The 252383-nt window shown below is 42.5% G+C and overlaps 2 protein-coding genes across 3 annotated transcripts; one reads left to right on the forward strand and one right to left on the reverse strand.

Annotated features, from left to right (window-relative positions):
• Window positions 1-1234: 1234 nt before the first annotated feature.
• On the reverse strand, window positions 1235-133566 carry tln2b (talin 2b). Of its 2 annotated transcripts, XM_083763645.1 has the most exons (57): window positions 133475-133566; window positions 89283-89461; window positions 88233-88330; window positions 87698-87827; window positions 86871-87023; window positions 83474-83616; window positions 74117-74244; window positions 73729-73792; window positions 73243-73347; window positions 70973-71128; window positions 70142-70243; window positions 69873-69949; window positions 67389-67572; window positions 66949-67062; window positions 64889-64997; window positions 63060-63268; window positions 61957-62055; window positions 60589-60756; window positions 59193-59487; window positions 55189-55355; window positions 52792-52920; window positions 49973-50086; window positions 47936-48049; window positions 46967-47101; window positions 46655-46783; window positions 46438-46540; window positions 45059-45267; window positions 44439-44558; window positions 40640-40837; window positions 36608-36747; window positions 35891-35984; window positions 35112-35201; window positions 34883-35005; window positions 32013-32156; window positions 31516-31677; window positions 31092-31232; window positions 29509-29690; window positions 28884-29016; window positions 28683-28784; window positions 28396-28566; window positions 27997-28143; window positions 26335-26436; window positions 26102-26221; window positions 25247-25393; window positions 21822-21988; window positions 20883-21066; window positions 19040-19165; window positions 17558-17674; window positions 14378-14563; window positions 13441-13548; window positions 12870-12975; window positions 11465-11589; window positions 9137-9262; window positions 8985-9047; window positions 8708-8890; window positions 8330-8455; window positions 1235-3979 (listed from the first exon to the last, which is right to left on the reverse strand). In XM_083763645.1, exons 2-57 carry the CDS (start codon window positions 89416-89418, stop codon window positions 3851-3853), a joined length of 7632 nt encoding a protein of 2543 aa, XP_083619771.1. In that variant the 5' UTR covers window positions 89419-89461; window positions 133475-133566; the 3' UTR covers window positions 1235-3850. The 2 variants fall into 2 exon arrangements, with proteins under 2 accessions (XP_083619771.1, XP_083619772.1); XM_083763646.1 differs by lacking the exons at window positions 1235-3979; window positions 8330-8455; window positions 8708-8890; window positions 8985-9047; window positions 9137-9262 and adding an exon at window positions 10121-10139.
• A 5834-nt stretch (window positions 133567-139400) lies between these two features.
• c2cd4a (C2 calcium dependent domain containing 4A) lies at window positions 139401-141044 on the forward strand (the record flags this gene model as incomplete). The annotated part of the gene is made up of 2 exons (XM_083762719.1): window positions 139401-139534; window positions 139686-141044. The coding sequence occupies exon 2, from the start codon at window positions 139713-139715 to the stop codon at window positions 141042-141044; it is 1332 nt and encodes a 443-aa protein (XP_083618845.1). The 5' UTR covers window positions 139401-139534; window positions 139686-139712.
• Between the last annotated feature and the right edge of the window lie 111339 nt (window positions 141045-252383).

The raw sequence follows: 252383 nt of genomic DNA on the forward strand, positions 1-252383 counted from the left end.
CACGCACGCACGCACGCGCACGCACGCACGCACGCACGCACACACACACACACACACACACACACACACACACACACACACACACACACACACACACACACACACACACACACACACACACAATATGTATATGTGTGTGTATATATATATTGTATATAAAAGATAAGTTAGAGGACGTGAAAATCAGAAAACCAAGTGCTATTAGAACAATCATAGTGTGGCCATTGGGGTATTCACGTTTCTGTGCCAAGTGCACATTTTGCTGGGCAGGACTATAAAAGTGTGGCCTATGTTGAAACTTGATTGCAATACAGTGGTTTGCAAATCAGTCTGCAATCATGGAATTCATGGCAATAAGTGGACAGTCTGGGCTACATCGTGGCCTCCGTTAAACATTACTCATATAGGGAGGCTGTTGAAAGCTCATAGCGAGAGCTTGAGTTAACCAGACAAACACCCTCCTGTTCATCATCCTATGAAATGGTATGCGTGGAGCAGAGACAGAAAGAGAGGGCAAGAAAGGAAAAAAGATAGATGCAGAACAGAAATACACAGAGAGAGAGAGACAGGGAGAGATGTGGTGGCCGAGCGGCACTCCACTCCCTCCCTGTTACACACATGGCTTGAGTTTCCCCTCTCCACTGTGTGGCCGGGCCTTGCATGAGACCCACACAGTGTAACAACCAAATATGGTCTTCATTAGTAAGGTTCTGTGTATTGTGCAAGGCACCTCCATCCAACCATATGCTCCGTCGTATGGCTGTCACGCACAGACAGTAACATATCTACAAGGTCACGAGGACGAACTACAAATCAGGCTATAGCTACACTTTATACGCTCTAGACACTGATAAGAGACAGAGAGGGACAGGTACAGAATGGAATAGCTGTCACCTCAGGAGAACAGGGTAAATACAAGTCCAATTTCTATACTTAAAAGCCTCTGTGCACAACAGAGCCTTTATTTCTCACCTTCCTCTATCCAGATATGTACTGTAATATGCAGCTGAAATCACAATTTCTACCAATGAGAATCAGTGCAAAGTCAGAGAAGCCCGTTCTATGGATGGTAAAAAGGGGAAAAAGTTATGCTATGACCATTATTGGCCTTACCCCATCACTCTCACCTATGCAGGAGAATACTGTCATCTACTGGAAAGAATTTGCAATGACAGATTAACAAGTGATGTGAGATAATAGACCACAAGAAGCACAAAACAATCATAACTCAACATGGTTGTTTCAAGTTTTTTTTCCTTTTCTTTTTTTGGTGGATACAAAAACAAAAATACTTTTATGACCAGATAAATATTATACATACAGCATGAAGTCATAAAAACAAATGCAGTCTGTTAAAGAAAGCACAACACTTACTCATAACATAGATAGTAACTTTTCCTATTCCAGTTAATACTTAAGACCAATTGCTTAGAGTAGACAATATACCTCAGGATAACATTTATTGATAAAAAGAAAAAAAAAACATAGTGGTTAAACAATGAAGCAAGGAACTTATTTAATCAAACATTTACTGTGAGGGACTTGGTACTGTAATGAATGTCAAGGCAGAGCCATATCTGATGTTTATATTTTAATCACATCTTGCCACATGCTCATGGAATGCAGTGTAGTGTTAGTCCCCTCCAAAATTGTCGACAAGTCCTAAGGTATCTGGGTATGCCCTTATTTGCCCCTATAAGTACTGTAGGTAACATGGGGTGGGGTGGGGTGGGGTGGGGGGATGGGGGGGGGCAGATGGCATAGGACTACAGTAGGTGACCAATTAATAGCCAAAGACTGTAAAATCCTGAGTGTTCATTTAACTCTAGGAGTGTAGAGAAAAAGGAAAAAACTCCTGGACACTGTCTTCAAATGCAGTTGAAAGGTTTATTAGAGAGATAGCATGGTGAAAGTTGAATACACCGAAACTTTGCTGTTCCCTTAATAAACCTTTCAACTGCATTTGAAGACACTGTGTGAGTTTTTTCCTTTTTCATTACGTCGGGCACCTGAGTGTCCTTCTCCTACACACCTGTAGGTGTGCAAAAACCTTGCTTTTTATTAACTCTAGGAGTGTAGAAATGTAACATTGTGTTGTTGCATTTGTACACTCCCAAATTTATATAAACATTGAGGATTTCACTGTGGTCAGGCATAACGTTCTGATTCAGGAAGGACAAAGGCTCGTCCAGTCCACCGCTCACATAGCAGACTCACAGTAAGGCACTAGTACACAATGCAGACCAGACACTGACAAGAAAAGGACAGAAGAGACCTACAACACGGTAAAAACACGGCATGTTCATTTAAACCTGGGATTTAAATGAACAACTACCCATATGGGTCCCGTGTGCACACTGCCTTACCACCAGATAAAAAAATAACGTACTGCACAAACAGAATAACCATTGAATAATTGTTTTCTTAAATAGATTCTCAACCAAAAAAAATCTCTGTCATGAGAGTGTCCTACATTGCCGTTATGGGAAGCCATTCATTGCGTTCCTCAGTGCATAAAGGGGGGGGGGGGTCTCAGTGCATTCCACAGTGCATACTGCAGCCTTCCTCTCGTTTATTAGCCCAGAGCTAAACATGACAGCAGCGGCAGCACACAATCTTTCACTAAAATACGGCACAGACTCTCATCGATTGCCTTACGAGTATTTAGCGTTGACATATTGCTATAGATAGGTGTCTCAAGTGAAAATGTACCACGATGAGCCAACAGCGACCGGTGGTGGTGAGTAATGAAATAGTGGGGGGCTCCTTAACAAATCCTGGCTACCGTCAGCAGGACAGGAATTAAAACACCACAGACAAGAAAGAACAAACATAACAAACAATGTAAACACAGGTTTCCCCACGCAGCTTGGAGTGTGCATGAAAGGAGGAGGAGGGGTGGTGGTGGCAGGAGGAGAGGTTAACAAGGCAGTGTTCTCGAGGAGAAGAAAGATTTAAAGATATACCTTAGTTCATAGAACAATCCACGTTTCACCTTTCTTGGGTTCAAAGCAGACAGTTTCTTTAGACATCAGACTGTTATCACTGTATTCACATAATGGGGTATTACATCATGGATTATTGACTACTACAGCTTCATCATCGGCTTCCGTAAGATTTGGTCTTAAGCTGAAGTCTCCGCCTCCCAATAATATATTTCCATCAAATCACACACTAAAAAGTTTGCCAGTTCAACAGCAGACCCCCGAGTTCATGTTCACATTAGTAAAATGCAATAGCTATTGGTTAGTAGCTTCATTGATATGTATTTAAACGGTAGCCATTATGGTGCATGCAAGACGGTCCTGCAGAGAGGTCCTGCCATTTTGCCATTTGATTGGCTACGATGGGTGGGTGTTGGATGTGGAACAGACCTTGGGGGTCAGTTCTTTCTCATCTCATTTCTATTTGCTCGACACCCGTCACATTCAACAAGTATTTGGAACACTTTCGATCCATGATTGTTATGTAGAGTAACACTCACAAAGCCTAATATCATATATATAACCTATCACGATCATTAAGATATAGTCCTTACCTCTGCTTATAGACAGCTATACCCTCTCCTTATCACACGGCACACAGTGCACATGCAAACTCGCACGCACACGCGCACGCACACACACACGCACACGCACACGCACACGCACACGCACACACACACACACAGGAGAGCACAGGCACGTGTTCCTCTTGCTGAACAGACCTGTATCAAGTGGCGAGTATAGTCATCATAGTCATACACGAGGGGGAACAAACAAAAAAAAGCAGCCAATTGTGCATTGGCCGTGTCGCTCTCCGTAACAAGAAGCGGTCCAATCAGTGTGTCGCCGGCTGGCTCAGCCAATCATCAGCCCTGGTCTTCCCTCAGCTCGGTGGGCAGGAACTTGTACTGCTGCTGTCTGATCTGAGCCAGCTTCTTCCTGGCCTCGTCTAGCTCTCTCTCCTTCCTCAGCATCTCCTCCTGGGCAGCGATGATCTGCAGGAGGAGGAAGAGAGGAAGAGGGATACTTTGTCAAAGAACCTCCTGCAACCTCCTGCATAAAGTGAGTGCCAGTCGAATCGGCCGGCAAAGTGAGTTTAACGTCACTCAATGCGATCAGATAGGACTAACACTAATAGAATTAATTAATTCAAAGAAATAAAATATATTTTTTAATTAAATAAATAGAGAGAGAAACATTAGAGAGGTAAAGTGGATAGCCCTGTTGGGTCTTGGGCTATACACTGAAGAGAGAGAGAGAGAGAGCATACTGTATGTATACTGTAGTGCAGGGGAATTCAACTAGATTAGGCCGGGGGCCACAACTGTAGAATGATATATGATATGATATAGTACTTTATTGTCAGTTCACACTGAAATTTGTCTTGCGACACAGCAGCCAAGTATGCAGAAACACATAACAAAACACAAATAACAAGACAATTTACATACATAAAGACATGAGCAATATCCACCGCTTAGATTATCCTGTGGCTACTACATCTCCTGATTAAGCCTCAAGGTCGATTGGTAGACAAAGGACCTCTTTAGTCTGACCTTATTGTATGCTGGTACACCATATCTCCTTCCTGAAGGTAGCAACCTATATTCTCCATACAACACATGCTTAGTATTAGAGGTGATATTCCTTGCTAACCTTAGGATGCTGTTATCATATGTGGATGTATAGAGTTTCTGAAGTTGTTGTCCAACAATCTTTGAACAAATGTTCAGTTGTTGCAGCAGTTGTGACTTTAGGGCTGCAGACAAACATCCATACCAGGTGGTACTACAGTACTGAAGAACACTCATAATAACAGAAGTGAAAAACAAAAGAAGAATCCGTCTACTAGCACCGAAGGATCTTAGACGGCGAAGGAAGTAGATTCTTTGCTTTGTTTTCTTACACACTGAATCAATCTGATCTTTCCATGACAAAAGATGGTCTATTACTACTCCTAGGTATTTGTACGAACATACCTGGTTGATCGGTTCACCATGAATAGTAATGGGGGATCTGTGTATCTCTGGTGGTGTACCAAAAACAATCTCTTCTGTCTTTTTTGTGTTAATGATGAGAGCGTTGTTATCACTCCATTCAACCACCTTATTTACTCTGTGTTGGTGCAGTCCAGGATCACTGGAATTATCTAGGAGAGAAATCAAAACTGTATCATCTGAGTATTTTAGAATGTATTGGTCTGGTGTGTCAGTGCGACATTCAGACAGGCATTCCTCAATACGACAGCTGTCAGTATAAAGGGTGAAGAGTACAGCTGAGCTCACACAACCCTGGGGAGCACCAACATTAGTAGTTAATGCTGATGAGAGGGCTGTGTTCACTTTCACCCTCTGTACTCTGTTAGTAAGAAAAGAAGCATACCAGTGAATTAAGTATGGATTCAGTTCCAACTGTACCATTTTTGACACTAGTATATCAGACTGTATTGTGTTGAAAGCTGAAGAAAAGTCTAAGAATAGCACTCTCGCATGATTCTTATTTGACTTATCTAGATGTTTTGTAATTAAGTGGACCAGTGTGACAACCGCATCCTCTGTACCGCAACCCTTTTTGTAGGCAAACTGACTGGGGTCGAATTTGTCTTTGGTTATACTGACAAGATGTTGTAACAGTATTCTTTCAAGTGATTTCATAATCACTGAAGTGAGAGCTATGGGTCTGTAATCCTTATGTTCTTTTGGACATTGGATTTTGGGTAGTGGTTTTATGTGTGAGGTTTTCCAAGACAGGGGAATTGTGTGTGTGTCTACAGAGGTTTGGAATATTGGTTGCCACACTGGAGCCAGCTCAGATGCAAAGTGTTTGAGGAGAAAAGCACTGCATTCATCTGGCCCATTAGCTTTCCTTGTGTTAGTACACTGAAACACTTTCCTTACATCCTCTTCAGAGATGGTAATTCTGTCTGAGGGGGCAGGTGTTACAGCCTTCAGTATTTCAGTGCACTTTGAGGAATTGTCCAATGATTCAAATCTGGCGAAAAAGGTGTTTAGGTCATTGGAAAAGACAATGAAAAGAGAATGATTGTGTGTGGGGGGCCGCACAAATTTGTGCACAGTATGAGCACAGGGTGATATACCTGTATGTCTATACAAGTATATGCTACCTTTAAATAGATGTAGAGTAGACCTATTTGACAGTGCATAAACATAATTGCTTTGACATTAACTGACGAGCGTCAATGAACACCAGCTGAAAACACACACACGCACGCACACACGCACACACACACACACACACACACACACACACACACACACACACACACACACACACACACACACACACACACACACACACACACACACACACACACACACACACACACACACACACACACACACACACACACACACCCTTGAATATGATAGAATATGATTAAGGATTACTGATAATCTCACACTTCATATCACACACACCATACCTGTAACTTTTATTAGCTCTCTCTAAAAAAACGAATTAACCCCCCCCCCCCCCTTTTTTTTGTTGAATAGCCCTGCTGTAGTGTAATGAAATCTTGTTAACACAAAAATGCTCATAAGGACTGATTTCCCCATAGCTTGGCAACATCTGGATACAAAATGTAAACAATCACTTTTCATCAGAACACTGCATGGGGATTTGGCTTGTTCCTTCTATTCTCACAGCCTGTCCAAGTCATGGGTTCCTTTAAAGCGGGTTATTGAAAACCTATAATCAGCACAGTTTGTCTGTGGCAACAAATGGAATTTCAGTAATGTAAGTATGGAGTGAGTATGTATTTATTTTTTCTTGATTTGGGAGGGTGGGCTATATGAGTGCCTTAGGAAAACTAGCTTTGCGACAGATGTCCCTGGAGGGGTGCGAATAAAATCTGTGTGTGTGTGTGTGTGTGTGTGTGTGTGCGCGCACACACACACACACACACACACACACACACACACACACACACACACACACACACACACACACACACACACACACACACACACACACACACACACACACACACACACACACACACACACACACACACACACACACACACACACACACACACACACACACACACACACACAGGTTCAACCACTCCAGATGAAAACTAAAGCTTGGTGCGGAGGGGGCCCCAGGCTTCCTGAATGAGTAGCCATCAACTCTTCAATTACATTCCGTTTGGCCACGGATGAAAAGGAAGTGGATAAGTCGTTTGGTCTAAAGGAGGAATGTGAAAACCCTTCAAGAGAGTGGATGTGTGCATGCAGCTGTGTGGATGCCTGGTAAACCACAGCCCAGAAATACAGCTGATGGGCTGTTTGTCCACAGCGGCTCACCGCCGTTTCACAATCAGTTTCAGTACAGATGCAATGACCAAGACTTTAATCTAGCAGTAATGTCAAGACTCAAGAGTTGAACATAAGAGTTAGAGGCACCCTGGGAGTGAGAACAAAAAAAAGGCCAAAACGCAAAGATTTATTTTCTTTTTTCCGTAACAACTTCTTTCTTCCAATTTCGCCTCTATGTCATTTAAATCCCCGCTGCACATGTTTGCGTTACCGCTGCATTGTACACAACTGGCTCAGTTGAAGCCCCCACCGTCCTACTCCTTCTGTTAAAGATGGAGTGCCGTGATTTTTGTACTTTTTCTGTTTGTCTATGGAGTTAACATTACTCTCTCTCTACGTCGTCCTCAGACGAGCCCTCCATCGTCGTCTCCAGTCATCTCGGTTCTCCATGCATCTGGCCAGCTCCTTTGTGCTTTCCGCACCAGTATCTTTCTTTAGTATGTCCACGTAGGTAGGTGTGAGACGTCCTCTCAATCGATGCCCGTGTGTTGGTTCCCACAGTACAAGCTTTTTGGCCGGGAGTTCTTGGTGTCGGTGGCAGTGGCCAGCTAGTCTCATCCTCCTTACTGCTATCTTCTCTGTTACACTTGGTAATGCCCCGTACAGACGCTTGTTGGTGATGTGCTCGTCCCTGTTGGTGTGAAGTACCACACGTAACATTCTGGTGTAGCACCCGTCCAGGGATTTCTGTAGGGCTTGTGTAAGTGTCCAGCATAGAGGAGGACGGACTCCACGGTAGCAGAGAAGACTAGTCTAGTCTAATAGACCCCCAGGTGTGGTTATAATATTCCCTGTGTATTTTTGGTTTCTTCCTGAAAGCTGAAAACCGTTGGAGTCAAAAGGCCCAATCGAAATACACCACTTTAGTGATATCATAAAATCATCCCTCCCCTAAACCCTTCCCCATTATCATACAACAACAGCTGTGTTCCAGTGGGAACTTAACACTATACCCCTCCGACATGCTCGAGTTGCAAGATTTCTGATTTGACGCCATTGCCTTACCTGAGCTATGCCACCAACAAATTTGGTCTTGACCACCACACTGTCATCATCTGCCTTGTCAAATGCTGCTTTCTGCGCTGCCTTCACCAGGTTGTCTGACGCCCGCTTCACTGCGTTGCCAGCTGCCTGTAGGAGGAAGAGGAGAGTCAAAGTTAGCTCTGTTTTGCATTTGTATACAGTTAACAATATGAATACTAGCATCCCTATTCTGTGGGTGAACATTTCGCGAAAGTAATCAATCTGTAAGGTCACAACGCATCGCTTTGCAAGCTTGCAGATCGGCTAACGGGAGCCTGGGGGAAAAATAAAGTTTACAGTAAGTAAGTCAGTAAGTGATTAAATCAATGAAACAGCAGTGCCATGATGCGATGTGGTTACCTGCAGCCTCCGCATAGCCTCAGAATCCTGGTCAGCCTTCACCTTACAGGCCACAAGGAGCTGAGCTGTGGATGCTGCTACCTGCTTAGCCGAGGAGATTAGCTTCTCCTCGCTAGCATGGCCTTGAACCGATGCGTTGGCTGCCTCGCACAAGTTACTGGTGGCTGCTGCAACCATACGCGCCTGAAGGGAAGAGTCGGGTAAAAGAAAACTTGAGTACAGGCTCAACTCAACATATACTTTAGACCTACAGTATCTGTTACTCAGAATAACTCACAGCTGATATGAGGCCATGCGACCACTGGCCGTCATCCACTGCATTAGCGAGGTTGGCTCCAACCTGGAGGGCAGAGGTTGAGAAAACATGGTTTCTTAGCTCGCTACTCTCATGTTTGTGGGATGCGTGCATCTGAGTGGGTGTTCACTGACCTTGCCTTGTGCCACCAGCTCTCTCTGAGCGGCTGATGCAGACTTCACCAAAGCACTGGTCGCAGCAGCAATGGACTTGGCTGCTTCTAGGATCTGCTCCTCGAAATCCAGTGTCTCGTCTGCCTGCTGAAAGCACAACCACGCATCAGTTTAGGTTTCTGGCTAAATGCACAAAACAATGCGAATGTATAACTGACTAGAGCATCGCCACACTGTCATACAGAAGCCCTATGAAGATCAACAACAACAACAGCAACAACAACATCAGCTCAAGGGATATTTTATAAAATGGCCATCTCTGCCTCAGTCAACGACAGATCATTGACCACCGATCTCCATTAACATTTAAGGCACACACGTGGCTGGAGACAGGGCGGGACACTGTAGGAATATGTTTGATATATAGTTGGACTGAATAACAACCTAATATATCAAACATATCAGACAGAGCCCTGCAGAGACGGCTTCCAGGGCTACAACGGTCAGAGAATTGAGCAGGGGCGGGGGGAGGGGGGGTACAACATGCTGGGGCTGCAGAACAGGTGAGAGAGAGAGACACTCTCTCTATGTTGAGGACAGACAGCAAGGAGAGGACGACGCATGGAGAAGGAGTTATGGAGGAATTATAAGGAGGAAGAAGGGAAACAAAAAGGAGTTTTAGTTAGATATGTGTGCTGAACCCCTGCTGTGCCGTTTTTTTGTTCAGACAAATGTTGCGACTCTGAGGCAAAACAAAACAACAACTAAATGTAATCAGGACTTTGCTGTAATGGCCACCAGAATTACATTTTTAAAACCTTTCCATCTTTACGTTATGTGTGCATTGTGCATTAACCTTTATGTTTACCTTACGTTTATTTATTTGTTTATTTCTAATTATTAATTTATTTCTTAAAGCACTGGTAACTTAATGTTCAGAATGTGCTATATGAATAAACTTATTGCCATTATTTACTTACTAATTGCCTTGTAGTAGAACTGGAAGCAATATTCAGACATAGCACTAGAGGGAGACACAGACATCCAGAAAGTCTTTAGCCGGCCTTAGTAAGCCTCCCTGATATAATAATAATAATAATAATAATAATAATAATAATAATAATAATAATAATAATAATAATAATAATTATTATTATAATAATAATAATAATAGTCATAGTAATAGTAATAATAAGCACCTCATAAGTGCAGTATATAAATATGGAATTATGGCATGACTTTGACACCGTTCCTACAAAGTAATTGGAGGCTCCTGGATACTGCTGTTTTTCAGACAGACAGACAGACAGACAGACAGACAGACAGACAGACAGACAGACAGACAGACAGACAGACAGACAGACAGACAGACAGACAGACAGAGAGAGACAGACAGAGACAGAGACAGAGACAGAGACAGAGACAGAGACAGAGACAGAGACAGAGACAGAGACAGAGACAGAGACAGAGACAGAGACAGAGACAGAGACAGAGACAGAGACAGAGACAGAGACAGAGACAGAGACAGAGACAGAGAGAGGAGTGTAAGTGAACTCACATGTAGTATGTACAGTACACTAGGAGGTATAGACAAGGGGTTAAAGCACTCCAGGCACAGGGAAAGACATTGGGAGTTAGCTATCCAGTCAGAAAGGTAAAACAAACAAGACAATCGTCTACACACCAGTAACTTCACCACATATTATACAGAGCCTTTTCACAAAGCTAGGCAACTTCTGTCTCATCGAGTCACGGCAACTATCATGAATGATGTTTTGTTTGAATCTTCTCTGCCAATTCTTTATTTTTATTTTTTGCGCAACGGAACCTTATGGGATTGTGGAATAACAGGCTATCTTGGTTCAGCTTAGAAAAGAGGAATGCTGCAAAAAAACAAAGGAAATAGGTTCAATAAGACAGATGACCTCTCCTTCAATAAGGGCCACGGAGAGTTCATCATACATTTGAACCTGATCCAACACAAGCTTTAGGACCAGGCGATGTAATTGTGTCTCCTGGCAACATAACTCAAAATACTCTCCCAAAGAGCACTACTGTAGATTACGCCCTATATGAATGTTCAGAGAGCTTTGTTGAACTAACTCCTGACGCAGACGTCAGGAGTTACACAAAGCTCTCGGACTGATTCAAAATAACAAAACCCCTTTTTGTTTTAATTTGAAAGACATCAAGATATCTGCTGGGTCGATGGAAAAAGATGACTTCACTTCAAAGTCACAGTCACCTCTTCCTTCCTCTGGTCAATGTTGCCCTTCCTGCTGATTAATTTGGACCAAATGGGAAAAGCAGCAGCAGGGCATGGCGAGTACAGAGAGGGGGCACTAATACCTTTGGTTTGGCCCTGGGTTTCAGCTGCTCCAGTTTCTTGGCTGCAGCTTCGATGGAGGCTGCGGCCCCCAGGAGTTCAGTCTCTGCGATGACCGTGGGGTCCTCAGGGTCCACCCATTCTGAACCTGAAAAAACAAAACCAAAAAGAACAGATCATCACACACTTTATACGAGCGCACCACAATGGGTCACTAAATCTAACCCACGTCTAAAGTCTTTTCATCATTACGAAACACACAGATTGGCGGCTATAAAACAATGTCACAAAACATGTCAAAACATATACGACAGTCTGACGTTTTTGTTTGCTATTCAATAATGAAATCCAGACATGCATAATGATGGTGCAACTCGAGCTCTCTGAACTGCAACAGAGTTCACCAGCTTGATGTATTCCAAAGTTGCAATCGGGCTACATGAATGCCTCTTAAAGATAAATAAGATGGGCTAAGAGAACAAATGCACGTTTGATGGATCATTGTCTTTTTATAGGTCTTAAAGTGGCCATAACATGGAGTTGTTTGGGAACAGCTTGGGGAAGCAGATGGAATGATGTTTTGGTAGATTATCTTCAACCCTGGGGAAATCTGCTCTACTACACCCCTCCACCTCCCTCTAGTGCTCGTTCCCCCCTCGGAGTGCATGAAAGGTGATCTGCGGGAACAAAACACACTATATTCCACTTACCTCCATCTGAGGCATGGAAAAACAAGGAAAGGAGAGAGAGAGAGAGAGAGAGAGAGAGAGAGTGAGAGAGAGAGCAAAGGAAACATTAGAGAGGTGAAGTGGATAGCCCCGTTGGGTCTTGGGCTATACGCTGAAATCTAATTCTCACCCAAACACAATCTATTACTCCTGTCAGAGATATGGCATCTGGTGGCAACACTCCAGTAACTTTGTGTCATAACCACTCTGCAGAGCTCAATTCTCTCTGCAATTACTCTCCTGTGCGATTTCAGCATTCCAAAGCAATTTTCACAATTTATATACAGTATTACGGAGAGGTGCAGACAGGTTAGGTGGCTGATGGTAATATTATTAATATTAATATGTTCCCACCACAAGAGGACTAGGGCATCTAGACATAATCTCTAACATCTCTATAATTCATGTCATCTGTTTTTTTTTTTTTTTTTTTACTGAGCTGATTTTCAAGGGAATGCCTAAAATCCGAACGCAGCATACGCATTCCTCTACCCTTGTTTTCCCAGTTTTGAAATGGGTGGCCAAGTGTGTATGAGGTGTCACTGTCAGAGGGCTGCAGGATTGTGTGTGTGTGTGTGTGTGTGTGTGTGCGCGTGCGTGTGTGTGTGTGTGTGTGTGTGTGTGTGTGTGTGTGTGCGCGTGCGTGTGTGCGTGCATGCGTGCTTGTATGGGGTGTCACTGGCAGTGTGTGTGGCCTCACCCTTCATGGCCTCGGCTGTCTGGATGAGTTCTGTCACACACGCGGCTACATGCTTTGAGTGGCCAGTCAGATGCTGCTTCTGCTCTGCGGTGGGCTTTTGGAGCACCTGAAAACACAAGAGCCAAAGTCACACACATGCATGCATTTATGCATACATGCGCCGTGCGCATCCATACTGTACTGTGTGTGCTATGAAGGGAATTTTCAGAAACGTGCATGAGATAGGTAATCTACTAATCTCACATAACGAAAGTTATTTTGTTATTATTTTTTGTCAAATCTTTGCATTTTTATGTGTTTGAAAGCATGGATTGATTAGTCTAGTTAAATATCCATTATGCCGACAGAATTATCAGATATAGACGCAGATAATCTTTATCGTCTGATTTGGAAAAATAGCTTAATCTGATGAGATCGGGGAAAAGAAATCCTTACAATCTGGAAAATGGTCAGCAGAGCAGTATTGTCAAGTATATGTATGGTCAGAGTTGTATAAGAGACATAAACACACACACACACACACACACACACACACACACACACACACACAGAACAAGCTTTTCCTTCTGACCTCCAGTACTTGCTCCAGCAGGTCGATGTATCCTTGGGTGCACTCACAGCCATATTGGAGGGCCTTGCTCCTCACCTCCTCACTCACCTCTGGGTGGCATGCTGCTTGCTGGGAGAGAAACAACAACCATTCAGGTACAGTACGCTACATTCGGAGAGGAGAAGACTACAACACAGGCATGTCAATAATCAAGAATCACATTTTTATAGTGCAGTGACCAACATGCTTCTCACTCTCAATAGTGACGGCCTGGGACACTATCTGACTATGCTGCAACACTTTGAGGTCACATCACACCATTTTACAACTTTCCGATAATCCCGCCTACAAAGTACAAACTGGAATGTGGAAGTGCCGTTCTCAAACCCGACTCGAAGAGAGGGTGACGTTCATGGCAATGACTCTGCTAAAAGCCAGTTAAAGCCAGTATACAAAGCAAGTATACAAATGGACAGATAGAGTTAAGGTGAGACATTGAGATTGAAAGGAAACACTGCGATAGATTGATCTCAATAAGTTCCTTGAAACTCCTCTTTCACTTTGCCTTGCAGGGAGTGTGCCAAGAGGTGAAGTACACCCTGACTTTGAGAAGTTTTTTGATAGTACAGTACCAGCGGGAGTGGGCCAAGTAAGCAATACCCTGCTGCCCTATCTCCGCCCAGGCAGGCTGGGCTCACATGTTTCCTGGCAAGCTGGAGTTTTCTGGTGCAAAACCGTGTGTGTGTGTGTGTGTGTGTGTGTGTGTGTGTGTGTGTGTGTGTCTGTCTGTGTGTGTACGTGTGCGCGCTCGCACGTGTGTGTATGTCACGTGAGTGTGTGCCTCTCGCTAGGCCGTGGGCAGCTGTAGCTTAGCACCTTACATTTGTGTTTGTAGCTTAGCACCTTGCAGGTGTGTGTGTGTGTGTGTGTGTGTGTGTGTGTGTGTGTAGCTTAGCACCTTGCAGGTGGTCAGCATATCCGTGATGGCTTTGCGGCTCAGGTTGGCCGTGACAATCACGTCCTCCTGCTGGGCCGAGTTGCCCGCCGCCACCGCCTTGGCCGTCGCCGTGGTGATGCCCTTTGTCATGCGGATGAACTCCTCTGGCGTGGTGGACTTCTCTGGGATGTCCTTGGACCGGAACACCTGGCGACGGGAGGAGGCATTCACACTGCTGCTGCTGCTGGTACTTTGGTACACACCGAGTGGACGCAGTACCTTAACCCATTTTGGCCTGACCTCGAAATTTAAAAAATTTCTTCTAAATCCAATTTTCTGAAATAAATATTTTCACGATTTTTCATAAATAGCAGACCTACAAGCTACTTACTACGAAAATAGGCGGTCAACTAGCCTTGGTATCCAGGCTTTTATTTTCGTTCGCATTTGGCTCAAAAATGAAAGCCTGGGGAAACCATAGAGTATTAAAAGGATAGAGACCAAATTTTGGTGGTCCAATGCGGAAGTGCAACCGAGCGCTCAATGTTACAGCCCAGCTGCACAGGGTTTCCTCGTCATGAATCCACGGGTCCGCCTGCAGTCCTTCCTCTTACCACTAGGGCCCAGCGCTTCAATGTTGGAGTGCCTCACTGGCTCCATGGGGGAAACCCATTGGAAGATCTGGCCCACTTCCTAGTATTTCACTAACCAAATTTGCTGACGTCAGTGTTCTCCGCTGTTTTCTACCGTGGGGGGATGGGGGGTCGGGGGGGGTCAGGTGCTCAGATCAGTGAACCGATAGGTTAATACAGGGGCCTGCAACCCAAGATGTTGAAAGAGCCATTTTCGACCAAAAATAAATTCAAAATCTATCTGGAGCCGCAAAGAAAATTACGCATTATAATGCAGCTTGCCAAGCTTTATTATCTCCCGGGTTGCAACGAAACTAGCAGAATTTAGCATGCTTTCCCTGGAAATGTCTTTCAACGTTACTTTATTTGTTGTTTGATAGCTTCTCACTGCACAGATTAAACATACAGGCAGTCAATCTGCATTGGCTGTGAAGGCAAAAGCCTCTGTCCACGAACTGTTAAATCCTCTGTTTTTCGTCGGCTATCTTTATTTCTCTCCCTGTAGAAGCCATAGCGTAGCAGGCAGCAGCCTCACACACCCACCGGTTTGTTTATAATAGACACCTGGCTGGCACGGCACTGAGTGTGTCGCATGCTATGACGCAAATTTTAGTTTAGTTAAGTTTTCCAATTTTGTAAAAATGTGTAGAATAAATATTAAGAATGCTTGTCACGTTTGGCCTCCTACAGAAACCATAAATGAAAAATAATTTATTGCTACTTTTAATGCTACAGGGAGCCACTAGGGGTGTGCTCTAGAGCCGCATGCGGCTCTAGAGCCGCCTGTTGCAGACCCCTGGGTTAATAAGACCATTAAGGATTTTGACCGACACCCGCCCCTCTAGACCAGAATTCAAACAGACTGGGCCAGGTTAGCGATCTACAGGCTCAGATTTGCAATTTTTGCTATTTATTATTATTATGTTTTTTCTTTATTTCTTTTTCTGTCTGTCTGCAGGTTTTATAAGTATTGAACCAATAAAAAGTATCAGCCAGAGCCAATGTGAATAACAGTAGCGTCGCTCAAAATCCAGAGGCCTCCTGGTTCGACTCCTGATCCCGACAGCCTTTACTGCGTGTCATCCCCCCATCTCTCTTCCCATTTCCTGTATACCTATCACTCTAAAACAGGGCTTTTCAACTGATTATGAACCAGGGACCACCACCCTGACTGAGAATCTACCTGGGGACCACTTTGTGTTGGGAGGGGGGATATGGGTGTGGTTGTCGGGGGGAAATTAACCTTCCATATTAAACTCATGTTGCTGTTCATTGTAACTTACTGTATGTATGAGCGAGCAGACACATGCGATTAATTATGGGCACATTTCCTTATAATGGTGACTCAACCAGGCAAACCGGTGCAGTTTCCCTTGAGATTCTAACTCCCTTTTTATGTTCAAGTTCTTCACGTCCGACCCAGTAACTGACAACATCGACACGTCATTTACTGCATTGTTTCTCAACTTGTGGTCAATACAATACATTAAAATACAAATCTTCACTTTCCTACATTACTAAATGCATGGTCAGGGACCACATGCAACACCTTAACGGACCACCAGTGGTCCACGGACCACCTGTTGAAAACCCATGCTCTAAAAAGCCATACTGTAAATATATATATATATATATATATATATATATATATATATATATATATACATACAGTATACAGTATATATATATATATAAATAAATATATATAAAATATATATTTATATATATATAAAGAAAAAGCTACTTCACTCCAGACACAGGTGCTTTGTATAGGCTGGACTGATACACTGCTATAGATTATAGCTCTCTCAGTGCAGAACTGAGGTGACCCACATGGACTGAAACACTGCTATAGATTATAGCTCTCTCAGTGAAGAACTGAGGTGATCCACATGGACTATGTTTCTGCAATAGCAGAAATAAGGGTAAACAAGCAAGGAGGACAGACCCCTCCGATATTGATGGCAGTGTAATTGCGAGTTAAGTGGGCTGTGTTTTATTTGGCTTTGGCTGTAGCCCTTGGGATTAAGCCTGATGTGGTGCTGGGGGGGGAGAATCCGCTGATAAGGAATAGCATTAAATCACAAAGAAAATGGTCTCCTTTCCCCAATCCCTGATAAGAGCAGCAGGATAACAGTATAGAAAAGGACCATCTCTAGCACTGTTTAGCATTGACGGCGCCAGTTTGACCTCCTTCCCGGACACCCAGGGAGCTCTATGGACACACGCCATTTTGGAAAGAACTTGGGCCCCTGCCCTATTTCCTTCACAGGTGTTACCGCTGATACTAATGTTGGCTCTGTTCCATTCTGGTCAAACTAACAGCAGGGCTCAAAGTGTCCTTGAGTGAGTTCCAAATGGCCCCGTACGGATGTGTAACTCTGAGAGTGTACAAGTCCTTGAATTTAAATTGTTTGACAACCACTGCACAACTAAATGGAACAGAGCCTTAATTGGTATCATCGGTAACACCTGCGAAGGAAGTAGGGAAGCAACCCGGAAGTGTAGGTCAGAGTTATTCTGTGTGTATAGAGCCCAGAGGATGAGTGATGATGTCGGCCACACTTACCGTCAGCTCCTGTTTGATGCACTCGATGGTGGCCTCCAGCGCCCTCGTCCCGCGAGTGGCTTCGTCCTCCACCGCCTTCACCGTCTTCAGCAGAGACGTCACATTGGTGACCATGACCTGTCAGACACAGAGGGAGGGGAACAACACCAATGACACTCACCATCGTACCAGAAGGTGGAGCTCTTTCGCCTCAGACAGTTAATGGCAATCTTGTTTCCCTCCCTCCAAACAACGGCGTCCAGATTCCATTACAATGAATAATGACTACGTTGGCAGAAGTTATTTAATGCGTCGCTGTGTTCAATCAAATTAACCAGATCAGCGAGCGCTCCGGGGCGAACAGAGGGATGAAGGATGTGTTTCGACGTTACCACCAGAGGCTGGCGTTGAATCGCTACTAATATAGAAGAAGCGGTACACTGGAGAGAGAACTGTCTCCACTGTGACAATCACGATATCACAATCAGATGTGCTGTGCTGCATTTTGTAAAGGCTACATTGTGTCAAAGGGGCGGAGGGATGAGAATTTGAGCACCCGGTGTTTGAGAGAGGGGGTCCCACTCGGAGGTCACCATATGTTGGAGGAAAAGCAACAATCTGTCAACATGAGCCAGGCTCATGGGTGGGCCTAATTCCATTTATATGAGACACCGTCAGAAGCCCTGTGGTATACAGTTAGACGTACAAGAAAGACAGCTGGGGGCAAATGAAAATTGTCAGAGGGGGTGCGAGAAGGGTAACGGAGAGACAAAGATCTGGTAAGAAGTTGTTGATGTGAGCTATACTGTACATCTGATGCAGACAGATTAACGGCCTTGATCAAGACCAGTAAAGATCAAAACATAAAAAGTCTGGCTTCTGGCTGTGTCTGTTTTTAGCGCTAAGCAGCTGTTTCATGTGACAATTCGTCCATGCATGGAGGGGGTTGTCATGACCACGGACAAGGACAGAGAGGGAATGTTTGGCTGAGCTTTAGTTAAAAGTGTCAGCTCAAATCCAAAGATTCAAAGCAGAGTCAAATCACTACGTGCTCACTGCAGGTACATTGGTACAATACTGCATGCATGTCTTACGTGTATGCACAACACAGTATATGAAAGGTGTGCGCGCGCGCACACGCACACACACACACACACACACACGCGCGCGCAGTCGCGCACACACTCATCCTTCTTAGACACTAGTGCAGCTCCTGTGCAGAGCTGACAGAATGAGAGAACGCTAAAACCACCCAGATAAGGACTGTCACTGTCACATCGTTGTGTTCGACAATGTCACGCTTTGTGCTTTGTGCGACATTGCATGAACGATGCCATGCTAAACATGTAGCTGTCACACAAAGAGAGAAGTACCAAGGCACACATCCACACATACCCCCATATACTGTACCTCAATGAGAAAATAAACCCCCAACAATACACATACAGTATCTAAACCTGCATGTTACAATCCTTTCAATTTGAGACTTGTCTCGTTCCTTACCTTGGCAGCGCTCTTCAGCTGGTACATGGACGGATCGTCGGGCGGCTTGCCCGCCGCGCACTTGGTGGCGCCGATGAGCTCGGCCAGAGCCTTGGCCACGTCCCGCACCGCGTTTATCAGGACCACCTGGGGGATATATAGAGCTGGAATCAATACGGCCACAATAGCCAGAGTATAGGTTTATCAGCAGCACCCCGGGGACAGGATTTAACAGTGTGGAGCTTATCACTTCCACCTAGAGCCATGATACTTGTGTCTGAGAGGAGGGCAGAGATAGAGGCTTACACACAGGGGAGAGAGAGGAAGCAGACTGCAATTACAAAGAGAATCTAACCCCCGGTGTCTGTGGAATGATAGAGGACACCCATTGTAGAGGGCTAATTCCAGATGATAATAATTTATATGGGTAACAAAGGGATAAAAAGCTTCATCTGTGCACACAGGTGCAGGGTTGAATGACGAAGAAATCTAAATGATGGACATTAGACAGACATATGATATTGAAAACAAGCAGTACAGTACTGCACTAATATACCGTACATGTGGTCAAAACCCGTATTTAGCGGCCGAGGTTTGAATGCGTTGTTATTACCATTCAACTGGGTGAACCTAGAAAGATCTGACTCTTCCTCATGCAGAAACGTTTACATTTGTGAAAAGAAAAATACACGCCTAAATAACTGCATAAAGCTGAACATGTTGAAGTTTGAACCAGATTTCTAGCACAAAGTAAGTAGTTAGATGTAAAAAAAAAAATCACACCCGTGTGAACTGAGTGGTGCAACTCCCCCCCCCCCCCCCCTCCTCCTCTCTCTCTCTCTCTCTCTCATTAGCAGGCAACAGTGCAGCACTATCTCTCTCTCTCCGTTTATGGCACAACAGCGCCCCTACTGGTACTCATAATCATACTGGTGCTCATAGTCACATAGGTTAACTAACACGGACATTGCTGTTCCTTGGAGTGGTTGCACCACTGTGGCTGTAGAGAACTAGTGTGTGCTCACCAGAGCGAGCCCACAATAATGCTGGTCAATTTATTTCTCACAAATCGATAGCCTTTTTTGATCCTAATGATAAGAGCAACTGCAGCAGCTATGTCTGACACATTGCCGACACAGGGCTGTATTTTGCGTGTCTTAAGTACCAGGTCTTATTCCCTAACTTGAGTAAACTAAAGACCTGGAGGCGTGATCAATGCTCTTTGGCCACTCAGAATAGCCAAATGGCATTGATCACACCTCCAGGTCTTTAGTTTACTCAAGTTAGGGAATAAGACCTGGTACTTAAGACACGTAAAATACAGCCCACAGTATTGTCGTATCAGCCCATGGGCTGAAAATTGTTATCAACCGGAATTATCACCAATATATGGTCACTTGGTCGGACCATCAACGCTCAATGATGCAGCAAGAGAGCATGTTAGGGATATGGGTCTGCTATGTGTCTGTATTTGTTTGTGCGTGCTCCTGTTTGTCTACTCGTCCCTGCAGATCCGTCAGCCCAGTGGCTTATCTACAATAAGGCGAGGACAGGCGGACTGTCCAAATCAATTTTCTGCCTGGCCAAAATCCAGACCTGAGAACACACACACACACACACACACACACACACACACACACACACACACACACACACACACACACACACACACACACACACACACACACACACACACACACACACACACACACACACACACACACACACACACACACACACACACACACACACACACACACACACACACACACACACACACACACACACACACACACACACACACACACACACACACACACACACACACACACACACACACACAGATATTCCATCGCGTGTTCACCTGTGTCTCGGGGTCCTCTGAGCCCATGCTTGTCGCTCCCAGCTTGACCACCTCAGTGAGCTGGGTGATGGTCTTGGCTGAAGACTGGGCGGCCTGGGCCAGCCTGTCCTGGCTGGATGCGGCTCCAGCCACCAGCAGCTTGGTATCTTCTACCAGCGCCTTGGCTGTCTTCAAGATGCTCTCCCTGAGGGATTGGGGAAGTTGTTCAGTCACAGTCTGCTCCAAAGTCACACTCCACACACTGCCAGCATTGCTTTGCTAAGCAGAAGGTAGGGTATTTAACGGTTTCAACGCCATGCAGAGAGGACGAGATTTTGATTAATTAATAATAAAAAATATATAGCTTTTTTTTTTGCTTTGTTGCTAGGCACCACTAGCATCCACGTAAAAAAGCCCAAATCCCTGCCTGCACACGCATGCATGCATGCACTTTATTGACATTATGGATCAAGATGACACACACTCAACACACACACTTTGCTATCATTACCGGAAGCGCACACTGTTCGTCGTCAAAAACGTTTACATGTCACAAATGACATCCGAACTTTGGATGGCAGAAGATACACCCAGGACAGCTCTCCAAAATTCCGACCTATGGAGGTTTGAAAATCCTGCTTTGAATTGAGGTAAACTGAGAAAAGTTTTAACGTCCCATAGCTGGTGGTGACCATTGCCATAGCAACCGAACAAATGTTAAAAGCTGCCGTGGGGCTCAATCATTATATACACAGAGTATACGTTGGGGTCCGTAGCAAACAACGTCCCCTAGCGGCGGGGTCCGTATATATATGGACCTGGCGCAAAAAAATGCGGTACCGATGTGCCTTATTTGGTATATTGTTATTTGGTTCCTATAGGAGCTGGGGACTCCTTGGAGCCACTATAGGGACCCCATGTTGAGAAACATGTTCGTCGTTGTGGCAAGGTTCATTGCACCTGTGATCGGCAAAGGACTCCTCATTCTCTGCGTTGAGTGTTCCGGCAGAGGCAAACATGATGGTGGTGTCCAGGTCAGCGATGATGCCAGAGACAGCGCTGGCAGCCGTGATGCAGGCCTGGGTGCCTTTGTTCCCTGCCTGAAGTGCTGACAGCACCAAGGACACCTGGAAGAAGAGTAGAGCACAGTGCCACATCACTGGTGGAATGTCACTGTACGTAAATCACTCCCAATCTTCCGCTGTAGATAGATAGATAGATACTTTATTTGTCCTTTCGGAAATTTGTTTTGTGCACAGCAGTCATCAGGATATACATAAAACATATGGAAACAAACAGATCACACAGTACATAGACAATAAAGAAACAATGCCAACAGAAGGCCACCAGTCATAGTTCCAAGAGGCATCACATCACACTTTATGCACAGAACTGAGATGGGGCCTGCTTGTTCATAAGTCCTATACTTAATACATATGGGAACAAACGATCTTGAGGCCCTAGCCTGCAGGGAAGGTACCGTCGCCCTGATGGTAAAAGATGGTATTGGCTGTGTAACGGGTGTGTATTGTCCCTAGTAATAGCTTTCCCCTTCCTGAGTACCCGGGTCTCATACATTGAGGACATATTCTCAAATCGTACCCCAGCTATTTTGCTGGACACGTTGATGATTTTATGGAGTTTGTTCTTATTAACCAGTGATAATGAGCCATACCATGAAACAAAACAAAATGTCAATGCACTCTCCACAAAGGATTGATGAAAAAGTGCCATAACACTTTTTTCCACGTTATACTGTCTCAGTCTGCGCATAAAATAGTCTGAAAACCCACCTCTTCAGACTCCATCATAGCCCGTAGCACTTGCAGTTATCACTTGCACTAGCCTCGACGACCTTACAGGTGTATGCACAGGCTAAACGTATGTAATTTATATAGTATTTTATGTAGACATAGCACTCTATAGTGAATTACTCATAGCTTCACTGTATAGATATATTTTACTGTTAGACAGATGCTAGGTTCTTAGCTTGCTTATGCTTCTTGATGACTATTTCTGATGTATGTATGTATTTGATGTATTACCATGTGTTGTTCTTGCTTACTGTAAATCGCTCGCTAAATGCCTAAATTGTAAATTATAACTAAAGAGGTTCCTGTACATTATTTGTAGTTTTTTTTACATTTATTTTACAGATTTAGTTACTAGCTACATTGCAGATTTAGATTTTTTTGTTCAAATTATGAATCACCTAATACATTATCATATATTTTGGTAGGTTAAACTACCCAGCAACAAAATCATTACAATGAGCTGCACCAGCTTCAATAAAGTGTTGAACACATTATATTTCTGAAAAGGAAAAGTAATTTATTTTGCCCTAAAATTAGGGCTGTACTATCAAACTAAAATTGCATGAAATCTCTGTCTTTGTGTCAGTCAAAAAAAGAAAAGAGAAAGAAAAGAAAAGAAATGAAAGAAAAAAATATTTGATTTTGATGGCATAATAGCATAACAGCTAGATAAGTTCATACAATTACATCAGGAAAAGACACAATATCATAATTATGATATGTAAAAAGTTAAAACCTAGTCTCATGATCCATATCTACGATATTGATATAAAATTAATCAATAAGGGCATAAAGAATCTGGTGATAAGCAGAATAAAGGCATTGGTATGAATGCAATATCAAATCAATTCCCATCCCCATTCCCTACTTAACAAAGTATAAGTAAGTCAAATATCTTCCACTACTGTTCCACATGCAGACATGTAGCTGGGGCCTATACTGACTGTACAAACTCACACACTACTGTTCCACATGCAGACATGTAGCTGGGACCTACTGACTGTACAAACTCACACACTACTGTTCCACATGCAGACATGTAGCTGGCGCCTACTGACTGTACAGACATGTAGCTGGGGCCTACTGACTGTACAGACATGTAGCTGGGGCCTACTGACTGTACAGACATGTAGCTGGGGCCTACTGACTGTACAGACATGTAGCTGGGACCTACTGACTCACACAAAAGCTGCAAGATGGTGTGAGGAAAACATGTCACGAACAGTATAGACACTGAGCCGTACATGTTTCATGATGCTGATGACTGCTTATTTTTATAATCCTAATGGTCACACTGAGAAATTATTTAACCACTTTTAATTATTTAACCACTTAGTTGTGAGTTGTGAGCTTGTAGATCTGCTATTTTCACTAGTTTGGAATATTTTCGACAACATTTCACCTATATTGACATGCCCAAAATAGAGACACCGACCAATGAAAGTATTAGAGCATGTGTCCAAATATTATAAATCCAGTAGATCGACTGGAGCAGATTTTCATTTTTTAATTTCTTGACAACAGTCTTGGACACACAGCAGGTTTCCACCTGACAACGACGATTTTCACATCATAGTCGCTGGTGTGCGATCTGAACAAGCTCGGCAGTGGCGGAAGAGGGAGGGGCAATCCAGGCATTAGGCCCAGACTCTGTCGCACAAACAATCACATTAGGCCAATGAGTATGACTCTGCAAATCACACCCCCGTCTGCCCCCATCCCGCCACACAAACAAACAGAAAGCCCTGGAGAGGTGCATTCCAGTGAGGCGCAAGGTTCAGAAATCCATACGCATGAGGCCACAAATTATTCAAGTCTGATATGAGCCATGAATCCAATCATGCGCCAGCCAAGCATGAGTGAGCGGTGGCAGCAGTGATTACCAGGGTCACAGCAGGGACATCAGGTCTAAATCCACTGCCCTAATGTCATCAGGAAAATGTGCTCTTGAAGCATAAGCTAAAAAAAGTTGGGGAAAAACAACAATAAAACGCTGAACACAAAATTAGCAAACATGTTATGGAGTGGATTTACTTGCTATACCAGGATCTGCGTAGGCTACATAAACCGGGATGCCAGTAAAAAGGACAAGTAAAAGAGGAAGCTGGCAAGGGCTTTGGACCCAAATAAAAAGGTACAAAGCAACCTTTAAAAAAAGAAAAGCAGAGCTTGTAGATTGGCTATTTTTGAAAAGAAAATATAAATTGTGTTGTGGTTACGGCTAATTGGGATTTGATGGCACAGACGTGGTTCTGGAAAGAATGGGGATGCAGTTTCCCTGTCACCTGCACAACTTTAAACACATTTTCCACAACACAAAGATACATAATATTGACATAATATCACTTCATTTGAAACACAGTGCAAAGCACAAAATACCTCTGAATGCTGACTTGATGCTGTGCTTTCACTTTGCCTCAAAAAACACTGGAGAAGACAAGTTTGATGCTGAATGCTTAATATGACAGCCAGGTGCAGTTGTGATAATATAAAAAAAACATGAAAGGGCTTTTGTGTGTGTGCAAGCTTTTGAGAAATCTCGGGCACTTTCTTCTGCTACGAGCAGCTTACCTTCTCTGTGACGGCGCGGGCACACTCAATGAGCTCCCTCTTGGAGAAGCTGTCGGTAGGGCTCATCTGCAGCGCTCCAGCCTTCTGGACCAGGTAGATGCAGCCGTGGCCCAGCTCCTGCACCCGCAACTTTATCTGGAACGCCACCTGTACGACACACAACCAGCCGGTCACCAGTTAACTGCCAGTGCACACAATTGTCCCATCTCCGCGCCCCATGCACCAGACAACGGCAATCATGTCCTGAGCTGACGAGCCTCTTATTAATATCAGCCCCGGGGTGGATGGAAAACTGATTTCCAGCACCAGCAATGGTGTCACTACACCTTTAATTTCCTGCCTGAGATTCACGGGTGGGTGGCACTTCATTATACGCATTTTAGCCTTGTAGAGGTACAATGTCGCTATGGTAACCAGCTGAGCTTCCAGCAGTGTGTTATGTACAAGATATTGATAAGAGCTGTGTCTGCTTATTATGGCTTTGTTTTTACACATGCTGGCACCGTCCTCTGCAACTCGCAGACAAGCCTTTAAGCGCAGACTATGTGGGTGCTGAGTGCGATGGATGTGGAGGCGGTGAGGATGCTATATCCCTTTTTTATCTCGAGCTGTCGAAAAAGCAGCCTTGAGGAAGGTGCGTTCTATCAAAGACTGGCACATATCTGATGCCTGTGTGAAAACATCAGAGTACTCTTTTGGAAAAAATAAGAGATAAAAAAGGATTAGCTGATGTGTGAATTTCAGAGACACTGCACTAGCAGTGAAAGTAAACTACGACATAATCACACTGATTCTGTTTTAGTTCACTTTCACTGGTTTTCACCCGTAAGCCATGATGAGAGCATGCGTTCTCACCTCCTCTGGTTCTGCGGTGGCAGCTGCCAGACGTCCCTGGTGAGCCAGCTGTCCATAGTCCACTGTCACCTGCGAGGCAAGGCCACCCAGTTCCTCCGGGCAGGTCACCGACTTTGTCATCTGGTGTGACACAGAGCGTACAAGATCAGCACAGGGCCCATTAAGCATGTTGACAAAATGTGACGACAACCACATCAAGGCGTGTATAGCGTAGCCGACCGTTCAGTGCTCACCATCTCTTGTGCGGTGATGGCGATGGCCTTGGAGAACTTCACCATGGTGGTTTGGTAGTCCACGAATGAGCCCGCTGGCTCGGGAGGAGTTCCCTCATCCAACTGTGGAGGTAAAACAAAACCCTGGCGTCAGTCTTCAAGCCAGGCTTTAATAACTCCAGTGTATGTCGTTTATGGGAAGCAGTTGGCCACCATTTTGATTTGCTTCGCTATTAATAGCATTCTCAGGTAAGTTGACAAGCTATCCTTAGCATCAACATGAACAAAGATGTATGGAAAGAGGGGAGAATGAAACTGAGATTTATATCTGATCTCAGCATAAGTATCTGACGATGTGCACGTCACCTTCAATTATCTGCAGGACCATCAGCACATCGCCACATCACCCAGTAGGCTGAATGACAGCTGACATCAGCAGTGGGCTGAGGACTTAACACTTGTCATCTATTTGACTAATGAATGTCATTTAGGACGTGCTCTTCAGCACAATCCCCCTGGCATCAATCTTAAAGGGACAGCATGCTTTGTCTTACAACTGACAAGATAAGGATAATAAGTGTTCCGAACTGAAAATTAGTCAAAACCATCAGGATTGTGTTATCTGCACACTAGCGCTGCACAAGTTTCCTCCACAAGAATTGAGATCACGATTAAATTTCTTGAATTGGACAGCCAACTAGTGCTGCACGATTCTTGCTCATATTTAGAAATGAGGTGTCTGAATCTAGATCTACAGCTGACCTTATCGTACAGGCAGGAACTGATTCGGAGCATGTCGCTAAAATATAAGCTGTATATGTTTGTTTAAAGAAGCCCTAGCTATCTCCAATATGATTCACCATGGTTTATTTTGTTTTTCTTTGTATCGATTCAGAAATAATGTACTGGTGTGTTTAAAAATATAAACAAGTTGTCATACAAGATGACAGATGGGTACCCGACAGGAGCTGAAGGTAATATTAATGTTTCATACCAGCATGGACAACTCCTGTACAGTTAACTTAATGCTGGCACACAGAAACACCATGACACATAACTAAGTTATTACGTTCAGCTGTCATTCTCCATGATACGCTTTGTCCCCTTTCTGTCAAACTCAAGTAGTATCATGTGTTGCTCACAACATAGTTAGAAAGGAACTTGTTGGAATAACGTGTTCCTTCCACAGGCCAATGGAAAATGGTGCAATTTTTTCCTACGCCTTTGACGGCAACTGAACCTTCAAGATCATGATTTGAGGCATTTTGTTCCAAAAATGTGTTTAGCAATAATCCGTCTGCTGGTGGAGCTACAGTATAACAATGTGAAAAGGGTGGGATTTATTCCTCTGCCTAGTAGGAATGTACAAATTTCAGATCCGTGTTGATCACATGACTATAGAGATTGTGTGTACCGATTTACGTGATAATCTCTGTAGGTCCAGGAGCAATAAAAAAAAAACGTTTCGTAGCGAAAGATTATCTGGTAACAGACAGAAGGACGGACGTACAGGGGCGACCCCACAAATCCTTGCGCAGGATTCTATAGAAAATGAACGTGAAGCGCTTAAACATTTCCTCTGTCTCAGCTCTTCGCCTGTTTTTACTCGAGTCCCCAGCTCTGACACACGGATACATGCAAATATGCACACACACACACGCACGCACGCACACCCTAACTCACCCTGCCTAAGGACTCAGCAATGGACTCCACCATTCCTCCAACCATGCCCCCCTCGCTAGCTGCTTCATTCAAAGTCACCATGATGTCATCAACAGCCTCCTTCATCAGCTGGGCAGCCTCAGAGATGGCGTCGTGGGTGTGGCAAGCCTGAGAATTCAGCATATCTCCAAATGTAATAAATGCACGACGCACACAGCTGGTATAAGAACCACAGTACATGCACTTCCACACACGCGGAGAGTGACAGTGAGATCACTGAGTTGAGGCAAAGTGGTGCAATCAAGTGACAGACGCTAGGCACAAAACAATACTCAATGACAGTGTGAGACAGCTGTAAGCTCATGCTACAGTAGGCATTGTTCTGGAATTCAAATAGCATAACTGCTCAATTCTGTCTACCTTTGGGTTTCCACCTCCCTCCTTAGCAGCATAAAGCATCTGCAGGGCGGACTCAGACAGGGTCTTTGTCTGGTCCAGTATGGTCATCTGTTGCTGGTGGTCATGGAGCTTAGAGGCCAGGCCCACAGACGCCACAATGAGTGGCTCAAAGTAACTGGCTAGTTGGGTTACCTGGGGGTAAGAAATGTTTTATTTACCAGAACGGACTGAGAGACAAAGGCAGAACTCGCTCATCGGCTATCATAAACAGGGGCTCTCTAAAGAATGGAATTTAAGCGGACTGGTACCTTGTGGCCGAGCTGGGCGGCTTCACCTCGCGCTGCCGTGGAGATGGGATCAATCAGGTGACCAATCTCCTGCACCGAGGATGTCAGCTGGTCTTGGAGAGCCTGGTGGGATATGTCAGCAGAGAATTATAGTAGAAACCGGAACATTTAAAGAAAAAGCAGCTGAGATGTAGTAGAAGCAGGCGGCTTCTCTGAACTCACTTCCATCGAGATGTCGTCTCTGCAGGGCAAGGTCTGGCCCACAGCGCATAGCGAGGCATGCTCAATGTCCCGGATACATTTATTGATGTTGTCGATGGAGTAGTCGCATTCTCTCTGCCCTGGTGCCTTGTCCCTGTCAACAAGGCAAAGAAGAATGACGTCTATGAGTGCTAAGACGAGGGAATATAATAGTCCATGTGACATTTGGAGGCAGCTGTTCATTAGAGGGAGAATGAACGCAGGGTTACAGCAGGACTTAGCTGCCGTGTGAATGCACGTACAATAATTGGAGGGTGATAATGAACAGAGAAGATACTTGTGTTATGCACAGCAGGAGGGACGATACCTCGGTAAAAGAAAACAATATATATATTTAAGCAGCAGCGTAGTTGCTTTTCCATGGCAGAATATGCACTCCTCTCTTTATCTCTGCTCTACAGTCAGTGTTCATTGGCTTTTTATTACAATTCTCAGCAACCATAAATTACCATGGCAATTTATCGCTTAAGTCGGAGCAGCTTGGCACAGAACGAAACCCCACATGCTCAAGAAACCAAGCTGTATCGACTTCACCATGAACTTCTTCTGGGAAATTCTACAAGTGGCCAAGTTTAGAGCGGATTACCTAATGGACGTGATGAGACTCTTGATGGAGTCAGACACCGTCCGTGAATGTCCAGCCAGTATTGACCAGGTGGGCGGGTCTTTAGGGTTGAGTACCAGTGAGCGCGCCGTTTCCAGGAGGAGGGACGAGCTGTCCAGCATGGAGCAGGCCGAACGCACGATGGGCTCTTGAGCCGCTGAGCCCTGTTTGGGGCAGAACAAGTACAGATCAATGAGCAGCTCAGCTCAGAGCACCTCTTCAGACTCCATCTTGGCCCGTAGCACTTGCCATAGCACTTACACTAGCCTCGAGGCTAAACTTATGTAATTTAGATTTATGATTTAGCATTATTTTTATTAGATTCAATAAGTTAGCATTTTATGTAGACGTAGCACATAGCACTCTATAATGTATACTCATAGCTTCACTGTACAGATTTCTTATGATTCTTGATGACTATCAATGCACGGATGCACGGATCTGTGCATCACTCTTATCCCTCAACGTGTTGTCAGCTTGTAGATCAGCACATTTTGCTCATAACGACATAGAGACAGAAAGTGGTTAAAATATTTTTTAGGGAATAGAATCTTTCTCTGTTTTTGGAAGTGACTACACACAAAGCATTGATATAGCTGATTATGTATCATAATGTGTGGTTGTTGTCACACTACCATACCATTTGGGAAGTACTGATCAAAACTTTCGATATGTCTTTGATACTCCACCAACACATGGACCTCATTTCACACACACTTTTACACTCAAGAGCAGCTCTCAAGCTTTTTAGTGTTTTATACTTTTGACAGATATGTACAAATATGCAATGTAATTATGCATTTCTGTATAACGACATGAATCAGTCAGTCAATCAATCAATCAATCAATCAATAGAGAGATGCTATAACCATGCAGGTGTAACAGTGTTGTTATTGGGAGATATCAAAGGTGCAATTAAAGGAAAGGGTTATGGTTAGAAAGGCTGGGAGAAACACCTTCAGTCTTTATGATCCGAGCCAAAGCCTTCCCTGACAATTAGATTAACAAGCTGAAGATTAGAGCAGCTGTTCTGAGAGAGAGAGTGTCGTTAAACACTGCCCCCCAATAGATTATAGCCATGAAGCTTTTGGAAGTACATGAGGACTGTTCCGCTCAGATTGTAAAAACAAAAAATCCATCCGGTTTCTCCATGAGCCTTTCTTGACTTTAGAAGAAAAAGAGTATAACATTGCACATCAATCCAATCCCCCCCAGCTTCCGTAAATCTACTGCTGGTGTTGGCACGGTATCTGGACCACTGTTTCAAGGAGACTGACTGCAGCATTCCCAAATATATTCATGAAATCTCTTTGAGAAGTATAGCTTTGAGATGTTTCATGAAGAAAATAATGAACCAAGCAAATATTTAATACACCATGCTTTCAATAAAAGATTCATTGTATCCATCAATTATACTGTATACTACATGCTCAATATAGTTAGGTTTATGGGTCAAGTTTAATGCTCTCTGAGTTAAATTAACACTAAGTATGTGACAGTGTATACAAAAAGTAGGACATTTGAAACATAACCCCAGCACATGCTCACATACTGTACGTACGTACCTCATTGCTTATCTGTGCAGGGATGCTAGCAAACTCAGGGTTGTTGGCAAACGTGGACAGGTTCTCCACCGCTTGAAGGAGGGGGGTTGTCGCTACACGGCACCTGCTTCTGTTCTCCTCTGAAAAATCCCCATCTAAGGCCTGAAAGCAGTTTTAAGTCATCAACACAGAATATTGTATTACAATGTACTTTAACCACACATTATAAAGCAAAAATAGGTGAAGAATTTGGTGAAATTAGCAGATCTACAGGGCGTTGCAATGTAATGCATTGTGAGCTTGGAGATTGGTTATTTTCAGCAAAGAGATTTGGCGTAGACTAAAGAAGGAGTGGACCAAGTATATCCCTGGGGGACCCTATAGTGAAGGAAGTAAATGGGTCAAACATGGATGTATATTCATTATTCATTTGTGGTTTACTTACCTTGATGGTTTTGACAAGGTTGGCTGTGGTGTTGGCCACCTCTTTGGCTGACTGGACAAACTGTCTCCTAGCTACAGGGTTAGAGGTTTTGGAGGAGGCTAGGCGGCAGGCGTTACAGAGGGCTGAGGTATGCTTGGCTACAATCGTTGCTGAAGACAGGACCTAACAAATGCACACAGACAAAAGAGTTAAACAAACTACTACAACCTAATATACTACACAAGAGATCATGCTTGGTGAGCCAATACGGTTATCGAAATCATTTTATGGTAACCGGTGTGTCCCTTACAAAACAAGATCACGTGAAAATAAGACATGAACAACAGCTGGGAAAGGTAATAATATTTCTCTTGATGCCTTAGGCTGACATTAATGGTATTCAAACTTAACAAGCCATTTGATAGAAGTCACAGAACACTAGACATTATATAGTCCCTATAGCCGTCTGCTGTTAAATTTCCATGTAATGTTCAAACATCACAGATGAGCTTTCTCACCTGTGACGGGCTGCTGGCCGGGTCCACTAGGTTCTGACAAGCCATCTGTATAGCCTGGTTGGCCCGTGCAAACTGAATGGGGTCAACCAGCCCTTCTTGACCCGACTGGCTATTTGGATCAGAAACACCGACCAGATACGAGGCCTGCAAGACAAGAGGAAGGGTGCAGGTTACTCTAGTTTTACTTTACTTTATTTGTTTATTTAGACGGGACATTACATAAATGTCATTACATAAATGCAATTACACCGGATTTAGCCATTTTCATCCGCAGTCCCCACATTAAAACATCAAACAAAACAAGCAAACAGTAGCTTACATTAGGAAACAAAGCATTTAAAAACATACATACACAAGGAAAGTACAAAGGTGTAAAGTGCATCTATATTATAATTTAGCAGTGTTTTTTTAAGGGCGATACGGATTTGTAACTAAAGTAACTTTTGCTTAGTTACTCCCTGCCTCAAGAGAAGCTGGAGAACAGAGGTATGTTATGCATCTAGTCTTGAGACCAGTGGTGGAAAAAGTACTCAATTGTTTTACTTAAAGATGGAGTGCCGTGATTTTTTTCCACACTTAAACATGATCATCAGGTGTATTTAGGTGTATATGTTATGAGGTATAATTTTTTCAAAAAAGTGTACAGTATTTGTTAAAATTATAGTTTTATGTGGACACACCCACCAGTTCATTAGGTATGCGTGAGTTTAACCGTAGCACCACCCACCTAATCCAGTCCCTCCGCCTCCTCCTTTAAGACCACCCACTTGTCCTAGTCCCTCCCCCTCCTTATAAAAAGACAGCCCATGGCTCTGCCCTTTTGTTTACAAAATGACAAATTGGTGTCTGTAATGTAACAAGAACTCATGTTTTTGTGAATGTTAGAAGTGAACACTTCCCATATTTCTGAGATATCGTATAAGCACCATTATGCACTTATACTGCCACCATCCATGTATAGGCATATAATCCACGCATCCATACCATATCAGATCTGTTTTTTCAGATTTTTTATAATTATTTCTTTATTTCCTCCAATTATATTGACCCTATTGTCACAATCAGCTCAGCTCATCATCCAATTAAATCATAGTTTAACAGCAGAAACAATTAGTTTGATAGATCATTTAGCATGAATAATTTTATTAATTTGCCAATATATTGTAGGCTATTGATTTCCTCCAGCTAAGCACCCTGGCATTAAAACTGTCCTTTATTGACACAAAACACTTGCACTGCCCTAGGCACATGATGCTCTGGACAGAAGACTCTCCAATCTTGCTCTGATCAAACTCAATTTACAACATGAATGTTCCTTCTGACTGCATTGAGTTTCAGCAAAAGTCGCCAGATTTAAAGAAACAAGCGGCCAAGTCCACAAAAATAAGTCACAGAAATTGCCTTGAATATTTATGAAAACGTTTCAACAACACCAATCCTTTTAACAACATATTAATCTGAGGGTCCTTCACATGAACCATTGGTCAAGTTAACCACATCTCCCCTGAAAGTTACTTATATGAAAACAAGCCCATGTCGCTTGTAATAGCCAGACATGGCAACATGACTTCCAGCGTGACACAACAACAGATTCTAATTCTTGACTTTACAGCCTCGTATACGTATTAGGACCTACATACAACAGCCAACAAGAATGCACTGTGACACTACACTCTGTATCAAAGCCCGACCACTGTGATTATAAAAGAAACAACCTACTCCTTGAGAACAACAAGAGCAACAACTACAGCAGAGCAGGTAGACTATAAGGCTGGTTTGTTGTGGTTTCCTTGATTATCCTGAGGACCCGACGTGAACATTTACTTGCTTCCAATCTAACGAAAAACAGTCTGCTCTGCTGTGAACTGGTAATGTGTGAAATGACTGTTTGAAAATCTGCCACACAGTTAGGCACAGAGCAACAAACTGGCTGGCTGCGCCGTTCAGTTCACACGTGTGTATGTGGCAGGCAGCTCCGCCCACAGAGGTTGTCATATTTAAAAATTATATATAGAGGGGGAGGTGCGTGTGTGCGTGCAACTTTTTTACGTCACACTATCCGTGTTTACTTCATTGGCCCGTTTGACCGTCAAGTGTTCAGCCTCCAGGAAGAAACCCTAAATACAAAGTTATTGCACCATTGCACATAAAAACGACTCCAGGGTGTCTAATGAAGTACTGTCACCCCATAGACACATGAAAAGCTGGAAAAATACAAAAATTGTGGCACTCCATCTTTAAGTAAAAGTATCAATGCTGCAATGTAGAATTACTCCGTTGCAAGTAAAAGTCTGGAATTCGAAATGTAGTTGAGTAAAAGTACAAAAGTCAGTAGAAGAAAGTACTCCTTTCTTTTACAAGTAAATAGCAACTAAAGTTTTCAAATAATTGCAGTGGAGTAAAAGTACAATATTTGCCTCTAAGATGTAGTGCAGTAGAAGTAAAAGTATTAGAAATTGGAAATACTCCAGTCAAATCAATATACCTCAAAATTGTACTTAAGTACAGTACTTGAGTAAAAGTACTTAGTTACACCACTGGGGATAAATCAATATGGGAGTAGCCTCGGTACCCAAGCTTTTATTTTCGTGATGAAATCCTAGCCTAGCTAAACGAGACACATTTCCTGGTCTAGGAATGGGAATGAACTACAGTGCAGAGGGGCGTCGCTCCAAATATGTTTTCTACCAGTGAGGGGAGGGGTGGAGGGGGGCAGGGGCCTGCGCTCAAGCACGACCCGCCCCTCTAGACCAGAAAGCACACTGGCTGCAGGGCCAGGCTAATATGGGAGAATAGCAGAGGTACTGTATTGCAATGAGGCTGATAAGGAGAGGAGAGCAGTAGAGAGAGAGGAGGTCATAGTGACTCACCTGTCCTGCAGCCTCCGTCAGCCCACACAGGGCTTTGGAGGCCACGGCAACACTGTCGCCGAATGACGGCACATCGCCTGTCCTGCAGTGCTGAGAAATGCCTGCCATTGACTCTCCTAGGACCTGAGGACACGTGGAAAACACGAGGAAACGGGAAAGAAGTCAAACTTCAACCGGTATATGAACTATTTCTCTGACAGTGACAACACATGGCCAAAGCTCGCTGTACCTTTGAGTTCTCCATGACGCTCTCAATGCAGTCGAAGTAGGACAGCTCGCTGACAGGCTCGTTGGGGTTGTCTAGGAGTTGTCTGACAGCCTTGGTGTAGTGGGAGAAGGTAGAAACGTAAAACCCCCATGCACACACCACAGTGGATTCTTCATTTCACATTTACAATGGTAAAATGCTTCTCATTTATGAACCAAACTGATTTGATCATATTTTTATGTTGTGAGTCATGGTATTCTTCAGATTCTTTTTATTTCTTCAGTTTCAGTTATTTTGGAACAGCCCGGATGCATGAGAGAGAAGGGCTAGTGCATGTCAAAATGCTCTCTGCAACAACATAAGTGTCATTAGGGCAGCGTTAGTGATGGCCATTAAAAAGTCTTCTCTCTGCTGATGGTGAGATAGAACAGAGAGAGCCGGTGATAAATGTCAGTCCGTGGGTAGAAGATGGGGGCGTGAGCTGAAGGGCCTTGGGCCTCGGCGGAAGTAAATGACTGGCTAATTATTTCCCATGGAGACAGAGTACCACAGTGTGAGCAAAAACATTGTCGATACGAAACCCCAATGGCAAAGCAGGACAAATGAATGGGCATGTCTTTTTGAATGCCACGGCAACATCAATCAGAGAAGGAATGGCAACAGTGAGTACATCAATTCAGGGAGGAGAACATCCAATGTCGTGCTTGTAAAGACTACAGAAAACACGGATGTGTGTGTGTGTGTGCGTGTGTGTGTGTGTGTGTGTGTGTGGCCGCGTGGGTGTGTGTGGGGACGGCTACCTCTAGCTCCCTCAAGGCGTTGTCACACTCCTTCTGCCCCGCTGCTTGCTGGGTACACAGTGTGATCAACTGGTTAATGCTCTCTGTCACCGCTCTGAAACACATGGGGCAATCACATTACTATTTCTCTCACGTCTCTCTGCATGCAAACACAACCTGCCTTTTCTTATACACATGCCTATCAAACACACTCGCACGCATCTGCACACACATGCACGTGCACCGCACACACACATGCACACAGTTATGCAGATATCAGCTACACAAAACTATGGCTATTGCTGTCCTCTCTCCCCGTCTCTCTCTGTGACAGTCTTAACAGTGCAGAGGAAGTGTCGGAGCTGCATTGAGTTTATGTTCAGCCTTGCTGAGCACTGGCAGGCTGCAGCCAAGGCTTCCATCTTCCTAATTAGACAGAGAGAATTCAGTCAGGCCCAAAGCCCTGCGGGACTAGGTCTGCCTGGCTTTCCTTCACCAGGGGATGAGTGGAGGTGGGGATTCTCCCTTCAGCATCCAAGTGGCAGCAGAGAGAGCTTTTATGACATTTAAGTATTACATGGGAATATTTAATGACTCTCAAGAGACTCAAAACTGAATGAAAAAAGAAAAAAGGGTTCCGTTTATTAGCACATACTGAAGGACATGCTCGACACAAATGGCTTTTCGGTTTGTCGAAGAGGCTTAAGTGACTGGTTTCTATCTGCAACGTTGTCTCACCTTGCAGCCACAGCTAGCAGATTCTTGGCATTGGCTGCACCAGGATCCACAGACAGAGACTTGGCAGCCAGCAACAGCTTACTGGATGCCATAGAGATGTTCTTCAGATTACCAATGACTTGGATTTGGTCGTCCTGGCTCTGCACATGCCAACAGGGGACAGAGATAATGCAGCTGTCTTCGATACGCTGGATAATTAGCAGTATGGTAAAACATGGTCAAATTGTCTGGAGATGTACGTAATATGTATCGGAAATATGTTTAGGAACGATGTCGGGGGTATTGTGGGGGAGTGTGCACTTTTTATGTGTGTCCCACAGTGGTGTAAAGTAACCAAGTACATTTACTTAAGTACTGTACTTGAGTACCATTTTCAGGTATTTGTTGTACTTTACTTGAGTATTTCCAATTTCCAATAGTTTTACTTCTACTCCACTACATTTCAGAGGCAAATATTGTACTTTTACTGCACTACAATTATTTGACAACTTTAGTTACTAGATATTTTGTAGATTTTGATTAATATTACAAAACGACTTCAGCCCTATTGGAAATACTGAAGTAAAGTATAAAATACACCTAAATTTAAAAAGTACTTGGTTACTTTCCACCACTGGTCTCAACAGCACAGTGCACCTACCCCCAACAGCACAGCGCACCTACCCCAACAGCACAGTGCACCTACCCCCAACATCACAGTGCACCTACCCCCAACAGCACAGCGCACCTACCCCAACAGCACAGCGCACCTACCCCCAACAGCACAGCGCACCTACCCCCAACATCACAGTGCACCTACCCCAACAGCACAGTGCACCTACCCCCAACAGCACAGCGCACCTACCCCAACAGCACAGTGCACCTACCCCCAACATCACAGTGCACCTACCCCCAACAGCACAGCGCACCTACCCCCAACAGCACAGCGCACCTACCCCCAACAGCACAGCGCACCTACCCCCAACAGCACAGCGCACCTACCCCCAACAGCACAGTGCACCTACCCCCAACAGCACAGCGCACCTACCCCCAACAGCACAGTTCACCTACCCCCAACAGCACAGTGCACCTACCCCCAACAGCACAGCTCACCTACCCCCAACAGCACAGCGCACCTACCCCCAACAGCACAGCTCACCTACCCCCAACAGCACAGCTCACCTACCCCCAACAGCACAGCTCACCTACCCCCAACAGCACAGCTCACCTACCCCCAACAGCACAGCGCACCTACCCCCAACAGCACAGCGCACCTACCCCCAACAGCACAGTGCACCTACCCCCAACAGCACAGTGCACCTACCCCCAACAGCACAGCGCACCTACCCCCAACAGCACAGTGCACCTACCCCCAACAGCACAGTTCACCTACCCCCAACAGCACAGCGCACCTACCCCCAACAGCACAGTTCACCTACCCCCAACAGCACAGTGCACCTACCCCCAACAGCACAGTTCACCTACCCCCAACAGCACAGCGCATCTACCCCCAACAGCACAGTTCACCTACCCCCAACAGCACAGTTCACCTACCCCCAACAGCACAGTGCACCTACCCCCAACAGCACAGTGCACCTACCCCCAACAGCACAGTGCACCTACCCCCAACAGCACAGCGCACCTACCCCAACAGCACAGCGCACCTACCCCCAACAGCACAGCGCACCTACCCCCAACAGCACAGTTCACCTACCCCCAACAGCACAGTTCACCTACCCCCAACAGCACAGTTCACCTACCCCCAACAGCACAGCGCACCTACCCCCAACAGCACAGTTCACCTACCCCCAACAGCACAGCGCACCTACCCCCAACAGCACAGTTCACCTACCCCCAACAGCACAGTTCACCTACCCCCAACAGCACAGTGCACCTACCCCCAACAGCACAGCACACCTACCCCCAACAGCACAGTGCACCTACCCCCAACAGCACAGCACACCTACCCCCAACAGCACAGCGCACCTACCCCCAACAGCACAGTGCACCTACCCCAACAGCACAGTGCACCTACCCCCAACAGCACAGCGCACCTACCCCCAACAGCACAGCGCACCTACCCCCAACAGCACAGTTCACCTACCCCCAACAGCACAGCGCACCTACCCCCAACAGCACAGTGCACCTACCCCCAACAGCACAGTTCACCTACCCCCAACAGCACAGCGCACCTACCCCCAACAGCACAGTGCACCTACCCCCAACATCACAGCGCACCTACCCCAACAGCACAGCGCACCTACCCCCAACAGCACAGCGCACCTACCCCCAACAGCACAGCGCACCTACCCCCAACAGCACAGCGCACCTACCCCCAACAGCACAGTTCACCTACCCCCAACAGCACAGCGCACCTACCCCCAACAGCACAGTGCACCTACCCCCAACAGCACAGCGCACCTACCCCCAACAGCACAGCGCACCTACCCCAACAGCACAGTGCACCTACCCCCAACAGCACAGCGCACCTACCCCCAACAGCACAGTGCACCTACCCCCAACAGCACAGCGCACCTACCCCCAACAGCACAGTTCACCTACCCCCAACAGCACAGCGCACCTACCCCCAACAGCACAGTTCACCTACCCCCAACAGCACAGTTCACCTACCCCCAACATCACAGCACACCTACCCCCAACATCACAGCACACCTACCCCCAACATCACAGCACACCTACCCCCAACAGCACAGCACACCTACCCCCAACAGCACAGTGCACCTACCCCCAACAGCACAGTGCACCTACCCCCAACAGCACAGCGCACCTACCCCAACAGCACAGTGCACCTACCCCAACAGCACAGCGCACCTACCCCAACAGCACAGCGCACCTACCCCCAACAGCACAGCGCACCTACCCCCAACAGCACAGCGCACCTACCCCCAACAGCACAGTTCACCTACCCCCAACAGCACAGTTCACCTACCCCCAACAGCACAGCTCACCTACCCCCAACAGCACAGTGCACCTACCCCCAACAGCACAGCTCACCTACCCCCAACAGCACAGCGCACCTACCCCCAACAGCACAGTTCACCTACCCCCAACAGCACAGCTCACCTACCCCCAACAGCACAGTGCACCTACCCCCAACAGCACAGCTCACCTACCCCCAACAGCACAGCGCACCTACCCCCAACAGCACAGTTCACCTACCCCCAACAGCACAGCACACCTACCCCCAACAGCACAGCTCACCTACCCCCAACAGAACAGCGCACCTACCCCCAACAGCACAGCGCACCTACCCCCAACAGCACAGCGCACCTACCCCCAACAGCACAGCTCACCTACCCCCAACAGCACAGCGCACCTACCCCCAACAGCACAGCGCACCTACCCCCAACAGCACAGCTCACCTACCCCCAACAGCACAGTGCACCTACCCCCAACAGCACAGCGGACCTACCCCCAACAGCACAGCACACCTACCCCCAACAGCACAGCGCACCTACCCCCAACAGCACAGCGCACCTACCCTCCCCCCTTCCTCCCACAGCAGGCCTCTATAAACCTGATTAACCTGATTCCGTGTGTCATGCTAGATCAACTCCACTCCCAGACGATCTCTCCAAATTAATGAGCCAAATAAACGGAACAAGAACATCATCAACGATCTCATTACAGTACATGTGAATGCACAAGTGCTCTTGAGGACAATCACGTGCCTAAATGAATTACATAAAATGACTCTAATTAGCAAATTATTCAAAGCAGCACAGGTGCCAAAGTGACAAAATTGCAGGAAACCAACCACCCGGGTCAACCCTATGTTTAAAAAGCTATCATTTTGTCAATCATATGTTTTAGATTTCACCCCTGTCTTTGTAGAGATTAATCGGGCACTATAAATTAAAAGGGAATGAAGAAATAGCCAGCACACAAGAAATTTCCTTTTCACATTATTTACCTGTGACAGACAACGGGCGCGTTTCGGCCTGATGTGCCTTCCTCATTGAAACTATAAATTAAATGAACATGCCTGGCAATGGATAAAAAAAGAATTTGGCGAATGTGATGAAAACGTACTTGAGTGTGGCCCGCCATCTCGATGCCGGCATCCAGGAACTCATCAAAGTCCTGGCTGAACTTCCCAGAGGCGACGGCCAGCTGGCCGCTGGTGCCACGCGAGGAGTGGACCACCTCTCCTGCGGAGTGATTGAGCTCAGCGGCGGACTGGTTCAGATCTGTCTGGGCCTCCTGGTAAGACTTACTGCAGGGGGGAAGCTTCAAAGACAGGGACACAGACACACTGGATAAACAGCTAGACCGATACTGTACTGCAATGCTTAGACTAGAGCATCACACAGACACATGTTTTGACCATACTGTAGGTTAATCCAGTGTGCGTTGCCCTTGATATTGGACTGGCAGTGACTTTAATGTGAAATACATTTTGGTGTAATTCACCGGGGGACATATAGGACCTAGGATTGGGCCAACAACGGATCTAATGATTGTATTTCTTTCCCATTATAGATAATATTGTACTTTATCTGGATAATAACTATAGGCCAGGTTGACTTTCTCTTCAATGCAGATGTGAAGGGCTTTCTTCATGCTGTAACAGTTACCTACTGTATGTACATAGAAGGGAAGCATAATACCACGATGACTTTCAAACATATTTCGTAGTAAGAAGAAATGTTTATATTCTTTGTAAATGAAAATGACAAAACAATTATTCAAATTATATTATTCTTAATGTCATGTTAAATCAAAGTATTATTATATTAACATTATATAATGGAAATTCCATTATTGGCACAACCCTATCAGCGACATGACCTTTTTTTCTCTTTCTGGCTCAGATTATGAAAAACTAAATATGTTACCATATTACACATTCCCAGTTCACTGGACTATAGTCCAAAACAAGCAGTGAGTAAGTGCATTGAACAAAGCAATGACTGGATGTGCCAAAATGTCCTTCAGTTAAACAAAGTAAACACTGAAGTCATTATTTTTATAGCAAAGGCAGAACGATTAAAAGTATGTGCTCAATCTCACACCAAGCCAAAAATGTTGGTGTAATCAGACCTGAATTTCGACAGCCTCATTAAGAGGACTAAAAAGGGGCATATCTCTACCAGGTTGAGTGGCCTTACTCAGGGTTGTGTAAGTTGTAGGTTAAAATAAATAATTGTCTCCACCAGGCCGAAGGCATGGGGAGAGATTATGTTTTTCACTCCGTCCGTGTGCGTCCGTGTGTGTGTGTGTGTGTGTGTGTGTGTGTGTGTCCGTGTGTCCGTCTACTATCAACTTAAGAATATCAAGAATTAAAGGACTTATGACTCAGCAGCATTTGGGAAAAAAGGTAACATGCATTTATTTTCAGTGCTCTTACAGTACGTTTTAACAGCGGGCGACAGGCTGACGTATTTGCCGGAAGTGTGTTATTTGTCTATTCTATGGGACTCGGCAACTAATGGCGATAGTAGGCGAAGAGGCGAACGTTTAAAAACACGAAGATATTTTATCTTTGGACGACATCATCCGACAATCAAATTCATGTGTTGCTTTGTTTACCCTCCACACGGAACCATACCACTTATAGGACAGCAGGAATGCCCACTAGAAGATTTTTATCGCCCAGAGTTGCCATTGTTCGCCCGCTATTAAAACCTACTGTTAGTCTTGACTGTTGACTGTTGTTGTGTAATGGTATCTTTTACAGGGCTCCCTAAAACATCCATCAGATAGCTGCAGCTGATTCATAATGGTGGTGTTCAAGTCCTCACTAAGACCAATAAAGTAGATCGTATCACTACACTTCGCAAATCTTTGCACTGGCTTCCTGTCAGCCAAATAATATATTTCTAGTACTACTGTTGGTTTATATAGCACTGAAATCCATGTTTGATACTTTTGCTATGTTAGGAACCATCCACAGGTCTGCTTTCTGTCCTAAGAGTCAAAACCAAATGTGGAAAAGCAGCATTCAGTTTTGTATGTACCACAAATCTGGAACAACCTCCCAGAAAACTATAGGTCTGCACCTCTGTCCTTTTAAATCAAAGCAATGAATACTTTTCTGTATGCCACAATACTATTATGTATCAATACTATTAAAGCAGTAATAATATGTAATAATTACAGAATTTCAATTGCAAAATTAGGTTTCATAAATAGTGAAAGTACATGCAGTATTCCATCTGCCTTGGATGCTGGGGGCGTGTCCATGAAGGCATGCTATATTTGCATATTTTCGAGGATGCCGTTCTGTTTACCTATTTATTTGAATGTTGGAATGCGCTAGCAGATTATCTTATGGGTCTTTATGTGTTGTGTCATCATAGTGTTTATTTGGTGTTTTTATTATTTTTATTCTTTATTTACCCAGGGTAGACAGACAGACAGACAGACAGACTGACTGACTGACTGACTGACAGACTAAACCTGGGAGCTGACCAGTACAACCACACAGTCTTAAACTGTTGGTTCCTGAGCAGCTCCACTGGAGCAGGAGGGGGTTCAGTGCCTTGCTGAAGGCCAGTGCTGCCCCATTTATGCTGATATATGTGTTTGTAACGCCTTGTCTGTAATGGCTGTTTGTTTTCACTACCCACGGCCCTCTGCCTTATTCCCTCTATGTTGACATGCTTAGTGTGGCTGTGTTTTGTGTTACAGTATGCTTTGTCATATCATACGATGGTGTCCTCCGATGGTGTCACACAGCAAAAGTAGCTTGAAGAGTTTTGTGAGCTTGTACATTGGCTTATATTGACCTGGCTGCGACACAGTACTATAATGGAGTAGCTCAAGGGCCAGTTGTTGCGATGCTGTATAAACTGTGCTGTGTTTAGATCAGCCTTTAAACCTTAATGAGGAATTTAAACATTAAGGGCGTTTTCTTTTCTTCCTTAAGCAACTTGCGGTGGGCGAGGTCAGAGCAACTCCCTCTGGTGCAGTACCTACACTATGAGCATCGGCAAGTCTGGAGAAGTAGTTCGAGAAGAACTTGGGAACTGTTCATTTGAGTAACTTGAAAGCCAGAGCCACTGAGAGCTGGGAAATTATTTCTTACACCTAGCCTAATGAAGTGGTCTGGGGCCAGGTGAGACCTGAGGTGCAAGTTGAGAAGCAATCTCACAAGCTTATTTTGGAAAGTGTAGAGTTTTGCCTTCAGTGGGTGGCTTAATTGGCGATGCTAGTGTATCATGAGGTGTCAAAATGACACTGGATGAAGGCTCGGGCTAGAAATCTTGTTCTTTTATTGACTTTCATGATCACTTTTGATGCCATTTTCCACCAGAAAATGTCTTACATAATACAAGTACTGTAGCTAACCTCATCTTTGCTTGTGACTACTACACTGTCACCGACTCCTAGCCTGGGGACACATGTATAATGTGATTACTGATTAGAAACACAATATTAAATTAAATTTACAGGGATTTTAATGTTTTGTGTAAAGGACTGAATTGTCCTGTTGTTGAAATGTGTATGTGTATCTTATCTTTTTAGTGCTTAGTGCTGACTTGTTCTCAAGTTGAAACTATTTGAACTTTGTCAATTAACCACAGCGCTCATTGAAGCTTCGGCAACCAATAGGAGTGAAGCAGAGGCAGGAACGGAGTCGTGTCAAGAGACTATTCATCTAGAAAGTATATGGAGCAATGTAATGCTTGATGCTAAGCCTAACGTTTCCACTTGACAACAGGATGGAGCTTGGTGCTAAAAAGAGCTCTGTTATTTTTACAGGTCTCCGGTGGACACATGGCCTAATTCTGTGTTACGAACAATAAAGGATCCTCCTGTAACACTCCATAATGGAAGATGTAAAGGGACTCCCACCCACCCAGTATAAAGCAACAGTAAATCTCACCGTGTCAACCAGCAGCTTCTTACTAGCCTCTCCAATACTCCTGAGGGCCATGTCCACATCCTTCTGGCCAGGCAAGCAGTTCACACAATTATTCAGGGAGTGGGACACCGCTTTGGCCACCTGAAAACACAGCACAATGCTCCTTCAATGTGCTACCATAAGTCATTCTGACAATGCACGACAGACAGTCCCACAACACAACAGCAAGTGAGTGAAAACAGTGCAAATGTAAATTTTGCACAGTGGCACACAACAATCCGGGTTACAAATGTATGCTGCTGTCACAGACACATGCCAAGTAATATGTTCATCTCCAAGATGGCTGCCAGAAAATGAGCAGTTTTACTGTTATACTTGAGACAAGACTGCAAGGCAAGAGAGACGGAAAGAAAATTGCACTGCTAAGAGGGGATAATTGTTATGGAGAGTAGAGATGCTTACACATCAGTAGAGGAGAGAGAGGGGCCAGACTGATGCTTACACATCAGGAGAGGAGAGAGAGGGGCCAGACTGATGCTTACACATCAGGAGAGAGAGAGAGGCCAGACAGGATCATTTATTGTTAACACGAAGCACCCACTGTTTTTTAGTTGTCCAAATTTACCAGTCACCAGGCTTACCTGTGCCAGTCTCTGCTGACTCTCGGCATCCCCTGGGTGAACCAGAGCCTGGTTAGCTTCATGGATGAGCATGGCAGAGCCGTCCATGACGCACTGGGCTGAGTCCAGCATTGCAGCTGCAGCCTGGGGTTCTTTGGTGCTGGCTGCCACACCCCTGGCTGCCTGGGCCAACGTCCTCAATGCCTGAGCCGTTTCTCTTGCAGCGACACCTAACATACACAATACGCAGGCATGTACAGAACGGGCACAAGTGATTATTTTTTACAATGCAGGATGGTTGACAAACATTCAGGGTGGCTGATGTTGACTGGTGTTTTACATTGTGGAACAATATCTCTGTTGGCTCTATTCTAACCAACATTGTATTATTTTTTATCCCACAATGTTTGTAACCCATTTTTTCCTGGGCGCTATACATTCCCTCTGCCAACCTGGAAGACCTGACCAGACTGACCTCATGCCTTCTTCAATGCACGAGGAGTCCAAGCCACTTCTTTTCATGTGACAGGGGGGAGTTTCCCCGGTTGGACGTAGCGCATAGCACGTGGAGGTACCCTAGTACAATGATGTAGGCCTACTAACTGAATAAACTATTTTCTATTTAAAGAACTGCTCTTACCAGCAGTCATGTGATTAACTAATATAAACATTATGGTATGCATGATTACAGTCTTGACTACAATACTGTTGGTAATGTGCAAATCAGCAGGACACTAGCGAACCGTGCCATAATGAAGGCAATCTGTAACACTTCCATTGTTAAAGCAAATGCACTAATATAGTCTATGTGTTCCCATGTGGGTGCTGGCTTTCACTTATTAGCTGCCTACCGTATATATGAAGCTAAGAGGGAAAGCAGCAAATTGCATAAAATTGCATTATCCAGATGAGTGGACCCAGTTGCTGATGGAAAGTTAAATCTAGTGAAAATAAGATTAATGAGTAGTCAAGCACTGCCTGGGCGGCCTCATTGTTAGAACCCTCTATTCAAATCTGTCTTAATCTCTCTCCCCCGGAGAGCATCAATTGAGCTGGAATTGAGGGCGGTAAAAACAGTCAGGCCGGTCTCAGGGCTCTGAGTTTGGCTGTAACAATAACACGACCGCTAAATCAGGTTGTCAGGATTTCCTCTGACTGCCATCTCCACTTCCAACTTAACGCAGTGACATGTTAACGTGACCAGATTTTTCTACCTAAAAAAGGACCTGCAAACATTCAAGTACACAGAAAAACTCTTACGTGTTATTTGTATATACACATGTAACCAAAACCATTTATACACTCTGAGTTGTACACTCTCAGAGTATACAAATGGATATATTAAATTATTGGATCCTGTTAGTGGAAACCGATCTTTGAGTACACTACAGTTTTCGTACCTGTATAGTGCTCATTGCCTTGTGCAGCACAGGTCAGTAGTTGGGCCATAGAGGAGCCCACAGCCTTAGAAGTACTGCCCAGGTCCTGGGCACATTTCTCCAGCTATATGGACAAGGACATCATCTATCATTTCAACATACTGAGGTCTGTAATCTTTCAAAATAATAAAATAAATAAAATAAAAAAGAACAATACTGTAATTAATATTGTACTGACTGATTCCCCAGGAAGAGGCTTGAGTTGGCCATCGATGACAGACATCTTGGCATCCTGAAGCTCACATCTGAGAGTCTGGACTGTTTTGAGGGCTGAGTCGATCTCCAGAGGACCACAGGCGTCGTGGGCCTACATTATGTTTCACGCCAAACACATTACTCACGAGGAACCCCTTTACTAAGCAGAATAAAACAATGCACAATGTTTTGCCCTTTGGTCTCTATCGTTCTCAGTGTGATCAGCGATCATGAGGTGGTCTCTAAGTTCACCCAGGAAATAAAAACAGCTTACGCCAATAAATTATAAGTTTACCTTCTGGGTGGCAGTCCTGAGTTCTGCCAGGCAGGTAGCCAGGTTCTTGGCACACTGGCCCAGTTGCATAGCAGCAGCCTGGTCAGTCACTGTAGGAACCGCTGATTTAGCAGATGTGACCATCTTACTGCCAGGCTGGGTGACAGAAACAGGAATATTACAGCAGCACATTAATAACCATCGGGGCCCATGACGTAAATCACCGTCAAGTTCAAGTGCACGGTCATGTGCCCGAGACGGAGATTGATAATCTCCGTCAAATTAGTGCTATGAAAACTGATCGCATCGCTCTACAGCCTAGAGGCACTTGCTGACGATGGGCACATTAATGGATTAAATAGGCCCGGGCCCTCAAGGTGTTAAAGACGCATACCGGTAGCAAAGCATACACTTGCTGGCATGGAATGGGCTATATGCATACACAGTATGCATATACACACAGTGCATACACAGTATACACAGTGGCTATCTGCCACTGCCAAAGAACTTGGGCCCCTTCCCTACTTCCTTCACAGATGTTACCGATGATACTAATGAAGGCTGTGTTCCATTCTGGTCAAACAAAGTCAGGGTGCTGCTATTGTGCATGTTGGCTCATGGAAACACTCTGCTGCACCAGTGGGTCTCAAAGTGTCTTTGAGTGGGTACCAAATGGCCACGTACAGGTCTGTAACTCTGAGAGTGTAAAATGGAACCACATGGACCAGTAACTCAGAGTTATGGGGGTCCTTGAAATGAAAAGGTTTGAGAACCACCGTACACTAAATGGAACAGAGCCTTAATTACTAGTATCATACACCAATGAAGGAAGTAGGGAAGGGGCCCGGAAGTAGGAAGAGTTATTCTGTGTGCATAGAGCCCATTCAAAGGTTTGTTAACATTCTGCAATTGTACAAGCACATCTTCTTTTGGCCATGTGACAGAAATGGGGTTAGGTGGATGTTGTAATCCAGTGAGTGTGACAACCACCTGTAGGAAGCTCTGGCTGGCCATGATGAGGGCAAGCTGGGCACCCAGCTCCTCGGGTTGAGCCTGGCTGCTCCTCATGCCCTGGACGAGGTAGGGAATGTTATCTGCCACTGCCTGCACGCACGCATGCGCACACGCACACACACACACACACACACACACACACACACACACACACACACACACACACACACACACACACACACACACACACACACACACACACACACACACAGTTACATGCCTGGTGGTGCAAACCCTAAACGCACCAACATTATTCTACGTCTCAGAGTTCCTGAGATATGACCGATTTAAAAAAAAAAAAATCTGAGTGGCTAATAATAATAATAATAGTTTATTTTTTATATATTGATCAGTGCGAAAACATTGTCATATCTTTTTTATAATTGACTAAAATCAATTACCATGGTAGTCTGATAAACCATTTAAGCCCTACACAGTATTTAATAGTTGATGCGTTGTGAGCTTGTAGATCTGCTATTTTCACTATAACAATAATAATTTATTTTACGTTCTTAAGTTATTTTATTCACAAAAAGTCTAGAAAAGTGCTTGAAACTCAACTATGGAGTTTAGAACAACACAACACACTGCAGCCCAGCAAACCCAGCAGGCTCAGAAAGATGGACTAGCGTATAGCGGCAAGGCTTAGTTGAAGTGAGACAGCACAAGTGAAGCCAGCTGAGCCGACTGAATGTAATGCTTGTGCCCCCTGGCAGGTAACAACCAGAGATATCTGCCCACTCAACACCAGTTAATAGTCAGAGACCACAGTCATCACCGACGCTACGACTGCAGACCAGTTTTGAGACGTTAATGAATATGTGTGTGCGCGAAATGGAGACCACCACAAACGATTGGCACAGGAACAAACAAATGTAGAATATGGTGAGCAGTACAAGGTTGGCAAACAACAATCATATTTTCCTGGCCCAAAACTCAACAGGATTATTTGCAGGATGTGTTTCTTTATTTTTGGTTGGAAGGGACAAATACTGGTACCCACAAACACCCCCCATCCATAGAACATTGGATGGATAGTGAAGTGAAATTTACATCATGGAAGAGCTTACTTTCATTCTCAGACTATACATCCTGGGAAAAGTGGGATATTTTATTCTTACAGAATTCTCCAGCCTGACTGCTTATTATCATTATCACCAAATATGACTTTGAATGATTTAACATTTGCATTAACAACAATGCAGACTCTAAGACTATGGAATTCATGAATGTAGTCTACTTGAAGAGCTAGAATTATATTCAACATATAACTGAAGCCACCCTCCAGCAGCCAGGTTCTTCATTTAAGTGAAGCATTCAATACAATATTGTCCATGAAATACTCACAAATTACCTCAAGAGCTGGGTTGGTCAGACGTACTAACAGTCCGACTTGCAACAGTGCGACAACATGTGTGGCCGGTTAAGAATCACCCGTGGCTCCCGACATGCGTGGCCGGTTAAGAATCACCCGTGGCTCCCGACATGCGTGGCCGGTTAAGACACATGCGTGGCCGTTTAAGAATCACTCGTGGCTACCGACATGTGTGGCCGGTTAAGACACATGTGTGGCCGGTTAAAACTCACCCATGGCTTCTGCGTGCGGTTAGGGTTAGGGGTAGGGTGTCGGACTAATGCGTGTCGGACTGTTACGTACATCAGACCAAAGTTCACCAAACACATGCACCCAGGTTGGCCTGCATGTATTCTAACCTGGTTACGAACATACATTACCTGAAGAAATAAGACATAACCTTCGGTGCAGCACAAGAGCCTTTCTGTAGCACTATTTCTCACCATTTCAAGGCATATTGTTTTCCATTTACCTGTCTTATTGATTTATTATGTGCTTTACTTAGGAATATTAGCCGTTTTCTTTTTTAATGCAAAACACAGATGCTATAGATCAAGTTTATCAGTATCATTATTTGTATTATTATGTTGATAGGCACACAGATACACAGACAAAAACAAGCAATTACAATACACTGGCACACAATTCTGATGTCGTACCTTGCAGCTGTGCACTAGCTGTTGGTGGGATGGAGTGTTTTTGTTGGAGGCAGCAGCGTTCTGAGCAGCTGCGATTGTCTGAGTTGCAGCAGCGGCTGCCTGCTTAGCAGCGATCTGTTGAGAAGAGTTCCATAGAAATCATTAGGTATAAATTAGGACAGGGAGTGATAGCAGAGACCAGGCTCTTGTTCTACTTGTACTAAATGCTGTGTTCTGCACTCAGTCAGAGCTCTTCTAATCAAGCTAAGTCAGGCAGTTGTTTGTTAAAGCTACAAACAGTCACTTTTATGTCCTACCCGGGATTTGAACCAGAATCTACTGCTCTGAGGCAATCCCGCTTGTCCGGGGGAGACATTTATTGTGTGTATGAGCTTCAGGCAGTATTAGATATCAATAAAAAGAAAGTCTCTTGCACACCTACAAAGGCAATAGGTGCATGGGGGAAGACCAAACGAGGGTACAACACACTGAAAAAGAAAAAACTCCTGCATACTGTCTTCAGATGCAATTCAAGACTTTAATGGGAAATCTCAACGTTTCAGTCTATTAATAGACCCAGTCCCAGTCCCATAACAGTCCCATTAAAGCCTTGAATTGCAATAGAAGAGATTTTTTCTTTTTCAGTATTACATATCAATCAGTACAGTATGTGATTTGTATATACCCGACACCAGCGTCTAAATTTAGCAATGAAAGATTGTTTGATAGAAAGACCAGACAATAAAATCCTTCCTTCTAAAGTCCTTCTGTTATGGCACAAGTATGAACCGAGCAAATCTGCACCATTAAAGTAGTGTAATAGCATGGAAAAGTCACGGTTTACAAGCATGTGATGTCACTCTAGCAGAGTGATTGATCTATGTCTCTCCTAGGGTCCTACTGACCTACTTTCCCCACAACAAGGATGCGGGCCCTATAGCAAAAATGGCGTTTTTAAGTAGTACAACCACTTCATTAAGTAGCTTTGTGTGTGCCTGGTTGCCTGGCTGGCTGTGTCTGAGCACGAAAATAGCATTTGGTTGTCACTGTTGTGCAGCCTAACACACACACACACACACACACACACACACACACACACACACACACACACACACACACACACACACACAGTATATATGATGGTTTCAGGTGTATCAGTACAGTACAGTACAGTACAGTACAGTACAGTACAGTACAGTACAGTACAGTACAGTACAGTACAGTACAGTACAGTACAGTACAGTACAGTACAGTACAGTACAGTACAGTACAGTACAGTGACCCCCTGGGGACCCCCACACGGTAACTTTGTCATTTCTGAACAATTTGTTGTTTCGGAACGGGCCTGGCCCCCTGGGCGCGTTCCTGGGGGTCTGGATGTTCCGGGGACCCCCATACGGTAACTCTGTCATTTCTCGACCGTTTCAGACACAGGGCGGCTCGCCAGAACCGAGCCGGCACCCTGGGCGCGTTCCTGTGGGTCTGGAATATGTGGGTCTTACAATGATAATAACATACCCAAAATAGGGATGCAAGGGTTTAAAGAAGAAGAAAATACGAAAAAAAACCTCCTCATTTGATATCAATTCAAGAGAGCTTTGAAGTGTCTGGCAAGATGGAAAATAGTAGGAGATGACATTCCTTGTTTGGTGTGTAGAGAAATCATCAATGGGTGGGGGAGTCTGAACAACAATGATATCTTTGTCCTGAGGAAAATAAAAAAGATTGCAGAGCGCACTTGGAAGTTAGATGAGTGACGGAGAGGGCATTCCTATCTCTTGCGGAACTACACACAGAGTACATATTCTGTGTATTCCAAAACAAAAGAGCGCTGTCTAGACCCACATAAGGCCTGACAGGAAAGGAAACCTCTGTACTACAAGAAGAGATTCATGGGTTCTTAGAGGACATGCGTTTGTCTGCAATAAATGTCATCATCACGGTGTGCAATTCACTATTCCACTTCCACCCTGGTATCTCCTGTGTCTCCTCAATGGGTGCAATCCAATAGCACCTTGGCTATAACCATTAGGCTTAACAGAGCAGATGGAGATGAACGTCTACTCTGCACATATGTCTGATAGCGAGCCAGGTCTTGGCTTTGGGTTATGTGCAGTCTACGTGCTTAGCAGATTGAATACGAGGAGTTGTGGAGCAGAGCTGTGGGGGGCTAAATCATGAGGGTCAGAATGATACCAGGGGCTAATGCAGACCTTTTACACTTAAATTAACTCATTCACTAATGGGTTCCGTAGCCTACTGCTACAGCAAAGACAAATTGCTAACGAATATGCTAACGATGGCTAATTCTTACAAATGAAAGCTGTATTATATTTCACCGAAGTGTCTGCAGTCTGGACTGATGAGCACCAGCAATATGTTTGTGCTCACTGTAAGTATGCAGTCTTAGTACCTCCATGCTTATGTAAGTATATGCCTCCGGTAGGAGGATTAAACATTGTTTTGATTAATAACAAATTAGATACAGTATAAAAGCAGAGGTCATCTTCAACGAATATGTCAAAAATGTATTTTCTGAACAAAGTGGCAAATGAATAATGCTTTTTTTTACATGGTACATTGAAAGTTTGTATTGTGATGGACAAATATTTGCTCCAACTATAATTAACAAAAAGTTGTACCAGTATTACCGGACATTACTCAATATGTTTTCTGTCTGAAATAATCACATTTGGACACAAGGGAGAGGCAGAAGGTTTTCTAGCACTCTGTGAGCTATTTTTGGAACATTTTGGAGATAAAAAAGTTTGAGAACAACCGATTTAGAAGGCATTTGTAGAACAGGCGGTCAACTGTTGCACCCCCAATTTGCAGCCCACCTCCAGCCTGTTGACCAGTTTCTTCTTGATGGCGTTCTGGGCTGCAGCGTTGGTAGCCACACGCAGACCCTCCGCTGCCTCCCTCAGCCTCTGCTGCTGGTCCTCGTTCTCTGGGTAGGCTGCTGCTCCCTGAGGACACGCACCGAGACCAAGTCATCATGACATCACCACAAACAAAGTATTACCGGGTATATCATTCCACTTAGATAATGCCGGCAGCGTCGCATTAGAACAGTATCGTTAACAAATATCTGGAAGAACAGGACACATGCAATTATTATTATTATTACATATAATAATATTAATAATATTATTATTACCCTTATTATTATTATGTACTAGACAGCTAATGTTCTGGATATTGTGTAGATATCCATTCTATCCGGATATATTGCTCTAAATGTTATTTACTTGATTGCACAGATATAGAAAATAGCCAATCTACAAGCTCACAGCTCATCAAACTGGGAAGAATTGCGAGCTTGAAGATCGGCTATTTTCACAGCGTGAGACACCGGCGTTTATGTTTATTTATTTGATATGGACATAACAATTACATTGCTCATTGCACAGTTGTACAAATTGTATATGTATTGTTTATAGTGTGTCAGCACATGTGCTAATTTTCACCACTTTTCAAAAAAAATAATACAGTGACACTATAGTTTAAAAAACACCCAATCAAATACAAAAAAATTATGCATTCTAATAATATTTACAGCTAAATTACAATACCCATTACATAATCTCCAATACAAAAAACATAATCCCGGGCGGCTGGTGTAGCCGTCTGGGCACCTTGGCTGGTAACCCAGTCTGGCAGTGTGCTGCGGGTTCGACTCCCAATCCCGACGGCCTTTACTGCGTGTCACCCCCATCTCTCTCTCCCCATTTCCTGTCAGCCTACTGTATACCTATCCCTCTATAAAAAAGAAAATAAAGGCGAAAGCCACAAAAAAATCACTCTGGTAACCAGTCAGAAGCTATACATGTGAACACAGTTGATTTGATTTCAACGAAAGTTTGAGTCCTCTGTAGAACACGTTACCATCCGTAAAGTGCAACTAATTATAATCCAGGCATACACACACACACACACACACACACACACACACACACACACACACACACACACACACACACACACACACACACACACACACACACACACACACACACACACACACACACACACACACACACACACACACACACACAGTGCCATATCAGAGGTGGAAGGAAACCTCAGTTTGAACAGTGTTGATTATTCAAATGCAAAGATGCATTTAGATGTGTCTGCCCTATGATAGTTGCCAAGGAAACCGTCAACCGAAATGTGCTGATTAAATGTGTCGCAGATCAAAGGCATCTAACAAGCCATAAGCAGCGTTTCACTTGCCTGATATTTCACATTTATCATATCCCAGTCAATTATACTTGTCGGCAGTGCCAGAGGCTTATTAAACTGTGCCACGTTATCGCGAATATGGAACACCCCCATTGACTACTGTATACATTAATGCCCGAAATCGGGTTTCCATCAGTTGGGGTTAATTTCAGCACTCCAAAAATGTTCTTGTGGCATGGATCAATGGAAAGACAAATTGGGAAATGTTTCTTCGGGCCATGATGCGAATAGAACAAATTGTGCAATTCCGTCTGAAGTGAATTGAGGACCAGACAATGCGGTTCACACAGGACCCATCATTCAATACCCAACCGGCCTCTGAGGGACAAGCTGTCGTTCCAAATTGGTGAAGAATCTTGTTGTTGCAGTGTGCATATCCCAATCTATATGACTCATGGCCTGTCTCTGATAAGCTTCATACATTGATTGTTGGTAGCTTTGTAATTAAAAGTAGGAGTGTCGGCCCGGGCCAGCCTAGCGGTCCAGGCACTCTAGGCTGCTAATCCTATTCGACTCCCGATCCCGATGATCTTTGCTGTGTGTCACTCTCCATCTCTCTCCTCCCATTTCCTGTCACCTTACTGTAAACTTACTGTAAACTATCAAACCAGTTAGACCAGTTAGAGGGGTCAGAAGCGACGGGCGAGGTCGCGTGCACTGGCCATATATGGAGCGTATCTTGAGTGTACAGGGTGTGATGAGGTCAGATCAAGATATGGAATGTCATACTGTATGTGTATGACTGTGTCCTTTGTTCCACAACGTGTCTGAGCTGAGCTGTCTGTTTTTGTTTGTTTTTTCCTGTCTTGTCTTTGTCATTGTCATAAAATGTAAAAATCAATACAAATATTATTGAAAAAGAAAAAAGATATGGAATGTCAGAATAGGTCAGCTCCATGAAAATCACCACAAAAACTGGATGTGGGTTTTTAACAGACAGGACACATGGAGGACTGATTTCATAATTTGCAAACATATCATAAATGTACCTTAGCAGCCTCCACCATCCTGGCTGTTGCATCGGCCAGCAGTTTGGCAGCGGCCAACAGCTTCTTAGAGCCGTCAACATCCACCTCAGCCTCGGCATCTGATCTCATAGCGTTCACCAAGTCAGAGGTGGCCTGGGCCAGTACCCGTGCCTGACGCACCATCTCCCCTGTTCACGCACGCACGCACGCACACACACACACACACACACACACACACACACACACACACACACACACACACACACACACACACACACACACACACACACACACACACACACACACACACACACACACACACACACACACACACACACACACACACACACACACACACACACACACACACACACACACACACACACCAGCAGAGTTTAGACTTAAGCCCATTTATACCTCCTACTGGGCAAACAGCAGCAAGACAGGACACTGATATATACAGGTATATCTAGAGGGCAGAGTCGGCAGACAGCCCCGCCCCCACCTATTAATTTCAATGAAAGTTGCTCACTAGCGCATAAAGCACCCGGAAAACACTCTACTTCCGCATTTTCCTTCCTTGCTCAAAATGTGGAAGACGTGAGCACCGAGCAGGCACACTAGGGTTTCAAGCGGTAGAAGCAGATTTGTCCAGCAGGCAACGGCAGCTTCAGTGTTCTACTGCGGTTGGCCATTTTCATCTTATGTCATACTCAGGAGGGTGGAGTCTCCCACCGCTTGAGTATGACATAAGAGCAGTTCTCTCTCTTATCTGAGGTGTATTTTCATGTCAAGAACCCCCAAATGAATTCACCACTAACCCTATCTGAAAACCATAACCTATGCATCACTGGGATATTTCTTTGCTACTGTAGTGCTGCTAGACTAGAGTCTAGACAGATACCTCAGCCATCTCCAAGTGCCCTTACTTATGGCTGTACTCATCTCCAAGTGCCCTTACTTACGCCTGTACTCATCATCTTCCCCATACACACCCAAATCAAGTAAATTTAATCAGTAAGACCTGAGACTGATTCTACTAAATGCCTTTAAAACAACATTTTCACATTCAGGATTAAAAAATAATAATGTTCAAAAAATTACAAAACATTTACAAGCTCGCAGCACAGCACGAAGTGAGCTTGTATATCTATTATTTTTTAATAGCCAATGCTATGTGTTAACTGCAGGTCCATTAGTTTACAAATGGATGAGTTACAAATGAATGAGTTACAAATGGATGAATTAACACTGAGGATGTTTTCCTTTGTAAATTAAGATTTCAGAAATACATGGTACATGTGGCAGGTAATGTGCCTTCCCACAGTTGGCCAATAAAAATATGTATTTCAACAAACAACACCTACAAAACCTGAGCCACAACAATTTATGAAAGAAATCTCATCTTTCTTCACAGTCCCCTATCCCACTGCCCTGGGTGGAATATACTGTAATACTCAATATCCTTGGAATGGACTGTGAATGGACTTCATTCTGGTGTTTGTTCTTTGATGGTTTACGTAAGAAATTTATCTTGGCCTCCCCCAAAAAATGCCTAGGTCATGTGTTTCCTTTTAAGTTTCAAAGCCTCCGTGAGGCTGATTGAGACCAGACTAGGAGCTCTCTAGTGGTTTAGGATGACATGTTTTCTACAAGCCCTTGAGGACTGTCTGGCTCTTGGGAAATTCTTTAGCCTCATGTCCCGAACCATAACAAATACCCCAAGCTTTGAAAATCTTCCCAAAAGGGAAACCACTCTCGAGTCCCTCTCAGTCAAAATACATCAGGAGTCCATCGAAAGCCTGGAGGGGGGAGAGGGGTGAGGGGGGGATTCAGTATGGTGAAACAGAGGCTGGAAACCCCCAAAAGACTTGAGCTATTACTCCTTTTGACTCTGCAGTCCTCAGATAATAGCGACTTTAAGCAACGACGGCTACGGCAGTCGGCTCCGGCAACCGGAAATGGATCAGTGCTTGATACATAAACCTGCTCTCCGTCGCAGCCCTTTCTACTACGGCAGAACCTACACTTACACGTAGTGTCTACTACGCCATGTCATAACCATGTTTATTGAAATTATAGCTATCATACAGTACATTTACACAGATTGATAATGTGTTGGCATGCTCTTAATGAAAAGATAACACTAATACCATATGTCATAGATATTAACCATGTTTATTAAAACAGTTTTAGAATATCACATATTGCTCCAGCACCTTCATCTTTCCACTGCTGATCATGTCCAGCGCATGTAAGAATTAAGCAATATCGGCAAGTTAGCTGACGCGTGACGGGGTGTTAACCAATGTCGCCGTCGCCGACAGCTGTTTGCTTAACGATTTTGACAGCTACGGCGATTGCGTCACAGCTGCCGTACTTCCGCCTAGCGGAGCCGTCCTGAAAACAGTCGTTGCTTAAAGTCCCTAATAGCGAGCGACCAGGGCTGTAACTCACATTGATGGAACACCAAAGCAAAACCGCAATCACAAGGCTTTAATCGAAAGTGCTCGCAGTGTCAATCAACGCAACGCAACCTATATAGCCACAGATGTGTTCATTAGTTACACAAATGCTGAGCGACGTTTAAAAAAAATCACACTCGTGTGAAGTGAGGGGCGCTCTTATCATCATACATCATCACACATCATCACATTGCGGCCAATCACAATTGCCGTTCTCACTTTTCTGTCCTCACTTTTTATTCTCAATTCCGTGGTACAAATAGACACAGAAAGCTGGCTATCGCTTTGGGGTACACATATAGCTCAACCAATCAAATCATCCCTATGGAGTACACACATTGCTCAGCCAATCAAATCATCGCTATGGGGTACACACAAAGCTGGGTATAGGAGGGGGCCCTCAAAAAATATAACCTGACGCTGCCAGATCCAAGAAGCTTGCTACACAAATTTGTTTCACAGCTTATTGGGATCTGGGATCTCGGAAGCAAATTCGATGACGGGGCTGTTCCTTTTTTTCAAGATACTTGGTAGATGATTGGATGGGACCGTCTGTCTATCACCGTGTGGGCGTGCAAACACAACCAATCATATTGACGTGTCTATATAGCTTCACATCCGGTTTCGCACATATCCCGCCTTTAGCTCACACTGATTGGTTAGACCACGGAGAGCAGGAGAACTCCCTGAGAGGTCCCAGATGGTTGCTGTGTTGGGGAACATGGTTACCCAATACCGCCCCCATCTGGCAAAGTCCGGTTACAAAAAATAACCCCCACCACAAAGAAATCACACCCGTGTGAAGTGAGGGGTGCTTTTAACATCATATATCATCATACATCATCTCATTCCGGCCAATCACAATTTGCGTCCTCACTTTTGTCATTAATGTTTGTGTTTACACAAACACTCAAAACTGGCCATTCATTGTCAATGGCCCGGTTTCCCAAAGGACACATGGTGTAAGAGGTATGGTGTAGCGCTCAGATGCCCTCTAGGCCGCACACAGAAGCCTGTGAACATAGACATTCCGTGCATAGATTAGATGTGCCACGCAATGGTAGGCCTCAGGCCTCAGGTCTACCATTCTGAAAATGTATTTAATAATATTTGGACTGCTGGACAGCAAACAGTAGGCTCTCTTTACTCTTAAAAAAAATATATATATATATATACACATGAATATAATATATATATTATATTTAAATATAAATATAATATATATATTATATTATATATATATATATATATATATATATATATATATTATTTTTATTATTTTTAAGAGTAAAGACAGCTTACTGTCAGCTGTCCAGCAGTCCAAATATTATTAAATTAAATTTCAGAATGGTAGACCTGAGGCCTGAGGCCTACCATTGCGTGGCACATCTATGCACGGAATGTCTATGTTCACAGGCTTCTGTGTGCGGCCTAGAGGGCATCTGAGCATGTGCTACAGCATACCTCTTACACCATGTGTCCTTTGGGAAACCGGGCCATTGGCATTCAATGTTTGTGTTTACACAAACTCTCAAAGCTGGACATAGGCAACGAACTCACCAGCATCCCCCATGGAGGTGAAGATGTTCTCGGTGACGTTCATGATGGTGTCGGTGGCCTGGTCGTAGCGTCCGATGGGCTCCCCGCAGCTGGCGTAGTGGCGGACGTGCTGCAGCAGGTCGCTGAGAGCCTGGCTCACCACACCGGCCGCCGTGCCCACCTGCTTCAGCAGGTCAGTGTCGTCGGTGGCCAGGCGGCACGCCTTGACGCACGTCTCCACCGAGCGGTCCACCAGCTTCCCCGCCTCTACCAGCTGCTCCTGGCACACCGGGGAGCTGATGGTGGGGCTCACCACCTAGCAGTGGTGGTGGTGGAAAAAGTACTCACATTTCTTACTTAAAGGTATATTCAGTGATTTCACTTAATTCAAATATCACTTATTTTTTTGTTTTGTTGTGATAATCCTCCCTACTATAGAGTGTGCTGGCCATATAAGGAGTTCCTCCCTGTCCCCAGTTAACCCTGGGGGTCAAAAAACCTTAGGTTTCGTTTTTGACTCTATCCTGATTGGACGAAATCAGTCCCACAGCCAAAAACGAAACCTAAGGTTTTTTGAGTGAAATCACTGAATATACCTTTAACAAGTAAAAGTATCAATACTGCGATGTAGACAATACTCTGTTACAAGTAAACTTCTGGACTCTGGAGTTAAAAAAGTACTTAAAGTACCAAAAGTAAAAGTACTCATTATGCAGAATGTCGCATATCACAAGTTTTCAAATGGCTGAAACAAAATACCGTCTACCTGGAGAAAGTATGACAAATGACAAAATCTGCAGCTGCTCCTGTATACCAGTAGAATCCTAGTCATCAGGCACGGCACTGGGGGGAGTCGTCCCAGAGCCCCTAAGGCCCCCCTCCCAACAAACTTCTATGTAAACCAAAATTCATTAGCCCCCCCCCCCCCCCCCCTGAATAGCCAGTCCCCCATATTCCCACCAGTCACAATTTTCTGGAGCCGTCGCTGCTGGTGATCTAGCTATGTCATTCAGAGCCCCAGGCTAGAACAGGGTTTCACAACCAGTGGTCCGGGACCACTGGTAGTCTTTGAGGGGGTTCAAGGTGGTCCCCAGGTAAATGATGGAGAGTTGGTAACCTAATGGACGCTTATCTTTAACTCTACACAAGTCTACACAATTAGAGAATGTAGAAGAATTGTTATTTGGATCAAGGTTGGCCTGTTATCTCTCCTAATGGTACCAACATCAATACAGCATGGAATTGTGGACAAAATCTTATCCAACGATAACAAAATATTCTTTTGAGGCTAAATGTCATCAAATGGTGGCCTGTGGCTCAAAGGCTGAATAAATCATGGACCTTGATACGAAAAAGGTTATAAACCACTGATGTAGAACATGGCTGCCGAGTGGAACAAGGTTAGGAGGATGTGTACCTTGGTGCAGGCCACCAGCTGTGAGGTGGACAGGGCACACTGAGTGGCAGCTGCAATCACGCGGTTCTGAAGCACCGTGTCCTCGGCCACCTGGGCCACGTTCTTGGCCTTCAGGACTAGCATGGCAGCTGCGTTGGCCACCGCTTTGGCCAGATTCATTAGGATGTCCTGAAACACATTCATTGAGATGCCTTCATTGAAACACCATGAACAGCTGTGCACTGATGTGCCTGACAACAAAGAATGGCCTGTAAAAAGTCTGTGCTTTCAAAATGATAGCTCAGCTTGCAGATCGTCTATTTTCGCTACTTTAAGCATAACACTCTTGTCGAACAAAGTAGGACATTCATTTGCCAAAGAAAGTAATAATACAAAAACACACCATTGAAATATGGATTTGCAAAACCAACTATGCAAGCAAGGTGTAGATTTACATGAACAATACATGAAGAGGAGTGTGAGATACTGTAGATAACAATAGATGGTGGGGGTATGTACTGTATGTGCTCACACTAGCTTTACATGCCATATTGATTTGTCTGCGGCAGAGTGTTGGCATCTCAAGGTCACACATACTGTAGGACAAGGATCTACTGTATCACATACATTGCCTTTTAGAAAGCAAATCAAATGAACCCATTTAGGCCTGACGTCGAAATAAAATAAAATAAATCTGAAAAACCTTATGTTTCTGTATCGGTGGTGCTCAATATTTCATGTCAAGGACCCCGTAAATTATATGTAATATGCCTCTGACCCCCCATCTGAAAATATGTTGTTCCAGGGACCTCCCCAGAAGCAAAGTTTTGAGCTAAAATGTTCACTCTGTAATAATATATATTCAAAGATTTGAGGCACATTTTCACGATTTAAAAAAAATAGCAGACCTACACCACTTTGGTGGCACGCTATGAGCTTGTAGATCTGCTATTTTTCAAAAGCTAAAGTATAACATAATGCTTTAAAACACCAAAAGGGGTTCCCGCCCAAAATGGGTTAAGAGCTACAGTATATTATGACGACTGTTGAATTAATTAATTACTATGCTGTATGTTAGATTTTATTTAAAAAAAGTGTCAAGTGTCATTCTGTATAGGGTGAGAGACATTGTTGCTAGCTGGCCAATTCAATTGTTTGAGGTTTTTCTCCCTGACAAAGCATTATGGACTTCACACATATTGTTTTGATAATAAAGCCTGCCCTGGTTACACAAGTGTGTGTGTGCGTGTGCGTGCGCGCGCGCGCGTGCGTGCGTGCGTGCGTGCGTGTGCGTGTGTGTGTGTATGCACGCGTGCATAGTGATTGTATGTATGTATCTTCCTGTTTGGAGGTGGATGTCATAGGAACCGTGTGTGGGTGGTGTCCAACCTGGAACCTCTCGTCAGTCTCGCCTTCCCCCATGTGACGGAGCAGCTCCCCGCTGGCCTGGCCGATGCTTCCTGCCGCCGTCAGCACCGTCTGCCTGGGCTGGAGGGATGACATCACCACAGTCTCATTCAACAACATGCGGTGGACCGACGGGCTTGCTCTTTCACACACAGCCTGCTGAAGAGATTGTAGGGAAGCCCCTACAATCTCTCCAACAGACTAGGATGATTACTGTGCAGTAGACTGCACACTATCAAGAGTGGCTGTTCTTCATCTGTCTTTAGAATAATCAATTCCAGCTATTGTATATTATCCCAGGCTTGTTCAGCCCCTCAGCTGTCTGAAACAAGTTGCATTTGCTCCTGACCCCTGCCTAAAAACCATAAGACCATGAGTTAACAAAGCTTGTTTTGAAGTTAACCCTTTGTTGGTAACCTAGAATTCAGTGCAGACTACCATTCATGTATAATTTTACAAGGACATCAGACATTGTAAACATAGACAGAAAATAAGTCAAAGCATAATAGGTGACTCAGGGGCCGTTGTTCAAAAAAATCATCATAGCAGTAACTGCTACTGCGATGCATATTCATTAGGGCATTCCAAAAATCATTGTCGGGAGGAAACCACCTAACTCCATTTTTGAGGTTTTCGATGTTTTTGCATAGCCTAAATCAGTGCTATTGAACACCCTTTACGTCTGTGTGTTGGTTAAAAACCATTTAACCAATGAAAAGTAGTAAAAAAACCGTTTCAATTAAATATATTGTTAAATATAAAAACAAATTTAAATTCACTTCATTGGACCCTCAAACTGTCTGCTATAGGAACTAACTCCACCACCTCTTCCCCTCTCATGGAAGTAGTTGACAATATATAAAGTCACAACACCAGCTTTGTTTTCAAAATATAATATTTCCTGAAAATGTATATTTTTCATTTGAAAAATTAACATTTTGGAGTTGGTGGTTTCTTCCCGACAGCAGAGATAATGCAAGTCTTGCCTTACCTTGCAAGGTAGATATCTGCATTGCAAGGTTATGCAGGAATTTGTGACTATCGGGATGGAAATGAGAATGGAAACCATGACTGTGTCAGCTCACCTCCGCAGCTGCAGGCTCCACCGATCGGAGCAGTTCTGACACGGCCCCCGCCAGCGTTCTGGCAGCGCCCATCAGCTTGTGCCCGCTGCCCACCTCGTCGTCCATGAGTGCTGCCAGCAGCTTCACGCCCTTGGACATCTCTGTGAGGTTCGATGAGATGGTTGTGATGGCACAGCCCACTGCTGTGTAGTCCGTTTCTGTGGGCTCACCTGTGGGACAACAGATTGTTATCAAATACTGCAGTGGTTCCCAAACTTGTTCATGTCAAGGACCCCCAAATTGACACTAATTAGCCTGCGGACGACCATTTGAAGAGATGTGCCAGGGACCCCCAAAAGAGAAGATGTTTACGGCTCTAGCAGTGATTCTCAACCCGTTTAATGTCAAGGACCCCTAGTTTTACATGAATTAGGCAACGGACCCCCATTTAATGGTCTTTCTATCTCTGAGACCCCAATTTATATTGTAAAATCAATGTTAATTTAACTCTGACAGGTGTACACTCAGAGTTACAGACCCATAAGGGTCCATTTGGTTACAAACTATCGCTGGGGACCCCCTGGAACTCCCTCAAGGACCCCTGGGGGTCCCCGGACCCCACTTTGAGAACTACACTCCGCTGCGCATCTCAATTAGCTTCTACCAGTGCAGCAGCGATTTAGGCTAATCCACAGGGCAGCCTGCGTGTGATATAATAACACACAAATCAGCGTCGGTGTCATAATTAGAGGCGCATTTGACATGGTTCTGCACAGATAAGCACGTAGAAGGAAGCAAGTGAGCGTGGAGATGGAAAAGTTTTCTATTGGATGGTTTCGGGGAGTTCTTCTAAGTGCCATCCAACAGATGGCTGGGTAATAGAACACTGGCAGGAACTGGGCTGTCACAGTGCCATGTGCAGCAAGGGGAGCAGGGGGTTGATGCTGCCAGGCAAGTTGAGCTTCGGGACAACGTGTTAGGGACTTATTCATCAACGGAAATATTCATCAGAGTGAATGGGGAAATGCTCCATTATTAAAGGGGAACTCAGGGGCTGCTCCTAAGTGGGGGATTGACATCATCTTGGAAAATGTGTTCATTTATTTCAACCCTGGAGCTGCTCGTAATTTAGGATGAGCAACATGTCTTGTTCAAAATAAAAACGGCTCGAGTCCATTAGGGGTGTAACGATACATTTTTACAGCGAAACGATACGTATCACAATACATGGTTGACGATACATACGATACATGGACGATATTGGTTCATTATGGCGATACAGTAGGATACGATTCAATGATTTAAAATCTATACAGTAACTATTTAGCAAAGAAATGTAATCTGTGTGAAAAGTGTGGATAGTGCAGTTTTTTAAGGGAAAGTTTATAAATATGGATAAGTAAACACAGTGATTCTCTGGCAAATACATAGACATTGTATTCGAACACATAATGGACAAACCCATACCTTGACATGAACACAGAGAATACACACATTTATCGATAGACCAAGTGTAGTAATTAACCCCCTCTTTTTTTTGTTCTGAAAATTGCTAAATACAACGTACAACTATTTAGTATTGATACAATCCATTATTTGCATTGCAAAACGATTTGATACCGATTATTTGCATTGACAAACGATGCGATACGATACAAAGTCAATGTTGCTGTTTACATTTCGATACTTGAAAATAAAATTGATTGTTCGATACAGTTACTATATCGTTACTCCCCTAAAGTCCATTCAAGCTTCGTCCAGCAAAGGCTTTACAAATAATAATTCTGGTGCTGGGATGGAAATGGAAATTAGAAAATGATAGCATGGTATTCTACGGACTGGACACATACCTGCAGTGAGATTGACTACAGATGCCGTGCCAGCGGTGATGGCATCGACTTGCGAGTGGATTTCATGTTTGGATTCATCCACTTTGTTCTGAACCCAAACCCTGGATGCCTTTAGGTGTGGGAGTAAAAAAGCAAAGCTATTTTGACTTTCATCACAGTGGAAGATTTTCTTTTTTTGTCAAATATGTTTTTATTGAACAGATTATAAATTATTACAAACATTATGATATGAAATACTTTTTTTATGAAACAAAATGAAAGAAAAAATAAACCAGACAAAAAAGAGAAAGAAATCCCTTAACCCTCCCACCCATACTGCTCAGTGACACTGCATACTAAAATAAGATGATAGAAAGCTCATGGAAAACATCTAAAAAGAAAATGGCGTACAGTCAACCATATCAATGGTATCCTGTCTATTAATTGTTTCTACTCAGGTAATGGACAAGGGGCAGCCAAACCTTATCAAACTGTCTCTCCCTGTTTCTCAGGAAATACCTTATTATCTCAAGATGAAGTGTACTAGTCATTTCATTTAACCAGTGCTTAAATGCAGGAGCCTCCTCCTTCTTCCAGTGTGTCAGAATTAGTTTTTTCGCTGTAATCAGACCATATGAGAAGAGTTGTTTCTGCGCTCTCGTCAACATAGGCATGGAGTCTGACAAACCCAGAATTATTAGTACAGGATCGGGGTCAATATGAATATTCAAAATATCAGAGAGCGTCTCAAATATCTTAATCCAATATCTTTGTATCCGAGGGCAAAGGGCGAAGCTATGAAGAAGATTTGCATCTATTGTATTACATTTGTCACAATGCGAAGAAATATCTGGGTATATGTTATGTAATTTTAATTTGGAATAATGGAGTCTATGTATGATTCGAAACTGGATAAGGCAATGTCTGGAATTGATAGAGCACGCATTAATTTCTTCAAGGCTGTCTTCCCAGAGCTCGTCTGAAATTGAAGTCCCCAGCTCATTTTCCCATGCCAGCTTAATAGCTGATGTAGTAACAGTGGAAGATTTTCAACTCATATAAACTTTCGTAGAGGTTTAAAGGACTTGGACTACGCAACTCCCACTACCTTGTAAGTGCAGTGGCATATTTATACAGTTAATTATATGAAGATTACAACATAGACTTTAGTAGAGTATAAATGCTTTATGATTTGCATGGTCTCTGCTTAGCTAAACACATCGCCTCACTGAGAGAGGAAGCGTGAGGGAGAGAGATAACGAGATAGAGAAACAGAGGGAAAGCTAAGCTTCTTTTGGATCCTGACTTTAAACATACCAAAAAGCTTAACGTTTAGCTTGAGCAAACAAGCTAAGAAATTCATACTGTATGGAAGGCTAGAAAGTGAAAATCACATCTGTGTGAAGTGAAGGAAGATCTTATCATCGTACATCATCATACATCATCACATTCTGGCCAATCAGAACTTGCGTCCTTCGTCTTCAATGTTTGCGTTACGCAATGTTTGTGTTAACACGAACACTCAAAATTGTCCATTCATTATCAATGTATGTGTAGGACAAAGTGTGTGTTAGCACATACAGTCATACACCAAAAGCTGGACATAGGAGGCATCGTCAAAAATGTAGTAGAACGACAGTGTTGTATCATGGTGCATTGCATGAAATCATGTGCCAATTAACCATTTGTAATTCAGAGAGTGTAAAATGTAACTAAATGGACCTGTATTCTTTTCTAAACACTCACGGTTAGATTGACAGTGTACGGTAGCATAAAGGGATTGTGACATGAAACAAAATGTTTTTGTAATTGTTCAAATTTTTGGTGGGTGGGCTTTCTGAGCTCAATTGCACCCAAGCAACCTGAACTTTCAACATTCAGTAGACTTTCTGTGGTCTGGGGTTTTCTGGCTCAAACAAGTGCTCTGATTTGCTTGTGGACTGTGAGGTAAGAGACCACAAATACCATATATGACAGGAATTTGCTAGCAGATGTCACTGTTGAGGCCTGCTTGCCTGTTTTCATTGCAGCTGAATATAATGTCATGAAACCTTTAAAGGAGACCTATTGGGTGAACTCACCAAGTCGTGGCCCAGTGGTGGCAGGTTATCCACATGTCCCAAGTCAGTCTGGGCCTGCTGCACAGCCTGCATGCTACTGTTGATGGTTCCCATCAGGACCTGCTGGGCCAAGCTCTGAGAAATACAACCCATATTATGTGTATACTCTGTATTCATACAGCATACTACACACCTCACCACAATATCTTGCCCACAAATGCAAACTACTGTACAGAGACATACAGTACAGTTCATGCGAACTGCAAAATGCAATCATGTGATCAAAATGCTTTGCATACTTCCACGATGATTTCCATTTGTCTATGATGCCGTGCACGTGTTTGACTAAGACAATTCAAGTGATGCCCTTAAACGGCAGTATGCAGACTTTTAGTGCTGGCCTCCAGAACTCTTTCTAGCTCTCACAACGTGGCCCTATTCATATTGCTTGCCATCCTCACCAGGGGAGGCATGTGTCCTCTGTGCATCTGCCCCATTGTGATCTGCTGCTGGGCAGAGGGCATGGTGCCCATGTTGAAGGAGTCGGGTCCACCGATGGACCCAGAGCGGATGATGCCGGGCAGTGCCACCGAGCCGTGCTCCACGCGGCCCACCCGGTTGAACTGCTGCTGCAGGATTGTGGATCTAAAGCATGGACAGAGTGGAAAAGAGTGCGACAGAAACAGGAATCAGTGCATGCAAGAGTGTATTGAGCTTTCTTTCCCTTTTCTGTAATTTTAAAGCAGCTCAGCTTCAGAACAGTACAGCAGGAATGTATTTTTCCACAGTCGTCTAAGCCAGGCACATATACAATACATCAGAGCAAATGGCCAGCCTGCAGCACACCCTTGTAACAGGTCTCCGAGGATGAAATTGTTTTATACTTGGTATACTCCGCTTTGAGTACCGAACCCCTCACCGTATAAAGTGATGGAAAGGTGATTTGGATACCCGTATCTACACTGTTTACATCACTCTCTGACACACTTTGTCTTGAGAATTACGCCATTTCTTGGCAACAGACACAGTGGACAAAGTGTGTGCCACTGCCATCATTAATGAATTGCCATCTGGTTGGTTGTTGTTTGTATTCCATCAGATAGGGATAATAGAGGTTTGTATCTCATAACCTCCTCAATCATCTGTCCATGGTACATTCATTGCCTTATAAATCACAGGCACGTTGACTTTCTGACCAATCATACACAATGTTCACATGGGTGTCTCTGTGGTGATGTTTGGCTAGATAGAATATCTCGTAGAGCAAGTGTGTGTGTGTGTGTGTGTGTGTGTGCAGCCAGCAGCATCATGGGAAAATGTTTTTAAATAATTGTGGTAGTATGTTCTGTTTTTGAGGGGCGCTAGACCCTCCAATGCATGGCTTTCTGAAATTACGTCATAGGCCAGCCAAGTCTATGGACTTTTAATGTTTGTTTAGAGCCACATTTTAATAACCAGTCGCCAGCCAAGGCTATGGACTTTAATGATTATTTAGGGTAGTTATGATCAATGTTGGGTAATGTTACTTTCTAAAGTAACTTCGTTAGGTTACTGGATTACTGCCATTAAAAATAATCCTGTTACGTTACAAGATTACCTTCTGAGAAAAGTAACTTGTTAGATTAATTTTGCGTTATTTTGCGTTACCTACAATTAAAACCCAGGAAGAAATAAGCAGCCTACCAGTGTTGTGAAGATGCTGCATTAACGTTGATCTCCTCCACAATAAATCTAAAAATAGTGTGAATACATCCACAGCCTTACTAAAGGATAAACTATCCGTCTTCTCTCAATCTTTGTCGTTGTCAGCACACATGTTGACAACGGAATGTAAACAAGAGCCGTGTGTGTCACACCAAAAGTGCAGGTGACCTATTGAATCCGGTACATTATAATCATTACGCAATCACCACAGACTGCAAAGCATGATGGGTAATTGATTCTCGCGTAACACCATGACACGACGGCATTGCTTGCAGCCATTCACTTCTCCGTTGACAGAGAGAGAGAAAGGAGAGCTCATTCATTCAACACTGGTTATGATGTTATTTTTTGCCAGCTGGCCATATTTATTTTTGTATAATTAGCAAATCCGGGGATTAGTTGAGAAATGAGAAATGAATGCATTCGTCAGTATGGATTATAGGTGATGGAAATAATGATCATCATAATTATTATTTTCTCTGCATGGTCAAATAGAATATCACACAGAAAAACATGTTGCTTTTCCCCTGCTCGACAGATGCCAGAGACTCTACACTATTGGTTAATTATGGCTTGTTTAGAGAGACAGCACGTCGGCAATTATGTTTTTTGTGCTGAGAACCACAACATTGACTCAATTGGCCCATCAGCGGCCCGGGATATGATGCCCAGTCTGTGCCTTGGAGACTTCCAGTGACAACAATACTCTCCGAGCTCCATGTGACAGAATAACACAGCTCCATCTGTAGTGTTGAGCCTTGAGAAGCTAAGCTAGTACAACGCACAATATTGGGAGAGACAGCAGCCAGCTGAGGGATGAAAAATGATGACAGAACATGGAAGCAATCATGCCTTCCTTATTTGTGAAACAAGATGATAGCGTTGTTGCGTTACCAGTGCCAGTATGGGGATTAGGAACCAAACGTGCATTAGAGAAAGCAATGGTCCACAGTCTCTACTGGAATACAGCTTTCAGAGAAAACATGTTGCATGGTTTTCTAATTCGAAAAACTGTTTGTGTGTTTAGCTACAGCACTACTCCTCCTCTGGGGGTAGGGGGGTTGACAGTGTGCTAGGCATGCAGAAATGTAATTATACAGTATATACACAATTAAACACTGCAGGTTTAAATTCACATGAGGAATAAGTAGGCTGTGCTGGATGAATGTGGCTGGTCAGCATACTACCATGCTTTAGCAGTGCAAAGACCCTGTAGTAGTTAGTATAAGAACCCTGCTCACTTCTTAGGGGAGACCGATTCCTCCAGCATGGTGGACTCCTCATCTCCCTCCAGACCAAAACGGTCCTTACTCTGCTTCTGCAGCCAAAAGAAGAGGAACACAAAACAATTTAGTGTGTGTGACACACACACACACACACACACACACACACACACACACACACACACACACACACACACACACACACACACACACACACACACACACACACACACACACACACACACACACACACAAATTATAAGCTATTTTATTTGCAACAAATGTACCTTTTTTAGAATGATGTCGATGTAGCCAGCGATGAGCTGAGAGATCTGTTCTCCCTCTGTGGTCTGAACGGAGTAGTAGCTCTCCTGGTACTCACCAAAGTCCTGTTCATAATGATGAAGACACAAGGAGGGGTTACAGTCTAGCCTGGTGTCCTCAATGGCTCGCTGTTTTACAGTAGCTTTTTGAGGTCCATCACTTTTAACATTCTCAGCCACTACTGTACCAGGACAGACAGAAACATGACTTACTGAAGGCGAAACTTTGAATAAACTGTCCTGGCGTACAACTAATGAATAGAGGGGAACTGAATGGCTCCCGCTGTAGATCCAACTTCTTCAAAGAACTGATTAAAAAAATAAGATGTACTGTACTCAATCTCAGAATCACTTTAAAGCAATCTACTGAGGCAAGGTTGTAATAATTCATCCAAATTAAAGTTGTCAGATGTACCTTTGAGCATTCATCGGATTTAAAAAGCGTTGTGTATATAAGACAATGCATGAAGTGACAGAGAGGGGCTGTTGACAACAGCGGAAATACAAAACAGAAGATTTCTCAGTTGAATAAAACATACATTCTTCCCATGGTATCTAGTTTAAAAATCTGATGAAATATTAATAGCAGACTGGCAGGACTGGTAGACTGAGGTGAAATAAGGCCGCAACAGTTTCTAGAATGTTGTTTATATTGGAAAATGTAATTTTGGGTGAGATGAGATGTTTATATGTGGAGCTGTATCGAAGTGTACGTGGTAAATACAAATGAAGGGGAGGCCGTGCGTGTATAAAGTCTTGATTCTGTACGTGTTGAAGAGAGTAAATCAGTAGTACCAGGGTGAAGCTCTTGGGGGAGGCCGCCCATCTTTTGACCGTGGTCAGCAGCCACTCCTGTACCACGTCCTTCGTCTTCTCATCCACACGCATCACCGACTCTTTGGTTATCCCCAGCAGCCGCACGACCAGCTTATTCTTGCTCTTCATCTTTTCCTGTGCAGAGAGAATACATCAGACAGTATATATAAGTACACCTACACGGATGATTCACTGAAGGCACTGAACAAAAGACAGTATCTATCTATGACTGTGCTGCTGCTGGCAGAATGCATGCTCTATCTGTGGTTTTGAAGCCCAACCGTAAGAGAAGGAAGAGAGGGGTGGATGGGAAGCGACCCTGTAGTGTTCAGCTTTGTTTAACTGCTGATCTAGTGAGCGGGGTCTCTCCCCCAGGCTTTAGTCACTGTCGGCAGACGCAGCGTGGCGGTGATGCTTCCTACCAGCTCGCTCTGCCTGCCTGACTCCGATGCCCTCCAATCGGCCCACTGAAAAATCCATTACAGCTTATTTCAATGGTTGAGCCCACACTTGGCCTTCCTACAGTTGCGCGATATGCCATGTAAATGAATGGTTAAGGGGAGGCGGGGGAGGCGAACATGCCTTTTCCACGTCTTCGGGTTATTGTTGTCAGCTCAGGGTCAAAGCACTGTGCTTTATAAGGGGAACAAAGGCCATTAAGTATTGCAGTTTGACTGTGATACCTTTTTAAAACAAGGACAGATAACATTGTCCCTCGAATTGTAGTAGCTATGTATAGAGGTTTATTCACATCTTCCATTGTCTCTGGTTACCGTACATTGCTCGAGCACCATTGCCATGCAAATTGTATTCACGGTAGGAAGAAAGAGTCTAAATGTAGGTGGCTAGTAAGATCATATCTTATACACTTGCTTAAGGTTTGTGAACATCTGTTGGTAGAGGAATTTACAACAGATAGTTGAATCAATGTCAGAAGCCTTTTACTGGCCTGAAACAAGCATCTCTCTCTTGCACTCTCCCTCTTACACTCACATGCATGCATGCACACAGGATTATTTACTTTCATATGGATGAAGTTTACAGCAGGAGATGGCTTGTTCTAGGAACCTGCTGTGGTTGATGAGTGACAGACACAAATGGAGAGCTCTGTTCTTTTGCCAGACAGACATACAAACATACAGACAGAAGACAGCGAGAGAGAGTGCTGGAGTGAATTATTAAACACCGTCCTAAGGTTCCCATCACTACCTTTCTTCATCAAACACGGACAAACTCTCACACATATAGACATACAGGGATATGCAGTCATGCACATGCCACACTTTAACTATGGCACTTTCCATTTATAGCCCATTAAGAGTGAGATAAGACAACGCCAGCATCAAACTGCCATTACCACCCGTTTCAAAGCCATGCGCACCCTGCTACATGGCAAAACCAGGGTTTTGCAATAGTTGAGCAATAGCTCATTTGTTATTAGAAAGCGTGTATAACATCTTTTGATGGACATTTACCATAGTACACAGTTTGTTAGATATAACAAGTAGGTGTGCATATGATATAATAATTTAGAACATTCAAGTCTAGATTCTCATTTACAAGTAAATATAATTATTTGCAGATATTTGTGGGACATATGTTATTTTTGACGCAACAGTGTCAATAAAGGCGACAGAATAAAGGTGTCACAGAGGAAATGGAGAGCGAGAGTAAGCAAAGGTGAAAATTATTGAACCAGGGACCAGTAATCATTCAGCATGGTTCATCATCCTAAACCTGCTAACACTGCATTTATTGTGAATGTGTTAAAATGAACACGTAATATATTATTGTTTGGGTTGTAGGTCCTAAAATGGTACCAGTAAACAATTTCTACAAGTTGCAAGGTCATGGAAACACAGTTGCTAACCACCCTTTCAGACCCTTACCCTGACTTTAATCACATCAAACCGATGCCAAATGTAACCATCTCTGTGGCAGTGCACAGCCCATACTGTATGCTTCCTGGGATCGCAGTCGACCATCGCATGTCTCTAGTCTCTCTCTTTGTCCCTTGGTTTACCGTCTCTCTACATTGATTGACTGATACTTTGTTTATAAAATAAACAAAGTATATTCAGCCCAAAGAAAATAGAAAAACTAAAACAAAACCACCTCTAATCAAAATGCTGAAATACACATTACATCTAATTGTTACATCGACCTTGACTGTGACCTTCTCCTTTGACTTTGTTGACCCCTGCGATTTTGTAATAACTGTGACAGGCCTACTTGGTGTTGTGCCTTACCTTCACCAGAAAGAAGGACACTCCATAGGTCTGCAGGGATCTGGCAAGTTTCACATACTTCACTTTGGCCTCAATCTCCGTCATCTCTCCACAGGTCTTATGATCCTGGACAGAACGCAAAGTTTACAACAATTTATTAATATGTGTTATATATGCATTATGCCAGTGGTTCTCAAATTAGTTCTGAAAACGTTTTTAAATAAAGCATCAAAATCAGTTTAACCACTTTAACCCTATATACAGTACATGAGCTATTTTCTAAACAATCTTGGACAAAATGTAAAACATTTTGAATATTTTTGAAACATTTTAAGAACACAAATCTTGCATGAGGATCCGTGGCACAAAACATTTTCAGAGGTGGGTCCGCAGCCAAATCCTTTTGTGTTTGAGAATCATTGCATTACGCATTATATACATTTCCCACATATAGTGCAACAATTTTAAAGTGCTACATTACACCAAGCAGGACTGCAATGTACATACTTGGAATATTTTCTTCTCTGACCCTCTCTGCTTGATGTACTCTTTGGGCAGGAACTCCTTCAGGCTACACAGAGATAAATCACATTTTTTTACAAGGTTACACTTATGCATTTCCTTAACATATTTCCACATATGAGGTCATTCTTGCCCCGGTGCCTACAGACCGTTTCAGACGGCACAGCACTAACAGCTGACATCACCCTTGAACACTCCGCTTGAGGAAATCCCACAAGGAATGGGCCCCAAAACAAACTACAAGCTAGATAATGACGGTATGTGGATGGCTGTGCACTGAACGTGTGAAAGTACAATACATTGCGCAGTGTATTTGAGGAATGGGGGGCCTACGCTAGTGTTAATGCATCTCCTCTGATACGGGGGAGCTTACTCCAGGAATCCAGGCTTGTGTTTGTGTTCCACATGGGGTCCGAACTGGATCTGAGCCTGGATGCCGGCGAACTCGCAGGCTTTATCAAAGGAGACCGGGTGGGAGCCATTCAGTATGTCGTCCCTCGCCTAAAAAGAGAGAGAGGGAGAGAGAGGAATGAGAATTACTCTGGATTCACAGGTACAGAGCTCTATAATGAGCACTTCATTTCATGCTTTGAATGTCACTTCAGAGAGTGTGCCTGCTAAGTGAATAAATGTTATTTGTACTAGAGGGACAAGCACGGGGCAAACAGAAAACTTTAGATTAATTCACTCACAGTGAGAGAATCAAATGAGGTTTGTATGCAGCAATGAAAGCAATTTCTAACCTTTTAAATGTAACCGCCTCAGTGGTTTGTCATCACAACACATGCATAGATTTTAAACCCTGAATGATTTTCAATAAAGTCTATTTAAAAAGCAAAGGATGGCAACGAAACATTACCAGCTTCACATATCTGGTCCTGAGTTTGTAATCCATAACTCTAATGACAGACTGCTTTTCTATGAACTATGACATGGGACTGCATCGTGATACAGAGAGATCCATTTAATGTCAGTGCATTTATACACTATATTAATTTATATTTATACACACACAGCACTGGCCTCTCTTTCTCTCTCTTTATATCTCTTGCACACACGCACGCACGCACGCACACACACACACACACACACAATCTTGCAGTCGTGCTGCAAGATTAATGGCTACCTTTGCTGAGAATCTAGCTGACAGTGAGAAAGCCTCCATGAGAGCTTTTAGTGTTTCTATGGCCCAGCTCAGCTCATTCTGATGTCATAATACTTAAGCAGGGCTTTCTCATATTGATCAGTGAAACGATCTCCAACTAGAATACAGCATACCGGAAATACTGTTATTGACGGCAACAATTCACAGAGAAGATTGGGTGCACATCTCTTGCCTGTATTTAGGCCAGGTGCTGAATGTCAAGGCATCAAGGCAAACATCATGTTTTGCTTTTTGCTTTAATAAATAAACTCTTGTGGAGCTCTATAAACTAGTGTACGGATGTTTCTTACTTATTGAAGGGAAATTAATTCAACACTGATCATTTCAAATAAATCTGCTGAGCCTATGGCATACAGGAGGACAATATTTATGGACATAAAGGAACCTGAACAGTCCATCACAGAGTTAGAGTACATCCTTCCTGATTGGCCCCACTCCACACAGGGATCATCAGAGATGTTCGCCGTCGTGGGCAAAGCTACTGTAGTGGCACAAGATCTGTAACAGGCTGTAACACCTGCCCCCTCAGACAGAATTACCATCTCTGAAGAGGATGTAAGGAAAGTGTTTCAGTGTACTAACACAAGGAAAGCTAATGGGCCAGATGAATGCAGTGCTTTTCTCCTCAAACACTTTGCATCTGAGCTGGCTCCAGTGTGGCAACCAATATTCCAAACCTCTGTAGACACACACACAATTCCCCTGTCTTGGAAAACCTCACACATAAAACCACTACCCAAAATCCAATGTCCAAAAGAACATAAGGATTACAGACCCATAGCTCTCACTTCAGTCATTATGAAATCACTTGATTTCACTTGTCAGTATAACCAAAGACAAATTCGACCCCAGTCAGTTTGCCTACAAAAAGGGTTGCGGTACAGAGGATGCGGTTGTCACACTGGTCCACTTAATTACAAAACACCTAGATAAGTCAAATAAGAATCATGCGAGAGTGCTATTCTTAGACTTTTCTTCAGCTTTCAACACAATACAGTCTGATATACTAGTGTCAAAAATGGTACAGTTGGAACTGAATCCATACCTAATTCACTGGTATGCTTCTTTTCTTACTAACAGAGTACAGAGGGTGAAGGTGAACACAACCCTCTCATCAGCATTAACTACTAATGTTGGTGCTCCCCAGGGTTGTGTGAGCTCAGCTGTACTTTTCACCCTCTATACTGAAAGCTGTCGTATTGAGGAATGCCTGTCTGAATGTCGCACTGACACACCAGACCAATACATTCTAAAATACTCAGATGATACAGTTTCGATTTCTCTCCTAGATAGTTCCAGTGATCCTGGACTGCACCAACACAGAGTAAATAAGGTGGTTGAATGGAGTGATAACAATGCTCTCATCATTAACACAAAAAAGACAGAAGAGATTGTTTTTGGTACACCACCAGAGATACACAGATCCCCCATTACTAGTCATGGTGAACCGATCAACCAGGTATGTTCGTACAAATACCTAGGAGTAGTAATAGACCATCTTTTGTCATGGAAAGATCAGATTGATTCAGTGTGTAAGAAAACAAAGCAAAGAATCTACTTCCTTCGCCGTCTAAGATCCTTCGGTGCTAGTAGACGGATTCTTCGTTTGTTTTTCACTTCTGTTATTATGAGTGTTCTTCAGTACTGTAGTACCACCTGGTATGGAAGTTTGTCTGCAGCCCTAAAGTCACAACTGCTGCAACAAAAACTGAACAATTGTTCAAAGATTGTTGGACAACAACTTCAGAAACTTTATACATCCACATATGATAACAGCATCCTAAGGTTAGCAAGGAATATCACCTCTAATACTAAGCATGTGTTGTATGGAGAATATAGGTTGCTACCTTCAGGAAGGAGATATGGTGTACCAGCATACAATAAGGTCAGACTAAAGAGGTCCTTTGTCTACCAGTCGACCTTGAGGCTTAATCAGGAGATGTAGTAGCCACAGGATAATCTAAGAGGTGGATATTGCTCATGTCTTTATGTATGTAAATTGTCTTGTTATTTGTGTTTTGTATATGTGTTTCTGCATACTTGGCTGCTGTGTCGCAAGACAAATTTCAGTGTGAACTGACAATAAAGTACTATATCATATCATATCATATCATCTGATTGCAGGCCATTCACATGGGTCTGTGCACATGAACCTGAGCCACAGGACATCAGAGGCTGTGACACGTACGGCCTAGGCCCTAGGGGCTAAGACACGCTTAGGTCAACTAGTCCACCATGCCCATCAAAAATAAATGCTGACAGAGTGACACAGCTGAGAAACGAGCTGAGTGACACAGCTGAGTGACACAGCTGAGAAGCTGTCTTCTATCAACATAACACGCTCACTAATAAATCAATGTTAATTGTTAAGAAATACCTGCAAATGGTCTGTACAATGTACATGGCCATTCTTAACACAATGCTTGATGGCTGCTTATAAAATGTGACACCTCCTCTACAATGTCCTATTTCAAAAAAATAAAAGCAATTTGAAAGAATAGTAGGTTATTTATTATTTAGGTTATTTATTATTTCTAACAATTAGTCTCCACCAGGCCAAAGGTGTGGCCAAGACTATGTTTTCAACCCTGTCCGAGTGTCCGTCTAATCTCCTGCACCTTTGGACCACTCGGCGTGAAACTGTACGCACACTCCCTATCCCCCAAAAAACTCATTTTTTACATCTGTTTTTTTGTAAACATTATTTACAGCCTGTTATAGCGCTACCAGGAAGCAGATTTTTGCAAAACACACCCTAAGCTGCAATGCTAGCCTGACATCGTGTTGCAGGCATAGACTGTAAAAAATATGGACAAAGCGTTCCCCGGGTCTAACATGGACGTAAAATGAAGCCTGTAATTCCTTGCATTGTAAATCGCCATCTTTCCAGATCCGTTTTGGCCCAGCTGGCCATTGGCTGGCCCAGACAACGAGGCGGGACTTCCCCCCTTACTCTTCGTTGGTTTTTATTTTGACTGAACGGGGGGTGGCTCCCGTTCATAGACTGTAACGGTAGCCACGCCCATCAGGACATACGCGACTTTATGGTCATTTGTTTTATAAATGGGACCCTAATTTTCCAAAAAGAATATTATGACATGATAAATTAGACTTTAAACTAGTGACTGGAAGCAGAAAGTATTCATGTCCATGTTTATTAAGGTAATACAGTCTAGGTGAAGTTGGGCCCAAATACATGGGCCTCTATGGTTTTTTTGGGCCCAATGACAGCGCCACAACATGCCATTATATGAACTTTCAGGAAGTCCCAATTTCCTTAGTGGCTTCACGAAATATCTGTCTGACTGCCCCCCTGGTTGCGGGTCCGAATCCCGATCCTGAAGACCTTTGCTGCATGTCACTCTCCATCTCTCACCCTGTTTCCTGTCAGTCTACTCTCCTATCAATGAAGGCATAATAGACCAAAAATAAATCTTCCTAAAAAATAGTCCTACAGATTTTGTCGAAACAAATCTCTATAGTCATGTGACCAAGACGGATCTGTCCGATTTTTTATATTCCTTCATGATTGGCTAAGATTGACTTCCAAAGAGTGGCCCGTTTTGAACAAAATGCCTCAAACCATGAACGCAGCGTCCAATTGCTGTGAAACTTTGCACGCATTCCCAGAATTTTCCACTATGCCAAGGAAATGCCACCCTAATTTTTTCAAGTAGATTCACGTTTTGGCCTACAACTGTTGAACTGTAGGTCATACAATGAAAATATGTACCCTGTACCCTGTGTGATCTAGCTGTCACATTTCTTGTATAACATTCCCTTTGGCTAGGATTCGATAGATTGCCTTCCAAAGTTTGTGGGGGTGGTCGTTTTGCATCATGAATGCAGCGCCTGAATGCTGGGAAACTACGCCAAGGAAGAACCTCCATCCCAAATGTTTCAAATCTCCTCATGGTGGCGCTAGACCAGCGTTTTGGCGAATAACTTGAACAGTAGGCCATACAATACATCTATTTTCCATGGATTCCTTGGATCATGATACAACTTACAGTACTTACATACAGTAGGCCCTGCTGTGCATACATATAGTATAGTATATAGTGTGTTTTCTTCAAAATACACTTTTTACTACTACTCTGTACTACTAAATTGCACTCAGAATTTTACAGTGTAACACATTGGGTTTACTGTAAACTGCAGGAAATATGATTGAAGCAATGAACCCCCACCCAGTAATGCTGTTACTATGGAGGATTATCCTGTCCTTCCGTTCTAGATACAGTACAGTATATGACACAAGGGGAATGTGAAATAGAAGCGCGTAGGCAGTGTGTGTGGACACTCACAGTATACTGTACGTGTATTGTACGGTATGTGAATGTGTATGTGCGCGCGTGTGTGTGTGTGTGTGTGGGGGAGGTCATGGTTGAGATCACGGGAGCTTCACATCATTAATAAACATTTGAGCTCAAACGCACCCAAAAGAATGACGACAACCATATTATAATCTACTACTAACTGAGTTGCTGACGGTCACGGGTGAATAGAGGTGAAGGATGTTTAAGACGAGAATGAGGCCATTGAAATACTGTGTGTTTGTGTGTGTGTGTGTGTGTGTGTGTGTGTGTGTGTGTGAGATAGAAAGCTACAGTGAGAGACTCAGAGAGAGAGAGAGAGAGAGAGAGAGAGAGAGAGAACTGAAATTAGAAAATATAATATAATAGAAGGTGCGTGACATCATCATCATACCCGGAAGATGTGGGAACGCCTACTGACTGGCAAAAAGCTACTTTCTGGCTGTGACAGCCCATACATCCAAACAGATAACTCATAACTTTATGCAGGCCCATGCTGCATATCTATAGAAAGGAAAGGAAAGGAAAGGAAAGGAAAGGAAAGGAAAGGAAAGGAAAGGAAAGGAAAGGAAAGGAAAGGAAAGGAAAGGAAAGGAAAGGAAAGGAAAGGAACAAAGAAATAGTGTGTTCATGTCCTGGAGATGATGCGTGCAGAAGTCAGGGGGTGAATGTATGTTCCATGGAGGCCAACAGTAAGAAAGGCCTCTCTCTTCTTGCTCTGCCTGACCCCCCTTTTCTACCACAGTGACAAATTGCAGTCGCAGCCTTGTGAGGACGCTATGTGATCTGCCTGTGCGACGCTTGGGCGGAGGCGGGAGGGAGGGCAATAGATGGATAGTGAAGGGCAAAGGGAGAGACAAGGGGTGGCCGCATTATTGTGAAAGGAAATATGAGGCCGTGTTCATTCCATGAGGAGGTCACGATGTATGCGACACACTGCCAGTGTAAGAGGGCGGGGACTTGTGCGATTGTGTCACAGAATTGTGTGTGGGAAGGGAGGGGCGTAGAGATAGGGCGAGCTGTAAGAGAGGAAAAATGAGGGCAACAGAGAAAGAGAGAGATTAAAACAGGAACAGACAGAGGGAGGAGGAGGAGGAGGGGGGCAAGTACCAGTGGGAGGCTCTGGATGTCTGGTTATAGATATACAGTCAGCAACTCCCAAGGCAGCTGAGCTTAGAAAGATGAAGGTAGTCAAAATGCGAATGACGGTGCGTGTTTGAGACATGGTGGGTGTCTCTCTGACTGAGTGTGTGTGTGTGTGTGTGTGTGTGTGTGTGTGTGTGTGTGTGTGAGTGCGCGCGTGCGCGTGCGTGTGTGTTTCTCTATCTCACAGTTATTCCTGCTTTGCAACATGGGTTGAGGATTTGCTTTGAAGAAATTTGCATAATATGTGTATGCATTGCATTCACACCATGAATTATGTGTGCTTGTGTGTGCACTTTTGAAAGCGTTCTGCTCTCTCTCTCTCTCTCTCTCTGACAGGGTTTATGCATATGACTACGATTGTGTGTGTGCATCTGTTGACGGGTACGCATATATTCTTACACGTTGTTCTGTTAGCATCGGTGTCATTCGGAAGCTCTCCTCTCCACCTCGCGGCTGGAGGAACTAATTTGTAGGCAGTGAGGCGTGTGGTGAGCAGAGACTGACTGGTGGAGCGCGGGGCTCAGCTACCCCTCACTACCCCCACGGAGCCGCCAGCTCCTCGTGGGTTTACAGCTCTGGTAGAACCAGAACAGGCAATAAAACCCAACCACACACACACAAACACACACACACAAACACGGACTGGGAATGCCCACCCACAGATTGTCCTGCTGAAGTACAGTACTAATTTGTGAACAGTTGTTAACTTGTGGTAGATCTGTCACACAGACTGGATCAGCTGAACCTCAGATCCTGTAACCCGGAGGTGCGGTCGCATCCTAAGTAGCCACAAGTACAGTTCCCAACCTGTGGGAAACGGATAAATCCTACAGTTTATGCTTTAATGTTATGCTCTTCGGTGTCAAGTAGAACTTTCATTAAGATTAACCCCTTTATTGCAATGATAGTGCATTGTATTTGTTCAGCTGGTGTGGCTCTGCTTCCATGATGTTAAAGAACAATCGGTCTAAACATGACATAGACTCTGAGATCAAAAATGCTACTACGGGATCGAGGCTTGGGAGGAGGAGGAGGTAGTTTCAATCCAATACAATCCAATCCACTTCATTTATATAGCACATTTTACAATGCAAGTGCTGCACAGAAAATCTAAAAGCTAAATACACTACTGTACCGTATATAGCTAAAACACAGAAAAACAACAAAAAACTGTAAAATAAGGAGAAACATCACTAAAGAATACAAGTCGCAGCAGCGTCAGCAGACAGTGAAACAAAGCATAGACCACATCTTAAACGGGATCAAAAGCCAATGGTAGAGAGGGGGCCAGTTTGATATGGGAGGGGAGCTCATTCCATAATGTGGAGGCTACTACTGAAAAGCCTCGGTCAGCTCTGGTCTTTAAACATGTCTTTGGGACCTCAAGTTTCAACTGGCCCGCAGACCGCAATGAATGACCTTGAGGGAGTGTAGACTTCTAGAAGTTCGTTGAGATACTGAGGTGCCAAACCATTCAGTGATTTAAAAACAAATGATAAAATCTTCAAATAAATTCTGAAGCGAACGGGGAGCCAGTGAAGTGAAGCCAGAATCGTGTGTTATACGGTCACGCCTGATCACTGACAAGCTGCAGTATAGTGCTACCGGCTATGCTGAGTGTGCAGCATGAAAGAGTGTCTTGCTTGATGGAACCATTAGGATTGTGAGCCAATGTGATAGGATGGTGAATGAGTGTTGACCGGTCTGGCTTGTTCCTGCATGCCTGAACTACGAACTAAGCAATACTTTATTGGTTAAGGGCTACAAGACTGACCTGGCCTGAACCAGCCATATTTAACAATTTGGCCAAGAGTGCCTTCATTCTACTACGTCTACACTACAACGTGGTAGAATAAAGGTTATACTGACTTTTGAGTGAGAGATCTATCTAACTGTTACCGTTATGGTAGAGAAGTGGAGGTGGCTCATGGAAGTAAACAAGCTTCCGCATGCGTAACATAAGTCCCGGAAAAGATGCGCTGTGATTGGCCAGTAGTCACTTGAGTGACAGCGAGAGACATGGAGGAGTCGCTTCCGCTTGACTTCCTGCCTTCATTTGAGACACACAATTGTGACAGCTAGACACACCACACAACGCGACAACTACAGAGGCATCAGCTTCAGCTCAATTCCTGCCAAAATAAACCCATTCTGAAAAATGTCAAATATTTATATAGCAGCATCAAATATCTTTAATTTTTGAATACTGTACATACTGTACAGAACCCCAAGAGGGGTTCCCGTCCAGAAGGGTTATAACACCAAAAGGGGTTAACAGGATTATTCAACACCCTATTCGGCCTGTGCTAGACCCCCTGCTAAATCAAAAGGGGTTAACAGGATTATTCAACACCCTATTCGGCCTGTGCTAGACCCCCTGCTAAGTAAAAAAGGCAAACTTATCTGCATTCTGAGGGCATACGGCATTCCTCAGAAGCTACTGCAAGGATATCAGCAGGTCCTATATTCGAGCCAAGGTCAACTCACCTGACGGTGAGTTCAAAATCCTTGCCAAACTACTGCATTGTTCCCCAACTCTTAATTATTCTACTCGACCAAGCATTGAAGAAGGTAATCTTTGGACGTGAAGAAGAGCTCGGGTTCAACCTAACACCCAGGAGGACTTGTCGTGTACCAGTTGTCATACTTATTTACCTTGACTAGGCCAGCGACATCACGCTCACTTCAAAACACTGCTGAGCAAACCTGTGCGCTCATGTTGGCAGTCAAAACAGAATGCCTAGGAGTGGGACTTCAGCTGAACATAAAGAAAACTAAGGTCTTGGCCTTCAACACAGATGACAAGACAGTCGTGTGCAACAGAAGTGCCCCTCAAAGTGGAGGAAGATAGCATTGTATGTGTGTGTGTGTGTGTGTGTGTGTGTGTGTGTGTGTGTGCACGTGTGCGTATACAGTACGTATGTGTATGTATTTAAACTAGAATCTCACGTAAACGGCGCTTCTGCATGCTCCGCATACCTGTACGTCATGGTATATGACTTGGCGATCAGAATTGCACACAAAGCTACGTTACCATTTGCAATTGTGTTTATTTGCATTGTGGGCGTGGAATTCTCTCAAATGTAATAAGAGATAAGTTTACCTGAACATAGAGTAGGTTTAGTTGGACAGGGTCCCGCGAATCAACGTTCTGGTCCGAGTAGAAGAACTTGCGCCTGAGCAGCAGGGTCTCACTCTCCTCTACGCCTTGCTCCCTGAACGTCCTGCTGTGGTCCAGCCAGTTCACTGTCAGAACAACATATATACACGTTACCCCACACATACACAGTTCACTGTCAAAACAACATATATACACGTTACCCCACACATACACACTTCACTGTCAAAACAACATATATACACGTTACCCCACACATACACACTTCACTGTCAAAACAACATATATACACGTTACCCCACACATACACACTTCACTGTCAAAACAACATATATACACGTTACCCCACACATACACAGTTCACTGTCAAAACAACATATATACATGTTACCCCACACATACACACTTCACTGTCAAAACAACATATATACACGTTACCCCACACATACACACTTCACTGTCAAAACAACATATATACACGTTACCCCACACATACACACTTCACTGTCAAAACAACATATATACATGTTACCCCACACATACACACTTCACTGTCAAAACAACATATATACACGTTACCCCACACATACACACTTCACTGTCAAAACAACATATATACACGTTACCCCACACATACACACTTCACTGTCAAAACAACATATATACACGTTACCCCACACATACACACTTCACTGTCAAAACAACATATATACACGTTACCCCACACATACACACTTCACTGTCAAAACAACATATATACATGTTACCCCACACATACACACTTCACTGTCAAAACAACATATATACACGTTACCCCACACATACACACTTCACTGTCAAAACAACATATATACACGTTACCCCACACATACACACTTCACTGTCAAAACAACATATATACACGTTACCCCACACATACACGTTACCCCACACATACACAACAACATATATACACGTTACCCCACACATACACAACAACATATATACACGTTACCCCACACATACACAACAACATATATACATGTTACCCCACACATACACAACAACATATATACATGTTACCCCACACATACACAACAACATATATACATGTTACCCCACACATACACAACAACATATATACACGTTACCCCACACATACACAACAACATATATACATGTTACCCCACACATACACAACAACATATATACACGTTACCCCACACATACACAGTTCACTGTCAAAACAACATATATACACGTTACCCCACACATACACAGTTCACTGTCAAAACAACATATATACATGTTACCCCACACATACACAACAACATATATACATGTTACCCCACACATACACAACAACATATATACATGTTACCCCACACATACACAACAACATATATACATGTTACCCCACACATACACAACAACATATATACATGTTACCCCACACATACACAACAACATATATACACGTTACCTCACACATACACAACAACATATATACATGTTACCCCACACATACACAACAACATATATACATGTTACCTCACACATACACAACAACATATATACATGTTACCCCACACATACACAACATCATATATACATGTTACCTCACACATACACAACAACATATATACATGTTACCCCACACATACACAACAACATATATACATGTTACCCCACACATACACAACAACATATATACACGTTACCTCACACATACACAACAACATATATACATGTTACCCCACACATACACAACATATATACATGTTACCCCACACATACACAACAACATATATACATGTTACCTCACACATACACAACAACATATATACACGTTACCTCACACATACACAACAACATATATACATGTTACCCCACACATACACAACAACATATATACATGTTACCCCACACATACACAACAACATATATACACGTTACCTCACACATACACAACAACATATATACATGTTACCCCACACATACACAACAACATATATACACGTTACCTCACACATACACAACAACATATATACACGTTACCTCACACATACACAGTTCACTGTCAAAACAACATATATACATGTTACCCCACACATACACAACAACATATATACATGTTACCTCACACATACACAACAACATATATACACGTTACCTCACACATACACAACAACATATATACATGTTACCCCACACATACACAACAACATATATACACGTTACCTCACACATACACAACAACATATATACACGTTACCTCACACATACACAGTTCACTGTCAAAACAACATATATACATGTTACCCCACACATACACAACAACATATATACATGTTACCCCACACATACACAACAACATATATACATGTTACCTCACACATACACAACAACATATATACACGTTACCCCACACATACACAACAACATATATACACGTTACCTCACACATACACAACAACATATATACATGTTACCCCACACATACACAGTTCACTGTCAAAACAACATATACTGTATACACGTTACCCCACACATACACAACAACATATATACACGTTATCCCACACACACACACACAGTTTCTCAAAACAACATATATACGTTACCCCACACACACACACACACACACACACACACACACACACACACACACACACACACACACACACACACACCCACACACACACAAACACACACACACACACACACACACACACACACACACACACAGCAAAGACTTCAAATTATTAATGGCCAATATGACCTAAAAAGAAATGGACCATGAGGATTTTGCTGACTCCTTTTGTCTGATGTTGTTGAAAGATACATGAAAAATAAGAACTGCGATGCCTCAAAAGTGACTTTCCTTTTCCACTTCATTCATTAAAGTACTACATTATATCTATCACAGAAGTGGATATGTTGTCAAATACGCCTTTATCAGAGGAAGAATGAATGAATCAATGGCAAAATGAATGATGATGACAGATAGACACAGACATACTGTCTGATGGATATACTTAGACAATCTGCCAGATTAATCACAGCCATGTGAACTTCTTGACGGTACACACAGGGGCCCGTCGTTTGCACTGCTTTTTGCTGAGAAGAGAGATACCATCTCTATATACAGTTGAGAGGGTGATTTATATATTCACACATTTCAAAAATGTAATTGATGTCCCCTGGGGAAAAGATAACGGTATTAATTTAATTAAACTTTGATATGCCGAGCTATAAATTTGACTTAAGTGATTAAGCCCACGTTCAGATGATGCTGTTGGGTCGATTAATTAATAATTATTAATAATAAGAAAAAAACACATCAAGGGCAGTGATCTCTAGATATGGTCCACACTGTGGGGCGTCTTTAGGAAGCACTTACAGTCATCGTCTGTGTGGAGTTTGGCTTTGAGCTTTTCCATCTTCCTCTCGTCACGCAGCAGAGTCCTGTCCTTCTTTAGCGTTCCCATTCCATCCTCCTTCTTGTCGTCTGTCGTCTCCTGGATGACGGAGTACTCCTCGTAGTTGGTGATACCTGAAAGAGTAAATGAAGGAGAGCTCTCAGGAGAAGGTGCCGACCAGACCCGACATGCAAGAGAAAATCAATTCTCTCCCCTTTACTCCTTCTCCTGTTCTTTATCTCCTTGGTCTCCACCTGCCCTTGGTACTAACAGGGGCAATGCTGTTATCCAGCAATGCATACTAAAATTGGAGCTCTGAGAAGGGGAAGAAACCAAGCAGAAAGGCTTCTATACAAACACCGGCCAACAAAGAGATCTGTCAGACACGCGTCCCTCTTCTCCACACCCAATTGAACTTGGTCGCGGCCTAGAGTAATTTAAATGTACAGTACCGTTCAAGGAATACCTTATTGTACAGTGTAGGCCTTCACTACAACAACACTCCATCATTTAGGAGGAGCAAGCTGCATATATCTTGATAAATCACACCACCAACAAAAAAGACAAACTGCAACTTTATGACGCGTGCAGCAAATGTTCTTGAATACCAATACTTAATAAAAATGCTTTCTTGAGCTGAGCCTATGGAATAAATGCAGAGACATGGGGGAGACTTTTCCCCCTCATGTGTGGTTTATGGTGCATATATGCCTTGGACTAAAAATAAGACGGGAGGATGAATAATTCAAGCCAGGCCGATGGGATGACAAGATTGGAGTGTGCTGTATCGGGGGAAAGTGTCACTAACCTATTCTGCTGCATATAGTTACAAGCAGCTCTCCGACCGTTTTGGAGTCGTCCACCATAATGGTTTTAACCGCACCGTCCAGCATTTTGATCTTCTGCGGCCTCTGCTTCTTCTTGTACTCCAAGATGTCCTGAGAACCACGGCAAGGAAAACATATACACGTATATCCCTTTAATATAAAAACAAATAAAATAAAGGGCCTTTATTTGATTTAGCCACATGAAACCTAGCCTCCCTAAATCCTAATATGGGCATGTCATAATAGGCGAACATTCGGTGAGGTGAATGTTCAGCAAAAATAGCAGATCTACAAGCTCACAATGTGCCGTGTTGTGAGCTCTACACCAAAGAGATTTGTCACACACACACACAAAAAGGAGGGGGGCCCCGGGGGGACACCGGTCAATGAAATATATAGGGTTTAGTTAACCAGGCAGTCATCTTTGATCGTCCTTGACATGCAGGGAGGCAGAATAATCCCGGAATCTGGGATGAATATTTCCAGATCCCCTTGTCAGAAATAACTCAAACGTACCCCATTTCTCAGCATATAGTAATCCAACGTTCTTCCAGACTCCAGCCAGATTCCTTTTCTAGGATCTTCGTCGGACAGGAAGAGGCCATAATCGGAGGCTAAACACAAAGGGACAGAGAGGGAGAGCATGTAAGATGATGCAACAATAGAGCTGCAACGATATTTTCTAAGCAATTATTGAATTGGAATTAAATAGAATCAATTTTATTGATTCCATTTCAATGCATCTAATAATCAAAAGTGCTTTTTTTATACAATACCCGTACATATATGCGCAACCGCAGTTTGGGTGGATTTGGGTCAATTATAATTATTAATTATCACTGGATAAATCGTGGGTGAAATAATGCAGGAAATAGATTAATAACATCTATCTATAGGCCTATGATGTAGCTGTAGTGAGAGAGAAATTTAAAAAAGAAAAGAAAAAAAAAAAAAAGGGAGGAATAAAGGTTTTTGGGAGTGATTTAGTTCGAGACCCTGCCGACGCGATGTGAGAAAGTGAATGAAGACTGAGCTTCATTTACCTTGCTGTTAACGGCTTAGAGTATATATGAATAGAGACGGCACCCAAGTTCTCCTCCCATCCACTTGCATTAAGTTGCTCTAAAGCGCATGAGGCGATTTCACTCCTCCTTCCGAGTAGGAACAGAGTGCATTCTGGGATGGATTGGGCCCAAACACATGAACGTGCTGCCGTTGACTATCATTGCACGTGTTCACTTGTGTTCACGTATGAAACAGCGTTCACGTGTCATCATGAACGTGCACAATGATAGTCAACGGACCAGCGCGTTCATGTGTTTGGGCCCACACTGCAATACCAAATTCGGCCACTATGTCCATTTCGCCTCAGGGTCTCAAAAGTATTTTTTTGGGTGAACAATACAACTTTAAGCTGCATTTCATACTGCAAAAATAGACGATCAGCTCGTTGCGAGCTTGCAGGATCGGCCATATCATCCATTTGTTCGATAAACCGTTGCACCCCTAAAGCCCACCCACTTTGATCATGTTATGAAACTTGAAGGTGCTGGAGCCATCTGCTACCTTGTCCTGTCTGGGCCTCTGGAACCCTCTCTCTGATGATCCTACAGGCGTCGTACACAGGTGTGGATGGTTCAAACTGCATGGTCTTCACCACGTTGCACTGGCGGACGCAGATCTTGAGCGACAAGGCCACCATCTTGGCGGGTGGTATACTGACCTCACCAACCTACAGCACACACCTGTGATAAACACAATGGAAAAGTAATGGATTGAGCATTACGTTCCCAACAAAATCCTAATAGTATTAAGTGTGTGTACAGATGTGGTGGAAAAAGTACTTTTTACTTAAGTAAAAGTAGCAATACTACAATATAAACTGTGTTCAAAATATGACTTGAGAAAAAGTACAAAAGTAATTTGCATCAGAATAAGTACAGTACTTGAGTAAATGTAATTAGTTTCTTTATAGTATAAGATTACTATACAGGACCTAATTATCTAATTCACGCCAGCATTTTTTCCAGTCGAGCTCTTATTTTGAAAAGCCACAGTTCCAGTCTACCGGAAGTAGATTATCCTAGGACGCTCAACGGAGCCGAGACAGGCCTTGTTTACAATGTGAATCCAAATCGGGGCTCTGGAGAGCTCCACATCGCCGGCTCAGTGCCGTCAAAAAAACGCTGTTTTGACCAAAATGCCATCTGGGACAAGGAATAGGAATGGCGGTATAACTGTTCTTCTTTAAACTTGACATTAATTTGTCGCACGCGTGCTGTGTGCAGAGTAAGGCCGACCGTGGAAGTGGTGAAGCCCAGCTGAGCACACAGCTCCACAACAGTCCAATAGGCTGCAGTGTGCACTCTTGAATTGTTTACCACACTTCCTCGCAGGACAAGTGAAATTCTATTATACATTATTTATCCCGCCCCAACCCACCTCGTCAATAGTTAAATGTCTTACTCTTGACTTGGCTCAGCCCGACCCGTTGGCCCGTGCAAAACTAGTGAATAGTGATAATGAAGATAGGTTGAAAATGGGTTAAGTTGTCCTTGTAGAAGACAAGGACAGGACATCAGTTGGTGAGAGTGTATTCGGATATCATAAACCTAGCTCTCTCTCCCAGGTTGTGGTCCCCACAGGCCTCAAAATGTCCCCAAGGACTCCAAGAAGCATGTCTGAAGTTGTCAGTAAATACTTTGACAGATTGGTGAGGGACTACATTTGTTCCATGCTGCCTGCCACGGCGTACGTGCCACTCTGAACCCATGGCATTTTGCATATTTTCAAAACAGATCCACTGAACATGCACACCGGCCTCCCCTCCCTCACCTGGATGAGGGCAACAGATACAACAGAAGCTTGTGGACTACAGTTCAGCATTCAACTCTAGACTTCTACCGTATACTCGACACAAAGCTCTAGGCCTACTCATGACCATGTGCAGCTGGATTCTGTAATCTTTCTTTGTTCTTTTGTTCTCTATTCACAAACAAAAAAAGATTTCACCCACTCTTTTACACCTGTAATAGTGTGATGTGACAATTAAATTGATTGTTATACTGAATTCACAGCCTGAACATATAGACATTAGACAATAGCTTCCCTTTCGTGCGGATTCCAAACCCCACATAGCGGAGAACGTCGAGAGTTGGGAGGAGTGAAGTTTATAAGAAGGAGTTGTGAATGAACTCCCCACTGGCTGAGGCTCTTTCACGGCCATGGCCACCATCCTCCTCCCATGTGGCCCCCCACCAAGTGCCTGCTTGCCTGGGTTTCTCTCCACACAAAGTGGCAGAGACAGGCACAAAGACGCAGGGCGCTGCGTGGGCCCTCCTCCATACAGGCTGGCGGAGGAGCCCCACTGATCCTTTGTCACCCAGCTGAGTCACAGACACTCGTAGTTGATCAGCTTGAGACTATGCAAGCTGACAGCAAGGCAGACCACACGCACGTACACACCAGCAAGCACGTACGTACGTACGTACGCGCACGCACACGCGCGCGCGCACACGCACACACACACACACACACACACACACACACACACACACACACACACACACACACACACACACACACACACAACTCCTGATTAATTATAACAACCTATAACAAACCCAAAAAAATCACTTTAGTGTCTTTTGTGAGCCCAGCACAGCATCAGTCACTCCACAAAGTAAGTACTGAAGAAGCCACACGAAGAAGCCCCAGAGTATAATCATAATCCCTGAGCTTACAGCAGTGTGAGAGGCCATTTTTCACTGGGCTCCATTGGCAAACACTCCTGTGAACGCCAGTTCCTCATTAGCTCAGCGTTCAAGCACAGACAGATCCATCTCTGAGACTGGGGAGATGAACTGTGGCTAACAACAACAAGAACAACAACAGCTCACTTGGTCACATTCAATTCCACAGAGACGTTTCTATCATGTGCAGTACCCTTTCTACCCCCACAGCGGACCATACAGTTAACAAGTGCTCCTTTTAACCACCATCCTGGTCCATACAGAAAGGCTGGCCTGTATTGAATTAGGTTTTGTTTACTACAGTAAAAAAACATTAAGATGTGAAAATGGAATAAGAGCAGCTCAGAGGACAGTCTAAACACAGGACAATTCAATTGAGAACAGAAGAGGCAGGAGCCATCTGGAGGGGATGTGGCTCTAATGATGGGTTCTAATACCAGTGGCAGGCAACATAGAGAGCCGGAGAGCAGCAGCAACCACTGTGATTACTGGACCAGTTTGTCACACCGCAGCTAGGGGGGTGACAGCCGCACTGTAAAACCCAGAGTGTTCATTTCACTCTGAGAGCGTACGAATGTAATCCAATGGACTCTTGTGGGTCGCTTGTGGTTTACAGGACCCTCGTGGGTCCATTTGTACACTCTGTGAATTACAAATGGTTAAATTAACACTGATGCTTTTTTGTGCAGGCTGACCATACAAGCTGCAATGCATCAATCTAATGAGGGTCGATCAGTTTGACTGGCAGAATCACCTGACTGCTTCCAGCATAACGATGCATTCTTGACTTGCAGCAATGAACAGGTTTAGTTGATTCGCTTTAGTGTTTTTTAGAATGGCATCCGAGAAACCACTTGTGTGCTGTGGCTGCCTACAGTGATTTGTCCCGCCGCATGGACACGGAGAGGCTGAACACGTAGTGCAGACTGCAGAGCACTGACTGTCCTCGTCAAGCAGGGATTTCAAGGGGTCTATCGTCTATGCAAAGTGAGCTGAGATCACAGTTTCCAGCTGGGAGGGGTAAACAAGCCCTTACAGCTGTTTCAAAAGGCTGTCAGTACAGCTTTAGAAACCATGACAAGTTTACAACATTGCACAATACTGTCACTTGTGGTTTACAGGATACAAGTCCGTATACAATACTGCAGCATATCACATCGTTTCAACTTACTTGTTTGCTACAAGGTCTACAAGAACATGGTGAACTAACACAGATGATATTTCAATTCACCAGTGAAATAATTATCACTTAGAATGTACTGCCAAGTGCCAAGTTCTGCCAACATCTTTCTTAGCTGTATAGGGCAATATCCCAATTCCCACATGTAAGGTTTGGATGGAAATGAGATAACGCTGTGATGATAATATAATTATATGATTACAACCCCTGCAGTCTCACCACGACACAAATCATAGAGATGAATCTCAAGGTCAAGGCATTTAACTGAAACCATGAGGGAACAGGAATAAGATTAGGAAATAACAGCATTTCATACTGTTATCTGCTCCCCAGCAGCATTTGTGCATAGGAGAGCAGACTTAAGCACACATGCACACGACCACAAAGCTCATATCAGAAACTCACACAGGCTTATCCTCCTAAGACAAGTGCAACTTGAATGCTCATTTGCTCATAGGATTCCTGGTCTTGCAAGCTATTACGTTGTTATTTAACTAAGCATGTGGCATGTCAATGGTATCGAGTGGAGGTTGTGAAAATAGTTCCATCATCAGCAGTTCTCGAGATGGCTCAGAACGGCAGGATGAAAGAGGTGGTGTGTCGGGGATATGCTAATGAGCTCTGTCTCTCGACTCACCTCCTTTGCTCTGCACTGACATGCTCAACACAACGTTAGCCTTTATCCCTGATCTGATTGAAGCAGGGTCAGCTAAATTTAAGTCCAGAGCATGTCTCTGGATGGAAGCGCAGAGGAACATGCATAGCGTTTTATAACACGTTTTTCCAATAGGAATCCGGAATGGAAGCCGTGCATGTGCCGCATTCTATACAAGCGTATTAGACACAAGCGGATCTGGACAAATTACGCATCTGGTCTATGTCGGGTCCACTTGCGTCTACTGCTCTTATATGGGATGTGGCTTGTGTAGTGGAGATGTTCCGCATCATATGCATCTTGTGTAAATCCTCCTTAAACTATGATTTATACTTACAAGTGATATGAGTTTCCAAGCTTAATTGTCTTTTTCCTGTTCGTTCATGAGCCTTGTTTGGGGTTAGAAGTTATCAATCTGTCTTCGTCCCTTAGCTTGTAAATTTTGCCAACATAATGTGTGTTGTATATCGTCTCTGTCAGGGTGGAAACCCTTTGCACTTTTCAGGATTCAAATTAAAAACCAACGAAAGTAGAAAAAGTAGCAGCGTTTCGAGCTTGCAGATCTACTACTTTTGATGCTTTCGAGTTCATCCATACTCTCCTCTCTACCCTCCCCGTATTCCTTCCCCTCTCTCTCACATGACACTGCAAACCCAACCTTTCTCTCCACTATCTCATCTGCTTTTTTTCATTTTTATATATTTAATTTTTATTTAAAACAATTCACAAAATACACATACCACCCGTCCACAACCCTCCCCCATCCCCACATACAAACCCACATACATAGAAGACAGCACCGTTAAAGCATAATAACAATAATAAAAATGAAATTAAAATACAAAAAACATGGAAAAAACGAAACAAGAAAGAAAACAAAACAAGGGACAAATCTACTATACAGAAATTAAGTTGTTTCTAAAAGCAATAGACTAGACTGAGATACAGTAGCTGAAAATAACTAACCTATAACATTTCTGATTTCTTTCTCCTCCATCCTTAATCCCCCCCACCCCACCTTCATCTCTCTCAGCTGACGCTTTTGACACATACTTTTAGAAGGTTGATGACATCAGCAGCTCCTTTTCCCATCTTCCCCATAAAGAAGTGTCTGACTCAGACTCACCCAATGCAGACGAGGTCCCAAAGCAGACAAGGTCCTAAAACTAGTGACCTCCACCACCTGTCCTCTTGACCCCCATCCCCTCCCCAATCTTCCAGACCATTGCACCCGATCTTCTCCACTTCATTACCTCCATTATCAACACATCTGTAACTTCAGCCGGTGTCCCATCTGCCTTCAAGTCTAAGGTGGAGTCTAAAGAGGTGAGTCTTCAGACTACGATTGGTTGAAGACTAAGCGTGCTGCGGCATTCTGGATAATTTGGAGAGGCCTCATTGTGCAGTGATGTAAATTGGTTTTCAATGTAAGAATGGGGGGGGGGGGTCTTTTAGATGGGTCCCAGGGAAACTTTATGAGTCCCACTTCAATGACGTTAGGAGTAATTTCTTTTTTTACAAATTGCAGTATTTAACTCCCATTTCGTTTTATATGGTTATAATATGGTTATATTCATGTCGAAAATGTATCTGAAAGAAATAAATATAATTCCAAATCTGACAACTTTAATACTTGCAAAGATTTATGCAAACAGTGCAAACTATATCAAGTATATGTATATAAAGTAAATTAAATAGCACCAAAATAAATAAAGTAAAAATACTATAAGTAAATGTAATACTTTGTGGTGCACTCAGTGAGCTAAATAAAGTATGGTGCATTTTATGCACAGCTCAATTATAGTCTCTCATTCTCATTACTAACAAAAGTAAGCGTTTCTAGTGCATTTGGGACTTGGATGTGTGTTTGCTTGTTATGCTCAAAGAAGTTAACCTGACTCCGCCAGATAGGGCAGCAGAGAGTGCACTGGGTTCCCGCTGATTGGCCAGGCCGTTTGGTGGGCCGCTGATTGGCCAGGCCGTTTGGTGGCCGGAGCATCTAGTCTGCCTGAGAGTTCCCAGATGGGAGCAGGAGGGGGGGAACCCAGTGCACTCTCTGCTGCCCTATCTGGCGGAGTCAGGTTACAAAGAAGTGGCCCTAAAGAATTTTGCTCAAGGGACATTAATGTATTCGAGGGGTTAATATGCTGCATTTCTATGTGGGTGTATACAGTGTTTGCAAGACCCACACGTCATACACTGATGTGGCAGTCAGCTGACCAATTGGGTGGGGTATTTAAGCTCACCTAGACTGCAGGCATTCTTCCTGCCTTCCTCTGCATATGGTTCCTGGTTGTTGTTTGCTCCCACCGGTGGCACCACCGGTGGGCTCTGTTATTTCTGTTCCCCGCGGGGGATTGTTATTGTATATCCATCTCCCTGCTCTTTATGTTTAATGATGGTGTTTAATTGTGCCGAGCAGGGAGAAAATTGCAGCAGAGCCGAACGCCAAGATAATATAATATATGCACACTTGTATTCTGATTCTATAATAAATATTGGTTACATCTATTCGTGAGTTATCTGACTGAACTCCTTTCACTTCATGGGGCCACTGACTCCAGCTTATCACTGCATGGGTCACAATATGACCGTGCTGTTTTCTGCCCTCTCGGTGACACGGTTCAACGTCAGAACAAACACAGCTTTACTCAGTCACTCAGTCTCAGTACAGAACAGAATTTCCTCTGCTCATTTTCTGCTCAATTTCACGCTCTGCTCCTGCCAGGGAGGGTGGGTCTGATGTCATTGGCACAATTAAATCGTTAATTACAATTATTTGTATCGTATTGAATTGTATCGTCCACTTTTTTATTTCGGAATCGTGACAGCCTAAAAGTGCCTTCCCCCTTACAACTTCGCCGGTGCGTATCTCCCAGGTCAATTTCTCAAGTCGCTTCGCGATTACGGCTCCCTAGAAGCACCACAATATCAAGGTCAGATGTGTAAATTGCACCAGGTAAGGGTGTGGTCCTATGCTGTTTTCTCAATGTAACTATACCTTCAATTATCTGTTTGAAAATATCATATCCTAAACCTAATTGGAATTCAGTAAATGAGTGGACTTAAAGCTGCTCATGCCACAGCATTTGGGTTAGTTATATTGTAGTTAAATATTAGCTAAGATACTACAGATTTGCCAAAATAACCATTTACTCAAAAAACTCACAAAAGCATATGGATTGCAGCTTTAAGAGCAGAATGTGAGGTGTGAAGCAGTAATGACTAATGAGGCCTCATAAATACACCTTTGCCTTAAAGGCGTAGAGTACTTGATTTATCCACACAACATGCAGCAAATTATTATCCATGTATTCAACAGCCTACGGCTGTAATCATCATTCAAGCTTCAACACACTAATGACATCAGTAGAATACGATTATAGAACCACGAGCGGCAAGAAGTGAAATGTTTGTAAGCTGACATGTGATTGATGGCCAGAGCACGTTTATTCAGAGTGACATAACATCTTCCCCTCTCACAAACATAGCAGAAAATTACTTCACTGCTAAAATAAACAGCACAAGTCAAAGTCATAGAACTACGGTATACAGTACTGTACAGATACTGTAATTGCGTGCATGAGTGTTTTCTGAAAAGGAAAAATCCATTCACTCTAAAATAATGAAATGAAATAAAAAGGAGTTCTTTAAAAAATGTCTGTGAAAGCTCACAACACAATGCAATGAATTGTGAGCTTGTAGATCATTCATTTTGCTATTCATCGTATGACAAAATATACATGGGATAAAGTGGTTACAGTAAATGTGTACTAACAAAAGATACATAATCTACAAATGACATGATGTATATTGGAACCACAATTCACAATTAATATAGCTTAAATATGTTACTTCTGGAAACTTTCATTCTGCCTGCACCGTCGTCCGTTCTATTCTCTCTTTAAGTAGCCAGAAAATATACGTCAACCACTTTTTACACCTGAAGGAAGCTATACAATAGCTTCTTATTTTTTATTATTTTTCATCAAGATGTCCTTGTACTCATTTCCTTTCCCAGACCACTTACTGAGGCAAGGGCCTCTGAACATAATTAGACATCAATCAAAGCTCTCCGCTATCATTTCCTCCAAAGCTTTTATAACTAAATGAACCACTCCTCCTGAAGAGCACAGAATTGGGCCTATAGCATTTGCTGTTGCAAGTTCATGAAGAATTATATCAAATTGCTTGCACAGCTAGATCTTCATTACCAGTGCATGTTGTTTCAGATAAAAAAGGCTTTGAAAAGCAGCAAAGCCCCCTTCAAAATAACAAACCAAGCTCTGATTACACCAAGAATCTATCATCTATGGTTAACAATAGACTGTGGCCTCGTCCCTCTGGCTATAGGCTGTGCTCTTGGGCTATAGGCTTTCCTGTAATGCAATTTGAGGGCACAGAAATTATGAATCTTGCCCTTGTCACAGGGAAGGGAGCGCATGGCTCCTCTTACACTAAAAATACACAACAAAGTAGAACGTCCTCCAGCACTGCTTCACAAGGATCTATAGTGGTGATAAGCAGAACGTTCTCTCAATAGAAGATTCTTTTTAGAAAGAGAATTTAGTCTAGGAACTCACTAAAACCTAAGAAGAATGGCTTTTCACTGCAAGAAATTTCATTAATTCTTAAAAACCTTCATTCTCAAAGATAACAGAGCATGAACGATTTGTACAATAACTGGTACTAGGAGGATCAGAAAGCAAGTTGTCTGTGATTAGTCGATTACGTAAGCGGCTCAGGGATTTACTCGCCCCAATTACATTACTTTCATAGGAGCTTAATGGTTTAGGTTGTCCAACTAATTATAAAGTATTTAAAATGACACAGATACAGCACGGTGAGCACGCCATGATGTGTACACATTCCTGGAGTCAATAAATGAAGTGCTTTCAGACCGTGGTAGTATCCTTCAATATAGACCATCCCCTCATCTCATTTGGGGGACATGATGAGTATGTTTGCAAATAGAAGGAGGCAGAATCTAGCTACTAGAGGAACACTTTGCTCCACCCAGCAGCTGTAGTATGTCTAAAAGCCAACCAGCCAGCCAAACCATTCTGACCTGAGATCAGATTCTAAAAATGTCTTCTGAATCCTGACAGTTTTCTGAAAAAGCTATGTTTCTATGTCAGTCGCTCTTCGATTTTTCAAAAATAGCAGACCTACAAGCTCGTAGGTCGCTATGAGCTTGTAGATCTGCTATTTTTCAATAGCTAAAGCATGACATGATGCAAAAAGGGGTTCCCGCCCAAAATGGGTTAATTCATTCAGTCAGTCAGTCAGTCAGTCAGTCAGTACGCCCCATGGTGGGATGGACATGGGCTGTGACTGTGCCTGCTGCTCAGTCAAATCCAGAGTGTTGATTTTAGGCTCCATAAGGGTCCATCTTTTCACTCTCAAGAATTAAGTCAACATCCCAGATTTTACTTTGTGTATTCTGCAGCACAGTGGGAGTGCTGTGAAGAGAGGAGGGGGGGATAAAGACAGACAGATGTTCCCTCAGTCTCTTTCAGTAACTCTGACGCATGCAGACCTGCAAGCTACAACAAAAGGACCACGACTCACCAGTCACCACAAGCATTCTCTGCCAAAACATCAAGCCAGCAAAGCTTGATTTTACAGAATCTCACACAATTGTCTATGTCCCTCTGGCATACATACACCCCAGCATTGCACATCTGGGTGACATTGCGGTGTGGAGATACGAAACATTGGAGTCAAATGCTGAACCGCCTGCAAATTGTAAACATGATTATATGGATCCTAGTAGAGCAGTCTAAAGACACCACATTTCACAGCCCATATTCACATTTTTGCATCTTATAATGTACGTTGGGAGTTAATTTACTGCCTTATTTTGGCATTACTTAATTTACTGTGTCCATGCATATCGAGGCGTTCATTCCAAAAATGACATAAAGCAATTATTCTCAGTGTTCAACACTGTTTTGTGAGGAAACATAGTTTGAAGCTTAATTGCATTATATTGTGAGTTAAATTTGATGCCATAAATAGGCTTGTTCTATTCTGTGACAATTGCAACAGACAACGGTGGATTCCAGGGTTGGTTTTGGGGCAGAGAGGGGTGAGGATGTTCCATCATGACAATACAGATAGATTTGCAATCTTCAAGACTAGATTATTAATTAACCTATACACTAAACTGAAATTCCAAATGTAGTTTAGGAGAATAGTCCCACTTTGTCATTAAATAAAATCAGCGGAGCACAAATTGTGCAAAGTCTTTCACACGATATTGCAGCATATGTTTGAGTAGCTTTTTTTCAGTGAATGTTTGAGTCATTTATACAATTAATTTGGATCGTTTAGTTACATTTGTACACTCTCTGAGTTAGCTGAGAAATGGAGAGACGCCTGTGAATGCAGGTTTATTTGAGTGTGTGTGAATTGTTTCTGGCTTATTAGCTGCATGGTCACTGGACCAGCCCCAGCGGTGCTGTCTTTTGAGCTTTCGCTATGTTGAATTTCCAAAAGCAATGAGTGAAAGCCTGGGTTTATACTCAAACTTCCATTATCGATCCATCTCCTTGCATACAATAAAATCCAGAGTGTTAAATGAACATTCTGGATTACGCTGTACAGGGAAATTCTGTTGTAAGTGGTATAGGCATCGTTTTGTTTTAAATGGTGGATATAAAGAAGCAAACTCCACAAATTCTGTGTGGAGTTTGCATGTTCTCCCCGTGTCCCCTAGGGTAGGTACCCTCACAAAAAACATGCAGTAATCCTGGTCTCTAAACTGCCTCCCCCTGGCCAGCCGCCTGATGGAGGGGAAAGGAACTGGTTGGAATAACGTGTTCCTTCCACGCGCTACGTCCAACCAGGGAAACTCCCCCCTGTCAGGTGTAAAGGAGCAACTTGGACACTCATACATAAGGAAGCATGAGTTCAAGTCCGTTGCTCTCCCCAGGTTGGCGGAGGGTGTGTAGAGCCCAGGATCACATTAGATAATTGACACAGGGGTGAAAAATGGGTTACAAAAATCGTGGGATAAAAAAAAGAAGCAAAGTCAGGAACTCATTGTCATCAAATCCACCATGTCCTCTGTTTAAAATCTAAATCTAAATATAATGCAAGTTAATCACATACTGTTCATGGAAAATAAGCAGCTAAAGTAGAATCGATAAACATCCAAATATGTTTATTGTGAAATTAAGGCACTGCATCTATTGAGCCAAGTGGCATTAGCATATGACTCATATGAGTCAGTGTCAAGAGTGATGAAGTCCCAAGCGGAAGCTAAACACTCAAGGACAATGTCAAGACTGTCCATATCAATGCATATGCATCAGAGCTCAGACAAAATCATTTTTTATTTGGGATGAATGAACAATATTGGCTGATATCTGATATCTGAATACTGGACCTGTATTGTTCCATATGCTTCTCTAACATGTTATCAGTTACTAACCGGGCATAACTCACATTCATAAACAGCACTGTTGCCAGGATAATTGGTCTCCCACACACCCAACCTCATTCACAAACTAAATAAAGCCATTGCACACACTGCAATCTCAATTTACCTATAAGCTAAAGCCATGTTCCAGGTGCTGTAGTACAGAGCATTGAAGTGCAAAAGGGCTTGCTATGGGAGAACGCAATCATTTACTCGCCCTCGGATAGTTGACGTATTATTAAATATATGAGACTATTTAGCCATGGTTCACATTGCGCTCGTCTGTCATGACGGAACTTCAACCTGTTTTATGCACTTTTCCCCATTTACAACCTTAACGTCTACATAAATGTTTATATTTGAAATATATATTCGAATGGGTATAAGCACCTGTATCTTCCGCATTGTTCAATAAGAAGCGTTTTAATCCGATCGGTGGCCATTTTATCATAGAGTTATAATGTATCAGCATGCACCAACCGATAGGGGCACATAGTTGAAAGCATATGGCGAAATTGGCGGATTTTACAGAGTAAAAGCGGCCACACACACACACACACACACACACACACACACACACACACACACACACACACACAAACGCACCCACGCACGCATGCACGCACGTACCAGCAGGTTACAAAAGTGGCAAGCTCAGTGTGTTTCTTTCACATAAATATTCAATATGGCTCATCCTACAGCATGGCGGTGAGCAGTATAGACAGCATGCTCACAACAGCGGCTCCCAGATAAATCCTGCCTCGAGTGTCATGTTGTGTAAATCAGGTGACTGCAATCTCCCGTCCGCACACAGCCTCTCCAGTGCCATGCCACTCTCATACTTCAGAGGCCCCTAGCTGGCCAGCGTAGCTGACTGCCTACTACCACAGTCAACATGCTGATTAGAGTATGAGGTGCAGTGGAACGGAACATGCACTGGCTGCACTCCAAAGAGCCACTCTCACAGTGTTAGGCTATATCACCGCGGTCGGGCGGAAACCTCCAAAAGAACCTGTTACTTTTCACGAAAAAAAAAAAAAAATCCATTAGATCCCATGTAGTTATTATTTAGTCACAAGCTATTGTTAATACTTTCATTGGTTCAACATTTATAAAACTCACAGACAGAACAAACCACTTTCACTTTCATAATTGTTCGAACATTGAAAATAGCAGATATACAAGCTCATAACGTGTCGCAATGTGACATGTTGTGAGCTTGTAGATTGGCTAACCCAGTTGTCCGGCAAAATAGGGCAGCAATTTACGAAAAAAGCATTAAAAGCTGACAGAGATACAAGGTTTCTGGGCAACAGCAACGATATTCTCTGCCATAACAGAAATACACAACAACATGAAATTCATTCCACGGATAGCATGTGAAATCAAAATGCATTTACAGTAGTAAAGGACATCATACGCTGCCACACAGGCAGAAAGTAATCGTTTTTGTAAGCTTTGTAAGTGCACACGTACCTTTACTATGCTACACAGCACATTTGAAAGTGAAACACTTAACACCCTGTCAAAGGTGAGTGTGAACCTTGTTATTGTGATAAGAGAGGTTCAGTGAGAGGCCATGTTGTTGGCCCATTGTTTCCACACCAGTGGCTCTGCCTGCCCACAGTTGCCATGGCTGCTCCAGTGCCCACCTTTTCCTGGACATATAAGGCTGGACCGCAGCATGCAGTAACAGAACAGCAGTCACATCCACTCATTCAGATCAGATCCCACCCCCTGGTTCGCCTCCACTGATCGTTCCCAGGGCCATCTCCATGAACAATGCACTCTGCTGCACTTTTAGGAGGTTCAACTGAAGTCGGCCTTCAAATGTCACGATGCAGGCAAGGTCAGAGGAAGAGAGCCTTGGTGAGGTTAAGGGCTGCTTTACCTCGCTGCGTAACCGTGTGCATGCTCTGTTTTCATTCGGGAGGCCTCCCAGCTATTCTGTCATACTCATAATAAGTGCTGAGAAATGTTCAGCACAAAAGAACGATGGAGATGGCTGACAAAATGATTCAGTTTGATGGAGCGAGTCTGAAAAATGAAAACGGTTCTCTGCTAAACTAAGTAGGTCGGGAGTAACTTATTGTGGGTATCAGCCGGTAACACACAGGAGTCTGCCCCGGTTACAATGCACTAGACCCCTGGGAGATGGATGCTGCCACACCTACCATCAGCTCCCAGTACTTGCAGTAGTAAAGTCGTGCTACTCATACGCTGAGTTGGCAGTGCCCTGGATCGAACCCATGAACTTGTGGTCGAAAGGCGAGAGCTCTGATGTACCCAGACACATACAGTAGTGCACTAGTGCTTCACTTTACTGCTTCACAGAAGGTTCTGTGAAGAAATCCATGTAACAGAATACACAATGTAAAATTCATTGAGTGTGAAATTGACTCGGAGAGAATACAAAACAAATGCAACAAAATTAACCCTTTACATAGTGTGAACTCCGGATTTTTCACTATCACATTTAACTTGATTGTCCAATTTTGGGGGGTGCATCTTCTCTGCATAGTATCTTCCTTGTTTTCATTGACTGACAATGCAAAGCTGCAAATACTCTAATCCCAGACCTTGCTACACTGCAAGAATGCTGTGGCATAGTTAGCACATCCTCACTAACGTGGCCTGAGGGAAGAACGTTCCTACTGTAAATGTAATGGAGAAGAGCTGTCAAAACAGCAAAACAAGACATCCCGCAGAGCAGAGGATAAAGTATTTGGACCAGACTTCGCTGGTCCTTCTAATGCATGGCCCCTCCCAAAATGATTAATTATTAGTCGACAGTTACATCTAGAATAACAATAAAAGTCAAAGGCAAACTGCGGGAAGCCAAGGCAAACGAACAACTCCATTATTCAGTGAAGGGAGAACATTCCAAACAGGCAAACTATCTTTATGCGACATCTTGCAGACGTGTTTTTCTCTCGAGGACTAAAAGTATCAGAGAATCAAATGTTTAAATTGGCTGGAAAATAAGTAAACAACAGGCTTCACCTCACACAAATTATATATTATATATATATTATACACTTCAGAAAGTTCGGCAAGAGGATAGCCATGCGCGGGAGTCCAGCATACAAATTGGGAGCCCATTGTCAAAAGATTGCTTCACAATATTACACATTGCAGATTTACACCAGATGACAAGACACAAGAGAGTTTCTTCCAATCTTTCCAAATACAATCCCCAAGTGAGGACAGAACAGCCATAAAGGAAATGTATTTCTCCTCCCACACTGTCATCTCAGATATGCAGTCTTCTCGGAAATAAAGACACATCTGAAGGTTCTGGAGAGGTGATTTTAAATTGGGATAAACATTGAGAAAATGACCACAGACATTCTACCACACTGTATAGCACGGGTGAGAGGAGACAAACGGGGTGCTATGGTAGAAATTACATTTTAACATAAATCTACATCTGAAACCCTACCTCATTTGGCACACTTTATTTTGTTTAACCACTTTAAGCCTGGCGTTCCTATTTTGTGCATGTCATTGTCATTTAAACAATTGCTATAAAAATAAATAAATAACAGATTCACAAGCTCACAACGCTTTGCGATGTGACATGTTGTGAGCTTATAGATAGAAGTAGTAGTGCTTAAGTGGTTGACCCTATCCAAATTCTGCAACTGAGCTGTATACAGATGTTTGCAGTTTTCTTTTGGCAAATGGCAATCAAGTAAAATTCTCCAAAGAGCATTTTCCTCTCATTGCATTCGCACCCATAAACTATGTTCAAGTGTTTCTGATTAGGAGAAGCAAACATTGCTTGCTTAAATCCACCTCGTAAACATCTGGTTGATTTACAAACGCCCAGAATGCATAATCTCTCACATTGTGCAATGCAGGGTTAAATAAGGAGAAGCACACTGATTACTATAATGTAAACAACTAACACATTCTACAGGTTTGCCATGAAGGCACTCTGGGCAGTAGCAAGGGGGGTGCAGCAGAGGGTTAGGCACACGGCAATCCTCCTATAGGGTCAGTACGTTCCAAATTAGGGAGCACGTGAAAGATGCTGCCACATTTAGTTAAGGACTCGCAGGCTCACTAGTTCATGCTCCACATCTGCTAGTTGCTATAGCAACACTGGTTTTGGGCAATTCCCAGGTCAGGTGGCTTATGTCAGCTCCAGTCGGATTTTTTAAAGAGCCCTAAATGGGCCTTTTGCTGTGCAGTGCTGTAAAGCAGCAAGACCATGCAATGCAGGACAAAAGCCTTTGAATTTCATTACTGGCACTTATTACTGAGTCAATGGTCAGTGAAGTTTTCTCTGGCTAATCACTACACTCAATATTTGAAGAGAGAGACTGTCACTCCTTTCTCACAAGTAAGCCGCATGCGTTGCCTTTACATTGAGCAATTGATTTTTGTTGTGTGATTTCTCATGAGACAAGAGAACAAAGTGCTTTAACCTTTTAGGGCTGAGGCATAAAATGTCCAGCTGAAATACAAAGAAAACATTCAGACAAAAGACCAGGAAGACAATATGCAAGAACAACACTATTTTTACTTCTGAACTGCAGATTTTGACCCCCTCCAGCACACACACACACACACACACACACACACACACACACACACACACACACACACACACACACACACACACACACACACACACACACACACACACACACACACACACACACACACACACACACACACACACACACACACACACACACACACACACACACACACACACACACACACACACACACACACACACATTTTAGTAGAATCCAAAACTGCTCTGCAACACATGGGGAACACCCTCCCGGCTACTTTTTAACATTATACTAAACCTAACCATCTCCAACCTAATGCCTACGTTTTACAAAAAGCAATCTTAATAGCAATTATATTTAGAAAAATAATCACACCCGTGTGAAGTGAAGGGCGCTCTTATCATCGTACATCATCATACATCATCTCATTCCGGCCAATCAGAATTTGCATCCTCACCTTCGTCATCAATGTTTGTATTTACACAAACACTCAACATTGTCCATTCATTGTCAATGGCATTTGATGTTTGTGTTAGGACAAATGTTGGCTTACATAAACTAAAAGCTGGACATAGGAGGGGCCATCACCCCTCAAAAATGTATACGTGGGAAACAACAACCCTTATCATTGTCATTAAATGCCACAAGCCGCAACAAGTCTGAATGCTTCTAACCTCATACTTAACCACCTGTAAGCAGTAGCTGTCTTCATTGTATGTTCATCTTTATTATAAGGAATCTATTGACTGACTTCAGAACACAAAACAAATCAGACACCAGAAAGGGCCTTAAACCCATCATTGTTACTGCATGGGGTGCAGCTGAATGGCTCAGTGTGGATTCTTTACAAACAGAGGCAGTGAGAGCTGATCATTAGGAGTGGGGCGTTGTAGGGCATGCTCTCAGTAGCTCAGAACAGGGCCTGTGTGAGAGGCTCTCAGCCTCGCTGGAGAGGGCCGGAGGAAATATGCCACAGGCCAAGTGCTCCCCAGTACCCCTCTCTTTAAACCTGATTACTGTAATGAGCTTAGAGACTGTTGAATGCGCAGCACCAAACACAGATGCAGACGAAAAAGACTGTCTCACTCACTCCATTACTCACCCGCAATGACTTTCACTGGCAGGAAGAGCGCGAAGCGCATCATCATGCCCAAACCCCACATAACTAGATGGCTCATTGGGCGTGCTTTCCACTGTTAACAATTACGGCAATGGACAAGAAGAAGGAAAATGATTCTATTGTACGCATTGATCTAAAAGTAGTAGGTTTATGGGGTTGTACAAAAAAGCTGCTACATCTCTAAAAGGCAGAATCCTCGACCCAAAAAGGTGTTAAATGACCACTTAAATGACCTCCTTGTCTTCATATACTGTAACTGGTCCTCTCACTAATGTTCATTATAAGATGGTAGATCGCCTAGAAACCCAAACCTATTCATACGGTGGTGAAGAACACGATCTAACTTAATCAATAAAACCCCCAAAAAGTAGTAAAACTCATCCTTGGCACTGCAATCCTTGGCAGAGTTAAAGAGGCTCTCCCTGAGAGATAATGAATAAACCATGACAATGCATTGGAGGTGAAACTGTAACACTGTAGCTTATCTACAAGGTATGATCAATTACATCAAATGCTGCACTGAAATCCAACATAACAGCGCCTACTAAATTATTACCAGTAACACGCCATGAGGGCGAGAAGCGAGGTCGCGCTGAGGGCGAGGTCGTGCTGAAACTACAGGTCTGGGAATGCCCATATATGGACCATTTATTTATTTATTTTTTGGACGTTTTCGGTCCGGGTAGGGCGAAAAAATTTGCTAATTAGTAAGCCAGCCCAGTTAGGGCCCAGGTAGGGCCGGGCCTTAATTTTCGGCCCTGTTGAGAACTCTAGTCTTCGCCGGCTGCTGGGCTCGGCTGCGCTAATAACTTTGGGGCGAGCACGTCTAGAGTTTGAATGGACAGGTATCAGTCAAAAGTGAGACATCGAAGAGAAGGACAGGTGAGTGAATTATAGTATGATGATGATATGATAATTATGTGGTAATTATCTGCTTACAGTTTTTACTTTTTAGTCACAGTCAGTTAGTGGATATATCAAGATGCAAGTTTAACCATATGAATCCTAGTGTCACTATTCTGGGGGAAAAATAGATCTACAAGCTCACAATGCTTTTGACCTTGTGGATCTGCAACCTTTTATTATCATTACAAACTAATAAAAGAACCCTTGTTGTAAAAAAGACAAAGTTGTCCTTTAACTCTTGAACCATTTTTGGATTTTCTTGGATTATGACACAAACTTCACACAAAACGGTACAAATTATCTCTGTGGTCACGTGATCAAGACGTATCCATCAGATTTTCTATAACTTCTAAAATGTGCAGGCCATGAGTAGGCAACCCGGCATTAGTATGTTTTCTAGTTGTCATATTACTTGGAATACAACAAAATGTGCCTCTCCTAAAAACAGAATAGAACATTGGTCTCACCCAACCACACAAGACAAATCATAATATAAAATAGATTTAAAACTGTAAAACTCAACAAAAGTAAATCCATACAGTCAGAAGGTTCGTGTAGTCATAGAATAGTATGGGCAACTTACTCAAGTAATCAAAGTGCATTCGTCAGATTAACAAACAAAACCCTTAACTATAGCATCAACAACTGTCTCAGAATGCGGGGGATGTGGACAGGCTAGTTTAGCAGAAACAAGATACACTTCAGAGGGCTGGTAAGTTTGTTCCCTGCAATCACTGTCACAGAGTTCAGTAAACTGTCTTCCAACAGGCAAGCTCTGTCAAAACAAATCCACAGAAAACTCTTGAGTATCCTATCCTGTAGTTGGAGGAAGTCAGACGGGCCAGTATTGCACATTTGCACTTGTGAAAAATGCATACATTTGTAATCATTTGTAATGATCCTATCCTTCATTGGAAACACTGCCCAGCCAGAGGAAAGTATGCATCCTTAAAAACAGCTCATATTGAGCAGTAAGGTGTCATATGGTTAGGTGTTGTATTTATGGGACAGAATTTTGGTCAGTCTCGTCAAGAGTGAAGTAGAGTGATTGCCCTGAGATACTATAAAGAGTAGTCTACTTCCTGATGGGCTATCACAGAAAGCTTGGATTTGACGAATGCTCAGAGGCAAAGAAGAGAGTGTTCCTTATTGAATGAGCCGCATTTGGAAAGACTCATGAATCTCTTATGTTTCAGTGTCAGGTCAATCCACATAGCTTGCAAGGCACACCCCCAGGCACACCCCCAGGCACCCCCCCCCCCAGTAAAAGTGGCGTTATAAGGGCTTGTTTGATTGTGTGTGCCTCGACAGAGCATGCAGTAGAGTATCTGCTATCTGCGTGCCGGTTTTGGTGGGCCGGTTTTGACCCAGTCCAGCCCTGGGCACCCATTAATATTATAATGTATAAATTGTGCAAGCTTCTCCTTTACTTGGCAGAACAGAGGCTGGTTTTCTCCAGGAAGCTCTTTGAACATGGCATAAAAATACATCCATTGAGGAACCTTCCCTTCGTAAGCCTGTGTAACACTGCAGAGTTGAGTTCTGGGTCACATGACACACGTGACACTGTATCTCAAGGTTGATGTAACTCAAGCCCATTAGGATAAAAAGATTCCTTTGTCCATGTGACATTAGCTAAGGTCACCTCAGCTATAGCAAAATGACACACGGAATCTGTGAGAGGCGAAAAGGATGCCATAAGGCTTAACTACGTCCATTCAGTCAGTGCTTGTCTGCAAATACATATTTGGTGAAATGACTTGAATCTCTTTCCCTATAGCTCTTAAGTACAAGTAGTAAAAGTTCATTATAATAAACATGAGTGTGATGTTTTCTGTACAGAGGAATGCTCAAAACTCTGTGTGTGTGTGTGTGTGTGTGTGTGTGTCTGTGTGTGTCTGTGTGTGTGTGTGTGTGTGTGTGTGTGTGTGTGCGTGCGTGCGTGCGTGCGTGCGTGCGTGCGTGCATGCATGCATGCATGCGAGATAGTGAGTTGTGAGTGAGTTGTGAGTTGTGAGTGTGTAATGAAACTATAGTGAAAGATACACATTACACATAACATGTATTTAGGAATGACAGTTGCTGTCATTTAGACCGACTCATTGACTGACGAAAACGTCTCTCTTTCCGGAGACTTTAAATGATCCGACACCTCACATACACAGTCTGTCTACACACCTCAGTTCGTCGTCTCCAACACATGCTATAGACACAAGCCTGGGAAATGGAATTGTGAGTAAGATATCTTATTGCCCCTTATCTGAAGACGCGTATGCCTGGAAAACCATATTTTATAGGCACTGCATACGTGTGCACACAATACACAACTTTGAAAGAAAATATTACAACATTTTCTGCTGATAGCTTGCTGCCAATGATAACATTCATGAGGTATTCTTACAATACAGTATACAATGCATGAGATTTCTTCTTTGTCATTACTGGTGGCTGACTCTCTTCTTTGCATTTTACTGAATTGAATGAGTGGAGTGGTGTGTTTTGAGACTATCTGCCAAGAGGATAAACAGCTATCAACTCTGAGAGCGTGAAAGTGAACCAGTCTACACAGCTCCTGCACCTCCTTCCAGAGCTCAATCACTGATGTTCAGACACCTCAATCAACCAGCTGTGAGTCTGGAGATTAGAGCATGACTATATTAGTTTACCAAAGCCATTGTCTTAGATTAGAGCATGACTATATTAGTTTACCAAAGCCATTGTCTTAGATTAGAGCATGACTATATTAGTTTACCAAAGCCATTGTCTTAGATTAGAGCATGACTATATTAGTTTACCAAAGCCATTGTCTTCCTTGTTTGATGACATTGCCATCTGCAAATAAACAGTCAATGTGTCACGATTTTTAACCTTTTAAAACTTTCAAAAATAAATAGCAGATCTATCAGCTTGCAAAGCTTGAAGATATTATATTTTAGAAAAATATAATATAATAATTTTCCACACCATAGAGAAAGTATGTCATCAACAATAATAGAGGTTTGACATTACTGGAATTAATGTAGACATTAATGTAGACATTTTTGATGAGCAAAGAAAACATACGAAATATTGACCATAAATGAAATGAAGTGGATTTCTATGAAGGTATTTGGAGGATCAGGAACATTATCAGAGTGCGGGGTGGGCATGGGTGATATGATATGCAACGATATGCAGGTCACAAGCCATTACCAAGTTCACGGAATGCAGCTTAAGTCACTACGCCACTGAGAACCCTTTCAGTGGCCTATAGGCCGGCATCCACCCAATGGAACACACATACAGTAGGCCCCTTCTCAACTAGTGCCCATCATAAGACAAGAATACATGGGCCCTCTCAGTTATTCACATAGGCTGTCTGGAGAGAGCAGCTTAAAGCATTTTTAAAGCAAAGGACTTCAATGTTGCAGTACCTTGAGGGGAAATCCAGTGTGAAGAATTTCTTTGAATTGGTAAAGCCATACAATGAATAGAGTGTGTGTGTGTGTGTGTGTGTGTGTGTGTCAGTGTCTGTGTGAGAAGAAGAGCGATAGAAAGGGCAACTATTCACACAAAGAACCTTATATCCAACACACTGAAGGCACACACAGAAAGAAAGGGATGTACATCAATTGATATTCATATGTTCTAAAATTAGTAGTGCTTGCATGCACCGGGTGAACAAGAGGAGTCTTAAAATAGCAGCGATAATGGATTGTGTCGTGAGAATACAGGCTAGTGATTTATTTAATATATATTATTAAAATATTTTATCTTTTTCCTTTTGTGACGTTCAATCTGCCATCCTTACTTCAGGCATGTTAAAGCGATTCTAACATTTTATAACATGGGGAAAATAGCATATAGCTGATCTACAAGCTCCACAACGCATCACGATGCACTGCATTGTTAGATTGTAGAGAAGATCTTCTCCCTACAGTATACTGTATATGTCATATGATGTATAGAGTATAGAGAATGTTAAGTGGTACTACAAGTGATTGATTAGATTGACAGCTTATTTCAGAGGGAATCAGCTCAGTGGCCTTGTGGCCGCCCTGAGATTGGGAGGTCGGGGTTCAATCCCCCGGCCGGGTCAGGGGTCATACTAAAGATTATAAAAATGGGACCCAATGCCTCCCTGCTTGGCACTCAGCATCAAGGGTTAGATTGGGGTAAAGTCCCTGCGACATACAGTACTAACATCATGTCCAGACCAGGAGTGTCCATCAAGCCGCCTCACACTACAGAAACAGGAGGTTAATGCTAGCATGTTCCTCTAGTGATATGGAGGGGAAAGATGTATAAGATCTATGTATCTTATACTAGCCACTTGCTAGACCAGTGGCTCTGGTTCTCAACCTTTTTTGGATCAGGGGGGCCCACTCACTAAACAGCGGCTCTGCAGACAGATTTTCTTTAGTCTTTGCAGACCTCAGTAAGGAGGAGTCCACTCTTACCCAAACTGACACCAACACCCTGGTCAGCCATTTTAACCACCTCTGTCTGTCCGCCCTTGATTTAGTTGCCCCCCTCAAAATAAAAAAGAAAACGGTTATTTCATCCCCCTGGATTAATGATGACATCCGTGCACTGAAGAGGGAGTGCAGAAAAGTTGAGCGCAGTTGGAAAAAGTCCAAATTATCAGTGCACTTCAACCAAATGAAGGAACTCCTCTCCTCCTTCAATAACAAAGTTGAAGATGCAAGGACTGCATACTTCTCCAACCTGATAGACAAAAACATAAATAAGCCAAAAGTTCTTTTTTCTGTAATCAACACTCTAGTTAATCCTGCTGCACCTCCTATTCCTATTCACTCCGATAATGACTGTGAGCTATTTCTATCATTTTTTCTCGACAAAGTAAATAATATCCGGTCTAATATAACCTCTTCCTCCATAGCTGTTCTGCCTACGCTAGTCTCTCCCCCTGTCCCCACACTGTCTCATCTAAGTACAATCTCCATAGAAGAACTCATACCGATTGTTGCACATATGCATCCCTCCTCTAGCCCCGCTGACATTATCCCCAGTTCACTCTTAAAAACAGTTTTCAACAGTCTAAGCCCTTTCATTCTGTCCATCATCAACAGTTCTATTTCCTCTGGCTGTGTTCCTGATTATTTCAAACATGCAACTATTCAACCGCTGTTAAAAAAACCTAGCCTAGACCCATTAATCCACAGCAACTATCGACCAATCTCGAAACTTCCGTTCATCTCCAAGGTTTTAGAAAAGGTTGTCTGTAACCAATTATTGCACCATCTCAACCAAAATAACTTATTTGACAAGTTTCAGTCTGGTTTCCGCCAAAAACATAGTACTGAAACTGCACTTCTTAGAGTCTCCAGCGACATAATCATGAAAGCTGATATCGGAGAATGTTCAGTGCTGCTACTGCTGGATCTTACTGCGGCATTCGATACGATCGATCATGCCATACTCCTAAACCGGCTCCAACAGTGGGTGGGGTTAGGTGAACTGGCCCTGAGGTGGTTCTCCTCTTACCTGTCAGGGAGAAGTGTTGCCGTTGCCGTCAATAGCTTTGTCTCCTCCTCTGCTCCTTTGACATGTGGGGTCCCCCAGGGGTCCATCTTAGGTCCTATCCTTTTTTCTATCTATATGTTACCCCTTGGTGCTCTCATAAACACCTTTGATGGTGTCTCATATCACTGTTATGCCGATGACACTCAGCTATATATTTCCTTTAAGCACACAGATACTAGCAAACTCACTGTATTGCATGACTGTTTAACAGCTATCAACAATTGGATGGCTCAAAATGTTCTGCAGCTTAACCCCAGTAAAACAGAGATCCTCATCATCGGCCCCGAAAGTATCGCTAATGCCATTCGGCTATCCCTGGGCCCTTTGGCTTCTAATATTAAAAACTCTGCTAGAAACTTAGGCGTCTTCTTTGATAGCCACATGAATTTCAAGTTTCACGTAAAGAAGGTCACCCAGTCCTGTTTTTTCCACTTACGTAACATCTCTAAAATAAAACCACTCCTCTCCACTCAAGACTTGGAAAAATTAATTCATGCTTTCATCTCTTCCCGACTCGACTACTGTAATGGACTATATACCTCCCTCTCCGCGTCATCTATTCATCAACTACAATTAATTCAGAACACAGCCGCCAGGATTCTTACAAACACCAATCGCAGATCACATATCACACCGGTGCTCGTTTCACTTCACTGGTTACCCATTAAATCCAGAATCGACTTCAAAATAATTCTTACCACTTATAAGGCGTTACATGGGCTGGCCCCACCCTACATCTCAGACCTTCTGCTCCCAAAACAAAACACAAGATCACTCCGGTCCTCAGACAAGGGCCTACTGAAAATTCCGGCGACGAAACGGGTAACCAAGGGCGACCGGGCATTTGCCGTAGCTGCTCCCACATTGTGGAATGCCCTCCCCCTTTTTATAAAGAATGCAGAGTCTGTTGACATTTTTAAGAAATCACTGAAAACTTATTTATTTCGTTTGTATTTTGAGCTGTGATTTGTTGCTTTTAATTGATTGTTTTTTACCTGTTGTACAGCACTTTGTAACTGTTGTTTTGATAAGTGCTTTATAAATAAAATTTACTTACTTACTTACTTAAAAATCTCATGCAGCCCACTCATCTGACCACTTAACGCTGCCGTTAAGTTAGGCTACATAGTGTATGTGAAGTTCCTATTTATCTGTATCACAATGAATACACATTTTTAAAGAAAGGGAAAAACATATTCATGTTATATTATCATTTAAATCATTAGTGTTGTGCCAATTATTTGGGGCCCACTTGCAATATCCTCACAACCCACCAGTGGGCCCCCGGCCCACATGTTGAGAACCGCTGCGCTAGTCAACCACATCCAACAGCCAGGCCATGGTTTCCACTCTGTAGATCTCTGATAGAGATGGTGCGTCTTTACTCTTTAGGTTCATTGGCAGTCGTGCGATGGAGCGAAGAGCCTTCCATCCCACACATCTGCACTGTGAAATCATCGGTGCTCATTTAACTCTGAGCACATCACACTGGACCCTCTCAGAGTTACATAACATCAACACTGAGGATTTTACAATGTGTATAGCTGTAGCTAACAAGACAGAAGTTTACGCTCCAAAGATCTGTAAACGGAAAGCCCACGGTGCTGAGTGCCTTCTCGTCTCCCTCCCTCTCTCTCTCTCTCTCTCTGTCATCCAATTGTAAGGCTGAACACAGCCGGACGCAGATTCTTTAATCTCTCCCTTTATATGGCATTGTCATGTAATCTCCAGCTACCCGTAGCAGCGTAGAGAGGCAGGAAATTAAATCAATACTATATGTGTCTCCTCATTGCGTGTTACTTCATTAGCATGGGCAGTACAGATGTAGCGGTAAATCTGATTTATGATGGGGCCACCCAGAAAGCAGCGCAGACAGACATTGGGACTCATGATAGCGAATGATAGGAACACTAAATGTGCTATGCTTCCCCGCAAGTTTACCAATGGCTGACAGAGGACAAAACAAGAGGAGCAAACTGTAGCGAAATAATAGAAATGCTGCATTGGGGGCAAATGAATCACCAATTGTGTGAGCTTGTAACTTAATTTCATTATATGTGATGTTGTAGTCATGAAAATAGAAATGACAAAATTATTACGAGAAGGTCATTAGCCTATGAGCTCACAACAATCTCTTAAAGGTGAATTTCATGCTAGAAGGCTTTCTTACCTTTATTTGTAGTTCTTACGTCCCCACCAAAGAGGTCCAGGTGTTATTTTGGGCAATAGTCCATTATTGGCTATTTCCCCTACCATAAGCACTCAATAAATTAAATTGAATTGAATTGGGCATTGGGGTGCTAATTCGCTTATTTCCATCGCTCAAAAATATATTTTTTGTATATATCCTCTCTTCATAATGTAAATAGTATTCCAAGCGGCACACTTATTAGCACAAAAACCCAACCCCCATTGAGGGCTGGAAATAGCCAATAATGCACTTTTGCACAAAATAAGACCTGGACCTCTTTGGTGGGGACGTAACAACTACAAATAAAGGTAGCATGGAATTCTCCTTTAATGTAGATTTGTAATTCAATTGAGCTTAAGTTTGAATGGTTCTTCAAATAAGTGTGCTGCTCTCTGTCACACTTCAAAGGGTCAACAAAACCCGACAACAGTTAACACTGACATCATCACACTCATACATGCACTGTACATCTGCCAAAATATGCAGGGTGACATCATGTGCATTGGTCGTCAAACAACAAGTGGTGTGCCTTTGGTTAAAAGTAAGTGATCAAGTGACTTTCTGGATTGAACACGTCTTCCATCAGGGAGCTTGTAGGCACATCTGGGCGCCAGCTGTAGCTATACTGAACCTCTTAGGGGTCAGGAGGTTAGGAACCTTCGAGAGAGACGCCATCTAATCCCAGCATGGAGATATGCTGTGGAAAATTAAACAACACAGACCGTATAGACTTTTTACTCATAGGAGCCCCCTACCTGGAAATAGAGATTCCAAATCATTAGTTGTGCGTGTGCGCCTTCCCATGGGACAGAGAAAGCTGGGGGGGGGGGTTGGGTGTATTCAGTTAACCTCTCAGTACTGCAGTCCTCCGAAGCTGGAGTGAGACAGAGAGATCCATGTCATGGCAATGTCCCCGGTGTGCATGCCTGGTGTGAGTGTGTGTACACAAATGTCATTGGCAGCGGCTCACTAATAGAGTTGTTGGTTTGCAGCCTGGCTTCATGCAAGGCAGCAGGAGATAGATATAATCATTATGAACCTCTAAACAAGCAGTGGTTCCTTTCCAATCTCAGCGGCCAGCAGCTTTAGCTATAGCTTTACACGCAGACAATATATGATTGCAGAGGGATTGTATGCTAAGTCTATTAAGAGAGCCAAGCAAGCTGCAGCGGATCATCTGTTGACATGTGACATCACATGAGAAGCAGGCAACTTTCTAAGCCATGTCTCTGTCTCTCATATCCTTCTACCCTAATGGAAAGGGGGTACAGAAGCACATGGCCGTTTATCCGTTCTCCATCTCCTACCAAACCACTCCGTTAGCAAAAATCCTGCACGCCACCCGAATCCAGATGCACTACATCGCTTCCCCACAATTGCCATATTTACTGTACAAATATTACTTTTGTCAGACACACTGTTATTGCACAACATTTCGCTGTGATGCAAATGACTCCCTGCCCCCTCCCCTTTCCACTGCACGCGCACACACACACACACACACACACACACACACACACACACACGGCGCAGCAGTATGGTATGGTACAGTACAGTACAGTACAGTACAGTACAGTACAGTACAGTACAGTACAGTACAGTACAGTACAGTATGGTACAGTACAGCCATATACACTAGGGGACAGCACAGTACTGTACTGTACAGTTCGCTACAGTATGGCACAGTATGGTACGGTTCGGTACAGTACGGTACAGTATTGTACAGTACAGTACAGTAGGCTACAGTAGAGTAAAGTACATGGTATGGTACAGTATTGTACAGTACAGTAGAGTACAGTATGCTACAATACGGTACAGTATGGTCCAGTACCGTACAGTACGGTACAGTATGGCACAGATCAGTATGATACCGTACGGCACAGTATGCTACAATACGGTACAGTACGGTACATTATGGTAGGGTGACATCATGTGTGTTGGTCGTTACTTCCCAAGCAACTGGGTATATGAAAACATCATGGGTTGATGTTTGCTCTTACAAGTAAAAAATAATAAGAAAAAAATATCGCCCTCCCGCTATTGCCTTTTTCCTAATTGCGACGCGTGGCGCTAGGATGAGCGGGCCAAAGGCCCGCGAAATTTTAGTAACTTAAATACGGTAGGGCTCGAGCTTTTACAGCAGAACACTCTGCCGCCTTCTGCTGCCTCTTTGTCTCTCCTCCTGGTTGGAGATGGGAACACATTTGCACAGCCTCAGTCTTATGATGTTCCTGTAATTTATGACAGCCCTTTCCCCAGACCCAGAGAAATCAAATCAAACTGTAAATATAGTCCATGTTTCCCCAGTATGAGCTCTTCACACAGGCCAGTAGATCACAAATAAATGCCAGAGATCCTGACAGTCATTAAATAACAGCATCAATAATGCCACATGTGGCAGGCCCAACATTCAATTCTGGATCGTGAAAAGGGCAGCGAGTAAAAGATAATGAATGAGATACGCGGCAGATACAAATGAGAGGATATGGGAAAAGTACGGAGCAGGAACCAAGCTACACATCAGGGCTGTAATTCTGTGTTCGAAACAGGGCGAGGCGCCATCCGTGGTAATTAGTTCCGTTGTGACCCTTGGCTCTTGGCTGGCACAGACACCTGGCAGGGTTATTTGACACTCCCCTGACGCCCCTGGAACAGCTGGACGTGACTCATCTCTCGAGTACAGCCTAGAAGGGGCTGCCTGGCCACTGCGGGTGGGCAATCACCCACCATTGGCAAAATGTCTATCAATCTCCTGTCGTTGGAAACTGAAGCCTTGACAGAGAGAGACCAACAGCTGTCACATAGCAAGTGACCAGATGGTAAAGGTGGCAAGAAATGAATGATGAACGCTATATTGTTTTTGAACTTACAATACGGAATCTCAGTTTGGGTTGATATCTCAGGAAGGAACACGTACAGGGAAATTGTTTCTGTAGACTCAAATGTTTTAAATTAATAGATCTCCCAAAGTCAATTCTCTCAGGCTGTACCGTGCATCGTCAGTCAAATGTTGTACATGATCTATGTATACTTTTGGAAATATCTGGAACAGAATGCTGCAAATGCACCTGGCGATTTGTTCACATTGGAGTAGGGAAGAAAAGAGTTTTGTATAGAGGCAGTCTAGTAATTCTGATGAGGCCTTGTTAGTAAGTAGTAACTACTAACTACAACAAGGCTGGTGATACTGTTCAAAGGGTGTACAGTATAGTGTTGACAGTACTCCATATGAGAGAGACTTTTTCTTCAAGGACGGACACCAAAAGCCCTATCTCCAAAATGGACCATTTATTATCTTAATCCAAAACATTTTGTCTCATTAATGCATTCCTGGTGTGGTGTTCACAAAGTGGAGGGAGGTTAGGTCAATGTGACTACTGATAACTGATTAATTCCGTGCGATGATTTGCAGTTTGCTGAGAATAATGAAAACTCCTGGCAAGATCATAATTGTTCTATAGCCAAGCCTATGTGATGACATGTAAACAATTGACTATATTTGCATATTTCTCAGAATGCACTTTAGGTTCAGTGGTCACACAGGGCATGTGAAGTTGTTTACTTAGTTATTTTAATAAGGGAATGCGTTAGGGGATTATGCTACAGTATAACTTTATTGTGTCATGGTGTCCTTTTAGTTATCTGTGTGTGTGTGTGTGTGTGTGTGTGTGTGTGTGTGTGTGTGTGTGTGTGTGTGTGTGGTGTGTGTGGCTGTGTCCGTGTGTGCGTGCGTTTATTTGTTTATGTGTGCGTGACTGCGTGTGTGTGCACATAACGGTGCAGTGCAGAGAAAATATTCAAGTTACTGTCAGTGTCACTTCCCTGTTAGTGTAGAACTATACAAAAAAAATGATGCTATCACACCATTTTGCATATATGGTGTTTATATTACTTTTATATGTAAACATATCATCTTTGGTATGTTCCGTATGGGTGTGTGTCACATACATTGTGTTATGTTATTCGATTTGATTTACTGTATACCTTGAAATCTTGAATAAACAAAACTGAAAAAATTGGAAAACAAAAAAACAACAAAATAAACTTAAATATTCAAGTTACAAGCGTTTTGTGACTGTGAACTTGTATATCGGCTTTTTTTTTCTGTGGCACCGCGGCATGTAGCACGACAAAGTTTAAAACCGAGCTGAAAGAACTTGAGAGGCATTCGTTGCAATGCTCTATAAATGGCTGCCGCTTGTTCTGTGAGACGCAGAGCTGAAATCATCGTCTTGTATTGAAAACGCACTGTAGATTCCAGTAGGACACTAGGACCGTGGTGCGTCATCAGATATTCAGTAAAACATAGTTCCAAAAATTTTAAGAATTAAAAAGGGAAAAAAAGCTCTATTATCTGATAGTAATCATTGTTGTAGTGTTTGTTCAGTAACGGGGGTCCCCTCGTCTCTCCGGACCGGCAGTATACAAATACACTGTATACAGTAAACAGAAAATGCATTTTTAGGTAGGATAATAATTTCATCCAATCAGGATAGAGAACTCTTACAGCATACAGGATTAACAAATGAAATTCTAAATGATGAAACAACCAACGATTACTATCAGAACATAGAGCTTTAACTTCTTTTTAACCAAAATATCACCTTAACTCCATTTGTATGGAATTAAAGACCTCCAGTGTAATATACATAGCTTGGTTGTTAGTAATTCTCATAGGAAACTGATTTATGGTTGAAAATGTGTTTTAACACCATGTAAAATGTTCTTGACATTTGCTTGACAAGTAACATTTTCTTGACATTTTCCTCTGGCATTCGGGCGGGTTACAGATTCCTTTCAAGAGCCACCAAATTATGAGCCACAAGCCAAGAGTGGAAATCCAGGACTTCCTACTACTATTTGTTACCAAATACCGCCTGAATCAGTAGTAGCTACAGTATATGCACCATGAATTGCATGAATAGCAAAAGGTATGCTGAGCCAGCCTAGGTTCAGGTACTTTATCCCAATAAAATGGTTGTGATTCTGTTTAGGCATTACGTTAGAGATTAGGCATATTGTCTAGGTAACTATATTGCCGTTATCACGATATCACAGTAACAAAACTATTGTGGGCATCAACAATAGGTATCATTTTCACAGCCATCGTGCGTGCGGGGTGTTTAGCCTATTAGACAGAGACTGGGCAGGGTCTATCGTCTGGAGCCAGGCTAGGGTATTTGTGCAGATGGCTGATCTTTGGAACCTCTCTGCTCTCCTATAGACAAATTCAAAAATAGGTCTCATGGTCGCAGACTCATTTTCTTCTGACATCTCGTATAATATATATAAATATGTAAGATCTTAATTTGCTAAAGTTTATGTCTCCAATTATATGATTATATTCAGAATGAGATGGTTAAACTTAAGTATGGATTCGGTCCAGTTAAGGATCGAGGAGGGCAGTTAGCCAATGGGATTGAGTGACCTACGAGTTCAAGGTACAACCTGAAAAAAGAAATTCTGGGAAAATACCAAAAGAGACCAAGGTCTCTAGATAATAGCAGCCAATAAGGACCGCATGTGAGGAGGATATGGACTGTCTGAAAGTCAATTGTGTGCATGCATAATGCTGAACGCCGTTATTAGAGAACAACCCTTAATATGCTGTCTTCATTTTCCACTGAAGCCAGCATATTCTATACCCAAGGTCATTTCCAAGGGCTGCACGCTATCCCTAGAGAACTGACATGTTCATACTGTATGTCCATGCTACAGCACAACACTTTCAGCGATTGAACTAAACCCTATTAAAGTTTTGTCCAATTAATATTGCATACATAGAGTTAATAGCAATTATACAGTAGGATGCTGCTTTCCCACAGTCAAGAGGTGCAGCTCTATAAGGATGGATATAATTGCTGTGAAAACTGTTATTTAGTATGCACCAGGGACATTCCATCACATGAGGGGGTGAGAATAAGCATGTAAAGAATATGCATTATTTACACGAAAATGTCAGGACATGCATTACACGAAATTAAGAAAAAGCCTAATGTTAATAGGCCATTTAAAATGGCTATTGTTAAATAGGCCAAGCTCAACAGCATGTTATTGTGTGCTGAAGAATCAATCATTTATAATGGCACAACAGAGCATCAAACAATGACCTTCTGTTTGATGATTCTGTGACTTTGATGATAATATCTAGCCGATGCTGTGGGTTAAAATGGCATAATTCCTCTATAGATATCCAGAGTGGTCAAATGAATTGCTCTCGCGTTTTGTGTTTACAGGAGTGTTGAGCCAACATCACAACAGAAGGGAAAAAGAGAGCATAATGGAAGGGAAATCATCAAATGGAGAGTGTACCTAGAATATGATAGGCCTCCATTATTGACTGCACCAGCAGCTGTACTGCCTCTCTCCTTCTCTCCTGCCCAACAGAGGCCAGATCAGATGAGGCATATATACCACGGCTCTCATCCCATACTGTACAGTGAACGAATAGATGAACTGATAGAACGTGCAGTACAAGGCTCTGCTTTTCACAGTTTGCCTGCCATGAGTAATGATACACACAACAAACCGACAAGATATGCCAGGCCGACAGTGGAGCTCAAACAGATTAGGCCTCAAACCCAGGTTGTCAACTGTACTGTACGCCACATTCACCAAGCCCTACATTGGGCTGTATTGCTGTAAGGATCGAGTGATAAGTAGGACCAGGAAGGAACTGTAAGTAAAAGATGGAGAGAGAAGGAGTGGGGATTGGATCAATATGCATTGTAGCTGAAGTCCCTGAACTGTTAACATACAGTATTTGTCCTTAATGGTGCTAAAAGAGCAAAACAAAATAGAGCGTCAGTTTTGTCACTCATACTCAAAGTAAGTGTGTGTGTGTGTGTGTGTGTGTGTGTGTGCGTGCGTGCGTGTCTCACACATACATACATCAGTAGAGCACTATGATGTCAGTACCCGTTGTCACGAGTATACTTGGAGGCCAATCTATGATAACAGTACACAGCTATAGCCTATGATCCACCAAGGTGGGAAAGTTTGGATATATCTGTCCAGATGCATTACATGGCAACAAGGCACCAACAAACAAGCCAATACATCATAGTTAGGGATGTCAGGGGTTAACCGGTTACCCGGTTACCCGACCGTTAAGAAACATCCGGTTATTTTTATCAGCTTTAACGGTTAATTTGCATAATAATAAATGCGTGTTCTGATCTTAAATCCCTTTATTTTAGATCGTTTTTAGTAATAGTACAACATAAACATTACAGAGACTGTAGTTGTCACTGTACAATACTTTAAAACAGTTGTCATGTTGCACACATGCCTAAAATTGCTATTTGCGCCGCCCAGCTTGTCGCACTCCAGGCTGCATGAACAGCGCTCGGGCTCTGCCCCCTCAATGTCCCCGTTCTCTGTTGTACTTCAATGGCTAGTTGGCTACAAGTTACAACGGTAGCTTTGCGGTAGTCAAAATGTTAGCGAGTGACAGCGAGACGAGATGAACACATGTCGACCGTATCAACGCAGAGACCTACATTATTAAATCCATTATTGGCCATTTGGCCTGGAGGGAGAACGTTTACAGCCGCCGCTGCCTTCTCCTATCCGTCTCCACACTGGCACGGCTTACGGCTATCAAAAGTTAGCCATGTGCTATCGATGTTTGAGGGTTTTCTCGTCAGCGAAAAGTCAACAAACAGAACACGGTGACATGCATACTGATCTTCCTTAATAATAAAAAAAGGCTTAGCTCATGCGTCCAGTGGCTTTATAGGTATAAGTTGCTCAGTTCTGGACTGGATTTATTTATGTGTTGGACTAGAACCGGCGGACCTCTGTACTGTAGATGCGCAGATGCATTCATCAGCATCATGCAGATGCGATGCGTTGTTTATTGACAACAATTTATTTATATTGTTAAATGTTGCTTTTTTGTTTGTCTTTTAAAAAGGAGCATAAATAAATGTATACCATTCGTCTACCAACTTTAATTATGTAGCCTATACAATACATGCATATTACATTTGGGGTAGCCTATTAAAAAAAGAAAAAAAATCAACCACTATCCGGTAATGAACCGGTTAATCCTAACGGGTAACCGGTTGGGAAACTATCCGTTACTGACATCCCTAATCATAGTGACACATTGCAAATTTGCAATGCCTCCTCTACAACTAAATGTATTTCTTCTCTGAGATAACCAGTGTATTACATGTGCACAGGTCCATGTAGCATATGTTATTGCCATGCAAGGAGCTCCATCCTGTCAGGAGTCAACTTTATCCCACAATCTCCCAAACTAGAGCAACCTGTGTAATTCTAGAGATTGGCTTCCATTGAGAGTAACCAGATAGTCTCTATGCCCTTAAGGCAAGGTTACTGCTGATGACGAGCGGAATATACAAAGCTAAAGTCACGCACTCACACAGTGCAGTATCCAGCTGCTAAATGTACTTCCGCTAGCGTGATATGAAATGACTCGGGCTCCGTCAGAGCATCGGTCCTCCCTGACTGAATGGTGCTGACAACATACAGTACAGGCAAGAGACAGAGAGAGAGAGAGAGATAAAGAGAGAGAGAAAGAGAGAGGATACCAGAAGGAAATTAAGAAAGAGAAATAGGGAATAGAGGCAGCAAGAGAGAGAGAGGGAGCTTTAGAGTTCTCGCTGGGTCAGCACTCAGCAGCCTGTGTAGAGGATCAGAACGTAGGATAGCAGTAATTTCAGTGGCACTCTTTAGACAGGAGAGCCCTCTCTACAAGGCAGCCATGAAAAACAGTCTGACAGCTGCTGTACACAGAGAGAAGCTGATGGAGCCCTCAATTAACCTTGATGTGAGAGCATTGGCGTGTCAATTCTGCGGAAATATGATCAACAGTGCAGCTCAAGAGCAATGCCATTTTGTTTGCTTAATCTGTTGTCTTTCCATCTCACCCCTGTCCGTCTTTGTGATAGCCGGCAACCCTTCTCAAAAAATAAAAGGATCTTTAAAACCCTCTCAGCACCTCAGGACCTACTCCATCACGAACAATTTACCCTTGACTGTGATGAATTCCACACCATTCTTTGTTTTACTCAGACAAACAACTGTGCCATTTGGAAATGAAAAACAACAATAATAATAATAATAATAATAATAATAATAGTAATAATTACCCAACTCTACCCCAATGCAGGACCATTCCTGCTCAGCTGTTTGGCTGTGATGTGTCATTAATGTGGATTGATGGTGAGTTGCTCGGATGCAAGGCTCTCTGCCCCTCTGCCATTGACCTCTGGCTCCCGTGGCCCCCTGGGGGACCCACTGACAGCAGAGAACACTCCCAGCATGCTGATGGGGTGGGGTGGGGGACAGGAGGGGCAAACCACTGGAGCTCTTGAGAGCATGCCACAAATACATCTGATGTACCCCCACTGTGACACACGAGTCACGACACAACAGCACAGTCCCAGTGCATCAGCTGCAGAGGACGACTGATGACCTCAACATGCAAAAAAGAGCAGGTGTTGAATTTGTTTGTTCGCCTGGTCTGATAGTGAAAATCATCGTGAGTTGTAAATGCAAAGGGAAAGCAACTCCAATGTTTCTTTTAGGACACACAGTAGGACCTTAAATACTGCAAAGCTCTTGATAAAAGACATAAAACCATTTACAGCTGGTTCAACCATTGCACGGTGGCACAAAACAAAACAAATGCTCTGGGCAAGTCACAACAAAGTAGCCATTATTCACTTGGCACAAGCAGCCAGGACAAGGAAACAAAGACTACCAGGTGCTCTGTTCTATGGATTATATACCTCTTTGAAATGGGCACTGGATCCTGTGGTGCAAGCAGACAGTACAGAACAACTGTTTGCTTAAGTGGCCTTTATGGCAGAATAGGCAGGAAAGAACATTCACTACTCTTAACCACCTTATTAATCTTGAAATCTTGAAAGGTTAAGCACTATTTGCATTTCATTTTCAAACATTTTAAAATGCATGCAGAGATTCTGTGCATATATATATATATATATATATATATATATATATTTGTAAAGATGTACATGTTGTGACTGTGAGCATGTATATTGGCAGATTTTCACCTATAATCACATGCACACAACGATATTAGGTACGACAGGGTTAAAATCTAACTAGTGTTCATTCAAATTGTAATGCAGGAAACAGGCATGTTAAAGCCCAAGGAACCTCGTGGTGAACTCTTACCCCTTTAACTGGGGCTGTACAGCCTGCTGTAAGCATGATCTTTACCACAGAAAATCAATTTCCCTTAGGCACGAGAGGGATTTGTCCCAGACTGTTCCCATGCTTCTCTATAACTGAGATATTCATCTGCTTTGATGAAATCATACACAAGAATAGATTACATCTTCATGAATAAACATCTCTCCAGCCAACATTAACGAGTGTTAATTACATCTCCCCCTATTGGCTTTCAGATCAAAAGGGTGACACTACCTGCTAATAATACTTAGAGAGAGGAAATCGTTCCTAAATTATCATCATAATTTGAAACCTGCAACTAGGGTGTATGGCATGCAATGTCTTTAGAAACGTAAAGTACTAGTGCTGAACAGTGCACACTGACGCTGCGAAGCCTAAGAGACATGTGGTATTAATTGCATCTACCAGGATTGATTTCACAGGTTATTCATCTTGATGAAGTTGCAAGGTGACGGGCTTGAAATGGAACAGCAACGAAAGCTCATGGCCAGCACACTAGTGTGCAAGAAAATCTAATTTCTAAATGAATTGTAAATCTTATCTCGCAAGTTTGATAACTGTACAGACTGTTAAAGGGATATTTCACTTTCAAAAACATTTTGGGTCTATTATTATCATCTACTCAGGCTTACGGGAACACCCCAGACCGTGTTCAAGTTGCTTGATTCAGCATTTAGATATTTGATATTCATTTTAGCTTCCTGCCTCTTTTCTATACAAACCCAATGTTCTCTCTCTCTCTCTCTCTCTCTCTCTCTCTCTCTCTCTCTCTCTCTCTCTCTCTCTCTCTCTCTCTCTCTCTCTCTCTCTCTCTCTCTCTCTCTCTCTCTCTCTCTCTCTCTCTCTCTCTCTCTCTCTCTCTCTCTCTCTCTCTCTCTCTCTCTCTCTCTCTCTCTCTCTCTCTCTCTCTCTCTCTCTCTCTCTCTCTCTCTCTCTCTCTCTCTCTCTCTCTCTCCCGCGTCAGAAACGGAAATGAAACAAAGTTACCATGTGGGGGGCCCCAGGGGGTCCCTGTACTGTAGTGTACTGTACTGTACTGAAAACCAACCAAATGCAATTTCCGTGCTCAGACACAGGTAGGCAGCCACCCACCCACCCACCCAGCCAGCCAGGCACACACAAAGCTACTTAAGGAAGTGGTTGCACCACTTAAAAAGACAAACCAGACAATCCCAGAAGTATGGCGGCCGCTACCAAGATGTACTGAACAAATCGCATTTTCCTTCTACTGTGTATGTTCAGTAATGAGGTCATGGGGTGATGCCGTGGACACTGGTCGTACTAGCTTCTCAGCCTATCTTTTTTCTGCTCCTACCAGACATTTCAGATGAAAGAGACAACATTCATCAGTACTTCATGCTTTAGGTAGGGTCATTAACTGGGTGACCTACTGGCAGAATGACAAATTCACCATACTTTCTGTGAATATATCCACTAGAGAGAGAGAGAGAGAGAGAGAGAGAGAGAGAGAGAGAGAGAGAGCAGTGAAGAATGACAGGAAAGAGGCTAGAGAGCAGGGATAACATGATACGACACAGCAGGTCATGTGTTGAACCTGAGTACATGACATTGTGAGCAGGTCTGTGCCTACAGTATTGCACGCAAGCCTCCTCCAGGAAGCCCCAATCATTTCCGTTCTATTCTTACAGTAAATATGCACTAATTACTGATCAATGATGTGTCCCCAAACATGATGGTATTCATAAAAGGTGCCCTTCCTTGCCCAAGCTAAATCAAGCTTCTTGTCTGAAAGGATGTTAGGGAAATGATAATGCATGGATTGAAAGAAAAAGGAGGCATTGCTAAAAACTGGTTTCTTTGCAATTTATAGAAGGCAGGAAATTGAGAAGCAGTAGGAAGTTCAAATCATACACATCTGCATTGGTCTATGTCGTTGATCTGGGAGCAAGCATTGGATCATAAAAGGCAATGATGACCATGGGAGATGAGAAAACAGTATCTCACTGGTTAACAAAACACAGGGGGCTGGGTCAGCGTTACAGCACAGGGCGTGTTTCGGATTCCACCTCCTACACACTCATGAATTAAATATGGTTCAACAATCACACTCTCCAGTCTCCAGTGACTCTCAAACTCCCCTCACTTCCCCAACTCTCTCTCAGCTAAACATTTCCTGGGGAATTCCATCCAGGAATGTTATTCGCGATGACGGAGCAACTGCAACAGCTGGTTGGAAAATCACTTCCTGATGGACAGCAGAGACATGTTACTAGACAAGGCCACTGTGGCCACACTGCTTGTCCCTCATCATCTTGTTCTCTGTACTTAACATGATATTATTGACCAATTATAAAATGCCTGAATACAGCAGAGATGGAGTACTATGAACTCATTGTTACGACACACACACACACACACACACACACACACACACACACACACACACACACACACACGCACACACACACACACTTCCAATGGACATCAGAGGATTTATTTTCCCTTTCAAGGCTTAAATCTGGTGGTGAATCTCAAGACAACATGTGAGTCCCATGACTACCAGCAAGTTAGACAGTGAGTTGAGGATTTGGTGTGTGAACTACTGTAATGCTATTAAACTTGAACAGTTTCCCATAATCCAGAAGTACTTTAATAATGGCAAAGACATTCCACTAACCATAAAAGGCCCTTAGTTTTAATAACCATAAGAAAAGACGTAATGTACAGAAACTACTAGATTCTACTACACTGGGGACAGAACGGAACCGTACCATGGGCGGAGTGGAACGGAAGCAGCTAGGTGGCTCCATCGACAATTCGTCCGTCCCGCGGGGAGTTCCGTATTTAGTTCTATTTACTGTATTTCTTCCCCACTGAAGGCGTGGCGCCGGGCTGCGTAATCCCTGTGTACAATTTACAATAGAGCACTTGTGTAAAAAGATTCACGTGCGGACGGTGCGGACCTTACACACAACCTGCACCCCCGCCCTCGGTGTAGCCCGGGTTACATTGATTATGGTGTCAGCGTACCATTGCGGACTCCCGCAGACTCTGCTCCGTGAATGGAGCTGCGCCAATTCCACGCCCAGTGTGGCTGGATGGTAACCGCAAGGTTGCCAGTTCGAACCTGGGCTCCCCCAGAGTTAGTGTCGAAGTGTCCTTGAGCAAGACACTGAACCCCTAAGTGCTCCTGATGTGCTGGTTGGTGCCTTGCATGGTTTCCGCTGCCATCGGTGTGTGAATGGGTGAATGTAATGCACAATCTATGTAAATCGGCGCTATATAAATGCACCATTTACCATTTTAACCTCGTGATTTTTTTTTTTCGGGAAAACTTGATCAAATGAATCCCTCAATGTGTTTTATATGATGAACAGTAAAATAGCATCACTTTTGGCTGGTGGGTGCAAAACGCATGTGAGCTTGTGACATCCATGGTGCTATCTGTATACCCTGCTTTGACAAACTCTATCACAGATGCACTACGGATTGGGAAGATCCCAGCTTCTATATTAAACCAGGGAGGAGCCAAGGGCTAACACTTTGAGGGCGCAGGTGCAATACACCACTGATGAGATTGAGATTTACATAGCCTCACTGTTTCCAATTTCCATAAAATGAGATGTGCAAATGCAAAAGCCCTAGCAGCAGCCCCTAACCCCTAGCATCACTAAAAATAGTGTGTCTAATGGATACATACTGTACATAAATGTGTGTGCGCGTGCACAGGCACATGCAAACACACACACACACACACACACACACACACACACACGCACACACAAAATCAACACAAGATCAACAAAATCAAGGCATGCGTCCTCAGTCACAATACAAAAAGCATGTTGGGATCGTTCGAAACCCCCTCCAACAACCAGTCCGTGGGCATGTCACAGGCTGGACCACCAGAGTTGAGGTGAAGACCACCAGAGGAAACAATTTCTCAGTCCACTCCTGCATTGCCGCTCGGTGTCATATCGTTCTCCTTGCGTAGCTGATCCCATGGGCCCAAAATCCACCCACTGTTGTTCCGACAGCAGACGGACACACCGCTAGAAGGCCAGGTCCAACGCCTCTCTTCCAGATAGCTGCTCATGGGAAAGGCCACCAGGCAGCATCGGCTGTCAGTATACTCCATTGGCGAGCAGTGCCTTGTTGTATGCAAGCTTGGGATGGTGTTGAAGCACAGTCCACAGAGGTTGCGAATGCATCTTAAATCTGCACCCACTACATTAACGGTGGTAGTTACAACGGAGCAGTTTAACGTCATGCTCAGGACACTCAACACTCACACTCTCTCACACACACACACACACACACACACACACACACACACACACACACACACACACACACACACACACACACACACACACACACACACACACACACACACACACACACACACACACACACACACACACACACACCTATGTGGCTAGTCTGAAAATGAATACATTAATCCTACAAACAATCCAGCTCAGCTCCTTGATCAGGAAGGAGTGTTGACAATTCATAAACCCTTTTATGGCAGTATTTAATCTCCAGATTATTATTTTCCATGTCATGTATGTCTGACCTTCAATTAGTCCCTTTGTGGCTCTGTAGGTGGGCCTATTGCTCCACCTCTGTGTGAAGACACATTCTGGGATAGAAGACATTAGAGTCTAATCTTGTGTCTAATGATTAGACACAATATATTTGAAAGACATTGATACTGTATCCTTCCATATCTGTATCAGGTAATGGCTCTTTGGTAATATAACAATAACACTGATGCAAAATATAATGGTGGTACAGTATACTGTAAAGGCTCAAGATTAGCATATCATATAATCAATTTAAAAACACAGTATACATATACTGTATACTTGTTAAAGTAAAAAAGTGGACTTTTGTGAGTTGTGTTAACTAACCATAAAATGAATTTCAAGAAAATGTTGACAATTAATCATACAGTAACAGTATAACCGTAAAACCTTCCGAAAATCATTAATTTGTTCATTTTGCTCGCTGCCAGTGCCTGCAGAACTAGTGCTTAACTACTTAAACCCGATATACTTAGTTGACTGGAGTCCCCTGGGGCTCTATACTTCTTGGTGCACTCCTTTTTTCCACTCTACACCAAAATATCATTATTGTCTCCACCAGGCCGAAGGCATGGGGAGAGAGTATGTTTTGCACTCGTGTGTCCATGTGTGTGTCCGTCCGTCCGTCTGTGAACAGCTAGATTTTGCACACACACTCCCTGGATGCCAACGATGAACCTCTGCCCCAAAATTTCCAGAACGGCCTGTTATAGCGCCACCAGGAGGCCGCTTTGTACAAAAAAGGTTTTTGGACAGTACACAGATTTTGTCCAAACATCACGCAAATTGGTACACAATCTCTCTAGAGCCATTCAACGAAACGGGTCTTTCAGATTTCTCAGACTCCATCCTGATTGGCTAAGATTGGCTTCCAAAGTTCGCAGGAGTGCTCAGTTTCAAACAAAATGCTGCAAATCATGAACACATCGTGTGATTTCAGTGAAATTGTGCACGCACATTCCCACTAGGCCGAGGAAGAAATGCCACATTTTCAACTCAGCCTCATGGTGGTGCTATAACTGGCCGATAACTGCACGGATCTGTGGATAACTTTGTATGCCAACTCCCTAGAGGCCAAGGAAAAACTTTTGCCTGGAATTTTTCACATCTGCTCTTTATAGCGCCACCAGGAGGCCGACATATGTAAAACACATTTTCTAATATTACTCCTTCAGATTTTATCCAAATTTCACGCAAATCGGTACACATGCTCTCCATAGTCATGTGATCAAAACTGGTTTGTTTGATTTCTCATAATCCACCATCATTGACTACGATTGGCTTCTAAAGTTTTCAGGAGTAGCCCGCTTTGTACCCGTTTTGTACAAATCGCCACAACTACTCAACGCAGCGTCCGATTGTGGTGAAACTGTGCATGCATATTCCCACTAGGCTTTGGAAGAAATGCCACTTGACAATTTTCAAATCAGCCTCATGGTGGCGCTACAACAGGCCAAGCATCACACACACACTCCTATCCTCCTGGTGGAGACCTGTGCCCAGAAGGGCACTTTTTCTAGTTAAAAAAGAGATTTTGACAATGCAACGCGTTGCAAGTAACGAATTGTCAGCACTATGAAAACATGCATTTCCCGTCAGTCCGTCCTGTCCGTCTGTCACCACATGCCTCCATATATGGTCATGCCTTGTAACATCACGTGATATCATCAGGGATGGAGAATGGAGAATATTAAGCCCATATATGGGAATGCCCATATATGGAGATCCCTGATGTCATCAATTTTGGCCAGCAACTCAAACCTCAAACCCTTAGATCTCCATATATGGAGCTGATCTATTCTGACATTTCATATATTGATCCTACCCCATCCGGCCATCCGTCCTTCCTCTTCGATTTATTTATTATTTATTAGGATCCCCATTAGCTTCCACAAAGTGGTCACTAGTCTCCGCTAGGTCCACATGTCCCTTTTGACTGATACCTACCTGTCTATTCAAACTCTAGACGGGCCCGCCCCAAAGTTATTAGTGCAGCTGCGCTTGGCAGCTGGTGAAAACAGGCCGGAAAATTAAGGCCGGGCCCTAACTGGGCCCTCATCAAACCCTGTACACTCAAGACACTGCCCCGCTGCCACCCTTAGATCTCCATATATGGAGTTGACCTGTTCTGACATTCCATATTCATATGAAACACCAGGTGATATTGTAAAATGACCAGTAGGATTTAATGATTATGTCAAACAACTCTTAAGAAACTGCTCCATTCACATCTAGTGGGGCCTAGGAATCCTTGTGTCTTGTGCACATACGTGTTCATAAGCATGGATAACTGAAAACAGCTAATTCATCTGTGCTGCAAAGAGGAATGTGTCTGAAGGATGTATCACATGACTGGTATACTATCACACCTTGGAAGCCCTATTTAGGGTAACATTCACACATGACAGACAGTATATAATTTCACATCTACATGCATGCTTATAGTGGATGCATTTATCCAACATCAGCCATGCATGTTTACTACTAGTGAAGTGACCACCACTATAATGGTGTCATTCTTTAGGACCAGAGCTTACTGCAGAATATATAAACTGACTGACCTTATTTAATACATATTTAGCCAAGTAAAACATGTCTCTGTAATAGGCTACTGTTGGTTGGAAATCACTATCATGCAATAAGTAAATCTCAAACAATCATCGTTTCTATTGCCACACTGGGGGGAAAGGGGTTTGGTTTAACAGTAAAGGGTTGGGTTACTTACAGCAGCCAAATCTGTAGCATCTTCAGTGGATGTGGTCAACAGTGGCTGACAGTGTAACTAATGGTTTTACACAGTGATAACATAACCCGACAGACAAGCATTTGAATAACAAGGAAAATTTGTATGAGTTTACTGTGTAGCCTCATAAGCTTTATAACAACATTGTCAAGTGTCAACACATCCAGGTTGGCAGGTTGCCTTGCCCTTCAAACACAGCTATGAACCAATAGCCAACTAAAAGATCGCATGGCACAGCTGACACACTAAATTATAAATGTGTAGCTAAGCTATAGGAGCAAAACAATCATAGGCTATTCTCTCAAATCACGATGACAATGTGAGTTTTATATTACATTAACTCTCCAGTCAGAGATCATTTGGCTCAAGTCCGCTCTTTTAAGTTACCTGCAGTACTCTGCATCTTTAGGGAGACAGAAAAACAGGACAGCACCAGCAGCATTGACAGCATTAATTTGCGAGCCAATAGCCTACTTCTGTGCACGGAATTCAATGTGTCTGTATGATAGGTAGCCTAAACCAGTATTAGGCTTAGGTATATTTAACCCAATACAATCACCAGGCACTGGGCAAGTAGCTCAATGAAACATTTATCTTATTATTTATTTTCGGCCAATGTCAGGTGCAATCACTATAAAAAGATGGGAATATCTTTTGACTGATAGTCACCACCTGCAGATGAGGCGACATGGTTAATCAAATCAAAATAAAAGCGAGCAAGGGTACTGAAATGTTGTATAGATGATGATGATAATGATGTAAAGAGTGGTCGGAGCCTTTTTTATTATTATTTTTGCGATGTTCTCAGGCAGCGCTTCTACGGAACCTACATCGAGCAACCGCGCTGCCCTTCTGAAGGACCATATAGGACGTGATTACATCCAAACTACAATGTCAGTGCCCAAGACATGTCGGGAAGATTTAAAAAGGAGAGGAAGAACAACAACAACAAAACAGCAAGAAGAAGAATACAAGCCAAATCCTACCTGCAATGTGTTTCTGGTTAATACATGCAAACTGGCTTGGATGTAGACGACACAAACTGCAAGCGGTTCAGATGAGCAGCACTCCCTGCCTCCTCCACGGTATCAAGCCCCTCCTCGTTCAGCCTATCGTACACAGTCAAAGAATACCAAATCCTCCATGAGAGGACCCTTACCGGGTCCATTTGGTTCGATTTGTACACTCTCACTCACGTTTAAATTAACACCGAGGATTTTACTGTGTACAGTGGAATTATTAAAATGTTTTAAATCACAATTGTTATATGCGGCACAACTAAAGGAAGCGCGTCTCGCATGGTTTTCAGATCAAATGCATTATTTATGCATAAATAGATTTGAAAATACAATCAAACGGAGTATGGATCCAGTATAAGCACTCCCAGAAGCTCTTCATTTTCCGGAATGCTGTCCCTCATGTCTTCTAAAATGGGGCTAACACAATCGTACAGTTTGTGCCCGTGTGCTTGTGTATATGGAAGCGTGTGTGTGTGTGTGTGTGTGTGTGTGTGTGTGTGTGTGTGTGTGTGTGTGTGTGCGTGCGTGTGCGCGCGCGCAGAGAGAGAGATGCTGAATGGTTGTGTTTTCTCTTGGAGACCCTTGGCCCCCCATCCTTTGTGAACTAGTCAAATGTGGCTTTGGGCAGTGAGGCATACCTGCCAAAAGTCTGTCAGTAGACCAGGCATCAGTGGAATATAGACCTCAATACTTATACCTTGACAGTTGACACAAGATCGATGACACAAGAAAGATGATATTGTATAACCAGAGGGGCCGTCCACATCAAACAGCAAGAGACAGCTATACGCAATCCCTCGTTAACAAAATAGGATGGAGGGAGAACGGCCTCACTGCCAGGCTAATGTTACTTCAGCCTCATCATAATAGGGTAGGCTTGATCAGGTGGACCTACTGTACAGCTTGATACTGACTGTACAGACAGTCCATTTATAATGAAAAGTAATTACTCTCATATTATAAAAACTGCACTGATGCTTGAAATGCCTGTAAACCAAAAATCCTCATAAACAGGTTTAAACTGCACTGATCATATACCACACACACACTGTGTGCATTTCAAAAATTAGGCTGAATTCTGTATCTCCTAATTCCCTGTGGACGTAGTGAGTATAGTACCGCACCAAAGGATCCTGCTGACATTTATAATTTGTGGAAAAGGGTCATAAATAGTTAAATACTATGGCATACGCCATACAATACAGAAAGAAAGCTATTCAAATGAGACAAGCACCCTCTCAGCTTCTTCCACCATAATCTCCATTTCTACTGTAGTCCTATATGCTTTCTGTCTGTTGTCTTGTTTTCTAACTCTATACTGCCCTCTAAAGGGAATGAATATAAACAACTACTGTAACAGGAGTGGGAGCGATTGGTGCAGGCAATGAGGAGATAAGTGTTTGTTTCTGACAGACAGACAGACAGACAGACAGACAGACAGACAGACAGACAGACAGACAGACAGACAGACAGACATTGTTAGAATTATAGTATGATATGGTGGTGTTAACATGCATAAAAAGGCCTAGCCTACAGTTTAGTCTATATCATAAATCGTGGATATACAGCAATGACCCAGAAATAATAATCCCTGTCTTTTGGGATTTATTTATATGCCTACTGTAATTCATTAACAATGACTTGTTTGACTGCTGAACAACAGCCATGCTTTTAATAATTAAAAGCTAGATAAAAAGTTACTGAAACAGACAATTAATCATAAAATGTTATAGCATAATAATTCCTCAATGTGCTCACAGTTGCCACCAGGCTAGAAACATGTAGGAGAGAATCAACTAAACAGTTTGCAGGAAATGCTAAATTGATTGGTAGAATATAATTTATGCACTAAAAAAGCGAATTCAAGTCAAAACACTAATGCGCTCATGAGGGCAAACAAGCAAAATGTTTTGACAAACAAAATGTATTTGTAAGTTTAAAGTCACACCAATGCCTATACTCTTAAAAGTACATAAATGAATGTATGTAAAACATACCAATAAATTAAGTAATTGATTTCTGACAATTTTCATGTAAAGCTTATACACAGAGCAAGGGTTGCACTATAGGGAAATCTGGGCACCATTTTTGGGGGAGACTGGTCACTAGAGAAGAGTGGGCACCAGGCCTCGGAAGGCTGGGCCCCTGGGAAATGTGGGCACCAATGCAAAGTTGGAACCAGACCTCGGAAGACTGGGCACCTTAGTAAAATATGGCTATTAAACCGTAACCTTATAATCATAACGCTAACCTCAGTGAAACTATGCCTAAACCATACCTTAACCTCACCTCAAAGAACTGCCTAAACTTAAACTCAAAGTAATATAACAGTTATAAACATAACACAGAATGCAACAGTGCACTTCAAAAATGAACAATGATTTCAATAGACACAATTAAATACTGTTTAGTATATAAATATAGTATATAAATCAGAACACCTAATTGATTAAAAGCCCAGGCAATACTTAGCTGTTATTAAACATCATTAGGATATAGGCAATGTTAAATAAATATGTTTTTAAATAGACTTAAAAACAGCTATGGTTGGGGATTTCCTAATGTAACCCGGAATATTATTCCAGGTTTGTGGTGCATAATAGTGAAATGCTGCTTCCCCATGTTTTGTTCCAACTATGGGGTGAACAATTAGTAGGCCAGCCCCCCAGATGACCTCAGGGTTCTAGATGGTTCATATGGCTTCAGCATGTCTGAGATATAGCTGGGCCCAGAGCCACAAATAGATTTATAGATTTAAGTAACAACATTTGGTGTAATATGGTCATATTTCCTAGTTTTCAGATCATCATGATTTGATGCTAGATCGAATTCAGCTTTGATGGCTTCCACAAAAAGTGTTGTGGTATTCTCATTAATGTATCTATTTTTAATAGTTTCAGATCCAATCTTATTTTTTGGTGTAGTGAAGAGGTCAAAGAATATACAAGAATGATCTGATAAAGCAACCTTCAGCACATTAACATTGGAGATGTATGTTCAGATCACCTGAAATTACTAAACAGTCAAATTCAGTTCAAATTCAGCATCTCAGTGAAGTGCTCAAGGAAATCTTGGTGGCCTACATATAAAATGCATGGAGAGCATTTCATTTCCATTTTACATGCTAAATATTCAAAGGACTCAAAGGACAGCTTTTTACAAATAAAAATGGCACATGTAGTCATGCACCCCACTACCCCCACCTATTTTGCCCTGTCGTGCTTCAAGTTAAAAAATAACTGAGACTTCGTACGCATGAAGGACCTTGTGTTCAAAAGGGCAAGTTTTAACATTGTTGGGGCAGTGTCTGAGATACTTGAAATGCAAGGTATATGAATCAGGTTAGTAGCACAGTAGGTGGTAAAAGTAACTGCAGTGATAAAAAATGATATTAGCGGGGCACTATTTTCATGGTTACTTAGCAGCTGCCCAAGCCTAGACTTGGGTGAGAATTGAACAGGGTAAGTTAATTGGGCTACTGTAGAGCTTGGACATACATAGCTTAAATTCTCAGCTTAAATTTTGTAGGGAATGCAGCGTTCCTTCAGCCAAAGATGTAATTGGCGAAAGCGACTGTACTTCACGTCCCCATATAGACAGGGTAGGGGACCCGAAATGGCCTGAATGGGTCAGCTAGCAAAATTAGTAAATCAGAATCTGTTACCCTGCACCAGCTATTACATCAGCAGTACACTATGTTATGTTACTATGTTGCTATTTTTGTTGTTGGAATAGCTTACTTTTGAAACATATTAAATCTTGTAGCCTATGGATAGCACAACTGTTTTCAGGTGGGGGTCTGCACTCCGTAGGCCGCATCCAAGTAGTCGACATATTATATTTTCGGGATTCTTGAATAGGATCCCAAATGTTCCATTGAAACATTGGAACATTCTTATAGGAATTCAGAATCAGGAACTATATTGGAACATTGGAAAATCCTATTTTTTTTTATGCAGGAACAGTCAGACTGTAAATCAAGACCTCATGAAATTGCAGAAATGGATATTTCAGTGTGACAGGTGACTATGACAAAAGTCATAGAAGTAAGAAAGAAAAAAGGAAACAGAGGGTTCCTGCTTGAGAAGGGAGAGACATGCATCCCAGGCTGAGTTGGATTCAAACCCAGTAGCACTTCATCTAGTCAGCTAATTAGCTAATTGAGACACTGGGGCAAGATTTATAGTCCTTGAGGTAATGTTGCAATTCAGACATTCTGGAAAACATTTCTCAGAAGCACCTTCCTTTTTCATTAGCTATGACATCATGCTGTCTTGATGTAGTCCTCGTACGTTACACAGGGCAACTGATGATTCCACTTGAACCTTGGACAAAGCAGTCTTGTCTATAAGAGGAAAAATAAAGGGTGTCCATGTGGGAGAGGGAGTACAAATAATAATGTACAGTACGGATCATTGTTTTCTAGCATAATGAAATTGTAAGATTGTTTTAATATGGATGGTTTCATAATTTTAAAGATATTAAGAAGATGAATTGTTCTATAAATAAATAAGTTCAGGCTACTATTTGGCAGATATACACTATACATTGCTGTTGTAGGTAGGTAGGTCGGTCGGTCGATAATCGTTTTTACTGTGTGGTAATAACTAAAGTACATTCCAAACATACAGATCCCCTTGCATGTTCTGTAGTCTTTTGTGCAAAGCATAAAGTCATTTTATTTCATGGTTAAGCTACATTAGTTTTCTTACCACAAGAGGGTAGTACTGACATCAAAATAAAGATGCAGAAGGAGGAGAGGAAACTGGAGCATGGACATTTTCAGCCTTTTATTTAGGTGCTAGTATACAAACGACTAATGTTTCGACCATCAAAATAAAGATGTTACAAGAAGTATTAGGCTTACTTTATGACAGTATGTTATTCACATACAGTATACAATATACAGTAGATAATATACAGTTTGCTTGTCCAGACATGCTAAGTATGTTATTTATGCAAGGTTTGATGTTTACCTCCTATCCTAGTTACTTTATAATATATAATTAGTTTTTCTTCACTCTACTTACTTGACAATTTATCCTGTTAATGTGCTCTCACGTTCTTTCTCTGTATATGCTCTTAAGTGAGCAACTCTCAAGAGAAAGTGGTAGATGTACAAATCATGGATGTGCATGCATTGAGTTGGATCTTCATTAAGTCAGAAATCCTCTTCCAATGCCAGAACCTGAAGCCAAACTTGAACTTGTGCATTCTGCTACTACTCCACTTTAAATAGTGTAATAGCAAACACCTGCACTCAATATTCTTTTATCTTGAAAATACAAAGGCCATACAAAGTACAAGTGTGTGCACTAGGAAAGCAATATTTCTTTTTTAAATGACAGGGATATCCTTACACGTGACTTGTGTATGTTCAATAAGCTTAACTTCACTAAGTGCAATTCTAATGGCAGCAAAAGCCAAGCAAACAAGTAATGTTTTATGAGGAATAATTGTCATTGCGTAGTAACAAATTGATGAGATAATGTTGACCAAACTATAGCTCAGGTTTATCTCCAAAAAGTAAAGGTTAAAGCCGTTCAAGTGCTCTAAATTTGTCCCAGCATGCACAAACTGTTATCATTTCACATTGTTTATGTTCACAAACCAAGGTCACACACATCATCTCATTTACATATGTGGAAAAACAAACCAAAATCTTTCCTTTGGTTAATGACTGTTCACTCTCAAAGGAGTAGGCCTATGTTTAACTTGTTGAGCCTTACATGTGGGAGCATTGTGCTCTGTTGCAGCTTGTATACAATATTGCCATGGGAACAAGTGGGAAAGGAAAGAGGGAGGATCCTGTCGGAGCAGGAGGGGAGTGTGTTAGACCCGTGGTGTCAGCCTTATTTAAACCGCCTCAGCCTCTCAGATGCCCACGTATGAGCTGGTCTTGATAAGGACGCTGCCTTCTGTCAGGAGAGCCACAGAGATATCAAGACCCCACACATTTACCCTCAGTTATCTGAAAATCCTGTACGAGATTCTAGTCTTGTGGATAAGCCTGGATTTCAATTCATGGTAAGCATAACTCTCAACATAATAGCTACAGGAGGTCGTTTAAACGTGGTTTTCAAGTGGTGTAAATAGATACTTGCTTTTAAATAATATCTTATTGTTAGGAACATAGAGCAGTACATATAACAAGCATATCCTTTTTGTTTTTGGACAGTTACAGTAAATCTCTGTTGGAGGACCCATGTGGGTGGTGGACAAAATCCGTGTGTCGGTGGAGAGAACCAACCTGCCTCTACCCTCGACCGAGTACAGCTTTAGACTTGGTGACTTCATGTTCGGGGAGAAATCAGACAAAGCCAAGAGGAGCTCCCTCTGCCCTAATGTCATCACCCCCGACACCATCCCAGAGTTCTGCATCCCTCCCAACATTACATCTCTGCAAGAGGCCAAGAACACAGAGCACAGAGCCCCCATCTTCAGGGTGTCTCCCTGCGAGAGGGCCACCCCCAAAGGGGAGATATTGTGGAATGAGCTCCACAGCCCACACATCATCCAGGTGGAGAGTGTAGACGACAGCCCCTATGATGACGGTAGTGATGAGGAGACCACGAATGCAGACCCCCACAGCCAGGCAGCCTTATCACTTCCACACATGGCCAAAGCACAGACCTGCTACGGATTTTGCACCTTATTGGAAAGCCCCCACACCAGGAGGAAGGAGTCTCTCTTCCATACGGAACCAGGCTCCATCCCCCTCCTCTTGTCTCGGACCAGGTCCAGCACGTGCTCCAAAGTGCCTCGATCCACCTCACCCTCCTCCTTCAGCCTCAACAGCCTGACCTCCAGGCTGTCCCCGAGGTTCTACTCGATGAACAGGCAGGTCACAATGGATAGTGACACCACATCTTCCACAGAGTCCTCGCCATTCAGCTCGCCACTGCTGAGCAGGTGCCCGGCCGAGCCCTCCCTCTTCAAAGCACTGAGCCAGGAACGCCTGCTGTCCAGGAATGTGAGGAAGCCAACAGTGGTGAGGAACAACTCCCTGTCCACCGACGAAAGCAGCTCCACGGATAACAGCCCCAATGTGATGAGAAGGTCATCTGACGGCGTGGTGGTGGGGGGCCTGCCCAACAGCTTTGGCCTGGTGCCACCCACCTTCTTCCCCTTGGACTTGACTCTGAACAGGGAGCGGGTAATGAAGGAGACTATGGTACCAATTGGGAAAGACGGCAGCCTGCGCCTCTCGGCAGAGTACTGTCCCGACAATCAAAGGTTACGGGTTCGCTTGATAAATGCAGAGGGGCTCTATGCACGTTCTGTGGACTCCAAAAGCATCAACTGCAGCATCAGCATCTCCTTGATTCCGGGAAAGGTCCAGAAGCAACGCAGCACGGTCATCAGGAAGAGTCGTAATCCCATCTTTAATGAGGATTTCTTCTTCGATAGTATATCTGAAGGAGACATCTACCAGTGCTCTCTTCGCTTTAAAGTAGTGAACAAAATGTCCACAATGAAAAGAGACTGTATTCTGGGTGAATGTGATTTGCCTCTCTCTAGCATCATAATGTATTAAACCAGAGCACTTCCTTATTTATTCATTTCTATGTTGAAATATTTATTTTAATTTTGTACTGTAAACCACAATTTTATATAAAATAAATGAACAAAATGTATATAGTTTGTCAGTCTTTCCTACTTTATTTCCTTTTTACAATGTGGCTGATATCATTGTATTTTGTAATAACTATTTATGCAATGCAGTCAGAAATGATTTGCTAAAATGTATTTAATAATAATAATAATAATAATAATAATATATATATATATATATAATAGGCAATATACAGAAAGAAAAGAAGAAAATTGAAATATTGACCTCGTCAATACCACAAAAACGATTTAAATCTCATTACCTCCTTCTTGCCTCTCATACATATTAGCAGATAGTTCTGTGGATGACAAATGATTACCTCAGTTTCCTCTGCAGTCTGATGATCATTAGACATCAACATGGCCACCTCATTAACTGGCATGAGACATTCTCCATCTCTTATTTCCATATTTCTCCCGAAGCCCGATTTATACTTCATCATTAGAAGGTATCTATCTACATTCTACAAGCTCATAATGCATTGCAGATGCAACGCTTTGCAGGTGTGTGGATCTGTTCAGTGTGCGACGCCGTCGTACAACGAAGCATACATTAGACATAAGCCTGCCTATTCCTTCTGACCTTTCAACTAATTAAAAATACACCAAGAAACCAGAAACCTCAAAGAGACGGTTTCACCCCAGTAGATTCCTATTCAGTTTATTCAGTAAATAGAAATAGCAATTAACCTGATAGTGCCACACAGACTGGTGTTGCTAAATCATTTTGTTGTATTATTATTTTGTATAATAGTATAGTGTAGACCAGTGGTTCCCAAACTGTGGTGTGTGCACCCCTTGTGGACATGAAGGGCAACATGAAGGCTAATGGTGGTGCTATGGTTTTATTTTAAATATATTAACATATTATATATTAACAAATTAAGTACTGTATATGCAGAATATAGCCTCTGCTGCATATAGGAAATATATGTCTTTATATAGCTTATACAATTTATATTTCCATGTGGGGGTGCATCAGCTGGGTCAGGAGGTAACAGGGGGTGCATGGCCAAAAAGGTTTGGGAACCGCTGGTGTAGACAATGACATGAGCTGGTAAATTATTGCTATAGGTCTGTGCATAACTTGATGGACTCCCAAGAGGCTGTGAAATTCCCAGTACCTTAATGTCAGTGGGTGGAACATGCCCAGAATATCCTGTAGAGTTGATTGAGAATCCCTCTGGATGCATATTCCTAAAATAGAAGTATCGTTTTTTCTGTAATGATGCACTCACTGGCATGACTCAGAATGGAAATATATAAAAACAATACATCAACATACAAAAAAACATGAATTTAGACTTGGGAAAATATGAAATACATGCTAAAATGTTTATTGTCCTACAGTACTATATCATACGTTCAACTAATTCTCCCCACCAACTGAGAAAAACATTTAGATTTAAGACAAAGGATATTTTGTCTTTGCTAGATGTATGTTGTCGTTTTCCCAGTGGAGTGCAGCGGAAGCTCTTAACGCAGAACGTATACACAAGCATATAGCCTGCTGGTTTGAGCTATAAAGTTTGGCCTAAAAGCATCCGCTGCCTCTATAGCTCCTAGTTAAATATTAACAGGTTTCTCAGGGCTCAGAAATACTCTAGGGTGTGGCCTGGGCCGGCCGAGCGGTCCAGGCACCTAGACTGGTAATTAAGCCTGACAGTGTGTCACGGGTTCGAGTCCCGAGCCCGATGACCTTTGCTGCGTGTCTTCACCCCATCTAGATCACGTTTTCCTGTCAAACTTCTGTAAATCTATCAATAAAAGGCAAAAAGCCCAATAAATATCTTTAAAAAAAAAAAGTCCAGGATGGAGGGCTGACAACCTGGTTAGAGTGTCACGACACACTAAACTAAGTGCATTTACTTAAGTACAATTTGGCATTTGTACATATATTTTCAATTTCCAATACTTTTACTTCTACTCCACAACATCTCAGAGGCAAATAATGTACTCCACTACAATTATTACCCACTTCAGCCCTAATACATTTAGACCATTTGAAAATAGCTGATCTATACAAGCTCACAATGCGTTGCATCGTGAGCTTGTAGATCGGCTATTTTCAGAAGATGTTATACATTTAAAAACTTGAAATGGGACATTTCTGCATAATGAGTACTTTTAATTTTGGTACTTCAAGTACACTTTGATGCCAATAGTTTTACCAGACTTTTACTTGTAACTATTACTTGAGTATTTCTATATTACAGTATTTATACATGTATAAAATGTTACTTTTTCCACCACTGATAAAAAATGTACAGTACTGTAGTCAGTGTTAGATCAGTATTTAGTACCTTGCTTTGTGATGGAAGCTTAACCAGATCCAATATCTGTAATATGTATTACAAATTATTAAGGGAGATGAGAAAAGCCCTTGGTCAAATAAAATGGCCAATCCTCTTTCAATTAGCATTTCAGATTCAGCTTGACCTACAGTATATCCCCACGCCGCTGTTTCTGTGACAGCATTAACTGTTTTGTTTATACATGTAATGAATGTTTTTTAAATCTAATGCGTGCTTACCTCAGTTCTGACGCAGGAACCTAGTTGCATAACAATAGCTATGAGGTTTTTTCTGTTTTCAGATCCTGTGTGGGGGCAGATAATGTTCAACACTTTTGTATTCAGTGTTGACCCAGCTGTGAAATTCCGTAATAAATGGAAACTACTGGGGGTTGACTTGCCTGGCCATCCACTGATAGGGCTCTAAGGGGTTCCCGTTGATGTGGTCTGTCTTGAATCCAGCGAACTGAGGCGCTGGTAACAATAATTCTCAATTTATCTCTAGTGCTGCCCATCTTAAAAAGTACCACCCTATAAGGCACATTGGGGAGCACTATATAATATAATATTTCACTGAAGAAAACTTCAATAGTCAGAAAAGCACCTTATATTATCACCAGGGCATTACAGAACTGTTGTAGTTCTACAGTCATTACTGTATGTATGCTATAGTATAAAATACTAAGCTTGGCCATGAGAGTGAGTTAGTTGTATTAATGTGTATATTGTTGGATGTCTGATAGGATGCGGTTTCTCAAATTCAGCACTCAGTTCCTGCAGCTGTCTGTGATCAAACTCCCTCCACCTCCCCAGCCTCCTCCTGTTCCATCTAATTTAAATGTGATTCTGTGGATTGTATGATATTATCCATGTACCGGTATCTTAACTCATGCCCTTGAAGGGTTCAATGTTATGTTCAGGTAATAACTCTCTATCTTAGGCTCTGCTTCAGGGGGGTTAGTGTTCTCAGATTCGGTGTAAAGCTTGCCTGTGTCACACCGCCACACTAAATACAATATCATTGCAATAAATCACTCTCCTTTTTAATTGTATTCAAATGACCTTTTATGCCTTGTTTCTTTTGCACTTGGTCTTAATGCTCTGCATGTCTTAATGCCAAGCACTTTGAATTGCCTTGTTGTTAAAATAAGCAATACAAACAAACTGCTTTTAGTTTTGTTAGTCATTACAGTGTTGTGTAATATGCAACTCTGTTTGCCAGAGGAATTGTCCATGTGTGTGGTTGGTCGTATGTAACAAACGCCACCAATTTTATGTCAACTTCCGCCTGGTTATCTAGCTCATGGCTAGATTGGGGAGTAATGGGTTGACTTACGGAGTTGATAACCACCGTTGTGTGACCACTTAGCGTGATTGTGGTTGTAGGGTTAACGAAGTCAGATAACAAAAGGATATCCTGGGTTGGGTATACTGAACTTTACAGGCCCCAGGAGACAGGTGTTTACAACTTCAAGACAACATGACTCACTCTCATGGTGTTTATATCTTCATAAGACAACGATTCAACAACCACCTGAGGAAAGATTTCAGAACCATGGACAGCACATGGCCCTCGACCAGCTGACTGAGGGGATATATATGTATTCATAATCATAATCCTATTGAGGCCTCTACAATATGTGCAGACTAGAGGGGCCCATTGTTTCCATTGCATTCTAACATTATTATTACGACTAAATAGTTGTTCACTCATTTATAAATACAAATTTGACCGACAATAAATCATTTGGGCTCTAGTCACTATACAGAATGATGTATTAAAAGAGTACTCCTCCCTGTGTTCATGAGAAGGAGAAACAATGTGTTCATGCCAACAAATGAACACTATCCCCTTCCTCTTCTCCCTTGTCTTCTTTACAGTTGCCTACATAAAGGAGGGATATTCAACACTTTCCTTATCACAATTTCTGTTTTTCCAGGTTGTCAAATGGTCAAGCATGCCAAAACATGATACAATGGGGGACATTATGACCAAGTCTGGCCAAGGAGTGAAAACGCCAAAAACGGTGACTGGAAGTGTAATTTATACAAAAATGGCATGAGCACCTTCCATTACCACTTCCTTTCCTAATAAATAACTGACAGTGTTAAGCTGTCATTGCATTGATTGCTAGGACAAAATATCAGTTGTCAAACTCAGATTTGATAATTGTTTCAGAACAGATGTTTTTTTGGGAGGGTTACGGGCAGAAGCAGTGATGTTGAAAAGGGTGGTGATACAGGAGGGCATTGCTTTTCAGAGATAGCAACCGAAATGTGTCTACTAACTTCCCTATCCAGTTAACTCTCACACCACCCACCAAGACCATCGAGAATCCAGACCATATGACCTGAACTCTAACTTAAAGGACCACCACTTTTCAACCTATCTTCATATACTAGGTCCTCACTAATTAATCATCGGGAATAATGGCACAATTCTTTTCTACTCTGTCTGTGTTCATAGGAGGGCTGTGGGCAGTTTAGAAACCCGTCCACCAGTGACATCATCGATGGGGAATCCAAGGTACGGTAATAGAAACTGCAGGCTTTCTAGTCCTGAAAAGTTGCAATGCGAAGCCATCGTTCTCACAATAATACAATTTTTGTAAAAGAAATATTGCTTAAATATAAATGCCTAACAATGTCACTGGTGGACGGGTTTCTGAACTGCCCACAGCCCTCCTATGAGACACAGACTGAGTAGAAAAGAATTGTGCCAATAATCTCCTGTGTAGAGTGGCCATTTGAGAAAACATGTACAAAACATGTGAACACACAAGCATGTTATGCTTTTTTCATGTTCAAATAGGATTTTACTTCTTTGTAAGATGAGACAGTATGATGCTTGACTGTAGGGTCAGCCGAAGGGATAGAAGAGAAAATATTTTAATGGAACAGCTCGTTCCAGACTTGTTTTATGACTTTATTACACAGGACAGATGGACTCAATCATCCTTGTTTTGTCTATAGCGACACAGCAACATCTCAATCCATTCTTGTTGCAGTTAGTTAGTCTGTTAAAAAAAGACTATAATCCATGTTTGCCTATACATTTAACAATAATGTTCATTCACATATTAAATGCAGAAACTATTGACCTTCACAGCCTATTCTAGACCAAGGAGCTGTGCTGCATGAATCATGTTCTGTCTGCACGTAGTTGACACACCACCTGTCTGATCTTACACGGCCCACTCAATCACCTCAACCAGTGTATGGAGCTGAGGCCAAGCGTGGCCTGCTCTGTACATAACAACCAAACATACTGTAGGACTTCCTCCCATCTGATCAAACGTATTATAAACAGAACAGGGAGGTGCTTGAACTCGCTTGACAATGCATTGTTTCACTGCAGCTCTCAACATTCTGTAGAAAGCCTTTTGTCGAGTGTTGTGGCAGGCGTTCTTGCCTATGCAATAATGTAAGTTTGGCTGATGTGCATTCAAGTCCTGACAGCTATAGGTATAGAGTAAAATGTCTTTGTACGTTTTATTATGTAACTATACTGTCAATCCCACCAATGTCTCTGCTTACACCGTGGAGCAGGTGTCTGGTGTTGGCTGGGTTAATTACATTAGGCCTACATGGGGGGTTACACAATATTGTCTAAATAGCCATTAGGCACTAGGTAAACAGTATGAGCGCATCATGTCTGACGTCAGTGACGTGGCTAACACGTGTGATTTGACTGGGTGGTTGACTCTGGACTACAGATAGGTTATTCATTCGAGTCTACTGCTGCTAAAATGTTAGCATCTGTATGTTAGCATTTGATAGTTTTTATTTAGTTATGTGTATAATGCTTAATCTTGCAGTTACTTCAAAAACATTTAAGGTAAATATTGAGCAATACGATAAGCATGTCATAAAGACGAAGACAAACTATCGTCTATGTAAAAACAGCAAAAGAGACATGTGCCAGTTATTTTTCTTTTTCCCCCCGTTTTTGTCCCCCCTGTGTGCCAGTAGCTCTCGTGCACTCCCATGGCAACGAGACCCGGCTCTGGGAGAAACCATGGAGACTCTGCCTTTCATGAGCGAGATCCTTTTATTCTGACACATGTTGTTAGAGCCCATCATTTTCTATTTGATTCAGACACAAACCTGCAGGCATTAAGTTGCCTGTGTCCACTGTCAGCAGACTCAGCACCTATGTTAAGTTGGCCGTGTCCACTGCAGCACCTACTAATTCAGCAACTTCACAGACTCCTGTGGAAGTTGTAGACCTGAGCTCTTCAGGATGCTGTACTGTATGTATTTTGCATACCTGTAAATGGTTCTATTCCAAAACAGTCCAGAATCCAGAATCCAATAGAACAAAAGTAGTACAGTAAGCCTACTCTAAAAAGACACATTTTGTGTATTCAATAATTATCAAATGTTTGATTTGGCAAAGGATGTCTCTGGAACAACAATACAGTACACCTACAGTACATTGGATTATGGTGAACGTTTTTCATCAAACAGTCTGCCTTTGTTTCAGCATGTAGTCCACACAGGATCTGGTGCTTGATCAAATTTCCTGAGAGGCACAGGCGGTGAGACACATCTAGGTCTGTCTGTGTCATTTTGAATGCCCTACTTCCAATGATCCACTTGCACAACTGGCATCCAGACCACATAGGAACTTATACAGCTCCCATGTCCTTGTTTGTCTTTGGATTTGAGATGTTGTAAAGGGCATGGAAAGCAAACACAAATTGTACATGGTGACCCTAATTGACTTGTATCACATTTCATAATGAAATAAATCAGTAAAATTAGGAATTGTCTTTTTAGTTTGTTTACTCAGCATTGTTGTGAGCTGGGGTCAAAGCGCTGAGGTGTCATTCATGTCTTTGAGTTTGTTCTTCCAAAAGAACAGCGTTGCCGTCTATGGCTCATTGATTTGAATTGCACTGAATTGTTATCAGCCCCTACCTGGACCATTACATAACCTGCTGTTTACCGTATCTCAGTTGCTATAAAAATGTGGTACTGGTGGGTACATTTACTTTAAGCATTTTCATTATTATTGATATTTATACTATTTCTCTAATACTGTTTGATGTGTTCAAATGATGAAATGTTTGTAAAAAGACTACGTGTGTTTATGTGTTACAATCAGTTTTTACTGCCTTTAATTAGTCAAATTTGTGGAACATAAGTAACAGACTTGGAAAATCAATTCATACTCATAGTTCACAAGTCAATACATAAATCGTAAAAGGATCCGAGATAGATCACCTGGCTGAAAGTAGATAACAAATGGTCCAGTCTCTATGGCATGCTGTTCAAACATGGAAACTAGGTGATGGAGCTGTCTCTGCCGTTTTATTTTGCAAGGCACCCACTGATATAGGTCAGACTTACTTGTGATGTCATAGTCTAGTATGTCACAGAGTCAAACAGAGTCAAACCTCAGCGTGGCTCTGGAAAAGAAAATCTAAAATCATAATATGAAGGGCTGAGTGTGGTCAGAACAACTCATCATTTATAAAATCATATGTTTAATGGATGAGACACATAATAAACCATGTATTTTGTCTGACACCGAACACTCTGTCTCCTCTCCACCCACACACAATGCTTTGTGATTGTGAAAGCAGAGAGATGGTCGTATATGTGTGGGTGAACCATGCTAATGAGAGTGAGACGTGTAGTCAAAACATAACTGTTGGTGGAATACCAATGAGAGTTACATTTCATAAGCTTTTTGTTTCAGTGCAGGCAAATTAAAGAGCCTCAAATTAAACTCCCAGCAGAGGGCAAGCTATGCCTTTGAGGAATTTTAAACATTGACATTTTAATATCAACAAGGATTTTCAATGTTTGGGAAATCAATAGATACATGCATACAGTTTGGAAGCACTCATAATCAGTAAAGCAACCTTTTGCTGCCTCCTGCATTATGTGCAAATAAATAAATAAAAACAGGTGGTACGCATGGGCTGTTGAGTGAAAGTCAACGAGCACTTCCATACAGTCTATGCAGTTACAATTACATTCTAAATCAACTTCAGTTGTCTGATCACTTTTTATGAATAGAAGGAAATCAAGTCTACTGAATATGAATTGTTGATGAGTATGATCTCGCTGACTCTTTTCATTCTTAATTGAATTAATATTCTTACGGCGATAGTAGTCTATTGACATTGTGTTAATGTTCAAGGGTTCAAGGTTGTACTTTATTGTTACATCTTACAGGTATAAGTAAAGCTTATTTTTGTTGTGGCTGCAGGTTACCAATTACCATTACCTTTTAATCATTCTCCCTTGAACACTTTTTGTTAATGAAAGAAAATTATGGCACATCCAATTGTTGACTTGTTAAATGCATTTGGGAAAAAGTATTTGCTTCAATTAAGGTGATATATTTACCTAGCCATGAAACATGACTGTCTATTTACCATGATCTATCAACACTGAAAACCACTTGCTTCAAAATCAGTGTTAATTTTGTTAATCATACTGTGTAACAAGTCTTTTTGGCGACGCCTTAGGTAACGTACAGGCCTACGTTTGGTAATGGTCGACCATAGAATGTGGTTTACTCTAGATCTAGACTAGCCCTCCAAGCAGAACCCAATGGTACTGAAGTTTCTGACATTTTGTTCGACCCAGTCCATGGGGTCCTGTTGCACCACTACCATGCCACCTGGTACGCAGCCATTCTTAAACATAAACAACATGTTTAGTAGTTGCACCACTACCATGCCACCTGGTACGCAGCCATTCTTAAACATAAACAACATGTTTAGTATAAGTACCCATACATGCCGCTGCATGACCGATTTGGTCGCTTTGATTCTTCTCTTCCTTCCTTGTTTATTGACACCTCATTGTACCGCCTATCTGGCTAGCTAGTGGCGCTATAGCTATGACAGAGCAGATCAGAGGCAGGGACGTAGCCGCACAAGCCAACCGCACACCGGGAGGCGGTACAATAAACGGTAAACAAACAAGAAGAAATAAAACGACCAAATCGGTCAAACAAAGATTAAAAATACTTAACGGCTTCCGCACCACAGGAGATATTCGCAGCGGGATGTATAGGTACTTAAAGTTCCCGAATTCAGAAGAAAGCAAACAAAAAAAGGACGTCAAACGGAGCAGATTCGATCTTAGAGAGAATTTTTACTTCCGCGTTCTGGAATTCCCATACGAAAATATAGTTCTGACCAGGGACCCAACATAAAACTCATCAAAATTTCAGAAAAGCTTTATGTAGGGTCCCGAAAGGGGCTAGATCTAGACTAGACCGCTCTGGACTAGACTTCTAAAGAACTGCGATTCCCAGACTGCAGTTCGAAACAAAGCCACAGAAGTGCATAAGGACCTTTGACCTAAGGTCCTGACTCCTGGCTGCGACTATGGTTTGGAAAGCAACAACAACAAACCTTTCTTCATTCAGAAACGGTATGTACTAGGTACTAAAGGGTAGCCCCTATAGGGCCTAGGCCAATGGCCATTCACTTTAAACCAAATCAATAAACAAATTTCCAGGAGCTTTCCAGTGTCATTTTGGAATTTTTGGCTGAGAGAGAGACACTCGAAAATAGTGTAAATTGTCATAAACACAAACCACAAATCCAGTGACCCACTGACTAGCCTGCACCCACTGTAAGCTGGTTAATGTTGTGTTTTAGTAGTACAACTAGCCGCAATTTGCAACTTTAGATTTTTTTATAATGGGATGAATCTAGAGTTGCAATACCCTCCATTGACTCCCCACTCATCCATTTGCGTTTGCGATCTGCTTGTCTTAAACGACGTTAAACTCACCAACATTGCAGCTGTAGTCCAAGCTTGAATTATCCTCTTTCAATCTGCCGAGCTTGTTTTTCATAAAAATCCCCCGTAGACATGTTTTGAGCTACTTTCTGTCAAGAAGAAGACATGTAGGAAGGAAGCATGAGTTAAGTCCGTTGCTCTCCCCAGGTTGGCGGAGGGTGTGTAGAGCCCAGGATCACGTTAGATGATTGACACAGGGGTGAAAAATGGGTTACAAAATCGTGGGATAAAAAATATATTTAAAAAAAAAAGAAGACATGTTGGAGTTTGGAAGCGCTCGTTTTTATTAAGGGGTCGCGCTGCTGTCTCCTGCCTTATGTGCAAATGCGAAACAGATTGATTGATTGATTGAAATATTTATTAACAGTTTGTAGAATTTACAGTACATTTTAAGCACAAACTCAATACAAAGACTGTTAACTGTGAGTGGACGACCCAATTAAGCATTACACTTGTTTACAACAGGGTCCACATTGTTCAATTCATCAAAACATTTAGAGACATACAAATAGACACTTCTATGTAGCTAAAGAACAGAACAGGAATTCATCATATAGGAAGCAAAAAGGGAAAAGATACATATACAGTGAGGGGAAATGGGGTGGGGGTGGGGGGATTCAGATTTTACAGAGGCCAGTTTCGAATTGCAGCCATCCGTAGGTGCCCTTTGAGAGCGGTTTTGAAGGAGTCAAGGGATTCACATGTCTTAATGACTGTTGGTAGGGCGTTCCACATTTTGGTGGCATAGGAGCGAAAATAATTTAGTCCCTTGTTTGTGCCGAATCTGGGTTGTACATGGTTTGTTGCACTCCCTCTGGTGTTGTGGGTGTGGACTTCGTTTACATTAAGGAAGTATTTAGACAGGTACATGGGTATCTTGGTGGTGTATCGAATCTTGTGGACCAGACCCATTGCAAGATGCTGTACTAGTGTACTCTGTTGTCGACCCTAAGCCATCCCAGCCTGTCAAAGTGGGCAGGGGTGAGGTGGGTTCCGGGGGTGAGGCCAAGTAGGAGCCTGACCAGTTTGTTTTGGGAGGTCTGGAGCCTTGTTTTAAGGGCCTTTGAGGTGCTGTGGTACCAAGAGGTGGATGCATAGTCAAAGAAACCTTGTACGAGGGCTCCTGTTAAGGTCTTCAAGGTGTTTTTGCTGACCAGTGAGGAGATCCTGTAAAGGAATCTTGTTCTTTGATTGACTTTTTTGATTACGTTGGTGGCCATCTTATCACCGATCACAGATGCATGCAAGGCCGTTCAGTACTTACGACGAGCGTTTCCAAACTACAGCACTACAACAACTACAGAAAGTAGCTCATCATAACATGTCTACGGGGGATTTTTATGAAAAACAAGCTCGGCAGATTGAAAGAGGATAATTCAAGCTTGGACTACAGCTGCAATGTTTTTGAGTTTAACGTCGTTTAATACAAGCAGATCGCAAACGCAAATGGATGAGTGGCGTGCAGTCAGTCAATGGAGGGTATTGCAACTCTAGATTCATCCCATTATAAAAACATCTAGAGTTGCAAATTGCGGCTAGTACAACATAAACATTATAGAGACTTTATAGTTGTCACTGTACATTGTACAAGACTTTAAAACAGTCTAAAATAGCTCTTATTTGAGCCGCCCTCGTTGAAAACAATGTATTTCAAACTCCAGCTTGTCACTGTTCAGGCTGCATGAAGAGCGCTCAGTTTTCTGCCCCCTCAATGTCGTAACTCTGTCTTATTGTATGGCATTACATTATTGCATTTTAATGTATAATAAGATGGTGATTATTTTTTGCTAAATCAAGAATGGGGCGGGCCTCCGGGGGGGACTATAAAGAGATCAACATTATACATACCTGTATGGCACCGCTGGTGAGGCTGATTATTAAGTGATTAGCCTTGTCTAAGGCCAAGCTACCACGACCAAAATGACAAGAAAGCCCGGAGAGAAGCCCTTGCTTTTGTGGGAATTCAGGCAAGAATGAAGGATCAATTGAACCAACATTACAAAGTACAGTAAACAGCATGCATGCTATATCACATTAAGCCAACTGTCAGCCGACTACGAGTTAGGCCTATCATGACATTAGAATTTCAAGGTTTTACCTAGCATTTGGTTATTATTGTGTCCTAAAATGTGTAATTGACAAATCCAGGACTTTACATACATGTGCAACTTTCAATGTTGTTCAATTTTAATGTGGTCTATCAATTCAAAAATGTAGGCTACTGCCCCGAGTAGGCCATTTTAGAGCTTGAGGCTGGCTTTTTGAGTCTTGAGGGGTTAACTTGTGTCTCTGCTGGGCCGTGTGAGTGTGCTACAGGAGTTTTGTATGTCGATTTTGGTGACCTAACCACTAACCAGCCACTAATGTTGGAGCCCGGTGGAGATTGGTCAATGGCTCTCCAGCTAAGATCAATCCTGAATAATGAAGGTTGCCATTCATGCTGTTTCTTTCTGTGGATGGATCCATCGAGAGATAATACCCAGGCAGCTTGAGATCTTAACGTTAACTGTACTGTGTCTCTTGTTGGAGAATGACTGCTTCCATGTTAGAATCTGCGAGGTCACTTGACATCCAGTTTGGCGAGGTCTCGACATTGTTGGAGCACCGTCAGGTCTTCAGCGGCAAGGCTTCCAATGTGAGGAGTGACGACCCATTCATCACATTCACAACAACGGTGAACAGTAACACCTTGATGAATCGCCACTCCGATGACAAGGAGGGCAAAGAGTCGGGTAGGGAAAAAAAATCACACCCGTGTGAACTGAGTGGTGCAACTCCCCTCTCTCTTCCCCCCCCTCCTCTCTCTCTCTCTCTCTCTCTCTCTCATTAGCAGGCAACAGTGCAGCACTATGTCTCTCTCTCCGTTTCAGGCACAACAGGGCCCCTACTGGTACTCATAGTCATACTGGCGCTCATAGTCACATAGGTTAACGTCACATAGGTAGGTTAACCAACACGGACATTGCTGTTCCTTGGAGTGGTTGCGCCACTCAAAAACATACAGTAAGTCCCCTGTCCCATTCTCACAGCATTTAAACAGCATCTCCATGCAGATTCATAGTCAGACAGACCAAACCCAATAACTAAAACATTGGGGGTTATTATGTAGTCGTCAAGAATGCAGGATTTCAGCATTATATGAAATGAGCTCTCCCGCAGACGTTTCAACGGTACACAAACAAGTGAACAACAAAACAAATTATTGTTCATATAGACACATTTTTACGTTAAATGTAGCCTTTCATTTTGAAACTATGGATTTGAAACATTAGGGCCTTGGCACTATAATTTTGGCATGATAATAAATAAATATATTGTATTATTGCCGATTTTCAATAATGTTAATATTTGTATTCAGTAGCAGATAAACATTGCATACATAGTGTACACTGTTCTATTATGGGGTTGGGATGAGGTATTGAGGTTAGGCTATGTCAGTTCGCGTTCAACACACCAGAATTAAGGAGCAATGTACCACATTTATTGTCTCCACAAGGCCGAAGGCACGGGGAGAGAGTATGTTTTGCGCTCCGTCCATCCGTGCGTGTGTGAGTGTGTCCGTCCGTCCGTCTGTTACCAGCTCCTCTCTAATCTAATTTACACTACATCTTTCACAGACTTTCCTACTAGGCTGAGGAATATATCCCTCCCTTTTCACATTGGTCTGTTTATAGCACAGGTGGATTTTTGCAAAACACATTTTTGGAACAAAATGCCTCAAATCATCCAATTGCCATCCAAGGCTTAAGAAGAAATGGCACCCTTTTCACATTGGCCTATTATAGCACCAACAGGAGGCCACAACCTGAGGCCACAAATGTATCTGTTGACCTTCAGTCAAGACTGGAGACCTGTGCCCCGAGGGGCACTTTATCTAGTTTACAATTTACAATTTAGGCATTTAGCAGACACTCTTAATCCAGAGCGACTTACATTTAAGCAAGAACAAAAGCATGGGAATACATCACATAAAAGCATTTATCATGAAACATGTGTAAGCTAAGAAGTAACAGTGGAATATCTATATAATGAAACTATACATACACTATACATATTTACTACTATGCTATACATATGTACTATGGCGTGCTATGACTATATACAATACAATTATAGTGCTGTCTACATAACATGCTATAAGTCTGTGTCAAATGCTATCTAAGCCAACAGAAATGCTATCTAAGGGGTTAGGGTAAGTGCTATGGGCCATGATGGAGTCTGAAAAGGTGGGTTTTCAGGCTACGGCGGTGGTTTGTTTTTGTTTATTTACGTACATTTGGAGTCTTAAAATCCTGCGGTACACCGCCGGATTGAAATATAGGTACGTTAGGCAGTACTGCATTTGCAATAGTGCAGTTTGCAGGACTGGTTGTTGGTGAGATTTGGAAGAGATAGGAGCTCTGTCTCCAAATATGATCAATTAGACTATTTTATGTGGCTAATCCTTTGTCTATGGACCACTATGGCTGCATAGTAAAATGCATGTGTGCTGGATAAAAACGAGAGTTGTCATGCCAAGCAACAGTATTTTTGGGGGGAAGGCCGGGCTTAGCAAGGGGTCTGAGACCAAGTTTGTTTATATTATTTGTTAAGGACTGAAGATCAGAATAGTTGGATCTGTTTCAAAAGCAGCACTATGGCACTGTACAGACAGTTTCTTAGTCTTACCATCCGAAAATGCAATATTATATTGGCCTTTATCTATCACTTAGCCTATATATCACTGTCTTGTGAATCAGCCTTGACAAATGTATCTGTTGACCTTCAGTCAAGAGTGGGGTATGATCATGAGAAATGCCCAGCCCTTGGGGTGGACTGGGAATTTCTTTGAAATAGGGGCCCTCCTGACTAACATTACATGACCAAGATAAAGAGTTCTCCGGGATCGATTTCACTGTGTCTTTAAAGTGGTGCATTTATTAACTTTAACTTTGTATAAACCTCTGTCACATCTGTCCAAATAGATTAATTTGAAGAATTATTTGTGTAATTGTACTGTATGCCGAGCAAATCTCTCTTTGAATTGCAGCTGCAGTGATACTGTTGGGCATCAATTAGCTCAGTCTGAAAAGCGAAGCTGTGGCTTTCAAAGGCCAACAAGCTCAGATCTCAGCATTGCACATGTTTTTCACCATGTAAGCACGCATGTGTTTGTACACATGATGCGAGGGTGATGTTTGTGCGAGAGAGAATAAGCGAGCATACGATACGTGTGGCATGCACATGTGTGTGATTGTGCATGTGTGTCCCTGACCTGTTAGATTGATGCACATGCACACTGCATTATGTCCATAATATCTGGGATTTATATAGCGCTTTTCATGACACTCAAAGACGCTTTACATGTGTTGGGGCCAGGGGGGGGGGGGGGGGGGGGGGGAAAGAACAAAGGACAACTTTATTAGAAAAAAAACAAAAACAATTAAAAGAATAAAACCAATAAAACAGTGTTAGCAAGTTTTAAAAACACATCAGCTTGGAAATGTGATTGTGAACAGGTGGGTTTTCAAGAAGTAGGAAAGAAAAGTTAACTTCCCTTACATATGATGTGACTCTAAACAATTTAATAGGAATTTAAATGTTTGGATATGTGAGGCAATTTTAGATGATGAGGAGTTTTAGATGATGCCTGGCTTATATTCAAAATCAAATCACTTGAATCAAAGTACAAATATAATTTATGAAAAGCTACTACAGTGAAGTCTGTTCACAGAAGTTGTTGTAGGATATGTGGGGATTATCTGACGAGGTACCATTTGAGGGGGCAAAACCTTACATAATAAATAAATACTAAATTGTTTATAGGGTCAATATAAGTAATATAATATAGCCTTTCCACAGGAGTATCTTTTTATATTTTTCCAAAAAGAATACAAACAGCCAATAGCATATTACAAAGTTATCCCCCTCACTGGGGAAAATTCCGGGAGGAAAAACGGGCACGCACCGGGGTGAGTCTTCTTGTTACCGAATGAATCATTGGTGGGGCTTGCAGCCAGTCTAAACCAACCTAAACAGCCACCTCCCTGCTCTCTCAGTCCCATGGACACATTGTCACAGTTTCCATGTCCGGTTTTCATTATGAAAGTGTGGGCTGGGGCCGGGGTTGTAGAGCCATATGGCCTCAGGCAGACCATTTTGTCCACAAATAGGAAATGACCTGCACCTTTCCCACATTAGTATGAGCATGCATGCTAAGTTTAAAGAGACTTCGGATGACAACAAGAGCAAGGTATTTGACTATAAATAGAAGTAGGCAGTGTGGTGGGCTAGTATAGTAGGCCAATTGCCAGTTAAATACAAATACAGGCCATTTCTTGACGTGATTTCTTTACTGTTTGATCCCCCCTTCACAATCATCAAATTGTCATCAATCATCAAACAAAGTCCATTACCTTCTTACTGTTTTTGTCACAGCATGGGCATATGCACACCTTGGTGTTTGCTGCCATCTTCTGGTAGTTCTGGTGTGCACAATACACAAGTTAAACATGAAACCCAAATCAATGTGCAGGAAAATCCAATGAGCCTTCAGAGTTATTAATTGCACGTCAAACAGTTCCAAAGTCCATGAAGCAATGAACTGGAGCTAAATGATCTTAAAAATGTGGTGTGCTGCTGTGCAGGCGTCCAAAGGCTGATGAAGCTTTATTTATGAGAAAAAGAGGTTGCGCATCAGCAATGGTTTTCAGTGGAGTGCCAAAACCAAATCCAGTATACATCAAAAAATAGGAATTAAAAAAAAATCCAAAAAGGTAGCACATCCAAAAATTAAACAAGCGGGGACAAAGTACTCACATTTCCATTTCTTTATTGGCACACACCAAAAAGGAACGCTTACGCGTTTCGGCTATGCAGCCTTCATGCTGCATAGCCGAAACGCATAAGCGTTCCTTTTTGGTGCAGCCTTGGCTATGCAGCCTTCTGATGAAGGCTGCATAGCCGAAACGCGTAAAATCAGGTGGTGCAGGCGGCGTGTGAGGAGAACACACACACACACACACACACACACACACACACACCACTGTTTCTTTATAGGGGTGACATGTGTGTGCAAGCTAACATGCTTGTATGAAAAGTCTTCGAGTTGATTGATGCGTTGTTGCACCTCTAATATCACCTTATTCTGGCCCCTAGCAATTATTTACAAGTGTTTACACCACAACATGATTCATGGTCTCAACAAAGAGACACTTGTTTACAACCAATCACGGGGACCATGCTCATGAATGTTAGGATACACAGAGTGAGACCCTTTCACCATACTATTTTTAGGAGACAGAAATGCCTCCCGGCAAAAACCACATGAATATGGATAGAGTGCTCGGCTGTTCAGAGCGCTTTGAGGCAGAAAAGCAATGATTCAGACACTCTACTGTACATGTGTGTTCAGTACCTACTTCACCAGTGTTGGGATATTGTTAGGGTTTCAATGAATTCAAAAGGATAAGACGATAATTGAACCAATCTCAGAAAATTAAGAGCATGTCTTCAGACAAAGCTCCTCCTTGAGAAATGTATGTAAAATTAGAGCATGCCAACTGGGATTTATTTCACACTTTTTAACAAGCAGGTGTATGACGAATAACTAACATTTCTTCATTTTCATTTTTCTCTTCTATTGATTTTATGTGTCAACCATGTTGTATACAAACTTGATGGGATGATAATTTATCTCATGTTTTAATTATGTAACTAATCCAAAAATACAATCTACTGTTGTACCATGTTACTGTACTGGTAAATTTCTTTAATCATACACTATATCACAGTTATTGTGTTCTTACAAGCTTTCAAAAATAGTTCATTGTGTGAGCAAATGACTCATGAAGCAAAACATTACTGCTTCACACATAGTATACCTGCTTCTAAGTCAAAGAAAGAATAACCTCGTAAATTCAATAATGGCCTTTTAACTACAAACGACTGCCACTAATAATAATTAATGAACTACTTGAAATCTTTTAAAATGATTTAAAAAACTCAGTCAGTAGAACCGACTCTGTATTGACTTTTAACTTCACGCTCTAGGCCTAAATTTATCTGGTTGACTTTCCATCACTCTTATGCCAACTAGCACAGTCTAGTCCCCTGTCCTCGACCTGAGAATGCTTTGCAAGTCAATATTATTCAAAGGGCTGTCTATGGATATGCCTCTAAATAGGCCAATTTGGGCTTGGAGCACATGCATCTTAGAAGACAGGTTTATTTTGGTGTAACTCAATTTTTCTCAAGTCTCCTTGAGCGCCGGTATGTATCCTTGAGAAAGAGGCCACAGGCAGTACTTTCTAAACATTTGAAAAACAAGTACTCGGAACCCCCCCCCCCCCCCCCCCCCTCCCTCCGTAAAGCAAAACTACGGGCTCTTCCTTGATTTGATTTCAGGTCTTGCAAATTCAGCGATGTCGAGCAGAGAGTGCCCTGACTCTTGAGTTGAAGGCCAAGATCCTTCATTGACTGAATTTTGAATCTAGACACTGGTTATTAACCAAGACATATAATTCATGAGCTTATGGATCAAACTTCTCCTGTGAGGTTTTCTGTGTGATAATGTGGCCATATTATGCACAATAAGAAAGGAAAACACACAACATGTGTTTGTTGTGTATTGTACTTTCTTCACACCTACAGTACACGGGTGCTCGGGGGAATATGTTGTTTGCATAGCAAATCCAAGAGACTCATTTGGCATGCTCCACAATGCCCAAGGCTAAGGAAAATCATTTGTGCCATGGATTTGAGAACTAGATATTATGGTTCTAGTTTTATTTATTTTTTACCATCATTTGCTATTGCTTTCCATTTATTATATGCAGTATGATGACCAGCACTAAGCTACAGTATCTTTCACAACCTTACTGTCTAGTCTTTCCCTATTATTCCCTGTTTATCCCATTCAGTTCTGTTTTCTCCTCTCCAGTCCTTACTCATCTCTCTCTCCCTTATTGTTACCTCTGCTCTCCCTTATTCTTATCACCTCTCTTCTCCTCTTCTCCTCCACCCCACAGAGTGGTCTTGTTCTTCTCCACCACAGATGATGTGGTTTAGAGGGATGGAGCTGATGCAAAGTGACGTGTCTCCCCATCACAGGATCGTAGCAGTGGCTGGGCCTCGCTTCCCCCGCACTGGGCTGTTTTTGTTCAACACAGCTCATGCGGATAATTTGCCGGGATGCAGTGGAGGGCTGTCACAAGGACTTGGCTCAAGGGGTGTGGGAAAATAGCAGAGGCATCTTCCATGCTCAGACCCTGCCTTAATGATGAGCATTAAATATGAACGTCTTCCTTTTTGTAAGCGATGCATTAGAGGCTCCCCCGTCCATCTCTTCTTGCCTTTCCCTGTTTCTCCTCTTTTTGGCTCTTTCTTCTCTTCCCTGCGTCTTCCTCTGCAGCCCCGTCTAGACTTGTGATTTGGAATCAGCCGAAGTAGCCGTCTGGGCACCTAGGCTGGTAATCCAGTGTGTCGCAGGTTCGAGTCCCGATGACCTAATACCTCTATCAATAAAGGCAAAAAGCCAGAAAAAGAAAAGGAATCAGCCAAATAACCGTTGGCCTTTAGGTCATGGCCTCTGTGTTCAGAAAATGTTCTTTCAAATCTTTGGGAGGGCAGAGAACACAGCTTCATGCCACCGAGCAAATGTTCCTCTATGAATGCAACAGAAATGGCCAAAAAGTGCAGCATCTTGAGAGGCAATTCTAATTAGTGGTGCACCGGTGTCGCACACCGAAAATAGCCCCTCTATAAGCTCTCAGCACATCGCACTGTGAGTGTGGCATTGTGAGCTTGTCGATCTGCTGTGTGTGATACCAGCACGCTGCCAAGTCTAACTCAGGGTTTAGTGTTTGGCTCCCATGTTGCCATTGTCTTTGTGTATGTGAAGGCTGCCAACGTGAATGCATGCACCACATGCATTGTATCTCTGAAGTATCTTGAGAGTACAGGCAAATGATATCACAAGAGATGAGTCTTTGCCACCTTGATGCTCCTATAGTGAGTGTGGGACTTTGATCGATATAGGCTACTGTATGTACATTAACGGGCAGAATGCTACCTTGCTGATCAAAGACAGCGCTCCCAGCTTAGCTGAAACAAGCCTCGTGTAGAAGCGCCACAATAGGACAGATACAGATAAAGTGATCTCATTGGGAAGTAAGGAAGAAAACACACCTCCCTCTCCCTTAAAATAGACCTCCCCATGCGCCAAAGCTAAGGACAAAGTGACATTGTGAATGCTAACATCTGTGCGGAACCTTGCAGTACCAAATGCCCCAACCTCAAGTTTGAGCAGACTCTACCGTCATCCTCCAAGGAGCAGCCATTTTGGAAGGCTCTCCCGGCACAGATGTTGCATATTAAAAAGTAGGGCTGTTTTAGCAGAGGAGGTGCTGTGGAGGGAGAAGCGAGGGGGTGGGGGTGGGGGGGGGTCTGCTCCTCTGTGGGGCTCACCTGTGCCTTCATCCGAGAAACCAATCCAAGAGAGGGTCCTGTCTAACCGACCAAAAACAAAGTGACATTCAGGATAAAGTCACCCTGCCTCCTCTTTGACCCAGACAGGCGGCGGATGTGGACAAATGATTTCGCATGGAAGGAGGTACTTTGTTTACAAAGGTGCCATTTTTCTTCTATGATAACTTAAAGCAGTTTAAATTGCTGTTATTTTAAGAAGATTCAGAGCCAGATATGCACTTTAAAACACTTTTGTTTTTTATTCTGCTTACAGCATACTATTATAATATAGAATATTGGGGGGGAAATGGCTGCAGAAAGAAAATGCATTATAACGGCAATATGAAAGGCATTTCACAGAACAACTTATCCCGCCATTGTCCTGACTGTGGGCTGGCCAGTGTGTTCTCTCCCACGCAATAAATGCCCATTTCACAGCTAAGCACCTCAGCCATGGAGTGACCATGAAGCAAATATTGTCCACAAGATGGAGATATACACCAGTTTAAAGCTACTCTTCTACCTGACTGCACATGAAACAGCACAAGGGAGTCAGAGAGAGCAAGAGAGAGCGAGAAAGAAAGTGAGTCAAAGAGAGGGAGGGAGAGAGAGAAATGCACCACATGGTTGTGCATATGACAGATTGTGTTTGCATGAGGCAGTGTGTAAAGCCTGTATAATTTCTGAGCGTGTCTCTTTGTTTATGCGTACAGTGTGCAGTGTACAGTGTACACTGCACATTCCTGCCTATGCTAGATGTGTGTTTTTGTGTTGTACATCGCCTGCTGACTGGGGTGCTGTGGGGGCAGGGGGTGTTAACAGTAGAGCCAGTGAGTGGTCCCTGAGCCGATCGGGCAGGGGTCCCAGGGGCCCCGGAGTGGAGGAGAGGTCAAAGGAGGTCGTCTGTGTGGTGTGTGTTTGCCGGGCCCCGCGGCCCACTGCGTACTGTGGAGGGTTCAGGTGTGCGTTGACCTCCTGCTCCAGCGGGCTGTAAGTAAAGAGGCTGGGGCCTGCAGCACGCATCCGGGAGGGCGAGTGGCTGCATGAGGCCTGACCCAGGACCTACATCCTTTCTGCTCCCACCTTTACCTCTGCCTTTGTGGCCCCGCGGAGAATTCAGCCACTCCACAGTCACTGCCAAGCTTGATCGCCGAACAGCAAGCGAACAAATGGATAGTGGAGTATAGTTTAGCAGCACTGATGGTTATTGACTATACACGGCCTCCAAGTACAGTATGTGTGTGTAAACTCACAGCATGTTTCAGAACCCCTCTCTCCTCCCCCTCTCTAGATACAGACATAAAAAACAAACAAACTATAAACACTTAAATTCGATCAGAAAACAATGGAGGAATGCTTGTTCTCGTAACAGTGCAGCCATCCAGTACATTGTTAGGCTTCATGCCATCCTGCACTGAGAGATTACAGAGGGAAGAAGAGCAAAGGGAATAAATACCAATCAAATTCATTCTTTTCACTGAATGCTAACCTTCAATACATCATTAAAGATACAGCCTAGAATCATCAAGGAAAAAAGGGCTATTTCAGTCATGTGTAGCATTTTGATGGGAAGCCAAAGCCATTGTAATAATTCTACCACTGTACTGATTTGTACTCATTTTCTCCCCTCTGTCATTGTCCCTTTAAAAGCATGAGCCATTCAAGGACATCACTCAAGTGTTTCCTCGAGAACAACTGCCCTAACAGCTTGCATGGATAGTAGAGACTGCACAGTGCACACCTCAGCCAAGGGGGCAAGGTCTGGAGTATGGCGGCTTGAAACTACTACCAATGCACAGGCCACCACACACCACAATGGTGAACGGTGGCCAAATGGTTTTTACTGCAAATGGCACCTGGTTCTCGATAGGCATTGTTTGGCTACCTTTTGTGCCCATGCAGTGTGACATATTGCCCTCAAGCATTGACCATCTGACCAGGGAGAGGGCTTTAAACGCTAGGCTAATAATAGGCGAGCATGGCCAGACGAGGGGTTTTAGTAATTATGCCCCACTGTGGGACGTGATGGGTGAAAAGAGGAAAGGATAGGGCTTACGGAGAGCACAGAATTGTGAGGGGGTGGAAGGGGGAAAGAAATGCTGAGAGCAAGAGAGAGCATCAGTTGAGGTTGCGATAACGCACCACAGCTTGAGCTGGCTGCGGCTGCTCTGACGCCAGGGAAGGACAGGCGAAATCATTAAGCTAGTGGTAGGGGGAAAGACTTGGAGGTTGAAGTTGCAAGGACAGTCCAAGTGCCTGAACTGGATCAACAGCCCTCTACCTGATGTGTGCGAGTCGGGGGGCTCCTGGTCAGAGCACTGTACATGTTCTAACAGACACGGAAGCATAGTAGTAGGCCATTTCCAGGATCTGAAGCCAAGGTCTTGGCAAGAGTCTGTCTCTCTGGGTTACGCAGACCTGCCCTTGAACTCGGCTCCCGGGGAATAAACTCATTCTCTCCTCAAAAGTGGAGAAAAGAAACTATTATCCGACACTGCATGTGGAGGAGACGTTGGGAGATGATGGAGAACTCAGGCAGGAAAATGAGGCCGTAACAGACCACCAGACCAAAGTTTGTTTTGCACAATGACTTTCATTTTGTTTTTGTTTGTGTGCAGGGCAGGCCCAGTAAAAAAAGTGCACAAAGTGATCCTCATTAGTCTCTCTGGGTCACGCAGACCTGTCTAAAATCGACCCTTATGGTCCAGTTTGAGTTAAATTGACGTGTGTGTGTGTGTGTGTGTGTGTGCGCGCACACGTGCGGGTAAATTATCTGTATCAGTGTGTATGTATACTATGAGCCCTCACTGGGCAAAGGAAGGATGCAATTTACATTTTGTTGTACATGTACAGGAGCAGCAAAAAAAAGATGCACCTAAAAATAAAACGACTTGAGAATTAATTAAAGTCAGAGAGAGAGAGTGTGTAGCAACAAACAGATGTGTCCTATTTAGGGGCTAAAAATCAACTTTAGCTAACTAGCGGAGGGAACTTGTGATTGATGGCATCTGTCACCGGCACAGCTCCAACATGCCTTAATCCTATCCAGCGGTTGTGCAGCACCCAGATACACAATGCCTGATCTTTTATTCCTTTATTCAAATCACATCGATTGAATAGAGTGATCAGAGTCGTTGCCCTTTCTGGAAGAGCTTAATCTCTCCCTGACACATGGAAGGCTTGCTGGACTTTGATGATGCAGCCGTGTATCCTTTTGGGCTTTCAAACAACCCTGTGTGCGCCGCTACCTCCGTCAGCTGTCTGGAGAACAATCACCCAGTACAAAGTACTGTCAAGGCTTCAGCAAGCAGAAGCTTCACCCCGCCAGCCTCTAATTCACCCACCCCCTGCTCCTCGCCCCAGCTGCAATGCACTGTGGGATTGGATAAGCAAATCCCAGATGCAATTAGCGGTGCTTTCAGAGGCTGTGGTTTGTGCGATGTGCTGGAATGCTCTACTGTGCCCTCCAAGCTCAGGTTCTCCTGTACGCTTCATCTGATCTAGACTTGTCTGAAGAGATGTAGAAACATTCCCATCTTCACTAGTTCAACCCTGTTTGTGGGGAGTAGGCCTGATGTTGGATTGTCAGAGTATAACTGCTAAACAACACTTAATGATATGCAGTGTACAGAAATGTGCTGCTAGTGAGCACGAGGACCTAGTTTTGACATCTTGTCTCCCATGTTGTTCCTCTTTCTCTGGCCATGGCTTCCTGCTGTCTCTCTAGTCAGCAACAGCAACGCTGACCTGTCTGAAATAAAGCATAAAATGCCAAAATAAAAAACAGCAAGACTTATTTTTTATTGATAGGTTTGTTTAATCTATGTAGCTTATGTGACGACAGACCATGGTGATTATAATTGCAATATAACACATCCACCCTGCACACACATTAAGCAGCTAGAATTATTGCAGCCTCCAAAAATTGCTGCATGGAATCATTGCATATTATCATTGAGTAGATTGCTGCCTCTTTTTTATCGCCCCCCTCCCCTCCCTGATGGTATTCATCCTGAAAGAGTTAGTCAGAGCGCTGTGACACTTGGTCGATACAGAACGAGCAGACGGTGATATATTTATACCTCAAATAATCTTCAGGTCTGACTACTTCTCCATTAAAATGATAGATTTGACTTGAATAACACCCACACACCATTGGTTGTCACAGTGAAAAAATGAGCCTGTGTTGTCACAGCAGGGATAGAATGTCATCTGTGTATCAAATGTGATCATCTTCAGTGGCTGGCGGAGTGAGCGGAGCTGTGTACGCCGCCTGGTAACGTCTCATGACAGCCACACAGAACCCATCCCTCACTGTGTGTCCACATCTACCTGGGAAATGACCATTCCCATCAGACCAACTTTGTCATCCGCTGCACATGTCAGCATGAGCCAGCCTTATGTGGTCTGATAGGCTGTGTTGTAAACATAGCGGCATAAACACACACGTGCACGCACATGCACACACACACACACACACACACACTCACGCACGCGCACGCACGCACTGATAACAATCTCAACAGAGTGGTGCACAGATTGCATGTCCTGAACAATATCCATAAAGATGGATTTCATGTGTACTGTAAAGTCAAAGGGGCTGCATATGTCATTCCAGCGAAGAAATGTGATAGCATTAACATTAATAATGCTAGTGACATTTTACCCTTGTTTTACTGGTAGCTTTCGAATATGAAGAATGTGAAAAATTACTCTAGTCCAGAACTCTCCTCTTAATAAAGCCTACATACAGTATATAGGCCTACTATACCGAGAGCTAAATTAAATTGTCAAGAATGCCGTTTCCTCAATTCCAATCAAATGTTAAATGCATTCATCTTTAATATTATTTATATTTTCATGACAATAATGTAGTATACATTTTGAAGTGTTACCAGCATTGTTGTACGACAATATGTGCCTTTTTATTCTCACTACTCTTGACAAAATAACACATTTTATGTGTTATTTACAGTATGAATCAAAGAGTCACCAGAACTTTTGTCTCGCGTTGCCAGACTGTTGCCTCTCGCAATTTCCAAATGCTTCAGTCTGGAGCTACGGAAGCTCTATCATGAGTAAAATATAAAGCGGAAATGAAGCCTCCTCCCCACTTCGGTTTAGTTTTTTCAGACGCGTAAATTTATCCTAATATAAATAGAAATCATCTACGCATATATAGCTTGTTGCGTAGCAGAAAAGGAAATAAAAAAATAAAATGTAAAGATATTTTAAAATATATTTTCGTGAACGGAAATAGCAGCTTCCTTACTCGGATTTCTGGAGCTGTAGTTCCAGACTCTATACAGTATAGCATTCGGAGATTGTGGAATAGTTGCCTCACTTGCCTGGCTACGCGAGACTACTAGAACAACAATTTGAATTAAATAACAATATACAGTATGAGTTTTGTGTAATCTAGCAGTTTATACAGAGTTCAAATTTGATTGGCTGGACAATTAGGTTTATAATTCTGAACAGTTTATTCAGAAGAACTGGTGCAGAAGATTATTACATTGTCCATTCTGATTCTGAATAATAAACCACCATTTGCTAATAATATATAAATACAGGTATAGGCTATTAATTATTGGTCAAATACTCAAATTAAATCGCAATCTAATGTGTCATAATAGATGTCAACATCAGACAATCTAACCATATTTTCAACAATAAATAAAGAGAGATTGTTTGGACAGCATCTCTATTTTTTCATATACTGTATCAACGTTTATTTTCTGATAGATTCTCTTTGACGTGTTTTTCATTTGGCCAGCAAAAGTAATGCTTTTCCGCTATTAAAGCAGCAACAAAGGCCTCCTAGCTATTCCACAAACCACACAAATGACATGAAATTGCCAGCGCAGAATTTACATTTACTTCCCAGTTTGCATTTTGCAATGCTGATCATATTTAAACAGAGGACTCTGAACAATCTGTACTTTTCCTGTCAAATAACTTTGAACCATTGTGTCGGATCAGGCAAAACTAAACGCCCCCGCGCCCCCACCCCTCCATCCTATGATTGTGTGCTGTCTACTTGAGTTGAAGGGCTTTACAAAATAAACTAGCTCCTCTTGGCTGCGCGGGAAGACAGAGACTGTGCTGACTTGCACACTTTTGGAGAGAATTCTACATTTGTATGGCTGAATCGATACAATTAAAATTGGCTTTGCGTTAAGCAGTTCCCCCTTCCATGTCAAAGTGGGGACCTCAGCAAAGTTGTTGTTTTCTTGCTCAACACCATTTACCTCAATTCTATCATCACTGACAGCCTGCTTGCAAACTTCAAGACTGAGTGCGCATAAAACAAATCATTTCAGTGTGTCAGCAAATAATGTGGTAGTGATGCAAATCTGTTTACCACTTTTATTGCCAATACATTAAAGGTGGCTTTTGTGTTAACTGCTTTGACGGCATGTCATGAAGTGAAGAATAGTGGATGTGTGTGTGTGTGTGTGTGTGTGTGTGTGTGTGTGTGTGTGTGTGTGTGTGTGTGTGTGTGTGTGTGTCTCTCTGTGATAGCAGGAGAAAGAGAATTAGTGTGAGAGACATAGATGAATTCTCTCGCAAGCATACTAATAAATATTCACGTACATACTATATGTATGTCTATAAACATGTGCAGGTGCCTTTTGAGAAACTCTTTCATTGGTTTTAAATATATTCTAAGAATGCCTCTTTTTTATATTAATTTGTTTAACTTTACATCCGTATTTTTCTACAGAGGCAGTGCAGAAACACAAAGTGATGCCTAAAACCTTTTAAAAAAACATTTATTTGTTTAGTTATTTAGAATCCTGTAAGTTGAAGGACTGTAGACTTGTAATTTCCTCTGTTAAGTATGTTCAAAGTGAAGAGGAAAGTTGCAGTAAAAGCTTGAGTGGTTGTGCAATGGCTCCGTCTGACTCTATTAATCTTCTGAAGCCTCAGCTCACCTTTCTGTTTAATGGCCTCCTCTTTAATTATGATTAGGCTCTTCACACTCCTCACCCTCCTCATCGCTCAATTACAAGACAATATTGATCTGTTCCTGGAGAAACCATCAAGGATGCGCGGGCAGGAAATCACTGATACGCGGCCTAATATGATAGATGTCTTTTAATCCCTGGTTACATTAAAATGCGATTTTATGCTGCTATTAGTCACTAAATTAACGACTGGATTAAGCTAGTTTGACAGTTGCAAAGAGATGGGCCCCTGATCCTAAGTTGTTAGTCATTTTGCTTCGAGACTTAGTATTCACATTTAATCATCCCCTTTCTTTAAATGGAACTTACAGTACAACAATAATTTATCACCTTTACACAAAGCCAAAACTTCCTTTCTTCTTTAAAGTTACAAACCATGGTTACATTATGTCAACTACCTCTAGTATTAAATAACCTGTTTGCACGGAAATAAGCCTGTATGTACACTACATTAGCATATAAGTGCCTGTCTTGACACTTAATATTTATAGATAGACGCGCTGCAGTGGCATAGTGTAGACTAGAGTACTTCGTATATAGAGAGAGTGTGTACAGTCCTCAAAACAGCCCAGCCACAGAACGAGAGCATGTGGCACTGTCAGCAGCCTAGTGCGGCATGGCCAGGTTTCCTGGGGCCGGGGCTGTGCTGTGCTCCATACGGAGGGCCTGTGTTGAGAGCCCTGGGGCCATGCAGTCCCAGGTCAGCAGATGGGCCTGTGATTATTATTTCCAGGCCTGTCTTACCTGACCACTTCCTCACTCCGTGAACAGCTGTTTCCCTCGCTTCACTGAGACGCTACATGAACGGCCATTTTTCTTCCGTTCTTTACTTTGTACATAGTATAAATCTTTACTGTGACCCTGCTCTGGGCTCCATCCACCTGTGTCTTACCTCAGGCAAAAGCTCCCTTGGAGGATTGCCCCCCCCCCCCCCCCCCTCTCACCCCCCCCCCCCACACCTTTTTCCTGGTCTTTACCTAGCCAGCAAAAAATACTATTAACATAATTGGTTTTCAGACAATGGGGCATTGTGGTTCACACTTACCCTAATTTTTACCTTCAAAGTTTTCTAGCTTTTTGTCTATTTTGGCACGTTATGTTTTTAGTCTATTTGTCTGACATGTATAGATTGCCATAAGATTTTCACAGTAAGTGACCCAATCTTATTTTAAAAATACGAATTCTACAATAAGGTTGCTGCAAGTTGTTCGAAGGTGTCTCACCTCTTAGACTTAGATTTTAGCCATCACATACTGCACACTGTAGTGGTTTTGGATGAATACCCTCTTTAGTCGACCAATTCATCACACGGCAGGGAATATTGTTCTACAGCACCTGGTGTTCAGACTATTTCTGTGTTCTAAACACTGTCAGTGCAAACAATTTGTTCTCCATTCTGGAGTGCTTGCAAAGTATCATTACTTCCCCATTACTCTGGGTGGGGTTCCCACCACTCTTGTATGTAATTGTTTAAAATATGAACTGTAGGATATTTCTCAGATTATGTGCTCCATAAATATAGACAAACAACATGCTTGGACTCATGATATGAAAAACAAATGTTAATAACCCACAAATAATAGAATCAAAGACAGCATAATCTGTGCAATTCTATTTCCTGACAATATAAATCTAAACCAACTTTTGGTACAAGGCGCTGTATTGCACATTGATTCTATCACAGACTTGTGATAGGTCTGAGATATAATTCAAACAGCCTTTGGTCTGAGCGATTGACATCAAAAGTAATATGTGCAGTGTTCTGCAACCCATGAGACTTTTTTTTTCCTCCACACTCCGCAGAACAAATGTCTTTTAGTGAGTAGTTTAACAGCAACGAAAACAAACTGGAGGGAAACATTTAACCAGGAACACAAAGAGAACTGCTGAGGCGCTTTTAAGCCCCCCTCCAAATCATTCTACATAGATTCAAGTGCTGAATGAAAGAGCAGAATCGGGGTTTATTTATTGATGAATATGAAATGGCTGAGAGAGGGGATTTCTTTGAAATGCACAACATAAAATAATAACAGATTTTCTCGACTGTATAAACTCTGAGGAAAAGCCGAAGATGGTGGTTGAGCGAGGCTATGGGAGAACATTTTCGATACTTGTGTGTTGCTCGCACCCTCAGCGCTGAGACAAAGTAATTCTCCTGTGTTTTTAACAAAAGCCATGGAAAGCATTATCTGTGAGGTCAGGTGGTTGGCGTTCAGCATCAGGACCCAGCTACTGAGCTGTTGATCAGACTTCTCTTTTCATACGGCGGGGGCACATTTAGATTCCCAGCCCCTCCCTCAAATCCCACCGTGTGCTCTCAAGGAAATGCGTGGAAATGAATTATGGAAATTTCTGATGGGGAAACTCGGTGTATTAGCGTTTCATTTGACTTGCTCGTGTCCTGAAGCGCTGCTCCAACCTACGAGGGACAGAGCTGAAAATATAACTCTCAGCGGCGGGGAAGCCCATAGGGGTGCCTCTCCCCGTCAGGGCACGGGCCAGTCGATTTATCTGCCAGTGGCCTGGGCCTGTCTGATACAAGCTCTCTCACAGGTGGATTTATCACCACTGCCTGGAGCTGCAGGCCCACAAACTCAATACGGGCCTTCATTTTTTATACTGGCTAAGCACAGCCACCTCTGCAAACTCTCCTCAACCTCTGGAGCCCAGGGTGATTGTACTCTTCTAGACACATTTTATTTGTGTCAATGGTCCATTTCGAAGGTAGTCCAGGAACTAGCTAAAACAAGAAGGAGATGCTCGTCAACTGGACATACTGATTAGTGGTGTTGCTTAAGATATAAACATTATGTCAAGTTATTTCCATCTTTGACTGATAATGGATAGAGGCCGCACAGCTTGTAGTCACGATGCCATCATTTTTTCTTTTTTTTCAACGTTTCGGCAACAAGTTGCCTTCTTCAGGGAATGGAAGTTATTTCCATCAACAAGATGCAGAGTAAGTAGTTACAGTATAGCTTAAATCTAAGACACAGTTGTCCTGAAGTGACTGTCTAGCTTATCCTTAAGGCTCATTCATAGTCTGGAGTTTCGGTGGTGAGGTGAACACCGGAGCTGAAATAACGTTGAGCGGTGGTGAGTAAAAACAGAGAGAAGGACTGGGGCGGTGGCGGTGGCGGTGGCGGTGGCGGTGGTTTGCTCTTCACCACGGCTCGTGACGTAGTTCGGTGGTCACCTCACCACCGAAAATCCAGACTATGAATAACGCTTTAGTGATTGCAAGGAAGATTGCAACTTTTAAGCAAAGACCGTCTGCCTCACTCTCAACAAGCAGTATATCCCACAACACTTAAGTAACTTGGCTAGAGAAGAGAATGGAGAGAGAATGGATTTGTTACATGTGTGAGTGTTCCCATAGATATGTAAGACTATGCTTATAGCAGTAATTCAAGTGGGCATGATCACCCCTATACAGATCTTTTAGAATGGAACATTCCAATACTTTGGAGATGACAGCCTTTAAAAGGATTTCTTAAAAAACTCTCAGTAAATGTCCCTTTAGATATGTCATCATGATGTACGCTCCTTGTTATAAATATGACTCAAGCACAGGAATACCAATGCCTATTTTCATGAGTTGACGACTATTAAATTGACATCTGTTTACCGTCATACATATTTCAGAAACATTCTAAAGCTAGAAAGTTGTGAACATTCCTTGTTAGTTGTATAGCAGGCATGGTGCTTTTTGTGTTTTGCCAAGTAACCTTGAAGCCAAAAAGAAAAGAAAAACTCATTTACAATCTCACAACTTGTAGATCTGCTATTTTTGATAATGTTTAGAAGGTTTTAGAAAATATTTTGAAATATTTTTGCAAAACTTTCTTATAATAATGACCAAAATAGGTTGAAAGATTATTAGAGTAGTTTATTATCTGGTGTGCTCCAGACTGTAGTTGGATGTCCTTAAGAAATCCATGTTTTCAATTAACCTATTTTGAACTGAAGACCAAAAGAAGAAATAAATAGAAGACCTATAAGCTATTCGCCCATTTTGAACTATGGGGCTGTTAAATCCAGTACAATAGAACTAACAAGTCCATATAGCATTGTAGTCAAACTATGAATGAGCGGTCCTGATCTGTTCTAATCTGTGGGAAATGTTATAATGCAACCAGGATAACATACTCCACTCCTTAAGTATGTGTTAATGGCTTTTAAATGACTACAGGAACAGCTCTCCGGGGCTCTTTGTGTTGAGTGGTTCTTCACATCTGTATTGGCCATTAAAATATTGAATGAAGGCTTCATTGTTATATATCCTTTACTGAGAGAGGGCCCCGTCTCGGTACAACAAATCAAAAGGTCAAACGCTGTTGATATTAAATCAAACCATTCCAGATAATGTAACTAGGGACAGACATTTGCCGTGCCAGATTAATTTATTTCCTAATTTCCAGGTTTCCCAATTCGAAGCACTTGAGCTATATGCCCTTGGCCTGACTGCAAATGATCACTAAGAATGAATCAAGGCTCCTCTTTCAGGAATGTCAGTCGTCTCTGAAACTTAAAAAACGTCATCCAGTGACAGTCAGACGCTTGCTATACTGCCGTGCTCCAATGCGGCTGCGTAAAATGCACAGTCAGCTCGATTCTGATAACAAATATCTGTTCTCAGTAACACATTGTGGCAGCCAACTGGTCCCCATGCAGGAGGGCAAAGCCCTTCGGCCAGCAGCAAGCTGGTCCCGTCCCACTGGCAGCAGCAGCAACAGCGTGCCCACTTCAAGCCTGAGCCGCGCCTCCACTCGCAGTCCGTCACGCCAGCCTGCAGTGCATGCCTGGCAAACGCCGCTGCGCCTTGCCAAGGAAGATTTATACCTGGTGTTTGACCTACTTGAGTTTGCATCTATATTAGTGGAGGAGAGGGCTTGGTTGTGGGGGAGAGAAAGGTCAGAGAGATCCCAGGTCTTCCTCTGATGCATCAGGATGATGGAGCTGGCTAATTTAATGAGCAACAGTTGTCCCCTCGGCTGCTACAGATGGTGCACCGCAGCTCAGCTCAAAGCATTCTGGAAATGCAGGCTCTCACTGCACAAATATCACCTCCTAACAAAGATGTGCACTACTGCTGTGCAGGTGCACAAGTGAATTTCAAGTCCCTTTATGACTTACTGGCCCCACATTGAAATAAGAAGGAAAAATAATAAAACATTTTGCTTGTGGTTTATTTAAAGAGCAATACCTCATAAAATGAAGCTCATAAAAGCAACAACTAAAGGAGAATTAGTTGTAACAAAAAAGGCACATGCATGTTCCTGGTTTAATGGCCCTTAAGAAATAGTCGACCTGTCTTGATTTAGGGAGGGGAATTTATGAGGTATTTTTAAATGATTGATTTAAATGGATAAATGATTATCTAGCATGCAGTGGTTATCTAATATATCTCTACTGTCGGACAGAAACCAGCTAACTCCAAAGAGTATGGGTGTTTTCGATTAATCTAACATGGTTAAAATGGAGTTTGAAGTTACAATGGGTTCGTATAGGAAAGGGGCGGGCCGGTGGGGCATCTAAAAATAATATCAAATATCTAAATACTGAATCAAGCAACTTAAAAACTGTCTGGGGTGTGCATATAAACCTGAGTTGTTTTAAGTGAAATATTCCTTTAACAATAAATAGCTACCTGCCTCGCTGGACCTCTGGCAGTTCACAGTCATACACCACCAAAACAGATCCGATGACGATATTGTCATGGGGTACAAGAAGCTGAATACAAATATGTACGTATGCTGTCCGTGGACTACAGTTGAGCATTCAACATCATTGTCCGAGCAAGGCTTGGCACAAAGCTCCAAGACCTAGAGCTACACCCACCACGCATGTGCGTCTTGTGTGACTGGATACTAGACGTCCTGTCAAATCAACACTGGAGAACCTCAGGGATGCGTGCTTTGCCCTCTCCTCTACTCCCTGTACACGCATGACTACACAGCCCCACACATCACCACCATAATCAAGTATGCAGACCTGAGACGACACAACAGTGATTCTGCCTATAGAGATGAGAACAATTCACTAGCACTCTGAGAACAACCTCGCCCTCAACGTCGAACAAGGAGCTGATTGTGGACTTAACTACAGGAGACAGAGGAGAGAGCATGCAGTGCACCCATCGATGGAGTTGTAGTGGAAAGGGTCAGCGAGTTCAAGTATGCATCTAGGTCTAGGATGAGCTCAAAAGGGGAGACACAACACATAAGGAAAAAGGGTCACTAACTGGATTATACCAGTGACAGTTACCTTATTATATGTGGACTATACAGGCGAACCTGACACTTGCTGACACTACACATTAATCCCTTGTATAACACATTGATTATTATTATTATACTTGCACCTTGCTATGCTCACACCTCATGTCTTACCTCAAGTACTTACTACAGATAGAAATACTATCATGTGTAAATATGTAGATACATTGTTTTTGAGTGGTGCTAGCCACTCCTATAGACAGCAATGTGTCCCTGGGTGTCCCTGGGTCTGAGCACGGAAATAGCATATTTTCACCATCAAGTGTCGCTGTTGCGCAGCCTAAAACACCACCAAGTGTCACTGGTGTGCAGCCTAACACACAGACGCCCGCACAGACAGACGGAGAAGGACAATAACGGCTCCCTGAAACCTCTGCTTGACTGTCTAAGTGACATCAAGGCATGGATGGCTCTTAATTTTCTAAGTGTCAACGAAAGTAAAACGGAGGTTATAGTGTTTGGACCTAGCGGTCCTGGTATCGTTCCCAATGACCTAGGTTCCCTGCAGCCATATGTGAAACCTGTGGTCTCAAACCTTGGCGTCAAACTAGACAATGCCCTTAAACTTGACAAACAGGTCAATGCGGTAGTTAGCTCTAGTTTCTATCATCTGAGGCTGCTGGCCAAAATCAAGTCGGTGCTATCTTTTAGTGATTTTGAGCGAGTTATACATGCCTTCATATCTACGCGGTTGGACTACTGTAATGCCTTGTACGCTGGTTTAAACCAAGCCTCCCTTGCTCGACTCCAGCTAGTCCAAAACTCAGCCGCTCGTCTACTCACAGGTACTCGCAGACGTGAGCATATCACACCTGTCTTGGCCTCCCTTCATTGGCTCCCTGTCCGCTTCAGAGTGGATTTTAAAATTATTTTATTTGTCTTTAAATCTATAAATGGTCTGGCTCCTCTTTATCTGTCTGACCTTATTGAGGTTTATACTCCTGCTAGATCACTGCGGTCTGAGGGCCAGCTAAACCTCAGGGTCACAAAGAAGACCCGCTTAAAGTCCAGAGGCGACCGAGCCTTTTCTGTTGTAGCCCCTAAACTATGGAACGCACTCCCCTCCCACGTCAAATTGGCCCCCTCCATCGAGACCTTTAAATCCCGCCTGAAGACCCACCTCTTTACCTTGGCTTTTAACCCCGCCTGAGTTCCTTTGGTCCTTGTATATGTTTCGTCTCACTGTGATGCTGTTGTTTTTCTGTTGTTTTCTGTAATGTGTCTCAGTTGTTGTCACTGTTTGTACTTTGTTTTCTCGCTGTTGTTTTTCTGTGTGGTAGCTTTAGTGCACTTGTTTTTATTTTATTTTATTCTCCTGTACAGCACTTTGTAAACTCTGAGTTTTAAAACGTGCTATATAAATAAAGTGGATTGGATTGGATTGGAGACACACACACACCCACAAAGGCCAGGGAGGAGAGCTAGTACAGTACAGTACAGTACAGTACCACTCACTTCAGACGGGTCTGATTTTTTTAATCTCTCTCTTTCTTCTTCTCTCCTTTCTCTCTTTTTTATTTTTTATCCCACGATTTTGTAACCCATTTTTCACCCCTGTGTCAATTGTGATCCTGGGCTCTACACACCCTCCGCCAACCTAGTCCCCATATATGGGGGACATGGTGAGAGCAACGGACTTGAACTCATGCTTCCTTCATGCCTGTGTCCAAGTTGCCTAACTGCAATAGAGGGTTAACTATCTTCTGCTCATGACAGCCTGGGGGGAAAATGAAACATCACACTTCAAATTGATAGCAGTGTTAGCAATTTGTGTCTAGCAACAGAAAGCAGATAAAAAAATATTTTTGCAAATCCTTTAATATTACGCTCAATGGGCTTGGAAATGTTGTGATGACGTTATTTCCGCGTGTAATCTTCTTCTGAGGATCTGGGTTGACTCGCATGTTGCGGAAGAGCGCTCTCTAGCATAAGCACTGAATACGTCAATGGTGGTCTGCCGAGTTGGATTGACATGTGTCAAAATACGTCAATGGTGGTCTGTGTGTTGGATTGACATGTGTCAAAATACGTCAATGGTGGTCTGTGTGTTGGGTTGACATGTGTCAAAATACGTCAATGGTGGTCTGTGTGTTGGATTGACATGTGTCAAAATACATCAATGGCAGTCAGTGAGTTTTAAGGTGCATCCAGAGTGACAGGCTGTATGTAGGCTAAAAACGGCCATTGCCGTCATCACAAATGTGATGATCTCAGCACATTTGTGGCTATGGCCGTTTTAGCCCAGACTGTTTTTTGTCAACAATAATGCTTGGAATGGATTCAGCATCATGAAAACCCCCTAGTTTGACATGTCACATGCTACGCATGATGACATTTTGAATATTTTGCCTTCTATAGGTTGTTAATGGTATGGTCACATATTATGCAAATTATGAAAATTGCTCAACATATGCAAGTTAGCATCTGGCAGTTTCTACATGCTGGGGACCCACACTCAACATTTCTAACATAAAGCGTTGGTGTACTCAACATGCCTGGGTTCACATTCTGGCAAGTGGACTATATTCTATTATGTTGATTATTCTTTAAGTTTGCACAGACAGACGCGCAGCCTTGAATCTACCATTTTCTTCCTTGTGTTGTGAACATAAACTTATGGCATTCTTATTTCAGTTACTATATTTACAGGAATTCCAATTATAAATGCTATCGCACGCACGCACAGTACAGTACAGTACAATACATAGAACAGATCAAATTTAAATTGCTCGTTACACGTGTGCACACACACACACACACACACACACACACACACACGGCACACGGCACAGCAGTAGGGTCTCTAATATTATTTACAATATAAATGTCTCCACGTGGTCCTAGAGCCTGCAGTTTATTCAGTTTTTGGCTTTGTCCGTGGTCCAGCCTTATACACTGGAATGTCACTGACTGACTAAGTCAGTTAGTCCCTAATGTCACTGACTGACTGATGGACTGTCTAAGTCAGTTAGTCCCTAATGTCACTGACTGACTGATGGACTGACTAAGTCAGTTGGTCCCTAAGTGATTCGTTAATGTCACTGACTGACTGAGGGACTGACTAAGTCAGTTAGTCCCTATTGTGCACATACAAAGTTATACACAAATCCATGCAGTTAGAGGTAAAAACACTAATTGGCCTATAGAGCCACCATGAGGCTGAGTTGAAAATGTTCAAGTGGCATTTCTTCCTGCCTAGTGGAAATGTGCTTGCACAATATCACGGAAATCACCCGATGTGCAGCATTTTGTTTGAAACTGAGCACTCCTGCATAACCTGATGCTGCCAGATCCAAGAAGCTTGCTACACATTTGTTTCATAGCTGGGGAACATGGTTACCCAATACCGCCCCCATCTGGCAGAGTCAGGTTAAGCCAAAATCTGTAGGTGTACTGTCCAAAAATTTGTTTTGCATAAAGCGGCCTCCTGGTGGCGTTATAAGAGGCCAATGTGAAAACCTTGGGGCAGAGGTTCAGCTGTGGCATTCAGGGAGTGTGTGTGCAGAGTATGGCTGTGATCAAGCCAACGGTGCCGGAGATTAGCTGTCCACACACACACACACACACACACACACACACACACACACACACACACACACACACACACACACACACACACACACACACACACACACACACACACACACAGACGGACGGAGTGCAAAACATACTCTCTCCCCATGCCTTCGGCCTGGTGGAGACAAAAATGTACTGTAGGTGTTACCATGTTGTAATACAGTAGGTGGTGGCCTATTACTATGGTGCTGATAACATCAGACCCTAAACCTAAATGATAGCACTTCCACAAAAGCCACTCAGCTGAATAAGAAAATGAATGCTGATGAAAACATATATATTGTGATTAATCAATATAAATAATCAAACCAATAGTTATTGTATCAATCACAATATTTATATTACTCAGAAATATTGTTGAATAAGATCTGCAAGCTTAATTTAATAATTACGATTTCTATTAAAATGACATTCTACCAGTAGATAATACTCAATAATGGCAGCAATGGGGGACTCTATATCATGGTATTTTGTTAGATGCTGTACTTATACTGTGTAATCATAGTCATACTGTGAACTTTACTACCATCACATCCCTATACCACGCAGATAGTTTATCAAACATTTTGAGGCATCCTAGAAAAAGCATTGATATTATTCCTATAGTAACAATGAAATACTACATTTAAGTCACAAGCGCTGAACCAAAAATAATGCCATGTCTATATGGAAGGAAACACCTGAGATATGTGGTGGCGCATTGGGTAATTTGCATGATAGAATAACCTTCCTTGTGTTTGGAAGGGAAAAAAGAGCTAATGTATTCAGTGTATTTGTGGTCATGCTCTTCAGTTTTTTATCACCTAGAGAATATCATTAAATCACCTCACAGGGGGAATGAGTCGCAGGAAAGGAAGAAATGAAGGAGCTACTGGATCTAATGAATTCCTGGGAGAATAAACACGTGTCTGAATAAAGCCCTAATCACAAATTAAGTGGTTGTTTGCCATCATACCTTTGTAGAACATACTCACAGACATGGACCTGTGAATGTGTGCGTTTGCTCGTTCAAATGATTTCCTCAGCTCGGGTGACAATGAAAAAAGATAAGAGGTAAGCTACCAGGTCCTCAGACGGTCCGTGTTTAAAGATAGGGCAGGGCTCATTTCCAAAGTAATCCCCTGCTTGAATCCCTACTTCATTTGCTTTGTGTCACTCTGCTACTCAAGGGTCAACCTAAAATAACAGGGAAGTCGTCCATTACTCGGCAAGGTCACCTTCGGCTCCCGCGCTTTACAATGCAGATCTTCCAACGTGGCCAAAATATGCTTATGATAAATTACACAATGTACCGTATGAATAGACAGAATCAGTCACAAAGGGACTCATGGAAAGAAAGAAAAAAGTCTTCATTACCAACTTTTCTCTCTCTCTCTCTCTCTCTCTCTCTCTCTCTCTCTCTCTCCATCTCTCTCTCTCACTCTTTCCAATATTGGTCCACAGCCTTCCTTCGCTGAACAAGGTACAGCAACCGGCAGAACAAAGACCGGGGTAAGTTTTTCTCAGCGAATAATCCCACCGAGCCTTCTTTGAAGGAGTTCTTACACCAGGAAGGTGGATAGGGCAGATTTTAATCAATACAGGAAAACAAGGCGCTCAGGGGAACGTGAGGAGCCTACCAGTCAGGATGAAGATTAAACACCTCTGTCCAAAACGCGCTCGGCTCGTGTCAGGAAGCCCGGGTAACTTCAAATCCATCTATCAAAACGGTATCAAACTGTGTTTTTCTAACAAAGCAATGTTATATGACATGTATTCTCCCCTACAGCTGTAGGTGAACAAGTAGATCATAAATCATAGCAGACAAAGCTCAGCTTGACCTCTAAACGGTTGTATCAGGCTATTCTGATTCACTGTGGATGTCTTTTGGCCTCAATAGGTAAGCTTACTTTATTTGAGCTTTGAACAATGCAGCCTGAATCCCATGGGCTGATTGTTCACTCTGCATAACAAACTCTCCCTGTCCTTTTTTTGTCCCACAACTCGTGCCACGCTTCCAGACAGACTTTGGCATTTTTTATGCAGTTGTCAAAGTTTTTTTGCAATGTGCGTTGCATGCATAATGGTGCATATTTGGATTATAATGAGCTCCTGGATGAGTAAATAAATCAGTTGATTTGAAAGGTACAGCAGCTCACTGGCGATGCAGGAAGTTGAATTATGCTCTGATTTGGCTACGGCCATCTAAAATAATATACTGTACTCTACAGTACAGTAAATCCCTTTTTTCCACATCTTTTCCAAATGTCATTCCTCATTAATAAAGGGGGAATTAGCAGAGATGGGTAGTAATTTTACATTATGTGCCAAATGCAAAGGAGTAAAAGTAACATTATTTAACCACTTAAGTTGACTTAACCCTATATAATCTGTGGACGGGGCCCCCCAGAGCGTATAGCCTCGTTCCCAGCCTTTTCACATCACTGAGGAGAAAAGCCTGGTAATGACTGACGGGACTTCTGTCGTACTATGTACTTCCCCTGGAAACTGTATTTTTCAATCAATCACAACATGGGTTTCATGCACAATTGCACAGAGAAACAGATCTATAATTTAAAGCCTCAACGTATTAAACTTCTTTGGGTGGTACTTCCACCAAATTCCAGTACTTCTGTTTATACACTCAACAGGCTAGGTCTCAGCCAGCATGTCATGTTTTACTAGGCCCACTCCTTTTTCCCCTCTACCCAAATCTGAGCTTTTATATTGTTATGGAAATCAATATATGTCCATCCGGGTGAATGTATATCTTAGAAGTTTATTCAGAGGAACAGCAACAAGCAAACAACATCTCTCAGTCTAGAGAGAGTCTATACACTGTCCTTTTACTGCGACTCCAAGTTACCTCTTATTCACAAAACATGGATCCTTTGACATAAATCAACCCATAAGTTCATATAATATATGTCAACCAAAAGGATCAAATCAACACCACTTAATAGAATACATGTCAAGTCATTTTGAATAAAGTCACTTGTCATCAAACTTGCTAGAAGTGAGGGCGCTAGACAGGTTCAAATGTACTGGTCTGGTATTGTTGTTGTATTAGAATGGAAAACAACAAAGCTGTTGGCATTTACCTCCCTTGGGTTTATTTCCTGACTGCTCGTGTGGGCAGTTGTGACGGATATGATCCCCACTACCACAGTTGTAGCAAAGGTTCCACCGTCTTCTCTCTCGGTCTCGCTTCTGCCTTTGATGAAATCGCCATCCATTTTGCCTTCCGTGATTCCTGCACTGTTGTTGTTGCTGGAAATGCATCTGTCGTGCTGGTAACTGCTTTTGTGGAACCAGCTCCTTGTAGACTAGCATCTGTGGTGTTGTCATAGCGTGCCCCTCATAATACATCAGTTGTGCTGTTTCCAGCTTCTTCTTCCGCGTGTCTTCCTGTGTGATTTCACACCTTTCTGCATGTTCCGCATGTGACCAGACAGGGTCGAACTCCATACTCTCCCAGCCTATGCATGATGTCATGACTCTGTCATGAATTGATGGCAACAATCCATGTACCAAAACACTTTTTAATAGGTGGTTGTATGCTGCAGTACCATGGGTCAGGCCAGCATGCCTGTTGAAACATTGCTCCATCCTCGTTCTGTAGATGTCACAGCTTTCATTATGTTTCTGCTTAATGGAATGGATTTTGTTCCAATCTGTACGGACTGGGTAGGCCTCCCTTATTCTCGAGAAGAGGCCATGTGCATTCTGTAACTGTCCTGTGACAATTTCCTTCCTTGGTCCATTTACGCCTTTCAGGTGTGGCCATTTCAGTTTGAAAACTTTGCGAAAACACTGTTTCCAACTCTGTTGCGGATGGCTGATACATCAATATTAAATCCAACACGGATGTACACCAGCGTTCTACATTTTCAGTCGGACATGGGAGATCTTTCACAATTCCACTTAATTCTTCTGGGGTCCATGAGTTGTGTCGGACCTGGACTGTTTCAGAGTAAGCATCACAGATTTCCTCTGCAGCTTCAGCAGGAGGGTGTGGATTTGTAGGATACGACATTAATGGAAATGTCTGATGTGGCCCAGCTTGGCTGTGTGTGTTGATCTTGTGTGGGGGGTTGGTTGTCTTACTCTCCTTCTCCTCCTCCATTGGCGTGGTGCTAGTCACATCAGTCCCTGCCTCCTCCATTGGCGTGGTGCTGGTCGCCTCCGTCACTGCATCCTCCATCGGCGTGGTGCTGGTCACCTCGGTCACTGCCTTCTCACTGCTTTCATCTTTTGCTCCCTCTTCCATTGGTTCCTCTGCCTGGGGGTTGGTTTGATGAGAAAACTCTTCCAGCTCTATTTCCCTCCAGCTCATAAGTTTATCATGTGCACAAGGATTGGCAGTGTGTACATCTCCGTCTTCCAGTCTGGAGCCATCACAACTGACGGTTCTTGCAATTGTGTGGTTGTCTAACCTTTGTAGGGCTGTGACAAGCTTCCCCAGGGTTCTACTCAACTTATCCTGTAGATAAAGTACTGTGGCTTCAATCTGTTTCCTTGTCCTTTGTTCCTCTTCAAACTGTCCCTTTCTCTTATAACTCAACTTGCCTCCCATTAGTATAGTTGCAAAAACATCTACTTCACCTTCATGTCTTTATTTCAGTCCTTGTGGTTGTGTCGCCGCAGTATGGTTAGTTTCCCTTTTGCTTGATTTGTCTTCCATCTTCTCGAACTGTTCCTCCAAAAATCGTCGGAAAGTTTTGTTAGTCCTGAGGTTCACTTGAATGGAGTTATCCGCTTCAGCAGAGTAATCCAGTCCCATCTGGGGTGCCAAATTGTTATGGAAATCAATATATGTCCATCCGGGTGAATGTATATCTTAGAAGTTTATTCAGAAGAACAGCAACAAGCAAACAACATCTCTCAGTCTAGCAGGCTTAGCCTGTATCCCTCAACATTCTCTCTCACATCAATGTTTGCCTATCATGACATTTCAGGTAAAAGGATGCTAGGGTTCATGTGGTTAAACAATAAATCAAGTTACTGAGTACTGTACTTGAGTAGTAGCCTCACTATATAGATACTTGCACACTCTTACTCAAGTAATCATTTGGATGGCTGCTTTTACTTCTAATCATAATATTGAAAGTAACTATACTTTTACTTGAGTACAGTTTTTGGATTCTCTACCCACCGAGTATTAGCTCTTCAGACACAGTGGTGGAACTCCCCTGTTTTCAGGGTCTCTGCTGCAGACGCAGCATTTGTCTATGGTGTTAATTAGACACTCCCAGTCATGCAGGGTTGGCTGAAAGGCTGGCTGCTTTTTTCCTTCATTTCTTCTCTTCTTTTTTTGCTGTGAAATAATGTCTTTGATTAAAAGATCCAGTGCTCAGGAGAAGGCCCTGTGCGATAAAGCCACACTCAGTCGGGGGACTCCACCCCCCAGCTTGTCGAAAGCATCCTCTCTCCCTTCCCCCTTCTTCTCTCAAGCCTCTCCCCAGACTAGATACGAAACAAGGCAACAACAGGGCTGCCTGGAGTGCCCACGCTGCTCCATCATTTGATATGCTGCCTCGCCATGCCGCCTCGCCACTTTGACTCATTTAACCACATGAAAGACATTCACAGCAATATTTGAACCAGCGGCCGTGACGGATGAGCAACCACCCAAATCTCCCCCCCCAAAAAGATTGGATGTCTATGATGAGCGGAAGAATGTTTTACAACATATAAGAACATGCCTGCTAAAGCATCAAACGCTGTACAATGAGAGGAGCCAACGCTGCCATGGAGTTGTCTTAGGGTGGGAAGAATCGGGACTCCTCTCAGAACTGTGGGTCACAGTCAGAGGGTCTGGCTGAATAATTGATCAATGAGTGAGCAGTGAAAACAGAAACACAGCTTAGCACTATATTTCCTCTCTCTCCTGCTGTAATGTTCATTGAATCCCACAGATCCATCAGCTACATGCAAAGCTCCGCTGCGCTGAAAGGGCTCCAAGTTCACTTCAATTATTCAGCATTTCTCCAAGAATATGAATTATTGAGCTAAAAGTATGTTCCATATATACGGCCATGTAGTTTTGCTGTAGAAGCGCCCACTCTGATGATGGGGTGGGGTGTGTGGGAGAGCTGTATTTGTGGGAACACTGAACAGCCAATCGTATAGAAACAGTTAAAGCCATGAACAGTTGTAATCATGGTTGATAGGCAAAACTGTAATTACTCAGCAGGACTAATGACGGGTGAAACCAGAAAAGTATTTATTCTAGTATATTGGATAATATCCCTGTTTCTTGTGGCAAGCGCCCCAGTTTTAAACTTGTATAACTGCATAAGCATAACCGTCAAAGTATTATTCATAAGTCAAATGTTAATTGTATCCTCCACTCTTTGGCAAGATTCTGGACTCCTGAATCTTTGTTCTGTTTGGTTCTGAGAGTGCGATTGTTTTAGATTTATCTCTACCATCTGCTTACAGACTAACACAGCCAGCTCCAGTCAAATTGCCCTGTGCGATGGCATCAATTGCGCTCGGGCCTCTGATGAGGAGTTGGGGTTCGTTTTTCTTGGCTTAACTGAAGGAGGAAACAGATGATACAATTAATTATCAATAGGTCCCCCAGTAAATCAAAGCCATTTTGGCAGCTCATAACAAAAACCCACTGAACTGCCTGAGAGTGCTCGCCATCTCCTCATTGCCCATTCTCAACAACTGCTCTCTGGCCATATGCCTATATTACAATCCACAAGGTGTTTGAATAGACTGTTCAAATATTTTCACTTCACTTTCTCTCTCTCTCTCTCTCTCTCTCTCTCTCTCTCTCTCTCTCTCTCTCTCCCTCTCTTTGAATATGAAGGCAAGTTGTCTGTTGAAGGATAGTGGAACCTCCTGACTGAGCGCACTCGTCTCTCCTCCCCATCGCCCCAGCTCTAATGAGCGTTGGCTGTGGCCGAGGCAGGGAAGCAGAGAGGCTGATAGTAGCTCATTATCTCCCTGCCCATGCTGGCCTCTGTATTCCTGTGTTTGTGGTGAGCCTCTTCATTTCTTATGGTAGGGTAAACATTTACCCAGCGGAGAGGGGCCTTGACCATTAGGCACTGGGGAACTGCGGTAATGGAAAGAGGGCCCACTGGAGCTCTGCCCACCTCCCTCCTTAACAGAATAAGTCACTCACACTCACTTTGGCGTGAGCCTTTTTATTGGAATTTACAACTGCTCTGGGGACTGTTCCTCTGTAGAGGTTGAGCTATGGCTGTGGCCTCACAAAGCAAAGGCCATTAGGCAAGGTTTTTACAAGCTTAAGAAAACGAGACGGACTCCCTGAACAAGCCATGAATTTTAAAACCGCAACAAAAAGAATGTGTTTCCAGTGTTGTTAAACACACAGCCAACACTACAGTAGCGTTGGTGGTCATTAGAAATGACATAATGGTGCTTTCATGCTAGTGGATTTACGAAGGATCTGTAATGGACCAAGAGAGTTTATTTATAAAGGATCTAACAAACCAAGAGAGTTGATTTATGAAGGATCTAACAAAGGAAGCATTATTAACCAATATTTTCAAATTCCTACAAATGTACATTTTCAAAAATGTTCATATATTTTGCAAAATATTTATATCTTTTAAAATTAAAGCATTGCAATGTGCTGTGAGCTTGTAGGTCTGCTATTTTGTAAATATTTCCGTCTAAAATGGGGACGCCAGGGTTAAAGTGGTTAACATGCCCAGTGCAGGAGTAAGTGATGGCAGTGTTCATTAGCATTGGTAATTCTCCCACTGTTCAAGACGACGATGCTCATTCTCTACTGGCGGGTGATCAGTGGCACATGAAATAGCGAGCGTTTTACAGAAAATGATTGTGTTTTTATCAGGTCCCCTGCCGCATGTTGGAGAAGCCAGGCATGCAATAGAGATGGAGTGTGTGCATCACTATCACATGCCTCCCTCCCTATATCAGGGACTATCGGGGGGGGGGGGGGGGGGGGGGGTGATCTCTCTAGGGTAAGAGAGGCTCATTAGGCAGCCACTGCCTCCCCATAACCCAGCTGGATCTGAGTGCCAGCAGACTGGGCAGACACCTCCAGTATTCTATTCATCTCCTCATCTCTCTCTCTCTCTCTCTCTCTCTCTCTCTCTCTCTCTCTCTCTCTCTCTCTCTCTCTTGCGTTCACTCACTCACTCACTCACTCACTCACTCACTCACTCACTCACTCACTCACTCACTCACTCACTCACTCACTCACTCTATCCATCGACACTGTAGTTGCTGAATGGTTCCTTGCATCTGATTTATGATGGAGTGTGCATTCACCTATGGAACCTAAGTTATTCATGTGCAAATAGACACTATAAAATGCACAATGTTGCCTGACGGGAATGACATAAAATAAGTCAACTATGAATTGCCAGTGATGGTGATATATATGTAAAGAATTGTTACATTACACAGCTGTAAATTAGCCAGCTGATGAGACTTTCCTCTTTTGGAGTGACCATGCAGGTTGAATTCCTAACACTGTTTTTAAAGATCGGCAGGCAGGGGCTATATCTTACCCCAATCCCTAAACTTATTAGCCCTTTTTTACTACTTTTTAAAAATAATTCCTACAATAAATACGTTTAGGGCTAAGGGGTAAGGTGTGGCACAAGATAATTTATTTTAAAGCATCCCTTGATTGAAACATAAAGGCAGAATCGAATGTAATACATTTCTGCTGCTTGATTATGAACAACGGCATAAAGTGTACCACCCCTCCCCCACCTCCCCAACTAGCACCCCAAGCGTTTACAGAGCTCATACAGAACAGACTGTTCAAAGGCTTTTTAAAGAACCCACTGGTCACAAGCTTGTTAGAGGTCTGATGAGCCACTTTCCCTCCATAGAAGTTCTGCTAATTATGAACTCAATTAAGACCCTCTCTGTGTCTGTTGCCTTAAAGCTCATATTTTATTATTGATGCCCCAACTATTAGAGCTTAAGTGCCAAATCTCACTGGGATTCTTTGTATAGGAGGGATAATGTTGATTGAATTACACTGTCATTGCATATTATCGGCAAGTTTGACTTTGACTCAAACCATTCACTGCGCTCATGTGCTGTTATACAAGCTTTTGAGATTTCAAGCAAATACAATGTGATGCATGCTTCTTGTTCTTATGCCAGGACAATTGAACAAAATACATTAGCAAACAATGGATTCCCCCCTTTTTTTTTTTTTTTTTTTTACATAGCCCTTTCTTTCAAAAACCTTTACCAGGAATTGTGCTTTATACATCAATGGCAATGCTGGGGGGGTCTGTTCAAATTAACTGCCATCGACTTTCCAAGGCTACGGACAGGCTGCCTTCAAATTAAGGCTGCTAAGCGGGAGAGTCAAATTGGAATTCAGATTCTATTAAGAAGTCATGCCCAGCAGCAAATAACTCCAAATGGGCCCAGTGCAATGGGAAAGAAGACCATTACAGAGGAAACATATTAAAGCACTGCTGATCTATTTGCTGAAGATAAACTTAGCATATGTCTCCCATGCCGGCTGGCCACGGCCAATGAAGACATCTTTTTTGGAACTTGATTAAAAAGACACATTGAGATCAAAGCCAAGGAGATATGGAGCACTATAAATGTTCCTGAGAGAAGGCATAACACATTTTCTTTGATGAGGCCAGCACATCACAAAACTGTCTGTAGTGTACAACCCACATCAGCAGTTTCCATAATTAACAATAAGACATTACAAAAGAAACACGAAATATGGCCATGAGGTGTGGAATGGATACCAGATGGTCTATGGGATTGTGTGCATTTTTATTTGCATTGTGCAAGTCAAAGGAGAAGACATCATATTTCCACACATACAACGATGTGTGTCCACCCTATTATGTTCTCTATATGCAGCCCTTGTCCGTCGATTTCTCATTTGAGGTTGTTTGGCTCCTGACAGGTCATCAGGTTCTCATCTGCGGGCAGGGGATGAGCCATCATCGGACCACATCAGGCATGGAGAGGCAATCACAGCGGGCCTTTTTTTAGTCATGGTGTGTTTCCCCAATGACAAGCCCACTGGCTATGTTTTGGGCCTGCCCCAGGTCTGTGCTTGCCGCCAGAGTGGGAGCTTCTCTGAGGTATAGAGATAGAGCCAGGGGTGGAGGCTGCCAGAGAGCTAGACACAGCAGGGTTGGCCATGTGTAACAGCAGCAGCCACGCAGCCTATCACTCCAGCCCCACTACGCTATCAGCGCCAGACTCCCACAGTCATACTGGGAGATATATACCTGAGCGCTGTCACACAGTCCACACAATGTGGCCCGCCGCCAAGTCTCACAGACGGCTTATTCCAGGGACACGAAGTAGACTGACCTATCATTGCCTTGTCAGGGAGATATGTTATTCTGCAGCTCCTGTTTATTGCTCTGCAGGCCTGTTCAATCATGTAGAGAGTGCTGCACGGATGCAAGGGGTGGCCAATCACGCGGCTTGCGAATAGACGCGATGCAAGTGTAGGAGAGTGATGTATGTTGAACTGGTATTGACTGCTATTACTCTGGGTGTGCGATGTGTTATATTCTCCTTCAAGCAGAGTAAAAATAAGTTATGTAGCTCTTTGATGGGACTTGCATGGGAATATTAGGAGTAATGGCTTTGTTTTAACACAGGCTTTATTTAGGTTTTGTCTGGTTCCATAGTTTTAATATAGAATTTTCGTCTGACTTTATATAGAAAAACACATTGCACAAAAAATATTAAATAAACTAATAAATCATAATTTTGGACAATATGGGGCCAGTGTGTGAGCGTCTGCGTGCATGCTCGCGCATACGTGTGTGGATATGAGAAAGCTCTTGGGCCGAGGCTGGATCAAAAACATAAAAATAGACAGACTGGCAAGACATTGCAAACAGAAAATCTGAAAGTAATTTATTTTACTTGACGTTTCTCTTCTGTTCAGTATTTTAATTCTATGGCAGTGATTTATTCCAGTTGCTTTTTGGTGTCTGTCCCCTTAAGAGGGCTGTGACAGCTGGGAGAGAGGAAGGATGGAGTTCCACCTTAACTCTGCACTGAATAGAGAAGTAAGGCTATGTAAAGAAGGAACGGACAATTTCGACACCATAGATGCACACTGAGAGGCAAACTGGAGCCGGAAGTTTGATGGGATGCATTGAATAACAGCGGAGTCGACCAACTTATGACAAACTAGAAAAAGTGCCCTTCTGGGCACAGGTCTCCACTCTCCACCAGGATGAGCAGATGTGAAAAATTCCAGGCAAAGGTTTTTCCTTGGCCTCTAGGGAGTTGGCATACAAAGTTATCCACAGATCCGTGCAGTTAGAGGTAAAAACACTTTTCGGCCAGTTATAGCGCCACCTTGAGGCTGAGTTGAAATTGTTCATGTGACATTTCGTCCTCGGCCTAGTGGGAATGTGGGTGCACAATTTCACGGAAATCACGCGATGTGTTCATGATTTGCAGCATTTTGTTTGAAACTGAGCACTCCTGTGAACTTTGGAAGCCAATCTTAACCAATCAGGATGGAGTCTGAGAAATCTGAAAGACCGGTTTCGTTGAATGGCTCTAGAGAGACTGTGTACCAATTTGCGCGATGTTTGGACAAAATCTGTAGGTGTACTGTGCAAAAACTTGTTTTGCACAAAGCGGCCTCCTGGTGGCGCTATAACAGGCCATTCTGGAAAGTTTGGGGAAGAGGTTCATCGTTGGCATCCAGGGAGTGTGTGTGCAAAATTTGGCATCGACCGGGTTAACGGTGGCCGAGATTAGCTGCTCACGGACACACACACGGACGGACGGACACACGGACACACGGACGGACGGAGTGCAAAACATACTCTCCCCACATGCCTTCGGCCTGGTGGAGACAACAATATTTAATGTGATTGCGACCCTTGTCAGATTCTTGAAAAAGAACACAAAGCACACTTTGTTTTCTCACTTGTTTGTTATCTCTCTCTCTTTTCGATGTGCAAACATTTAGGTACGGTATATCAAGAGCACATCGTTTTCTGACTGGGCAGTATGGGCTGTTGTTGCAAGAATTGGCTGACGGTGTCAATCAATTCAGGGTGACAGCTGGCACACTCAGACAAATTTCATCTATTCTCTTGCATATCAAAAACAAGACAACAAACTGAACAAAATAGTTTTATAAATGTTGCAATCATTCAAACATATATACTATATACAGTATACAGTAGCTACTATTTGTACAGTATGATGTTTCTCATTGACTTCAATGCATTCCATTGAACGTTCACCTCCAGTTTGCCTCGCAATGAAACAAATCTGCCAACTGGAATAGCCGGACCAAGAATAGTGACGGACGTGTCCTTACCTTTTTATATAGCCTTGTACTTAGTGAAGAGAGAAGAATGCTGTTTTTCTTTTCTTTTTTACTGTAGTACAGGCTAGTTGTTGAGTTATTAGCCTAGTAATTAACTAACTAGATTAACTGTGACACCAAAGGCTTTAGTATTTAATTAAAAAAAATACTAGTCTTAGTTATTTTGCAGACCTGACTCAAAGATTGCTTTGATTCAGTTTGTGAAATTGTGACAATAGCCAGTAGCCACTCTTGACTGTGTCAAAAATATTACAAAAAAAAGCAAAATCACACTCGTGTGAAGTGAAGGGCGTCTGGTATTTTTTGTGCATAGACGTGGCTGCCATTTGACATTTCATTTCCAAAGCCAGACATTAGAGGAGATAGCGCCCCTCAAAAAACCAACATTTCATTCAAGCTACACCACCCACTTCATATTTAAATTACGCTAAATGTAAAAGTAATATAAGAGATTATTAACACATGAGTAAAATCACTTTTCTTTAGGCTTTCTTACCTTATTTGTAGTTGTTACATCCCCACCAAAAAGGTCCAGGTGTTATTTTGTGCAAAAGCCCATTATTGTCTATTTCCCCTACCCTAAGCCCTCATTGGGACATTGGGTTTTAGTGCTAATTCACTTATTTCTATCGAAATAAGTAGCCTAATAAAGTGTTGATTTTTGAGCGATGGAAATAAGGGCAATATCACACTTGTGAATTGAGCGGCACCTTTTAACAAGATGATCATGTATTATGATGAAGTCATCAAGTGTCATCAAGTAGGCCTACCGTAAAAACTCCACTTGGCTGCCACCATAGTCTGATGACAGCCAATGACTATGTCATAGTTTACTGTGGCACCCAATACGTCATAGTGTACTGTGGCACCCACTACGTCATAGTAAAAAGTCCATAGACTTGGCCGCCACACGTCACGGGGGCACACACAAAGCCACACGTTAATAAAAATAAAAATCCTGCTCAATGGTCAGTTAGCTTGTCAAATCTGTCACGTTCAGACCAGTTCTCTTTTATGGTTGTTCATGAGAGCAAGCCGAAGTTGTCAAATTGGATGCATTCTGAGACTAAACAGCATAATTTCCAAGCAGGGAGACAGTTCCAAACAGAGTTCCACTTTCAAAAGCCACCCATTACTTGTAGAGTGACTTCTTTGTGTAGCTACCTGAGCTCCAGGTTTATTTTTACCCTCCCTATGTCCCTCCTCATTCTTTAGCGGCTTCAGGAGATGGCGTTAGTTTGGCTTCATCTCTGACAAAAGATAAATGAGCTCTGGGTCTGTGGTGATCCACTATGGCTGCCAGGGGGTTCCAAAATAGCAAACTATTTTTCATATGGGGCGAAGTGATATGGAGTGCGATGCAGCAGGAGCTAACATTTACCATCTCATAGTATGCAGGAATACATTTCATTCTTTCTTTTTGTTACTTTTACTTTCAACTTTAGGTTTGCAGAGGGATATAAAGCACTGTGGCAATTACAGTAAAACTGACAGCATATAGGCTGAGGGCATGCAGGCTCACATTGAAATGAGGTGGAAGAAATCCCCCCAAAAAGGCAACATTAAAGTGAAAATTAAGTGATTGCACAGGTATAGACATGATTCAGCGTTCATCTTTTTAAATGTGGCTAATTGGCTATATATTTTAATATAAAATTGAGCTTCTGCTCTCAGAATTCATGTAATATCCTCCTTCCACCCTCGTAACAATGTGTAGTAATTAGGGTGGATTTGCAGAGCTGCGCAGTTGCTTTGATAGAATCTCAGATCTGGTCATTAATCACCTTCGCAGCGTTGAGTGCGGAAAACAACGGCGATGTGTTTTCACAGGGAAAATGTCCTGTGTCAACAGGAGCTCCACCGACACTATGCTACCAGCTGAAAGAAAACTTTCCCATTTAAATGAGGGAGCTACAGAGCTTCCGAGGGCTCTTTGAAGAAATGTGCTCGGCACAAACAAGAGCGGCAGCCTCTCCTGTGTTTTTAACAGCCGAAACATCGCTGACACCTGATGGGTGATCAAACACAGAACCATCTCTTGCTGAATCCTCACGGGGGCTCATCTCTGTACACCTCTCCCTGCAGATAAATCTGCAGACCATGCTACCAGAACACCCCTCCACTCAATATTTACAAAAGCCTCGATCACCAGACTTGGCTGCACAGCTTTTTTGTAAAGGGAAAATATGTTTGTTTGTTTTTCAGCATTTGCACTCTGTATTGACTACAAGCCTGTCACCGCTTTTGAATCTGAAAGCCACCCAGAGTGTTTTCAAGTCGTGTCTTCAATATTCTGAAGGGATGAGTTGTTGGCTAAATCACTTCTGGGTAAGGGAGGAACAAGTCAAGGGATCTCATGGGAACGTCATGGAGAGAGCCTCTTGAATGAACTTGGTGGAGCGGTCGGTACTCATACTGTAGTAAGGTTGCTGTTATTCATGCCATTGGGACTCCTTTTTTCCTGCCTCATCCCTGTCTCAGTCCTTCTCCTTAATGATCTCATGGTGCGGAGCATGCATACTCATTAGAGCAATATTAGCATGAGCGTTACAGGAGCAGGCAATCGCAGGAAACCCAAGGCATGGCCACACAGGAGATGTGCTCTGTGAGGGCCCTCTCTCCCTGTCACTGAGTTGAGATGATTTATGATTTATTTTCCAATAACTCCCAGCCTGCTTTGTGCTCTGGGCCCTCCTGTCAACAAACGCCGGGTACCACTGTTATCCCCTCTATAGTTGCCACGCACGTCCACTGCGGAGGCCGGCCACTCCACCACTACTTCCTGTGTTTAGCCAAAGTGGGTGGGGTTTCAAGGGTTACTAATAAAGCTTATTTGTACACATTCATGTCTGGTAAGTGGAACAAGGGAAGGGATGGTGGCAAGATTAAAAAGCCATAAATGACAGCGTTCCAGTGGTGTTGGATTCAGAATGGAGGCTGGCAGGCTCTGCACACCTGGGCCTGCAGGCAGATGGTGAGGGCTGAGGGTTGCATAACACCAGGCTAAGCCATATGTCTCCCAACCACACAGAACCTTTAGGAAGCCCGCGGATCACAAGCCCATGTGAGACCGGAGGGCAAATGTGTTCTGGCCCCTGATCCCCGACCAGGTGTTGGGCGAGTTTCTCTGTGCTTCTGTTGTGAACACTGGCAGCGGAACAGAGAACAAACCGGCGATATGGTGTCTGACAAAGGTAGCAGAATGAACTGAATATGTTATGTACAGTCTACACGCAGGAGTGGTTTGATGATGCACACTCTAAGGGGAGATCCACTAACACAATAATCCAGATGACTTCAGCTTCAATTTCGATTGTATTGCCACATCACAGGTTTACAGAGCTGTGTAAAAAAAAGTGGGTGATCATTTATTTTTGTTGCCAGGAAAGAGAAGAATAGAGATGAAAGAAAGAACAAGTGTCAAATGTTCCTGATATGAGTAGAGTGAAATATAGGATATTGTACATACATACACAAGCAGGTTAGATATTCCTGCTATGCGTAGAGTAAAATATATGCATACTATAAATACATAGGGTGCAAGGTTAGAAGAAATTGAATTAGGTAGTTAAATAGCAGCAGATATAGTAACAGTTACAATACAGTGCATGCGGTTAAACAAGCAGCGGATATATAGCAGATACATGAGGTGCAGCCATAGAATAGTAACAGATATAGAACCTAGACCTTTGTGCATAATCTCACATGCAGGTGAAACGTCATTTAGCAGCATATATCACGTATGTCAAATTGTCAATGTAAACAATGTACAGTTCGAGTACATTAGCAGCACAGCGCCCATACAAAGTAATCCGGTGTTGTGGCCTGTGTTGTCAGGTGCTCAGTGCTTGTTCAACAGCCTAATGGTAACCACGTGATGACGCACAAATGTAGAGCATACAAGATGATGATCGTGGTGGCAACTTATATAAGTCGATCTGGATAGCATACATTGTAGATGGTAGTGGTAATTTGAGGCAGATCCCGACAAAAACACACAAAACAAAATAAAAGTGTGCACAATCTGCTACATTTCTTAACATAGTCTTAAATAAATTATCTTTGACAGATCTTTTGGGATATGACTGCATGACAGTAAATACAAATACAATACAAATTGGCTTAGAAATACAAATGGAGAGGCACACAATCCCCCACACACATATGCATACACACAGAAACAAACGTAGGCTTACATTGTCCGTGTTGCAGCTAAATAGAAATAGAAATAGAGAGAAATGTATAGCATGAGTGCAAGAAACATTTGAAACATTGTAGTCATCATACAGAAATCAAACCTTCGCTGGAGATTAGTGAGCTAAACAGGAAACAATGGATCATGCAGCAGGACAGGGGGATATGATTCTTCATTGTGTTAATCACAGCGGAACAGCACTGTCTTCTTCTACTGCAAACAATGCCAGGATGATGCTAATGGCACTGCCAGCCATGACTAAGAGTGCACTCCTCCAAATGATTGATAGCCAGAATTATGTCAAGGTGACTTTCAGTCAGTTCCATCAGGTTGTTTTGTTTGATCGATAATAAGGAACAAATCTTAACAGGTCCCAAGAACACATTCATCAGCTCATAGTCATTATCTTGCCCTTTGATTAGAGTGTGTTGTTGTTCGCGAACAGAGAGGAATATTTCATCCTCGCCTCATACAAGTATGCTCCATAACAAATTGCTTGGAGGGGTCAAGACATAAATTAAGCCAACCATGAAATGACCTTTTGAGCAGAGTTTCTGAATACACTTCGGAATCTCGAATTTTTTATTTCAGTGTGCTGCAATAATGTCACGTTTTCTTGGGTCCAGGAATAATGTGATGTGAACATCCCCTGGCTTGGCCTAGAGCAGACATGCTGGAAGCCCCTCCTAATGTGGATGTATGAGCGGGTCAGGGCTACTGCAGCGAGGAGAGCAATGTCTCTGTCCACTTGGCCAGCTGCCCCAGCCTGCGCACAGCAGCACAGTGTGCCCACAGGCTACAACAACAACACACAAAGACTGCCCCATGTGCTACAGCATAACATGAGAGATCAAACATCAATGTTACACCATAGGGTCTCTGAGCTAGCTGTTAATCACAGTGAACCTTAATGGGTTCCACTTGAGAGATCGTCCCCAGAGTAGTTCCAGTCAAGTTGGTGAAGTTTTATTTATTAAATTAAATAAAAAATACAAAATGAATAACTAAAACTACTGAGAAATCGCTGCGCTGTGAATTCCTCAGTGTTAATTTTACTCCGATGCTTCTAAACTTGGATTCTATTGCTAGTTTGATCACTTCACTTCTCTTCACTTCTCTCTTTTCCTCTTAAAATAACTAATGACCAATATTTTCAGCGTGCAGCATGCTTTCACAGAAGACTTCTATGGAATCCAAATGACAGATAAAATAGGGCACGTGCATGGTGACATGGCATTATAGGATTAGATGAACAACCCTGTGTAAACATGGAGTAGAATATGGTGTCCAACTTGACATGACGTGTAAACAACATAATACATTTTTATCCATCAGATGTCACAAGGCGTGACCATATATGGAGGCGTGATGTCACAAGGTGTGACCATATATGGAGGCTTGACCGACAAATCAACTGACGGGTTTTGCAGGTTTTCATAGTAATCTGCGACCTTCAGTCGCTATAACGAGCTATATTCACCATGCTATTGTTGCTATGTAAAACGCTCACACTCCTATTGCACTTCAAGAGCTTTGCCGTGACCACCCACATGTCTATCATCACCCTGGGTGAAACCTGAGCCTAATCCAAGATGCCTACATTGGAGTGTTCAGATATCAGATTTGAAAAGACAGGGCGAATCCCAGGACGTGGCAACAAATAGCCCAACAGCAGCGACTCACCTCTTTGAGAGAGGCTTATGCAAACCCAGGGGGAAGGTGATGGATTTTTACCCTTACCTACAGTGAGCGGAGCAGATGCTGGAGAAAGATTCTGGACGTCACAAGAAGTAAAATATGTGTGTGCGTGTGTGTGTGTGTGTGTGTGTGTGTGTGTGTGTGTGTGTGTGTGTGTGTGTGTGCGCGAGACAATAGTTCACAGAGTTCTAGAGTTTCTATTACTTTTTAAATACTTAGAGTAATGGATGAGAGAAAGAGATTACGCACCATCATGCCACACAGAGCTTCTCTCCAGGAAGGCCCAGATTTCTCAAGTTATATTTGTAAAGTGGAGAACGTTTTATTTGTTGACATGCTGAAGAGGAATGGCATTTTCAACTATGTATGCTGTACAATAGTTAAATGGCACGTGGTGTTTGAAACAGCCAGTACACAACCGAACTCCAGTGCCTGGGTTTGGCTTTTCATCAGGAAAAGAAAATCATAACTAAAAAATAATAATGCTGTGTTTCTAATTTCTGATGAATCAGTAAACATTTAACTAATTAAGTACTAATTTAGTATTTTCTTTTTCATCTACTTTTCGCTGTAATAATTGTCTGCCTAACTAGCCAGCCAAAATTGATTGCATGACACAAAGCAGAGTGATACTATGGTAAACTGGTAAAGCATGACCTTGTGTTTTTCATTGCTTTTATAAAACATTTACCAAATATGGCAACATGAAAATCATAGACATATTCTAATTAAAACTTTTTAATAAAAATGCTATTACAATAATACAATAATTTCTGCCAGAAAAGCAGTACCCGACTACCTGCACAAACAAGGTGGGTGCTACTGCTAGCACCTATACTGTAACTGCGTGGAAAGTGGAAACTCCTGAATATTGTACACAAACTTACACTAGCCAATGTAAGTGTGAAATGGATCAATATTGAGCAACTGCATGGCCTATTTCTTATCTGAAATGTTATTGTCTTCACCAGGCCGAAGGCATGGGGAGAGAATGTTTTGCACTCTTTCCGTGTGTGTGTGTGTGTGTGTGTGTGTGTGTGTGTGTGTGTGTGTGCGTGTGTGTGTGTGTGTGTGCGTGTGTGTGTGCGTGTGTGTGTGTGTGTGTGTGTGTGTGTGTGTGTGTGCGCATGTGAGTGTGTGTGTGTGTGTGTGTGTGTGAGAGAGAGAGAGAGAGAGTCTGTCCGTGTGTGTGTGTGTGTGTGTGTGCGTGTGAGTCTGTCCGTGTGTGCGTGTGAGTCTGTCTGTGTGTGAGTGTGTGTGTGTGCGTCCGTCCGTCTCTTAACAGCTTATCTCCGGCACCGTTAACCTGGTCTATGCAAAATTTTGCACATGCACTCCCTGGATGCCAACGATGAACCTCTGCCCCATATTTTCCAGATCGGCCTGTTATAGCGCCACCAGGAGGCCGACTTTTGTAAAACACATTTTTGGATATTACTCCTCCAGATTCTGTCCAAAAAAACGCAAATCGTATGTCAGTATGTCTATAGTCATGTGTTAAAGACGGATCTGTCAGATATTTCATATTCCATCCAAATTGGCTAACATTGGCTTTCAAAGTTTGCAGGATTGGCCCGTTTTGAACAAAAAGACTAAAACCCTAAAAGAACAATGGTGACTTGTCTATTTCACCTATACAGTCCAACAAAAACAGATTCTAACTAGAACTGCACTCTGTCATGTTTAGTGTAAACACACAGGGTTTCTGATTATATTAAATGATTAATCAGTGAACATTTACTGTAACTCATTATGTCCTTTTGTTTGTCTGATTGGCATTACAGGGGGGGGGGCAGACATGCACTCTTTTCTATTTTCCAAATACATTAGTTATAGGAGTCCGTGAAAATTCCACCATTTTAGTAGTTTTGGCAGTTCTGTGCGATCGTTTTTCACAAAATTCGGCAATATGGTAGAGGGCCATGAGGATCCCTCAGGAACTGAAGCTCACACTCATTTGTCAAAAGACCTCTGGCCTATGCTCTATCCACTTTTCGGCCTTTTTTGGGCCATGTCAAAGAATAACCACTTAAAAATCGCATTTCCAATGGAGGCTGGACTCCGGTTACGGGACTAGAGCGTTGACAGGCAATTGGCTGAGCACGGAATGTGATGTATGAATGTGATGTATGATGATGTATGATGATAAGAGTGCCACTCACTTCACACAAGTGTGATTTTTGAGGGGCGCTAACCCCTCCTACATACAGCTTTTGTCCCCACACGTCTAAATTAAGGCTGTCAAAAATAACGCGTTAATGGCATTAATCAATTGCGTTAATTAATTGCGTTAAAATATTTAACGCAATTAACGCATGTTAGTGTTCCCCCTAACATGCGCCCGTGCGCGCGGCTCAGGAACGTCCAGAGCATAACAAATCTGTCACTGTGTAGCACACAGTCATGATTGAACAACACCAGAGAGATAGCTTGTGTATTGTAGTTTGGTTGCAAAGTGGTTTGATTCTGTAACTCTGTTGCGTTACTTTGTCTGCCTAGCAAAGCCCCATTAGGCTACACTGCACACACACACACACACACACACACACACGCACGCACGCACGCACACACACACACACACACACACACACACACACACACACACACACACACACACACACACTACTAGTGTTAGCTATCAGCGCGCTGCAAGAATCACTCGGGTCCGTCGCAACTTGTGGACATTTTGAAAATGCCGTTAATGTTTGTCCGGCTGGTTTCGTTTTGTCCTACGCGATTACGTGAATCAGCATGGCTGCGCCTGCAGTAGGCTATTACCAAAACAAACACATGGTACTTTTGTGTCGCACATGGAAAGCAACTGAAAACGACCATGGATATATTAAAGACAGTTCCCCTGTGCTGCTGTGCTGCTGTGCACAGCGGAGATATAATGCACAACTCCAGGTACGAACCAAAACACTGACTGAAGCTGATTCACGACTAACTATCTCCAGACTAGTCCTGCAGTCCCGCAATGAAGGAGAGACAATCTCGCCTCTCACTACAGTCCACTACAATGCCATTCTAGCCTTAAAACCTACATTTATATGTTATTCAATAATTACTTTAGCGCAAAATATAGGCTTTTCTAAACCAAGCCCTGTTTCCAAAAATGCTTATGTGCCATTATTGTATTTTGTGAATTTCAATTAACTATAGTCTACAGTTTAACCCATTGCTTCTCAGCTATTTTAATTAAATTAAATTGATAGAAAGTAGCCTAGGCCATTTTATTATGATTTTCATCTCTGGACTGGGACCCCAGTCTCCATTCATCCATCCATCCATCTTCAACCGCTTATCCCTAGTCGGGTCGCGGGGGCAACAGCTCCACCAGAGTGTTCCAGACTTCCCTCTCCAGAGCAACATTAGTGACTTCCTCCTGGGGGACCGCAGTCTACATGGCCAAAAGCCAGTGTTGATTTAACTCAAAGTGTAGGCTAGGCCTACAAATGCTCACATCACATCATGGCTATACTAAATGCATTAGAAAACAAAAAACATTCAAAAACGAATGTATATCCTCTTTCTGTCATTTATATTTCCATTTCCACAACAATAAACAGGAAAACATGGCATATTTGGACATAGTTCGAATGGTGATTAATCATGATTAAATTAATTTTGAAGCTGTGATTAATCTGATTAATTTTTTTAATCATTTGACAGCCCTAGTCTAAATATTTGCCATTGACAATGAAAGGAGAAATTAGGTCAAATGTCTGCTAAATCTTGTCCCCACATGTCCAAATATGACGTAAATTTAACCAACCAATCACATAAATACACTTGTTCATGAGATGATATATGATGATGTATAATGATAAGAGTGCCCCTCACTTCACACGGGTGTGATTTTTTATTTTGTATGCTTGCAGCTATATTTTGTAAAAAACTAACTAGCCAGGCAAACCTGACTGGTCAGGACTGATCTGCTTCACAAATCACGTGGTTTGTGGTTTGCTCGCATACAAACTCATTGGGAGAATGTACCGTATTTTGCGACTTGGCCGTGTGGTGCAAGCAAATGTGATTAACCCACTCTATCCTGTCTACATTTTATTCTCTAACTTTTTCTATTCCGATCTAGCAATTTCTCAACTCTGTTCAGTGCATGCATTGTTTATTTTGAAAGGGTCATTAGAGTTGCCAGGAGGAGGAGGGCGGTGCAGAAATGATTTGATTGAGGTAGAGGAGGTAGCTCTGGCACAGTGAGTTATGGACACCAGCAGAGAGGAGCCTCTTCATTAGGGTAGTGATTAAAATTGATGGGAACCTATAGTGCTCCAGCTCTGCTGAACTCCCTGGAGCATAGCTCTCATTCTGTGCTCATTTATTTGGGACTTTGTGTTGATCAATAAAAGGTGCCTGCTGCTCACTATGGGGTCTGGCTGGGGAAGAAAACACAAACGCTGAGGAAAGAGAGTATTGTTTTGTTGTTGAAGACAAACATTACAGTGAACGATTCAGGCTTTAGAGAACCTTTGGGGAAAACGACAGCCTCAGCTTTTGTCTGTGTAATTTTCTGTCTATTTTAGTCTGGGCAAATTTTAGACTGTTGTGGAGCATTATACGCTGTTGCCAAAACATATTTTTCCCCAAACCATCAAGTTTGGTCATAGTTGAAACAAAAAAGAAATGTCTTTTAACTATTCATGAAGGCTTTGTGAACCCTTCATCAGACCTGCTTAACTAAATAATTTATGAGCAGATGCCTTAATTGCAAACCTGCCCATTAGACACAGTATTGACAAACACTAGTTTACCACTCAATTTGACACTGATTGTTGTAGATATACCGTATATTGTATAGAGATGTATTATTTGTTCATCATGTACACAGCCAATACAAAGGCTTGTCAAGAGTTGTTAAATTATCATAATTTTAAAATGCCCACAAATGTTTCAAGCTTGAATGATTTTTAGTGTTGAGGTCAAGCTCAAGGACTGTTACTTGTGGATTGCATTGTGATCAATGTAATCCAAATGCTCAAACAAGTAATGTAGTAATGTAATATGTAATGTAACTTGGCCTGGTGCCAAAACATATTTACCTGTGTGAACCAGTGTTTTATTCATATTGAAATTATCAGGCTATTAAACAGATCACAGCATATTGATCTGAACCATTGCATTAATTATAGCGGGAATTGTGCTGCCCTTGTGAGCAGAGCAATACAATTGTGACCCAAGGTAACTGAAAGGAAGAGGAATTAATTTTCTACGTGCTGGACAGGAGCCAGCTAATAGGCTGAGATACTGAATAGAATCCAGCCTGTCTTTGTCTAAGAGTGTCCAGCTCTGCTCATTAGAGTGGTGCTGTGCTGCTCAGGGCCCAGCGCTCCCCACTGCTATGCAGGGCCTTGTCTAAATAAACACACATAATGTGAATCACAGGTCAGGGTGATTGTAGGAAACAGAGGGGGTTTCTGTACATTGATGCCCCATGTCTGCAGCAGTATATCACCGCTGTGTGGAATGTCCAAAACAGTTCCAATGGATGCAATGTATAGTTATTATTTCATCAGTTATTATTCTGTCTTGTAAATTGTCAACAATTTATAAAACCCACAACGCATTGTGAACTTACAAGTATACATTGCTTATTTTAACTACTTTCCCACAGCACTATGATGAAATGTAAAATAGAGCATTCATTTTTATTAACATTTAAATTAATTAATTAAATAAATAAATATGGAGATACATGGTTTCTGCCCAACAGGGACGATATACAGTAGAAGGGGAGCGGTGACTTGAAATTTACAATTTCGGCAATAAATACATCAAATACATACAAAGTGGTTATCACGAATCATACGTAAGCTAAAAGCATAACAGTGGAAAATCTATATAATGAAACTATGCATATACTATACAGTGCTATGTTTACATAAAATGCTATAAGTCTACATAAACTGCTCTCTAAGTCTACATAAAAATGCTTTCTAAGATACATAAGTTGAGCCTTTTCATACGCCTGTCGAGGTGTATGGGCTAAGATGGAGTCTGAAGAGGTGTGTTGTCAGACTGTGGCGGAAGTTTGGGAGTGAATTTGCGAGCGGAAGTGCATTCCATAGTTTTGGAGCCAATCCTGACTTGGCATCTACAGTATTAGAGGATGTTACATTCTGTTACAGATGAACAATTCAGACCTGATGAAGACGGACAGTGGTCGAAACGTTGTTACCTGAAACTAAATAGATTTTCTACTGAGAACTACAGTGTGTGGAGTCTGTGGACTCCCCTTGCTTTCCTCCTATAAGTACGTATTGTTGTTCAGCTCCTGAAAAGGTTTTTTTGGATGTGCGTGCCACACAAATGCATGGCCACAAATGTTGTTTCAAGCTTGAATGATTTTTAGTGTTGAGGTCAAGCTCAAGGACTGTCACTTGTGGATCGCATTGTGATCAATACTAATCCAAATGCTCAAACAAGTGCTAAGAAATATAACATCAGGTCAGTTTATATACACTGTATCTAACTTGGTCTGCAGGTGCCAAAACATAATTACCTGTGTAAACCAGTTTTAGTCCATATTCACCTTCACCTATCCCGTAACCCAGGAGGGTCGTTGGGGCACCACAGACGATCTGTTGACCAGCTCTCTCCATCCCTCTCTGTCCTCGGCAGCTCTCATTGCCTCGCTGAGTTTCAAGTGTGTCCATTCTCCGATGTTGTCTTCCCATCTTTTCTTTTGTCTCCCTCTTCTCCTGCCACCTCGTACGATACTGAGGTATCTTTTCTTTTCTGAAGAACAAAAAACCAGCGTGCAGCAAATGTAGGAAAAGACCGGGTCAGGTACAGATGAAGTGAGTTTAAAGCAGACGTCTTTATTTGCATTCAAAAGAACAATCCACCGTCAAGACAAGGGCACAAAGGAAAAAAACGTCCTCTGGGAACTCTGGATTAAAAACACACAGCAACTCGTTTAGCCAAAAGTGAGCAACCGGATCCAGCAGAACCTCGATCAACCCTCAAACCTGTTTGTAACTGGGTCCCTCCTCCCCCGGACAGACGGAGCTCTTTCCGGTTGGAGAGAGGCGAGACCTAGGACAAAGGAACCTGATCCTGTTTTAACTGGAGTCCTTATTTTTAGACGATAAACAGATATAATGAATTCATAGTTTAAAACTTAACAAGACTTAAATGTAAACTGTGAACAGACTCTTATGAACATGGTTAATCATAACTAAAAGTATATGAAACGGAAACAGACTTATAGTTAGGCAATGTTTAGCCTGACCTAAGCAGAGACATTTCTGGCCTAGATGGGAGGGTTGCGGCTCAGAAAAACGCGCACCCTGATTGGATCTCATCGATCTGTCCGTCACCCCCGGCCCCTCCTCTCCCCCCTAGTGCAGCGCTACGTCACATCATTTAGAGCGACACCCACCCGGAAGGGTTGACTCCCACTTTTAGACTGGTTCAGCCCACGGCTTTTTCCAGGCTTTCATCTTTCGCGCAGACGAAATGAAAGCCTGGGTATCGAGGCTAGGCAATGTTTAACGGAACTATAAAATAGAACTGAACATTCTATTTTAAGAAGTGAATTAACACGGTTTAACCCAATGGAGTGAACACTATAATCTTATAGTCTCATAGTACCTTTTAAATCAGTACACATTGTACTCACTTTTACTAGTTTCATAGCGTTCCTCATTATTGTTGAAAGTGTTGAAAGTCATTCTTTAAGTTTTAACTGTGGAATAGTTTACTGAGAGTTAAGTCAGTGACCAAGAGTGACCAAGAGTGACCAGCCGGTCCCCTGGAAGATTCTAGCTTCTTCACCCCAGGAGGGCAAGCTTCAAACAGTTAGAACAATAGCTTCGGATTCAGGTGTGAAGTGTAAACATTCCTCTGAGTCTACAGAGGAACCCATGTATCTCAAAGTAGTTTTATGAGACATTCTAATGCCTTATTGATAATGGTACTTTTGGGTCATGGAATTATACGACAGTACCTTGCAGGATGGTCTTTGCAAGGCCTGAGGATCTGGTGATGTGTCCGTACCACCTCAGTTTACGCTTTATGACAGTGGTAAGAAGGTCATCATGTGGGCCAATGGCTTGGTCCATATAGTCCATATAGAAATTATCAATTGAAACGTTGTTACCTGAAACAAGAAATTATACTGGGAACTAACATGTCATTGGTTCGACCTCCCGTTAGTTCGTCCATTAATAATCCTAGCTCTAACCCTAACCAAAACAACCCGCAAGCACGGGAACAGCGCATGTTCGCCAACCTTAATGCATGTTCGGACTAACGGGACTTTGTATCTATGCCAAATTAGCAGCCTTCATGCTAGGCATATCCTCAACAATTACCTTTGTAAACGGTAAAATCCTAATTCTTAATTTGACTCAGCGATGTAACCAAATGAACCCGTAAGAGTTAATTTACAAAATTAAATTTTTTTGTACAGTCTCAAGTTACAAATGGATAAATAAAGACTTACTGTGTGAAAACTTTAAACATTCAAATGGAATATAGCTGATGTTTATATAACGTTTAGTTATTTATGTTGCTAAAAGAATATGGCCCTTTCTCAATTTATTGCGTTTTTTGTTTGAACTTGAACTGTGATCTACTGCTCTTATAAAATCTGCTCTCCAATCTGACGATGAGAATGCCCTTATCTCCATGGAAACATCAGAGGAATCCAATATCAGTGTTTCTTTAAAGTATTACTGTCAGTAATAGAATGTGATAATAGGAGTAATTGTAATAGATGAACAGTTTTCTGTAGGGGTAATCATTTACTCTCTTACCTTGCTTGGGATCTAGCCATGCGTTATTGACATTTACAATAAAAGATCAACCCAAGAGAGGAGCAGTGGATACAATTAATCTAGATTAATTAATCTTGTTGAACTCCAGATAAATCCCGCTGGTGGAATATAAAGTGTCTAATTGTGTGGAAAAATATACTGCAAAGACAGAAACATTAGACTGACAAAAGCATAACAGACTGGTTGCTCAGATTGCCTATACACAGCAAAATCCTGACAGTTAATTTACCTCCTTGGTTTTGCAGTGTAATTTGTACAAATCATACTAATGGAAGCTGAGGATGAGTAGGAACAGAAGAGGAACATGTCAAACATCCTATAGATACAGTATTCTGTAGGCTACTTATTTGTATGATGAGTTAGTTTAAGATACAATGAATGAATGAGTTACAGATGAAAATTAACACTTAACTGCAGACCAAACGAAGCAGAGATTCATCAGAAATGTGTTTCAGTGGATCTGTAAACATTTACTATGTGACCAATTTGAAGCTCTGAAATCCTGGAAAGGTGATCTGAAAACATTTCTAGAACTTCAGGAATAAAGCAGCATCAATATCCATTACATCAGGGATAAATACACATTACACCTCTAAGTTAACCACCCTTTGCTTGGGGTCCACATTCGGCGCAATCTTTCAAAATAATTCGAAAATATTGCAATATTCTTTGAAATCAAAATAATTTGGAAAATTGCTGATCACAGCAGCGAGTTGTGAGCTTGTAGATAGGCTATTTTCATTATATTCTGTACAATGAAATATAGGAAACTACAGTCTATACATTATACAACCACATTGTCCACACCATCACCCAACCATCAAAATCTTCTTACCAGAACTTAATTTATTTCATATTTATTTTTACTGTTTTCTTTCATCTGCTTACCAGAACTTAACAAGTTCATGGTAACTGAACTCTTGCAATGGGGTAAAAAAAAAAAAAGAGGTGCTGTCTGTGTGGACAATTCAGTACAGTGAGTGAGAGACATGCTTTGAGGAAACTCTTCTTGTGTTTAGGCCTTTGAATGTCTATTCTTTATGATCTCAATTCCCTTTATTGTGTGTGTGTGTGTGTGTGTGTGTGTGTGTGTGTGTGTGTGTGTGTGTGTGTGTGTGTGTGTGTGTGTGTGTGTGTGTGTGTGTGTGTGTGTGTGTGTGTGTGTGTGTGTGTGTGTGTGTGTGTGTGTGTGTGTGTGAACAGAACAAGAAGGGTAGAATCATAATGCTGATGATAAGATGACTCCGAGCAGACTTTGGAGAGCATTTTTGATTCTCTACACATTTTCCTAAACTCAGACAAATATATCCAGAAGCTATCGCTGGATTCCATACGCTGGTTCGATGATGAATAATGGTTGTTATGACAGGAAGCGGTGTCAATCAGACATGATAGCTTGAAGAGGAAGTAAAATAAACATGAAACAAGGAGACTAAAAAGGGAGTTATATAAAGCTCTCCTTGAAGTTTGCCATCGCACCTCTTTACCCCTAGTGTGTCTGTTCTATAATGGCACAAAGTAGGGATGGGTTTGACGCAGTCTTTTTCATCTCTCTGCCTTTTGTTAGCATGTTAAGAGAGGAGAACGAGAGAGGGAAGAGAGAGGAAGAGGAGGGTGCTGGGGATTGGACCAGGGTCCCTGCACACCCAATTAAAGGAATCTTCTGCTCAAAGAGCTCGTCTGGCAACATGTGTTCTGACATTTGTCTTCCTGAGTGTTGTGATTTACAGTACCATGGAAGCTAAAGGCTAAATTAGCAGCTGCCCAACATCATGAGACCGCACAGTAACAATTTGATTGGAGAGGTTTTGGCAGAAGAGATCGGATGGGCAGGCAGGGTGACCTGCCATATTGTTTTCATCCGGTGTAGGCTCTTGCCCACCATTCTTAGATGGCTTGAGAGGCTTGAGAGTCACAATAATGCAATATTTGTTTTGTTTTGTGAAGCGCACTGTATAATTACTTCATATATTTAGTATAATACAGACAGTACAGTAAGTGCATTCTATACTGTACTACATTAGCCTATTTGTTTTGTCTACATGAACCCTAGTGTCCAGTGGTGTCATGGTGATTTTTGTTTCTGGTACCACGGAACGTCACATACACGCACGCACGTGCACGCACGTGTATGTGCGCATCGCGGCATGCACTCAGAACAGCTACATAGCCTATGCCTATATTGTTAAATAGTGTATGAGAGTTTTAGACGTGCACAAACACAAAAGTAGACTTAAAATAGTCAGGCAAACATCTTTACTGCACACTAGCGAAACTAAAAAGTTTGCTTTGGACGAATGAATCTGTTCTTTGATGGAGGAGGAGGCATTCTTCTTGTGTGCAGAACACCACACATACAGCAGTAGCCTACTGGAGCCATAGCCTACTGCTGTAACTTAAGTGTGCATGTTTACCGAGTGCGCTCAGGTATAAACACTAACAGTTAAAGCTGTTGTTATACTGTACCTAGACCACTGGGTACTTCCGGTGCGTCTTGGAAAGTCACCACTGCTAGTGTCCCTATTCTGGGCACAAATAGTAGTACAGCGGCTAACAGCCATATTGTGAGAGAACCTTTCACTCTTCACGCTCATCTTGAAATAGCACCGCCATATTGGATTCTTGGATGGCTCGGTTAAAAAAGTTAAAGAGGTGACCCAGAGGCATGTTCATGCCAAATTTCACGCTTGTATCACCAAGCGAACAACCGTTCCAATGATCTTCTATATTTCACGATTTTTGTGTGCGTGTGTACATCTGTAATCCACGTAACCCGAGAACCGTTCGCCCCACCGACTTCAAATTCGACACACACGTTCCACACACCCACAGGGAGTGCAGTGCCCGGTCTCGAGTCGGCCGCACCCACGGTTGTCCAGAACCGCCACAAAAGGGTTTTTTTATTTGGCGGCCATCTTGCGGCCATTTTGGCATTTGCATTGGCTCGGTTAAAAAAGTTAAAGAGGTGACCCAGAGGCATGTTCATGCCAAATTTCACGCTTGTATCACCGAGTGAAAGATCGTTCCTTTTATCTGCTGTACTATAGCACATCTACAGTATGTGAACTTGTAGATTGGCGACTTTCGACCAAGAGATTTGATGTAGAAAGAAAGAGCAGAGCAAGTATATAGCCAATCCCAAGTATAGAGGGTTTACGTGGTTATTGTAACATTCATATTCACCGGTTTGCCTCAACCCATGGTTTGTAATAATGCAAGATCGAACTAGAGACAGAATGTTCTCCCGGCGATGGTCAGACAAAGGCAATATTCATGGTGAGGTAGGTATACTTTCTAGTCCATTAGTGTAATGAGAAGGCGGAATGAACGCTGGGGATGGACGCATTAAATTGCGTTCTGTGATGTTCAGTGGACTGCAGCCATGCACTGTATGCAGTCGTAAGTCCATATCAAACATCTAATCCGGGGTGACATATTATTTGCCCCCAATGAACCCTCTAAAGCAAAACTATCATCGACAGCTCCTTGCTCGCTCACTGACAACACTTTGATTTCTTCCTGTGGGACATTTTCTTTTCCATGCAGGATTCTCGGTTATTAAGCCTCAAAGAACTGGACAACAATAACACTAGCGAGTACAAAAACCTCAACCTCACACTTTAAACGGATTTACAGTGCAGTAGGCCTGTCCCCGACTAAGATATATAGTCAAATCTGATTGGCCAAATGTAGCCTAAAGCAATAGAGCATCATTTCTTTTGGGCCGTGGGGGGTGCTTAATGTCTGATTTAACACGCTTGCTTGGTTTCTCCCAATAAATCATGACATAATATAATAACCAAACTCACCCGTAAGTTAAATTTTTACAGACTCCGAGTTCATAAAGAGTGGCCTGCAACGGCCATGGCATATCAGCCAGTGGGTACTGTGTAGTGGTGTGATCTCCACAAGGTGAGCGCATGCTGGAGGAGCGAGGCTGCCTTGCGGTCAGCAGGGAGTCAGTGGTCCTCTGGGAAAAGCTCTTAACTTCTGTCAGGTACAAATAACCACGCCATTTTTCACCCCCTGATTTCCAACTCAGAAACTCATTCCAGTCCCTAGTCATATGAACTTTACTCAGATGCCATGAGTCAATTCTACCTCTGACAGAAAGGAGCTCACCCCTAAAATCTAACAAGATTCTTCTTCTCTTTTTTTTCATCAACACCCCCCCACACACACACAGACACAGACACGCACACACCACCACCACCACCACTAACCTCCCCACACCACATCACAGCTTTGAATCATTGTGTAAGATAGTAGTAGTAGTATGGCTGGACTATGTGGACAAGATCAAATCAATTCATATTCATATTCCTGTTTAAATGCCTTGAATATACCAATAGATATTGTAACGAAAATATTTATTTATATTTCATTTTTAAAAGATTCCAAAATGATGTACAATATCAGCTATTTAAGTTTTTTCTTTTTCCCCCTTTTTTAGTATGAAATGAGGCTTACTGTAAGTGATAAAAAAGCCAACACTTCAGAATGCATATCACAATATTGTGATATCCATAATCCCAGATGATATTAGTCTCATATCACATATTGATACAGTGTATTGTGCAGCCCTAAGTAAGAGTAAACCATTACATTTTGTTTTGATTGGCTATACTGTGTGATTATTATATTCAAGTGCTATGGCTGTATGCAGTTGCTGTATTATATAAAGTATAATCATACCCATTCCATTGTTTATGTGAGAGGATTAAGTATCATAATAATTTATCCTTAACAAAGATAACATAAAGCTGAAAATTGATAATGAAACTATTTCCAGATGCTGCCTCTTTTTTCCCTTTTTCCTGTCAAGGGTTTTTTCTTGCTCGGCTGAGCGTTTAAGGAGAGAGGGAGTTGTTCATTTCCTTTGTTAATGTGGGCCTGTAAAGCCCTGTGAGACAGACTGTGATTAAGGTCTGCAAATACATTTGAGTTGAGTTGAGTTGAATTTGCGTGCATTGCATGCACACGCATTGACGCAAATAACTGGAATGTTTGGACAGACAGGTAAAAAAAATACAATAATTTCCTAAATAGTGTAAATAGCATATAAATAGTCCTAAAGTGATTAAGCAGTGATGGGAGAGCAGAAGGTGCTTTCCTTCCTTCCTTCCTTCTAGAACATATTGACGTTGACTGACTCGAGAAGGATATCTTAAGTGTCTTTGCCATAAATAGTGAAAAGATTTTGGTGAGATTATGCATCGGTTTAGTATCCATAGACATGCTGCAGACTCAATAGGAAGAATGACTTCTGTATTGTGATTTACAGTGATCGCACACTGCTGCTAGGTGGTGCTGTTGGAAGCGCTGTCTCTGAGGACAAGAATGTGTACTTTATTTCAGAATTACTGTATGTTAATCTTGAAGCTGTGATATTCCTCTGCAAAAGTACCCTATAGCTTGCCTGTATACAGTATAAGATCTCCCCTCACACTATCTACATCTACTATTATGTTTGAATGCTTACAGAGTAGTAGGCGGTAGCAAGGAGGTCTCTCTGAGGTCTGTACCCATGAGGCCCTGCTCACTCGAAGTGCAGTACAAGTGCAGTGCAGTGCAGTGTGTGTGTGTGTGTGTGTGTGTGTGTGTGTGTGTGTGTGTGTGTGTGTGTGTGTGTGTGTGTGTGTGTGTGTGTGTGTGTGTGTCTGTGTGTCTGTGTGTGTGCGCGCACGCGCCCCCATGCTGGAGCATGTTGCCATATAGTATATTTCATATAATTTAACTTTGAACCTCCACCAGTGTGTCACTCAGTCTATATCTCTTGATACCTCCATATGTCAAATTGAAATCATAAATACAATAATTCCCCCAATGTTGGCTCTTTGTTCTGTCAACTGTTTCAGTCAACTGTGGCTGTGCCTCTTCATTTCCTACACATGAATAAGTGAAAGGACCATTAATATGTCTCTTTCATTACAAACAGCACTCTCTCTCTGCACTAAATCTGCAGCAAAGTCTGGGGCATTAATTTAACTCTGGTAGTGTAAAAGTGGACCCGCAGGCGTCCATTTTTACACTAGTTAAATGAACAGCTCAAATTTTACAGTGCAGGCAAAGGCTGATCGTTTGTAGTTTAATCTGTTTGGCAGACTTCCATTGTAGATGTCCGTTTTGTAAAACAACAAACGTGTCATAAAGTTTACCGTTAAAATAACACAACAACTTCCTTTTGAGAATTCAAACCACATACCTGCTATTTGGACATGCAGTAGCCTATCTGGTTGATACATCTGCATAATATATTTTTTATTTTTTATGCATGTTCTGTAACATATTCAATTGTTGATCTTTTTACTAAATAAATCTCTTTTAAATTAATCAGACGGTTTCCTCAACTCAGCAGACATTTCATGAGGTCAGATATCAGCACCCCATATGGTCATCAGTATAGGATTTTTCACTTTCTATTTTCTAAGCACTGCATGTGTAGATTTTCTGTAACTTTTTCTTTTAGCAAACATTGAAAACATTTCCTTAGTATCAGCGCTATTTTACTCTCTTTTGTTTAGGGATGACCCTTTCCTTTGACAAACACTTGCTTTCTTTCCATCGCCACTCCCAAGACAAGATTAGAGGGGGAACTCATCAGTCTCCTTGGCTGTTGTCTGATAAACTTTTTTCTTTTTTTTGAAGGGTGTCCTGTCTAGTGTCTCCAGTGTCTTCCTCCAGTGCACTCCTGATTTGAAATATAGCCTTACATAATGAGGGAGAAAAATAGAGCGGTGTTGCACCCCTGAGCTGGTGTCAGCTTAATCAATCATTTTTAAACACAAGCAGGCATGCTTGCTCTGCCTGCTCTGCTCGCTTCACATCAGCCACATCCTTCCTCTGCTCCACACTGTGACAGCAGCATAATTCATTATAACTCACAAATTAAACCGGCAGCATCAAACTTGTCCTTGCATCCTTTTGGTTTAAACACAGGGCAGGGTATAGGTGTGTCTGTGTGCATAACTGCATATACATACAGTACTCAGTCGTGGACAATAATGAAGTACAGTACTTAAGTAAAATAAATATCTGTACTTACTTGACTATTTGTTTGATACTTTCACTCCACAAAGACAAATATTGTACTTTTGACTCCACTACACTTCTAGAAATGGAAAAAGTACATGTACTTCTAATTGAGTAATATTTCACAAGGAATATCTATTATTTTACCCCAGTACTGGGGTTGAGTACTTTGTCCACCAATGACTGTGTTGTATGTGTTGCATGTGTCTGACCCTGCATACACACATTTACTGTATGCACACAGCATTTAATGCAGACATAGCATGAGCATGCTTACAGTAGGCTGTGTACTTCAGGGACCATATCAGGGAAGGTATAACTGTATGCTTGCGTCTCGCTCAAGTTCAAGTTTCACAACTGGGACTTGCAACAGGCGAGGAATGTTCGTGTGAGGTTCACAATTGCAGTGGGTCAGGAGGTCAGAGAAATGTTTTGAGGAGCTAATACTAAGCAGGAGGGAGGGAACTTGGCCTATTCTCTTGGCACTGAGATATTCTTTCTGGCTTCTCCTTGAAACGTCATGCGTCTGCTGCAACAGTGCTCCTAAAGTTAAATCACAATCTAATCAGTGTGTTGTGTGTGTTTATATTGCCAGTGGGTAACGAGAAACTCATGATGATTTTTTTTTTTTTATATATATATATTTTTTTATCCCACGATTTTGTAACCCATTTTTCACCCCTGTGTCAATCATCTAATGTGATCCTGGGCTCTACACACCCTCCACCAACCTAGTCCCCATATATGGGGGACAAGGGGAGAGCAACGGACTTGAACTCATGCTTCCTTCATGCCTGAGTGTCCAAGTTGCTCCTTTACACCTGACAGGGGGGAGTTTCCCTGGTTGGACGTAGCGCGTGGAAGGAACACGTTATTCCAACCAGTTCCTTTTCCCTCCATCAGGCGCCCCGGCTGGCCAGGGGGAGGCAGTTTAGTGACCAGGATTACTGCATGTTTTTTGTGAGGGTACCTACCCTAGGGGACACGGGGAGAACATGCAAACTCCACACAGAAAGGCCCTTTCGCCAACCCCGCCTTCGGGTATGGGCACTGATGACGCGGAGGAGGAAACACGCCGCCAGCACCCACAGCATCCCGAGCGGGAATCGAACCCAGGACCTTCTAGCTGTGAGGCGACAGCACTACCAACTGTGCCACCGTGCCCCCGATGATGAAATCTTGATGACCACACAACACCGATAATAACAAATGAAATTATGTCAGTTTGTGTTTGTTAGGTAGGTTGGTAGGTCCGTAGGTTGATACGCAGGCAGGCAGGCAGGCAGACAGACAGACAGACAGACAGACAGACAGTACAGGTGTACAGGTATTAGAAATAAGTAGAAATAAGATACCAAATACCAAATAGGGGATTTAAGATCTGGTCTGGCCGTCTGCACTTAGTCCAACTTGGATTTTGCATATTATTAACTGATTTAAATGTAAATGTAAATTAAGGTAAAGTATATCAACAATCTATTAGCACTAGCACTAATGCACATGCAGTGCATTAATTTCATGCGTCATTTGCTTCACAGGTTTTTTGTTATTACTCAATGTCAATGCTAACATTTTAAGCCAATGTGAATGCAAACTTGTATGTTCTTACTTTTTTCTTCTCTGTCTTTGCTTTCATTCTCCAAATAACAGGTTAGCGTCTTGAACCCTATTCTGGCAAAATAGCTGAACTACAAGCTCAAATTCTGTCAGTTAAGTCTGAGATATGTGGTAGAGAGGAATGCAGCCTAGTATACAGTAGTAGAGCCCAGGGGGAGCCAGAACAACAACAAGTTTAACACGAGTCAAACATGTACTAACATGCATGTCCCAGCTGGAGAACTAGTCAAAACGGTGTTGGAATTATGAGTTCATCTAAATAAATGAATAAAAATGACCAGAGGTCAACATGAAACAAGAAAAGGTACACTTCTGCAGGTGATCAACCACCCCCACACACGCAGTCACGCACACACGCACACCTGCCAGCCTTGGTGAATTTAAGAAGTAAACACCAATGGCACACTAGTGCTCGGTGCATTTGCTGGAATACTGTCAAATGGAGATATCATATAAATCAGTGGTTGACAGTAACAAAGTACATTTACTTATTAAACTTATACTTATTATTATTATTACCCTTATTATTATTACTGACTGAATGATTATTTTTTGTATCTGTACTTTACTTAGTATTTGTATTTTTGGTAGCTCCAATGAACCTCTCCCTCTGCTGTACAGCTTGAGCTATATAGCGGAGGGAGAGGTTCCAAATGGGGCTATATTTTTGGATGCTATTACTTTCACTCACACTGCTATTACTTTCACTCACACTGCTATTACTTTCACTCACACTGCTATTACTTTCACAAATATTGTACTTTTGACACCACTACATTTCTACAGTACGTTATAGTGACTTATAAACTGAGGGGTGGGGGCATTCTGGTAATTCGTTAAAAATACAAGTTTTAATTATTATCATGACAAACTAATAAATTAACCCCTGTAAATAATAATAATAAAAGTTTTCCTTTAAGCCATATTTCAATATAGTGAAGATAGCCAATAATACCATAATAACCATAACATTCAGGCTAACATAATACAAAAACTTCAAAAAGATCCTGGGGACTTGTTTACATTGTGTATAACAATTGTATTCAATCGATAAACATAGCATTAAACAAAAATACGATAATACATGTCATCAACAAATACAAACACTATGTACAAAGGAGAAAAAGGAAAATCTGCGGCAGTGAATGACACCTCCTTTCGATGGGAATTTACATTACCTCCCACAGGACAGTTTTGAAAGACATCAGTGATTCACAGTTTAATGGATGGTATCAATACAAGGCATTCCACAGAATTCCACATTCCATAATAGACAATACAACTAATAATAAGAAGAATACAGGAAAGGTTACCCTAGTGCCCACTATTCCGATGTCTGGTGCCCACTTTGTGTTGGTGCCCAACATTTCCCTAGTCCCGTTTTCCCGGTGCCCACTCTGTTTTGGTACCCAGATTTAACTAGTGCCCAGTTTTCCTGTTGCCCACTCCGTTTTTGGTGCCTAGATTTCCTACATTTCTCTATTGCCCAATCTTCCTATATGTGCCCAGTTTTCCCTAGTGCCCAGAATGTTTTGATGCCCACCTTTCCTGTTTAACCAATAAGAATGGTCTATTATCATTAATAACTGCCCCAAGTGGATCTGCTTAATTGGCCTGTAAATAGGTAGACTTTTGAATATACAGTCAGTGCAAGAGCACTAGAGCAGGACTATGTCAAAGTCCACGTGCAACGTTTTAAAGGGGGCGTGGTTCTGCCTTAGAGCGTGGCCGCTGATCACATCGGAGGAAAGCATGGTGTTTGTAATTGCAGTGTAGTAGAACCAGCTGCGCAGGCATGCTCGCTACAGTACCGACTGATGATGCGTTCCTGCTGCTGGCTGCTGGACACGCGATAGACAGTAAGCGCACGTTCTCTTGAAAGAATATCCTCGGCTCGTAGTTCTTTCTTGACAGAAATAATTTACAGTAAAGACTACGACTGCAGTCTGCAGACCAGCTCATCATGAGAAACAGCAGCAGTCCGCTCCTCCCCAGTATAATGTTGATGGAAAAAAATAAAATGCCCACTATAAAACTATAACATAATATACTAGATTAATTACTAAACTAGATTAATTTTCATTCTTCATCGCCATCATTGGAGCATCACTTCTCTTTAGCCTATTAATTAATAAGGAATTTCTTAAAAAGTATTAAAGCCGATACCTACTGAATTCATGGGTTTGATGCAGAATGTAAGCTAATGATGATGGTAGTCACCATATCATCACTATACTATAGTGACTAGTGATCAGGACTGTGGATGATGATGATGATGATGATGATGATGATTGGGGTGCGTTAGACTAGAGATTGCAATGTTTGATTGAAATATATCATTAAACCGCATGTTATTTGATTTTGATCTATTTAGGCCTTTTCTGTTACAATTAGGTTATTATCAGATTAGTTGACCTGTACTGTAGTGGTCAGATAGTGACATGTTTTTATGTTTTCCCCCGACCAAATAACCTAATAAGTGTACTGGGACAGGGCTGGGTAATCTTTTATTTCACATTCAGAAACGTGAGCATGCATAAACCATATCATTCCATTTTGTTTTATTATTCTATGGAAAATATAATGTTTTGTTTGGGGAACAGTTGGATTGGGCTAAGTGGTAATAAAATAAAAATAAAACACTGTTTCGATGTAAAAGTACCCAGGGTCGATCGGCATGGATTACTAGTAGGCCTACATCTATTCATCGGCTATTGACAACCTCTCCCTTTTCAGTGGCATGATCCACTCGAGCTCTCACTAGCGCTGCTAGTGGACAATCAGACCTACACACCCACCTCAGACACACTCGCATTTCTCATTTCTTAGTTCTACTCTAAAATAGATAGCAAGACGTAGTCGCGGAGCTCACAAATCAAAAATAATTAGTTCATACAGTAGTGATAGTTGAACAGTAAATCTGAAAATTCAACATGGAGTCCCCTCCAGATCCAGCGAGCGACCCGGGCAACAGCGCCTCGGAGCCGGCTACCCCGGTCAGGGAAACCCCGGTAAACCTGGAGACGCTCCGAAAAGCGGACCATCCAGCCCCGGTTCGTAGGCAGACCTGTTCAAGCACCAACAGAGGTAAGCGGACCATATTTCTCATTATACTAGAAATGTTTATTGACCACGGAATCAAACTTCAAAGCGGATTAATTGCACCACGACTATAATAAATATTCGCGTCCATCCAAGCAGCTGCACGCTGTCTGAAATCAATCAAGCACAGGGACACACATGTGCAGTATTTTGTGCAATCGCGGCTTTTTGCCTTCGCTTTTTGCCGTCGCTGTGTGTGTGTGTGTGTGTCGCCTGCATGCATGCCATGGTGTTCAAGCTCCACTGACAGCTCATGATCATTGAGGGATGGTGCGGTCATACATGTCACATTTTTATTCCGAACGTGAGGCAAATCTATTCCCCAACAACTTAAATGAGTCGACAGATGCGTCACTTAAAGCTTTCACATGCCAACCTGAGTGCCCAAGCACGCTATGCAACAAAGTGTCAAAAGTGAACTTTTGGAAACTGTTACGATTATACCGATTAGACCCATTCTCCCTTTGAAGTGACGTTTGGTTGCTGTCAGCTCACATGGTCGTATGACAGAAATTATAGACAAACTCTTGGGCAGACTATTTATTACTAGTTATTATTACTATTACTATTACTTATTATTACTAGCCTACTATTATTAAGCCTGCTACGTTTCAAGCTGCCTGCAGCTGAAATGTTGAAGCTGTGTAATATTATTGTTGCAGCACCAGTCCAGCAGACGCAATTGGGGCTTTGCATTGGCATTTGTGACGGTGCACCGACGTGCGTGTGCGGTCACTGGTCAGACAGTAATAATGCCACGGGCACGGCCGCACGGGCAATATAAATTCCAGGAAAAGTCTGAATTGAACACGTCTTGTCTATTATTTGACGCTCAGTCAGTTAATTTGACATGATCTGTCCACGTCCCGTCCATGTTGTACAGTAACAGACAGTATTTAACCACACCCCCTTCTACGCTGCCTCTCCAGTAGGCAAACCAAAGCTCGTCCAAGTTCAAAAGAAAAAATAACATGTCTCGGCCGAGTCCACTGCATGGGTGCACGCGAATATTTATAGACGTGACAATTTGATTCATTTGCAAACCGCTGTGTGTGTGTGTGTGTGTGTGTGTGTGTGTGTGTGTGTGTGTGTGTGTGTGTGTGTGTGTGTGTGCGCGCGCGCGCGTGCGTGCGTGTGTGTGTGTGTGTGAGCAGCCGTCGTCCTGTGCGGAAGAGGTATATTTAGAGTGTGATATGGTGAATGTGGAATGTAAGCTGTTATGTAACAGGTTTAGCCATAAACAGAGGCGCGCTGCGCGCAGCTGAGAGCAAAAATCATTATACAGATCAGATTTCACTTCAAATACGACTTAAACCAAATCCCCCCATGCCCCCCCCCCCCCAAAAAAAAAAGAAAGAAGGGGAAAAAAACACCAAAACCATAAAAAATCAGTTCCCTAGCTTAATGTCGTGTCTCACGTGAACATGTTTTCACTTTTCACTGGGTTCGTTTTAAAGCATGGTGCATGGTAGAAGACAGACACTTATGTAATAGTGGGCAAAGACAGGTAGTTGGGAGGATGGGGGTGTTCCCGGATGGAGACATCAGTTGATTTACTTTAAGAAGTCTGACTTTGAGAGAGACACACACACTCCTAACCCGCTGACCCATATTCACCCCGACCCGTTTATGTGCACTGGATTAAAGTGCGTCTGGGAGAGAAAGACAGGAAAAAGAACGCCTTGCTCTGTTATGTAATGCTGAATGCTGAGGGGGAAAAATGAAACGTGCAGTTGGAAAAAACCTCTGTAACAAGTAACAACTAACAACTGAGTTTCTCTGCATTTAATAGAAAGTTTGCTTTTCAGCCCTAAAGTTTTCTGAAATATTCTGTGAAGTTTTAAGAACTTCACATTATTGTGTTTTGTAGGCCTATTGTGTGCGTTTATTTCTGTCCCTTTTCTGGGTTTCTAGCTTCAACATTTAATGTGTATAATAACATGTGCAGAAAATGCCATGTGATGTCTGTTAAACTTCTTGTGGCTTATTGTTTCATGTTCACAGACTCTTGGCATAGGATATACACATTACTGTATTTGCATCTTACAGCTTTGCATATACTTTGATGCTACGTTGCAGTAAATAAAACCTTTCACAGAGAGGATGGGAAATTATAAAATTCCAGCTGCAATATAGAAATTCTAATTCAATTCTCTATACAAGGTATTCATGCAGTAGTGCTTGCATTCTATAATAATGTAATTGCAACTGGCTTCTTGCAGTGGTATACGTACTACGTAGCCGTATAGGATCAGTAGAAAACAAAGTTAAATCCACAATAAAATATGTGCTTGACTTATTGTCGAGCTTCCAAACTTGCAGACATTTTCAGGAGTACAGTGGTGTGTTCAGACTCTTGCTGTTTGGGTTAGCCACAAAAACCAACATCTGAAATACAGCAGATATACTTGCTGCAGTTGCTGGAGTGCAGTTTCCCTCCACACCAGCTGCATTACGCAATAAAATCCTCAGTGTTCATTTAACTAACTTTATTTGGTTACATGTTTAATGTGTAAAAAAAATGCCATTAAAAAAATAAATAAAATATATATATATATATATAGCATATTTCCAAAGCTTACAATGTGTCCTATTGTGAGCTTGTAGATCGCCTATTTTACAGCCAAATTATAAAATTGGGTTAAATTGTTTCTTATTTTGCAAGGGACCCCCTGGAACCCCCTTAAGGACACCTGGGGCTTCCCGGACCCCACTTTGAGACACTGCTGCAGACTTTCCGAGGATGCATATTTCTTATCATGTATGCAGAGCGTCTACTGTTTTAACCCTGAGCGTTAATACCCTTTAAGTAGAAAAGGCTTACTTCAGCAGAAGCGCTGTTGTAAGACTTGAGTGGGTCAGGCAACAGGCCTTGGAGGTCTGTGGATATCATTACTGGAAAGAAGAAAGGGTGCAAGTATTATTTTCATATATTGCAAGATCCCTCCGTTCGCAAATTTGGAAACAATCAATATTAATGGCCTGGTTATGTAAGTTGACGGCCTGTGCAGAGGCTTGGGTGAAGCCTTAATATTGCACAGGGAAGCTCTGAAGCCGCATTGATTTGATAAGAACCACAGTGTCCAGGATATTCTCTGATAACCTGAGATTGCCCCTGCTCTGCTGGAGGACTCTCTCTCTCTGTGCCCCGAGCGCATGTGCGTATGTGCGTATGTGAGACGTGTGTCCACTATTATTACTGTTAAATCCTGATTGTTAATTTGTGACTATGACATGGCTTTTCAACAGGTGGTCCGTGGACCACTGGTGGTCCGTTAAGGTATTGCATGTGGTCCCTGACCATGCATTTAGTAATGTAGGAAAGTGAAGATTTGTATTTTAATTTATTGTATTGTGACCACAAGTTGAGAAACAATGCAGTAAATGACGTGTCAATGTTGTCAGTTACTGGGTTGGACATAAAGAACTTGGGTTGGACATAAAGAACAGAAAAGGGAGTTAGAATCTCAAGGGAAACTGCACCGATTTGCCTGGTTGAGTCACCATTATAAGGAAATGTGCCCATAATTAATCGCATGTGTCTGCTCGCTCATACATACAGTAAGTTACAATGAACAGCAACATGAGTTTAATATGGAAGGTTAATTTCCCCCCCACACCACACCCATATCCCCCCTCCCAACACAAAGTGGTCCCCAGGTAGATTCTCAGTCAGGGTGGTGGTCCCTGGTTCATAATCAGTTGAAAACCCCTGGACTATGAGGATGTAAAATGGCCCCCTATGGGTCCATAATACACTCAAGAGTTCAGCTAACTCTCAAGATTTTGCAATGTAGTAATACCAGTTATAATTTCCCTGCATTGAATGCTGAACCTCATAGTACAGGGTGTGAATGTACTGTACTGATGTACAATGGTCTGTTTGTGTAGGTCCTTGTTCTACTGTGGTGTTGTTCGGTATGCTTGTTATACTTACACAGCGTCTAACAAGTCATATTCTGAACATCAAGTTCCTACTGTAGATAAAGAGGCGGAACTGATGGCCAACCATATGAAACAAAGGGCTTTGATAGTGTATCATCGGGCATGTTAGATAAAATTATGCTGTTTTCTTTGAGCTAGAACATTGTGAAAGCTCTCTTCTGGTGAAGTGGAACATGGAGGAACTGTGGAGGAAAATATTACAGTACTCATGACATTACTCATCATGCTGCATTCACATTACTCATCATGCTGAATCAGGCAAGCAGTAGACCGCAAACGGCAAAACCTGTAGGACGGCACGGAACGGTAAAAATATTACATATTTTAACATTGATGCCGTCTGCCGTTACTGTCGCCGGTTCTGGCTGCTGGGGCTGCCAGAACCGTTAAACCTTTTAGCGTGTGCTTTCTTTATTTTTTTACTCATACAAGCAAAGTCTCTCCATTCAGTGTAAAGGTTCTGTTTGCACCAGGAGGAATACGAGCTGTCTGCTGGAGTGGCAGCTTGAATTTAGCTGTGGCTGACAGAAGACGAATGGTGTGTGGGGAGGCAGAAGCCTTTAAACTAGGTTTTACACTGAAGTTTCGGAAAGCCCAGCTGGCATGGAGCTCACAGACCACTTTAGTGGACACTGGACAGCAGCATTTATAGCGAGGCTCTGACATTTTCAATTTTACACAAATATACGACAAAGTTTAAAGAGCCACGGTGTAGGCAGGTGTAGCCAGGTGTAGGCTCAGCAGACATTATATCCAGTCTGGACACTCTGCAGAGCAACTCTATAAGGTTCTGTCTCTTGCTTTCCTTCCTGGCAGGATGCCCGTGATATAATAATGGGTTTTGTTCCTCCCTGATCCTTAATCCTTAGATGTGGGTGAGGTGATATGTCACAAGCTCGCTTGTTGATACCTGTCAGACAGCTGTATACTTTGTGTTAGCCCCAGGCCTAGGAGTTGTATCGTCAGATGTACTGGTTTAGAATTAGCCTATTCAAAGTTAAGTCTCAGTAATTGACCTAATCACATATCCTTGGGTGGGTACTACTTACAGTATGTATTGCATTCTATATCGATGGTCCAGAGTTTCAGTTGTTTACACTAAAGGAACGTTTTGTAATGTATTACATTGACCATGTATGTTTTATAGACTTATAAAGGCTCTTAGTTAAGACTTAAGCATTGTTAACTTTGAAAATGTTATTTGCGTGCCTATGAACGTTAATGTCATCGCGTTGTTACGAGTGTCATAGGTCAAATCTCACTTGTACCAGCCTTATTGGACGAACATGATTATTTACATACAATCATGTTCACAATTTTCTGTAATTTTTGTTCATTTGGACATGAATTGATCTATAAATTTTTTATTGTTGGGAAATTACTCCATAGTCTTAGGTCACCAGGTGTATACCAGCCCTAACTTAATTTACAGTAGATCACTTGAGTAGAGTGTGTACCAGCCATAACTGTAACATCACTCTGGAATGTTCTCTTTTACAGTTTGATTTGTTTGCAGACCGTATTAATCCAGGGGTGTCTGCTCAGGGACACTTTCTGGTTGGACTCAACTGGTGACCCTCTCATTACTAGATGGCCTATCTACTCACTAAGCTACAGCCGCCCCTAGTTTTACCCAATTGAACACTGGCTAAACATAAACACCTGGATCTGGATCTTTTTTCCTGGCAGTGTTCTTATTTTAATTATTAAGATGTGGGGAAATGACATTCAAGAAGTTCACGAGTTGGGTCCATGTCATTCATTGAAGTACTTTGTGAATTATTTTATCAAGTTTATTGAGTGTATCTGCCCTGGTCAATTTAGTGTTTGCCCTAATTGTCTATACTGATTAAAACAGTATACATCAATTTTAACTTTGACTAAATCTGAAAGTTTCATTTTTTTTCTTGGGGGCCGTTTATTTTGGAGTTTGAGTCACCAGTGGCTCAACTGGGGCTGGCAAAGAAGTTCTGTCTGGTGACAGGCACCAGATTTGATGTGAAATCTCCAGCTGTGAATGGTAGCTCAGATCTATGGCCCAATTACAGAAGATCAAATCTTAGATAGAAAAGTCTGAATAGTAATGAACGGAAATACTCTAGATGCATTATTGGAGAGTGTTAAAGGAGTCTAAATTTAACATAGTACACTGTGACCTAAGTGCTGGTGCAGTGGTGCACCTACACTACAGTAAGGATGCCATAGCCCTACACTGCTGTATGAAGAGGGGATTCTCATAAGAGGCATAGTAGGAAGGAGGTGGTTAGAAAGGGTAATAAAGATCACTCGGCCAGTATTTCCAGTATTCGACTGGGAAATAGTTGAACCTAGGGATGCAACGATATATCGGCCACATATCGTATCGGCAAATAAAACTGACATTAAAGGGGAATACCACTCATTTTCTTCATTTCAACATAATTAATTTACCTTAGAGTTGTTGTGTGGAAATAATCTTTGTGATGTCACTGAGATATACTTCATAATGTTACAGATTTCTTTCAGACCTCCAGTTCTAGGCAACAAAGAATGGGGGGACTTTTAAAAAATCATTTCCACACAACTCTAAGGTTTATTAATAACATAGTAAAATGTTGAAAATGAGTGGTATTCCCCTTTAACTGGCAGTAGCCATTATTCATATGTTGATAAGCATACATTTTGCATTGGCTATTGGGTGTGTTGGTTATCTGCAGCATACTGTACCAAGCTGTAGATTATGAACATGTATTTCTTGTATTGAAGATGTATATTATTTGTTTCCCTGACACAAAAGGGGGAAATAAAAACAACCAAAACTATCAGTATCGGCTATCGGCTAAATTGTTCTTTTAAACAGCAGTATCGGTATCGGCCAATAATAATAATCTTTATGACCAAAGATATTAAAGAAAAACAACACTCCTCAGCCCTTGAAGAACATCATACTTTTCTCCTTACAAAATGCTGTCGCCCTAACGGTTACGTTAACTGGAAGCCTTTCAAGTGTGACACAGGCACATGACTCTTTTGCAGACTGCACAACACTGACATATGTTGAACACAACCACTCTCAGAGAGTCTCACAGACAGGGTTACTTGCATGTGCTGTATTTTAAAACAGCAAGAGGTAATGGTGTAAAAAGCTGTGGTATTTGAACAACACACCCCAAGAGTCTTGCATGCTTACTGTAGGTTAAATGGCTCTCATGGTGGCTTTGTGTAAAGTCCTTCATGTTTTCCTTCTGATGAGTATGATTGCAGACTGGGAGTTTGATGGAAATATGATTTATATGGCATTCTGTCACCCGTTTTTAGTATGACTGCATGGTTAAGGATTTGGATCAGTAGTGGTAAATAGAGGGTGGCATGTTTCTTTGCCTACTGGTACTGTTGAAGTAAACTGCGCCACTGCCACATAGCCGGTACATCTCATATATAGAACTATATGACATGTGTCACACAATGTTTTAATAGTCATGTAGGGAAGTTTGAATGTTTTTGCGGATGCACTTTTTGATTGATTGATTAAATACTTTATTAACCGTTGCAAGTAGTACAGTGGTACGATATTACAATGGTTGCTAAATTAGATTAGATTCAATCTAATCTAAGGCATATGGGCTTGTTTCCATTGTGGTCCTGTGTATTCAAACACTATAATGTGTTTTGGTTTATTAGTGGTGATTTCTATAGAAACAATATGTATGATACATATATCCATAACATTCCCCATTCTGTATTCTTTGGGCAAGTATTGATTTGGCACCCTCCATACAGTGTTTGGCTGCCATTACATCAAACTGATTAATATTACATAATACGTTAATATTGCTATTTTGCTCTAACTGCAACCGCAGATCACATTTACTATGAAATCGTACATTTTTGTCCGTCAGTCAGTGTATCACTCAAAATCCCCATGGGAAAGCCCCCATATATGGTGCCCAGGTCTCGTGACATCACGTGACATTGGAGATCCCTGATGTAAATGCGACCTGCAGTCGCAATTAAGCCCATATATGGAGTTCCCTGATGTCATCAACATTGGCCAGCAACTCTTCTGACCTCAAACCATCAAACCCTTAGATCTCCAAATATGGATAATTTGGATATATGTCAGAACCTGTTTTTTTTAATGTTTTTTTGTGTGGCTTTTTCCTTTATTTTATATATTTTATGGAGGGACAGACAGTAGGCTGATAGGAAATGGGGAGAGAGATGTGGGGGTGCAGTAAAGGTAGGGAGTCGAACCCACGGCACACTGACAGACTGGATTACCAGCCAAGGTGCCTGGACCACTGAGCCACGGCCCAGGCCGTCAGAAACTGTTCTGACATTCCATATGTTGATCCTTCCCCATCCATCCTTCCTCTTCAATGTCTCCCTTTTGACTGATACCTGTCCATTTAAACTCTAGACGGGTCTGCCCCAAAGTTATTAAAGCAGCTATAACATGAGTTTTTCATACTGTCTATGTCCCTCAATCACCACTCTGATATAACCAGAGTGGTGGTCTCAGTTCCTGAGAGCAATTTCCATAAAAGCCCCCGCCTATATGATGAGAAATCCTGATTGTTCAAAATTGCATATTTGTGGGGATAGAAAATACACAGGGGAGCTAAAAAAACACAAAAGAAAAAATGGAAAAAGTTGAATTGTATGTTATAGGTCCCTTAATTCACACTTAGATCTCCATATATAGAGCTGACCTGTTCTGACATTGCATACTGTATGTTGTTCTGATCTCATCAAACCATAGACATATATAAGATTTCCCTGCTAACCCACCAGTGCATCCACAGCAACCCCCCCCCCCCCCCTACCTCAAGGAACTTGTCACCCTTCAATCCTCAACCCGCTCCCTCCGCTCATCAAACACCAACCTCCTCAAACCCATAAAGACCAACTTACGCACCATGGGTGACCGGGCCTTCTGCTCGGTCGCCCCCAAACTGTGGAACGCTCTCCCCACCCACCTGAGAGCCCCACAGTCGGTCGACACTTTTAAGAGAGGACTAAAAACTTTCCTTTTTACCAAAGCATTTTTATAGCCTTGCCCTTATGTTTTAAATGTTCCTGTTCTTTTAGATGTTTTTAATGGTGTGTTGTTTCTTTTGCTTTTATTCATTTGCTGTAGCACTTTGAGATTCTCACGAATATAAATTGCGTTATAAATAAAATCCATAAATAAAATCCATTATTATTATTATATATGGCCAGTACAGATTAGAATTCATTCCATATGTTGATCTCTGATCTGACCCCCCATGCCAAAGTGCCAGCGCTCACCCACCAGTCTGCTGTCACCCAGGCGGATGCGTGCACGCAACGTCCCTTTAGGTTTTACCCCAAACATTTCAGCACATCTTCGGTAGTGTTTCAGCAACACACAGAAGACTGCTCAGTTTCATGGCTGCTAATGGAACATAAGAAAATTGTGATGTCTCTTTAACAAAGCGTTGCAATGTACTGTACATTACAATACAATAATGCACAAAAATACATTACAGGAGCATTACAGGTATTTATGTACTATCAGCAAAGTGTCCTTCAAATAAGTACATTACAATTTCTATTTGCCTCTTATCTGTACAACGCTTGCTTTTTATTTGCCTTTTAATTCATTTTATCGCGTCTTCAATACATTTTGAGTATTACATGCTCATCAAAGTTTATTTGTCACCTGAGAGAAACTGAAAACTTTTTGACATGTGGCAAGATAAGACGGCTTGAAAATCAGTGTCATTTCTTTTGGTTTGATTATTTATATTGGGGTAACAAGCGCGACTTAATCTCATAAATAAAAAAGAGAAAGATACAGATCCGTCCCCTCCAGGTACGGCCGCTGCTTAATGGAATTAGCTCCACTCTCAGGCTTGACGCACTCTTCAAACACCCCTGGTGACTTCTGAGTGGAGTGCCGATTACAATCAGATACTATTTCCAGCCCTTGATTAAAATCTGGTGAGGTTGGACAGAATTTTTTAGAGTGCAGAACCAACTAATTATTAACATGGAAGACCATCTCTCCAGTTTTATTTTGCCAATTATACAGGGCCAATGGACGGGAGTAGTTAAACAATACCCATGTATTAATCATGTTGAATCACACCGTATGCGAATCTATTAGCTTGTTCTTATTTAAATAACTCACTCAGAGCAGTCAGCGATGTATTGTCCAAGGACCTTATTGACCTTCAAGCCAATCCATAATGCTTGAGTTTGGATGCCATAAACTTATGCTACTGTACTATCTTGGCTCGAGCATTTCTGAAACTGCAGGCAATTTGTGCGCATTAAATAGCCTCACACCACTTTCTGTTTTTTGATGGATCATAACATAATCTTTGTTAAATAATGTAACTCCTCATTGCTCATTCGTGTTCTGCGGTCTGAGAGGCAACAATAATGAACACAACTCAAGCCACAGTTTTACTCATTAAATAATAGAAGATTATCACAATTGTCCCTTCTTCATACTTCACACAATCATTGTAATCAGCCTGTCAGAGGCCATTCTATCCCATTGTTATTTTCAAAAAACAGATTCTGAATATGAATAAGCTACTAATGAATATTTGATTCTTGCGTGTGTGGATTGATTGCAGTAGGAGTCATATGAAGACAGAGCATGTGCCACCATGGGGCTCAATCAATGCCGCTGTGCTCTGTTCTGGCACCGACTCTTTACCATGTATGGAACTCTAGTTCATGGGCATACGTTTATCTGTCTTAATGATCAATATTTGCTACTTTATTTTCCTGATGTACTACTTGTAGAACTGATGATTAACGCCACGCTGGGTTGTTAAAAGCCTATTTTTAAGTGACAGACAGAAATAGACGTACAGAAATAGGAAGATGGAGGTCCTTGGTGGCTGTTGACAGTGGCATATCTAACAGAGCTTCCTCATACATTGTACAGTACCATGCTATCAGCAGGATTCTTATGAACCAGCACGCAGTCCACATTTATATATCAGGATTAATTACATATGGATATATTAATGACCAAAGTCCTTGCTTTCAAAGCACTATATAAAACAAAATAGTGAACGTCTATCTGATCTTGTCATGTGCAGGGCTCCAGCCTTCGGTCAAGCTCCCTCCTACTAATAAGGAACTCAATATAATCATAGCCTGCCACTAAAAACCCTGGGTACTGTTGGCTACCGCCACCATAGACTCTCGTTCTATTTCGCTTGGAGAAACAAGACCATTTCCGTGCCAAAAAAAAACTGTCATCGTCCACTGTCAAGTTTCAAACATACAGTATGAAAAATAGCACTTCGTTAGAATTCAAGAAAACAGAGAGCAGAACTGGTCGCAACTCTTGCATAAATTCCTATCATTTAATTTGATGCATGCTGGTCTGAGCCACTGAAAGACAGTACAATAGAAATAGTGTGTGTAATCAAGGAAACTTGATTACACACTTGAAAAAGTATAGCTTGAGATTCTCATTAGCTAGCTGCTTCTTCCTCCACTAGCAATGTTTGGGCTCTAGCTGGCTCAGAGCCACAGTATCTTCTGAATGAGATACTTCATCTCTGTCAGGGGCAGGTGGAAAATTGCCGCACACTTTCTAATTGGACAAAGTGCCTTTCAAACTCTGAGCCATCATACGCAGATCAAATTATCAGGCAGACCAGGTGTCAACAGAGGTTCTTCATTAACTGCCTATCCCCCCCTCCCTCCCATTTCTCTGAATCTATGTGAGCATTTTATCTCTGTTAATCAACTCTCCTGTGCTCCTTCCCCTGCTGCCTCCCTGCCGCCTAGTGGCCCGGGGCCTACATACACATTTATCTTACATGATCACTTGACTTGGAACAGTTTTTGTCATCTTCATCTCCTTCTTTTTTATTCTTTTACTTTGGATAACTTGGCTAATGTCACTTCGCAGCTGCATCAATGTTTAACGAGTCAAAATGATTATTCTCAAATACATTTTCAGTGCCAGATCCACTGACAGCTGTACTGCGTATTTACTTTGGCCTAGAGCTGTTGGTCTGAAGGCTGTATGAAAACAAATACAGAGAAATTAGCAGCTAATGACACTGCTCGCAAACATTAGGCAAAAGCTGAGGAATGTGTCTGAAAGTGAAAGTTGGAACAGCAATGACATGTTTTGCTAGTTTAACCACCTAAGCCCCATATACTTTGTCCGATGATGTGCGATGAATAGCAAAAATAGCTACAAGCTCACAACGTGTCACATTGTGAGCTTGTAGATCAGATATTTTTAATTTAATTTTAATTTACATTTTGTGAACTTTTCTTTCTGCCTAGATTGACATACCCAAAACGGGGACGCCAGTTGAAAGTGGTTAATGACTATTGTAATTTAATTGAGAAACAAACAGAGTATCAATATAATTATATATACATTTTACCAAATACACATACAGTATCAAGCAAACACTGCCACAGTTTAGCATATTAGGTGATGGCATATCTTGTCTCCACATCATCAATGCAGATGTGTTTACCCGTGCTGATTTGATTCTGGGCAAAGGAGAGTGGACAGGAGAGATTGATGGTGGTGTCTCTAGTCAGACAGATAACACCTGATTCTGCCTGCAGGGGGTTAGTCTAGCATGCACCTCCCCTGCACCCCTGACGCACACTAGACTGTGTTGAGGAGGTGAACCGTTCCTCCGCTCAATGCAAATTCAGGGCCACATTCAGCGATGATCCCAGGACAATTGTGCCAACGTTGCCCCGAGCACTCTGCACCACATGATCCATGTATCAGCCACACCTGGGAGAAACCCACACAGACATGAGGGTCATTTGTTTAACACAGGTGCATCATGTGTCTCAACACACTCAAACACGTGTACGCATATGCACACGCACGCACGCACGCACACACGCGCACACACACACACACACACACACACACACACACACACACACACACACACACACACACACACACACGTATGAAAGCATATGAATGCATGCATGTGCGCATGCAGGCACGCACAGGCGCACGTTCACAGATGATTAGAATCTGTGCCCTGCTCACTTTGGTCTGCTTATGAACATATGGATACACTCAAGTCAAGGAAAGCATCTAAAATAAAGTACAAGACCTTTTAGTATTGACCTGTTGTTCCATTCAGTGTTGCCTATCTTGGAGCAGTGGTTCTCAAACATTTTCATGTCAAGGACCCGCAAATGTATTTAATCTAGAGAAAACTTTCTGTAAAAGATGTAACGGTCATAATATAAACGAGCATTTCAACAATGGCAAAATATACAGTAATTCTTGTTGAATAATTGCATGCATTATTAATGACACATTGCTTCGAATGTCTTGAAATTGTCCACGATTCATACTTTAAATATGCTTTGGTTAAAAAACAAAAATGTCAATGTTCCCAAAATCTCATTCATTTCAACAAATATATATTTTCTAATACTGCTACGGTATTTGCTAAGTATTTTTTTTATGAATTCAGTTTTTGTCATAGTATCACTGGATCAAAGTATTGCTAATCAATCGGACCTGTATAGTATATAATATTTCCTCTTTTATTCAATAACGAGGAGTGAAGCACAGGTTCTTGGCATGGGAAGCAGATGGTTGCAAGGCACGTGTATAATAGATCTCAATATTAACTGTAGAGCATGCTGGGAATGCTGGTGGATGGCACGGGGCAGAGTAAAAGAGAAGCAGTGACCTTCTGTCTCATCATTTACCCCCTCGTGCCCCCCACACCGCTCTCAAATTACTTTGTTTTAGCCAATTAAAACGACCGGCTGGGCATCAAGCAGGCTGCCATTTTTCGCTCACCTGGACTCATGTGACATTATCGCTCTGTCATCGGGAGAGATGGGCATCGGCAGGGAATCTCCAGCATGGCAGAGTGCCGCCTCGGACGCCTCTGTGCTCACCGAGATTGATGCAATGATCCTCTCACTCCACTCGGGTTCCAGTGTACGGCTACAGCGAACTTTCCAGTAGGCCTACACATAAAAACACATAAAATCCTCAGTGTAAATTGAACTCTGAGAGTGTACAATTGGAAACAAATGGACCCATAACACTCTGAGAGTGTTAGAGTTAACACTGCATATTTTTCAGTGTAGTAATCAGTGTGCCAAATGATCCATTGGTTTTATTAAGCAGGCTATTGACTTGGTGTGGCTAATTATAATAAGTGATATTTCCCTCTCTGCTATAAGAATATTGATCAGCTTCTACTGTAGGTGTGCAATCGATCTATTGTCCTTAAGCTGCCTTGTCGCTGATCAAGATACCATATGCTGTGGAACTGTTTGTTTCTCCAAATCCTTTAATGGCTCAATAACAGAGAGAATGGCAGCAGACACAGACAATACCATGGCATAGGATGAGTGAAGGACTTGGGGGGGTTGGGGAAATGTGTGTCTGTACAGTATGTGTGTGTGTGTGTGTGGGGGGGGGGGGGAGGGGGGGTGGTTAACAGCCATACGGGCACAGATTATGTGCTTGAAGGGGCTGAGCCCGGTGCCAGCAGTGACAGTTGGGTTGGGAATTGAGCGTGCCTGGGCTGCGTGGCTCGACTCTGCTAGGAAACACCACTGGGTCCCGGGCTCATCTCTGTAGTCCTTTCTGCCTCCCTCCCTCCTCTCACAGAGGCACGGCGGCCAGCCGTTCACGCTGCCACCCCGCCGGGGGACCGGACGGGCCCCTGCTCCCGCTTGATGAGCACTCACTAATGGCTGCGTTCTTTGAAAGCCGCCGGGCCCCGTTTGAGGAGGAGTGTCTTTCTACTTCCCTCCAGCTCAGGCTTGGCCGCGCTTTCCGTCAGGCTGCCTGGCTTTGCTGTCCTGCCCACACAACCGTCCGCCAAGGGGTTGAAACGTCTGTCGTTTGTTTTACTTTTCAAATAAAAGTTGACGATTTACCAATAAAAGCAAAAAATAGCCATTTGATGATGTCTGCGGGCATATGGGGGAAGCATTGTTACAGCAGCAACACAGTTTGCAGTCTGTCTGAAATAACTAGAGATTTGTTGCAGCTTATTAACTTTTTTTGTACTGTGTGTATCTTCTGTGGAAAGATGAGATAATAATTTACCAAAACTTCTACGTAACAATCAAACATGAATGGAAAAAACTTAATAGTTCATTTAAAGGTTCTGCAAGTGATATTTTTTTTGTTAAATCTCTATTCTGATCTAATCATTGTTGCTTTTCAGTTGCTTTCCAGGAGAGAGCATTTATCAGTTAAACATGTACATGTATTTAGTGTTCCAATTCCAAATTTGTTTGCCAATTTGATTGTTTCCAATTTCTCCCGAGTTTTATATGAGTCTCTCTCTTGACTAAATCGTGACTTGGAAACGTATTTCCAGAAACTGGAGAGATGGGGAGACCCCTGTTACTGAACAAACACTCTATATAGCAGTGATGTTGCAATATAACTATATATTATATAACAACGAAACAAGCAAAATATCACTCACACCACCTTTACTTCATTCATGTTTGAATCGTATAATAGTTTGGCTGAGTTCACTGAGATTGCTCAGCGGACTCCCATTCTTTATCAGTGTTGGTAAACAGTAACCAAAGAGCACTATGATGTCACAGGCATGACTATTTCATAATACCCCTCTCTCATTCATGTTACATAATTATGAGAACATGAAGTTTGCCGTTCTCTGGACTAGAATGACTATACTAGAAAGTTAAAGTTTTCTGCTGCAGAAACAGGATCACTGCAAAGGTAAAAATAAGCATCTGCCTTTTAGATCAGACCCACTTTACCGTTTGCAAATTTGTTCAAGGGCTTTCTTCCATACAGTAGGTCATAAATACACGTGAAATGATCAGAATTAAACAGAATTGAAATAATAACAACAAAAAAATCGACAATTGAGTAACAAGCCATTGTCGTGTTATTAGGGTCTTCATAAAATGAATACCATCAACAGTATCTTTGTAATCAATGTATCAAGTAAAACGACGTGCAACTTTATTTGGGAGATGAAGATGTTCAGTAGATGGGTCAGCCATCCTGCCAGTCTGGCTGGTACCCTTGACCGCTGGCCTTTCTGTCTTCAGTAGGAGGCTTTTAACCCCAGAGGGAGCTGCTGTTCCTCCTGCCCTCCTCCTTACTGGCATACCAGTCTACTGCTTCTGGAGACTCTATTAGGAAGTTGGAGGCGTCCTTGGAAGTCTCCTCTCTCTAACTTCCCCTGTCTTCACCCAACAAACCCCCCCCCCCCCCCCTCTCTCTCTCTAGCTTGCCGGCTCACTCTCTCTTTCACGTGCACTCTTTTTTTCCCCCACTTGAAACTAGGGCGGAGGTCAGAATGGTGAATTTGATATAAGAGCCGATGTGCTTCCATGGAACACCTTGTCAGCTCAAAACAATAGGTTTGCTGGAACTGTAATGCCGCATAAAGAATGTTCGCATATTCCCAGAGAAATGCCCTCCGCTAGTCATTCCCAAAAGAGATGGGAACATTTGTCTGCATACATTTTAACCGGTTCTGGCCCGACAGAAATTTGAGGTTGAAAGGAAATGAATTCATTCAACGTGAACTATACGTTTTTTCCACCTGGGGAAGATGGAAAAAAGGCAATCCAATTTGCATGTTAGCCCCTTTATCCTTGTAATATTTTATTTGGTTATTAAATTTCAGACTTCAATGCTGCAAGTCTGTCTGAAGCAGCAGGCTGGCACTCGCTGCGCTTTATGCAGCTCCAGCCTTGATGCAGATTTAAACATCATGCGCTACTAACCCTATTGCGTAACATTGCAGTTCCTAGGCCGAAACATAAAGCCTGGGAAAGAAGTAACAGATGTTAGCCGTTGCATAATATGAAGAAAGAGGCGACCGGCTGTGATGTTGTACAGTGGAGTGATCAAAAGGTTTTAATTTGAGCTGACCTCCGTGTCTCAGTGGTATCCCTCAGGCTGCCTCTTGGTGGGAGCTGACAAAACATGAGAGTCTCATCACTGCCCAGGTCTGAGGAAGAATGGACGCCAGAGCCTGCATAGTACCCCGTCTCCTGCAAGACTTCTAACGCTGTAGTCACTAACTAGTCAACTAAATGAGCATAGACCATGTCAATAATCTTGCCCTGTGGCTGTTTTTATTTATTTTTTTGAAACGTAGACAATACCCACAATCTGCATGCACGTTGCGTGTGTTAATAACAAGAATACCTTTACTATACTGTTAAAGATCTCTCACCAGTGAGCCTTTCCAGACAGTCCTCATCTCAAATTAAATTCACTAGGATATGACATTTTAATTGGAACACTATTCCCATTAATTGGACAAATTAGTAGTATAGTCTGCTGGGGAAAGGTTTGTCTCCGGGAGAGTTGATTTGGAATTCACAACTTCAGAATAAAAAATCATCTACTACTGCCTTTGTTTCATTTGCGTCGTGGCAGCCAGCATTGGTTCTTGTGGTCTCAGCGGCACCCAGGGCTCACATTGTCTTCATTAAAAGCGATTAAGGAATAGGTCAATTTAGTTTGCTTGGCTGGCTGGAGCTGTGCATTTCCTCTTATGAAATGTCTTTGTCTTCATCTGTGAGGCTTTGTGGGATTGTTTAGTCAAGCAGCAAAGATGAGCTGTCATTGTTTTATACGTGTTTGATTAAATGTGTGTGTGTGTGTGTGTGTGTGTGTGTGTGTGTGTGTGTGTGTGTGTGTGTGTGTGTGTGTGTGTGTGTGTCTCCTCTGTGTGACTGTGTGTTTGGTACATGTAGAGCCTTTTCTCTGTTACAGTATCCTGTCTGGGCTGATGAATTGCTGTCTGATTTAGCAATGAAGAGCAGCATTGTCCCTGCAGCTCAAACTAACTGTGAGCAATTAACTATGGTTAAAAAAATAATTAAACAATAAAGACCTCAGAATTTGTGATGTGGATTTCACAAACGTGTGTGGAGAGAGAGAAAGATGCAAAATTAAGATAAAAAGATTTCAGCCAATCACAGTGCAGTGCTAAGAGCAATATTCATAACTTGTGATTTTACCAATAAAAGTTGTTCAAAGTCAGTAGTTCTAAAAGTGGGGTCCCGTGACCCCTGACCCCCAGAGTCCTTGAGAGGATTCCAGGGGGCTCCCCAGCTGTATTAGTTGATATAGCATAAAAATCAGCTTAACCACTTTAACCCCATATACATCTACACATCTAATGGAAAATAGCCAATCTTTATTGTCACATCACAGGTTTACAGGTGTACAAGTTCACGGAATTTGGAAACATTTTTGAAACATTTTAATTTTAATGGCACCGACACCAGTGCTATTTCAATGTACCTTGCGAGTAGAACAAGTTGTGCCAAAACCCATACTCGACTTCGGAGAAAGACACTCCAGACAAACAGAATATACTGTAGTACGGTAGTTACAACTGGTTGCAATTTGTTTATCAAATGGTTCAATCCATATAGTGTTGTTCTGTCCTATGAATTAGTTCAGAGGTGTTGTTTGCGGGGAATACCTCCAAATGAAATGGTCAAACATGCCTTTTGAATTGATCTCCAGTCTAGGGTGAATGTTGACACTCAACTCAGCATAAAAATATGAATGAATGTTCGCCACCTATTGGTTGATGTCCGATAATAATACAGTATGAGTTTAGCACAGAATGGTCCCCGGTGAGAGCAGGTGTAAATAAATGATGTCCATATATAATCATATAACAAAGGAAATGGTGTACTTGCCTATGTCTTCTATAGACAAAAGTGTTCAGTTCAGGCCAATCAATTACTACTGTTAAACAGGTGTGTATGTTGACAGGAGACAGCTAATCTGTTCAGCGTTGGTTGGAGTCCTTTTGAGATTCTTTCTTGTCATGTTCCATGCCATTGAGATCATGTGGTTTCTGGGCTACCAGAACATTGTGTGTCAACAACAGACACTGTGAGCTCCTGTGACTCTGGCTGTGTGGTGTGTTGTTGCGTTGTTGCGAGCAGCTTGAGGCTTGAAAATAAATCGCAGTACTGTAGCTGTTTTGAAGTGCTGGCATCATTTATTCAGTGAGGCTTTTAAATGAAGTATGACCAACCTTATTGACCAACCTTATTCCTCACACACAGATACGCTTGTTATTCTGTAACTACCATACAGATGAACCCTGGAACATCTTCCTAAAATGTTGCTCCTGTTGCTTCTGTCCTGCTGTACTGCTTGCAGACAGACACCAAACCCCAATGCAGATAACAGAGATATACAAGCTAGTTAGGATTGATAGTGCGGAACCAAATGGACCCTTATTTGGTTCCATTTGTACACTCTCAGAGCTAAACCAACACTGAGGATTTTAAATTGTAGATTGGGGTCCCAGCCCAGAGATTAAATATTTTTGAGTCCATGGTTTAATGCAGTGTTAGTCAAATAGTGGTACCTGTATCCCTATGGGTACATTTAGGTACTACAGGAGATATGTGAGAGAAACCGAAAATACATTTTACGGTTATGTTTAATAATGATAAAACATTGACAAGCTGTGTGTGAGTGAACCTGCTGATGTGCAAGCTGCAAGGTGTACACAACTTTTATAGAAAGCAATACATTATTTGAACATGTCCAGTTGTATCACTTGGAGCATGTTCACTTACTTGAAATGTTATGGCCAGAGTTAATAATAAATCTGCTCATGAGGCACTAACTCTTTAACTCAATTTCTAAATTCTATTTATATTCTTAAAGTTGGTTATCTTTTATTCATAGCACCATGTGCGTGCTATGGTTTTCACTTGCAGTTTCATAAGAAAGTATTGTAGTTCCGAAATCTGGGAAGGGTATTACTGAAGCCACAAATGTTTGAGAACCACTGGCCTAATACATATCATAATGGGGGTCCTTGAAATTTTAAAGGTTGAGAATCACTGTTGTACAGTACACCAATGTGGTCACAGCGGCTGTAGTGGCCACGCAACTTGGTTCCGAGCCCTAATTGGAACTCTGTGTAACATGTAGATGGAACACCGAGAATAGGGGGTAAGGAGGAGAGATGCAGAGAGAGGGGGGAGAGCGGGGGGCTTCTAGATACTGGGCCAGGGGGAAAAAGTTCCCCCATGCTTGTCAGAGTTTGAGCAAGTTCAGAATTGATGGAGCCCACAGGCGGCACTGCTAATTTTAGTTGAAATCACCTAAGTGGTTTGGCTAATTTATCCATGCTCCTCGGCCTCAGCCCCTGGTTTCTGGCGCTCCCCCCGCCTCCCCCTCCCTCGCAGATATATCCACAAAGCGTGAAGGTACCAGGAGGTGACAGTGGGAACAGAAGGGTATTTTGTGCCCAGCTGACTTGCGAGGCACTGGGTAGTTTCAACCCTTGACGTACATTTGGATACTGTTTGACCCTTAACGACAGTGCAGGTTTAATGATCTATTCTCTACAATGATTTATGCCACTGTGCATTCAATGGGATTTTCTTTAATTTATTCTTTGATAATTTCCAAACTGTGTTGTGTAAAACTAATGCAGGATCTAATACTGAATATCATCGCTGTTGGGTAGAAACCTTGTATCTCCATCTCTCATCGTTCATAAATTAATACCCTATTTTATACTTTGTTGTATCACAGTGTCACGTAAAGAAATACCAGATCAACAAGCTCACAACTCATTGTACCGTGACACGCTGTGTGTTGAGTTTACCATTTCTGAAAGGTTTCGAACATTCTTTCAAATCTCACCTATAATGACATGCCCAAATTAGGGACATTTTAACCAATGAAAAGACAAGACAGACAAGAGCATGTGACTAAATAATAATTACATTATTATCAATTGGAACTTTCTTTTATTTTTCTCATTTCCTAAAAAGTAACAGTTTTGGGCTTCGCCTGACAGCGACGACTATTTTTTACAACTTTCTTCATAGAGAAGTAAAGTTATTGTGATAGAAATAAAAAATGCACAAGATGAGAATCTTGTTAAGTGGGTTATAGATAACAAGAAGAGTTTTTCTGACTTTGTATCATGAAGGTCCACCAGCTGAACGTACTGAATGAACAGCCTCTAACTTCACAAGAATTTCTGGGTGCCTTTTCAATATTTAGTACAAATCAGATCTTACAGTAGCTTCATCCTTGTGTCCTCGAACACTAATTTGACTGAAGCTTGAGAAAAAGGAATTTAAAATGAAACTTCAAATTGCCATGAAGGTTAAAAGGCCAGCATAGAGTAGCTGAATATTTTTCTTACCAGTAATTAAAAATCTTCGACTCTTTGTGGTGACTTGCTCTTTGCAAAGAAGACCCCTAGAATTAAAATACTGTAGCAAGATAAGAGATAGACACTGTCTGGTTAACTCATGGCTAATTAGTTGTGTTTTCTTTTACATTTCTTGAGATGTTATACTCATCATTGACATGATGAATAAAGAGGGCTTTTGTCTAACTAATATACCAGTAGTGATGATTCTGAAGAGTGAAATACATGAAAACAGAGGAAGAGTGAATAGGGATATGGGGGAATGTAAAAAAAAAGAAGAACATTTTGTATCATATTTCATATTTTATTGTAAAGTTTCACTACCTTCTGCAGATAAAGGGAACTTTTTCAGTCTGAAACTCACAGACATCTCTGTCAATACAAAGCTATGATCCATTATAGCATTTCTACCTTGTTCTGTTACTTGTGGGGAGAAGCTGTCAATGAGCAAGTATTCTGAATCAAAACAACTAAGCCATTCAAAACAACTAAATAGTAAGATGAGCAAAAATGTTGCAATCTTTAAAAAAGAGAGATGTGGAGGGAATCTTGCTGCTCGGGTGTATAACCTGTGCCTTGATGAAAACTCCCAAATGAATCTCCTAAAACAACACATTGAGAACATTTAATTTGCAGTCAAATTAAATATTAATCAGGTATCAGGTTCTTCATCACAAGGACTCCTACTGTACAAGAATACAGGTGTGATTTGATACATTTCAGAAAATGAATCAAATCAAATAATACAAGATCAAACAATAATAAAAGTTTAGAGTTTAATTATTTGATCCCTTCCCTTGTATGACATCCACAGAATACTGTCAATAAAAATGGAGAAGAAAATCTGTTCTTTTGTTTTCTTCTGACCGGCTACAGTAGAATGTGAGTTCTCACTAAATCATTTGAGGGCATTGAGCGAGAGGAGATGTTTGCAGTGTTGTGCGCGAGCCAAGCGTTTTTTGGCAGTGTGAGAGTGGGGTTTTATGTGCCAAGCACCTGGTCAAACTGCAAACAATGAGGGGCTTATGGATTCTCTTTATCCTGGGACAGCTCAGATGATATCTACAATGTTACAGCTCTTAGGGGCCCTTTTAAGAAATGCTGATGCTAAATAATGCTCAGCACTTCTGGATGCTGTAGCAATCTTTCTAAGCGTTATACATGCATTTTACTAGCAATAAATCATTACTATATTAGAGTTTATTCAGCTTACTAGATAATGTGTGCTTCTTTCAGCTATTATCCAGTAACTTATTACCGTTTAACAAAGCATTCTATACAAACATCCACAATGTCAGATGTAAAATAACTAAGGCAGTTTGGTCTTACGGAACAACGATACTGCTACAGTATCTATAGGCAACCTTGATAATAACTCATTTCTGCAGAGAAACCGTTTCAATGTGGAGGGCCCTGCTCCGGTCTTTAGCTAATAATGGGTTCCACAGATGGGTTTTATTGGCTGAGGCACTCTACTGACTCCACTGTGTATATGGTGGAGAGTGTCAATGTGTCTCTCGTGCAGGATCATCTCACGGCTTAGGGAATGGATGGCGACTGCCAGACATGCTGGCAGTCAGTGGGCCTTCTCCCCTGCATTACCTGGGTTGGAGCCTGGCCAGGGTTAATTATAGTGGAGCTCCGCGTCTTGTGTCACCGTGGATAGGGCAGACAGAATATTGTCACACCGCCATGTCCTATACGGAAAAGACATGAGTAAAAGCACACACCTCCCGCCTCTGACTCGGAGCAGGCTTGTCTCTTTTCTCCAGTCACTTCCCTATCCCCTAATGTTTATCAGGGCTGCGTTTCATCCTACAGTGCCTGCCGTTTCAAACGTGATGCAACATCACAGCTCTAATGAGGTATGGAGGTAGGAAAAATAAAAAAATCACCTGAGATTTTTTTCAAGGTCTTTTACAAAGTCGCCTGAAGAAAGTGAATGTTGAAGCTGAGAGGGGGGAAAAAAATCTAAAAACAAGTTTTGCATCTATCAACTCTCATCTGGCTTTTCTCTGAAGTAAAAGTGTGTTACCTCCCTTTTTTTCTTTACTCAGACAAGTGTCTAGTCATGGCAAGCTGGTGCACACTGCCCTAGAAAAAAAAGAACAGCTTGTGTTGCTGAAGTTTCCTCTCCTGTCTAGTTATTTTTAAAATGCCCCATTTCCGCCATTGTTGTGGCATTGTTTTGACCTTATGCAGAACAATTTTCCCCAAGTCAAATTAGCTTTCAACATTCAAAGAAATGTTCCAATATAATGGTTTGACGGTTCTGCCTGAGAAATATGAAGAAACGGAAGGCCATGCCACTGGGGTTAATAATATTCCTCCTCCTCAACAAGTACCTTGGGATCCTAAGTGTCCTTGAAAGCAAAACGGCATCTCACTTATGCTGGGCACCTCACAGCATTGCTGAGCCTCACTCATGGGTAATGGCAGTCTACTCTCCCAACTCTGTGCACACTTGTATAGTTGCTTCATACTCTTCTCCCACTGGCAATGTTAACAAAGAGCTTTTCGCATTTTAGGTGAAGAAGCTGTTATGTAAATATTTCTCTGGGTGAAACGTGATATCTGCCTACTGGGTTAACAAGCTAAGATAATTGCTCAGAGCTTGTGCTCTTGCGTTCACATATAATCTATGTGGATGGTGAGTGCTATGGGGAGTGCTATCAACTGCAATGGATCAATAGCGGCATCAGTCTTGTTGCATGCACCAGTGTGAGAATTACCAGTCAGACTTCATGCAAGTCAATGAGCACCAGGAGCGCATTTCCCAGAGGCCGCTAAGTGCCCATATAGCGAGGAACCATCCTGGGGAACAGCGGCAAGGTCTCACAACCCGCTTTGATAAGACAGAGTCAGGGAGGCTTCTCGCTGAGATAGCGGGCCCGCCGAGGGTATTACTCCACCTGTTTGTTTCCGCATCTGCCCGGCAACACAGATATTACATGTCCTCGCTTTGCCGTGTCCACCAGGGAATAGGGGGTGTAAGATACAACAAAAAAGGTGACTGAGGAGCTCTTGAGTTTGGGATTATGATTTATTAATCTGCACTCCTCTAAATTCCAACCTAACCAGGCAGGGTTACGACGCACACTCTGGGGAGTAATCTCAATGCACAGAACAATTCAGGAAGTGCTGAAGTCCTGTCTTCTCTAAGCGCACAGCGCATGCAGCCAGAACACAGTGCAGCCAAGGGACATGAGAGGAACAAAAGAGCTGGAGCCGAAAGTTCAACGTGAGGAGGTCGCTGATACAAAACTGAAAAGTTTATCATTCCTAGAGGGGCCGTATTGTAGTAGTCACCAACTAGACGCCCCGGTTTTCTCCTCTCCAAGCCTCTGTTTTAAAGTTAAAGTTCTTTGATCAGACGCAGTCGGTGAATTTTCCTCAATTTCTTTTGCTGCTCTTGTTTTGGGAAATATTCCTAATTGGTCGGGCTTGTATAGAGATTACAGAATGAGCATTTGTTCACCTAACTGTATGTGTGGCCAAGCGTGGATGGCCATTGTCAGACATATAATACAAAATGAAGAATCTCTTCCGATCCCAACTATTAGGTCCATTAGAGCCTGAAGAGGTGCATTAATCTAGAAGTTAGGGTATGATTACAGTTAATTTGGTCCCACCTGTGAGACTGCAACCACTAAAAAGTCAAAGTCAACTGTTCTGGTACAGCAATGGCCTCAGGTGTACTTCACTACCGTGGAGATTCATCCAGCAGGAGAGAAACATTTTGTCTGCCAGACATTTCTTTGGCAATCTTTCACTGCTTGACTTGGCTCTGAGCTTGCACTTACCAGCCCAGCCAACAAGATGGTTAAAAAAGCAACAACGTTGACTTGAAACACAGAAGCTGTCCAATCACAGTCCAATCACAGCGTCTTAATTTGAGAGTGTAAAAATGTAATATATTTTGCTGCACGTGCACAAGAAGTTATTCTTTGTACTTGCATACCCTGAGGCCTGACTTAGTCGCACACCAAAAATGCCGATCTACAAGTTGACAAAGTGCCGTGCTGCGAGCAGTTGTGAGCTGCTGTTTCTTGCGTGCGATAAGTCAAGAAATCAGTCGAACTAGTCTTGAGTGAAAAGGAAATAGTCCAAAATCTTGTTGTGGCTTATGCTAGAAATGTGTGCTGAAAAATCTGTAAAATACTAAGACGATTCATGGTGAATTAAAAAAAAACTGTTTTGTCAAACATTTTGGTCCTCTGTGTCCATTTCCACCCTAAACGCACTGCACAGATTTTATACTAGTGTAAAATGACACGATCTCCACAGAGCTGTCAGCTGTATTGCCAGATCTCACCCAGACAGCATATTATGAGCGACCATTTCCCCCAGTGGTAATACATAGATGTCACTTAGAATGTATTGGGGTTGCTCAGATATCTTTAACATGAAAGCCATCCATCATTACAGAATGTTGTGGTCTCCCGACTGATATCTCAAGACAGCTACAGTAGTTCTGAAAATGTGCTGCATTTTTTAGTGAAAGACAACGCACTGTGTGAAAGACACAACGCAGTGTGTGTGTGTGTGTGTGTGTGTGTGTGTGTGTGTGCGTGTGTGCGTGCGTGCGTACTGCGTATGTGCGGGTGTGCATGAAAGAGAGAAGGAAGGCAAGAGAAATGAGAAACGGAATCTTTCTCTCAAACATTTGAATTGATTTCTCACTATAATAGGAAACCGTCATGAAAGTATAGTGATCGATTTGAGATTCAGTTTGTAGATTCAGTTATCCTGAATTGATGCTGTAGATGTGTAGTCTGTAGAGTAAAACATGCACTTTGTGATGGACATAATGAGATGCATGGCTGTTTTCTGCTATTAGGATTATTACATAATTCATATATTCCGCCCCGTGGCACTATACAAAGTCATCTGTGTGATTGAATGTTGTTCTTTTTTTTCTCACTGCCTGGGATTTCCTCCAAATTGCTGTGTAAGTGAGAGAGAACAAAGCCAGTCCTCTGCCCATTAGAGCAGAGGAGCCATCCTTCACCTGACAAAGTTTGGGAAAGGACACGCGGATGCCTCTAGTCTACTTCATAGAGTTCAGCTCCGCTCCGCCTTGGGAGCCCAAGTTTGCGTGCTGAAGAGTGGAGCGGAGGGGTAAATGGGACGGGAGTGGTGGGTCGGCGGGGGTCTGCGCGAGACACGGACGCGAGGATGTGAATAGATGGTCTAAAATAAGAAGTAGCCCCTTGGTCAGAGTCGTGGCAGATGGAGGTTCAAAGAATGAAATGATGCCAGCATTCTTTGTGCAGTCTGGTGCCAGCAGTGCACTCGCTAGACCACTGGAGACCAGGGCAGGGCCGATGTGATAAGACAGCTGCCTTTACCTGACCTCCACAAGGTCACTTTTGGCCAGAGCAGAACATCACACTGACGAGACCAGGCACCGTGAAAAACAGTACAGAGAAGAATGACATGAAAGTGGAACAATTTTTTATTCTACAACTTGAATGATGTATTTTCTACAGCAGTGTTGTAAAAGTCTGCTCAAATGTTTTTGTAACTTCTTCAGTCTTTCGTGAGGAGTTTTATTGGTTGGAAAAGTTTCAAAGAGCGTTAAGGTTTCTAAGCTGTGTTTTAAATAAGCTATGCAGTATATCAAAGCAAAAATTAGCTTGGATATTTTTTGGGGGGTGCTAATGACTTTGACTGTCCCCGTGGAAAGGCTTACTGTTCCAAAGAAGTTCCAACGTGTGTGTGTGTGTGTGTGTGTGTATGTGTGTGTGTGTGTGTGTGTGTGTTGTGGGGCGAGAGCAGTGTGTGCGATTCAGTAGTTAATAAATCATGCCAGATGAGTTTATCATGGAGATACAGCAGCTCCTCTGGGTCCCGGGCTAACAGCGAGTATCTGGGAGCTGGTACAACACATGATGAAATGCCGTTGTCACATATATCATTTTTATAGCCCCTAACTTTTTAACTTCATTGATGTCAAAGGGGCTAGCTGAATGATAGTGCATCAAATATCCCAATGTGTTGCTTTAAGGAAGAGCTGGCAGAGTTATCAAACGTGATTTGACTTATACAGTACATTTACTGGCACGTTACCTTAAGATCAGTTTTTATCAGCTTAATCCAGTTTGATTATCTGCTGGCAACAAATTAATTATTCTTGTTTACTGTAATTGAGTTCTTGGTTGAGTACTTGCTAAATCTGCCCAACTTTCTCATCCTGCCTTTCACAAGGGCATTGATAATATCTCCCCAGAGCGTGGTGAAGATCATACAGTCCTCTTATCTTTACACAGCTGATGCAGCTTGTCACCTAATGGAGAAAGTCTATTTGGATAACCATCATTAAATTGAGTTGATAGTTAACTGGCTCATGATCGAGTCCCTTGTTTAGTCAGTGTAACAATATTTATTTCAGCTTAAACGCTCAACTCACATCTTTATGTGCGTGAACATTTTGACTGGTTATTGTTTTATTAAGAGTGCCAATATCATATATATTTCTTGGGGAAATGTGTTTTTTATGGCGAGGAGACCAAACTCTTTGGAATGACTTTGAAGGTAAGTGCGGGTAGCGCACAATTCCTCCAGCGCTCCTCTCAGGGAATAGAAGTCAGTATAGCGGCTATCTCAGCTAATGACTTGGGAGAACAAACCTTGGTCTCTTAACATCTAAGACTTATTATTTTTAGCTCTGGCCAATGCTAAGCTTATCCCTCTTACAGGGAACACTTTTTGTGATATCAGATGTTGAAATTAAAGCTAAATGACTTAAGGGGAAGATTGCCCACACTGCAAGTAGGCTACTCTGACCTTCAATAAAGCTAAGCTTGACATGCCTATTTCCCCCCTTTTTACTCAAGCCTGTCCAAATCAATGGCCTTGTAACATGGTGGTTTGGAATTAACCTCTATTCCCCTCCAATCAGCTTCCCACATTTCTCCAAGTCCATTTTCAATGCCAGTCAGATGAATTTCATTCAGGGGATAAAGCTTCAAGTTTCTAATATTAGCGAAAATGAGCAATTTGGATGTTTTATTTCCATTTTTAGTTCAAATTATTGACCAAAAACTGTTTATATAAGGACAATATATCAGGTAGAAATGCAACTATTGAACAGTAACACTGAAACTGTGTTTTTATTTAGTTGGTACTTTATTCTCTAGTCAAATTAGGCTAAATAAGGCTTCTGTTGTCTCCAGAGTTTTGGTTGTGACAATCTTTACTGTTGATTAATCTGATCATTAGTAGGAAGGCAACGCTGCCTTGTAAGGCGCTCCACCAGACCAAAGAGTGGGTCTGTGATTTGCGGATCCATATCACAGTATGTTTATTTGTGGCTTTCAATATAATATGGATTTAACATAACATTCCAAGCAGGAGCAGAAATGCGAATGCAGATGATTTGAAATGTGTAATTTCTTTTATTTTTCTTGCAGTAGAACATGATTTTATACTATGAATAACCGGGTGTTACGATGACATAATGCTGTATGTGTGTATTGACCGGTTGTTGTTCTCTCGCTCGGTGCAGAAAAAACCCCGACCGTGAGTATCACAGCGCCTGCCGTCGGCCGTTGAACCTTGTTTTCACCAGAAACGACATTCATTGCGCCGATTTAGAGATACAGGCCATTGAAAGCAGCACATAGAGTGCAAGTGGATGCAGATTCATGCTCGACTTCAGTGTGGCAGTGTAGATTATGAAAGATATTTTCAGAAAAAAGATCATATAATTGCCAAGGTTGAGTCCAGGCAAGAAGCGCACCACCTACGTAGATGAACTGTGGTGCGACAGCGGAGCTAACAACACTGCAGAGCTTCAGACCCTGATGCTAAACCAGAGGGTGTGGAGGGCAGCGATTCAGGAGTCCAAAATTGGTGTTGGCTAGACCGCACTCTTGCATGTCGCAGTGATTGAGTCCATTAGCTAATGAGCCCATTAGTTCTAATAATATTTACCATTTTGATTACTACTGGCATTGTCAATTCTCAGGCTTTTGCTAGGCCTACTAGGTTTTCAACCTGTGGGTCGCGACCAAATTATTTTGGGGGGTCGTCTCGTCCCCCCCCCCCCCCCCCCTATTTTTTCTATTATTTCGTCATTAAGGTCCACAGAATGAGAGGTCTGCTCTGCCGGAAACATTGCGAAGAAAAGTTATGGCCATTTTTGTATACCACACCATAGACAACCTATATAATGCAACATTTCATCGTACTTAAGTAGCATGTGACATGTCAAAACTAGGGGGTTTTCATGATTCTGAATCCATTCCAAGCATTAGTTTTTCATGCAAAACTAATGCTTGGAATGGATTCAGAATCATGAACACCCCCTAGTTTGACATGTCCTCAAACACCTCTCATTCTGTGGACCGTAATGACTAAATGAATAGAACAAAAACAAATATAATGTCGTGACATCACAGGTCCTCTCAAATTTTGGATGGCTGGCTTCCCTAGCCTGGTTAATAAACCAGACTAATATCTCACGGACCGCGGGATATTAGTCTGGGGAGGCTCAGCTTGGATTTCATTTCCAGGGGGGGGCGGGTTGAAACATTTTCTCTTTGACGCAATTGGTCAGAGCTACTGTCAGTCAAAGGTCTCAAGCATTGAAAGTCACTGTACCAAAGCCCGCCCATATTGCATACCGTGTCCCGATTGGCCGCCCCATTTCTCTGGTGTAGGAAATGGGCGTACAATTGAGCCTCTCCAGACCGTAATCCGCCGGCAGGCAATTTATTTTTGCCAACGGCTGATTCGGTCTGGTTTATTAACCAGGCTATGGCTTCCCGGCTATGTCCCATCTCAATTCATTTACCATTCTTTCACAATTATTCCTCTAATGTATAAACCATATTTGGAAATGATGCCTGTTGGGAATGCATGGCCCCCCCGGTTTATTTGTTGTAAACATTGTAAAAGTACTTATCATTACTATCATAGTACTTGGAGGCCAGTTAGTCTATGACATCATACTATGACGACATAATGATATCAGAGATCTCCGTATATGGGCATAAAATAAACAAAGGCACGCACGCACGCACACACGCGCACACACACACACACACACACACACACACACACACACACACACACACACACACACACACACACACACACGCACACACACACACCCACACACACACACACACACAGATTCAGCGCATTTATAGATATACACCAATCATGAATTGTGGATGAAAATTGGTTCCAAGTTCCAACTATTAACTTATTTGCTTGTTTTTGCTATTTTCTAGTAGAATCTGTCTAGAGATGAACTTATTTGTAGCATGTACCGTAAAAGCAATGTCAGTAAGATCAAATCTGTGACCGAAATGAATGTAACAATGCATCGCATCGAGACACGTTAGTTTGTAGACTATCTTTTATTTTTACAACTTTGTACTACAGCGTGCGTGTGCATAGGCACTTGCTGTATAATCCTGCTTGTTTGCATGCAACCTGACCAATTAATATTTAGCAAATATGAGGCAATTCAGCTGTTTGTCAAATGGTCATGTCTTGTGTTCAGCAGTGATTTGATTTAAAGGACATGATGAAATTACATGATGTCACCTTAGGACCCACTAGCATGCTGTATCGAAATAAATCCAGTCTGAAAAGTGACATCAGTCACTTTGAAGAACGGGATGTCTACAAGTGTTTCACCATATATAGCCTACCATATACACCCAAACGCCCACTGATGATGAACATGCAGCAGGGAGAGACCAGCCTATAATGATCAGCATACTCTCGCTCAAATGCGATAATATGAAATGTTACTGTAACTTGCACACACACTTTGATCACAGTTTGAAGCCCTGCTCAGGCAGAAAGGTTCAGAAAAGGCAGGCAGCTGCAGGCTGCAAACTGATGTAAACTGAAGTAAAATAAAAAAAATATTGAGCTCAGTTGGTATTTACTTGCCTCAGTTAATCGGGCTACCGTTAATGTTGTAATTTTGATTCTTGGATTCATCCCCCCAAAAACAAATCATTCAATTTATCACCACATGAAGGCTTGAGTTAAATTTAGTTGTGACTTTTTTTTCACAGTGAATGAACGAAACAAAGAAAATACTTAACAGCAAAAGCAAATAAATCTGTTTTAGTCTTGAATCCAGTCGTATCCTCAGTAATTCCAAAACACACATTTTCACTCTACTTATCTATTTCAGTAGTATTTCTTTAAACGGGGCAGATCGTGGGTGTAAACTAAAGGGTGCTAGATATCAGTGGCCACAATCAAATATTTTTGAATTCACCTTGAATGTTCTGACCTCTCCTATTGATTTATTTTTCTTTCTTTTTTTCTATAACACTTGTTCTACAAACAAGTGTACCAAGGATTGTTCCCAGTGGATGGAGTGCCAGTGGACTATTTCGAGTTGTTGTATTTTCTTGCTGGTATGCCCACTCTCACCTCTGCTACTTCACAGTTCACACACAGCATCACGCTGAGAGCTTAAAAGTTGGTGCTGATGTTTTTGACTCCTTCTAGTAATGAGATGAAGTACAGTGCATAAGGGGGAGAAATCTCAAGACACTTTTCCAGAGGGCTTTGGAATACGTTTGGTAAGAATGTTTATGATGCCAAAGACCAGGGCTGGCTTCTCATTAGCTCCTTTACCCGTTGCAAGAGTTACAGCGGCATTAGTCTTTTGGGTTCGTCTTCAAACGCTCCCATATTTATACCCATCAAGCAGTGACTGCCTGTGACACCCTTGTGTGCATTCGGGGGGAACTTGCTTAGTTAAACGCCACAGAATAAATGCAGAAATGTGAGATAAACTTGACAAGATCAAACACTCTTGAATGTACAGACGCTGGCCAGTGTTCTGAGTGTGCTGCATTATTCATGTTCTCCAACATGGGATGCCTAATGAGAGTCTGGTGGCTGTTTTTGGTGTTGGAGTCATGGAAATCTTAGTGTGACCCAACGTTAGATAGGAGTGCCTAGAGTCCACAGGATGCAGCTCGGCATTAGTGGTGCAGCCAAGGCCAATTGAGTTCATCATCAGCACTACAACTTGGGAGAAATGTGATTACCTCTCATAAAATCATTAATATTAATACCTGCTTTATAACTTTCTCATAACTCCTTACAAATTTAACTAAAGCACATTTAACAATGAATGCATCTTTTGTGTCACAGTGTAACAATTGAGACGTTTCTATCATTCAAACCAACCAGTTTGACCAAACATAAATAGCAACTGAAACAAATTAGGTTTTCTCCACAGTATAATGAAGACTTTTAGATGGGGATTAGGATTTCCTGATATACTTGAAACTCCCTCCAGAGGGTTGCTCTCACTTCAAGCAGCTTGTGCCTGTGGTTAAATGCAAAGATTTACCACTAGCATCATAATAAGGCAGTGCAACAAAACAAGGATTATCACCCCACGGGCTGCTGGTTGGGTGGGAGGACACTCAGCCAGAGCTTGAGCAGCCATTCTAATAACTACAAACATCGATTGAAGAGTGAGCGAGGGACTGCAGCAGAGCATGTTGTCTTCATCGGTCCTGTTTCAGAAATGGCTATAACGTATTCAGACTGAAGGGCTTCAATTAGACTTTAAAAACTCTGTAATTGGTGTCTTACTGCAGATTGCCTCTAGGTGCGTGGTGCTGAAATTGCCACAGCTCAACTCCCAGTTTGATGTTTGTAGCACTCTGATTGTCAAGGGGGTGCCATGGTCGCAACTTAAGGTAATAGGAAGAGTGTGGTTGTGTTTTTAAGCCACGTTTGTGTCTTACAGACAGGTCCTGCATGGTACCTGGGAGTAGCATATTACCTGGGAGTGCCATCGGTACTGATGCAGATCACACTGCAAAAGGTACACAGTAATGTAGTCTGTGTTTATTTTTCTCTGAGACCTATGGGTCCATTTTTAAAATGAGCGAACAAAGCAATACAACGTTTGGGCCTGACCGGCCTTCGTCGTTAGGCCTTCGCCTATTTCTTTGTCTGCTCTGTTATTAACACAATCTTTGCCATGGGACAAGAAATCTCGTTTTCTCTCCACAACACACCTCTGTCAAGTAATGCTACCTCCGATGGCTGAATCCAATGGAATTAGACCGGCTCCCACTGTGTACAACGCTGGGTTCATTTTGACCGTTTGCATTCCGAGTTTTTCTTAGATTTCACAGCTATACTGCATGATATATTTTACTTGTATGTACGTGTACATAAAGCACAACCTTGAACATTACCATGTTCTATTACTGTTCGTGACTGTTATTTTTCACAGACTGTTTTTTTTTTTTACTCAAATTTACAATATTATGTATTAAACACGCACGCACGCACGCACCTGAACTGTAGTTTTTGTCATGTATGCATGTTTACAAGACCCACTATTCAATAGCAGTGGAAAATATCATTTGTTTAATCTGTTTTCAAATTTCATGAATAGCAACAACTAACTCAGGGCCTTAGCAAAAACACCAATGAAAGGCATGTTTAAAAAGAAAGGGTAAGTAATGATTTCTGAATAATGATCAATTAATATTGTGCATTGGGGGAAGAAGCCTTCCATCATGGTATGTCAATGGAGACATATATAGTAATAGTAACAAAAGTGAAACAACATTTGTATGCAAATTCTTTTTGATTTTACTGTTAAAATAATTCACATTGCAAACTGTTTTGCAAATGTGTTCACCAGAATAAACACATTGCTCAAAAGTAAACTGCCTGATCACTGTCCAAATGCTCCCTTAGAATATATTCAAACCTAACCTGCAGAAATAACTGCTGCTGAATAAAAACATCAAGTAACTTGCACAGAAGGTTTTTTTCTGTTTCATTTGCCCATCATCGTGCAGTATCAGTTGAGAATTCAGAGAACTCAGCCGTGCCTGCCCGGGCGGTTTCCCACAATCTGAACCCCAGCATACTTCCTGTTAACAATCCAGTCTGCTTAGATTTGAGTATGTTGAACAGCTGCAGCGACGCTATGTGATGTCTACTTCTTTGTTTAGATGTGTGTTTTCAGACACAGAGTCCAGACGTGTCTTTTCTGAAACCGCTGCATGGCACTTCCATTTTTAATAGCATGATGATGATGGGAATAATAACAGAGGATGAGACAAAGCAGAATTCAAGACAGGCTACTGGGATGGGGTTAAACCAGTCTTCTATTCTGTCTGACTCAAAACCACAGTATATAACGTCACACACCTGGCATGTCCATCTACCAAGTGCCGGTAAAATGCTACTAATTGGAATGAGAATGGAAAAGGAGATACTGCAAGGTGTTACAGTATATGAGCTTCCATGGTTGGTTATGTCATGGAGGCAGAACTTTTGTCAAATTAGTTGCAAACAAATAAAAAAAGATTTATTTGAGGTACAGAGAGCTGAGAAAGGTTGTGGCTTTGAGGTCAGTGATGATTTGCGTCGCCAAGTTCCTGAAAGTGTGTGACCTTATACTAACAAGAGTCCATGAGCGCTTATAGTTAAAGTCGGAAAACATCTCGCTCTCTACAGTCAGAGCCATTTCCTCTGTCGGTATTAGCTCTGTAACAGGCCTCCGTCGCTCCACTGCCACTAACGCGGACAGGCCCGACTGCACTCCAATCCAAACATGTCAGCCTCACCGTGACTTTTCCGCAGGCACAAGCAGCCCTCTGTTAATTCACAGAGGAACAAACACTGCGTGGCGAAAAAAATAAAGAAAAATTGCCCCAGCACCTGCACCTCCAGAGGTTCTTTCGCTCAGCTTAGAGAGCACCTCAGCATGGCTCCTGAGCCTCTCCCAGGAGAAGCCCTCGGTCGGCACCCCCTAGTCGCTTTTCACAGCCCCACACAGCCTGTGGCTGATGGGATGAGGTGAGAGGGGTGAGAGGGGTTGGTCACACTCAACCCGGTTAAGGAGCAGTGTGGGGTCCGGTACAGATGGAGGGGGTCCCTGCCCATGGACCAGAGAGACTGGCCTCTGTCTGTTTGCCTCCATGCTGGCACCTCATGAATGTTTCAGTGCAGGGTTATGAAGTCTGCCTGGAGAGTCTGGCCTAATCCTGCCTTCCCCCAGACCTGCTGCTGCTGCTGCTGCATGCCACAGTGCC

This window comes from Protomyctophum parallelum (genome assembly GCF_964188405.1).
Source record: "Protomyctophum parallelum genome assembly, chromosome: 4".
Taxonomy (NCBI): domain Eukaryota; kingdom Metazoa; phylum Chordata; class Actinopteri; order Myctophiformes; family Myctophidae; genus Protomyctophum; species Protomyctophum parallelum.

Excerpts from the sequence above, each read along its gene's own strand:
- tln2b (XM_083763645.1), bottom strand. The coding sequence starts at position 89,418 with ATGGTGGCCTTGTCGCTCAAGATCTGCGTCCGCCAGTGCAACGTGGTG. Across the intron at positions 63,269-64,888 it reads TGTAGTCAATCTCACTGCAG|GTGAGCCCACAGAAACGGAC; the intron begins GTATGTGTCCAG and ends GTTGTCCCACAG. Across the intron at positions 21,989-25,246 it reads CCCGCGCCGTCACAGAGAAG|GTGTCCTTGGTGCTGTCAGC; the intron begins GTAAGCTGCTCG and ends CTCTTCTTCCAG.